General features: G+C 40.0%; 2 protein-coding genes, 2 long non-coding RNA genes and 1 other non-coding gene across 8 annotated transcripts; 2 read left to right on the forward strand and 3 right to left on the reverse strand.

Moving 5' to 3' along the window:
- Nucleotides 1–15,232: 15,232 nt before the first annotated feature.
- DYNLRB1 (dynein light chain roadblock-type 1) lies at nt 15,233–34,640 on the reverse strand. 4 transcript variants are annotated; one of them, XM_026503326.4, is made up of 4 exons: nt 34,543–34,640; nt 26,068–26,143; nt 20,001–20,168; nt 15,233–15,591 (listed from the first exon to the last, which is right to left on the reverse strand). In XM_026503326.4, exons 1-4 carry the CDS (start codon nt 34,543–34,545, stop codon nt 15,548–15,550), a joined length of 291 nt encoding a protein of 96 aa, XP_026359111.1. In that variant the 5' UTR covers nt 34,546–34,640; the 3' UTR covers nt 15,233–15,547. The 4 variants fall into 4 exon arrangements, with proteins under 4 accessions (XP_026359111.1, XP_026359110.1, XP_057168564.1 ...); XM_026503325.4 differs by lacking the exon at nt 34,543–34,640 and adding an exon at nt 34,022–34,283; XM_057312581.1 differs by having other exon boundaries at nt 15,233–20,168.
- A 31-nt stretch (nt 34,641–34,671) lies between these two features.
- LOC130543776 (uncharacterized) lies at nt 34,672–55,278 on the forward strand. Its single transcript, XR_008959380.1, has 3 exons — nt 34,672–34,836; nt 44,357–44,463; nt 54,227–55,278. It is a non-coding gene; the product is annotated as an uncharacterized LOC130543776 (long non-coding RNA).
- ITCH (itchy E3 ubiquitin protein ligase) lies at nt 37,421–163,621 on the reverse strand. Its single transcript, XM_026503324.4, has 25 exons — nt 163,511–163,621; nt 159,517–159,593; nt 124,909–124,999; nt 112,853–112,994; nt 109,274–109,398; nt 107,654–107,791; nt 98,407–98,452; nt 86,211–86,368; nt 84,783–84,972; nt 83,464–83,559; nt 81,801–81,975; nt 77,845–77,914; nt 70,512–70,596; nt 65,839–65,967; nt 58,948–59,020; nt 58,027–58,098; nt 54,958–55,046; nt 52,993–53,152; nt 52,627–52,760; nt 52,169–52,309; nt 50,233–50,353; nt 49,682–49,786; nt 47,169–47,265; nt 42,659–42,731; nt 37,421–40,104 (listed from the first exon to the last, which is right to left on the reverse strand). The coding sequence occupies exons 3-25, from the start codon at nt 124,976–124,978 to the stop codon at nt 40,005–40,007; spliced, it is 2,589 nt and encodes an 862-aa protein (XP_026359109.2). The 5' UTR covers nt 124,979–124,999; nt 159,517–159,593; nt 163,511–163,621; the 3' UTR covers nt 37,421–40,004.
- Nucleotides 163,622–187,086: 23,465 nt separating this feature from the next.
- LOC130543777 (uncharacterized) lies at nt 187,087–203,104 on the reverse strand. Its single transcript, XR_008959381.1, has 3 exons — nt 203,006–203,104; nt 202,764–202,874; nt 187,087–188,003 (listed from the first exon to the last, which is right to left on the reverse strand). It is a non-coding gene; the product is annotated as an uncharacterized LOC130543777 (long non-coding RNA).
- On the forward strand, nt 198,229–198,333 carry LOC113258840 (U6 spliceosomal RNA). The gene has a single exon (XR_003317364.1). It is a non-coding gene; the product is annotated as a U6 spliceosomal RNA (small nuclear RNA).
- Nucleotides 203,105–214,794: the final 11,690 nt, after the last annotated feature.

Here is a 214,794-nt window from a genome sequence, read left to right on the forward strand (position 1 = left end):
GCTTTGCAGGCCATTTGATCCCCAGCAACTACTCAATTCTGTTGGAGTGTGGAAGCAGCCTTGGGGCCCGAATGGGCATGGTGTTATCCCAGTAAAACTTTATTTGCTAAAATAGACGGATCTGGCCTGAGGCCTTAGTTCACTGACTCTTTTTTTTTTTTTAATGATTTTTTATTATATTATGTTAGTCACCATACAGTACATCCCCGGTTTCCGATGTAAGGCTCGATGATTCATTAGTTGCGTATAACACCCAGTGCACCATGCAATACGTGCCCTCCTTACTACCCATCACCGGTCTATCCCATTCCCCCACCCCCCTCCCCTCTGAAACCCTCAGTTTGTTTCTCAGAGTCCATAGTCTCTCATGTTTCATTCCCCCTTCTGATTACCCCCCCCTTTCTTTATCCCTTTCTTCCCCTACTGATCATCCTAGTTCTTATGTTCCATAGATGAGAGAAATCATATGATAGTTGTCTTTCTCTGCTTGACTTATTTCACTTAGCATTATCTCCTCCAGTGCCGTCCATGTTGTAGCAAATGTTGAGAACTCGTTCTTTCTGATAGCTGAGTAATATTCCATTGTATATATGGACCACAACTTCTTAATCCAGTCATCTGTTGAAGGGCATCTCGGCTCCTTCCACGATTTAGCTATTGTGGACATTGCTGCTATGAACATTGGGGTGCATATGGCCCTTCTCTTCACTACGTCTGTATCTTTGGGGTAAACAGCCAGTAGTGCAATGGCTGGATCATAGGGTAGCTCAATTTTTAACTTTTTAAGAGACCTCCACACTGTTTTCCAGAGTGGCTGTACCAACTTGCATTCCCACCAACAATGTAGGAGGGATCCCCTTTCTCCACATCCTCTCCAACAATTGTTGTTTCTTGCCTTGTCTATTTTTGCCATTCTAACTGGCGTAAGGTGGTATCTCATAGTTCACTGACTCTTGATCTAAAGCTGCATTAAAATGGACAAATCTCACAAAGTTACAGGACCATGTGGTCAGAGCTACTAGGTGCAGCTGAAAGAACTAGGTCGGCCATGGCCTTGGGGAAATGGTTACACCTCTCTTTTGTCTGACTAAGCCCTGAATTGAGGCTACAGTGGGGGAGGGGCCCATCCCCCAAATCCCGAGGTCTGTGCTCACTCTTCCTCTTACCTGACCTGTCAGCAAGACTAACCTCCCTCCTCCAGTCCTCTGGTTTCTCTCCCCACTGCTTCCTCCTCTCCCCCATCTCCCTAGAATCCAAAGGTCTGGTCTACTCCATGTCTCTACTTGAAAGCCTAGCAGACATCTCAAATTTAACGTCCCCCACATGAACCTGTGCTCTTCCTCTAAAATGTGCTCCCGTTGTAATCTCCCCTGTCTCCAGCTGTCATCTTTGACCCCTTTCTTTCACCACCCACACATCCAATCCATGCCCAAACCCTGCTGGCCCGCATTTCCAAATAGCTGCAGAATCTGACCATTTCCACCACAACCCTCAGGCCAGAGCCACCATCATCTCTTGCTTGACTACTGCCAGCAGCTCCCCTCTGGTCTCCTGGCTTTGGTTTTGCGAGCCCTCATTTGGTCTCACTACACTGACAGCAGCTTTTCTGTGCACACAGGAGTTGGGTCAGCTGTTTGTGTCCCCCACTCATTCAGAGCAAAGGTCAAAGCTAAACAGTGGCCCATGAGACCTGTGGGATCTCCCTTCCTGCTACTCCTGGGGCCTCATCTACCCTCACCCTCACCCCCTTGGCTTCAGCTACACTGGCCTCCTCCCTATTCCGGGAACCCCAGACATACTTGTGCCCCAGGGCTTTTCTGTACTTGCTGTTCCTTTTGCCTGGAACAGTCTTCCCCAAGATCTCTGTGTGGCTCACACTCTCATTTTCCAGGTCTCCTCGGGGAGGCTTTCCTGAATGATTTAATGTTGCAGCCCCCACCCCACTCTCTATCCTCCCTCCCAATGCCTTGCTTTATTTTTTGCCAGAACAGTTATCACCTTCTAATATGCTATGGAATTTTTCTAAGCATTCTGAAAGTTTTCAGGTACACGGAACACTTGAAGTCATCGTCCAGTGGTCACCAGTATACCCAGCAGTTATGTTCTGCACTTACTGCTAGTGCTGCTTGTTTTGTCATCTGTGCGTCCATCTGTCCATTTCAGAATAGGTTGTGATCCAACTTCCATTTACGAGAAAAACGCTCAACAAATTGGTTATAGAGGAAACATACCTCAACATAATAAAGGCTAACGTACTCAACAGTAAAAAGTTGAAAGCTTTTCCTTTAAGATCAGGAACAAGACCAAGATGCCCACTCTTACACTTTTATTCAACACCATCTTGGAAGTTCTAGCCAGAGCAATTAGGCAAGAAATAAAAGATATCTAAATCAGAAAGGAAGAAGTAAAACTGCCACTATTTGCAGATGACAGGATATTATATATAGAAAGAAAGCCCTAAAAGCTCTACCAAAAAACTGTTAGAACTTATAAATTCAGTAAAATTGCAAGATACAAAATCAATATATAAAAATCTGTTGTGTTTCTATATGCTAATAATGAACTGTCAGAGAAATTAAGAAAACAATCCCATTTAAATTTGCATCAAAGGGACACCTGGGCGGCTCAGTCCGTTAAGCTAAGCGTTTGCCTTCGGCTCAGGTCATGATCCCAGGACCTTGGGGTACATCGGACTCCTTGCTCAGCGGGGAGCCTGCTTCTCCCTCTGCCTGCAGCTCCCCCTGCTTGTGCGTGCGCGCACACTTGCTCTCTCTCGCTCTGACAAATACATAAAATCTTTTTAAAAAATATTTGCAAGTCATATTTGATAAGGGGCTAATATCCAAAGTATATAAAGAACTCAAACAACTCAATAGCAAAAAAATAAAACCCCCAATATGATTAAAAACTCATTGGAGGGGGCGCCTGGGTGGCACAGCGGTTAAGCATCTGCCTTCGGCTCAGGGCATGATTCCGGGGTCCTGGGATCGAGCCCCGCATCGGGCTCCCTGCTCTGCTGGGAGCCTGCTTCTTCCTCTCCCACTCCCCCTGCTTGTGTTCCCTCTCTCGCTGGCTGTCTCTCTCTCTGTTGAATAAATAAATAAAATCTTTAAAAAAAAAAACTCATTAGAGGACCCGAATAGACACTTTTCCGAAGAAGATATACAGAAGGCTGATAGACCCATGAAAAGATGCTCAACATCACTAATCAGCAGGGAAACGCAAATCAAAACCACAATGAGATATCACCTCACACCTGGCTCCTATCATCAACATGACAAGAAACAAGTGTTGGCAAGAATCTGGAAAAAAGGGAACCCTGTGCACTGTTGGCGGGAAGGTAAATTCGTGCAGCCACTGTGGCAAACAGTATGAAGTTTCCTCAAAAAATTAAAAATAGGAATCTAGCAGTTCCACCTCTGAGTGTTTATCTGAAGGAAACAGAAATCTCTAGAAAAGATATACACATCCCTATGTTTACTGCAGCATCATATACAGTAGCCAAGATATGGAAACAACTTAAGTGTCCATTGATAGATGAATGGATAAAGAAAATGTGGCACACACACAGGAGTATTATTAATCCATAAAAAAGAATGAAATCTTGCCATTTGTGACCACATTGATGGGCCATGATCTCACTGATATGTGGAATCTAAAAAAACAAACGAGCTCATAGATAGAACAGAGTGACAGTTGCCATGGGCTGGGGAGTGGGGTGGGGCAAAATGAGTGAAAGGGGTCAAGAGGCATACACTTTCCGTTGTAAATAAGTCAAGGGGGGCCACCTGGGTGGTTCGGTTGGTTGGGTGTCTGATTCCTGATTCAGCTCAGGTCATGATCTCAGGGCCGTGAGATCGAGCCCCACATCAAGTCAAGGGGATGTAATATACTGCATGGTGACTATGATCAGTAAAGTATATTTGAAAGTTGCTAAAGAATACATCTTAAAAGTTCCCATCACAAGAAAAAAATTTTTGTAACTATGTTTGCTAATGGTTGTTAACCAAACTTACTGTGATCATCTCACAATATATACAAATATTGAATCATTATGTTGTACACCGAGAACTAATGTAAATGTTATATGTCAATTATGTCTCAATAGAAAAAAGGAAAAAACCCAGTAAGTTGCAGACATCAGTTCACTTTATCCGTAAACCCTTCACATCCATATCAGTGTGGGTTTTTTTTTTCTCCATTACAGGGATAAAACTTACATACAAGATTTTAAGTGTGTGTTTGAGGAGTTTTGGCACCTGTGCAACCCAAACTCCTACAAAGATACAGAACACTACAATCACCTTTAGAAAGTTCCTTCTTGGGGCGCCTGGGTGGCACAGCGGTTAAGCGTCTGCCTTCGGCTCAGGGCGTGATCCCGGCGTTATGGGATCGAGCCCCACATCAGGCTCCTCCGCTATGAGCCTGCTTCTTCCTCTCCCACTCCCCCTGCTTGTGTTCCCTCTCTCGCTGGCTGTCTCTGTCTCTGTCGAATAAATAAATAAAATCTTAAAAAAAAAAATTTAAAAAAAGAAAGTTCCCTCTTGCCCCGTCTCAGTCCACTTCCACCCTCACCTCCAGATGAAACCACCATTTTGAGTTTTTCACCACAGATTAGTCTGAGCTGGTCTAGAACTTCATATAAACAGAACCGTGCAGTACACACTTTTGTATCTGGCTTCTTTACCTCGATATAAACATTCTGAGGTTCATGCTGTTGCAGATACCAGTAGACCATTTCTTTCTGTCGCTGAGTGGTTTCCACTGTGTGGATGCGCCTCAGCTCGGTTAGCCATCCTCCTACCGGTGGACACCTGGACAGTCCAGCTTTCGGTGATTGTAATAAAGATGTTATGCACATTCCTGTAACAGTCTTTGTGTTGTCATACTCATTTTATTTCACTTGGACAAATATCTAGGAGTAGAATTGCTGGCTTATGGGGTGTACGTGTGTTTGGTTTTATAAGAAGTTACCAGATCTTTTTCTAAAGGAGTAGTTCCATTTTAAATTCCTATCAACATTATATGGGAGTTCTAGCAGCTCTGTATCCTTGTCAACATTTGGTGTTGCCAGTTGTTTCAATTTTAGCCACTCTGGTGGGTGTGCAGTGGTTTCTTGTTGTGGGTTTACATTTAATATGGTGTATAATTATTACAAAAATCATTTTATTTCTCCCTCCCACTAACATTCAAGCCCCTTAAGGGCAGCATTTTCTGTATGTTTGGTTCCTGCTCTATCCCAGCCCCTAGACAGAGGGTAGGTAGCACATGGCAGGTGCTCGGTAAATATTCACTGGATGAGGAGCTCTCCTCTGGGCCTTCACAGTGCCATTTCTCTAGGTTGCTACCCATCTGAAGGTCTGTCTTCCCTCTAGACCATGTGCAGGGACGGAGTCTGGGCCAAGCTCTGCTGCCGGCTGCTAAGGAGATCCGAAAGGACTGTCTGGGGTGGTTGGGGTAACTGTCAGCTTAGGGCTAGTGTCTCACCATAGTCAAGCTCACTTTCCCCACTGCCCCTGCTTCCGATTAGGACTCACGGGCCTGAAAAAGCAGAGAGCTGGCCTTGGCTGGCCCATCACACGAGAGTGGAGCAACACGGCCTGGGTGGTCCCCAATTACTGTGTGACCACGGCAGGTTCCTTCTCGGAGCCTCTGTCTGCTCCTTCACACAGTGGCAGAGAGACGTGGGTCCCACGTTGAGCACATTCTTTCCCCCTGGAGCCTCAATGTCTTCACCTGGAGACGCTAACAGAACCTACCTCTGAGGTCAAGGATCAGTACCAGTGAGTGACCAGGAGGGTGTGGAGCTCTGGGAAACAGGGTCAGGAATCAGATGGACCAACTTTAGCGCCCAGTGAGGTGGTATCTTATTTAAGGCAATGAACTCACTTATAAAATGGGCCTCACTTTGGGAGGACCCAGGAGGACTGAGGTCTGAGTCAGGCTCATTATCTCTGAGTGAGGATTGGTTGTTCCTGTTTACAGACTCGAAGTGGAATTTTCCAAAGATTGGAGGGAATGAAACCCGCCCAGGGGTCCCCAGGCCTCTGGCTGAGGCTGCCCTATCCTCACTCCTCAAAGTGTCCCTGGCCATTACCGCCAGTCCCACTGCCCATATGGGGCCTCACTGCCTCTGTTGCCTCCTTTCCCTCTAACCAGGGGCATGCTCAGCTCTCACCTTCCCTCCCTGAACGACAGGGCCAGGGTTGCTCCTCTTACCCTCCCCTTCTATGTCCTCACAGTCCCTGCCCTCCCCACACACTGGCCTTTAGAGCTGGCCAGTCCCCTGGTGAGGCTGCCTCACCTTGGCCTTTCAGGATCTCGCTGGACCTAAGAGATCTCATCCTGCTGTGGCCCTCATCTCTCCTCAGCCCGCTCAAGTCATCCTGGGTCACGTTCCTGTTGACCCCATCAGTGCCGTCAACATGACAGGGACTCCCAGATCCCTACATCCAGCCCTGACTTTCCCTTAGAGCCTCAAGGTCTGGGTCCTGCCTCCTGAGCAAAGCCTCAGAATATTTAGCTTCTCAAGTTCAACACATCCAAGCGAAGCCACCATCTTCCCCAATATCTGCACCTCCTGCTTAGTCCGCCGCCCTCACATCCCATCACCCCGGCCTGACCCGGGTCCCACGGGTTCTCCCCTTCAGCCACCAATCCAGTCACTCTCGGAATCCTCTCAGACCCAGCTGTCCCCTCCCAACCCTCCCCCTGTCACTCCGCCAGGTCAGCTTGGCCCCCCACTTCCTGGGTCTCAGCCTAGACCACACTTCACTACCAGCCTTCGAACAGACAAGACTTCTACTCCACCGTCTACCAGTCACTCCCCTGCCTGTCTCCACTTTCTCTTGCCGAGCGCACAATCCACAGCCCATCCCAGTCATCACTGCCCAAAGCGCGGAACTCCCGCACTCGGAATTACGCCGGCAACACCCCTCCTGCCCAAAGCCCGCCGAGAGCTTCTCGCACAGCTGCGCCCCTGGCGGCAAAACTGTTGACTGCAACACCGCCCAGCTGGGCCCTGCCCAACCATCCCCAACCCCACCGTTTCCCCGGGAGTTCGAGTCCGCCTCCCGGCAGCTCCTGCCCCCCACCCCCCGGCAGACAGCTCGCAGCCCTCAGTGCCCTCGCCCTGCCTCCCCTCCGGTGCAGTGGACCAGCTGCCCCGTGCTTGCCGAAGCCAGCCCCCACCCCACCCCCACCCCGGGGCCATCCTTCCCCTGGAGGCCCCTCCGCGTCTCCCACCAGCAAACAGACTTGTTCTGGGAACTCACACACCCCTCTTCTGCTCCCTTCCTAACCCACTGCTAGGACCACTTTCTCCTTGAAGTTCTTTCTTGGCTCCTGTGGTGGAGACTGCGGACAGTCACCCCTCCACAACTATTGTGCTGCTCCCCCTTGGAACAGGACCCTGATGTCTCTTAGGGCCGTTGCACACCCAGCTTGATTTCCCAGCTTCCACTGCAGTTAAGAGCGACAAGATGACAAAACTGTTGTCCATAAAACATAAGTGTTGCGGGACAAGATCATCCTACCGGATACGGTGGGCGCCTAGAACAGCAAGTCCTTCGACCATCTCAGGCCCGAGACGATCAGCCACCGTCCGGGAGAGTTCACCACCTACAGCCTGTGAAGCACGAGGGCCTGGCATTGGCACCATCCCCTCCTCCTGCTTCAAACCCCTCAAGTAGCCTGCTTGTTATAAGGGCACAGAGTGCTCTTGGGGGGAGGAGGGAAAGTGGAAAGTGTTATGTGGGGCTTCTGGGAAATCTCCTTAAAGGGAAAGAGTACATCCTTCTGTACCCGGTCCTCCGTCAGCTGCCTGAAACTTGAGTGTGATGGCTGGGGCTCTAGCAGCTATTTAGGATCATAAGGACAAGGGCTATACCCCAGGGATAGTGGAGTTGAAGGCTGAAAAGAGCCTGGGTCCCTGATAACTCTGTGGAGTCACCATTCCAACCTTAGACTGCTGACTAGGTAAACTTTTATCTTGTTTAAGCCACAGTTATTTTGAGTTTTCTGCAGCTGAACTAAATCCTAATTGAAACAGCTTTTATCTCAATTGACTCTCCTAGCCTCCCTCCTTCTCATTCTCTGCTGGCACCTGCTCCTGGAGCAGACCTCCAGAGGTGAAGTATCCCTGGTGATGCCTTCAGACCCTTCCTCTCTCCTTTTGTTCCCTCTTTCACTCTAGCGAATTCATGTAAAGCCCTTGGCTTTAATTACAGGCTTATGGTCTCAAGTCTGTATGTCCAGTACAGAATTGTATATTCAACAGTGTGTTCAACATATCAGACACATTGATGTCTAATAGGCCCAGATGAAGCAGGCCATTTCAAAATTGGTGGTCTCATGCACTTCAAAACTGCTCCCCATCTCAATGGGTGGCAGCACCTGACTGCTCAAGCAAGTGCCGAGGAGTCCCCTTGAGGTCTCATTCCTTCCCTCCCACCAGTTCAGCAAGTTCTGATGCTCTCCTTGGAAATCCCCCTCCTACACCCACCCCCAGCCAGGACCCCAAGTTAAACCTCTCACCCAGGCCACCATCAGCGCTCACCTGGCTGACTGGGCTCCTGATTGCACTCAGGTCCCGCATTCTCCACAGAGCCACCAGAATGCAAAATATGTGTACACTTTTAAAGATAGTAGGAGACTGCAAAGATAATTTATGCTTGCAACAGATTCTCTTTGATCTACCCCTCCAGATTCCCCCTGGAGTTCTAGAAAACTCTCCTCATTCTTCAGTTATTTCACTGGAAAAGGGCTAGAAGCACTAACATCGTATTATAAGCATAGCTTTAGGTTATTACAAACTCTCAAAATTTAACTTTACCCCAAATACTGGTAACATACAAAAGTCAAATAACAGTTTAACTGCTTATTGCTGTTTCTTCTGATATTTACCTTCATGTTTCTTTTTTCTTGAAAGAGAGAATCTTAAGCAGGCTCCACACCTAGCACGGAGCCCCAAGCTCAGTTTGAGGTCACAACCCTGAGATCATGGCCTGAGCTGAAATTAAGAGTCGGATGCTTACCTGGCTGAGCCACCCGGGCGCCCCTTAACTTCATGTTTCTAAGCACTGTAGTTTTCCTCTTATTTCTTTAGTGCTTATGCTGGAAGGGGACTTGACTCTTGCCCCTCATCACCCTTCCCATCCCCCAGCAGCTGTAGCACCATTCAGGGTTTATAGTATTTTGCCTACATAACTATGCACAGCTGAGCCACGTGGTATGTCCTAGATTTGCTTTTTATTGTACAATTTTGTATTTCCTGGAATTTGGGTTTACTTTTTCTTTTTTTCCATGCCCCAATATTAAATTATCCCTAAATTTGTTGCAGAACTAATCTATCAGTTTTTTCTTCTTGGAAACATCTTTCTCCGGTTTAGGACTTCTCTCTAGGTTTACTGCCCTGGGCCCTTCACCATCATCCTGACGTATCCCTTCTGTCTCTCTTGTGTTGGAGCCTCAAATTGCCTGAATCCTAGGTCTTATTTTCTTTGCTTCATGCCCTTATTTTGATGTACATTCTTTGGCTGCTTCCTGAGAAAGGGTTCATGGCAGATAAATACATGTGATCTTGTATGTCTGAAAATATTTCCCTTACTCTCACACTTAACTAATAGTTTGGCTGGGAATAGAACTCTGGGTTGTAAATAATTTTTTAATCACAATTTTTAGGGCATTGCTCCACTGTTTCTAGTGATGCTGTTGTTCCAATGCTGTTTTAATTTCTAATCCTTGGCACCTGTTTTTCTTCTCTCTGGATTGTGTCTGTCCAGTGTTCTGAAAGGTCATGATGATGGGGCCTGGCATGGGTCTTTTTATTTTTTAAAAAATCTTTAAATTCAATTTAGTTAACATATGCTGTATTATTACTTACTGGGGTAGAATTCAGTGATTCATCAGTTGCAGTTGGGTGTTAACCCAGTGCTCATTACATCAAATGCCCTCAATGCCCATCGCCCAGTTAGTTACCCCATCCACCCACCCACCTCCCCTCCAGCAACCCTCAGTTTGTTTCCTAGAGTTCAGTGTCTCTTATGGTTTGTCTCCCTATTTTCATCTTATTTTATTTTTCCTTCCCTTCCCCTATGTTCATCTGTCTTGTTTCTTAAATTCCACGAGTACAATCATACGGTACTCGTCTTTCTCTTATTTCACTTAGAATACCCTCTAGTTCCAACCACGTCCTTGCAAATGGCAAGATTTCATTCTTTTTGATGGCTGAGTAACATTGTTTCATATATATATATATATATATATATATATATATATATATATATATATATATATATATATGTATACACACACACACACACGCATACACACACAGACACATCAACTTTATCCATTCATCTGTTGATGGACATTGGCACTCTTTCCATATCTTGGCTATTGTGGACATTGCTCCATAAACATTGGGGTGGCATGGGTCTTTTTAAAATTAATTGTTCTGGTCACTCAGATCTTTTGACCTGTAAACTTAGGGCCTTAGTTCTGGAAATTTTTCTCATAGTCTCTTGATAATTTTCTACCCTGTTTTTTCTTTCTGGAATTTCTGCTAATCAGATGTTGAATATCCCAGACTGATCCCTCAGTTTTCTTAACTTTTCCATTTTCTCTTCCCTTTTTCCACTTTTGGGGAGATTCTCTCAACTTTATCTTGCAATTCTTCTGTTGAAATTATTCCCTTTATAATCTTTCAAGCTTTCTTCCTTATCTCTGAATATTGTTTAGCCTCTTCTACTCACCACCATGGCACATGTATAAGGCTTGATTGATGTCCATGGTTCTCAACTCCAGGTGCATGTCACAAAAACCTGGGAAGCTTTTACAAACTAATGATGCTCAGGGATTATGATCTAATTGGTCCAAGATGGGTCCCAAGCATAGTTTTGTTTTTCTTAACTGTTGTCTCATCTCCACTAGAAATAAGCTCGTTTCCATTCCTTTATGTCTAGACATGGAGACTGGTGCACAGTAGGCATGCATTAAATAACTGCTGAATGAATCAATGAACAAAGCACTGCTTTGTGAAGATTGTAAAATAAGAACAAGTTCAATATGCCTCTTTTATCCTTAATGTTTTCTCTAAATATATTTGAAAACTTAAGATTACCTGAAAGTCAAACAAGGCTTGTATGTCAAAAAAGTATTTAAAACCCAGAATTTTAAAAAAATCGTGAAATTCCTATTTCACTTTGCCTTTAAGGCAAGTTTTTAATAATATATTTCTTGTGAACTAGAAGTTAAAGTCTAATAATTTTCATCTCAGTTTCTGCTGAAGCTTCAAGGCAACAGGGGCTGCATGCTAAGAGAGGAGTGGGACCAATGCAGGACTTCAACACCAGGTGGCCCAAAGTGAGTCCAGACTTCTGCTTGATCGCTCGCCTGTAAAAGAGGTGGAAGCTAGAGGACGATCATTAGAAGCTGTTGATAAGCTTTGAGTCTCCACCCCTGGAGGGAAGTGGTGGATGATTCTGCTTCACCTCAATTTGATAGAGGCAGAGTGTGTAGAGGGGGACCCTGAGAACCAGAGGCCAAAAGGAAAGTTGTAAGGGGCCAGCAGGGAGGCTGCAGCATCCAAAGTAAGGGCATGGCAGATAGGACAGCAGACAGGTCTTGAGAACATTCATGAAAGACGGACCAGAAGGACAAGTTTCGGTTTTAAACATGTCAGGTGTAGAGAGCCAGAACCAAGTTCACAACAGTATCAATCAAATATGCACCTGCCTCTCCATCTCACACCTGTCTTAGCAACATGGGGCAAAAGGTGACAGCACAGTCAGGGAACAGGGCCAAGCTCTTGCTGCCTACCCTGCGTCCCCCACCACAGAGGGCAAGGCTGGCAGTGGGCTGAAGGTGAATAAGGGGCAGTCGCCATCTCCAAATTCAGTTAAAAGGTTTTGTTGTTACACTGGACCGGACACATCATCTGCCAATGGGAGGGCCTTCAGTACCCGAAAGTGATGAGACAAGCCTCAGGACTTGCCACACATTCCATCCAGGGGCAGGGGAAGAACAAGCCTTGGAGAATAAATTTAAAGACAGTAGGAGACCATAATAAAGTTGACTTTTGATGCAATTGAGCTCGTTTAACACAACAGTTGAACTTTGTAGTCTGTGTTTTCCTTTACAACCGAATACTATTGATCAGCTTAAGTTCACGGACATTGGATTGTGGCTCTACTGATTTGATGTCTGGCAAATTCATGATTTCTACCTGCTGCAATAAATCTACAAGATCTACATTTCTCTTTTTTTCCCCCTGGTAATTCACCAGAACCTGAATGTGGTGTGGAAAGATGGTTTGGGATTCTCAATGAAAAAATGTACAGAATTACAGTTGGTTTGAGCCAAATATACTAAGAGGAGAAAGCCTATAATTCCTGCAGTTTTTTTTTTTTTTTTAAGATTTTCTTTATTCATTTGAGAGAGAGGAGTGAGAGAGACAGCGCACAGGAGGGGAAGGATGGGCAGAGGGAGAGGGAGAAGCAGATTCCCCCATGAGCAGGGAGTCCAATGCTGGGGTCAAACCCAGGACCCTGGGACATGACCTGAGCTGAAGGCAGATGCTTAACCAATTAAGCCACCTAGGCCCTCCCCTGCAGTGTTTTAAAGATTTTTTTTTTTGGAGAGCGAGAGAAGGTGCATGTACATGAGCAAGAGCAGGGGAGGGGCAGAGAGAATCTTAGGCAGACTCCCTCCTGAGCGCAGAACCTGACCAGGGCTCAATCCCAGGACCCTGACGATTGTGACCTGAGTTGAAATCAAGAGTTGGACGCTTAACTGAGTCACCCGGGTGCCCCTGTAATTCCTGCAGTGTTTTAAAAACACGTTTTTGGAGAAAGGCAATACCAGCTCACAGAGGAACATGAGAATTCTCAGACACAGAGGCCAAGTACTGAGGTGGATGCTTGAATGATGGATGGAGCTGCACCTTGGAGGGAATCTAAACAGGGGCTGCCTCTGTTGAGTAGGGGTGGAGACTGGCTAGGAAGCAGCAGGAGAGTTTTCTGGGGTCCTGTGATCTTGAAAGGGCACTCAGTTGGCTGGTGTAAGCACTTGTCACATAAGTGGCACACTTAAGATTTCTGCATTTCACTGTACATAAATTTCATCCACCCTCCAAAAAAGGTAAACTAGTTAATAACATGCATGTTGAAGTGTTTAGGAGTGTGTACTGTTTGCAACTGTCCTTTGAAATATATCAAAAAATAGGATGGATGAAGGAATGATTAGTTACATGATAAAGAAATGTAGCAGAATGTTAACTGTAGAATTAAATGCAGAATATATAATTATTTCAACTTCTCTGTAAATTTTCACAATGCTGGCAGTCTTATATTGGCAAATGTACTTCTGAAACCCAGAAGCCATGCCCTTCCCTCCATGCCCAGGACAGGTGTCAGCTTCTAACCTTAGTAGGTATTATATTCCCATATACTTGCTACTTTAAGTACAGAGACCCTAGGGTATTTGCATGTGTTCTACCATGATTTAAACTTTTAAAAACCTGAGTTTTTACATCTTGAGTCCAACGAGTTTTATACATTGTAGCACAAACTGGAATGCATCCAAAGTGGGCTTCCCATGTGTGAAGAAATCCCATTAACCAGGGCACTCGGAGGCAGAATATACATTCAGGAGTCATCTAGTTTCCCCCAAAGCCAGACTGAGCCTAAACCTTCCTTAGGACCTTGAAGGGCAGTTTTAGGAATTTTAAGGCAAACAAGAGAAGGGAGAAGGACGAAAGCAAGAAAGGAGGGTGAGGTCTCCAAGCTCCTGCTCTGGAGCCAGACCACCTCCTTCCCCAGGGACAGAGTCCCTCTCCTCCTTTAGAAACCTGACTTTGCCACCAGGTAACTTATGTTGACCAGACCTTCTTCCCCCATTATCCTTCTTGCAGAAACTCAAGCCAGAAGGACACAGGAACCTCAAACTTAGATCACAGCTTCCAGAAGCCTCTGAGAACAAAAAGGATTCCAGTGGCCATACCTCGCTTTCTTTTAAAACTGAATCTCTGAGATCATTACTGATCCAGCGTCATTTTGCTCTGGTCCTACAATCACCCTCTCCTCAGGTGTGCTTCCTAAGCCCACTGGGACAGGGCAAACCTACAGTGTTTTCCCAGAGAATCAGTTTTCCTTGGAGATTTGGGGAAAATTATTTGAAAGTATTACTGCTATATTAAGACAAACATGTCTTTCACTAAAAAGGGAGATTTTGAAAAAACTTTGCTGAGCCCTTATAATCTACACCCTCAGCCTCCCAAGGGTACATCTTTTACTCCCCTGATACCATTAAGGAAAATTCCCTGGAAAATTTAGAAAAGTATTTTTGCTAGTTGGAAGAACTCACTTGTAGACAAAGGTTACTTTTGGCGAATGAAGGACAATGGAGGGGAATTTCAAGGTTTATACTACACAGTTTTGAATCCTTTCCCTCTGTAACAAGAAACAAGATAAAAAGAAAAACCTAATACAAAAAATAAATACATGTGGTTTCTGGGGGGGGGGGGGGGGGAAATCCCAGAGTGCTACTGAATGATGGGTGGCCTACAGCCTCACAGAGTAGCAGGCACGTTCTGGGACCTCCTCCCTGTACCCATGCCCTCCCCGCCCCCCCAGCCCCGAGTCTAAGGGAAGGAAGGCACATATTTACCTGTTTATGAGATCATTCAGGTAAAGGGGACCATTGGGGAATTCTGGGAAGAAGGTGCAGAAAAAACAGAGCTTTTGGAGTCAGAGACTGTGCCATAGTTGTGAAACCTCAGGCAAGTCATGCTCTAGACCTCAGTTTCCTCATCTTGAATATGGCTTTAACACTGTCTTCAGGGTACTGTGAGGATGATATGAGTCAAGGTATATAACACACCTGGTGTATTCTGGGTACTCAAAAAATATCACTCCTTTCCTATCCCCAGTGCAGTGTAGAGAAAAAAAAATCTTTTAAAACATTGGTGGGAGCGGGAAATGATAAGAGGGGTGGCTAGGGACAAAAGGCTAGGGACAAAAGGACAAACCAGGGTACCAATTATAAACCGAAATCCACTCAGCAAGTGTGGCCACAGGTGCAGTGGAAAGCAGGCCTCTCTGAACCACAAATCCAATCTGCCGTGGGGGCTGGAGGCAGCATTGGGGCTCAGCCTTCAGACCACGTGATTACATAGGAAGAGAGGGAGGCAGAGAGGCCTCTTCAACCTAGTGTTTAAAGACACACAGCAGGGTAAGCATTTCAGTTATTTTTAGTTAAAGAAAAACAGCCTTTTCCAAGGGTGACAAAGTGAACTGCAGGTCAGAAGGAAGCAAGGTGTGGGCTGCTCAAAGCACTTGCTCCAAAATCTGGAGGCAAGGAAAAAAGGCCCTCCCAAGAATTCAAGGGTGACTGGCCGGCAGAGGGATGACTTTGATGACTTTGGTCACTGGGCTGGTCTAAGTAGGCTCTAAGGTGATTTCCACCTGCCAGTTGGTTGACATGATTAACATTATTATTCTTGGGGGCTATTAAATTAAGGAATGACGCAGGGAGCCAAGAGAGTGGCTTATTCAGTTGGATTCTGAATCACAATCAGGAAATAGTCTTTATCTGCAAAAGAGAAAAATGAAAAAATAAATCACTAAATCATTAAATCATTACATTATATAAAAGGGGAGGGGAACAATAAAAAGCATCAATGCTCAGGCTACCTCCAACTGTTGGGAAAACAGAAGATGAACTTGCAAGTTTCCCAAAGGGGCTTCTACAGTGTGGCTGCTGGGAAAGTGGAGCCCCTCCCACCCGGCAGCTATAGCCTGCAGCACATCCTCCTTTCTCATCCTCATGGTAACACAGGGTACCAACAGGGAGGTAAGACTATCATTCCCGTTTTCTGGGTAGGAAAACTCGGGTTCAGAGAATTTAAATGAATTGCCTCCCGCAGTGGTTCTCAAACTAGAGTGCACCTGAATTACCTAGAGGGCTGGGCTCAAAGCAAACACTACTGGGCCCCACCCCTAGCCCTCTGGATTCAGGTCTGGAGTGGAGCCCAAGAATTTGCATTTTTTAAATTAAGTTTTTATTTTTAAATTTGTATTTATTTCTTTAAAGTTTATTTATTTACTTACTTACCTCTCACTACACCCCACTTGGGGCTCAAACTCATAGCCCCGAGATCAAGAGTCACATGCTCCTCTTACTGAGCCAACCAGGCACCTCTAATGAAGTTTTTAATTTTAATTCCAGTATAGTTAAAAGAATTTGCATTCTTAACAAGTTTCCAGGTAATTCTGATGCTGCAGGTTCTGGGACAACCACTAGGTTAAGGTTGCTCTTCATTTTATTTTATAAGAAATTGGCGAAGCAGGGCATTTCAACTTTGTCCACTTAAACCACAAACATTTATCAAGGCTTCCATGTGCCCAGTCCTGGGCCAAATGCTTCTCATTTGGTACCTCAATAAATACTCTCTATGAGACAGACACTAGTGTTTTCCACTTCACGGAGGCTCAGAGGGTTAAATGACTTGCCCAAGCCAAGGCAAAAACGCCCGGTGGGGTAGCTAGCTGGGTTTGCACGCTTCTGGTCTGCCCTCTGCTGAAGAGGGGAAAAATGGCAGGACCTTGGCCTTGCCAGCTTTGTGTGCTGATTCAAACCTAAAGTTTGCTTCTTCCCATGACGACAGGCTGTTGCAGATAATAAGAAACAGATTTTATAAGACTAAGAGTTTCATGGCTAAGCAATCTGTAGAAGTTAACATCACTTACAAATAAAAACAGAAATAATTAACAAGCCACCAACAGAAACGGACACAATTAGCAATATTAGTGTCTCTTCTTCCAAACATCAAGCTCTAAATTCAATAATATCACTCCAAGTACTTTGTGGGAAGCAGAGTGTTAAAGTTTGATTATGCTGCATTAACTTGGCCTTAATATTAGTGAGGTTAATAAATGAAAACCAAAAGTCTGTCTTAAAACGTCTTTTCCCACAGGCTATTCTGCGCCAGGATGGGGTGAAATTTGGCCCACGTACGAAGGACCAAACTGTCTGAAACTACCTGTTGCTAGTTGTGGTCTGGGAAACAGCTTCTCAGTTTGATCAACCAGAAAGATTAGGTAGGAAGAAAGGGTCAGTGGACTTCCTTCCTGGGCAGGGCTCTTCCACATTGTTCCCACGGTGTGGGGTGCTAATTATAGTCCCAGAAGGACTCACCTCAACATGCAGCAGCTAGGCCTGTTCTATGCTGGGGGTCATCCCCGTGGGGCTTGTGCTCTGCGGAAATTCTAAGGCAATCTAGTCCTAATGCTTCAGAGGCTCTGGTCAGTGGCTCCTGCCCACAAGAATTCTGGCACCAAAATCCAATATACATATATAGTTTTGCCATATCAAAGTGGGTGAGTCAAGGTGTCAAATTATTGGTTTTCATCTTAAATACCATGTCCCACAGACAATCCTGACCCCATCCCCACTGCTCACCCTACCTCTTACTTCCACAGTGCAGTGTCAGCAATGGAGGGAGATTTAGGGAATCATTTATATACTTACTCATCAACTATCTGTTAAATGCTTACTATGTGCTTACAGATCTCTGTCGTCTTGGAACGGTCTAGGCGGGGAGACAGACTTAAAAATGCAGATAAGCAGGCTTGTTGGCTAAATGAAAAAGGCAAGATGGAGTGTTGCCAGCAGCAGGATGGCATGTGTGAGGGCCCAGGGAGAGAAGCTGAAGTCTCTTGAAGCTCTGAAAGGCAGCAGGGTGACTGGAGAAGTGGTGAGGGTGTTCAGAAAGAACACTCACTGTGTTGAAGGCAACCTCAAAAAGTCACACGGCTCCCCAGTGTAAGAGAATGTGTGCATGTGGCACTGTGAGAATGTGAGTGTGAGACAGAGTGAGTGAGCAAGAATGACAGGGCGTGAAGGCCCTCCCTGCAGGCCTCTGTGTGTCGCTCAGGAAGAGCCCAGCCATTCCATCTTCACCGCCACTGACAAAGCTAAGGGGCTTCTGGGCCCACAAACTCCAAGGAGAACTTCTAACTTGGGAGTTGCCAACCCTGGACTCAAGCACCAACCACACCCATGAACTGTGAATGCCTGTGGGTCCTCAAGGGCAAGCTGGAGATGCTTTTGCTGTTGAGCTGAGAATGGATGGTCAAGAACTTCCAGATGACTCTACCATTCCAGAGGAGACGTTCTTGGAAGCTTTAAGTTAAGAGAAACTGTCCATGGAGAATCTAATTTGGGAACCACATCATTTGTCCTTGCCTCACAATGTGTGCCTTCCTGTGGGCACAAAGTCTGCTCTGACATGCAGGGTCAACAGAGGGACCATTCCCAGCCTAACTTTTAGGGAAGTAGAAGTTTGTGTAGCTACACAACATGAAGTCGAATCTTGAGGGATTTGAGCTCAAATAATACTGAAAATATTCTTTCTACCCCCACCCCCCAAAGCCAACCCACTCAATCAGATAGGGGTGTCTCAGGAGACCAGAGCAGGATAGTACCTTACTAGACACTTTATAGACATGGAAATAGTAGTTCAGAGATATTCCATGACTTAAGGTCACACTCAAAAGAGATAAAGCTGGGAAAACATGTTTTGTCTGCTGCAATCTGGTTTTCCTCAGAGAACCTGAGGCATCATAATGGGTTAGTAGGTGATGTATCAAATAGTGATTAAACTGATAAACATCATACAGCATGTTTTTGGAATAAATGCCTCTGAATTATCCTATGTTCTTCTCTGCGACCAACCTGCTCTGTCCCTACCCCTCTAGGGAGTGTCCAAAGGAGACTGTGAGCCCCTGTGACTGGGTCAATGGTTCTCCCCTTTATATCCTTCTAAGCAGCCAGACTGGGCCACAACAGGCCTGAAAACCAACACTGCCCTGCTATTGGGGTGGGTGACCCACCAAATTATCTCAGAATTCTGCAGCCACCTTCCTCATCATCTGTGTTGCCAAGCCCAAGGACATTCAGCATCCACAGCCTCCATACTACCCTCCTTCATCCAGGCCCTAATCACAATCATATCACCCCCTGCTTTTTAAAAACCGTCACAGGGTCAAGTCCACAGAGCTTAGTTTGGTGTCTGATGCCTCTTCGAAAATGGACCAAACATCTCACCTCTCATTCCTTCCTACACATATTCTGATGAACTAGACGAGCTGCACTGCAGCCCACCTGCATCATCACATGCACACTTAACTATGTGGCACAGCCAAAAAGAGAGAGGGAAGAACAGAAGTAATAACACAAAAATAGTCCTGGACAATTAATCTGTCCACCACTCCAGTCTGTAAATGTGAGTGAGGTGATGCAGGCCAGGACAGGTGGCCCTGTTGTTCCCTCCAGTGGTCCCAGTCCTTGTGGGCTCCTCCCAGGAGGTGAATTTCATCATCCTGTGAATGATCCTAAGACCTAAAGACAGGCATAGTTTGTACTACACAGCTCTTAAACGCAGGCCAAGCACTGCACGAGAAACAAAAGCAGCGATCTGTTCCAACACTGGAGGAAAAGCTGGCCATACACGGTCCAGAGAGACAGGACTGTACTTTAGAAGTGGGCAATTTAACATTTTTTTCAAGGATAAAATGACCATACGATATTTTTGTCTTGTGCTGTGGTTTCAAATCACTGAGTTCTTTTTCCTTCAAACATAGCTTTCCCATCCCTCCAACTTGCTTACACTCTTTCCTGTGCCTTCTAGATTCAGCTCAAATGTCCCCTCTTCTGGGGAGACCTAATCACACCTTCCTTTATGTTCTGTGAGACCACGATTCCCCTCTGTGGCCTACACTCTAGTACAGGGTCTGGCCTAGAATCACAGCTAATAAGTATTTGTTGGGGATGCCAGTCAGAGACTGGCTAGGCAGTGAGGCAATCAACTCTGTACCTTCAATTCTTCAGGCCTTGCAGTGGCACCTATGGGGACATCAATGTGCCAAGCCTTCCTGATAAGCTACCCAGAATATGCTGGGACAGTCTGCTCCCAAGTGGGAATGTGGAAGACCTCTTACCTGGTGCAACCATAATTTCATTTTTCTTGGAGCGAATTCGAAGGAAAGTGAGGTCATTCTGGGGGTCGATTTCACGCACGGTGCTCCGGGCCTTCAAGATGAAGTTGTGCATAAGGTTGGCATACTGTGTGGTGGTGGGAGTGTCCATGGTGCTCTTGATGGGAATGCCTGAGGGGAGAGCAGAGACTGAGTGGAAGTTGGAGCCCCTTTCTGCCCAGCTCCCAACCCCACACCTTTAATTCAAGAGTACTGGACTAGCAGTTAACAATCAATGCCACGATTTACTGAGGGCTTGACAGGCACAGTGCTGAGCACTTCAAGCATGGCAGCACCAGTCCCGGGAATTACTTTGGGGGTGGAATCACCATCTTCACTCGCCAACGAGGCAACAGAAGCTTTGAGCCTTCACACAGCACAGAAGCAGTAGGACTAGGATTCAAATGCAGGCCTGTTGGCTCCACTGCTGGGCTCCTTCCACAGGGCCACACTATCTCAACTGGCTTCCAGCAATAAAAGGAGAGACTATCATTCAAAATACTTAGAACCTGAACAAAAAGGACAGCTCTTGTGAATTTGTAAATACAGAAAAGTAGGAAGAAGAAAAAAAGGTCAGCCTATGCCAAGACATTATCATCACTAGCGCTTTGCTCCAGTTCCCACTGAGGCACGCTTAGGGCCCAACTGTAAACACATGTCTATACACATGATTAAATTAAAGCGTGTTTTTCTGTCTGCATATACACTTATAAACAGCATTGCTACTGCTTTCAAAGAGCCCACAAATGGCCATTCCACAGAATTAACCATTCCTCTATTGTTGGTACACAGGCTGCATTTTTTTACTTAATTACTGTGCAGTGAACACCACTGTGTATCAAAGCCTTTTCTGTTTGGAAGATTGTTTCCTCGAAATGAATTATTACATGGACCTCCCTTATTGGTCAGTGCCTATCATCATGGAGGTGAAAAATGGGGCTCAGATTGAGCCACCTCAGGACACAACTGAATCATCAGGTGCCTATGAATCACCATGACATATCAGCAGAAGGTTCCATTGAGGAAGGCTTAAGTGCCCATAGCTGACAGGCATTTGTGATGAATGTGGCACAAATGGCTCCTCACACGTAAGTAGCTAGATTTGGGGGCCCATGACCCTGCTGGTCTGGCCCATAAGTGACCAGCTTAAGGACTGGCCAAAGGCAATTACCCTCAGGCCTACTCACAGGTGGCAAGAAACTGGCCCAATCTTGTCTTCCTAGGGCACAGGAACAGGAGAGTGAGCAGAAGGGGACATAACGGCAAGAGAAGCAGCTAAGTCAGAGAGGCTGTTTTGAGCCAAATGAAGTCATGAGGACAGACTGTAGTGATCACTTGCCTTTAAGGGACAAGAGGACTAGGTCACTAGGGCTGCTACTGGGTTCTGGATAGGGATAATGTGCCCACCAAGGCCCCATGAGGCCTCACTCCACAGCAGAATCTTCCTAAGGATGGCAGTATGAGCAGCTGAGGTGATGACTGAGTAGGAACTCAGAAATCTGATGACCTGGACTTATACCCTGGCTCTATCCCTTCATGGCTATGTGGACTTATACAAGTGATTTAACCTCTCAAGCCTCCATTTCTTCATCTGTAAAATAATGCTTGTGCTGTGAGGATTAAATATGGCTAATTCTTTAAGAATGTTTAGAAAGATTACGAATGTAATGTTGGCTTGTTATCAACATCACTACACAATAAATTCCATCCCCCAGGTAACTTGAGGAGCCAGTATCAAGGCCTGGCGAAGTCCGGATGAGCAAAACTCTTTTTTTTTTTTTTTTTTTTTAAAGATTTTATTTATTTATTTGACAGAGACAGCCAGAGAGAGAGGGAACACAAGCAGGGGGAGTGGGAGAGGAAGAAGCAGGCTCATAGCGGAGGAGCCCGATGTGGGACTCGATCCCGGAACGCCGGGATCACGCCCTGAGCCGAAGGCAGACGCTTAACGACTGCGCTACCCAGGCGCCCCATGGATGAGCAAAACTCTTAACCTTCTCTTCTTATATGCCACAAGGCAGTCTTCTCTCAGGTCCCTCTGCCTGGAACTTTCTTTCTTTCCCCCATTCTCGCATAATTCCCATTGATCCCTCAGGTGTCCATTTTCTGGTGATCTAACAACCTCCATATGTGGTCAATGCCCCCCTTCTACCATCCCACACAATTTTCCTTTAGAGCCATTTCTTCTGGAGTTTGATATCACACATTATGGAAGTGACCAGGACCAGGTCTGATTTGCTCATCATTGTCCTTAAAGAGAGTTCACTAAGCACTTACTGCAGATGATAAATGAGTGCTCTCAAGGACTCCTTCAGCAGTTCAAATACTGTCATGAGTTTGATCACATTTCTACTAAGTGAGAGGTGTATAAAGGAGACAAGAAACCAACCACTTGTTGGCTCACTTTCAAAACAAAAGAAAACATAGAGGTAGTGAGGAGGCGGGACAGGGACCAAAACTGGGGAGAATTTCAAATAAGGGTAAGAGATCAAGTCCAGATTCACATGATGTCAGAGCTGGGGACACCACAAAGACAGCTGAATGATTAGGTCATCTACTCCAAGCTTCTGCCTTCACAAATGGGGACTGTGCAGCCTGCAGAAGTAGCTGGTCACATGGAAGCACAATTTCTAACTTGTGGCTCAGATCTGTCAAGACCAAGGTTGTATAGCCAGGTCCTCCCACCAAACCCAGCTTCATCAATCGACAATAAAAAACATTAATAATATTTAACAGAGGCAGCAGTCCCCTGCCTTATCTGTGGCTTCACTTTCCATGGTTTCAGTTACCCGCATCGACTCTGGTCTGGAAGCAGATGATCCTCCTGATCAGGTGAGTAGTAGACTAATGTTGCCTCACAATGCCCATGTCATTCCCCTGACTTCGGTTCATCACGGAGGCAATTTTATGATCTCACATCATCACAAGAAGGGTGAATACCATATAAAAAGATATTTTGAAAGACCACATTCACATAACTTTTATTACAGTATACTGTCGTAATTGTTTTATTAGTAGTTATTGTTGTTAATCTCTTATTGTGCCTTATTTATAAATTTAACTTTATCATAAGTATGTACATAAAGGAAAAACCACAGTATATGCAGTGTTGGGTACTATCCTGGTTTCAGGCATTCACTGGGGGTTTTGGAATGTATCCCCTGTGGATAAGGGGGGACTACTGTATTTATTATGCACCAACTAAGTGTTGACATTGTTCTAGGTGCTGGGGATATAGCAGTGAACCCAAGAAACAAATCTCTGCCCTCGTGAGGCTTACACATTTGAGTCTCTTATGTTGCCCCATGTGGGTAGCAGCAGAAGATTGCAGGGGTCTGAAGAGGTACAAATGGAGTGGAATATTCCTTAAGTTCTCGGTAATTCTACTTAAATTCACACTTTTACTATGCAACATCATTTAAATTTGGCCAAGGTAAAGAGATCAAAGTGCAGTGGCAGGTGGTTGGTAAGGGACTGGGATAATGGTGTGTCATTAATTCAGAGGCAAAAGCAATCACTTTAGGCTGCAGTGGTCTGGAAAGGCATCATGCAGGAAAAGGCAGCTGAGTTGAATCACAGGGGCAGGAAAGCCCTAGAGGGGATAATAGGAATCCCTAACTAATCATCCTAAATGGAAGCTTCCAGAGAGCTTAAAGGCCCTATACAGTATGAGTTCTGACCACCTCCATCCACAGCTGGGTGATCTTAAACAGGTCACCTAATTTCTCTCAGCTTTGGGTTCCTCATCTGAAAAACGGGCAATACCCCTGCCTTCCAGGGTCACGGTGTGAAATGTAAATGAGAGACTAAAGTGGGAGGTCTGTAGATGGGACACAAATTAAAAATAAATGAATACACGCAATAATTTTAGCATTTATATGGCAGTTACCATACATCAGGCACTGTTCTAAAAGCTTCCCTTAAAGGAAGGTAGTATAATTATCCACATTTTATAGATGAGGAAACTGGAACAGAGGGGTTAAGTGATTAGTCTAAGATCACACAGCTGATAAAAATTAAGTAGAGCCAGGATTCAAACCTAGGCAGTCCCGGGGCGCCTGGGTGGCACAGCGGTTAAGCGTCTGCCTTCGGCTCAGGGCGTGATCCTGGTGTTATGGGATCGAGCCCCACATCAGGCTCCTCTGCTATGAGCCTGCTTCTTCCTCTCCCGCTCCCCCTGCTTGTGTTCCCTCTCTCGCTGGCTGTCTCTATCCTGTCGAATAAATAAATAAAATCTTAAAAAAAAAAAAAAAACCTAGGCAGTCTGGTTCCACATTTTATATTCTTAGTCACTGGGCAATACTGCCACATTAGTATATGAAAAAGAAGTGCTCATTAGTATCCAAAAGGTAAGCAGTTGGTGCTATATTCTCCCAATGAAAAAGCTCAAGCTTCGGGGCAGTTTTAAGGCAAAACTGAAGGCTGTGGCTTGCAAATACTGATGGATGCCTACTACCTCCCCATTTGGGAAACACCCCCGGGAGCCGTTCCTTCCCCATTTGGGGTCAAAAAAATGTCCAGTCTGAGAAGACAGTCTCTCTGGGAGATATGCAAATAGTCTTTCAGATCTTGGAGTAAGAAGCAGCCAAAAGAGATTACCCGGATCAACCACTCCACTTATGGCAGCAAAGGTCTGAAGAAGGGAAGAGGAAGCCTCAGGTCCTCCAGCTGAGCAGTGGCAGACCTGAGCTGGAACCTGTTCCTGCCTCCACAGTGTTCTGAGGGCACCCAACCTGCTGCCTGCTTTGACAAAGCTGGGGAGCACGCACTATGCGCTACCTAGTTCTGGGCTGGCCAGGGTCTGACAACTTGGAAAATAACATTCTAACTAAGGACATGCCACTTCTACTTCTTCACCCCTGATGACTTTCATTCTGCTCTATTTAAGTAGGCATTACTTAATGCCTTTCTAATTCTGGGAGAATTCTGCCCTTCAAAAAACAAGGGCTAGAATGACAACACATACACACAGAGCTCTCAAGGAATCTCAAACAAATCAGAGTTGACTAAATGCACTCCTCTAGAGAATGGGGGAGCCCAGCTGGGTGACCCTGGGCATGGCCTGGGCCACAGACCAGCAGCTACTCTCTGTTCCTTCACAGTACAGTGTGGGAGAGAGAGCACAAGTGCATTCAGACAGACTTGGCATGAAATCTTGGTTCTCCAATGGCAGGCAAACCAATTAAATTTCCAGACTCTGTTTTCTCCACTGCAAAATGGAGACAACAGGGTTGCTTTAGGGAATAAATGAAACAATATGTTTGTAAAGCACTGGCCTATGGCCTGGCACAGAACAGGTGTCCGATAAATGTTAGTCCTTTTCTTCACCATGTCTATTGCAGTTTGGGAAAATTAGTATCTGTACTCTTCTTGTTGTTGAAAAAAATGCTATAGAAAAGGAGGGAGGGATGCTTGGGTGGCTCAGGATTCTCTCCCCCTCTCCCTCTGTCCCTCCCCGCCCCCAAAAGGAGGGAAAAGCTATTGGCATTAAGAAGTTGACCAGAGTATCATCTAGCAAAAAAGCAGAAACAGGGGCACCTGGCTGGCTCAGTGTGCAGATTGTGCAACTCAGTGTGGTCTGAGTCCCACACTGGGGTAGAGTTTACTTAAAAAAAAACGTAGAAACCATATAAATGGTGGATGGCTGATAAACATTGCAGTGGAAGTTAAAAAATTTGCTTACGTAAATCATAGAAGAAAAAGAGCCAAAAAACAAGCTCATGAGTAAACATATGCAAAAGAGTAACAATTATAATAATTATGACCAAGAGAAGATGTACCTGGGCAAGGGCTAGAAAAGCATGGCATAGTAAAAAGTATGATCTGTGAGGGCAGTGGGACTGAGTGAATTTTTCCTTTTTTAAACTCTGGAATACCAATAATAGTCCTAGGACACTGGAAGTGCTTAAAAAGGGTAAAAATCAGATCCTGTACATGAAGGGGCTTAGTAAACAGTTAAGTGTCATGCTGTGTTTGGGCTGTTTTCTCGGGGCCTGCCTGTGAGCAGGTCATGGCGCAAGGGAGGGCGTACCTTCTGTGTTCACCACGATGATGCCCTGTACTCCCTTCTGGCTCTGAAGTCGCTTCAGTGTCTCCTCCACCTCTGCCTGCCAGAGAAAACAAGACCCAGGTTAGGAGGGGCCAGTAAGACTGGACTGACTCCCTCATACTCCTGGCAGATTAATCACACATCTGTCTTCCAATAACAAACAAGTAACACCCAGGCATATGGCACCTCCTCAAAGCTCCCCAGGTCTGTTTGGAGTGGTCCCTAGGGCATCCCCAGGGCTTAACCCATCTGCTCACAAACCCCAGCATGGGGCGGGGCTACTGGCTCTTTGCCCACTAGGCACTATTACCCCTCCCTGCTTAGCTAATTTGGAGCAGAATATAAATACCATTCTTGGCAGTATATCCATGACTCACGTATTTGGGACACCTGGAGGACCAGACTCTGATGATTTGAAAAAACCCAAACAGTGGTATCTAACAGGAAGGAGCCTAAGTTGTCATTTGTGGCCCAAACAGCACAAATGAAAATATTCCAAAGGAAGAAAAATGACTCCATGAGGATAAACTTAGCGACTTAGTAAGCTACTATCTGAGACAGAGTGACACATGGCACACAGGCACAGAAAATGTGCCTGGGGAAGGGGCTCATTAATCCTGATTCTCCAGAAACTGGCACATGGCATTTGGGTCCTCACCCTATCATGCCAGGGCTTCTATATTATCACTCCCATCTCTTTTACCCTTCCTTCAACTCTCCAGCTCCATGGCCATACCTCCCTACCTCCACATCTTTTATATCCTAACAAGGAAATCCAATAAATTCTTCTAGGCCATCTAAGACATTACCTCTTCCATGAAGCTTTTACTGATCCCCAACTCTGGAGTCTTTGCCCACTTCTGACTCCCCAAACTCTTGACTGTACCTCTCTAGGAATGCATCAGGTACTGGATTACTTAGAGTTTCTACAATGCTCTGCAGAATAGGTGCTCAATAAACAGCTGCTTAACTGAACTAGGCCTATCTCTGTGGATGGAAACTGGCCTTAAAGTGTGCTTGTTCTTAGGAGGCCCCTTCCAGACCAGTCCAGAATCCAGGCAGAAGCTACTCCAAGGCTGAGTCAGACTATGTTAAAAACAGATGCCATCCACCTAAAGAAAGTGGTTCCCGACCCACAAGGGCTAATGAGTTGGCCTGGAGGGGAGGAGCTTCTAAACAGTGATGGAGAGAGCACAATGAATTACTGTTTTTCTAGTAGGAACAAGGCTGACAATCCAGTCACTACCACCCACTCCCCAATGATACAAGAATACTCAAATGCTAGAGAGAAGAGCAAACAAGTTCCTCCTACGAGATGGCAAATAGCCTGACACCTCATAAATCTGGAGCCTGAGTAAAAGGACAGGGCTAGCTCTGTAGACATGAGTACAATACAATGGTCATGCATGTATGAGGTCATAATTCATTCAAGACTTTCACTGAACTCCTATTAAGTGCTATTCTGGAGAGGAGGGGTAAAGTACAATAGTGGTCAATATTACACAGGACTCAATCTGACCTGGTAACTTTCCTGAAACTCATCCTAAGGAAATAACTTAAAAGAAGACTACAGCAAGATGTTTGCTGCTGTGACATCTGCAGTTGCAAAAAACAGAAAGAGCCAAAAATGCCCAATAATTAGGAATAAAGCCAAATAAATTACAGAATGTCCGTTCATAGGAAAATAATACACACATTAAATGGTAATCAGAATATTTATATCACCACAAAAAGTTTATAACATTAAGTGAAAACAGCTGTGCAAAAATAAAGTGCCTGATGAGAGCAACCACATGAAAACAAGCAAGCTAGGACTCTGAAAAAAAGAAAAGCCACATTGAGAGCAGGGAATTACAGGTAAGGTCTTCTTTTCTTTTCTTTTTTTTTTTAAACAAGCCTCTTTTTACCCCATTATATTGTTTCTATTTAACAACATTTTTGGGGGTGCCTGGGTGGCTCAGGTGATTAAGCATCCGACTCTTGGTTTCAGCTCAGGTCATGATCTCAAGGTCATGGGACTGAGCCCCAAGTCAGGCTCCGTACTCAGTGAGGAGTCTGCTTGAGATTTCCCGCCCTCCCCCAACTCGTGCTCTCTCTAAAATAAATAAGCTTAAAAACAACAACAACAACAACAACAACCACCCACCAAACCCAAACATTTTTTTAACCCTTCTCTGTGTATCCAAGAAAGAGATTTCTAATATGGGGACGTAGGGCTCTGACATGCTCAACATTGACAGCTCAGTCAATGTGCAATCAACCTAGGGAAGGGAAAGAAAGCTAAAATCAAAGATGTCAGAATAGAGGTCTCAAATATCCCCTGGAGGGTGGAAAGTGGGACTGAAATTAAAAAGATGAATACTTTATAACTGCTATTCATTTCAGTCCTACTTCAGGTATATGGGTACCTTCTATGTCCCAGACATTGTTTTAGGCCTGGGGATGCTATGATGAACAAAATCTAACAAAAGCCTTTGCTCTCATGAAGCTGACATAAGGGGAGAGGCAGACATTAAAAAACAAATAAACAACAAAAAACCCAAGTAAAATAGAATGTCAGATACAGTAGGGAAGGGGGCTCTGGAATGCAGGAGCTGATGGCAATTTTTTTTTTTTTAAGATTTTATTTATTTGAGAGAGAGAGAGAGAGAGAGAGAGCACAAGTTGGGGAAAGGGCAGAGGGAGAAGCAGACTCCACACTGAGCAGAAACCTGATGTGGGGTTCGATCCCAGGACCCTGAGCCCATGACCTGAGCTGAAGGCAGATGCCCAACTGAGCCACCCAGGCAGGCAATTTTAAGTAAGGTGGTCAGAGAAGGCCTCACTAAGGTGATAGCTGAGTAGAGATCTGAATGAAGAAAATGAGGGAGCTAATGTGGTTTTCTAAGGGGAGTGTTCCAGACAGCATGAAGAGCAAGTACAAGAGTCGGAGGTAGCATGTTCCAGGGCTCAAAGGAGCCAGTGTGGCTGAAGTGCAGTGAGCAGCAGGTGGCCAGATGAGAGAGGTAGTCAGGGTCAGATTAGATTTCCGTGGGTTTGGTAGACCACAGCAATGACTTTGGTTTTTAATGGGGATGATATGGGGAGCCACTAGCTGGTTTTGAGGTGAGGAATGACAAGATCTGATGTTTCAAAACAATGGCTCTGGTTGCTATGTGGAGAACAGACTGCAGGGGGTAAGCACAGCCTGTCTGAGCCTGAGTCTTGATGTGTGCTGCTCCCTCTGAAGGAAGCAACCTTCTCTCCCTCACTCACTGCTTGATATAACTAACTCCCAACTCTTTGGATTCAGCTCACGAGCCTTTGGTGGGAGACCTTCTCCCCTCTTCTGTCCCTCTTCTGGGTACCCCTGCACCCTGCCTTCACAGCACTTACCACAGTGGGATAACTATCTGTGCTCCTCTACACCCAAAGCACCCCAGGAACAAGGACCTCAACTTTATAGTCCCACTACCTGGCACAGTATAGATTCAGTAAATACTTAAGGAACAAATAAAAAGCATTTCTACAACCATGTTTTACAACCATGTTTTACTTTTCAAGTATAGGAGGGGGGACATGGCCTTACAGTACCCAGGGAAAACAAAAGCTAGGGTTTAGGTGATCCTACATTTAATGAGAACCCATGACCAAGACCTGGCTGCTTAAAGAAAACACACGCCAAGAAAGAGAGGACATACACTTATACGTTAACCTGCTCAGTACCTGCTACAGATCAGATACTGCGATGAATGTTTTCAGACATCTCTCATCTGAACCTTCCATGTTAGTAGGATCTCCATTTTATAATGAGGAAACAGAGATCCAGAAAGAAGTTTTGCCCAAGGACACATAGCAGGTCAAGAGAAGAGCTGAATATGCCACTGACCACAACTGATGAGGTCCTTGCCTGCAGGCAGCTCACATTCTGGTGAAGAGACATTCTTTTTTTTTTTTTTTTAAGATTTTCATTTATTTAATTGAGAGAGAATGAGGACAAATGAGAGAGAGAGAGAGCAGAAGCAGAGGGGCAGAGGGAGAGGGAGGAGCAGGCTCCCTACAGGGAGCCCAATGTGGGGATTGATCCCAGGAATCATGACCTGAGCTGAAGGCAGGTGCTTAACTGATTGAACCACCCAGGTGCCCCAGGATTTTTTTTTTTTTTTTTCATGGCTGATGGTGAAGAGACATTCAAAAAACAAGTAACCAAGATTCCTGCAGGGTACAGGAACAGGGCTGGGGGCAGGGAAATATACTTTGGCTAGCGTGGTCTGGAACACCTGAGGATGTACTCTTTAAGCGAAGAACTAAATGATGAGAAAGGAAAGCACTCCAGGCAAAGGACTGAAAGCAAAGGCAGTGAAATGGAAACAAGTTTGGCATGTTTAAAGAACAGAGGGGGCTAGTATTGCCAATATTTTTTGATTCTTTGCTAATTTGATAGGCAAAAATCATACAAGAGAAAGTCAACTCATCTTTAAGAATTATCAGTGAAGTTGAAATGAAACTTATTGCCTGTTTACAACTCTCATTTTTGAGTCTTTCGATTTTTCCTCATATCTATTGATTTTCAAAAACTTTTGTATGTTAGAAATATTTGACTTTTGTCTAGTATATAGTTAAATAAAATAAAAATATTTTTCTGTAAGACTAGAGAATAAGAATAGTCTTTTCCAACATGATCCCAACCAGTAGGATGAAGCTAGGCCTGGGTGAGTTGGGGATCATGAGGTCTAGAGGGGTCTCTAGGAGACAGCAGGGCACCAGCTACCTATCTGGGTTCAGGAGAAACTGCTTAAAACAAACCTCAAGTTCAGCCCTGAAAGAGTGAAGAAGAAAAACTAATGTTGCCAAAAAGCCACAAGCAGCAACAGGGACATTTACAGATAGGAAAGGACAGTCCTAGGCAGGCATCCAAGTCATGCCAGCTCTAGATCAGAGTTTGTTGTTCCTGCAGAGCTATCCAACTGGTATCAGAAATATCTGAGTGGATATGCAGTCCCCCAGGGTTGGCTCACATCTCCAACTTCCTGTCCTGCTCCTAGAGAGAGCCCAACTGGTATCCTCCACATCCTGGGTTGTAAGTACTACTAACATGGGTGTCTGCATCAGGCAAGAAACAAGCCTTCTGGGTTCTTTAGTTCCCAGGTGCATGTTGTTGACAGACAGAAAAACAAGTAGCAGTAAAACTCCAGGATTATTTACTGGTTCAGCATAAGAGGAATAACAATCAGAAGCAAATGATTCACAAAGAAACTGACCAATCTGACTGCTAAGCATAAACATTATGATTTGTATAAAACAAAAATGAAACAAAAGGACAAAAAAATCTGCATCTAATATAACAAAAGAGTAATTCCAAAACATCACACAAAATGATCAAGAAAAATAAAGTCAAGGGGCGCCATGGTGACTCAGTCGGTTAAGCATCTGCCTTCAGCTCAGGTCATGATCCCAGGGTCCTGGGATAAAGCCCTGCATCAGGCTCCCTGCTCAGAGGGGAGTCTGCTTCTCTCTCTACCCTTCCTTCCTATTCATGATCTCTCTCTCTCACCTTCTCTCTCTCAAATAAATAAAATCTTTAAAAAAAAGAAAGAAAAACAAAGTCTAAAAATTAACTAAGTGGGCAAAAAGGATACTAGTAGAAAATATACCTAAGAGAAATTACAAACATATAGAAAAATATTCACTGTTTCCTGAAAAACAGGAAACATTTTATTTCATTCCAAAATAATGAAAAATTGTACCAATTATTAAGTATCTTTTTAAATCTAGCAGTTATGGCAAAACTGGTACAAAGGCAATTCGACCTTTTGGGAAAGCTACAGGACAACACTACTGCAAGACCCATAAGTTTTGGTCCCTTGGCCTCAGAAGTTCTCTTCCTGAGAATTTCTCCTAAGGAAATAATCTAGTAATTTTTTAAAAAAAGAAAATTCCACACATACAATAGTACTCATCACAGCATTATCCCAACTAATGAAGAACTAGAAGCAACCCAAATGTACACCAGCGGGAATGGTTTCGCAAATTATGGCACAGCTATTTTACCATTATGTAGTCACTAAAAATAACTGATCACAAAGATGATGTTAACAACAAGGTTAAATTAAATCTCTTTGGACATTAAAACAAACACAAGAGAAGTAGAATGTACATCTTGAAAAATAGGCACATGTGAACCAAGAGGAAGGAGAACATACAAAGATGAAAATAGTTGTGTGGTGAAGTAAAACTAGATAGAATTATGATTTTTTTTTTAAAGATTTTATTTATTTATTTGACAGAGAGAGATAGCCAGTGAGAGAGGGAACACAAGCAGGGGGGGTGGGAGAGGAAGAAGCAGGCTCCCAGTGGAGGAGCCTGATGCGGGGCTGGATCCCATAATGCCGGGATCACACCCTGAGCCGAAAGCAGACGCTTAACGACTGAGCCACCCAGGCGCCCCATGGATGATTTTTATATCACCATTCTGAAGGGCAATTTGGCAGTTGCTACCAAGCTATAAAATATGCATGCCAGAAGTAACACTTCTAGGAATCTATTGTATATCCTACATAGACACTAGCATAAGCACACACACATACACAAAAAAACCAACAACAGTTACTGCAGGGGCACCTGGGTGACTCAGTAAAGCGTCAGACTCTTGATTTCAGCTCAGGTCATAATCTCAGGGTCCTGGGATGGAGACCCGAGTCCAGCTCTGTGCTCAGTGGGGAGTCTGCTTGAGAATTCTCTCTCCCTCTGCCCCTCACCCACTTGCATTCTCTCTCTCAAATAAATAAATCTTTAAAAAAAAGCCAACAGTTACTGCAGCATTGTCCAGAGTGAAAAACTGTAAATCACCTAAATGTATTTACAGCAGTGGAATATTATACAGTCTTTAAAAAGAATTAAGATTTGTATACATTGCCATGGAAAAATGTTTGGTATTTTTAAGTGAACAGAATGAGCTTTAGAAAGAGGTATCTCTTTCTATATATAGCCTAAGTAAACTTAATATGTAGAAACATAAACGTTCCAGTTTCATGCAATAAATAGCTTATATGTAAATGTGCTTATGCACTAATCAAATTTAGGAGGAAACACACCCAACTGCCAACTGTCATTTACCATAGGGGAGTAACATGGGGACCACATGCACATTCTACATTACATACTTTGAAACTGCTTGAATTGCTTAAACTGTGCATCTAAATATGTTCTGCTTTTATGAGTATAAACACAGTAGCATGGTACAGGTTGCAGTAAGCTACCATTTGTGTCAGAAAAGGAGGGAGCATATACATGCCTGTATTTGCATGTAGATATATAAGAAACTAACTTTCAACTCTGGAGACTGAGGCTGGGGATCAGGGCTGAGTGGGAGATTTATTTTTCAGTTAGATTGTTTCAGATTATTTTTTCTGTGTGCAGGTATTATCTGTTAAAAATTCATTTTTCTTTTACAGTTTAAAAAGTGTTGTGAAAGATGAGGTTACATATGTCCGAAGTATTATTACATGTTTTTAGTGATGTAAACACATTCTTTATGCTGTAATAATAAATGAAAAAAGCAGAGTCCACAACTGTACGTTCAATAAGAGCTAAACTATATTAAGCGAAAACGGAGGACAGAAAGCCTAGAATATGTCTTCTAACGAAAAGCGCTTGCCTCTAGGTCATGGCACTGTTCCTTTTTCCTTTGCCATTTTTCCTGTGGACTTCATATTTTTAAATAAGATTTCTGATTTCACATTTTAGAAGTCTTCAAGTAATCTACAAGTCGGGAGGATAAAAACCACGAGAAAACAAACCTACAAAAGCATAAAGAGCCAACAGTTCCTGCCAGCAAGGCTTTGGGATGTCCAAGGGTGGACCCCGCCGATTTCTAATTCATGCACCAAGTTCTAGACGCTCGAAAGAACCACACGGACAGAAAGGCGTCAGTCAAGCTTCTAGGGTTCAAACCTACCTCCGCCATTTCCTGAGGCAAGGTATTTAATTTCACTCGGCTTTAGACTCCAAGTATGTTAAATAGGGATAATGGTCGCACCTATCTCACAGAGCTGTGGTGAGGAGAGCCAACATACGGAAAGCGCTTAGCAACGCCTGACACAAATTAAGCTTCCAGGAAACATTATCATTGTTATCGCGCAACTAGGCCCGGGACGCTAGGATGCAAGGGCCTGTTGGCTGGCCTCCCCATCTCCGTCAGACCCTCGCCAAGGCCCGAGCTCCTGCTTCCGGTCAAGGGTCAGCGGGATACGGTGGCCCCGCCTCGGTCCCCTCGGTCCCCTCAGTCCGGGTCTGGAGGCCCGCGCTGCCCGGGTTCCGCCCTCCAGTCAGCTCGGGCCCAGCCCCGCCCAGCCCCGCGGATTCCCAGCCCAGGACTCTGGGACGCCTCCCGAGGATGGAAAGCCAGGCGTAGGGTGGTGGGCGGCCGCGCTCGGCCACCTTCCGGCCGCCAGCCACAAGCTGCAGGCCGACACTCACCATCTCCAAACGAAAGGGTAGCTCCGCGACGCCGGCACTCCGTCTAGTCCCGGTCCGCTTCCGCGCCTGCGCACAGCACCCTGTCAAAACGGACAGCTCTGGTAGCCTATCAGGAGCCAGCGTGGGACGGGTGGATAGGCGGGTCTTAACTCCCCCAGGGCTTGTAGGGAATTTACCAGGCGCTGTCCGCAAGTGAAAAGCAGAGGAGCGCTTTCAGCTACGGAAAATTCACAACTCCTGTGCCGGAAGATGCTGGTTAATGGTGTCAGAAGAGGATTTCAACTCTCAACCGAGGTCTGAGCTGGCTCTGGAAACCGTGGGTGGACGGTGGTAGGCTGAGACCCCCTTTGCGCCCTGGTTAAGGCAAAGTGAGGCGCGGTGCCAAAATGCACAGAAGGCAAAGTCGGGTAGTGCGACTGGAGTCACGCGTCTCTGGAGTCTCCAGAGCGACCCCCTTGGGAATATTCCAGGCAGGTTCTCAGATGGAGTGGTCAGCCTGGAAGTATGCAGGTTTAGGACTCCCAGTTCAGCCCCACCCTGGGTTACCTTGGAGAAACCACTTAACATCTCTGCTCCCTCATTTTCTGACCTTTAAAAGGGGGGAGCCTTCTTCGCAAAGCCCTACGTTGTCCTATCTTGTTTTTTTGCCTTTGTTAGAAAACAAAATTCGATGGAATAAATTTGAAGATCTAATTGACTTTATTACACGACTCATGAGTCGGGTAGCATCCCATCTCTACACAAAGACTTTTACAGTCAAGAGAGGGCATTAAAAAAGAAAGCAATTTATCAGCAAGGAACGAATTATTTAGGCCCTTACGAGGGGAGAGGAACGGATCTGTCAGTAAATTTACTAGTATTGACCAGAAAATTCCATGTTGACTGTTTCAAGGTTACATTCCTGGGGAGGTTGCTCAGTTCAGCACAGATAATCTAACTCCAATTTTTTATTCCACTGTAGCCTCTCTTAATTAGGGAAGGATGTGGTGCTCCTTCCAGGGGGGTCTGGATGTTAAGAGGATCGAATAGTGACTTTACAGTGAGAAAACTGGGCAGACACCATCTTAATCAGAGGATCAAGGTTAACATTACTAGTAATGGAATATAAACGTTTAGGCAGGCAGGTTTTGGAGTCACAGACCAGAATTCCAGTTTGCACTCTTGCCACTGAATAGCCTCAAGTTAATCACTTTGAACCTCCATTTTATTATCTGTAAAATAGAATTAATCATTTGAAAATGGCCAGGAAGACCAAATGACAGTTTCACGTGGCATATCTAACAATGTTTGGGACATAGTAATAAATGTTGATAGTGTCCTGGGACTAAATGAATACAGGTGTGGTATTGGTTGCTAGGATGGGGAAGACAAACAGAAGAGCAGGTGGGAATTAGAAATGAGGAAAAATAACAGTATGAGTGTTTTCAGTGATCCATAGGTATGACTGCAAATTCTCAAGGTCCTGTCCTGTGGGGTGCCTTGAGGAAACCCTCCTGCCCACAGCAGCTCTGCTTAATGGGAACCTGTTAAAAGGGACAAACACTGACCTTCTGAGGTCTCCAATGAAGACCCTCCTCTCCTTGTCAAACAGCAAGATACCCTAGAATCCTCTCTGCAAATGTCACTGTTAGTTCAGCATTAAAAACAAAACCAAAAAACAGAACAAAACAAATCCCCTTAGCCTCTCACCACTGGTTCTATTTTAAATGAGAGCATGATCACCTGGTTTCCTAATAAAAAAAAAGGTCTACTGAAGCTAGAGAGTAGGACAGCTTCTTGAGGTCAGTCTTGGTAACGAGCTGGTGATTCTCTACTCAGCACCCTTGCTGGGGTTCTGTTTCAGAGCACCTTCAAGTTGTCTTAGAAAAGCAGATGTCTTCATTTTGGTTCTCTTCAATATAGGTGACACACCCAGTATCACCTCAGTGGGTCTTTCCAGTTTTTTCTACCTATTCCACAGTATAGACAAGTTATAATCTGCCCACTTAGAAAAGCAAAGAGGCAGAAATCTACATACGACTCAATCATATAGAAAGAAGGCTTCACTGTAGGTAGCGAAAACCTCCTTACTCAAGACTAACAGAACAGTGTGCAAATAAAGGACCAAAAAAGTTTAATTATAAACACAGTCTTACATCTTTTAAGGAAATGCAAGTGAGGCAGCCCTGTGCAGGACCTTTATAAGAGCACTTGACTCCCTGTGATATTTGTAGAGTTACCTGAGTATTTGAAGTTACAGTTCAAGAAAACAAAGGAACTCCAATACAGTAATATACAATCCAGTGCTGCCATTCCCTGTTTTTAGTAAATGAAAGCATACCATATATACAAATACTTTTGTAAATAACTCTTAATAAAAGAAAAACAAAAAATAAAGGGGGGCTGGAGATACCAACAATATTAAGTAGAAGTAATTAGCCTAAAGGAGTTCAGATGGAATTATATCCAAAATAAGGAGGGTATAGAAATAGAGAAGTCTAACTACGTGAGTCATCCCTGATAACGTTTTAGATTAATAACCAGATAAATAAAAAGTGGCAGAGTGGGCCTGACTGAAATAGTTCATTTAGGATGAAATCTTTGTGGGCCAGTGAGTCATTCTTCACTTAAATTTCTGATGCATTGACACTGATATGTCAATCTCTTGATGAAGAATACCTGAATTTTAAATAGAGTTATTGTAAGTCTTATGAAATTAGATTCTTCTGCACTTGATATAAGATCATAAAAGACAGAGCAGGAATTTATTATTATGAGCTGCTGGATCAGTTTTAAACCACTCTATCTGATGAAACAAGTGAGGTCCTTCCCTCCTGACCCAGGCTGTGAAATGCTGCCTTCCCCAATCTCCCAAAAGAGCAGAAGAATAAGGCAATCGCTCATTTTACTTTTTTATTTCAACATAACATGCAGTAAAAAAAAAAAAAAAAAAAAAAAAAATTAACAGGATTTATTAGCATTTACAAGGCTTACAAAGAAAAAGGATTCTAAAAAGCAATTTAGTTCAGATTTAAGAAATCGCTCTAATTGAACACTTACAATAAATCTATTTCCAAATGTTCAGTTTGGACCAAAATTTAAAATAGCATTTGGTAGGTATTTATGTCTGCTGTCTATCTGTAGTATTTTTATATAACCTCTGATTCTTGGGATATCCAGCCCCCATTTTCCTAACACAGCAGGGAAGACATATACACGTGGCCACTTAAATTAAAGGAAGAAATGGAGTAAGGGAGATCCCAGGCTGCAAAAATATATACAAGCATTTACCTTTTCCAGAACTAAATGTTTCTTCCATAAAAATATTAAATAGCCAAGCCCTATAGAACTAGGGCCAGGGCTACTTCAAATATAACTATTCTGTATTTTAAAAATATAGGGCAGAAAGCCTTTTGGGTGATATTTATACATTTTCACACAATATTTCTAGGTCCCTAAATGAATCATCAAGCATTATGTAGAACAAAAAGTCTACTTTCTTACATTATTTAATTTAATCTCATAAATCTCTAGTAAATATTGTAGATAACTACATTTTAATGAGAATTCACCTCAATAGTAAGTCTTTATAGAAGGCTTAATCTCCACAGCCATATATTACCAAAGTTCAGATTTATATAATGAATGGATAGTTGGCAGACATTCGCTCTGTAAGACAAAGCAACAGCATTTTCCCCCTACCAACAAAAAGGCAGAGTCCCTACTTTGGAAACAACTAGGGCTTTTAGAGACCATACATTTCGTGGAGTATATGGAATAAAAAACAAAATAAAGATAGGGTTGGGGAGAACCTAATCTCCTCCCTTTACACTGACAATTTCTAGATGAGGCAACCCTTTCACTCACTTAAGTCTGCTTTATGATGGCAGTGTTCTAGAGCATATGTACACAAGTTTAAAAATGTTTTTGTTGTTGTTCCAGGATGTAAGAGGAGTTAGAGACAAAGATAAACCATTTTCTTTCCATATGGAACAGGGGTTTGCTACTCTCTGCTGATTTTTGGCCCAGTGCTACTTGTTCATGTTATGCTACTGAAACCTGCCAAAGTCCTGCTTCACGAGTTTTGAGGCTGTCCTCAGGGTTCTGCTGTGATGGGCACTCAGCTGACTGAGGCTTCATCCCACTGTCCATAAAGTCAAACCTCTGACAGCAGCCTTCCTGACAGAGTCTAAGACTAAGTTAAAAGAATTAACTATAGAGATATTCAAAAGTGCACTAATCAGATACTAATGGAGCACTATGAAATTAAACAGTCATGGGAAAAACAAGGAAAAGCCTGTTAAAATTTTTAGAAGTGAAGAGACTATCCAATTCAGGACAATGTAAAGAATGGAAAAGACTACTCCAAGGTGTGAGAGAAATGGTAAGTTTGAAGATTTTTAATTCATACAGAGAATACATTTCTGTGGTTACTAGAAATGTATTGCTACTAAATGTATTACTCCCTTCTTTTTAGCCAGTACCACAGCTCTCCCTCCCTAATGAAAATGTAATTTAGAGGATATTTCATTGACCTCTCTCTTTGGGTGTAGAGTACTCTAGTTATAGCGTGAACTCCTTAGCAATAATTAAATATAACTGAAGTTGCTGGACTATGTAAAATTATAGATGCAATTTGTATACAGGAACATATAAAAATTGTCAATGATGGCCTTTGATGAATTTAGCTAAATTAATTCCAATTCCAGATTAACTTTTATAAAACCACCATGAAGGAAGCACAATGTTAATATTATTTGTAAAAGTTTAGTATTTGCAAGGCAATTAAAACAATCAGACTTCCAAATGAAGAGGGTTATAGGGTCATTTGCAGGCTGGGACCAACTTCTCCCTGAATTCAAAGTAACAAAACTACTTTGTAGAGCAGTGCAAGAGTCTTGCATCACTTTCCAAGGATAACAGCAAAATGATGCGTGGATTCATGCTCCGGAAAGGAAAAACAATAGTCAGGCCAGGCTGAAATGAGAGGGAGAGCACAAGCCAGAAGTTTGCTCACATCCCCAGAAGCTGGGCTAAGTCTGCACTTTTAACAAATACCTCTTACAAACAAGAGGCTTAAGATCTTACATATTTCATTTACCAAGGGACTTCCCTGCGTATCTGCAGAAATCTCTAAAAGAAAAAAATCTACTCCCAAGTGAGACTTTTGACATACATATACAGAACTGTTGTTAAGGTAACAATCTAGTGGAATAAGACAAGGCAGATTTCATTGCTGTGTTAAATCTCATGTTAAGTAAGGTTTGACTAGTCATTTGCAGATCTGATTTCTGGAAACATTGAGTAGAAATCCAGAATCACTGGGAGATAAATCTCAATGATAATATTAATTTACTTACACTCGAATAACTCTCTAAACAGTCACAGCCCAATTTTACAACAAGATGTGCAATAAGCAGAGAAGGAAAAGGACAGACATTGCAAATAAGTTCTTGTCCTTTAGTGGCACAAGTTCTTGGAAGTTACTCTTGTCCAAATCCTTCTGTTTCTTCAATGGCAAATAACAGCTTTTCCTTCAGTTGCTCATAGCTCTTGTAGGGTGGCAGGTCCAGGCGGTTAAAACTAAAAGTAAGAATTGTTAGCTTGAGAAAAGGAAATATACGAAGAATCATATGAGCAGTCTAGTATATAACAACACTGGTTTTAAAGTCAGGCAAAACTGAGTTCAAATCCCAACTCTGTCACTGGGCCTTTGAACAAGTGCTTTCACCTTTCTGAACTTTGGTTCCTCCTTGGTAACATGGGAATAACAATATTTATCTTTCAGGGTAGAGTGAAGAACTAACAAGTGTATATACAACACAGGCCCAAGAGTTAGTCCTCTCATACTCTCCCATTCACCCTAATCTAGATTAGTGGTCAGCAAACTTTTTCTGTGAAGGGCTAGATAGTAAATATAGGCTTTGTAGGCCACAGGTCTCTTATCAAAAGTTTTAAAGTACAGATCTTCCTTGACTTATGGTGGGGTTACATGTGGATTACATGTGTTTTAAAAATGAATTTTAATACATCTAACCTGCCAAACATCATAACTTACCCTAGTCTACCTTAAATGTGTTAAGAACACCTTCAATAGCCTACAGTTGGGCACAATCATTGAACACAAAACCTATTTTATAATAAATTGTTGAATATCATGTAATTTATTAAATACTGTACTCAAAGTGAAAAACAATGGTTGTATGGATACAGACTTGTTTAAATATACTGGTTTACCCTCATGACTGCTGGCCGATTGGGAGCTGCAGCTCACTGCCACTGCCCAGCATCATGAGAGAGTATCATACACATATTGCTAGCCAAGAAAAGATCAAATTCAAAATTCAAAGTACAGTTTCTACTGAATGCATATTGCTTTCGCACCATCGTAAAGTCAAAAAATCTTAAACCATCTTAAGTCAGGGACTGTCTGTGTACTACTTTAAGAACAAATTTTCTGCTTTAATAGCTAATACTCTATTCCTACTGAATTTTTCTGTCCTATTCTTAGTTGTGAGGTTTTAAAGGGCATCTTCTAATTTGGGGCCATATTATTATCACCTTCATGAGGTAGTGAGTTTGCCATAATGCTCTGGCCCCTCTGCTATATTTTAACAATAAGGCCTAGGCAAATGTTTGACATCATAAGAAATAATGCTATCCACAAAGGAAAAATAAATCTACAATTATAACTTTTGTTACTTCTTGCAAATGAAAACCTGGAACCTGACAAAGTAATGAGGCTGGTTTTCATGTGTGACTAAGATAAACTGATGACAGGAGTGTAATGACACAATCTGTTCCAAGTTTGAAAAAAAGAGACAAGAGGTCAAATCGATGTGTTGTACATGTGTACAAGATGGATGTACAAAAATAACTATTTCTGAACACTAGCAATGAATAATCTTAACAATCTGAAATGAAATTAAGAAAACAATTTCATTTATAATAGCTTCAAAAAGAATAAAGTACTCCCCCCAAATTGATCTACACATTCAAAGCAATTTGTATCAAAATCTCAGCTGACTTTTTTGTAGAAATGGACAAGCTGATCCTAAAATTCGTATCGAAATCCAAACGACTCAGAATAGCCAAAACAATCTTGAAAAAGTTGGAGAATTCATACCTTCTAATTTCAAAACTTACTACAAAGCTATAGTAATCAAGACAATATGGTACTGTGATTAAGGAAAGACAAATAGATCGATGGAATAGAACTGGGAATCCCAAAATAAACCCATGTATTTATGGTCAACTGATTTTCTACAAATGTGCCAATATTATTTCTTTAAAACCAATATATGTATGTGAATGAAAATATAAAGGAACAGACACTAAAAGAAGTATGAAGGGTGGATGGAGAAAATAAAGGAATATCCAGCAAGGTTACTGAAATGTCTCAAAAAATAAAGTTCAAATATTGTTGATGTTAGGTGGGATTCCAACATATTGTATCTGAATTGAAAATAGGGTTGTTTTTAGTTCTGTACATTTTTGGAAATGCAGTTAAGCTACATTTATAATGAGGAAATATTTCTGGTGATAAAAGTTTCTAATAATCCTTCCAATTTCATTGGTGTTGGTTGTGACCTCTCCCTTTTCATTCATAATTTTATTAATTTGGGTCCTTTCTCTATTCTTTTGGATAAGTCTTGCCAGTGGTTTGTCAAAAACCAGGGATGTACTGTATGGTGACTAACATAATATAATAAAAAAAATATTATTATAAGGAAAACAAAAAAGAAAATATTTCTGTTCTCCCAAAGGCTATGAAAGCTTGATTTCTTCTGCCCTCAGAGAAAAGTTAAAAGATTTCCTAATATCACATAAAAAAAAAAAAAAATCCAGGGGTAGGAAGAGGGACTGCAAATGGGTCTAAGGGATCATTCCTGAGTGACAGAAATAATCTAAAATTGGTTGATGGTTACTACTCTGTAAATCTACTAAATATCACTGAATTTAAATGAGTAACCTTACGATCTTTAGTTTTAGGTATATAAATTATGCCTCAATAAAGCTATTAAAAGTAATTCAATACCACGGGGAAAATATTTCATTTCTAATTTCCAACAGGCTTTAATATCTACAGGGTAACTGGAAAAAGGCTACTTTCTCTACTCTTTCTGATTTTACTTACCACGTATGACTTCTGGGTAACCAGTTTTCTTTCCCAACTTTTTCAATGCAGAATTTTTGTGGTCCATTGCTCCCTAAAACAGTGAAATCATCAATAGCTTGATACTCAGTGGTTCTCAAATTGTGACCCCCTCAGCCCAGCAGCATCAGCATCACCTGGGAACTTGTTAGAACCACAAATCTGGGGCTTCCGTCTCAGTCAGTTGAGCATCTGACTCTTGATTTCAGCTCAGGTCATGATCTCAGGGTCATGAAATCAAGTCCTACATCAGGCTCCGTGCTCAGCGTGGAGTCTGCTTGGGTTTCTCTCTCTCCCTCTGCCCATCCCCCCACTTGTGCACCCTCTCTCTAAAATAAACAAAATCTTTAAAAGGAAAACAAACACATATCCATAGGCCCTACCCAAAGCCTACTGAACTGAATCAGAAACTTTGAGATAAGGCTCACCAATGTGTGTCTGAACAGGCTTCCAAGTGATTCTAATAAGTATTAAAGTTTGGGAACCATTTTGTTAATGTATGCCGAAGAGAAGAAAATGCAGTTTTATCTGGCATTCCAACTAATATATCTCACCTAACAACAAAACACCTAAGAAGCTTAATTTTAGCTTTAAACACAACAGGAAAACTACAATCCACTGTGACATTACACAATAAAACTTGATTTAAACATAACCTAGTGAATTCAATATTAACAATGCTTGTGCTTATAGGTCCTGCAGAACCTTTATACACTTATGCCCACTTCTTGTCTCTCCTCTCAGTTACCTTCTGTTGTAGACAAGAGTGAATGGTGATCCTAAAGCACTGGTTTTCTAAAAGGTGACTACCAATCCCTAGAAGGCATTTATTGGTAGTCACAATGATTAGTGGTGTTACTGGACTTTAGAATGGGCCAGGCAAACTAAATGTTCTGCAATGTGTGAGATAGTCATACTCAAAGAATTTTCTCATGTTCTCATGTCCCTCTTGACCAGTACAAATATGCACTGGTAATACTTTTGATTTAATAACATCAAAGTATTTGCACAAGTAGTTATATGAAAAGCCCAGTAAGATAGGAAATGGTCATTATGACAAAGGATAGTTAAAATTATTAAATAATTAAGCTCAAAATTATGTTAACTCACTCTGAACATTCTCTCTACTCAATATATCACAGCATTTCTAACCACAAAGATGGAACATTTTTTGTGCTAATTAATATGTAACAGAGGAATCTGGATTGCATTCAAAAGACACAGATCAAATATTAAAAGAGAGAAACAGGAAATGAAGGGTCTTAGTGAATTTCACCAATAAAGGCTATCTTACAAATATGTCATATCATCCTAAATGCTTTCTGAAACTTTACAGAATGTTAAGACATCAAGTTGTATACATTATATATACTGAAATTATTTTTAGGTTGCCTGCTGTTTTCAATCTTATTCTGACATTGCCCCTAAACCACACAAGCTCTATGTGGACCCTTGCACCTATGTTTCTATTTTAAACCCATTTCAACTTTCAAATAATATGGTCTCTGAGGGCTTTTTATATATCAGAACCTTGGCCTGTAGTGGAATTTTATCATAGACACTACCTCATTTTTCTCCACTTTGATCACCTGTAATTTATTCTGGCAGGTCTATTATCCCTACTTCATTTAGATTATTTCTCTGTTTTTCTTTCTTCTTCTTTTTTTTTTTTTTAAGTAGGCTCCACACCCAGCATGGAGCCCAGTGTGCGGCCTGAACTCAAAACCATGAGATCAAGACCTGAGCCGAGATCAAGAGCTGGATGCTAAACCAACTGAGCCACCCAGGTGTCCCTCCCTCTTTTTCTTACCATATTTAAGTCTATTATTTCTTGCCCTTTATTTTTTTCTAAAGATTTTATGTATTTGTCAGAGAGAGAAAGCAAGCGGACAAGCAGGGGGAACAGCTGGTAGAGGGAGAAGCAGGCTCCCTGCTGAGCAGGGAGCCCTGTCATAGGGCTTGATCCCAGGAGCCCAGGATCATGACCTGAGCTGAAGGCAGACACTTAACCAACTGAGCTATGCAGGCGTCTCTATTTCTTGCTCTTTCTATCTGTTCTTTCATATCCCAGTATTTCTTGTACAGAAAGGTTTCAGATCTTATCTTAAACCAGACCTTTTAAGTAGGAACAAGTATCTATTAACTAGTGTCTTCTAACAGTTGTTCCCAAATACACATTGAATGAAATAAATATAAGCCACTTCTTAAAAATTTTAGTTAGTGCTAAGTTTATGTATCTTTTTTGAGATTTGTAGGTACTTTTATTTCATGTCTACCAATTTTATTCCAGAATATTGTAGAGTATATTATAAATATTTGTTATAGAAATGGGATGTTTGATCTGTCAAGGTTGAGAACCATCACATTAAACTGTTATATACACCATTCTTATAACTTTCTCCTTCTACACCGAGTGGAAGGTTAAACCAGATGGCCTCTAAAATTCTATGAACAACAATCTCCTCTCTGCCTTCCACAGGTATCCTCCTGTGCTATTTTAGATAGCTCCACCCAACCCCAAATATTATTCCCAAGAGCAGACCTCATTCTCATCTCTTAAATGATCAGATTTCTAGTTTATACAGAAGCTTACACCAAGTTTTTCCTCATTTTGGTCATTACCTTACTTCCTGAACCACCAACATGGTTTTTCTTTTTCTTTTTTTTAAAGATTTTATTTATTTATTCGACAGAGATAGAGACAGCCAGCGAGAGAGGGAACACAAGCAGGGGGAGTGGGAGAGGAAAAACCAGGCTCATAGGGGAGGAGCCTGATGTGGGGCTTGATCCCATAAGGCTGGGATCACGCCCTGAGCCGAAGGCAGACGCTTAACCGCTGTGCCACCCAGGCGCCCCTGGTTTTTCTTTTTCAAATTAGAGAGCATTCTCAAAAGGTGCCCCTCTCCAAAAACTTACCTAGTAATAATAAACCTTCTCTGAGACCTCACTAGCACTGGATTAAAAATCTCCTTTCTATATTGCTTCTGAGAGACTATTTATTTTTCCTTTTCACTCTCTGGGCTCTAAATCCTTTAAGTCTGCCTCTAGGCTATTTCTGTCTCATCCCTAAATACAGGTGTTTCTAAGCATCAGCCCTCTACTCTTTGTATTCTATTTCTGCATAAGCCAACCTATTCTAATAGCTTCAAGTGTCACTGCTCTACTCCTCTTACCTCTAAACTCATACTTTGGCAATACCTACTAAACTGCCCCTCTGGCTCCCTGGTTTTTTTTCCTGGTTGTCTGGCAGTTGCCTTGAACTCAAGAGGTTATAAGCCACTCACTAGCTTCCCTCAAAACCTCTAAACCAAGTTCTTTACACTTTACAACGTCTCCACTTTTCAAAACATGGTTTTGTCCTTGGCATTCTTCCTTTATACCTTTTTTTTATTTTAAAGATTTTATTTATTTATTTGAGAGAGACAGACAGAGAGAGTTAGAGAGAGAGAACACGAACAGGGTGAGGGGCAGATGGAGCAGCAGACTCCCTGCTCAGCAGGGAGCCCGATGCGGGGCTCGATCGTGGGACTCCAGGATCATGAACCAAGCCGAAGACAGATGCTCAACCAACTGAGCCACCCAGGTATCCCTATATCTCATCTTTTAATCAAGTCCTATTTGTACCTTTGGCACTTCTCTAGCATTTATCCCTTCTTTTCCATCCCTACCTTCATCTCCTAAGATCAACTGCTCCAATATTTCCTTCCTCTCTCCAGAGTTTCCCTTATCCTTTAATGTATGCTATACCTTGCTATCAAATCTTGCTAATATGCAGCTTCACCAAATTTTCCTCTCTTCAAAAGTTTCCACAGCTTCCAATACCCTCAGAATAATGTCCCAAATTCTCCTGGTCTGGCTTTTAGTCACTGTATCCAAAATTGCCTACTTAATTCTTCAGTTCTCTCTGCTTCAGCTGAAACAGGCTTAGGGATCATAACTTCTGTTCTCCTGTGGTACCTGGCGTAATGCTGGTGTTAAAGATTTGAATTTAATTTATTATCAGTCACAAAAGTATTTTCATGGTCATTCATTTCCAAACAACACACATTTTGATCAGTGACTACTATGTGACAAGTACTAATGCTAGGCACCAAAAATAAAAAGATGAAGATATGGATCTGTATCTTAAGGAGCTCCAGGTATAATAGAGAAGAGTGTTAAACACATCATTAAAATATAGTATAATACAACCAACAGTGCCTGGCTTGTAGGAGACACTAAAATGTTTGCCAATGACTGAATGACGAAACAGATTTACATATAGAATATTGCTATCCTATGAAGTTAAAATGTGGGATCTAGACTTAGGGTTAAAAATTTCTAGAGGTAAGGACTACAAAGTGAATTTAAAGTTTACACAAATTCAGGTTAACTGTGACTGGTTAGGAAAAGTCTACTCTTTGTTATTTCTGATAAGTTTTATACACACTGATTTGATATAACCGTGTGATAAACAATTTTCTGTATAGGAAAAGTGATCCTGTATACATACCCATGAGGTCAGCAAATCCTCCAACTGGCAATCTGCAGGTTCCAGTAACAAACTGCAGAAGTCTCATTCTCTTCTCATTATCAATTTCTTTAACAAACTGTTAAACACACACACACATGTAAAGAGATATATATAGGTCCTATGTTATGTTTAGCATAAACAAGAATGAAAAATGATCATTTCAAATGAACTCCCTAAGTATTAGATGCACTAGATAATGACTATACCCCACCACTGTGGATGGAGGAGCTTCTCCATGTTTGTTGAAGCCCTGCCAACCTTCCCCTATATAAATCTTAGGACCACATCCTTTTAGGGAGATAGAAAAAGAAGGGTGCCCGGGACCTAAGAGTTCCCTACTCACGAAGTCTCAATATTAGCTCTTCTAGAGCAGCCCCTTATTTTACCTCCCAGGTATGCTTGTCCTATAGGATATACATGTGGTTACACAGGACACAGAGCTTGAATCAGTATGGGCTCTTTGGTTTTATGAACAAATGAAATCAAGCTCATAGATTTCTGATTCATATATATCCCAATAAACTCCTTCTCTCAGTGTTCTCTAGGTTTTGGTGTAGCTACACACTATCAGAATCAGGTGGCTTTCAACTCCTACAACTCTGGCTCAAAACATTAGGTTTATGGAAGATTCTTTCTAGCCTGTAGCACAAATATTTTGACTCAGCCAAGTATTTTTTGTAAATAATTTTTATCCTATTGTACTACTGTCAAGTATTTTAAAATGCTAATCCTATTTGCCATAGAAGCTCAGTTCATCTGAGTTTCTTATGAATTTTACATAAGTAATAGACATTTTTAAAATTTTTATTTTTTTGTTGTGGTAAAATACATATAAAATTTACCATTTTAAGCACACAATTCAATGGCATTATGTTCACACTACTGTATAACTATTACCACTATTTCCAGAACTTTATGATCCTAAACAAAAACTCTGAATTCATAAAACTTATCTCCTCATCCCTCTATCTCCAACAGCCCTTGTTAACCTCTATTCTACTCTGTCTCTATGAATTTGCCTATTCTAGATACCTCATATAAATGGAATCATGGAATCATACAATATTTATCCTTTTGTGACTGGCTTATTTCACTCAGCATAATATTCTTAAGGTTCACCCCTGCTGTAGCCTGTAAGAATTTCCTTTCTCTTTAAGGCTGAATAATATTCCATTGTATGTATGTGTATACCATATTTTGTTTATCCATTCATCTGCTGATGGACACTTAAGTTGCTTCTACCTTTTGGCTACTGTGAATAATGCTGTTATGAACATAGTACCAGTATGTGTTTGAGTCCTTGCTTTCACTTCTTTTGGGTATACCTAGGAGAACTGCTGGATATGTTAATTTTATGTTTAGCTTTTTGAGGAGCCATCAAATTGTTTTCCACAGTTGTGCACCATTTTATATTCCCACCAGCAATGTAGGAGAGTTCCAATTTCTCTGCATCCTCAACAAGGATGATTATTTTCTGTTTCTTGATAATAGCCATGCTAGTAATGGATATGGAATGGTATCTCATTGTGGTTTTGATTTGCACTTCACTAATGATTAGTGATTTGAGCATCTTCTCATGTGCTTACAGCAGGCATTTTCTGAAGACACACCATTATGATTCCAAACCAGGTCACTCTCTTAAGTTTTGCCTTTTGAACATTAAAAAATTCTTAATGAGGTATGAATGTTGAAAAACCATACTTGAGACAATTCCATAAAATTCCAAAAGCATTTAGGTCAAATGCAGGGGAATCATCATCTGAAGTTATCTTATACCCGGGGCAAAGGTGCAAGGTGTGTGTTGCTTACTCAGCAATAGTTTTTTAAAAATACTGTTATAATCTTTTTTTAAATTTTAATTCCAGTATAATTAAAATACAGTATTATATTAGTTTCAGGGGTACAATATAGTGATTCAACAATTCTATACATTACTCAGTGCTCATCATGATGAGTGTACTCTTAAACCCCTTTACCTATTTCACCCATCCCCACCCTTCTCCCCTCGGGTAACCATCAGTTTGTTCTCTCTAGTTAAGAGTCTGTTTTTTGGTTTATCTTTTTGTCTGTTTCTTAAATTCCACATGAGTGAAATCGTATGGTATTTATCTTTTTCTGGCTCACTTAGTATTATACCCTCTAGATCCATTCATGATACTGCAAATGGCGAAAGTACATTCTTTTTTTTTTCCCTTAAGATTTCATTCTTTTTTATGGCTGAGTAATATTCAGTGTGTGGGGACACACATTTACACACACACACAACACACACACACACACACACACCTCTCGATCCATTCATTTATCAACGGACACTTGGGCTGCTTCTGTAACTTAGCAACTGTATTATCTATTCATTTATTATAATGCATAGGATGGAACAAGGGGCCTGAATATATTGGTACATTTTGTTCTGTGACTTTCTTCCATATATGGTAAGCAATTTCTAAAAAATTATGATGTTCTGCCAATAGAAATAAACTGAGACAAACCTGCCAAAACCACATGATTTGTTTGCTTGTCCTAGTGTAATGACGGTAGATGGCATGTCTTTGCCAGTCATTCAAATCAATCTCTTGCATTCCACATAAAAGGACCTTTGAAGATAAAAAAAAAAAAAAAGATGGTTTCTTTATAACCTATATAAAACTGCTAGACACACAGAAGAAAAGACTAATATTCAATAATTTTCAAAAAACAAATTAATCAGGAGGCTTATGTTTATAAGCTGTGCATCAAGAATTGTGACTACATTACTTATGAAGGTTGATTTTCCATGGATGGTGTCATATATACACATATTCAAGTAAAATAATTCATTCATTTGAGAGGTTCCGACAGTAATTCTTTTTTTTGGTGGGGGGATAACACTTTAATATATTTGATAAATTACGGACTTTTTAAACCATTGGGAAGCTTCAAAACATCCTGCTAGCATAAAAAATACTATTGCTACTGGAAAGATGATAAAGTGAGCTGAAAGCAGACACCTGAAGGCGTTATTTACCAGCATGCTGCAGAGGAAATAAGAAAAACTCATTACCTCTAACTCCTTTGCATCAAAGTATTGCAAATACTGCTGGGGAAGAATTTCATTAAAGCCCTCAAAGAAAGCTTGTGTCTGTTCTTCAACACCTCGAGACAACCTCCATTCAGCTACCATTCTGGTAAATAAATATTAAAAAAGCTATCAGGAAGTTTAGATCTTACCTTTAAATTCTGAGTGTAAAAATAATTTTTAAAAACTTCATTATGAAAAACTTCAAATATTTATAAAATTAGGATATAATGAGTCCTACATTATGTACATCCCAGCTTCAACACAACACTAATCTTAATTCGTTATGCCCCTACCCATACCTAGATATCATATACTATCATTTTAAACATAAATAATTCAGCATTTATCTCTGTAAGATAGTCTCATTTTGAAAACAACCACAATTCTATTATCACACAAAAAAGTAAACAATAATTTCTTTATAGCCAAGTATTCAAGTGCTCAAATTCTGAATCAGCATCTAAACAGGGTACATACATTGCAAAAGTCTCTTAAGCTTTTAACTTATAGATACCGCCTTGCAATTTTTTTTTTAAATGAAAATACTGTTTTGGAGATTTATTTATTTGAGAGAGAGAGAGAGAGCGCGTGTGCATGACAGTGAGACAGTGTGTGGTGGGGGGAGGGACTGAGGGAGAGAGAGAATCTCCAGGAGACTCCCTGCTGAGCAAGGAGCCTGCAGTGGGGCTAACACTGAGATCATAACTGAGCCACCCAGGCGCCCCCCGAATGAAAATACTTTTAATGAAAATTCTCTACTAAATATTCTAGATTTCAACTTTGACTTTTAAAAAAGATTTTATTTATTTGAGAGAGCGAGCGAGAGAGAAAAAACAGGGAGAAGCAGAAGGAGAGGGAGAACAGACTCCCCGTTGAGCAGGGAGCCCAATGCAGGGCTTGATCCCAGGACCCCAGGATCGTGATCTGAGCCAAAGGCAGACACTTAACCGACTGAGCCTCCCAAGCACCCCCTGAGATTCTTCCCAATGACTTGATGTTACATGGCATAGTGGTTACAGAACTGGTATTTGAAAGAATGATCTAGCGTTATATCTACTCTTAAAACTCCCACTTTTTGAAAAAAAGTGAAAGTTCTATATAACCAAAATTCTTTTCTATCCCTTTATAATCTTCAAATTGTGGTTAAACTGAAAATACACCAAAAAAGGGTATATAAAATCTATCAGTACCCATTAGATTAATTCTTTGTAAAATTTAGTTTGAGTTAACCTGCAGGATCGCCTCTACCCTGCTGCCTCCACAAGAATCTGTTCTCCCTTCTCGTTGTTCTGCTGCCAGACTTGTTAAAAGAAATTTAGATTGTCTAGTGAATTTGGTCCTTAATTTCTTGTAATGTGGCTTCTCTATCTACCACTTGGATACAGTTCTGACTGTTCTCTTAAGGGTTATTATAACTTATTAGCCTCCACATCATCTAAAAATTCCTCATTTTCCTTGGCCTCTGAAATGAGGGACATGGCAGAATAGGATCTCAACTCTGAGCTGCCTGACAGCACCACCACACAGTACACTTCCCTATTTACTATTTGTGACTTGTGCTTTCCAGCCTTCATATCTCTGCTCATAACTTTTGTTCTCATTTCTGCACAACTGAATCCTCCCCAACCTTCAAAGCTTAAATTAAGTATCATCAACTACTTGCTCCATGATCACAACTAGAAGAAATAATGTCTGCCTCCCTTGACTTCCCATAGCACTTTCCTTGTTCCTCTCTCAACACACTTGTAAGGTAGAAAGCGATCATGTCCTTGTTATACACGATCAGTTCTCATAATGATTAGTAAAAAGGCAAACATTATCTTTTGAAATACTGTCCACTAGTATTACTAGGCAATTATCAATGTGCTATAGCCCAACAGAAAGGCTGAAGTACGTTAAAAGGAGCATTCTCTCTCACCTGATATATTCCTCTTTATTTTCTTCTGTCACAAGAATATTGCCACCATTAGGTTTCAAATCATGACTCTTGATTTCACCTAAAATTTCTTTATCGACAGAGAAGTACATTTCCAGACCACATTCCTCAATATTGTTTTCTCTGCACAAATGAAATTAACACTATCTGTTATACTAATTCAACCATATAAAAAGTATTTAAAAGACTGTGTTCTTCAATAATTACTATAAAACTATAGCATCAAAATAATAAGAAAACTGGAAAGATTATGCTCTGAAGTCATCATATTTTTGCCTAAGATATTGGGTGTATTCTGTAAAATCTATCATATTAGAAAATGAGACAAGTTTAATATTTAAATTCAATAAACCAATTACATGTTTATAGTTTGGATAAGTTACCAACACCATAATGAAAGCAATGTAAGACTACATTTTGATAAATGGAAACAAACTTACTTAACCCAGATGAGAGAATTGTAAAATTCTGGATCAATAGATTCTAAATCCTTGAGTCCAACTGGTTTGTTCAATATACGCTTATAGAATGGCAAAGAAAAACCTGTGTCTATGAATTTCCCATGGAACAGAGCCTATACGAGAAGAAAATAATACCATTTATGTAATTTTATAATAGAATGTTAGATGAATTCTTCCCTTAAAGCTCCCGTCATCTATTATGGCATCTTTTTGGGAAAAGGGCAAAGATAACAAACCAATCTTAAAAAATTAGTGGTGAGAAAATTTCAAATGAGAAAGTTGAAGAAACAATGCTTTAGTATTGCCGAATTAACAAAGTAAACACAGTTCTTCACCTCTACTTACCATGGCAATAAACCTGCCAATAAAACGAAAATATTTCAGGTGATCTGGATTGATGTAAGAAGCAGGATTAATCTGCAAGCAGTAGTTATCCTTCCCTGCATATTCAAACAGGCAATACATTGGGTTCAACACCTCATGTGACAAAAGAAAGAACCACTCTCTGAAATTAAAAGAAAATTTAGGGTGAAAAAACCATGCCAACAAATCAAAGAGCAGTGCTACAAAGTTCTCAGGAATCTACACTCCTCAGCTGGTGACAGTTTTCTAATCCCATGTTGATTTTTAACTGCTTCTGTTCAAATAGACATCTAGTTTACAGAGATGATTTACACACTGCATATTATATTTCAAAGAATCTAAGACATCATGTACTTAAAGACACCATTATTTGATGAGCCACTAAAAATTTTTCTCATTATAATTGTGATACATATCCCAATGTCAGAGACATTAAAATGTTAGTCTTAGAATCAATGAAATACTCTATAGAGGCAAGTTTAAAATTTACTATTAACCCATGTAGTTAGAGCAGCTGAAAGAAGCCTAATATTACTCCATCTGTTACTAAACAGATGCCACTGCTCTCTAAATTTTAAGGTAAATATGAAAAAACTCCCAATTTCACAAAGACAATAAAACACTTAATTGAAGCCACTCAGTCATTAGAAAAATGTGCTGAGGAGCTCTAACTCAACTGTTGTGAAAATATGAATATTAACATAAGATTATAATTACTATATAACATGGGTGGGCCTGATAGAACAGTAGTCAGAATGGATCTGGGGCAATACAGGTGATACCAGCTTGTGTCTGAGATTTCTTTTCCTGTGAGTTCATGGTCTCTGGTGGTAATGCTGCTTTTACTTATTCATACTATTTGATTTTCTAATTAAGAATAAATGATTGCCCTCCTCCTGAATTACCTTTAACTTACACAAAATTCAATGTTTCTATTCATATTTATTATTTACCAGTGGTTACATCATACATTTTGAAATGTGAACTTTAATACATAACATAAATAAGAACTATGAAAATGGAGCCATCATTTAGTGAGCACACAAAAATGGAGGATCTGAACTAGGTCACATGATGATGTGGGTTTTTCCTTTGTAAAACTATCTAATTACTTGCCTAAAACTGGGTCAAAGAACATTACTATAAACACTACTTCTACTCTTCACAATAATCCTAGAAAACTAGATATGACTGTTTTTTTTTTTTTTTTTTACAGAAGGAAGATACTTGCCCCAGGTTGTACTACTAAGTGCAGAAAAAGGATTCAAATCCAGTCCTGACTCCAAAGTCCTTGCTTTCCACACTGCCATTGCTATTCAAATATTTAACCGGATGTGCTATATTGTTATGGAATAAGCAAAGGAATTTCTTACTTGAGTTTATCTTCTAGGGTTTGATTAGAAGTTCCAATATTAAGAATGCAGAATTTAAAATTTCAACTCCTATTTTACACAGGCCTCTGAATTCTTAATACAGATATGTTAATCTCAGTTGGGAATTGAGTGGCTGTTATCTGTATCAGAAATCTGGGATGGGGAAAATAACCTGATCACTACAGGGCCTTGTATGCTCGCTCTGTGGAACAAAAAAGAGGTGGTAGACTGAACATGGGCTTCTGGTTTGATGATACAAAGCTTGCATCCTGGCTCTACATCTTAGTTATGTGGTGTAGGTTAGTCTCTAAACCTCATTATTACCTATAAAATTCTATCTCACAAGGGTTATCCTGAGGATTAAAATGAGTAATGTTGGGGAAATCAACTAGCAGTCCCTTAGACAGAAAGTGTTAAATTAGTGTTTGCTGAACTTCTGTAGCTGCAGAAAAAGGTACAATAATTTGCTACATTCATTTTCCTGAAATATAAGATTGAGAAAATACTTGCAAGCAAAGTGAATGATACCTTTGGAAGAAAGGAACTAAGTTCTGAGTATTCATATTATCACTACCTTGCTACACCTCCATAATCTAAACCTTCTTCTCCTGGAAAAATCACCCACAAACGTCTTCGCAGATCTTGGGGATTGAAGCTCATTATCTACAAAATAATATAGTAAAAGAATTGGTAAAAGCAATTACTGAAACATCATTCTACCATTTTCAGGTCTGAGATATTCTTCATTATAAGTAACTTGAGTTTCCCATCACATAGAATGGTGTCCGTGATCTAGTTAGCAACATCATACAGAAAATACATTGAAGTTTTATAATATTTTATATGTATTATACACATCTATATTTTAATATACTCTATAGATACATACTTTTCTTTTAAATAATCTTTTTTTTTTTTTTTTTAAAGATTTTATTTATTTATTTGACAGCGAGAGACAGCCAGTGAGAGAGGGAACACAAGCAGGGGAAGTGCGAGAGGAGGAAGCAGGCTCCCAGCAGAGGAGCCTGAAGTGGGGCTCGATCCCAGGATTCTGGGACCACGCCCTGAGCCGAAGGCAGACGCGTAATGACTGCGCCACCCAGGCGCCCCTAAATAATCTTACTTTTGACTTATCAAGTTGCTTCTGTCACTTGCTTAAAGAAGAGTAACTGTGGGCATGGTCCTTTGTTAGGTCATATGGGTGTTGAAGGGCTGTGGTTTAGTTATGTCTGGGTTTGTTTTACAGCCAAAAGTACACATAACAGCATTTAGCTATCCTGGAAATGAAAACCAGGGGCTGCACAGAGAATATAGTTAATTTTGGAAACTAATTTTCAGTGGAAACCTATAAATACCTGGAAAAATACTCAAATTTTGTGTCCTACTACAGTGGTTAATAAGATCATTCATATTTGAAGGACAGCACCATTACCGAAATATAATGAATAGATGATTTGGGTTTTTCCTTTGTAAAACTATCTAATTACTTGCCTAAAACTGGATCAAAGAACATTACAGATATTAATAACTCTTAGAAAAAAAAGGTGACAGGGCCTGGACAAAGAGAAGTGGACTTAATGCCTCTGTTTTATGAAATTAGAATGAACTCTCACATTAAATATCCACAGAAGCCCAGTAAGTAACCTGCTTATGCCAGGGCTCAGTTTCCACAAAATAAATACATCACTTTCATGAATTCATATTCCACTAAAAAAATCCCAGATATAGCAAAAAAAAATTCAATGCTTATGACAAATATTCTACACACACTCTAGGCTAGCTATACAGCGATGCAAAGGACAGATAATTAAAGGTTAAAACATTTGTTTTTGTTGGTTTGTTTGTTTCTTGCTCCCTCTGGCTATTCCTTGTCCCTAGGGCTGCTCCCCAAAACCTAGGGCTATTTCTGATCTCTCTTGCTATTCCCCCAAACCTGAGAATGTTCCCCCTTGGAAATTCTGGTGGTTCTTTTGCCCCGTGTGTCTGATACTTTAGGAGTTGCTGTTCCCCGGAAAAAATATTTTTAAATAGTACCCTTTAATAAAACGTCTAATATTTAAAAACATTTTTTTCTCCTGCAATTACCCCAATGAGCAAAAACACTTAACTACTCCAAACAACTTTATCCACCACTTAGGAAGAAAACTGGATGCTAATTTTGCTATCAGATTTGTCACTCTTCCAAAGCAATCAAATTTTTCTCTTAAGTTTTGGTTTCACATTTACTTGATGGATATCAAATCTAGGGTGACAATTTTAAACAACTGTTCATAGTACCATCTGGTCTGTCACTCTGCAAAAGTCTTTAGGTTTCAAAAGTCAAAAAATAAAGGGATATTTAATCATGTTTTGCACCTTTCAGCAATGCAATAGCAAGTTATGTTCCAAGAAACTGGCCTACCAGAGACTGACTACACAATAGTTATGAATATGAAAATTAGAAGCAGGTAATGACTAGAGTTGGGAATGGCCTTGGCGATTTCCATCAGATCAAGGCAATAACTCATAATTCTCTAAATAGCCTTAGTCAAGTTCTGCTGCTAAAAAGCTATCTGCTCCTACTTAGCAGGATGCCAACTGGCTTTTCTCTTCAATGTTAATTACTGAGGTTCCATTAGGAAATGCACATAACTGTTTCTGAAAGCAAATAGCCAGCTAAGTCAGAGGACCTCCCAACCAACTCAGAAAATCTCTTTTCCCTTTGCATTCCTTTTGAAGCTGTAGCTACCACAATCATCACACGGGCTTGATAATAAAAAAAATATGCCCATATCTGGCCATAAAGTAAGGACTAAGTAGATGTTTTCGTCTTTTTTTTTTTTTTTTAAAGATTTTATTTATTTATGTGACAGAGAGACAGCCAGCAGAGAGAGGGAACACAGCAGGGAGAGTGGGAGAGGAAGAAGCAGGCTCCCAGCGGAGGAGCCCGATGTGGGACTCATCCGGAATGCCGGGATCACGCCCTGAGCCAAAGGCAGACGCTTAACCACTGCGCCACCCAGGCGCCCCAGATGTTTTCGTTTTAAGACAGTTTTTCACTGGCTATTTTAATCTTCTCCGCATCCAATTCACTTAACATTTATTTGCAGTTGGTTAAGTTGCAAAATAAAGTGTAAATTAACTTGGGTTCTGAGGACAGTAAAAAAATTTGTTGACTACTTCTGAAAAAATTATCTTTTTTTATTTTGGTATCGTAACCAACGACCAATTTCTTTCCTACACAAAAAAAATTTTTGTAAAAATTATGAGTAACAAATGCTTACTGTAAAAATGCAAGTAACACACACCTATAAAAGCAAAGTCATCCCCTCTTACCCATCCAATAATGTTCATACAGATATTTCCAGACTTCTGTCTATCAAAAACCTACTTTTTTACTCAAATATCTATTTCAAACTGAACACTCAGCTTAGAAATGAAAACCTGAAACTCACCAATTACTTTAAATTACTCTGACATTTCAAAAGCACAAGACATATACACATACAAAACTATCTACATGTTCCTAAATTGTTAAGTACTAATGCAGCTGGCAATACGTAAGACCTCCAACTCAAAAAGTCCAAAACTGCTTAGACATGGAACCAAAAGTGGTTCTGAGCAGGCAGCCTTGGGGCAAACTATGAGGTGGCTAAGACAGTACCTGCTGAAAGGAATCTTCAAACAATGTCTTTCTTGTCACCGTAATCTTTATGTGCTGTGGCATGGCCAGTTGCTGAAACATAAGAATGACTTAAGTAAACTCTACTAAAATAGCCTATTGAGAAACCAAAAGAGTGAAATTATATTTACTTTTATCTTTGCTTAGAGAAACAAGTAGACCATGAATATGAATTTATTTCTATGTTTAACCATGCATTTGTGAGCATTCATGCTAATTACAGATCATCTGGTATGTAACAGAAGAAAACCAAAAAAAAAAAAAAAAAAAAAATCTCATATGCAGTGCTTACTTAATGAGTCAAATAAATTTTAAGTTTTATTTTCAAAAAGCTAACTTAGATTATTCTTGCTTGCCTGGGCTCAGTTAATTACATGAGTTTGAAGTTTAAAAATATTCATCATAGTAACACTTTGATTAATACATTAATTTTATTTAGAACCCATAAATCATTAATTCAGAAAATACATATCAGAAATAACTGATCACATCTGGGAAGAATACTCAGAATTTAACTATCTCTCTCTCTCTCTCTCTATATATACAGTTATATATCAAAGTCATTTATAGCAAATGTTAGATATGAAAGGGGTTGGTTACAATCTACACATCAGAAAATGTCTTAACTCATTTGTTGGAAGACTTTTGCTATCTTAGAATTATGGGTACTGAAAGGAGAGTAGCAATTTTTTTCAAACTGCTTCAAATTTATTTTTCTGGACTACAGAAGCCACAAATGATCTAACTGATAAATCTTTTTCTTTGCCCTAAAAATAGAAAAAACAGATTCCTATGCCTCCCATTTTACCTGTTTTTCTATGGCTTAATTATTTTCACAACCACTGTGTAATATAAGCAACATAACAAAGAAAAGGGAGTAGAGAAAAAAGTCCTAATACTCACCTGACACCAGAACCGGAAATACTGAACTTTTGCCTTGAAGTCCCGTACGTAGGCTATCTGTGGTCCATTGTCTCTGAGGAGGACATATGACATACGTCATATGACATATATAATAGCTCATAATATATAGAAGGAAAGCAAAATACCACACCCCTTCAGTACTCAGTCAAATATAAAAATACTGTAGGATAGCATACTCCTAAACACCACCTTTTAAAAAAAAATTTCCCAGGACTAGTTTAAAGAGACAGGAATTGAGATCTTTTTAAAGGCATTGTTGTGGGATTTTCTTTTATATATAGCAAAATCTAACAAGACTAGGTAAAGGAAGTTCTATCTGGGAATGTTGCCTATCTCCAAATCCATTCTTTCCTTTGTCCTCAAATCAGATTTCTGATACCTACCTGGGCAGACTGCTACCTAGAATAAATATTACATTTCCCAGCGTGGTTGTGCAACTTAACCATGGCTAATGAGCTGTAAATGTATAGAATTTCCATGAAGGCTCTTTTGAGAAGATGGCTAGAGAAGGATTTTTTTCTCTTTCTAATTTGTTGTTCCTCCATGTTCCAGCCTAGAGTGGATTGACAGCTGAAGTTTCAGCAGCTATCACACACTATGAGGTAACCTTGAAAAAAGAGTAAAACAGAAAGAAAAAGCCTAGATCACTGATGACACCTTGGGGCTTCCAAGCAAGCCCTGGACTTTTTTTTTTTTTTTCTCTTAAGATTTTATTTACTTGACACAGAGAGCAGGCGGGAGAAAGCAAGCACAAGCAGGGGGAGTGGCAGGCAGGGGAGCAAGGAGCGTGATGTGGGGCTGATCCCAGCACCCTGGGGCCATGACCTGAGCCGAAGGCAGCCGCTTAACCGCCTGAGCCACTCCAGTGCCCCACCCTGGGCTTCCTTTAAATTCATTTTCTAAATGTTCAATGTAGAAATATAACTGATTTTAGGGGCGCCTGGCTGTCTCAGTCAGTAGAGCATATGACTCTTGATCTTGGGGTTGTGAGCTCGGGCCCTACGTTGGGTGTAGAAATTAAAGTCGAAAAGAAAAGAAAGAAGAGAAGAGAAGAAAGAAAAGAAAAAAGAGAAAACAAAAGAAATACAAATGATTTTGTCTTCTGACTTTGTCTCCAGCGGCACTATTAAATTCACTTACTAGTTCCAGTATTTTTCTAGATTCCTTAGCATTTTCTATGTACACAACTATGCTATCTGTATGAAAAAAAAATAGTTTTATTTCTTTCTTTCCAGTCTACGCTATTTCTTTCTCTTATTTCATAGGACTACTAATACAATGGTGAATGAAGTAGTGACAGTAAATATCCTTACCTTATTCTTGCTCTTAAAAGGTATTTCATTATTAAGATGATGTAAGAAACTTTCCAAGGCAGCTGAGAGTTTATCATAAACTGGCATTTTTTTTTTTAAAGATTTATTTATTTATTTATTTGACAGAGATAGACAGCCAGCGAGAGAGGGAACACAAGCAGGGGGAGGGGGAGAGGAAGAAGCAGGCTCTCAGCAGAGCAGGGAGCCTGATGCGGGCTCGATCCCAGAACGCCGGGATCACGCCCTGAGTCGAAGGCAGACGCCTAACGACTGCGCTACCCAGGTGCCCCATAAACTGGCATTTTATTTTGTCAAGTGCTTTTTTGAAAAGATGATTTTTGTCCTTTAATATTAGTTAATGTAGTGAATTACACTGATTGATTTTTGTATATTAAACCAATCTTGTTATCGTGGGATAAAATCGACATGATGATAGTGTAATATACTTTTGTATACTAACTGGATTTAATTTGCCATTATTTTGTTAAAGATTTTTATACCTATGTTCATAGAAATATTAGTCAAGAATTTTCTTACACTAGTCTTGTCTGATTTTGCCATCAGGACTTACAGGAGCCTCATAAAATGAGTTGGGAAGTGTTCCCACCGCTTGTATTCTATAAAAGAATTTGAATAGGATTGTTATTATTACTTAACAGTTCTGATACAATTATACCAGTGGAAGCCATCTAGGCCAGAATTTTCTTTGTGGGAAATTGTTTAATTATGAATTCAATTTCTTTACTAGATATAGGGTTATTTAGATTTACTATGTTTTTTTTTTAAACTTCATTCTTTTTTTTTTTTTTTTTAAGATTTTATTTATTTATTTGACAGAGAGAGAGACAGCCAGTGAGAAAGGGAACACAAGCAGGGGGAGTGGGAGAGGAAGAAGCAGGCTCCCAGCATAGGGGCCTGACATGGGGCTCCATACCAGAATGCCGGGATCACGCCCTGAGCTGAAAGCAGAAGCTTAATGACTGAGCCACCCAGGCACTCCATAGATTTACTATTTCTTGTGTTCATTTTGGTAACTTGTATCTTTCAAGGAATTTGTCAATTTGATCTAAAATATCAAACTTCTTGGGGCACTTGGATGGGTCAGTTGGTAAACTGTCTGACACTTGATTTTGGCTCAGGTCCTGATCTCAGGGTCTTGAGATAGGGCTCCACGCTTAGCTTAAGATTCTCTTTCCCTCTCCCCCTCCCCTTCCCTCCCTTCTCCCCCACTCTTTAAAAATCAATCAATCAATCAATCAATCAATCAAAATTCTTGGCATAAAGTTGTTCAAGTATATATACTTTGTTATCTTTCAATGTGTGTAGGATATGTAGTGATGTCCTTCTTTTCACTTTCATATTAATTTCTGTTTTCTCTTTTTCCCCTTAGGTTTACTAGGGGTTATCAATATTATTAATTTTTTCCAAGATCCTAGCTCTGAGTTCTCTATAGTTTCATTTTCATTTTGTTAATATCTGCTTTTATGTTTATTTCCTTTTTTGTGCTTATTTGGGGTTTAATAATTTTCTAGACTAAGGTGAAAGCAGCGATCACTGATTTTATACCTTTCTTATTTTCTAATCTAATCCTATACAGAGCAGTAAAATTTCCTGAGGACTATTTTTGTTAAATCCCACAAATTGTGATATGTTGCATTTTTATCATTAAATACAATGTTTCCTAATTTTTCATGACTTCGCTGAGCCATGGATTATTAGTAGCGTGCTTAATGATGGAAAGAAACATAGTTCTGTCATAAATGAACCACTATGGTTTTATGGTTTTGTTTTATATACCCGAACTTAACTGAAACTAAAAATGAATGATATTAAAGTATCTACTATTTATTTACATATTTAAATATTTTTCCATTTTTTAAATTTAAATTCAATTAATTAACATATGTTATTGGTTTCTTAGGTAGAGGTCAGTGATTCCTCAGCCTTATTAATACCCAGCGCTCATTAAACACATACCCTCCCCAATGTCCATCACCCAGTTACCCCATCCTTCTACCTCCCTCCCCTCAAGCAACCCTCAGTTTGTTTCCTATGATTAACAGTCTCTTATGGTTTGTCTACCTCTCTGATTTCGTCTTGTTTTATTTTTTCCTTTCTTCCCCTATGATTCTGTTTTGTTTCTTAAATTCCACATATAAATGAGATTATACGATAATTATCTTTCTCTGACTAACTTATTTCACTAAGCATGATACCTTCTAGTTCCATCCACGTCCTCACAAATGGCAAGATTTCATTTTTTTGATGGCTGAGTAATATTCCAGTGTGTGTGTGTGTGTGTGTGTGTGTGTGTGTGTGTGTGTCTGTGTGTGTATATATACACACACCAGATCTTTTCATACATTCATCTGTTGATGGACATCTGTGCTTTCCATAGTTGGACTACTGTGGACATTGCTGCTATGAATACTGGAGTGCCCCTTTGGATCACTACATTTGTATCATTGGGGTAAACAGCCATATTTAAATAATTCTTCATTTCATTAAAACCTAAGCGGCCTGAATTTCTAGTTTCTGCTTTACACATGAAAGTTAAATTTTAAGATTTTATTTTTAAGTAATTTCTACATCCAACGTGGGGCTTGAACTCACAATCTCAAGATCAAGAGTCACATGTCCTACTGACTGAGTCAGCCAGGAGCCCTGAAAGCTTTTCATCAGAAATCATAAGATTCAAGAAGTAACAAGAGATAAACGTTGCCCTGATACCAAAGCCAGAGACACTACAAGAAAACTACTGACCAATATTTCTTATGAACTGACATGAGTCCACAACAAAATATTAGCAAACTGAATTCAGCAGTATATTAAAAGGATTAATATCTTAATCCTTTTCACCAAGTGGGATTTACTCTTGAAATGCAAGGACTGTTCAACATACGAAATGTCAATCCTATACACCACACATCAATAACAAAGGCAAAAAAAACCCCACAAGATCATCTCAACTGAGGCCAAAAAAAAAACAAAAAACAAAAACACTCGATAAATGAGGACTAGAAGGAAACTCCCTCAATATAAGAGCCACTTATGAAAATCCCACAGCTGACACACTCAATGGTGAAAAATGAAAGCTTTCCTTCAAAGATCAGGAACAAGGCAAGGATGCCTGCTTTCCCTTCTATTCAACATATTAGAAGTTCTAGTCAGGGCAATTAGGCAAGAAAAAGAAACAAAAGACATCCAAATTGGAAAGGAAGAAGTAAAAATTATCTTTGTTTGAGGATTAGATAACCTCATATTTAGAAAATCCTAAAGATTCCAAAGAACTATTAGAAGAAGTACATTCAGCAAAGTAGGACATAAAACAACACAAAAATCAGTCGCATTTTTATACACTAACAATCAATAATCTGAAAAAAAATTAAGAAAACAATTCCATTTTACAAATAGCATTAAAAAAAACTTAGGAATTAACTAAATCAAGAGGGTTTGTATACTGGAAAGCTACAAAACACTGCTGAAAGAAATTAAAGAAGACAAATAAAATAAAGACACCCTACGTTCATGGCTTAAAAGATGTAATATTGTTAAGATGTCCAAACAAACCAAAGAGAACTACAAATTCAATGCAACCCCTATGAAAATCCTAATGACATTTTTGCAGCAACAGAAAATTCTATCCTAAAAATCATGAAATCTCAGGGATCCTAAAAAGCCAAAGCAATCTCAAAAAAAAAAAAAGAACTTGGAGAACTCACATTTCCTGAGCTCAAAATTCAGTAAAACCTACAGTAATGAAACCAGTGTGGAGCTAGAATACAGACAGACATAATGGCGAATGAAATAGAAACTCCAGAAATAAACCTTTGCACATATATGGTCAAAAGATTTTTGATAAGGGTGCCAAGACCATTCGACAGTCTTTTCAACAAATGGTGCTTGGAAAACTGGATCTCCGCTTGCATAAAAAATGAAATTAGACCTTTTCCTAGTATCATTTACAAACATTAACTAAAAATGGACCCAAAACCTACACCTAAGAGCTAAAGCTGTAAAACTCAGGTCAATGTCCAGAACAGGAAAAAAAAAAATGCAAATGATGAATCTGATAAGGGATTAACATCCAGAATATAAAGAACTTCTAAAATTCAACAAAAAAACCAAACAACCAGATTCAAAGATGGGCAAAGAAGTTGAACAGACATTTCTTCAAGGAAGATATACAGGTAACTGGTCAATTAGCGCATGAAAAGATGCTCAAAATAATGAATCACTAGAGAAATACAAATAAAAACCATGAGATATCATTTCATACCCATCAGGTTGACATTTTTAAAAAACAAACAGAAAACAACAACCGCTGATGTGGAAAAACTAGAACCTGTGTACATTTTTGGTGGCAATGTAAAATGGTATACCACTGTGGAAAACAGTCTTGAAGTGCCTCAAAAAAACACAGAATTATCACTGACCGAGCAATTCCACTTCTGAGTATACACACAAAAGAAGTGAAAACAAAAACTCAGATATCTGTACACTCAAATTTACGGCTGCATTATTCACAATAGTCAAAAGATGTCTGAAACAACCTAAAGTCCATGAACACATGTATAAATAAAATATGGTATATACATACACTAAAGTATTATTCTGCATTAAAAAGGATTGAAATTCTGATACACATGGTCACACTGATGAACCTTGGAGATATAATGCTAAGTGAAATAAACCAGTCACAAGCACAAATACCATATGATTCCATTTACATGAGTAGTCAAATTCATAGAGACAGGAAGTATAACCATTATCAGGGGCTAAGGGAAGAAGGGGGCAGGAGAGTTATCGTTTAATAGGCACGGAGTTTCAGTATGGGATGATAAAAATGTTCTGGAGATGGATGGTGTTGATGGTTGCAAAACAAAGTGAATGTACTTAATGCCACTGAATTGTACACATAAAATGGTTAAAACAATAAACTCTACTATATGTATTTTGCCACAAAAAAACACCTTGAACAAAACACAAAGTTACTTTTCAAAAATGGAGAAGAAAAACAAAGTAATAGGAGAATTGAAAGAAAGTAGGCATCAGAAATCAGGGATTAATTGGTGAGCAGTACCGTACTGATAATTTCTTTTTTTTTTTTTTTTTTTAAAGATTTTATTTATTTATTTAACAGAGATAGAGACAGCCAGCGAGAGAGGGAACACAAGCAGGGGGAGTGGGAGAGGAAGAAGCAGGCTCACAGCAGAGGAGCCCGATGTGGGGCTCGAACCCAGAACGCTGGGATCACGCACTGAGCCGAAGGCAGATGCTTAACCGCTGTGCCACCCAGGTGCCCCCGTACTGATAATTTCTAAATAACCTTTTTAGTGCTGTGTGAATAGATAACAAATACGAAAGGTCTCCAGGAGAAAATATGGTGATAAATAAACAGGGTAATAAAGACACAAAATATTTAGTGAACAATGAATGACCTTTGGGCAACCCAACTCAAGAAACAGTAAGAACTGTACTCCTTGCTAATTCAGATCTTTGTAACAAAATCTTAGGAATCAGTTTTATTTCTAATCTACAATGTTTAGAAACTTACAGGGCAGATTTTCCAGTGCGGGGATCAATATAGGTAGTTGTTCTTCTATTGTGGTCCACAAAATATGGAATTCCATCGACTGTGAATCTCATTTCCCAGCCTTCAGGTAAAGGTTTTTCATTTAACTGACTACAAAACATAGGAAAAAATACAAATAAAAAATGTTGAGATGTTTCCCAAGTACACAAAATAAAAATTACCCATAAATGCAGCATCATTTAGCTCATTTAGTCCAGTGTTTCCTGTTCTTTACTAGACCTCTCTATAGATATCCTACAAGCATGTTAAACATGTCAATAAGTTCATGGAACCACCACTCGGTTTCTACCTACCTGGCCTGTAAACCCCATCTAATAACCCATCTAAACAGCTTTTGGTAACCAAGTTCTGCCCACTCTGCCTTAGAAGCCTTCATATTCACCACTGTTTTCAATCCCCAAGAACATCCTTACCCTGGCATCATTCATCTCTCTTCTAAACTTTCGTAATGGCCACCAAACTGGTTTTCCTGCCTCTAGTCTCACTCTGGTCCTACACTCATTTCATAGCTGACAGTACTAAAATAGAGATCTGATCACGATTAGTGCTCTCCTTAAAAGGATATCCACTGTTCACACTACTAATCGTAAGACCTGGACTCAACACCGGGCACTTACTCTGCCCTCGGTGTTCCCTTTCAGATTTAACCCTGCACTCTAACTCCAACTCCCTTCTGTGAACCCTGTGATTTCATAGTGTAGTGCTACTCACCATTTCCCTAAACAAGACATGATCTGTCATACCTCCAAGTGAAGCCTTTTCCCCTTGTCCAGAAGATCTTATTCCTGCTAAGGAAACTCACCTACTCTTTCTGAAGTATTTCTAACCACTTCCTTAATACCTATCTTTAGACTTTGGTTAATCTCTCAGCTTCAGTTTTTTTTTTTTTTAAAGATTTTATTTATTTATTTAACACAGATAGAGACAGCCAGCAAGAGAGGGAACACAAGCAGGGGGAGTGGGAGAGGAAGAAGCAGTCTCATAGCAGAGAAGCCTGATGCGGGGCTCGATCCCATAACGCTGGGATCACACCCTGAGCCGAAGGCAGACGCTTAACCACTGTGCCACCCAGGCACCCCTCAGCTTCAGTTTGTTAAGAATGTATATATAGTAAGACTTTAAAAGGAATAAGTGAGACAATATAAGTAAAAAAACTTCACACACAGTAAGCCCTCAAGTTGTTAACTATTAGAATTCCCCCTACTATATACTGATCATTCTCCTTGAGTCTCTGAAAGTACTTCCTTCATACTCCTAGCACAGCATTTGTCAAGTGTTTCAGCTTGTGTGTCTGGCAACAACTTTCCACCCTGCAAATACTACATGAGTTTTAAAATAGGAACTAGATTAAAAAAAAAAAAAAAAGGAACTAGATTATAAGGCAATACTGCATTTTTATGCTATATATTAAAATAATTGGGCCATAAGCATAAATATTCAAAACTGCTTACTTGTGAACCTAAGAAATTTTTATATTTTAAAATATTCCACTGGAATGGGTAGGAAATTACTGAATACCTCCTTTGTAGTTTGTGTTTGTATATTCTGTCGTAATGGCAACTAATCTTTTTAACTAGTTAGGTATAATAAGTGTTCTAAGTTTTTACCCATATTTGCCAGTTTGTTTTCCTCTATTCTACAGCTTCAAATTTTCTCACCTGGTGGGTTACTGAGAGAGTGAGAGAGAGAGAGAGAGAGAGAGAAAGGAAATGTCCAAGTTCGCATCAGAAAGGAAGAAAAGGAGAGGATGGAGGCATTTAAGCTGACTGGGTTTAGAGAGCCACTGTTGCTGACAGGATTGTCATTTTCCTCCAGTGTACTTCAGAAGAACAAAAGGCTGAGAACCATTGTCTAGAACAGTATTTTGTAAACTATGTCGAAAGGTTAAGAACATTTAGCTTTATTCATGGAGCTGAACAGAAATGTCAGATAAAATAGATTACCAAAAATTTTTAAAAGGTAACACTTATTTGTTACAATTTTATTTTCCAGATGAGCTCAGTAACAAACCGTTGTCATGAAAGCAACACAAACTTGATAGAACTGGGTCATTTGTACTATTTATTAAAATTTGATTCTTAGCTCCAACACTTTAAAAGTCTAAGGGGGAACAAAAAATGGTAGCAAATTACAGAAAGGTGACATGGTCTATTCTGTCCTTCAAGACAGGATTTTACAGAGCAATTTAAAATGTTACCTTTGAAATTCTTCTTCCTTTTTGGGAAACTGAATATATTTAAGTTAAATATTGTAACAACATAAAAAATGTGATGTGAATATCCAGAAACAGATTTTAAATTTAAAGCATATTATTAGAACAAAGATTCTTAACTTTCAGTCAAGGGATGTGTGAAGAATTAATCATACCAAAAGAGAGGTCTGGCCTCTGCCCTCTGCTACTGGGAGGTGATCTCTAAGCCTCTGGAATGTCCTGCATGTCAGGAGTATCTCTGTTTGCTCGGGGACTTTGAACACTAGCCAGTCAACAATGTGATTTCTGATGGAAGCTTTGGGACACCTCACATCAATTCCAACTTCTGGAGTTACTAGAAACTGAAGATGTTAGCTCAAACTCTGGGACAGGGCTGGAGACTAAAGGTGAGCTATGCAGGTGGTACATGATGGAGCCCCAATAAAAACTCTGGATATAAGAGACTCAAGTGAGATTCCCTGGCTGGCAATACTCCACATGTACTCTCCCACATCAATTCTGGGTATTTAGAACCGTCTCACATTCTGTCCAGTCTCTCTTCCTTCTGTTGCTTGTAATTTGTATCCTTTCCCTATGATAAATTTAGCTGTTAGTATAACAAGCTTCAATGAGTTCTAGTCTCTCAAGTGAGTTATCAAACCTGAAAGTGGTTGTGGGAATCCCTGAATCCATACCCAGTTGGTCTGAAGTGAGAGCAATTTTGGGGATCTCCCAGTTTGTGGTGGATGTCTGAAGTGAAGGCATTCTTCTGGAGACTGCTCTCTGACTTTACACCTTGCCAAATTCCTTGCAGAATGGAACCCTCTGGTGGTCTGATAAATGCATAGTATTAGATTTTATTATAGGTTGAATTGTGTGAGCTAACCATCAGCAGCTCAGAATGTGATCTTATTTGGAAATAGGGTCATTGCAGACATAATTAGTTAAGATGAGATCATACTGGAGTACAGTAAGCCCTTAATCTAATATGGCTAGTGTCCTTATAAAAAGGGGGAATTTGGACACTTGAGACATGCAGACCTGAAGAATGCTATGAGAAGACTGCAGTTATGCTGCCATAAACCAAACTACCAGAAGGTTAAGAGAGGGGCCTGGAACAAATCCTTCTAGTGCCTTCCAAGGGAGCAAAGCCCTGCCTGTACCTTGATTCTGGACTTCTAGCCTCCTGAACCTCCTGAAGGATGAGACAATTTCTATTGTTTAAGCCACTGAATTTGTGGTACTTTATTAAGGCAGCCCTAGCAAACTAATACAAATATTATTACATAATGCTACAAAGAAAATCAAGTAGGGGCGTCTGGGTGGCTCAGATGCTTAGAGTTTGCCTTTGGCTCAGGTCCTGATCCCGGGGTCCTGGGATAGAGTCCCACATTGGGCTCCCTGCTCAGTGGGGAGCCTGCTTCTCCCTTTCCTTCTGCTGCTCCCCTTGCTTGTACTCTCTCAAAGAAAGGAAAGGAAAGGAAAGGAAAGGAAAGGAAAGGAAAGGAAAGGAAAGGAAAGGAAAGGAGGAAGAAAAGAAAGGAGGGAGGGAAGGAGGGAGGGAGAGAGGGAGGGAGGGAGGGAGGAAGGAAGGAAGGAAGGAAAAGGAGAGGAGGAAGGCAGGCAGGCAAGTATATACACAGTTACCAAACATTTAAAAAGACAAACTTGTCTTTGAGATACAAAGGTTGTTATGAAATAAATGTCACAGGGATGTAAAGTACAGCAAAGAGAATATAGTCGGTAATACTATAATGACTTTGGTGACACAGGGTAATTAGATTTATTGTGATGATAATTTCATAATGTACATCAATGTTAAATCTCTATGTTGTACACCCGAAACTTATACTGTATGTTAATTATACTTCAATAAAAATGGAAAACTTGTAATAGTATGTGTCTCTTTATTAATATATTAACTAGCAAGTTCTTACAATATGTGTAAATAGTATTTTGAGAAAACTGCAACAACTGCAAAATGCTATTAAAAACCTATGATTTCTACTGGTGGGAAAGTCCTAGGCATTGCTAATTCTACTATGGCTGCAGCTTATGATCACAATAAAAGGAAACACTCAATTTCAGGTAAAGGTTAATAAAACAATCTGTATTTATTCCCCTTGGTTGTGTATTCCCTGAATTCTCTCCAGTGATCCCAGGCTGCAAAATCCTGCTTTAGAATTACTAATCTGGGCTTACTAATAATAAATAGGAAATTTTGAATACATAGTATATTTGTATAAACCAATAACTTTTTTCCCCTATTCTCAAGAAACCCATACCCATTATAGTGTAATTTTTTTCTCTTTCTAAAATATATGGGTGAGTCAAGTTTAAAGACTTTGGGAAAATAACTTGTAACTTGATTTTTTCCATAACTGAGTCAGAAATAGGGTACAATCTTTAAGAGATTATATACTAGTAACTGGAAGTTTCTTACCCTTGACTTCTGGGGTCTTCCCATTGCGTAATACGAGTGTTGTGGTTGACAAAATATACTCTACCATTGCTGTCTGTTCTCTTCTCTTAAAAAAAGGAGAAAAAAAAAGGCAAAGCATTAGGGTTGGCATAGTCTTCTTCCACAAACTTAAATAAAAAGTGCTGAATTTGCCCATTTCTCATTGCACTGATTTTATAGCTTTCGAATCACAACTTCAAAAGGTTTGATATATTCTTTCACTTTTAAATTCATATACCTGTTAGAGTTATTAAAATAGGATTACATTCTAGAAGCTAAACAGATTTAATTCACAATGTCCTGCCTATAGGACCTTTTTGTTCAATCTAACCAAACGCAGCAAGATTAATTAACATCTTAACTTTTTCATACATGACCTCATTTTATCCTTAACAGTCCCAGGAGTAGATGGTTTCAGTTTATCTTGAAGATAGGGAATTTTGGACAGGGTAAGTGATCTGCCCAAAATCTCAGAATTGAGTAGCAGAGTGACAGGATGGGATGAAAAGTCAGGTCTCTATTCAGGCATTTTTTGCATACCATATCACCTTCTTTCTTAAGATATAATGGGGGGCGATACAACTTGCTTCTTTGTTACATGCTAGGCATTATAAAACTAGGGAAGACACGGTTTCAAAATATATCCTCTTCCTTAATACATTCAGTTCCCAAATCCTAAATATCTAGAGTAACCTTCTACACAAAGGCTGAGCAAAGGTTTCAGTTCTTTAGTTTACTGCCTTTGAAACTGCTGCTTCTTTTCCCCATCTGCCTCTTGCTTTAGGATTCTCCTTATTTTCTTGTTCCCATTCTACAAAACTTCCCCTGTATTCCTGAGCTTTCTCAGTAAGGTTTAGAAGACATGTGAATATCATTTTCTCTTTTAATAACCGAAGAGTCCTTGAAATTTTAATATTAAGTTCTGTTGTTTTGAACTACTGAATTCTCTATATTCTATTACCAATTAATTCTTCATCAAAAGTAATTTCTGTACCTGAATTTTTTAGATGTCTCACAATGAGGTAAGTGAAGTAATGAAGAATATAGAATGGATTCCAACATTGTTAAAAGCATAGTTTCTAAAAATTAGCAATTTCAAACAAAATTTTAAGGTTAATTCCAAGCTGATAAAGCCATTTTTTTATCCCTTATGGTTTGAAAAGTTGGTTATCTCTTTTTCAAATAACATTTATTTAGATCCTTTGGATCTTTCTCTGAGCAAGCTATTGCAGGGCAAGACTTTAGCCAAATTATATAGCTATGTCAAGTTAGTATTTGGTAACTTTTAATTATATCTCCAGCACTAATTCCATGATGTCAAGTATAGTGGTGATATGGGAGGTTAGAAGGGATATACTGGTGAGTATCCTGAATCCCCTCCTAACATCTCAGCTACATCACTTGAGCCTAAAATGGAAACAGAACCCCAAGTGTGCATAATATACAGATAAATGGGATTCTGCATCTTGTGACACATGTGAATATTAACACTAGCTTCACTGGTCATGGTGATGAGGGAACAGAAAGCAAGCTGAGGACAAAGCAGAAACCGATGCCCCGCAACTCCCCCACCACCACCCATGGGATGTATGTGACATTCCTCAGGCACTCCTGGCTGCCCTAAAGGAAAAAGAAACAGTTAACCTATAGAGACCACAATCCTGTAAGACTTGAGTCTCCCTCAGTTTACAAATGTCTTAGCAGTCTACAAGAACAAAGCATTTCCATCAATAACCTAGCTTCCGGAAGGAAATGTAGATACTATTAAATGTCATAATCTGTAACCTCCATGAAGTTCCCAACTATCTTCATGTTAATGCCTTCCTAGAGGGAAAAACAACCTTAACTTGACAATGGCAAGGCCTCCGGTATCCTGTAAGTCTTCTTTAACATATGAAAGTATTTTCTCAACCTCCCTTTTTCCTTACCTTCTCCAGCCCCATAGTATATACAGCCACACCTCACAACCCCCGGGCAGCAGCTCTTTCTGCCCACGGGTCCTGTCCCCATGCTTTAATAAAGCACCATTTTGCACCAAAGACGTCTCAAGAATTCTTTCTTGGTCGTCAGCTCCGGACTCTACCCCATTGAACGTCACCTAGATCCCACAACCTCATCAATGGCATCTTGAGTGTGAAAAGTAACCAACTTTAAGTCTGTCTCTGAGGCAAAAAGAAGCATCCATAGTGCTACAGCTGGCTACCTAATAATGTTGGCTAATATTCTTGGCAGTCACATTAAATTTTAAAATATATTTACAAAATCTGTATTTTTTTGTATCCAAATAATTTTTAAAGTAATTTTTATAATCTAAAAATAATACCCTAAGTGCGTATCTGCCACGTAAGTTCAGACTTCAGGGCCAGAGATTTTCTCTTCAAAAGCTAACATGAAGCAGGATAAATTCAATACAAAACTTCTTTTCTTTGTATGTTCTAAGTATATATTGCTGATATCAGCATTTCTTGGAAGAAGCTGTGAAAAACAAAATTTCAAAAGGTGGATGCACTTGCAAATTGAAGGCTCATCTGTTTTAATGAGAGGAAGTACTGTGGCCATAGAGCTGATTTTACTTTGTTGAAAAGAGTCACATGATAAACAATACTGAGATTACTGAATAGCAAAGTAAACGCAGATCAGAGCCCTTCCTGACCTGATGAATAAAAGTAAAAAACAGAAGCTTCTTGTTGTTCTATGTATTCTTTCACAGCAACTCTCAAAAGGAGAAAATATCTTTATACTTGATGGGTAAAACCAGCTATAATAAGCCCTCAGACTACAAGTGTTGAACTAAAAAGCATTCTTTGCTATCCAGCCTCTTTAGTATGCATGTATTAAAAATTCTTCACTGTCAGCTTGTGAGGTGGTAATGTCTAGTCCTAGCACATGAAGTCTGAAAGGATGAGAAAGCTGGATTTAAAATACATACTGTGGAGACACCTGGGTGGCTAGATCGGTTAAGCATCTGACTCTTGATCTCAGCTCAGGTCTTGATCTCAGGGTTAGGAGTTCAAGCCCCACATTGAAACAAACAAACAAACCTACTGTGTCACAAAAATAATACTGTTGATTTCAGAATGTAAACACAGGCCTTAAACTGGGGTTTTATTTCCTGGGTCAATCCAGAAGATATGTCAGGTAGGGTTTCATCTGTTACAGTACCAGTGTTGTCACTGGTTCCACAAATAAGGCATGTGCCCCAAAGGCAGAGAGTCATAAAGCAGTGCTCGGTCTTAATAACAGGGTGATTATGAACTCATCTAGGAAGGGGGGTACACCTCAACTTCAGAAGTGTGAGACCTAAAAATAAGCAGAATGTAAAATAAGCAAGGCAAGATTCTGATAACCTGGGTAAGCTGGGATTGGGTCTTTAGAGGCAATATTTTAGGGAAGTGCTGTTGGCTAAAGTTAGGAAAAAGAGAAAGATCCTAATGATGAGGATAACAATAAATACAGAAGGCACCAGAGCTTGTAGGAAAAGCTTTTCTGAATAAAGGCAACACAGCCTAAAATCCGTGCCTCTATGATCAAGAGGCAATTTTTTCCTACTGCTGCTCTGGAGACGGTCCATGGTTCTGACAAAAGCTAATTGGGTCATGGTTCTTCTGCAGTAAAATCAAGAGGATAATACGTGACCTTCAGATACATCCTTTCAGTGCATCAATTTCTCCTCTGTAACATGGACATACAACGATTCTAGAAATAACGCTGGGAAAACCATCCATGTGTGGGAATGCAATCTGACAGGTCTGGTTCAATATGCTTCATAAAGGCAACATCCCCTTTTCTAAAGTACTTCACACCAACCATGCATTCTCCACTCTGAAACTCCAATACAAAAGACTACTTATCATATTGCCAGGCTTTGGTGAAGAAAGAAATTCACAATTCGCTTTCAAATGCCCTCCCTTTGTTACATGCTAATAACAATAACAGTTTTAAGTAAGACCTATTTTGTTTTTTACCTTTGTCTCACAGCAGTGTTAAGGATAAATAACCTGAAGAGCAATGGGACTTCTCAAAGGCATTATATGTCCCATATCATTTACTGCCCAGATTCATGTGATCTTAACACTTCAATTTTTTCTCCATTCCTCAATAAAGTAATGCTAGAGCAATCTTGGGGACCAATGCCTCCCAAAAAGACTATCTAGAAACATCACTTTCTGATTTTACCCCCAAGTTATGAAATATCTGGGCTCTTGAAGATAAAACTTCAACTAGTTCCATGACTGGCTTTACTTTGCGGTTTCCTAATTTCTATACTCTTCGGATTCCATGCAAAACTATTCTATATTGCCATGTTTATTCTGAAAACTTGCTACTGTGCTATGACTTATATATTACTGTAAAACGAAACCTGGTAGGATAGGCCCATCTTAAAATCTATTAGCAGAATTTTAATACTAAGGTACCAAATGTATTCAACAACAAAACATGCCCAAGCACAAAGTCACCACCCTAACATGTTCCCCTTCCACTGTTTTTTTTTTTTTTTTTTTAATTATGTTATGTTAGTTGCCATAAAGTACTTCGTTAGTTTTTGATGTAGTGTTCCGGGATTCATTGTTTGCATATAACACCCAGTGCTCACTGCAATATGTTCCCTCCTTAATACCCATCACCGGACTAACCCATGCCCCCACCCTCCTTCCCTCTGAAACCCTTGGTTTGTTTCCCGGAGTTCATAGTCTTTCATGGTTGTTCGTCTCCCCCTCTGTTCCCCCCCCCCCCCCACTTCATTTTTCCTTTCCTTCTCCTAATGCCCTCTATGCTATTCCTTATGCTCCCATATAAGTGAAACCATGTAATTGTCTTTGTTTATTTCACTTAGCATAATCCCCTCCAGTTCCATCCATGTCGATGCAAATGGTGGGTATTCGTCCTATCTGATGGCTGAGTAATATTCCACTGTATATATGGATCACATCTTCTTTATCCATTCATCTGTTGAAGGGCATGTCAGCTCCTTCCACAGTTTGGCTACTGTGGACGTTGCTGCTATGAACATGGGATGCATGTGCCCCTTCTTTTCACTTCATTTGTATCTTTGCCCAGTAGTGCAATTGCTGGATCATAGGGTAGCACTATTTTTAACTTTCTGAGGAACCTCCATACTGTTTTCCAAAGTGGCTGTACCAACTTACATTCCAACTAACAGTGTGAGAGGGTTCCCCTTTCTCCACATCCTCTGCAACATTTGTTGCTTCCTGTCTTGTTCATTTTTGCCATTCTAACCACTGTAAGGTGGTATCTCAATGTGGTTTTGATTTGAATTTCCCTGATGGCTAATGATGTTGAACACTTTTTCATGTGTCTGTTAGCCATTAGTATATCTTCTTTGGCGAAGTGTCTGTTCATGTCTTCTGCCCATTTTTTTACTTGATTATTTGTTTTTTGGGTGTGGAGTTTGAGAAGTTCTTTATAGATCTTGGATACCAGCCCTTTATCTATAGTGTCATCTGCAAATATCTTCTCCCATTCCATGAGTTGCGCCTCTTTGTTTTGCTGACTGTTTCCTTTGCTATGCAGAAGCTTTTTATCTTGATGAAGTCCCAAAAGTTCATTTTTTCTTTTGTTTCCCTTGCCTTTGGGGACGTGTCTTTAAAGAAGTTACTGTGGCCGATGTCAAAGAGGTTACTGCCTATGTTCTCTAGGAGTTTGATGGATTCCTGTCTCACACTGAGGTCTTTCATCCATTTAGAGTTTATCTTTGTGTATGGTGTAAGAGAACGGTTGAGTTGCATTCTGTATATAGTTGTCCAACTTTCCCAGAACCATTTATTGATGAGACTGTCTTTTTTCCACTGGATACTTTTTCCTGCTTTGTCGAAGATCAGTTGACCACAGAGCTGAGGGTCCATATCTGGGCTCTCTATTCTGTTCCACTGATCTATGTGTCTGTTTTTGTGCCAGTACCATGCTGTCTTGGTGATCACAGCTTTGTAATATAGCTTGAAATCAGGCAACGTGATGCCGCCAGCTTTGTTTTATTTTTTCAACATTTCCTTGGCAATTCAGGGTCTTTTCTGGTTCCATACAAATTTTAGGACTGTTTGTTCCAGCTCTTTGAAAAATGCCATTGGTATTTTGATCGGGATGGCCCTGAAAGTACAGACTGCTCTGAGCAGCAAAGACATTTTAACAATGTTTATTCTTCCAATCCATGAGCATGGAATGTTTTTCCAACTTTTTGTGTCTTCTTCAATTTCTTTCATAAATGTTCTGTAGTTTCTACAGTATAGATTCTTTACCTCTTTGGTTAGGTTTATTCCAAAGTATCTTATGGTTTTTGGTGCTATTGTAAATAGAATCAATTCCCTAATTTCTCCTTCTACAGTTACATTGTTAGTGTATAGAAAAGCAACTGATTTCTGTATATTGATTTTGTATCCTGCCACATTCTGAATTGCTGTATGAGTTCCAGTAATTTGGGGATGGAGTCTTTTGGATTTTCCACATAAAGTATCATGTCATCTTTCAAGATCACATCAACTCAACCAAACTATGAACAGTGTTTTAGAAGCACGAATGTGGTAAAAATATTTAAGCTTTTTATTTTGGAATAATTATTACAGAATGTTGCAAAAATCATTTGAAGAATCTCATGTACCATTCACCAGTTTCCCCCAATGGTAATATCTTATATAGCCATAGTACAAAATTGAAATCAGGAAAGAGACACTGGTACATAACTGTTAACTACAGACTCTATTCAATTTTCACCAATTTTTACGCTAAATTCATTAATGTGAATGTATAATCTATGCACTTTTATCCCATATGTATAAATTTGTATAATCACCACCATGGTGAAGACACAGAACTCCTTCACTGTCACGTAAGAACTACTTATAGTACCTCCTGTATTTGCACCCACCTGCCACTGGCTGTCTCCTGGAAACTACTAATCTGTTTTCCATTTCTGTAATTTTGTCATTTTGAATATATTATATAAACGGAATCATACAGTACTGATATAATCTTTTAATGTTGACTTTTTTTCCACTAAGCATAATGCCCTTGAGGTCCATTCAGATTGTTGTATTAGTAAGTCATTTCTTTTTATTGCTAAATGACCAAAATATTTTTAAACTTTAAAAGAGTAAAATAATTCTGAATTCCAATAAAAGTTAACTATAATAAGACAGTCAACTTAGAACTTCTGGGAAATTTAATACCTACTTGGCACTCTGAATTAAACTAACACACCCCAAAAACTTCCCAGATATTCACTCAAGCAAGAGCAGGTTATCATCCATAAATATCTGATTTTTAAAATGACAAATGCAATAAAAAAAATCATGTGACTTACCCCATCCAGGTGGCAGGGGACCAAGGGGATCAAATTCTTTATTTTGTGATGTAGTAAATAAATCTTGATTCTAAAAAGAATAACAAGGTGAAATAATGAACAACCTAACTAGATAACCTGAAAGCAAGGTTATGAGTTCTGGCAGGTCTTCCGTGGTCATGTGCAATGTTACACACTCCTAGAGTTCACTATCTTAGAGAGATGTGTCACACAGTCAATGGATAAATGCCAATACACTCTGGAGGGGAAAAAAAAATCTTTGTAAACAATAATACTTGAAACTATTTGAAATTCAAATATTACAAATACATAATCCTCACCCTCAAATGATCATTTTCTTCTTCAGCTACAACTCAATAAATTAGAGCAATATATGAATCCCCAAAGAGTCTATAAACAGTACTCAAAGTCATCGGATAGCTGAGACTACCCTTGTATTTCTAACTCAAAAAGAAAGGATCATACAAAACACCAGGTATATGCAAACACTGTGGAAACACAGTTGCAGGAGCAGGAAGAACAAGTTGTCAGATGAGTGAAGGGAAAGAATTCCAGTTGGAAAGAGTTGATAAATCTAGATCTGTAAAGAGGACTTCTTAAACTTGTTCCTAATGACCACAATGGTAGAGACAGAAGTCTGGCTAGATAAAAGGAAACTATTTGGAAAAATGAGTCAACCATTAAAATAAGAGAAGCAAAAGTCACAGTGACTATGTAGGGTTAATGGGTATGTTTGGTTTAAATGTATAATAAAGTAGAGGTAACATGTGGTCTCTTACGAAGATTTGGTTAAACCCTTTCTCCTTTACTAAGATAAAATGAATAATAGATTCTGCTTTTTAAACAAAATTAATGGGAAAAATATAAGAGTAAAATAAGGAAAGTGAACCCTATACACCCAGTACCAAGATTCAACAATTAAGACATTGCCAAATTTTCTTTTTTCTCCCTCTTCTTTGCTGAATCATTGAGTCATTTCACCCCCACGTATTTTAGCATGTCTTTCTAAAATTTGTGGACATCCTCTCACATAACCACAGTATTGTTAATCACACCTAGCAAAGAATCTACGTTAATTTTATCATCTAATGTCCGGTCACTAATTAAATGCCTCTGATTATTCGTTCAAGTCAAAATTCAAACAAAGTCCTCACATTACATTTGGTTGAGTCTCTTAAGTCTCAATCTATAGCAATTCCCCCTATTGTCTCTGGGCTTTTTTTTCCATATCACCGACTTATTACAGAAACTGGGTAACTGATTTAAAGTTTTAAAGCATATGACAGATATTCTATTTCTGATTAAACAGCTGTTGGAAGACAGACCTCTCAAAAACTGGCCTTGCTCCTCCCGACAGACACAGTTATGAAAAGCAGTGAGAGCAGAGAGACCAGGGAGAAACACTATAGAAGGTTTGAATACTGGTTATGGAACAGGTCTGAAAAGTCTGGCATATGACAAACTATTGTGATAATTTTCTAAGACCCAAGCCTATCCCAAGCCTAAGACCTAAGGCTCTTCCCTGGTTAAATAAATTGGGGACATGCACATTGAAGCCATGGGCCAGGAAGAGCCATTACACAGTGTTCCAACATCAACCACTGGTTAAAAATACTAAGTGTAGGGGTGCCGGGTTGGCTCAGTTAGTAGAGCATATGCCTCTTGATCTTGCGATTGTTGGATGTGGAACCTACTTAAGGGGAAAAAAAAAAAAAGGTAGGTGTCTAAGAGTCTACTGACCTATAACCAGGGGAACAAAGGCCACTTTATAACACAGACTTTCTCAGCAATATGCCACAACCCCACCAATTTTTAAGCAGCTGATAGTAAGAATGTTTAATTCATTCAATTCAGTTAATATTGCTGGCTATGTTAAAGGTAACTAAAATAGGCTGTTTAAGTTATGATTTAAAACTGTTCTATAACAAGAACAAAGTAGAAGAATTTTAAAAACATGGTCAGATTATTTTGGATAAGAGTTTAAAAAAAAAAAAAAAAAAAGAACATGGACAATTGCTGCAATTCAAGAAAAGTTCCAAAGACTCTGAGTATCAAATTGATGAAGTTTACAGTGAAGCAATACATACTGTTGGTGCCCTGGAAATATGTTAAATCGGTCTTTAAAAAGAATGTTTTAAAAGATGATGTACTGTAAAATTAAGATAAAGAACACATTTACAATGTGGATATGAGGGAAAGAAAAAATGAAAACTAACGTTTCTATCCATCTAATATGTGCCAAACATATTAGGAACTTTATTTTACAGAATCCTCAAAAAAATTTCTGAAGAAATTTCATATATATATTTTTTTACAGATAAACTAAATGAGTCTTGATGAGATTAAGTAACATTCTCAAAGTCATACAGAGAAAGTTAACTGTGTCACCAGGATTCAAATCCAGATGCGTCTGACTCCAAAGCCCATGTTCTTTCCACTGGACACCCATGTGGAAAATAGCTTTAAAGAAGGCAGGCAACCTAGGCATTCAAACCTAGAAGAAATTTGGCCAGGTATACCAAAGCTGATTATAATTTAGAAAGAAAGGAAGATGTAAAACAGCATAGGAAAAAAAAAATTAGTAGGGTAAGGTAGACAAGAGACAAATTAATTTCACTTCTAAAACCACTGGGAAGAAATATAATGACAGCTGCCTATAGAAGGTGGCAGGAAAAATTGTTATATGAAAGAATCTTAGGGGCGCCTGGGTGGCGCAGTCGTAAAGCGTCTGCCTTCGGCTCAGGGCATGATCCCGGCGTTCTGGGATCGAGCCCCACATCAGGCTCCTCCGCTGGAAGCCTGCTTCTTCCTCTCCCACTCCCCCTGCCTGTGTTCCCTCTCTCACTGGCTGTCTCTCTCTGTCAAATAAATAAATAAATTAATAATAATAATAATAATAAAAAGAAAGAATCTTAGTCATAACTAGGGAGCGAAGGGAAGGGTGCTGATTATGGTGAACTTGTTTACATCAGTGAATGAAAACTATTATGTGAGATCCAAGATATAGATAGGAATATGGAGAAAAGGGGGGAAAATAATGCTCAGAGAGGACAGTAATTTACTCCGATGTATTCTAACAGGGATGATACCGATGGTGGTGGAGGGGAAGAGATGAAAATGGAGGTCAGCTACTCTTGAACTCTTGGAGAGTTGATTTTCTCTGATTTAAGGTTTAAGAATTACTCAAACAAATCCCTTTTGTTTGGCCCATACAATCATATTTCTCCAAGGACTATTTTCTTTTCCTCAGAGAAAAGATCTATAATACTTTATGATTTGAGAGACTATAAAATTCCTATCACCAAAAACTGCATTAACAAAACATTAATATATTTTGGTGAACTTACAGCTATTATTGCAATATTACTCTAAAGGAAAATACGTACAAACTTAAACCATTTACAGAACAGAAACGTTTGCATACCAAAGATAATATAGTTCTGAAGCCAGAATAATATATTTAGCATTATCATATAAGGAATCAAATTTCTTTAGTCTACCAGAGCACCAAACAATTAATTAGGTAAACTGTACTTTCATATGTTATAAAGTGATTCAATTCTGTGTTATATAAGTTCGATATAACCACTTAATAGTCAGGTGCTCTTAGAGCCAAACCTTCAAATATTCTGCCAAGCTAGGGAGTATTAAATTTAGAACTGTTTTAATTCTCTTCAAACCACTTGGGTTTATTTTTACTAACCTTTTGTTCATGAATTTTAAGTTTTCCTAACTTCTTTTTTATTTTTGACATTAATAAAGCAAAGGAGGCTGAACTTCAGAAGTTTCCAAAGAGGTAAGAATAGATCACATGCACAGAATACTCAAGGTCTAAACATAATATCTAACAACAGCAACAACTGGGTACCCTTTTGTCTTTTAGTACTTAACATTTCATATGCAAAAAAGGTTAAAAACAAATACTTCTTAAGTTTATAGTGTAACGGGCTGCTTACCCCATAAATAAATCTCTGGTTAAACTGCTGCATTGCTCCTTGCAGCTGACTACGTTGTAGCTGCCACTGTTCATAGTTCCGGACGGATTCCAATGTTGGCCTCTGCCATGTTGTTGTTCTTGTGAAATGGTCAACATAGTAAATACGTCCCATGTTGTCAACCCGCCGTTCCCAACTACATCAGGACAAAAACAACCTAATTCAATAATTACTTGTGATATAGATATGAATTGAACAGGACTTCACCTTGGCCCTGGTGCAGGTTTGATAAGATTTTACCTTAAACTACTTTTGATTTACCTGAAATCTTTTATTTTACATATTTTTAAATGGTCGTTAAGTGAACACACAAGAAGTGTTTCTAAAAATTTCTTTCCTTAAAATAAGATGTATCAGGTTTTAAAAATACAATGCATATTTAGTGAATAAATCTCAAATAATAATTAAGAAAAAAGTTCTCATTTTCTTTCCAATGTTCTTTTGACTGTTGAAATCCTAACAGGGAGGGACACAATTGTATCAGCTTTTCAGATATCAAAAAGCACTTTTCCCACAAAATAATAACTACTGATCATTTCCAATGGGTGCATACTATTTTTTTTAAAAAATTATTTATTTTAGAGAGAGAGAAACCACGCAGGGTTGGGGGAGAGGGAGAGAGAGAATCTCAAGCAGACTCCCCACTGAACATGGAGCCCGAGATGGGGCTCCATCTCCATCTCACAACCCTGAGATCATGACCTGAGCCAAAATCAAGAGTTGACCGCTTAACCAACTGAACCACCCAGGCGCCCCTCAAATGGGTGCATAATATTAAGTAAACATTAATACAATAACTTGTTGATTTCTACTTTGTTGTTTATGGTTATTTCCAATACCCTCATATTAGAAATAGTAAAATAATAAATATTTTTAATATATCAAGTTTTTTCTTCCTTTGCATTTCTTCTTTAAGATAAATTTCCTGTAGAGGATTACTAAGGGTATGTGCATTACTATACTTATATATACTTTCTGTAAGAGTTACAACTAATTTATACTACCACTAGCAATATTATCTCACCAACACTGGATACTATCTTGCTAATTTAATAAGTAAAACGGTACCTTTTAGGTGTGTATTTGAGATTATAGCAAGATATTTCCCCATGTTTGCTACTGACTTCCCTTGAATAAAAATGTTTTCTTCCATTTTCTATAATGTAAATGTTAAATGCTTAACATCATGCATTAATATATCCTTTAATTCCCCAACTATTCTGTAATTATTTCACTTATATTAAAGTTTTTTATATAATAGGGACTTTATCGTCATATATATGATGGGGTTATAATAATTCTTATTCAGTTAAATAATTACTCTGGAAGAAACTAATTTTAAAACCCTGTGGTTTGAGCCAGGAAACAGGAAACAGGAAAATACAGAAAGGAAAACATGGAATCTTTAGGTCATAAATGCATAAAAATAAATCATTCATCATGCTTAATCAATTTTCTCTCTCCTTTCTAGTTTGCTCCTACCACAACACAAAGTGGATACTTTGTGGAAACTTCAGGAAAGACTGAAAGGAATAGGAAAAGTAGGAATATACGGAAGATTTTGTACAGATATAATCTCTAGTTCTGAATAAATACTTTCTTCTTCTTTAATTCAGATACTTACCCAGGAGGTAGAGGTTCTGGTCTATCCCACGTTGTTCTTTTTTCAATATGATCTACATAGTAAACTCGTCCATGCTGGTCCACTCTCTGCTCCCAACTTAAAACACAAAATTTAAAAGGCCGATATGGCACTTACCTTTGCTATTTTCTCTTACATGACCATATTACAGAATTGAGGCAAATAAACATGTCAGTATATGAAGAAGATACCAAAAGAATTTAGGAATAAAGTCAAGAAGTGTTATCCTGAGGATGACAGAGTGGATAAGACTTCTGCAGCAGTATCTGCTGAAGAGATGCCTTGTATTTCTAAAGAGGCTTGAGGTAGATGCACTCAGGAGACAAAGTCTACCTCAATCTAATCGTGGCATATGCAAGACTTGGTGAAAAAAAAAAGTGCTGTAATTAATGTTTTCAAATCTGAAGAAAGACTGAGCTGCTAACTCAAAGGCAAAACACTATGTGTGTTCTAGAAGAACTGAAATCAAAGACTAAGATCTTATCAGATATGTCTCTGCACAGTCTAACAGACAAAATCAATGTGGGTATTCTAGTCGCCTTGATAGGTTAATCCCCAAAGAGAAGAAGACAGGAATAAACCATCACAGCTTAGAAGTACCAATCACTTTGGAGAGCACAGGTTTCTGTTTGCTAATACCTTGCACAAATAATTTTCCAATATGGCTTCCCATGTAGGTTTCAAAAAAGGAAAATAGCCCAACTACTCACAAATAATATCTGTTTAGCAATTAAATTTTCCTCATGAGGGTTTATTAATTTATCAAGCAATTAATTGTAATTAGATTCCAAGCACTGAATCAATTGAATGCCACAATGTATGTATGTATGTAAACTATTAGAGCATTAATTTTTAAAATAATCAGCAGAGACTACAATGGGATTATGAGTACTAATTTCCTCAATTTCTTAAATTATTACTACTTTGCTATAATGACTTTATGATGGAAAATTTTTATTTTGAAAGTATTTTCCTCCCTTCAAAGAGAAAGCAATCTGAATTAGGTGACAATTTTATTACATGGCATTGGTTAACTTTCTATGGTTCAGAGTTCTTCAATTAAAAAAAAAAAAAACCACACAAAAAAACAAAAAACCTTTGCCCTGGAAATGAGGAGGGGGTGGGTTTCTTATGTGGTGATTTTTTTTGGTTCAGTTTGACACTAGACACAGCACCACCAAAATCAGTTACCATGCTTGAAGATGTTTTTTTAAAGAATGGAGTTCAGTATTATTTTCCTTATTAGTGAGTATATGTAGAAGCCTAAAGCAAACAAATAGTAACCAAAGACAGATAGTTACCCAGGTGGTAGGGGAGCCTGAGGTATAGGATTTAATGGCCTAGGGCCTGAGCCTCCAGATATAGTCAGAGGAATTATTAATCCAGATGTTGCTCCTTCAGATGTATTTGAATTTATATTTGTTGGTGGCAGAGAGCCCGTACTGGATCCATCACTTTCAGAAGTGGCAGATGGTGAACCATTGACAGATGCTGTAAAAGATTTGTGGAAAACAACCTTTTATTTTCAGAAATCTGAATTCAGGATAGAATTTAAACTTTAAAATATAAAAAGGCAGGTGACAAATAGAAAATTTAAGATATGGACATGCAGGTGAAAATTACTTAAAGAAACTTTTAAAATAACTTTTTAGGTTCCATCTATGCCATGTCTCTTTATTAATTATGAACATACTAATTCTGATTTCCTGATACCACAAGAAATAAAAACTATTTAAAAAATAAAAAGGAAAGCACTGGTATCCTTTGGTATTATAAGTTCATTTTATAATCTTCCAAAGCCTTAAAATTGTCTTTTCTATGAAACCCTGCAGATCAAAGACCAATTTTTGATGTTAGTCAAAACACAGAAGAAGATCTGACTGTTAAGTAATCGCATTCTTACAAATAGCTATAAAGTACATATTACATCTTCAAGAAAGACTTGACAAAACAATTCCTCAGGGAAGTCACCAATATTTTGACAAAGTAGTATATGATCTTAAAGGCTAAAAATGTATTAACACATTTTCTGCCAAAAAAGGGGAAAGATGTGTAATTAAAAACAAAGTTATTTACCAAAGTGATTTGTAGACAACTAATTTACTTTTCCAATAACATTTGGTTTAATTATTTTATATTGCCTGTCTACATACAGAGGGAAATAATAAAAGATTAAAGATTCTATTCTGGGTAATCAGGAAAAATGGATATTCTATCTATAGATGTTTACATTTTTACTACATGAAATATGTTCATTTGTTGTATAATTTTTGCTTCAAAATGTGAATATCATTTAGCATTGTTGGGTTACTTGCCATTTCTAATTGTCTTTTAAAGGATATAACAAGAATAAGCAAGCAGATCCTTGACAATATGACATGCTTATGTCCACACTATTACAAACCCTGCCGAAAAGTTGCAATCTTATCTAAACTGCCTATACTTTTATAATGCACATATGGTACTCAATTTTTTTTTTCCTCATTCTCAAAAAAGCACTTACCTCAATAACTTCACCCTGGAGGAAAAACTTAGGGAAAAGGCACACATTAGTCTACCTATAGAAAGATCATTCTTGGCCAAAACTTAAATGTAAAAATACAGCTAGAAAATGGACCTAAAAGAGAGAGGTCTCTCGACAGTTACCTGAGGATCAATTTCCAAACAGAACATTATTTACAATCACAGTACTGACAGCTATATCCCTAGTGTATGGCTGGAATACACACCTGGTCTACGTGGGGTAGGTGGAGGTGGTCGTGAAGGTCTTGGAGGCCTAGAAGGTTTAAAACCACCATTTGAGAGTGATGGAGAATTATTCCCATTGACCTTCCTATTTTCACCAGCTCCTGCATCTTCAGGCTCATCTGATCCATTTGTGTTTGTTCTGAGTAAGAAAGGGCGAAAGGGAAGGGAAAAGGAATGCTCTTTGAATTTAACAAAAACAAGACCAAAACTTAAAATTTCTGGCCAGCCTTATCAAACACATAAATAACCCTTGGGTAGAGTCTTATATACAACACTCTGAGCCCACCCAAATATAGAGTGAGGGGTTACCCAAGGGCAGAGAAACACTTTCTATCCTTCAAAATTATTAGGTATGGTGATTCAGATTTCAAGTATGTCTTTGGAGGCACTGTATAAGCAGGAACAGAGTCAATTTCTCAAAATCCCAACACCTTTAGAAAGGGCATATTTTATTATGAGCACAGATAACATCACCATCATTTTCTTGGTTTCCATTGGCTCTTAATATTATTCAATTTTGGGATAGGGCTGACTGTTCTATGGCAGAAGAAAGAATATCCCAGAGACAAAATGCTTTCTCTCCATCCCAGCAAATGGTATACAAAATGCTGAAAATTAGTGATCTAGAGCAGAGGTGCCCACAGACCTTTTTTTAAAAAGGAAGTGTCATTTCTTCAAAGCAATGACATTAATTGAGGGAAAGAAAAGAAAAGGGGAAAACAATAACAGGAAACATCAGATTGAGAGTCATTACTATGGTCAGCTACACATAGTTGATTCCTTTTCCCAGGGGGGAATTCTTGTCATGAATTAGAAAGCAAAGAGGGAGTGTAGCCAGTCTGAAGATGCCTCAGCTAACACTCCGCTATCTACTACCGGTAAGCAGCAAACCACTACGCAGTATTCATTCACTCTACTGGACCTTCAGAATAGTTCTGAACAAAGTAAAATCCCCCAACTTGGCCTCAGTTTCTCAACATAGTTATCTGACAACCTGGATAATATGATGATGACTCCTTAAATTTCCTTGATGCTTAGAATTGCTCCTGCTTCCTAGGTCTTTAAATTTTCAAATCTCTCTACTTACATACAGCCTTCTACTCCTCCTACCTGCCTCCTACTTCATCTTTGATTCGCTCTCATCATGACCCCCTCTATCTTCATAGTCCATCAGCTCCCTTCAAGTCCCACCTGGGCTGCACCATAAGCTACTACTTCCCCTAGTGCCTTTAATTCCTTTACTATTGCCCTACATTCCCCAGCCCCAAGCAATCTTTCCACTACAATTAATCCTTCATTTACTTCTACTACTATTCTCTGGGGCCAACAAGTAATGATAGATAATGTTCCAGTGGCAAAATCAGGTGTTATTTAGCAGAGTAAATAAAATAAACTAGTAAAAAAAAAAAAGTACCAAATTAGAGGGGCAGTCTGTTCTATAAAAGGTCCTTATAAATTTTCCACTGTGCCCAGTAAGGAAAAGTCCGGAGGTTTTCATTTCCAATGTCTAACAAGATAAAGTCTTTTCTTCCCCCCGGTAATGTACGTGCTGCCAAAGTGAGCACTTTTTTTTTTTTTTCCTGTTAAAAAGAAATCACAGCTCAAATCTCATGGGAGCTAATCAATTAGAAATAACAGAGGACTATGACAACGTAACACCACGGATTCATTGGGATTGGTGTACTGATGTTAAAATTAACAGTAATAAAAAATGAATAGTAATCTGGTAGGGCAAAGGACTTTTACTAGGTGCTGTACAATTAAACAGACCTACTCAAAAGACAAAAAGAAATTAAAATTGTGTTTCTTGAATCTCCATCTTCTTATCCTGGCAGATATCAGTTTCCTAAAGCTTGCTCATTTCAGAGACCGAGGAAACAAGAGCTATAGCTGACCTTACTTAAATATGACTTCAAGTGGACTACCCATACTGCTTGGAAATCAATCATTTTCTTCATATCTAATCTACTCCTGACCACTTTCCCAATCTGCGGATGACCCTGATGTTGCCTCTTCCCTAACATGGTGATCATCCACTATCCTTCAACTATCTCATCTACCTTAAAACTTCTCTGTTCTGAAGGGGCAGCAGGTGACATGTCCAGCAACAAAGATGGCAGAAGCCCCTGAAGCAGCCCAAGAAGCAGGGCAAGGAGATGGACAAGGAAGATAAAGCACTCAAGCAGAAACATATGAGGGGCAGAAAAAACTCAAGGAGCTAAAAGTAAAGGCTACATGGAAGGGCCCCCTGGCCACAGGTGGAATTAAGAAATCTGGCAAAAAGTAAGCTGTTTCTTGTGCCTGAGACAATGGTGTTCCTTAATTCTATTTCTGTTTAAAGATCTGGATTCCCTGTCTGTTGTAGCATCTGTTGTCTACTATAGCTAGAATAAGCGTTGTCTTAGATCCTGCTGTACATTTAAGAATAAACTTGTTAAAAAAAATAATAAATCAATAGTAAAAAAAATTCTCTGTGCCACTAATCATCTTCATTTCTTTTTTTCCCTTTTTGGGGGGAAAAGAAATCTCTTCACTTCTTCAAAGTTAATTTGTCTGTGTGTCCTTGATTTCTGCCTATATCCTCTAGGACTTTCCACTATCATTTAACACTCTTCTTATATCTTCCTTCTTCCAGATCCTTCCTCTCACTTCACAAATAAAATCAAACTCCTCAACCTAAAACACTACCTCAATCCTAACTGCTCTTCAAAGCTGTTTTTTTTTTTTTAAGATTTTTTAAAAATTTTATTTAATCTCTACACCCAATGTGGGCTCGGAACTCATGACCTTGAGATCAAGAGTCACATGCTCTACCAACCAGGTGCCACCCCAAAGCTGTTTGTTCTTTCATTCTCTTTTCCTTCATTACAATTTTTTGTATTTATGTAATTAATGTATTTAGTAATTTTAATTTTCCAAAGACTTTCACTCTTTCAAAGTGAAAAATAACTTCTAATCATAAAAATCACCTTCCATCCTACATTCTGGAGATCATTATTACCACTAAGACATGGACCCCCATTTCTTGCCAGTCCTATTTCATTGGCTGTGTATGTGATCATTAAATGTTTCATATCTTCAGCAAACTTCTGTTATTCATTATACACTGAGCACTTCCCCCAAATTATTCAAAAACATTTATAGTATCTAATGACTACAGAATGCTCTAATGTATAGACATGTCATCAAACATTTTTTCTTTTCTTTTAGTGATGGCAGTGGAGGGAGTCGGTTCTATTTCCTACAGATAGACTGCCAGAATAGAATACCTGGGTTAACGTGTGCAAGTATTTTGAAGACTGAAATACTGACTGCTAAATTTTTTAAAAAATATTTTCAAAGGTAATTTTCCTATCAGTCAGTTATAAAAATGCCCACTTCACCATCAAGTATATAAATATTTTTAAGTCTTTGCTAATTTGGTAAATAAAAATGTTAATGTTCAGCAATATTTCATTAACAAGCCATTTGAGTTTCTTCTTCCATGAACTGTATACATCTTCCGTAAATTTTTGTTATAAGAGAATAATTTTCCTTATTATTTGTAAGATCTTTTTACAATCTGAGGATACCAATTTATCTTTTTTTTTAAGATTTCATTTATTTATTTGAGAGAGAAGAGCGAGAGAGAGAGAGCACAAGCAGGGGTGAGGGACAGAGGGAGAGGGAGAAGCAGACTCTCCACTGAGCAGGGAGCCCGATGTGGGGCTCGACCCCAGGACCCTGAGATCATGACCTGAGCTAAAGGCAGACACTTAACCAACTGAGCCACTCAGGCACCCCTAATTTATCACTTTTCATACTGTTAAATATCTGTCATTTGCCTTTAATTTTATATTTCAAAATATACAGAAAAGTTTTAGATTTCTATATAATTAAATTTATTCAGAAATAAGTTCACTATTCACATTTTCTTCTAAAGGTTTCATAGATTCATTTTTTTGAAATCAATTTTAAATAAGTCAACCTGGAATCTACTCTGCTCTTGGAACAAGCTGAAGCTCTAACCTGACTTTTCTTTTTCCACACAGCCAGTCTTCCTTGGCTTAATTAGTTAGTCTAGGACCTCATTCTCTTCTACAGTATCTGACAGCATTAAATACCCCATCTTTTAAAAACGTTTCTCTTGGGGTGCCTAGATGGCTCACTCAGTTAAGCGTCTGCCTTCAGCTCGGGTCATAATCCTGGGATTGAGCCCCGGGTCAGGCCTCCTGCTCAGTGAGGAGTCTGCTCCTCCCTCTGCCTGCCGCTTCCCCTGCTTGTGCTCTCTTGTGCTCTGCTTCTCAAATAAAATGTTTTAAAAAAATAAAAATAAGAACATTTCTCTTAACTTCTGTGACAGTGCTTTTCTAATCTTTTACTCCCACTTCTAACCATCTCTTCTTCAGTTTGTATTCTTCTTCCCATTCACTAAATACAGGTTCCTATGGTTCTGTTCTTGTCTTCCTTTCCTTTTCCATTAATTTTCCCCTAGAGTCTCAAATTCCATGATTTCAAAGATCATCTCTGAAATGATTCCCAAATCAGAATCGCTCATCTTTGTCTCATTCTCATCCTCTTGTACCAAATTATCAACTGAATGCAGGAGATCCAGAATAACTCTCCAATTCTAAGGCTACTATTCCTCCCATGTTCTGGTTCTACAAGGGGGTACTACTATCTTCCTGGGAAACAACTTTTCCTCTCTCCTGTGCCTCTTGACACTCAGTAAAGTCTCACTTCCACATTCTCTCTACTCTTCCACCACCAGTGCTCCCAGTTCTAACCCTCCTTTTCTCTTACTGGATTACTGTAACAACTTCCTGTTTAGGTCTTCCCACTCTCACCACATAATCCAAACTCTATATAATTACCAAATAAAATAATTTTTCCAATGGAGTTCTGATCACACCAATGCCCCATTTTTTTTTTTTTAAAGATTTTATTTATTTATTTATTTGACAGAGATAGAGACAGCCAGCGAGAGAGGGAACACAAGCAGGGGAAGTGGGAGAGGAAGAAGCAGGCTCATAGCGGAGGAGCCTGATGTGGGGCTCAATCCCATAACGCCAGGATCACGCCCCGAGCCGAAGGCAGACGCCCAACCGCTGTGCCACCCAGGCGCCCCCAATGCCCCACATTTAAAGATTTTTAGAGACTTTCCTCTCCACAGAAGGATTCCATGAGCCTATATAGGCATACCTCAACATACTGGTTCCAGACCACTACAATAAAGCAAGCATTGAAGTCAAATTTTTTGTTTCTCGGTGCATATATGTTTATACTATACTACAGTCTATTAGGTGCGCAATAGTATTATATCTAAAAAAACAATGTACTTACCTTAAATATAAAAATACTTTGTTGCTAAAAATGCTAACCATCATCCACCCTGAAAGTGATTCAAGTCTTAATCTTTCTGCTGGTGGAGGGTCTTGACTTGATGCTGATAGCTGCTTACAGATCAGGGTGGTGGTTGCTGAAGGTTGGGGTGGCTGTGGCAATTTCTTAAGACAACAATTAAGTTTGCTAAAACAACTGACTCTTCCTTTCACAAAAGATTTCTCTGGACCAAGGCTGTTTGATACCATTTTACCAAAGTAGAACTTCTTTCAAAATTGGAATCAGTCCTCTAAAACTATGCCGCTGTTTTATCAACTAAATTTATGTAATACTCTACATCCTTTGTTGTCATTTCAACAACCTGCACAGGAGTGCAGGAGTAAATCTTTACCAGGAGTAGATTTGATCTCAAAAAACCCCCTTTCTTTACTCATCCATACGAAAAACTCCTCGTCCATTTAAGCTTTATCATGAGATTGCAGCAATTCAGTCACATCTTCAGGCTCCCATTCTAATTCTAGCTCTCTTGCTATTTCTACCACATTTGCAATTACTTCCTCCATTGAAGTCTCAAACCCTTCAATGCATCCATGAAGACTGGAATAAATTTTTTTCAAACTCCTGTTAATGTTGATATTGTGACCTCCCATTAATCTTGTCAGATGTTCTTAATGGCATTTGCATGTTTAATCCTTTCCAGGAGGTTATCAATTTATGTTGCCCAGATCCATCAGAGAAATCACTATCTATAGCAGTCATTAAGAAATTCATGAAAAAATATATTTCTTGGGGTGCCTGGGTTGCAGAGTAGGTTAAGCATCCGACTCTTGGTTTCGGCTCAGGTTGTGATCTCATGTTTGTGGGATAGAGCCCCCACTGGGCTCCATGCTCGAAATTCTCTCCCCCTCTCTCTTTGCCCCTCCCGCTCGTACACACGCAACTCTCTCTCCCTCTGAAAAAACCGATCTTTAAAAAAGAAAGAGAGAAAGAGAGAGAGAGAGAGAGAGAGAGAGAGAGAAAGAAAGAAAGAAAGAAAGAAAGAAAGAAAGAAAGAAAGAAAGAAAGAAAGAAAGATATTTCCTAAATAATAAAACCTAAGAAGTCAAAATTACTCCTAGATCCATGGGCTGCAGAATGGATGCTATTGTTAGCAGGCATGAAAACATTACTCTTGTATATCTCCATTAGAGCTCTTGGGTGACCAGGTGCATTGCCAATGAGCAATAACATTTACAAGGAATCTTTTTTCTGAGCAGATCTCAACAGTGGGCTTTAAATAGTCAATAAACCTTGTAAATAGATGTGCTATCATCCAGGTTCTGTTGTTCTGTTTATAGAGCACAGGCAAAGTAAATTGAGCATAATTCTTAAGGGCCCTAGGATTTTTGGAATGGCCAATGAGCACTGGCTTCAACTTAAAGTCACCAGCTACATTAACCCCTAGCAAGAGAGTCAGCCTGCCCTTTGAAGCTCTGAAGCCAGGCCCTAACTTCTCTCCAGCTATGAAAGCCTTAGATGGCATCTTCTTCCAATACAAGGCTGTTTCATCTATGTTGAAAATCTGTTGTTTAGTGTAGCCACCTTCAAGAATTAGCCAGATTTTCTGGATAACTTCCTGTTTCACCTTGTACTTTTATGATAATGGATATGGCTCCTTTCCTTAAACCTCATGAACCAACCACTACTCACTTCCAACTTTTCTTCTGCAGCTTCCTCAACTCTCTCAGCCTTCATAGAAATTGAAGAGAATTAGGGCCTTGACCTGGATTAAGCTTTGGCTTAAGGGAATGTTGCAGCTGGTGTGATCTGCTATCCAGACTACTAAAACGGTCTCCATATCAACAAAAAGGCCGTTTTGCTTTCTTATTATTTGTGTGTTCACTGAAATAGCACTTTTAATTTCCTTCAAGAACTTTTCCTTTGCACTCACAACTTGGCTAACTATTTGGCACGAGAGGCCTAGCTTTTGGCCTATCTTGGCTTTCAAAATGCCTTCCTCACTAAGCTTAATCATTTCTAGTTTTTGATTTAAAGTGAGAGACATGCAGTTCTTCCTTTCACCTGAGTACTTAGAGGCCACTGTAGGGTCATTAATTGGCCTAACTGTCATAACTCAGGGAATAAGGAGGCCCAAGGAGAGGGAGAGAGACAGGGAAAAGCCTATCGGTTGAGCAGTCAAAACACACACAACATTTATCAGTTAAGTTCACCATCTTATATGGGCACAGTTTGTCATACCCCAAAACAATTACAATACTAAGATCAAAAATCACTAATCACATATCACCACTACAAATAATGAAAAAGTATGAAATAATGCAAGAATTACCAAAATGTGACAGAGACACAAGTGAGTGAATACTGTTAAAAATAATGGTGCTGACAGATTTGTTTGATGCAGGGTTGCCACAAACCTTCAATTTGTGAAAAACAAAATATTTGGAAAGCACAATAAAATGAAGTATGTCTGTATTTACAAACCAAAATCTCCATCTGGCCCCAACCTATGTAACATTAAAAATAACTAACATTTATTGATGGCTAATTATTTATGTGATTAAAAAAAAACAAAAAGTCCCGGTTGTAGTAAAGCATGACAATCATGAGTCAGGCTCTGAAGGTCAGGCAATCCCAGGTTCAACTGTGCTACCACAACATTAACTCAGGCAAGTTCCTTTCCCTTTCTGAGCCTCAGTTTTCTCATCACGCATAAAAATGATACTTACCAACTTCATAAAAATGTTCAAGATTCACTGAAATGACAGGAAACATGCTCAACATACTGCCTGACATATAAGAGGCAATAAATATTAACTGGTTGATTCTACCCTCAAATTCACCACCTGCCATTTTCCCCTTTCAATTACTCTATTTTTAGCTATTTATGCTGCGACTGAAGATTTCCAACAAAACACCCTGTGTTGTTCCCCATCTCCATAACTGTTTTTCTTCCTTTCACCTAGAACTCCTTCCCCTCTCCAATTCCCCAAAGCATGCAAAGCCAAATTATAATTATGCTTTGTCTTAGGCCAAATGCCATTTCTTCCATGAAGTTTTAAACATTTTATATACTGATAAACATTTTTTTAGACCATCATGCATTATTTTCAAACAAAAATTTTTAAAGTTCAACAAAAAAAATAAGATTCAAACTAGTTCTGAAGTAAAAGAGTATGAGATTAAGGTAGAGAGACAGTTCTACAAGGCAGGATTTTTAAGAAACAGACTTCATTACATAACTGAAAAAATTTCCCATAATAGTTTGTTGTAATCTAAGAAATAGCTATATGTCTAACCACAGTAATTCTCAAAGTATATGGCCTGGTCTGACATCAGCATCACCTGGAAACGTGAGAAGCATAAATCTTGAGCCCAAACCTAGATATAGCAAATTGGGTACTGGAGATAAGACACAATCTGTGGCTGAACAAGTCTCCCAAGTGATTCTGATGCACTCTAAAGTTTGAGAAACACGGTCACACTAAAATAGCACTGGTGGTTTATTTCAGTTCCTTTAATAAGTGGATATGAACTAAAACCTGGAATGGATTTTGAAAACCAACATGGAAACCTATACGCTATACAGAATTGTCAGTGTGAACTTACAGCCACCAACTATCCTTTAAAAGGAATTAGCTACAAAGTATGTGCTTTACTATGGCTTTGTTCCTCTGCTCCACAATTTTACAAACCTCTCCTTACCTCTTCATACATATATATCTAACTTACACATAAGCTGGGATGTTTATGGACAGGATAAAGAACCCTGGAGAAAGAAGATGCTAATACAATAAGGTCGTAACAGTCAGGAAGGTACTTCTAATAACAAAATCTTGAATACTAGGCACCAATCATCTTGAACTTCATAAAAATGACAGAAGACAACAGTAAGAAACATAAAACATCCAGACATGTTACAGAGAAAAGCAGACTAACAAGACTATAGTCACAGTATACACAGTGCCTGTATTAGGACAAAAAAGTAAAATAACCTCAAGTTGTTTAGTCATTTTCCTAAATGATAACTGGGGCAACAGATTGGAGGGGAGGGGCACAAAGCCCTTGTCCACTGGATACATATATTGCCCTGCTTTTTAGTCTTACAGTTAGGAAGTCCCTAAATAAAAGCAAAGGGGAAAAGCGAGTCATGGCCATGATTATTGTGGAGTAACATTTAAAAACATTTGACAGTTTAAAAAATGCTTTTCAAACCCACGATCTCAGAAGTATGCTCTCTGGAATAAAAGCTAACGCAAAAGAATTCATGCTTAACACAAATGACAGGCTCAAAGATTAGACTGGCAATCTCAGAAACCTAGAAGACACTATTCCTCAGATTATTTATGACAATGATTCACTTGGGAAGATGTAAAGTGTTGATTAAATAAATGGCATGAAGCTAGGACTCTAGGAATGCCTTTGCAAGAAATTTATAGTTGCCTAGAGTAGTTTCATAAAGTATTTTAAGAATGAGATTTGTAGGAGCGCCTGGCTGGCTCAGTTAGTAGAGTACGCGACTTGATCTCAGGGTTGTAAATTTGAACCCCACACCGGGTGCAGAGATTACTTAAAAATTTAAAGAAAAAAAATGACATTTGCAAAAATATAAACAAAATGACTTAACCTTTCAAGGAGCATACAAAATTCTATCACATTCTCACTAATGGAAAAATATGGATTTATTATGCAAAAGAGTTCTCAACTCATGAATGCAAACTGAAATATTAACACATTACTTATTATGTAGAAATTTTCAGGAATTCAACGAACTTCTATTAAACATATAACTAAAAGGACACAAAAGGCTTATGTTGTCTTCCATATAATTTTTCCATGTAATTTTAAAACCTTTTCTATTGCTTTTTAATCACACTGAGCAATAAAAGTAGTTATTATTCAGGGTGCCTGTGTGGCTGAGTTGGTTAAGTGTCCAACTCTTGATTTCAGCTCACGTCATGATCTCAGGGTTATGAGATCGAGCCCTGCATAGTTGGGCTCCACACTGGGCATGGTGCCTGATTAAAATTTTCTCTCTCCCTCAGCTCCTCCCCCCTTTTTCTCTCTTTAAAAAAAAAAAGCAGTTATTAATCCCTGAACAAGATGTTACTAGTCCTTAATATTTCACCTCTTTTGAGATTAGTATAAGAAATGAGTCTTTGTCACAGGAGTGACTCTGAAGATAGATCTCTATTAGAAAAAAGACAATAGTTTCATACACTTTAATTTCCCCAAAGACCTGAGTTGTCTTTTTTAACTTTTGTTTTGAAATTTTCCATACATCACAAAAGTAGACAGACTAGTATAACAAACTCCCTATCAACTCAGCTTCAACAACCATCAACACTTTGTTCTACTTGCTCCACCTCTCCTCTCCTGCAGCACTTGGTACTGTAATACCCTCTCTCAGGATATTTTCCCTTATGTTCTGTGATACTGCTTTTCTACTCTCCTCTGACCACAACTTCTGTGGTTCATCATCTTCCTACCCACTGCTTACGCAGTTCAGGAAAAACAAAGAATCCAATGGGATTTTGTAACTCTTTAAGATACATTACTTACTGCTTTAAGACTAGGAGCATTTCCTTTTCTAAGTCTATCTCCCATTATCAGCTTCTAGGATAATCACCAAACACTTAAAAGTTTAAGTCGGGGGCACATGGGTGGCTCAGTCTGTTAAGTGGCCAGGCCGACTCAATTTTGGCTCAGTCAGAACCTCAGGGTCCTAGGATGGAGCCCTGCGTCAGGCTCTGTGCTCAGTGAGGAGTCTGCTTAAGATTTTCTCTCTCTCTCAAATAAAAAAAGTCTTTGAAAAATATTTTAAAATGAAAGTTTAAGTCAGTTAACACAACCCAAGACATTCAACATTTTTCAGACCGTAGACCTCAAGGCAGAAAGGCACATGAAAGTGCTGAATCTATTGGCACCTGGCTGGCTCAGTCAGAAAAGCATTTGACTCTTGATCATGAGTTTGAGCCCCATGTTGGGTATAGAGATTACTAAAAAAAATAAATAATAAACTTAAAAAAAAAAAGGGCTGGGGCACCTAGGTGGCTCAGTCGGTTAAGTGTCTGCCTTGGACTCAGGTCATGATCTTGTGGTTCTGGGATCAAGCCCCATATCATCAGGCTCCATAATCAGCAGGGCATCTGCTTGTCCCTCTTCCTGTGCCCCTCTTCCCGCCTCCCACCCACCCAACCCAGCTGGCTCATGCTAGCCCTCTCTCTCAAATAAATAAAATCTTAAAAAAAAAAAAAAATCCTGAATCTAGGGTAATAGTGAACAGCCGGTACAAATCTCTGCTCCCTCTATCAAAGGCCCAAAAGATACCATAGATCATGATGACCTTCTCATATACTCAAAGCCTATATCCCAGCTTTCCTAGAAAAAAAAAGTAACAGTCCAGTGATGGCCCTAGGATTCTGAACTCCCTGCTATTGTTAAAAGTACCAATATATTCACTTTCTACAAGCTGAAGGAAGTACTAGCAATTCAGGTATCCCTGGCCTACTCTGGAAAACTGCAGTCAGATGAGCTAGGAACACTGAAACATTCATAAGTATTTCCTTTCTTACCCTGAGTCCTGAATTTTTTTAAAAAGATTTTATTATTAGTATTTTTTAAGCAAATCTCTACACCCAACATGGGGCTCAAACTCACAACCCTGAGATCAAGAGCTGCATACTCCAGCCACTGAGCCAGCCAGGGGCCCCTGAGCCCTGAGTTTTCTGACCCTCATTTATCCCTTCAGCAGTCTGAACTTTTGTTTTAGTCAAACTAAAATTCTGACTACAATTAATATTCATTCTTCCTTGTCTCTTCTTATATTCTGTGGTAAAGCAACAAGTGAACTCTTACCTTGTTTCATCCTTGGGTCTGGAGCCATCATCATTCTGTGAAGCACCTTTAACATCAATAAAATTTACACAGAAAATGAGATTCAAAAAGTGGTTTTCACCTTCTTCCTAAACATGCAAAGCCTTTTATTAAATCTTGTAGAACATACTATAACTTATGTCAACATATTTAGAAGGAAAATGTGATAAATGTTCACATGATTGAAATCAGAAAAGCTTTACCAAAATGCTGTGCCAATGCTTATTATGTGTAAGAGATATTAGTCAAGATATTATTTTTTTTTAAGATTTTATTTATTTATTTGACAGAGAAAGACAGCCAGCGAGAGAGGGAACACAAGCAGGGGGAGTGGGAGAGGAAGAAGCAGGCTCCCAGCAGAGAAGCCTGATGTGGGGCTCGAACCCAGAACACTGGGATCACGCCCTGAGCTGAAGGCAGACGCTTAACGACTGCGCCACCCAGGCGCCCCCTAGTCAAGATATTACTCATGTCCTACTTCTGCCTTTTGAAATATATGTTTGCTTGATTCTAATTCAAATCTAATACTTCAGCCATCTTTTATACTAAAAATACCTCACAAAAAATTCTGATCACCATCAGGATGATGGATAAAACAGATTCTAAAAATAAAAAAACTAGTAACATCTCTCTTATGCAAGGGCCTGGCAAACAACTTCAAGAATAGGAAAGGTAGGGGTGCCTGGGTGGCTCAGCCGTTAAGTGTCTGCCTTCGGCTCAGGTCATGATCCCAGGGTTCTGGGATCAAGCCCAGCATCCGGCTCCCTGCTCAGCAGGAAGGCTGCTTCTCCCTCTCACATTCCCCTTGCTTGTGTTCCCTCTCTTGCTGTCTCTCTCTGTCAAATAAATAAAATCTTAAAAAAAACAAAAAAAAAAAAAGAATAGGAAAGGCACCAAATAATCTCAGTGGCCAATTAATTTCACACTTTCTTCAAATTTTATTCATGGGAAATATTCTGAGGATTCGGTAAGGGCCTGTGCACTATAAGTATTAAAGACTAGGCACAGTGATTGCAGCAAAAATAGTAGGCAGAGAAGGAAAAACTATAAAATGCAGAAACAAGAATTCAAGTTTTACAGTCTACATCAATCAATGTAGTTAAAGAACAATAGTCCCTAAATACAGTCATAGTTTTAAACAGTAAAATCATCACTATTATTGCTCCAAAGCATAATTAATGGATTAATTCATTTAAGAAATGCTGAATCACTGCTACACTATATCACCTCAGCAAGGCTGGCAGGTATATCATCTTGCCTAGAAATATTACATTTAAAAAAGTGGGGACATAAAAGGTACAGCATAAGGAAATACAGTCAACAGTATTTTACTAATGTTGTATGGTAATGAAATATCCAGAAAAGACAAATTTTTGGAGACAAAATAGATTAGTGGTTGCCTGGGGTTAGAGGTGAGAACAGAATTTTGTGTAAATAAGTTAAGAGGGATCTTACTAGGGGAATGAAAATGTTCTAATCCTGATTTACAGTAATGGCTGGATCACTCAAATTACTAAAAATCATTAAATTGTAGACTTGCAATGAGTGCATCTTATGAAATATAAAATACTCCTCAATAAAGCTATTAAATATGGTTTTGAAAACATGGTACAATGAAATGCACTTCAGGCTGAAAAGGGCACATTTTTTTTAAATAAGAATTTTACAAGTTTCACAAGAATTATTTTTATACAGAATATTATCCACCTAAAACAGCTGATGAGACAAATGAAATCAGAAAAAGAAATAAAAATATACAGCATTAGTTACTAAAATCAGTCAATTAGTATCGCACTTGTCTCAAAAATTAAGAAAATCATTTGGAATATTCGAATCTACCAATAAGTGCCACTTCTAAACTTCTCCATTTATTACACAGAAGCATAGTTAATATTTAACCACATGGACTCTGAGGCGTATCATAGCTTCATCATGTACTAACTTCATGACCTTCGAAAAGTACACTTGATTATCCTGTGCCTTTTACCTCACATATAAAATGGGGACAATAAGGACATCTACTTCATAGAACAGTTGTGAGGATTAAGCATAAATATTTAGAACAGTGCCCAGCAATAAGCACTCCATAAATATCAGCTATTACTGTTTCTCAAAATTTACATTTCATCAGTAAGTACAGACAAGGGCCATTTTTGTTCAAGCTTTTATTTCACCTCAATACAGAAGTGAAGCCGTAACTATGAAAATGCATGGCATAAATTAAATAGACCTAATCCTGTATTTCCAGAGAATAGTTTTTTTTTAAAAGACACAAAATATCTGACACTTATACAATGAATGTCCAAGAAGGAAACAATGACCATACTTAAAGTTTGCATTTTACAAATGTATTGTTCTTTTAAAGTATTCCCACTTCAAATTTCCTCAAAAATGATATTTCTAAATACACACATTTTACCCACAGGACACTTTGGAAGAAGATCTACAAAGATCTCTTCTATTCAGTGAGCTACTCAAAAGGGCTTTCCTGCCACAAAATAACTAGCTGGTAGATGAAGCAATTTAACACACTGTTCCATTTCCTGGGTGCCTAGCAATCTTTAAAGCAAAACAAATAAACAAGTGAACTGATACCAGAGCAGGAACAGGATGCAGTAAGCAGATATGAAAAAAAAATTTTTTTAAAAGGGTCATCCTGATGGCTATCACCAGCTCTGAGACGGATCAGAAACAAAGGCTTGGGATACTGTAAAGGAGCTGAAGTGTTCCCAGGTACATAGCACACCCTGTCACTAGCAGAAGCAAAAGAAACTTTCTCTGGGGTAATTAATCCCCAATTTAGGTCCCTAAGATTCCCAAAGACTACAATAAAAAAAAAAAAAAAACTGGCAATCAAAGAGTAGCAAACACGTAAGAAAACATGGATCAATGAAGGAGAGACATAAAAACATATCCCCAAAGATTTCTGATATTGGAATTTTCTTTTTTTATATATATACTGGAAGTTTCAAATGGAGAATGTAAAAAAAAAAAAAAAACCCTGTATCAAAAGAAAATTAACAAGCAAAAAACAAGACAAGCACCAGCAATTCCATTCCTAGGAATATACCCAAGAGAAATGAAAACATGTGCACAAAGTAACTTGCACACAAATGTTTACAGCATCATTATTTATGACTCATTAATAGGCAAAAGGTGGAAAAATAAGTCACATGTACACCAGTGGAAGAAAGGATAAACAAACTGTGGCATATACATGCAATGGAGTATTATTCAGCCACAAAAAAGTACTGATATATGCTTCAACCTGGATAAACCTTGAAAACAATAGGCTAAGAATCCAGGCACAAAAGGTCGCGTACTATATGATTCCTTCTTTATAATATACCCAGGATAGGCAAACCCAGAGACAGAAAGCAGACTAGTGTTTACCAGGTGACTGGGGGCAGGGGAAGAGATGGGGAGTGATTATAAAATGGACAATGGTTTTTTTTTCTGGGGTGATGAAAAAGTTTTGAAATTAGAGGTGGGAGACACTATCATTATGAATATACTAAATTGTATACTTTATAAGGTTAATTGTATGTTGTGTAAATTTCACCTCAATTAAATGAATCACAACAAAAAAGTGTCATATTTGAAAAAACAATAAATGCTGTAAAGCTGAAAATGCACATATCAATATGTACCAACAATTCCATTCCCAAGTATATATCCTACATAGACTCTTCAGCCTGTGTACCAGGAGACATATAAATCTATAAATGCAGACATATTCAATCTATGACTGTCCATAATGACAAAAAACTGTAAAGAAACCAAATGTCTTCTGACATAAAAAATGGATAAACTGTGGTATATTCACCTAACAGATTATCATACAGCAATGAAAATAAGTTACAGATACAGTAATATGGATAAATCTTAAAAGGTAAAATCTATTTTCATAGAGCTTAAGAAAATGGGCAAGTAATGTACTGTTTAGGGACATGCGTATGTATTAAAAATTTTTTTTCAGGGACATCTGGCTGGCTCACTCGGATTACTTAAAAATAATAAAAAAATCTTAAAAAAATTTTTAAGTAAGGAAGTGATAAATTCAAAATTCAGAGTAGTGATTATCTGTAGGCGAAAGATAAGGAATGCTACAGGGAGGAAAATACAGGTGGATGCAATGTTGTTAATGTTCTAATTTCTAAGCTGGGTGGTAGGGTAGTTCATGTGTGCCAATTCTATTATGCTGGTTTATATATTACACATAATAAATATAAGAATATGTTATATATGAGATATATATTTTATATATATGCTATATACGAGAATGTAAGTCAAAGTGCTTTGTAAATTATAAAAATGGGTGAAAGATACAGCAAAATATTACTCTAAACCAACAATGATCATATTATAGCCTTAATACTTGGATTTTTTGAGGGCGCGTGAGTGGAGCAGATGGTTAAGCATCTGCCTTTGGCTCAGGTCATGATCCCAGGGTCCTGGGATCAAGCCTCGCATGGGGCTCCCTGCTCAGTGGGGAGCCTGCGTCTCCCTCTCCTTCTACTGCTCCCCCTGCTTGTGCTCTCTGGCTCTCTCTGCCAAATAAATAAATAAAATCTTAAAAAAAAAAAAAAACTTGGATTTTTTGTTTGTTTTGTTTTTCAGGATTTCAAATATTCTATTATAGGAAAAAACTTAGTTGTTGGTTTTATTCATTTGATAAAGAAGTATTTACTAAGCATCTACTTGTGTCAGCCCTAATCTAGACACCGGGAAAACTTCAGGGAAAGAGAGAAAAACAAACCCTATCCTCATGGAGCTCACGTTAAACTAAATACATTAAAGTTACATATAATGCAAAACATAACAGAAGGCAGAAATAGGATAGAAAATAGAATTTTTCTATGGAGAAAAGTGAGTCAGGACTTGATGAAAGGGCTGTCGAAACATTAGACAGATGGCCGGGAAAGACCTTGCAGAGAGGGTGATGTCCAAGAAAATCCTGAAGTGAATCACATGGAATCTGAAGGAAGAGAGCTCAAGCCAACAGAAGGAAACTGTAGTGGCCCTAAAGCAGGAGTGTTCAAGAAAACACAAGGAGAGTGGTGTCACTCAAGAAAACTGCATAAAAGAGTAAGAGATGAAGCCATCAAAGTAGAAGAGCTTTGGATGTGGGGCCACAGAGGCCTTACAGACTTTTAAGACGCTACAGAAAATCACTGGGAGCTTGGGGCAGGCATCTGACAAGGTCTGTCTTATGTTTTCACAAAACTACTTTGGCTGTGCACTTAAAAAAAAAAAAAAAAAAAAAGAGCAAGGGAGAACAGGGGTGGTCATCACTCTCCAGCCTTCTTTTCCTGCTCTGTACCCCACAGGGGTAAACTGTAGGACATATATTAACCATTACTGGCTTCTTTGGCTCTGGCTTGCATTGGGTTCAACTATGAGACACAGGGGAGACTGGGAAGAGACTAAGACTTATCTCTTTATTACCCTCTTCTGCTGTTTCAATACTTGGATTTTAAAGTGGAAAGTTTTCTTGGCTTCTTGAGGAGGCCAAACTCATTAATATTCTTAGCAAACATAGATAAACAGTCAAAGGTATGTCAAATAAGTTTCCCTCCATAAAATAATTAGTTGGTGCCCAGACCCCAACTGAGATCTAGTAATTTCAAATAATATTTGGTCAAGCAAAAAATTTAAGCCAGTTTCTTAGAATTTCTTATATTGTTAAGAAAACATTATAGATATATTCATATAAAAATGGCTATTTACATTAAAATTTAAAGGAACCACAAAAACTAGAGTCTAACACAAGAAAGTAAGATAGTCAAAATGGAATGGAATACACACAGTCTAAGAACCAAAGGTCACATGTGCTGAAAAACCTATCCCTAAAATAATTTTAAATACATCAAGAGTATACATGGTAAATAAAGATCTTTATAAAGTATGCTCCTATTTTATAATCATGAGATTTTTGTCTTTAGGAAAAATGTTTTTGACAGTAATACTTTTCAGTGATATATTTGGGAAGACAGGTGTTAAATTAATAATCTACCACTACCAGTAGCCCAAGAAGTAAAAATAGATGAATGGGAAGTACTTGCAGATATGAACAACCACCCACACTCAATTTGTTGAGTTAATTCAGATCTGAGTGCTAAAACAGTAAGTCTATCTAACTAAATAAAGGATTCTTCCCAGAGATTCATAAAAGCCTATTAACTCTGTACTTAAGTAGAGGAAAACACCAGAGCAAATTATGAAGTTATTTTCTAAATCAGAGAAATAAGAAAGAATATCAAAGAAAATGCGATAACTACAATAGTCATTTGCATATTAAACTTGTTCTCTGAGCCAGGGCAGGGGATGGGAAGATGGAGTGGGGATAGAAAGCTCTCTAGTTTTCAAATACAGCTTGAAGATAAGTGGGAAGAAAAAACAAACATGCTGAGTAAATTTTGTTTCGCTTGAAAAAGGTTTACTTATGTAACTGCCTTCTTTAGAAAATTTATCCACCAGGGGTGCCTGGGTGGCACAGTTGGTTAAGCATCTGACTCTTGGTTTTGCTTAGGTTGTGATCTCAGGGTCAAGAGACGGGGCTAGATCTAGGGTCAGTGCAGCGGCTGCTTGAGATTCTCTCCCTCTGCCCCTCCCCCTGCCAAATAAAAAGTAAATCTTTAAAAAGATCTTAAAAACTAAAAAAAAAAAAGAAAGAAAGAAAGAAAAGAAAGAAAATTTATCCACCAAAGAGAATGAACCAAAAATTTCTAAGTACCCAAAGAGATAATACTGTCCCATCAGGAAAATCAGCCTTCACAGTATATTTAAATATACAGCAAGCTATTATCTGGTGACTTTAAATACTAAAATTCAGACAGTGATTTCCTTTCATAAATATTATTTAAAACTTAACCAAAAATATTTATATCTACAAGAACAAATTCCCTCTAGGAACCATTCTGTGTTCTTCCACAATAAAACTTCTAACTGAGGCTCATGGCTCAGGCAGTAGGGCATGTAACTCAGGGTTTTAAGTTCAAGTGCCATGTTGGGTGCAGACATTACTTAAAAATAAAATCTTTCTAAAAAAACAAACAAACGAAAAAACCTCCGACTAACCTTCTCAGGGAAAATATCTAAATATCTTTTAACAGTAGAAAATTATTAGAATACAAAAGCAATCTCCCTCATCCCCGCAGTTCTTATCCAACCAAACAATTGCAGATGCTAGAAATTCAATTTTAGTACTAAACTCTAATTTCCATTTCTAGCTTATAGTTAAAGTTACAGAAATGGAACCAAAGAACAATACAAGTGTAGTTCCCACCACACATGCTTGTGAACTGAACTACATTTTGTTTGCTTACAACTCATGACTTGATTCAAAGTTTCCAGATTTTTAAGTGTGAAACCAGTAATATATAGGAAGAAGAGGAAACATCAATAAATATTTGTGTGTCTTAACTCTGCATCATACTAGTTGGTATGATATTGGACTTACTATTTAAATTATCAGAACCTCACTCTCCTTATATGCAAAATACAGGTTATGCCTTACAAAGCTATGATGGTTACATGAGTATATATGTAAACACACCAACATAGTGGTTGGCACACGGCAAGCATTCAAAAAATGGCAGTTATCTGGCAACCCCTGTGAATTTCCAGTTAAAAACCTCTCTCTACTTCAAAGTACCAGGTTAAATTCTACCAATTATTTTCCTACCTGAGTGGAAAACTGGTGACAAAAAAATGTTCACTTCTGTGGGCAATAAACAGTAAAGTCATAGTATAAATATGCAGTTTAGATTCTACTCTGAAATATGAAGACTAATATGCTTTGTTAATTATAAAATATTTTGCATTAGTAATCGTTTCAACTTGTACGGGGTAAAAAACTTAGGAAGCTATAAACACCAAGTTTAGAGCAATTTAACAATGAAATTTAACTTGTATGTTATCTTCCAGAATTCTAATTTATAGAAAAATTCGACTAGTCAGAGTTCCTGTGAATGGCAGTCAATTAAAATGAACTTGTCAACTCTGAAACAGTACAGTATGACCATTTCAGAAATTTCTCTCCACCCTCATTAAACTCAAAAAATGAATCTGGAAGATACACTGGGACTATCTTGAAGGTCCTGCTATTAAAAAAGGTCATAAGTTGGGGTGCTTGGGTAGCTCAGATGGTTAACCATCTGCCTTCGGCTTGGGTCATGGTCCTGGGGTCCTGGGATCGAGCCCCACGTTGGGCTTCCCGCTTGGCGGGGAGTCTGCTTCTCCCTCTCCCTCTGCCCATGTTCTCTCTCTCTCTATCTCTCTGTCTCAAATGAATAAACAAAATCTTAAAAAAAAAAAAAAAATGTCGTAAGTTAAAGAAGTAGGAAGTCTTCCAAAGCAGAAACAGAAGAATAATACCTGACAACTGCAAAATGTTTCATAAAGCAGTTTCTAAATAACAAATACTTTGTCAGACTAATCAAGGAAACCATTAATATGCTCTTTGTCTTGGGGCCTGTAAGTTTCACTTGAAATCTACATTTCAAGTGAAAATACACTTAGTACATTAGTAAGTGATGGAAGTATCTAAAAGGAATCCACTAAGTAGTTTTATTAAGCACACTAGCTATACAGGCACTAATTCAGGTGCCAAACTTCTTTCAATTACAGTTCATGTTTCACGCTTATTATTCCCTTTAACAAAAACTAGTAAATCATAAACTAAGATATATTGGCATACATATAATGAATTGATTTTGTCATTACTGTAAACACAAAGACACTTTTATAAATGTAGCCTACAGAAATGGCAAAGGAATGGCAAATGGACTTCAGCTTGTACTGGCAGTCTGGTGCAGTAATAAGCAGGATTACTAAGTACTAAGCAGGATTTTGAGTTAAATTTCAACTCAACCAGATACTGCTACAGGCAAACTATGTCTGCCATTGGCACTGGAGGGGATGAGGCATCATAAGCCATAATAACTGTCATCATTGGTCTACAAAATAAATACTTTGTAAATCAATTCATTACACAATCAACTGTGATTCAACTTTTATGTGGCAGCTTTTCAAATTACAGAAAAACGTTTTATTCACAGAAACAATGCACTAAAAGGAAAATGTTTAAAATAATCAATGTCTCTTTTTTTTAAAAAAGAAATAATTTCTTTAAGGCGAAAAAGAATAGCAATAATTACATCAGCATTCTCTGGCAGCTACTATAAAAAGAATCATTAAAGAGCCTATACAAAAAGTGATTACTTACTTTCTGAACATGTAGTTTCACCATTGGTAACAACTTCAGACTCTAACTGCAGCCCATCAAGACAAACTGACAAGTCTCCTATTGTCTCTGTTGGCTCTTTGTCACCTACAAGCTGTAAAGTCACAACTACTTCCTCAACTGTAAAAGAATATAATTACAGAACAAAATGGTCACTTTTTTTTCTTTAAGTCATCTTAACTGTTAAAAACAATGTCAGAAAAACTTAGTATTTATGTGTTCATAAATTGTTTTCAGTATACTTCACTGAGGTGCAGGCCTTTTGACACAAAACATTTAAAAAATAGAACAAAATTTGCTAATGCTTAATATCCATAATGTAAAATACTAACTAGCTCAATCATCTCATTTGTTATATTCATGCATAAAATAAACCAGTAGTATTATTCAGCAACATATGCCTGAAATTTATTGAGTGAAAACATGTAACTTAAGAATGGATTATATCTCAGAGTGCCTGAGTTGCTCGGTCAGTCAAGCTTTCAACTCTTTATCTCAGCTAAGGTCAGTCAAGCTTTCAACTCTTTATCTCAGCTAAGGTCTTAAGTATACGGTCCTGAGTTCAAGCCCTGTGATGGACTCCATGCAGGGCGTGGAACCTACTTTAAAGAAAAGAATGGATTATATCTCTTAAATCTCAAAGGAGATTTAGGAAGTATGTTTTAGATAGTCACGGGGTAGAAAAATATTTATGTTTCAAAATCATGATATTAATCAAAACAAACATGTTTCAAGTTAATATATATCTGTATTTTATATATACACACACAAAACCACAGCCATCTAAAATTAGGAAATTATGGGGCGCCTGGGTGGCACAGCGGTTAAGTGTCTGCCTTCGGCTCAGGGCGTGATCCCGGTGTTATGGGATCGAGCCCCACATCAGGCTCCTCCACTGTGAGCCTGCTTTTTCCTCTCCCACTCCCCCTGCTTGTGTTCCCTCTCTCGCTGGCTGTCTCTATCTCTGTCGAATAAATAAATAAAATCTTTAAAAAAAATAAAAATTAAAATTAAAAAAAAATAAAATTAGGAAATTTTAAAAATAAGTATTTGAAAAGAAAATCAATATTAACCATATTTGTCTCTGAAATGGGATTACATTTTTCCTTCACCTCTACTCTCTTTTAGTTTTCCATAATTGAGTATGTAGTATTTTAATAAGTGCTTATTTATCAAATTTATTAAAATATTGGGTCAAAAATGAATGGCTAAACCAAGCTTACTCAGATTGCTTTATTTTTTTTTTTATAAGATTTTTTATTTATTTATTCGACAGAGATAGAGACAGCCAGCGAGAGAGGGAACACAAGCAGGGGGGGTGGGAGAGGAAGAAGCAGGCTCATAGCGGAGGAGCCTGATGTGGGACTCGATCCCATAACGCCGGGATCACGCCCTGAGCCGAAGGCAACTGCTTAACCGCTGTGCCACCCAGGCGCCCCACTCAGATTGCTTTAAATAAATAGTTCAAGATTCTTCCCCTTATTAAAATTATAACCAAGTAAACTTAAGAACAGTGAACATAGTCATTCTGTATCTTTTACACATGAATTTCATATAGAAAAACAAATAGCCTCACAATTTCTGTTACTTTTACATACATACGTTTCATGTTGTTTGACTTTAAGGTTTCAAAGATATCTAATGCAGCAGTTCCCAACAAAACATCAGATTTCAGTGTCTGGTGACTCCACACACGAAAATGTAATTTACTCACAGGGGTGACGATACTAGAAGTAAAGAAAGGTAAAAAATATGTATTATTTTCATTAGAAATATCACAATGAGATCCTAAATAAATTACAATTAAATTTTAATGTCTGAAATCTTTTAACTGTAGACCTTACAGCTTACTCTACAACCAATATTGCCCATTTTCTATAACTTATGGAAAACATCTGAATGCTACATGTTCACCTCATCATTTTCATTTGTAGTTGAACTAGAGGGGCAACATCATGCATGTATCATCAATAAAAGTAAAACTGCTTATCATGCTAGAAACTGTTAAAAATCTAATTTTACTTTAGTAGTATAAAAAAGTTAATTTGTAAATTAAATCCTTATTTTAGGTCAGGTAGTATGGTAAGCCTGAGGTTATATCATTTAATCTTCACAGCAACCCTAAGAAATGGGAATTACCACCCCCATCTTCAGATACAGAAACTGCTATTCAGAGAAGTTAAGCAATCGCACAGCTAGCTAGTCAGTGGCAGGCTGTAATAGGAACAAAGTTCTGACATTAAAATTTGTATTGAAAAGTTCCTCAGTCTTGGGAAAAAGAAGAAACAAAAAAGTTCTTCAGTCAGCTACATGATTTGAGGATTGTATTAGATACCCCAAGTTTCACACTGCTAGAAAGAAAGTGTCCATGATAACTGTCAAATATAGACTCACTCACACCTTGTCAAATGCCAATAAAGAATACTATCTGGGGTACCTGGGTGGCTAAGTCCTTTAAGTGTTTGACTCTTAAATTCATCAGCTCAGGTCATGATCAGGGTCATGAGATTGAGCTCTGCATCCGGCTCTACTACGCTCAGCGTGGAGCCTGCTTAAGATTCTCTCTCTCCCTCTCTCTCTGCCCCTCTCCCCCACAACTCTCTCCCCCCCCAAACACACAAAAACAAAACAAAAAACAAAAAAACTATCTGTAATGCTAATTTCCAAAGCACGTTTTGGGAAATTTGAATTTGTAATAAACTTTATACTAAGTATTTCAGAGTCATTAATCAGAAAAATAGGAATGCTATATTATCTGCCATAGTATGGCTCAATGCTATAAAGAAAAATTCTAAGGCGCCTGGGTGGCTCAGTCAGTTTAGCGTCTGCCTTCAGCTCGGGTCATGATCCTAGAGTCCTGGGATGGAGTTCCGCATCAGGCTCCTTGCTCAGCAGGGAGCCTGCTTATCCCTCTCTGTCTGTCTGCTATTCCCCCTGCTTGTGCTCTGTTTCTCTGTCAAGTAAAATAAATAAAATCTTTTTAAAAAATTCTAGAAAAACTTGAATTTCTCTATATCTCATTCTAAAAGGTGATCAAATCTGGGGGGACAAATAAACACTTTCTCAGAAATCTACCTATGCCTATTCCCCCCATCATCATATTTCCACCACCATTTTTTAGTTAAAACAAACTAAAAACTTTTCATCTTAACACTGCCTCTTCTTTTGGGGGATGGGGAAGGACAATGTATTCTTTCTCTTTAAAATTCTCAGATGTTATGTTCAGAAGAACATTCAGTACATATCAAGAAAATATTTTTCCATTAGTCACCTGGGAATTCATAATGGGGATAGAATAAAAGAAATGATTACTTTTACTTCAATTTGAGAGAGGATAAAGTATACTGTCAAAGATGGTCTTAACTAAATTACTTCAATTCAATTCTAGAGAGAATGCCTGCTATGGAAGCCATGTTAAAATTGCAGACCAATCCGTTGCAACTTAAAAATTCAAAACTTGAGCTATGTGTTCCCCCAAACATCTGGGCTCAACAAGAGCACTATCATAAGGGGCTATAAGGCGAGTTTCTTTTTTCTTAACTTTTAAACCACTAAGAAAAGCATATCATTATCAGCTTAAGAGTCTAAGTGCACATCTAGTGAGCAGAGCCAGCAGTTGGGAGAAACTAGATGTGCATTCAGTCAATACTCAATTATTCTGCTGAACATCTCTAGTCGTTATGGAGGCTCTGAACTTTTATAGATTTCATTTGCTTTTTTAAAAAAATTTTACTCATCTAATTTAAAATTTAGAAACAATCTCTAACAGATCATTAATTAAAAACAGTCTAAGAAACTTTGTTGAAATACAGATGAGAAACATTAGAATGATACTTCTTAAAATTTCACTCATTTGCTCAAAATCATCATAAAGTACATCAAGATACCCTAGAAATCCAAAATTCATGTTAAAGAATAATTTCTCTATATCCAATTTGTTTTGTCATTTATTAGGAATAAATACTATACACATAAGCATTTATTGTGTGATGAGCATAAGTATCTTATCTCACCATTTAGAAATAAAACTTTTCTTTAGTCACTGGTTTATTTCTCTAAGGGAAAAAATGCAAGAATTCCAAATGTTAGGTAATAAAAAACAATTTTTGTGTATTTGATGTGGTAACAACGAATTATATTTTGAACTACATTTTAATATAGTTGGTCCCCAAACTAAATATGCTATATTATTTTGAAATCCATTTGTTGATGTCATGTTTTCTTCCATTTTAGTAAAAACATTAAAATTAATCTGTAATTCTCTTTAGTGAGTGTTCAATACCAACACATGGGGCTTTGTCAGTAAGTATTAAAAATTGATCTATCTGCTACTCCTATGCATTCTACAGATAAAACAACATACGGGCACATGGATGTATACTGCAATGCTGTGTAATAACACATTAGAAACCAAGTGATAACAGGGAGCTAGTAAAATGAATGATAGTCCATTATTACTAAGGAATATTATGTAACTATACAAGGTATGTTAGATCTGTATGTATACAGCTAGAATAACCATACTATGTAAAGTACAAAAACAGAGTTATATAGAATAAAGCGTATAATTTTTTTTTTTAAGGAAGAAAATCCCTGTGTAGGTTCTGTGTGGACATTGTAATTAAAAACACAAAAACAAAACTATTTTATAAACTGAAAAATAAAGTGAGCGGGGCACCTGGTGGCTCAATTAAGCATCTGCCTTAAGCTCAGGTCATGATCCCAAGGTCCTGGGACCCAGTCCCGCAACAGTCTCCCTCTCTGTCTGCCCCTCCCCCCAGCTCATGAGAGTTCTTTCTCACTCTCTCAAATAAATAAATAAATAAATAAATAAATAAATAAATAAATAAATAAGAATAAAGTGAGCTACTTATAGCTCTAATTTAAGTAAAGAGCTGTTAAGAATCTTTCTAGGCCCATGACCATGGGCTCTCCAGATTCTGTTCAGTACCAATAATGATAATATCATCAACCAAACTAGAGAAGGTAAAGTAGAGAATGGAAAAACAGAAATATCTAAAGAGAAACAAAAAGGAGACTAAAGAAAGGAGTCCTAGGTATAGGGGAGAAGGAAAAAAAATGAAAGAGGAGGAGGAGCAAAGAAAAGTGAGAAATTTTTAAAGCTTCATTTCTATTCACCTACTAAACTAAATATACTATAGAAAATACTTTCAAACCTACACTGTAAGGGGCTGCTTCCATTTGGGACTGTTTGTATTGTTGCACTTTTCTGTCTTCTTTGACTGTCCATCTACTGTGACTTCCACATAAGGACTCGGTCCAAACCAATTCTTTTTATTTTCTTTAAGTTTTGCTGAAATGACTAGGCAAAAGAAAAGGGAAAATATTTCAATATTTGAGATGTTAGTTCATCCTTCAAATCAATTCAATTTCATAAAGGTTACAGAGAACATTATTACTTTTACTCAGAGAGGCAGTTTTGCTCTAAATTATTTACTAATGTTATTCAGTCATGACCTTTGTATTTCCTCCCAACCTAGTAAATAAACATAGTACTTCCCCCATATCATGCACCCAAATTACTATTAATATACCTCCAATGCCGATATCGATGGTCTCAGAACTCCAATGTCAATTAAAAAGTAAGAAACAAACCTGGTCAACAAATATTTGAACACCTACCATGTACCAGATACTGCTCTAAACTGTAAATACAGCAGTTCACAGTACAGAAAAGGCTCTAGCTCTCAGGGAGATAATAATACCCTACTTAGAGAAAATCCGTGTGCTGAAAGACAGGCTAATACAGCAGCATATGACTTGGTAGTAAGGAAGGCCTCTGAGGAAGCACTTTTAAGCAAGCATCTAAATGACAGCCATGAGAAGACTGGAAGTGGGAAGAGCATTCCAGAGAAAAGCAAAAAAACTTGGCATATCTGAGGAAAATATAGCAAACAGGAAAGTATGGTAAATGAAGTGAGATCACATTTAGCTTTGTAAGCCCAGATAAGGAATTTGGATTTTATTCTAAGCATGCTGGAAAGCCACCAGAGGAAGAGAGTTACAAACCAGGATTATTTTTAGTATCTCATACACCTCGTATTAGCAAGAGCTTCCTATAAAGTGCATCTTAAGATACTGGCTCCATCATCTTCAAAGACCCTTGAGTGAGTCACTTTTGCCAAAAAATAACCTTGTCCAAGCCCCTTGGAAGGTGTAACAAGTAAATCTGAATCTAGCAGAGCACCTCATGGTTCCTACAAATGAGAACTCACTGCTCACCCATAAATAAGGTGATCACAGCCATGGAAATATTCTACCAACTGGATATCTATTCTAGCAGCAAAGCACAGAGAATACCAGTGCCTCCTTGGAGTTGCTAGAGGAGTCTGTATAGCAGCTACCCAAGAAGCTCAATATATAGTCCAAAGCACAGACGGTCTGGGCATCCTATAAGTCCAGTCCCAGGTAGGAGCCATGAATCTCTTGACTTCACAAGTACCACATAGTTCTGCTGTCCTTTGGTACTTGTATGCCTTATTTTGGCAGCATGCAAGCCAGCTATAGGGTTAGTATTCCAACAATGTATGCACATTCTATAAATTAGAGCTTCATCATTATTTTGGAATATCTGGTATAATAAAGTTCAATCAGATTTGAAATCAATATGCACTAGCAAAAAAACTATCTGTCAAAGGAAGAAAAAGAGCGGCAAGAGACATCACTGAAGTTGGCAATAAGAAGCCACTGAGGAATTTTAAGTAAAAGAGTGCTATTCAACAAATTTACTGAGTGCCTACTACATATATCATGTATTATCTGAGGCACTGAGAATACAGCGATCATCAGACTAATACTCAAAGATCATTCCATTGCTGTGGGAAAAATGAAAGGGAAACAAAAGTAGGAGTTAAGAGACTACAGGAGTCATCTAATCAAGAGATGACAGTGGTTTGGACGAGGATGGTGAATATGGATATGGGGAGGAATAAATATTTTCTAAGGAGAACTAACAGGATTAGATTACATGAGGAAGTTGGGAAAAAGAAGAGGCAAGGATAACTCTCAGGTTTCCAGCACGAATAAGTGGATGGAAGATAGTATCATTTAAAAAGATGGAAAAGATCTGAGAAACAAGTTTGAGGGGGATGGCATGGGCAAGAAGAAATCAAGAGTATTATACTGAATGTATAAAATTTGAGATACGTGTGAGACATCTAAGTATAAACAATTAAGAAGTCTTCTTCAGAAAGGAAAATATTCAAGTGGGGACCAGACCTATCTCTGATTAATGCTCTAGTGCTTAATACGGAACACAATTCAATCATAGGATTGCCACAGAAAAAATATAAAACTCTTATTTTTAATACATTTCTGGTCTGAGAAAAGGTGAAACAGCCTGAACAATTATGCAAAGCTCACCACTGTATTTCAGGGTCTCTTATGATCCTCTGAAACTGAATAAACCTAAAACAAAGCAATGTAGGCCTGACAGGAAGGAAATGATCTGCCCTCAGTGGTTTTTTAGGATTCAAACTTTTGGGGCGCCTGGGTGGCTCAGTCAGTTAAGCATCTGCCTTCGGCTCAGGTCATAACCCAGAATCCTTGGATCGAGCCCCATGTCAGGCTCTCTCCTCGGCAGGGAGGCTGCTTCTCCCTCTCCCTCTCCCTGCAGCTCCCCCTGCTTCTGTGCGTGCGTGCATGTTTGGTCTCTGTCAAATAAATAAAATCTTGGGGGGAGAAAAAGGATTCAAACTTTTAAAGGTTATTTTGCCACATAATCCCACCCAACCCCACTAGAACCATTTTAGGAAACTTTAAATGGGAAAATAAAAAGGGTAAAGGAAACTAACATCAACTGTTAGTGTTTGCTATATGTCTAGACTTAAAACATTATTATTTCAATACTCAAGACTATTCTCCTGAGATGGATACTATCATCTTAATTTTTACACATAAAAAGACAAACTCAAAAGAACTTAAAAGTTTGCCCAAGGATCACTTGGGAAGCCTGAATAAGAGAAATTAAGTGCTCAAATCTCAGTTTAGAATGCATAAAACTTTATAGTCCTAATATTAGAAAATAGATCACTTACTACTTCCTGAAATGTAAATTCCTAGAGTAAATTAGAAGAATAAAAACAGTAAACTGTACGACAGGGAACCAAAAAAAAGTCAGTATCATCTGTTACCTGGGCAACTGCAAAGGTCTCTACTAATTTTTCGTTTTTAACCTCACATCTACAACCTCTCACAACTTCTGGAATTATCTTCCTAAAACAGATGTGATCATGTCAATATTTTTCAAATGCTTCTCTAATACCTGCAAAATGAAATTAAAACTCTGGGGTATTTTACATTGTTATGTACCTTTTCAGCCTCCTCTTATACCAAATCCCACCCATCCCCCCTGGTATTCTAACCACCCTTAGCTGTTTGCTGTCCCTCACAAGGACCATGCATTTTCATGTGCTGCTCTGGAAGCTCCACTCAAAATGACCTTCTTCCTTTTCTACCTAATAAAATCCAGTACTTGCTGAGAAATAAGTGACCCCTTCTCTTTTGATTCAATACTTCTTTAAACCTAAGAAGTTAAATTGCTCCTGCCTCTACATTTCCATTGCATTTTCATATTTATGTATGGTTCCTACAGCTTTTCGTTCTGTCTCAGCTTTTAGTAAGTTAACTGGTTTTTAGTTTAACTCACCCTGTAATCCCTGTTATGACAAGGATGTGGACAGTCTTTATAATTCCAATAGCATTTAATAATTTAAAAATGTGAGACATTTAATCTATTTGTTGAACCAAATGATTAATCATGGGAGAAAACAAGTTTCCCTGCTTTACTGTTATATACACACATACAGTATCTATTGCATATAGTGTCATGGCATATATTAATGTTCTTCTGGGGCGCCTGGCTGGCTCAGTCAGAAGAGAATGCAACTCCTTATCTTGGGGTCATGAGTTCAAGCCCCACATGGGGTACAGACATTACTCAAATTAAAAACTTTTTTAAAAATTTTAAATTTATATTAATGTTCTTCTGATCCTTTCCGAAGGTCAATGCTTTGACCTGACTTTGGTTCTTCATCCTAACTTTCTAGTACAAAAAACTTTGAGAAAATTTATTATGTTTTTAGATTTATTTATTTTGGGGGGGTGGGCAGAAGGAGAGGGAGAGAGAGTCCCAAGCAGACTCCCCACTGAGCATGGAGCCCGACACAGGGCTCAAGATCATGACCTGAGCCAAAACCAAGAGTCGGATGCTTAGACACTTAACCAACTGCACCACCCAGGCACCCTAACAATTTTTTTTTAATTTTTTATTATTTACTTGACAAGAGTCACAGAGAGAGAAGGAACACAAGCAGGGCAAGTAGGAGAGGGAGAAGCAGGCTTCCCGCTGAGCAGGGAGCCTGATGCAGGGCTCGATCCCAGGACCCTGAGAACATGACCTGAGCCGAAGGCAGACGCTTAACGACTGAACCACCCAGGCGCCCCCTGGTACCCTAACAATTTAAATATAAAGAAATTAAAGTGAATCCTTAGCTTATCCTAACCTATTTTGGGAACCGGGAGATTACAGTGAACAAGGTAAAACAAGTAAGGGTGCTGAGACCTCGTAAATAGCAGTATGAGCTGATAAGAAATAAAACCAGTTAAGCAAAGGCTAACTTTGTGGTCAGAGTTATGACAGGCCACAAGAGGCCTCTCTAGCAGATCTACGTGTTGGCTAGATAGAATTTTATATAAACTCTGAACTTTAATTTTAAATAAAAAGGGCATTCCTAGTATCTAAGCAAAGATTACAATCTTCTAGTAAATTTGGGAAGTGCAGTATTATTCAATTCCAATTAGTAATAAAGTCAAGATGGTTTCTCCTCTCCAAATGATCAGTTTTTTTTTTTTTTAAGATTTTATTTATTTATTCAACAGAGACAGAGACAGCCAGCGAGAGAGGGAACACAAGCAGGGGGAGTGGGAGAGGAAGAAGCAGGCTCATAGCAGAGGAGCCCGATGTGGGGCTCGATCCCTTAATGCCGGGATCACGCCCTGAGCTGAAGGCAGACACTCAACCGTTGTGCCACCCAGGCGCCCCTCAAATGATCAGTTCTAAGTAAAGACTGAGGCAAAGAAAGTTCTAGGAAATACCAAAGTTACTTATTTGCCCACATAGTATAATGCTAGCACACAGCAAGCATTAAATAAAAAACACAAATGAGTTCAGAATAATAGCTGAGGTTATGTGTAAAACGTAATCAAACAAGAAATGGCTAAAGATAGGGAAGAACATAAGAAAACAGACTTATGTCCAAGGTAAAGGACCAGGCCATACAATTAGAGAAAAAGAGTAGATGACCCAAAAAATCCAATCGTAAAAATGAGCAGAATCTGATGACGGACAGGGATGTGAAGAATAAAGGACAAAGAAGTGAAGAAAATTTTAAGTATGTGATCCACCAGTTAGCCTCCTCATAATACGTTAACACTTCCATTCCATAAGTTAAATTTTTACATAAACAGCAATCTTTCACAAAAACTACCATTCTTGCCATTCACTGACTATACTATTTTAAACGTAAAGAAAATTAGAATGAGGGGTGCCTGCGTGGCTGTTAGTTAAGCATCTGCCTTTGGCTCAGGTCATGATTCTGGGGTCCTGGGACTAAGCCCCACGTGCGGCTCCCTGCTCAGTGAGGAGTCTGCCTCTCCCTCTCCCTCTGACCTTCCCGCCTGCTCATGCTCTCACTTGTTCGCACTCTCTCTCAAATGAATAAAAAAATCTTCAAAAAGAAGAATAGAAAAAAGAAAAAAAAGAAAATTAGGATGATAATGTAAAATAAGCAACCAACTTTATAAAAGATTTAAGCTTAGACTGCTGTTAAGATATTAAATTAGGGGCGCCTGGGTGGCTCAGTCGTTAAGCGTCTGCCTTCGGCTCAGGGCATGATCCCAGCATTCTGGGATCGAGCCCCACGTAAGGCTCCTCCACTGGAAGCCTGCTTCTTCCTCTCCCACTCCCCCTGGTTGTGTTCCCTCTCTAGCTGGCTGTCTCTATCTCTGTCAAATAAATAAATAAAATCTTTAAAAAAAGATATTAAATTAGACAAGTAATACTAGAAGGAGAAAGAAATAAGGAATAGGGGAAAGAATAATCTATACTTATACAGTGTTTTGGAGTTTTCCAACTCACATACACTATCTCCCAACAACCATGTGACAAAGATGTTAATATCCTCAGTTCACAGCTAAGAAAACAGGCTCAAAGATATTAGTGAGACGCACAGGGTTATAAAACTATTAAGTATCAGAACCAAGACTAAAATCCAGGGCCATTAACTCCCCTGAAGATGGGAGTCATTAGTCTATATAGATTTTTTTTTTTTTTAAGATTCTATTTATTTATTTGACAGAGATAGAGACAGCCAGCAAGAGAGGGAACACAGGCAGGGGGTGTGGGAGAGGAAGAAGCAGGCTCATAGCAGAGGAGCCTGATATGGGGCTCGATCCCAGAACGCCAGGATCACGCCCTGAGCTGAAGGCAGACGCTTAACCGCTGTGCCACCCAGGCGCCCCTAGTCTGTATAGATTTCTTAACTAAAACTGAGGGTCGTAAGTTAGATGACTTCCCCAAGAGTTTAACTGTAGAAGCTTTACTGGCACACTAGTCAAAGCATTTTAAAGTATTTATTTTTTGCTATCACTTTTACATCTGATAAACTACACAGGAAAGGTACTGACCAATACGAAGAACAGTACAGAGACATGCAATAACAATATTCAATTAAAATGTGAACAGATCACTAAAGCTAACAGAAGCTCCCAAAGCAACTACCTCAAAGAATTACCTAGATCTATGTGAAAGAGAAGCACAAAAGACAATCTTTCTTATTCAACTCAAACTTGAATCAGCTAAATGGCTACTCAGGTTATTTCCATAAATTAGATTCAAGTTATATAAAGTGTTACTAACGCAGGGCCACCTGGGTGGCTCAGTTGTTTAAGCATCGGAGTCTTGATTTCGGCTGGGGTCATATCTCAGGCTCTGTGCTCAGCAGGGAGTCGGCTTGAGATTCTCTCTCTCCATCTCCCTTTGCCATCCCCCTTACTCTCTGTCACTCTCATATAAATCTTTAAAACAAAAAAGTGTTACGAATCCACCAATACTATACTTTTTTATTCTATGTAAATGCCAAAAAGGAAAGGTGACGCTGCCTTTCCTTGGATACTCTTATAAAGAATTGAGTGAAATTAAAACTTCTATCCAGGGGAGCCTGGGTGGCTCAGTTGTTAAGTATCTGCCTTCAGCTCAGGTCATGATCCCAGGGTCCTAGGATCGCGCCCCGCACCAGGCTCCCAGCTCAGAGGGGAGGCTGCCATTCCCCCTGATGGTGTTCTCTATCTCTCTGTCAAGTAAATAAAATCTTTTAAAAAATAAAATAAAATAAAACTTATATCCAAGTTCCCTAAACAACCCATTTATCAACAAACAGCACTATGAATTTTTTAAACCTCTATTTTGTTACAGCTTACAAAAAAGTGCCGTTTCTCTGAAATAAATTTTCTATTTGCCCTCACTTAACCAGGTGAGGATGACCAATTAGCCAAAATATATTGTAAACAAATAATTAACAGGAATGTATGTATGGGTGCACATATGATAGAGGAGGTAAGAAAATAGGGGCACTTGTTTGGCTCAGTTGGTAGAGCATGTGACTCATGAGTTCAAGCCACACTGGGCATGGAGCCTACTTAAAAAAATAAATTAAAAAAAGAAATAAATTTGAAAGAGGTAAGAAAATAAGAGTAAGAAGCCATATGCAGATTTAGTGCACTACCTAATCAAGATTCCAATAGCATTTCTGACTAAAAATAAATCTTAAAAATAAATAAATAAAGCTACAGTAATCAAAACAGTATGGTACTGACATAAAAACTGACAAACAGACCAATGGAACAGAACTGAGAGCCCAGAAATAAACACAAACATGTAAGGTCAACTAATACTTGACAAGAGCCAAGAATACTCAAGGGAGAAAAAAACAGCCTCTTCAGTAAATGGTGCTGAAATAACTGGATTTAAAAAAGAAAAGAAAAGAAAAAAAGAAAAGAAAGAAAGAAAAAGACAGGCGCCTGGGTGGCTCAGTTGGTTAAGCACTGGGCTCTTGATCTCAACTCAGGTCTTGATCTCAGGGTCATGAATTCAAGATTTGTGTTGAACTCCACAGTAAGAGTGGAGCCCACTTAAAAAAAGGGGGGGGGATGCCTGGGTGGCTCAGTTGGTTAAGCATCTGCCTTCAGCTTAGGTCATGATCCCAGGGGGTCCTGGGATCAAGTCCCACATCAGGCTCCTTGCTCAGAGGGGAGGCTGCCATTCCCCCTAATGGTGTTCTCTCTCCCTGACAAATAAATAAAATCTTAAAAAAAAAAAAAAAAGAAAAGAAAAGAAACTAGAGCAGAACCACAAAATAGAATTTTAACTTTGGCACTCAATTCTCCTATCAGTCTTTCACACCAACTTTCTAAAACACAAATACAACTGATTACTCTTGGTTAAAAGCCCGATTACTTTCCATCTCTTCCAGCAATGATTTTTTTTGTAGCCCTGACACACAGCTGAAGGAGATGACCCACACCCACTAAATTCTTATGGCTCCTCACTCTGCAGCAGTCGCTTTTAAGGGCATTGGCGAAGTCTTGTGCATTTCCCTGCTTCGTGTCTCTTGCTCATATTCTTTCCTAAAAAGATCCCTTCTACTCCCCTACATTTTTTAAAAATAACTTCCTACACTTAAATAGTAACAGTGCTTTAAGCACCACCTCCTTTCACAGCAACTCTGGTCAAATACCTCTCTCTTTCCTGACCAAAGATGTTCTCTCCTCTTGCCATTACCATATACCATAGCATTTATTTTTTATACTTGAATATTTATGCCTTCCTTGATTCTAGAAAGATGCTGAGGAAGCTTACCAAAAACAAAAAGACCCATACTATAACTGACCCATTAACACAGAATAAAAAATACAATGTCATTAAAGGGATTTGTGCAAAAAACTTGGATCGGAGGTTTCTAGCATTAAAAGCAAAGAAGTAAACAACGAATTATGAAGAGCAGTTGATTCTGTTCAACTTGGCACATTACTCCTCATAATCTTCTGCTCTCCACTTGTCTCATATCTAATGATGTATTTGCCAAATACATAATTTTTATCCAATCCTCATGTTTGTTTTTATTAAATTGTTTTTACCTTGTATTTGTGCATTCTCAGAAAATGTAGAACCAAGACTAAAACCTTATAAATGGCAAGAATTTTGTCTTCCTGAGGTGTATTCAGGCATTTATTAAATGTTCTTCCTACTATGATAATAATGATGATAGCAAATATGATAAACAGTATGCAAAGAAAAAAGTCAAAAGGAATATAAATTGAAACCTAAAGCAATAACAGTATCATCTCTGAGAACTAAGATGATAAACAGGACCCCTGACTATTATTTTACTGAGTTTTTAAATAAAAAACACGTGCATTAGCAATGTCCACAATAGCTAAATCGTGGAAGGAGCCGAGATGCCCTTCAACAGATGACTGGATTAAGAAGTTGTGGTCCATATATACAATGGAATATTACTCAGCTATCAGAAAGAACGAGTTCTCAACATTTGCTACAACATGGACAGCACTGGAGGAGATAATGCTAAGTGAAATAAGTCAAGCAGAGAAAGACAACTATCATATGATTTCTCTCATCTATGGAACATAAGAACTAGGATGATCAGTAGGGAAAGAAAGGGATAAAGAAAGGGGGGGGTAATCAGAAGGGGGAATGAAACATGAGAGACTATGGAATATGAGAAACAAACTGAGGACTTCAGAGGGGAGGGGGGTGGGGGAATGGGATAGACTGGTGATGGGTAGTAAGGAGGGCACGTATTCCATGGTGCACTGGGTGTTATACACAACTAATGAATCATCGAGCCTTACATCAGAAACCGGGGATGTACTGTATGGTGACTAACATAATATAATAAAAAATCATTAAAAAAAAAAAAAAAAAAAAAAAACACGTGCATTACTTATGTAACCTGAAAAGGTAAGGTTTTTTTTTTAAAGATCACTCCAATCAAAGGTTTCAACATTAATCTGCCCCCAAAAAAGAAAAGTAATAAGAAGCTGGCTCAATTTAAATCAACTACTCAGGCTGGCCTCAGGATGGGGAGCAGGGGAAAACAATCAGAATGCTACTTAACAAAGCAATATTAATATCTTTCACTGAGAATCAGACATTGCTAAGGAAAGACTACAGTGAAGGAATCCCCCAAAATAAATTAAGATGCTGTCACCTTATAAAAGTGTTATTTTTATATAATTCAATCACTTTAAGGTTTTGAGGAAGATAATAATAAGGATATGGTTTATGGCCTAATATTCATAATCCAGAAGTAGATATAAGACAGGTGTAATAAGGGGGCTCCTGAGTGGCTCAGTCAGTTGAACATCTGCCTTCGGCTCAGGTCATGATCCCAGAGTCCCAGAATCAAGCCCTGTACCGAGCTCCCTGCTCAGTAGGGAATCTGCTTCTTCCTCTGCCCCTCAACCTGCTTGTGCTCTCTCTCAAATAAATAAATAAAATCTTAATTTAAAAAAAGACAGGTGTAATAAAAGCTAAAATACTGGGGTGGCTGGGTGGCTCAGTCAGTTGAGCATCCAACTCTTGGTTTCAGCTTAGGTCATGAATTCAGTGAGATCGAGCCCTGCGTTGGGTTCTGTGCCTTCCTGGAGTCCGCTTGAGATTCTTTCTCCTCTGCTCACCGCACCCCCCCACCCGCTCATGTGCTCTCTCTCTAAAATAAATAAATAAAAATTTTTAAAAAGCTGAAATACTATACAGAGAAAATTGTTCTATAAGAAATAAATGCCATTAAAAGGATAAAGATTAAGGTTTCACTGTGTGATACAGACACACGCATGTCTGAAAAAACTCTGGTGACTCACCAAATAATTCATATATAAATACCTACAAAGAGACCATATGGAGCCAGACTGTTAAAGCTCCCAGCCCTGGCTACAGAAATTCTATACTATAGCCAAATAGAAGGCCTAAAAGTTTTTGAGCAGGAATGTAATATAACAAATAGCGTATCAGAACATTAGGAATACTAATATGAAAGGGATATACTTGGTTAGTATGGTTAGAGAAAGAAAGAAAGAGATATTAGTTAAGTAATAGCAGACGTTTCTCCAAAAAAGATATACAAATGGCCAATAAGCTCATGAAAAGATGTTCAACATCATTAACCACCACAGAAATGCAAATCAAACCCACAGTGACATACCACTTCATATTCACTAGGATGTCTATAATCAAAAAGACAGATAACAAGAACTGGCAAGGATGTGGAGAAACTGGAACCCTCATACATGGCTGATGGGAATATAAATGGTGTGGATGCTCTGAAAAATAATTTGGAATTATTCCTCACAAAGTGAAACATATATACTGTATGACCCAGGGACTCCACTCCTAGGTATATACTCAAGAGAACTGAAAAGACAAACCTTCACAAAAACTTGTACACAAATGTTCATAGCATTATTCATAATAGCTAAAGAGTAGAAAAAACCCAAACATTATCAACTGATAAATGGATAAATAAAATGTAGTACGTTCATACATTTAATATTCTTTGGCAATAAAAAGAAATGAAATACTAATGCATGCTACAATACAGATGAACCGTGAAAACATGCTAAGTGGAAAAAATCAGAAACAAAAAGCCATACAGTTTATGATTCCATTTATGTGAGAGATCCAGAATAGGCAAATCTACAGACAGGAAGCAGATTAGTGGTTGCTTAGGGCTGAGGGTGGCTAGGGGACATGGGAAGTATTCCAGTAATGGGTAGAGGTTTCTAAAATTGAATGTGGTGGCTGTGATACAACAATGTGAACATACTAAGGATCAGTGACCCTCTAATAAATAAACTATGTGGTATGTGAATTACCTCTTAAGGCTGTTAATACAAAACAAAAAATAATAGCAACTGCCCAGACACCAATGTTTAATAGGAGAGAAAAAATAAAACCTGCAAAATACTCAAGAATATCCTGAAATAAAAACATAATTTTTATACAACTAAACATTCTGTTCATTCATTCATTAAGCAAATATTAATTCAACACCTGATATAAAAGAGCCACTGAAGATTTTCTTAAGATCATTTTTTATATTGGGGGAAAAATTATAGCAGTAGATCTTTTTAAGACTTACCAGTGATCTGAAGTTGTGATTTCATGGTCAGGCTACCCATTGAACCAAGCTGTGATCCACTGCCAGACATACCACCAACAGGACGGCAAATCTGAGCATTGAAAAAGAGACACTGTAAACATGAAAAGATCCCATATAAAAAATATGTATAGTGCTAACCAGGCTATTTCCATGTCTTACTGAAGACCACACAATAACAGTGTCCTTAACATTGCTAAATAAAATTTTCAATTCTAGTATTCATCCTGCCTAACCTATCAACAAAATGACATAGCTTATCATTCCTTCTTCTATGGTTCACATTCTTCCTGGAGCTCCCAAGACACATTCTCTAGGTTTGTCCTACCTCCCTGATTGTTCCTAGGCTCCTTTGACAATCCCTCCTGTTTTCTCCCCCTCTCTTAATGTTGGAGTGCCCTAGGGCTCAGTTCCTGGTTCCCTCTTATCTCTCTATGCCCATTTCCTCAAGGATATCATCCAGTGTTATGGCTTTAAATGTCATCTATATATATATACACCAGTGAGTCCCAACTATATTTCTATCCCAACTCCAAACAAGTTCACTTAGGCATCTAAAAGACAACCCTCCCAAACTTCACACATCAAACTGAACTTCTGATAACAACTCCATCCTTTCAGATCCTCAGGCTAAAAACCTTGGAGTCATCCTGCCTTTGTTTTTCACTTCCCTTCGTATCTGCCAGTAACACTCTCTATCTGCAAAATATATCCAGAATCCAACCATTTCTCACCAACTCTACTATCGATCTGTTCACAGTGGTTTCTGAGAGCCTGACTTTTTTTCCTGGATTATGCCTCCCTCCTAAGTTACTCCAATTATCAACAAGTCTCCCTGTTTCTACCTGGCGCCTAGCTTCAGTGCCTATTCTGAACACAGCCTTTGGTTGAGGTCGTGATCCCACTGTCCTGGGATCCAGACCCATGTCGGACTCCCTGCTCAGCGGGGAGCGTTCTTCTCCCTCTCCCTCTGCCCTGCACTTGCCTGTGTTCTCTCTCGCTCTAATAAGTAAAATCTTTAAAAATAAAAAAAATAAAGTGTTCAGAACCTTGCAAAGGCTTCCATTTTACCCAGAGTAAAAGCCTAGATCAATACAATGACCTTAAATGACCCATGCTACCCCTGCTCCCAACTTGCTGATCTTACTTCCTTCTACTCTCCTAACCTACCCAGGCACTTATCTCCTTATTATTCCTCAAATATGCCAGCACATTCTAGCCTCAGAACTTTTGTTTTACTTGTTCTCTTGACAATATTTCAGTCTGCTCCACCTCCCTTGTCACTTTTTTTTCCTTCTACAGAATATATCACCTTCTGACACACTAAGTAATTTACTTGGCTGTTAAGTTTATTGGTTTCAACTTTCTAGGCCAGAATATTAACTCCATGTGAGCAGAGATCTTTGTTTTGTCCACTGATGAAAGCCAGAAGCCCAAAACAGTGCCTGACACATAGCAAACATTTATATAGGTTTGATGAAATAATTTAAAAATTAATAAATTAAAAGGCACCTTAGCATGTGCAGAAAGGAAGGGTAGAGGGAGAGAGAGAAGCACACTCCCCGCTGACCAGAGAGCCCAATGTGGGACCTGATTCCAGGACCCTGGGATCATGACCCGAGCCAAAGGCAGACGCTTAACCAACTGAGCCACCCAGGCGTCCCAGGATATTCTTCTGATTCAAAGTGCTTGTAATACAAAAGGTCCTCAAAGACATCATTACAACATTCTGTACAGTTATTACCTTCTCCTCAATACCCAAAGAATGTATGTAACAGTACTATGACATCAAGACAAGTAAATCAAGAGACACCAAATGAAGTCCAACATCTGCATGATAAACTACTATTCTAGTTGCTGATGTGTATCAACAATTTATTGCTGGAAAAATATCCTTTTTTATAATATGGCACAGATTAATTATTCTAAGTTAACATTAATTACAAAGTTGCAAAGAAAATAAATTTAAGATCTCTACAGAAATAAAATATATTTTAAAAACTCAAATTAACTTCATACAGAAAAGATTCATGAAAGTACACACTACATTTTCAGGAACACTGATTCTCTCCAGATAATTACAGAGAATCACTGTAGTCGAAAGAGATGCTCTACAAAAACATGCTGGTAATTTTAATAATTTATGAACTCATACATATTTTATATATCAAGTATTTTAATAAGAAAAATTACAATCATCAGACGTATAATAGCAAAAAATAAAACCTAAAGAAACCACTTAAATATCAACTGGCAACCAGTTAAATCACATATTCATACCATAGAACAGAATACTATGCAGCCATTAAAACAAGTAACTTATTAATGACTGAAATTAAATGATTACAAGAATATTTAAGTTACAAAATATATACAATATGGTGTTATTTTTGCAAACAAAAACAAACTATATATTCCTATAGGTACATATAAATAAATGCAGAAAAAGTATACATCCGAAACTGGTCACAGTGGTTACCTCTGTGGAGGAGAGGAATATATAAAGAAGGTGGTCATGGGGATCTTTGGTTTTATTATGTATTGTGTGAGGTTTTTAAAAGAAAGCATGTATCACAGATGATTTGCACAATTTTTAAAACAGGATAGAGAGAGTAGATATAATAGAGAATCTACACTTCAAGTCCCATCTTTTCCCTTGAGCTCCAGACCCTTAGGTTTGACCATTACTTACAACTGCCTACCTACCTGGTTAAAATGACTAAATTTCACACTCACCCTGGCCTCAATAGCACGTCATCCATCCAATTGCTCAAGCTAAACATATGGGCATTATCTTTCCCTCAATAAGTTCTAAACATACCCTACTATATAGATACTTTTCTCCTTCTCTTCTTAAGCATCCTAGTCCAAGCTACAAACACCCACTCCTTCCTTGTCAACAAATTAACAGAAGTCATAAAAATGGTCTCCCTGCTTCAGCACTTGCTCCCGGCTCTGGCTCCCTCCCCGTCCCAACATTCTCCCCACAGCAACTAGAGTACTCTTTTAAAAATAAGTTAGATCGGGGTGCCTGGGTGGCTCAGTCTGGCTCAGTCGTTTAAGCGTCTGCCTTTGGCTCAGATCATGATCCAGGATCCTGGGATTGAGCCCCGTTGTCAGGCTCACTGCTCAGCAGGGAGTATACTTCTCCCTCTCCCTCTGCAGCTCCCCCTGCTTGTGCTCTCTCTCTCTCTCTCTCATAAATAAATCTTTAAAAAAAATAAGTTAGATCATATTTTACTCTGCTTAAATACTCAGTAACCTCCTTCAGTTAAAACAGAATCCAAACTCCTTCCCCTGGTTTACACATGCCTGACTCCATTCTACCCATGACTGACTCTCTGATCTTACCTCCTATCATTCTCCCCCTTACCCACTAAAAGTGTGCTTTCTTTCTATTTCTCAAACACACTAGGTCATTCCAGCCTTACAGCCTTTGTACCTAACTGTTCCCTTTGTGGGGAATGCTTTTTCCTCTATCTTTAAATAGGGGCACCTGAGTGGCTCAGTTGGTTAAGCATCCTGCTCTTGATTTCCATTCAGGTCATGATCTTGGGGTCCTGGGGTCAAGCCCCACATGGCTTAGTGGGGAGTCTGCTTGAGGATTCTTCCTCTGCCCCTCCTCCAGCTCATGCACAAGCTCGCTCTCTCTCAAACAAATAAATAAATAAATCTTTTTAAAAAAAAAATAGCTAACATCTTGTATTCAGGCTTCAAGTTAAATATCACCTCCTCAGAGAGATCTGTCTAGACTTATCCAACCTAAAGTAGCTATCCTATCACTTTCTATGACATCACTGAAACTTTTCTGTTTTATTCACTCTAAAGTCCACAAAAGTAGGCACCTTTTCTACCCTGTTAATCAGTGCCTGGAATATTCTGGAAGTTTTGTTTATTTTTTAAGTCCACAATTTCACCCATCACAATACCTAGTTTCAAAAATACAAGAAATAGAAGTATTGGCAAGAATGCTGAGAAAAGGGACCCTGTGCACTGTTAGTAAGAATGTAAATTGGTACAGCTACTGTGGAAAACAGTATGGAGGTTCCTCAAAAAATTAAAAATAGAAATACCATGATTCAGTAATTCCACCACTGGGTATTTACCCAAGAAAACTGAAAACATTAATTCAAAAATATATATATGCACCCTTATGTTTACTGCAGCATTATTCACAATAGATAAAATATGGAAGCAACCTACATGCCCATCAGTAGATGAATGGATAAAGATGTGGTATATATACACAATGGAGTTTTAGCCATTAAAAAAAAAAAAAAAAGGATCTTGCCATTTATAAGCGCGTGGCTGGTCCTAGAGGGTATTATGCTGCATGAAGTAAGTCAGACAAAGACAAGTACCATATGATATCACTTACATGTGGAATATAAAACACAAAACAAATGAACAAACAAAAAAACCAGAAGCAGACCCATAAATACAGAGAAAAAACTGGTGGTTGCCAGAGGGGCGAGAGTGAGGAGACAGGCAAAATGGGCAAAGAAAGTGAGAAGTACAGACTTCCAGTTATGAAATGAGTAAGTCATGGAGATGAAAGGTACAGCATAGGGAACAAATCAATGGTGTTATAATAGTGATGTATGGTGACAGATGGCAGCTACACCTGTGGTGTACATAGTAAAACATATAGAGCTGTCAAATCACTATGTTGTATACCTGAAAATAATGTAACATTGTGTGTCGACTATACTTCAATTTAAAAAAAGAAGTCCAGGGGTACCTGGCTGCTCAGTCACTGTAGCATGTGACTCTCGATCTTGAAGTGGTGAGTTCAAGCCCCACGCTGGGTACAGAGATTACTTAAAAATAAAATCATTTAAAAAATTACTAAAAAAAATTTTTTTTAAAGATTCTATTTATTTATTTGACAGGGAGAGACAGCCAGCGAGAGAGGGAACACAAGCAGGGGGAGTGGGAGAGGAAGAAGCAGGCTCCCAGTGGAGGAACCTGATGGGGGGGGCTCCATCCCAGAATGCCGGGATCACGCCCTGAGCTGAAGGCAGATGCTTAATGACTAAGCCACCCAGGTGCCCCTAAAATTTTTAAAAATAAAAATAAATAAAGTAAGTAAATAAGTCCAGGGGTGCCTGGCTGGCTCAGTCCGTAGAGCATGCTTGAGCAGTCAGTAGAGACTCTTGATCTCAGGGTTGCAAATTCAAGCCCCATATTGGGTGTAAAGATTACTTAAAAATAACATCTTAGGGGCACCTGAGTGGCGCAGTCGTTAAGTGTCTGCCTTCAGCTCAGGGCGTGATCCCAGCGTTCTGGGATCGAGCCCCACATCAGGCTTCTCTGCTAGGAGCCTGCTTCTTCCTCTCTCACTCCCCCCGCTTGTGTTCTCTCTCTCGCTGGCTATCTCTGTCAAATAAACAAATTAAAAAAAAAAATCTTTAAAAAAAATAACATCTTAAAAGGTTTCGCCTCTTTCAGAATGTCAGGTAGGTGGAACCATACAATTTGGGGCCTTTTCAGATCGCTTTCTTCCACTCAGCAATATTACTAAAGGTTCCTCCATCCTTTTTCATGGCTTGACAACTCTTTTTTTTAATTGCCGAACAATATTCCATTGTATGTTTATACCACAGTTTATCCATTTTCCTATCAAAGGACATCTTGCTTGCTTCCAGTTTGGGGCAATTATGAAAAAAGCTGCTATAAATATTCATGTACAGGTTATTTGTGGACTTAAGTTTTTAATTCAACTGAATAAATAGGTATACAATGCTGAATAATGGTAAGCCTATGTTTTAACCCTGTAAGAAACTGCCAAATGGTCTTCCAAAGTAGTTGTACCATTTTGCATTCCTACTAGGATTGAAGGAGAATTCCTAGGGCGGCTGGGTGGCTCAGTCAGTTAAGTGTCTGCCTTCAGCTCAGGTAGTGATCTCAGGGGGTCCTGGAATTGACCCCAGGCTGGGCTCCCTGCTTAGTGGGGGGGGGTGTCTCCTTCTCCCTCTCCCTCTGCCTCTCCCCTACATCCTCCCCATGCTTGCTCTCATTCTAATAAATAAATCTTAAAAAAAAAAAAAGAATTCCTATTGTTCCATATCTTCACCAGCATTTGGTATTATTAGTTTTTCAAAATTTTGCCAATCTAATAGACGTGCAGTAATATTTCACTGATGGTTTAATTTGCAATTCTCATGACATGATGTTGAAGGTCTTTTCATATGCTTACTTGGCATCTATGTACATTGTTTGGTGGGGTATCTCTTCAGATCTTTTGCTCATTTTTTACTTGTTTTCACATTATTACATTTTAAGAATTCTTTATGTATTTTAGGAACAAGTCCTTTACCAGATCTGTGTTTCGCAAATATTTTCTCACAGCCTATGGCTTCTCCTTTCATTCTCTCAGCAATGTAAAGGTTCCAAAATGTGGGTGTATGTGGTGGATGGGGATGGTTTCCTCACACCAACAAGCAATTCTCCGACACCGGCTGGGTGTCCTACAACTTAATTCTGACAGTATCCACCCAGAGGTAGTGTCAGATCCCACAGGTTAAGTGATCAGTCCTACAAGCTCCCCCATCCCACTTCAGATGCTAGTCCCAAGTCCTTGTGCTGACTAACCAGCTATAGACTGCAGATTCTAATGATTACCTCCTTGGGTTTGATTAATTTGCTAGAGTGGCTCACAGATTCCTAGATTACCAGTTTATTATAAAAGGATATCACTAACAGCCAGATGAAAGAGATGCATAGGACAAGGTATGGGGAAAAGGTGTGAAGCAACCAGGTCCTCAGCCAGTGCACCACTCTCCCCAAATCTTCCTGTATTCACCAACCTGGAAGCTCTCTGAACCCCATCCTTTTAGATTTTTATGGATAGGTGTGGCTGATTAAGTCACTGGCCATTATCAACTGAACTCAGATCTCCAGCCCTCTCCTCATGGAGGGGGGTGGGGAACCGACAGGGACAGGGACAGGACTGAAAGTTCCCCAATCTCTAATCACATGGTTGCCTGCAAGGGCAACCAGCTTCCATCCTTAAGACATCTTCTAAAAGTCACCTCATTAACATAACAAAAGACACCTTTATCACCCTTATCACTCAGGGAATTCCAAGCGTTTTAGGAGCTCTGTGTCAGGAACAGGATTGAAAAACATACATATTTTTTTTATTATAAAATCACAATATCTCATAGTACATTTTAATAAAGTCCAATTTCTAAGTTTTGTCTTTCACGGATTGTGCTTTTGGTGTCATATCTAAAAATTCACTGCCATCTCTTCAACAAATGGTGCTGAGACAACTGCCAGACCATATGTAAAAAAAAATTAAGTTGGACCCATACAAAAGAACTGTGTTTCTATGTTTTGACCTGTCTAGAAGTTACATGAAGGACTGGCTCAAGAACTTCTCTTGCCTTTGTTCTCCCTGCCTGGGAGCTTCCTTAGGGTTGAGATAGCTTCCCAGGCAGTGTCTGTCAAAAGAATTTAAAAGCAAATGTATTAACCACTGCCACCCTGGGCAAGGGATAATAGGTGGGGCACACAATAGATAAACTGAAAAGACTGGGAAGGAAGAGACTAGAGAACAAGACATTTGGGGGAATGAGGGCTTTGAAAAACTCTTGGGTATTATATTAAACCTAGAAGTCCATGCAAAGGCCCAGGGGTGGATGGATGCATGCTCAGAAGGGCCGGGAGGAGAAGATCTTGGCTCTTAACTCTGATAGAGACCTTCAGGCTCCATGCAAGCAGGAAGGAAAGGCTAAGACAGTTTTAAATTGCCCGGCTAAGCACAGGAGTGTCCAAACACAGCCAATCTGCAAACATGCTAGTGTTTGGGGGAGGGGGGGTTTGGTTCCAAGTTTTTAAGGATATCCGTCAAATCACTAGCTGACCACTAATCTAACAGAACAGACTTCAGTGGCATACATGACAAAGAGTACAGACTATACAAAATTATTTTGGAAATGTCACTGAATAAGCAAACCACCACAATGAGCAGCAATAAGAAACCATGAAGTGGGGGGCACCTGGGTGGTTCAGTCGGTTAAGTGTTGGACTCTTATTTTGGGCTCAGGGTCATGATCTCAGCCTCCTGGCTCATGCTCAGTGGACAGTCTGTCTGAGGATTCTCTCTCCCTCTCCCTTTGCCCCTCCCCCTGCACGCACGTGCTCTAAGATATATAAATAAATCCTAAAAAAAAAAAAGAGAGAGAGAGAAGAGAAGAAAAGAAACCACGAAGAGGGAGAAGAATTTGATTTCCAGAACACTTCCAGTTTTTCATACTAGCAAACCAAATTCAACAGCGTATTAAAAGGCTTACTACACTATGACCAAGTGGGATTCATCACTGGGTTGCAAGGATGGACCAACATATAAAAATCATTGTGTTATAATTAAAAGAAGTAAGGCTAAAGAACACATGATTATCACAACTGATATAAAAAAAAGCATCTGACAAAATTCAATAGTCTTTCATGATAAAAACTGTCAAACTAGGAATAGAAGAAAATCACCTCAACAAAATGAAGGGTATACATGAAAAGCTCACAACTAATATCACACTCAGTGGTGAAAAATTAAAAGCTTATCTTCTAATACTAGGAACAAGACAGAATGCCAACTCCCACCGCTTCTATTCAACGTAAGTCCTAGCCGGAGCAATCAGGCCAGAAAAAATAAATAAATAAAACAATCCCCACTTCCAAAAGAACGAGAAAGAATAAAATACTTAGGAATAAACTTAACCAAGGAGATGGAAACTACAAAACTCGGGGTGTCTGGGTGGCTCAGTCGGTTAAGCATCTGCCTATGGCTCAGGTCATGATCCGAGGGTCCTGGGATTGAGCCCCACATCTGGCTCCCTGCTCCGTGGGGAGTCTGCTTCTCCCTCTCCTTCTCTCTCGGTCGTGCTCCCTCTCTCTCTCTCACGCTGTCTCTCTCCCTCTCAGATAAATAAATAAAATATTCTTTAAAAACCTACAAAACTCTGCTGAAAGAAATAAAAGAAGCCACAAATAAATGGAAGGACAGCCATATTCATGGTTTGAAAGATTTACAGATCCAGTGCAATCCCATTCAAAATCCCAATGGCATTTTTTTAAAGGAAAAAAACAAACAAACTAAAATTCAAACAGAACCAGATATAAAAGCAAAAGCAAAAGCAAAATAAACTGGATATAAATTAAAAGTTCAAATTTTTGTGCTTCAAAACCACCATCAAGAAGTGAGAAGCCTGGGTGGCTCAGTTGGTTAAGCCTCCAACAGATGATTTCAGCTCAGGTCATGATCTCAAGGTCGTGAGATCAAGCCCCTCACACTGAGCCCCATGTAGCAATCCCCACTCAGCAGGGATTCTACTTGGGATTCTCTCTCTCCCTCAACCTCTGCCCCTCCCCCAAAGCGCAGGCACACAGGACCGAGCACGTGCACACACTCTAAATAAATCAATCTTTAAAAAAAAAAGTGAGATGCCAACCCACAAGATGCAAGATAATTTTTGTAAATTATATATATCTGACAAAAGTATCTAAATACATAAAGAACTCTCACAAGCAGTATTGGCAAAATACCTAAATAGACATTTTTCCAAAGACACACGAATGACCAATAAGCACATGAAAAGATACTCAACATCATTAATCATCAAAGACATGCAAACCAAAACCAAAATGAGATACCACTTCACACCTATTAGGATGGCTATAATCAAAATGATCAATAACTACTCTTGATGAGAATATACATAACTTAGAACCTTCATACAGTGCTAATGGGAATGTAAAATGGTGCAGCTGCAATGGAATAGAGTTCTGTGGTTCCTCAACAAGTAATACACTGAATTACCACATGATACAGCAATTCTTCTCTAGGGATACACCCAAGAGAAATGAAAACATATGGCTACACAAAAACCTGCACATGCATGTTCACAGCATTATTCATAATAGAAAACACAACCCAAATGTCCATTAAATAATGAACGGATTTTTAAAATGTGGTATATTCATACAATGGAATATTATTCAGCAATAAAAAGAAATGAAGCACTGGTAAAATCTGTATCACAAACCCTGAAAATAGTACTCTAAGTGAAAGAAGCCAGTCACAAAGGACCAGATATTAAATGATTCCATTTACACAAAATGTCCAGAGTAAACTAATCTATAGAGATAGTAAGTAGATCATTGGTTGCCTAGGGCTGAGCAGATGTGGGATTTGGGGTGAGAGCTAAGAGATGCAGAGATTCCTTTTTGAGGTAATCATGTTTTAAGACTGATTGTTGTGATCACTATACAACACTGAATATACTAGAAGTCACTTAACTGTACATTTTAAATGGGTATATTATATGGTGTGTGAACTATGTATCAATAAAGCTGTTTAAGACAAGAACAAAAAAAATTAAGGGAATTTTTTAAATTTTCTAGGCTAAAATATTTTACCACCAATGGACCCTCACTAGAAGAAATTCTACACCTGATTTTAGCTTAAAGGCCAAGAAGTTATAATTCTAAAGGATGTACTTCAGGAATAAAGACAATGATTCTCTTTTTTTTTTTAAGATTTTATTTATTTGACAGAGACAGAAACAGCCAGCCAGAGAGGGAACACAAGCAGGCTCCTGGAGGAGCCCCATATGGGGCTAGATCCCAGGACTCCAGGATCACGCCCTGAGCTGAAGGCAGACGCTTAACGACTGAGCCACCCAGGCGCCCCAAAGACAATGATTTTTAAAGGAAGTTCTGCAACTCAAGACACAAAAGTGACTAAGAAAGTGGTAAACATTAGATAAATATAAAATACATGAAAGAATGTCTAATTTGGGGATTTAAAAATACAAAGCTAAAATACTGAGTAACGGCATGAAAAACAGGAATGAAGATAACTGGAGTTTATTTCTAAGATCTTTCTATGGCTCAGCAAGGCAAAGATACCGATTAACTTTCGTGAAGTTAATATGCAAGTTAAGGGGCGCCTGGGTGGTACAGCGGTTAAGCGTCTGCCTTCGGCTCAGGGCGTGATCCCGGCGTTGCGGGATCGAGCCCCACATCAGGCTCCTCCACTATGAGCCTGCTTCTTCCTCTCCCATTCCCCCTGCTTGTGTTCCCTCTCTCGCTGGCTGTCTCTATCTCTGTCGAATAAATAAATAAAATCTTTAAAAAATATATATATATATATGCAAGTTAAAATTTCAAAAGGAAGCAGTAAAAAATTAAAAACAGAGTGCACAAATTCCAAACCAGTATGGAGAAAAGAGATTTGAGAGAAAAAAACATATAAATCCAAAAGAATGCAGGAAATCAACAAAAAGAGAAAAATGAAATATGTGGAGAAAGGTCTTTTACAAAATGATAGATTACACATGCACATCTGAATCCCGTTTCAAATTCCCTCTAAACTCTAGCAAAAGGGGCGCCTGGGTGGCTCAGGTGGTTGGACATCTGCCTTCAGCTAAGGTTGTGATCTGAGGGTCCTGGTCTCCCTCTCCCTCTGCCTGCCACTCCCCCTGCTTGTGCTCTCTCTCTCTGTCAAATAAATAAAATCTTAAAAAAGTAATAAACTCTAGCAAAGAAATTTTTAAAATCAAAGACGTAACTATAGTAAAGGTAAGGAAAAATAAAAGTAGAGATAACAAACAGTTATCTTCAGTAAGCTACAAAGCAGACAGACCAATGCCAATTGACAGCACACTCAAGAAAGTCGACTCCTATGTTGGAAACAGGGAAAAGCCTAGCACCAAGATGGTTTACACTGTAGTGTTTTCAAGAGAGGCACCAGGTAATTCTGGAAGTAGGGCGTAAAGTTAAGATACATAAACAAGGGGCGCCTGGGTGGCACAGAGGTTAAGCGTCTGCCTTTGGCTCAGGGCGTGATCCCGGCGTTACGGGATGGAGCCCCACGTCAGGCTCCTCCGCTATGAGCCTGCTTCTTCCTCTCCCACTCCCCCTGCTTGTGTTCCCTCTCTCGCTGGCTGTCTCTCTGTGTCAAATAAATAAATAAAATCTTAAAAAAAAAAAAAAGATACATAAACAAGATTGTTTGGAAGCTGCCTACCAAACATCTTGATTCCTAAATCCCCTACTTCACACCAGAAGGCTCAGGTTTTTTTCCTCTAGAGAAGGTAAAGTAGAGCATCTCCGGAATGGAAGATGCCAGGCACAGCGGAAGGATGTCCAGTAATATCAAAAACAGGAGAAAAGAACATATTCAAACTGAATGACAAAACTCCCATCATCCTTTCCCACTTGGCAGTAGTCAAGATTTAATCAACCAGGCAGCAGACAGGATGAGTCTTTTTATGAAGTTTCCCAACTTCATAGATCCCCATTCTCTGTTAACAAGCTTCTCCTTCCTACATGCACACTCAGAGCTCCCAGGCCAATTTTTAGTCTCCCATTCTTGAACATGATAAAATACTAGCAGGCAATGTGAAAAGCTTCTATCATGAAGTGATGCCAAAGAAAACAAAGAGAACTTTAAAAAATGTATTAACATCCTCAGAGAGATGAAAAGACACTACATTCATGAAACAAAAATAGGATGCCATAAAAAAAAGAACATTCGGGGGGAAAAAAGGAATTAGCATGAAAACTGTTCCCAATAGAACAGCCTATATGATGGAGATAGGCTACACCAATTTGGTAGCTCAAGTAGTCTGAAATTGCAAGTTCTATACATCAATTGTCAAAACACTAGAACAAGGATCAACTGATACCTGCTGCTGCCAGAATGACAAAATAATTTGGTTGCCAGAGCTGGGATGTAATTTTAAATAATCTTGCAGCTTTAAACATTTCTTGGTCCCTGTTGGACTGGCTAACAACATGTCTTATTTTTCTTATGAGACCTGACTGCACAGTAGAGTTTTCCATTCTTTATTTTCATAAATATCTTTACATTTAAAACTTGATTATCTAAGAAACCTTGCAATTTGGGAGAGGTTAACTAATATAAATTCCAAATACATTAAGGAAGAAATGTAGATTCTGAACGACAAATGTAGTCGCTGTCACCTAACAATGACCAATATACAATATTAGTACTCATCATTTCAGTTATTCATTCATCACATTTATTTTAGTTATTAGATAACAAAATATCTTCAATCTGATGCTCTGAAATAGGGAGTTTTTCTGTAAAGGGCCAAAGGACTAACCATTTTAAATCTTGCAAACCATATGATCTGTTAGAACTACTCAACTTCCTTATAGTGTGACAGCAGTCATAGACAACACATAAAATGAATGAATGAGACTGTGTTCCAGAAAAACTATTTATACAAATAGGCAGAAGGCCAGACTCCTTCAAGCCTGGGCCACAGTTTGCTAACCCCTTGCCCTCAAGCATCAAAGTGAAAAAACAAGGTACTATCTAAGAACACCCTACAAGGGGCACCTGGGTGGCTTAGTCAGGTGAGCGACCGACTCCTGATTTTAGTTCAGGTCATGATCTCACGGGTCATGAGACTGAGCCCCAGTCAGGTCTCCCAGTCAGCAGGGAGTCTGCTTGAGATTCTTTCCCTCTGCCCCCCACCCATTAAATAAATCTTAAAAAAAAAAAAAAAAAAAAGAACACCCTATACACATCACCATTACAGCTGAAAACTGGGAAATATGGAAGGGGCAAAATTCCTTGAGACATTAGAATAAAACAGTTGGACAGGAGTGGAAAATCCTATAATTAATTTACATTTTCCTCTTTCTCCCAATCACTACTCCCTTCATTTGGCTCTCCTTATACTACCATACTAATTTCAACATTTCTCCTTGTCTGACCCCAATCTGTCCATACGGTGTTGTCAAAACGATTTTTAAGATGAATTCTCTATACCTCTAATGATCTTCACTTGCCTATTCTCTTAACTCACCTTCCACTCTCTCATATATACCCCATGCTTCAACCATATAGAATTACTCATCCTACCCCAACATTCCATCTGTTTAATACTTCTGTGATTTACCTATCCTATTATTTCTATTCAAAATGTGCTCTGCTCCTTCCTTAACTTCCCATTCATCTGGTCTTCCTCTTACCCTTCAACATTCTTCTCAAGCATGTCATCTGGTAGCAAAATAATGAATTTCTCCTTCTCATCAACCCTACTGCATATATACCAGGAGGTACAACATGGTAATTAAATGTGCAGGCTTTGGAGTCAGACAGATCTAGATCCACATATCATCACTGTTACTTACTGTGCAAATGTGAACAAATCACTTAATTTCTGAGCCATGTTTTCTTCATCCATAAAACAGGGATTTTACTGTAGTTTTGTTTTAAAGACTGAGATAATACCGTAAAGTGCTATAGACAGCTTTAAATCTAACAAGTGATTCAATAGCTGTCCCTTAGTATTTGTTTGCAAATCTGTCTCCTCTTCCAAACTGTCTTCTTGAGATCAAGGGCCATTCATTTTTACACTGCTACAGCCGGACACAATGCCTGAAGCACCTTAATAGTAAGCCTTGAAACATCTATTGAATCAATCAAAAAATATGTAAAACTTATGATAGTCAAGGTGAACTTTTCTCTAACACCTCAGAAGAAACTGAATTTAGGATATCTTTCTTACTAAACATTAAAAGGCTTATAAATATCTATTACAATCCAAAGGACTCATCATCACTGTCCAACATTTCTCTAAATCAATGAGAGCACTAGTAACCTGTACAAAAGAGCCTCTACTTGTAAATAAATGAAGTTACAAAAGGGTGTTTTTTTGTTTTTGTTGTGAGGGCTATAATAACAACATAAAAGCAACCAATGAATACATGCTGCAGAAAGTTTCCCATCGTAACAGTAAAAACCACAGATTTACAGAGACACCTGGGTGACTCAGTCAGGTGAAGTGTCTGACTCTTGATCTCAGTTCAGGTGTTGATCTCAGGGTCAGGAGTTCAAGCCCTGCATGGAGCCTACTTAAAAAAAAAAAAGAAAGAAAGAAAGAAAAAGAAACAAAAAAAATATAGATTTACAAAGATAAGAAGGCTTCTGCCTTCTAGAATTTAAAATGTGAGGAAGAGCCAAAAATAAAGAATCGGAATTCTAGAAAATGGACACTGTGTTCTCTAATGTGCAGGTAACATGAGTAAGGAAATATAGGCTGTAGTAATTAATTCTGACTTTGTAGGGAGGGAGAATTCAGACAAGATGCCACAGAAGAGAAGCACTTGTAGGTGAAAAGGGTACTAGGAAAAGAACAGGAGATTTGCTTAAATTTGGCCAACAAACAAGGCACTAGGGGGAAATGATACAATACCAAAAGAATGGACTACAAAAATCAATACACTGGGCACCAAGCCCTAGCTCTGCTGTTATAAACATTAGAAAGAAATAAAACTTATAATTCACAAGCAATCCTTTTTTTCCTTAAAGATTTTATTCATTTATTTGACAGAGAGAGAGACAGCCAGCAAGAGAGGGAACACAAGCAGGGGTAGTCGGAGAGGAAGAAGCAGGCTTCCAGTGGAGCAGGGAGCCCGATGCGGGGCTCGATCCCAGGACCCTGGGATCATGCCCTGAGCTGAAGGCAGACGCTTAACGACTGAGCCACCCAGGCGCCCCATAATTCACAAGCAATCTGAACGTCTTCCTAGAAAACCCATAAGCCTCTGCATATAATACAACTAATAATAACCTAGACAACTGACCCTTATCATGGACCAAATGAAAAGCAGAAAACCTCTAAGTGAAAAAAGTAAAAAAAATTTTATTTCAAAAGCGAACTATTTTTGGATAACTACACAAACGTGTGAACATAAAACATATTCATAACAGGGCAACACAAAGAGAAAATAACAACAAAAACAACAACAAAAGCTAGGTTGGCACCCCTGGAATTCAGATGGAGTTAAGAATGAAGAATATATAAAAAGATTTTAATTCTTGGCCCGTAAGAAGTCTAGAAGCTGTGGTAGCCAGCCTCAAAAATGTCTCCCAAGAGATGCCTGAGCAGATCAGTTGGTTAAGCATCTGCCTTTAGCTCAGGTCACGATCCCAGGGTCCTGGGATGGAGTCCTGCATCAGGCTCTTTGCTCAGCGGGGAGCCTGCTTCTCCCTCTGCCTGTCACTTGCCCTGCTTGTGCTTTCTCTCTCTCTCTCTCTGACAAATAAATACATAAAATCTTTTTTTAAAATGCCCCCCCCCCAAATCCTTACCTCCTGACACTCAAAACTCTTGTATAATTCCCCTGACAGTGACACATGGTTGGCTTACATAACCAACGGAATATGGTAGAAGTAACAGTGTACTATATTTAAAGCTAGGTCATAAAAGGCATTGCAAATTTTTGCCTTGATCCCTAGGACTGCTTGTTCTGGGAGAAGTCAGCTACCATACTATGTAGACATTCAAGTGGTCCTATGGAGATGCCCAGGTAAAAAGGAAATGTAGCCTCTCACCAAAAGACAGCACCATTTTGCTAACCATGAGCGAGCCACCTTGGAAGTAGATCTTCCAGTCCCTGTCAAGACTAAAGATGAATGCAACCTGATATCTAACTGGTATCAGCAGGTACCAAGAGAGACCTTAAGCCGCAACTGCTCAGCCAAGCTACTCCCAAATCTCTCACCCACAAAAACTACAGAAGATAATGTTATTACTATTTTAACCCACTGAACTTCAGGGCAATCTACTGCATAGCAACAGTACACTAACAGAGAAGACAAAGTATAATCCTGGCTATAAGTACTAGGGTAAGTAAGATCTCGGCTCTAAATTACATGAAGAAAACTTACACTGAAGTACCAACCTAACATACTTAGAACCTATTCTGAAGTTCTTACAATTCAAATAGAAGGGTGTGCACTTATTTTACATTTGGCAATGATTTATTTCTTAAAAGGCAAAATAAAGGATAGGATGAATTATGGGAGAGTGACCATTTAATTTTTCATACAAATTGGGATGGTTTTGATTGTAAACAGGGACAAAATGAAATGCTGTGTCAACAGGAATAAACCAGACCTATACTAGGCAAACCACGACATAAAACCACCCTAATTATGGATGATAGGTATGGAAATTTAAACTGCTAAAGTAAGATGGTATAAAAGAAAAAGTATTAAATTCAGGAGGCTGCAATAAACTACAAGCATCATCATAATAAAAAATTTCTAGTTTGGGTACCTGGGTGGCTCAGTCTGTTAAGCATCTGACTCTTGATTTTGGCTCAAGTCATGATCTCAGGGTTCTGAGCCCTGTATCAGGCTTTGTGCTGGGTGCGGAGCCTGCTTAAGATTCTTGCTCTCCCTTTCCCTCTGACCCTCCCCCCCTTAAAAAAAAAAACAAAAAAAACAAAAACAAAACTAGTTTGGGGGCTCCTGGCTGGCTCAGTCAGTGGAGCATGTGACTCCTGATCTCAGGGTTATGAGTTAGAGATCCACTTGGGTGTAGATTACTTAAAACTAAAATCTTAAAAAAAGAAAAAAAAAACTAGTTTGGTGAAAAATCATGTGTTGGGAACTGTTTTAAAGAATTTTACGTGTAGTAACTCATTTAATACAATCTCCCTGTAATAAGTTGAGTAGTGGCTCCCAAAATGGTTATGTCCACATCCTATTTCCTGAAACCTACAAATGTGACCTTACTTGGAAAAAGGGTCTTTACAGATAATAATTAGGAACTTCAAGATATCATCCCGGATTATCCAGGTGGACCTTAAATCCAATGACAACTGTCCTGTTAAGAGACACACACAAAGTAGAAGAGACAAAGGATAAGTGAAGGCAGGCAGAGATTAAAATTATGCAGCCACAAGCCAAGGGACACCTACAGCCACCAGAAGGTGGAAAAGGAAGGAGGGATTCTCCCTAGAACTTTTAGAGCAAATGCAGCTCTTCTGACATCTTGACTTCAGACTTCTGGCCTCCAGACATGTAAGAAATTCTCTATTTTAAGTCACCAAGTTTGAGGTAATTTGTTGTAGCAGTCACAGTAAATTAATACACTCCCTATGACGTAGATACTACTATCCACATTTTACAATGATGAAACAAGCACAGAAATGTTAAGTAATCTAATAAACTAGAAGATTTGGGGATAAGAAAAAGCAATAAAATGTAATTTAAAAACTGCTTTGGGAATAGTATTTGGAGGCTGGTCATGGGGACTGAGTTTCCCCTCAAAATTTAGCTGAGCTTAATAAATGAAGAAGAAATGAAAGAATCATTATTTTGCAACTTCTAATATAAGAATTGAGTCAGGCAAGAATCATCAATAGATGATGGCATTTAAAAATATATCCACAAACTATCTGATACTCCTCCCTTCAAAACATGGAACCTAACACCCTGCCTCTTGAATGCAGGCCAGATTTAGTTACTCTCTTCTAATGAACAGAATGTGGTAGGAAAGGACAGTATGTGACTTCCACGGCGAGGTCATAAAAAGCAATGCCATAACAATGTACGAAGATGTAATTTTGTAACATCAATAACTAAAATGGGTAGTGATGGAGCTGTAAAGAAACAGCTTTTGTATATTTTGTATATTATTGAAATTGAGTGGTTATAAATTCCAATTAGAATATTATAACTTTAGGACTTTAAATTTAATCCCCATGGTAACCACAAAGAAAATAGTTACAGAATATACACAAAAGGAAATGAGAAGGCCACGAAAACGTTTCACTATCAATTAAATACAATAACAGTAATGAAAGAAATGAATGACCAAAAAAAGCTGTAACATATGGAAAACAGAGCAAAGTGAGGAAGTCCCTCTTTACCAGTAATTACTTTACATGAAAATGGACTGAACTCTCCAGTCAAAAGACAGAAACTGGCAGAATGGATTTAAAACATCATCTGATCATATGCTGTCAATAAGAGACTCATTCTAGATCCAAAGACACAAATAGGCTAAAAGTAAAAGGATGGAAAAAGATATACCATGTAAACTATAAATAATAACCAAAAGACTGCTGAGGTAAGTCTATTAAAGTCACACAAAACAGACTTTATTTCTTTTAAAGATTTAATTATTAAAGAGAGAACGAGCAACAAAGAGAGAACGAGCAGGGGGAGGAGCAGAGGGAGAGAGAGAAGCATACTTCCTGCCAAGCAGGAAACCCCATGTGGCACTCGATCCCAGGACGCCAGGATCATGACTTGAGCCAAAGGCAGACATTTAACCAACTGAGCCACCCAGGCACCCCCAAAATGACTTTAAATCAAAGGTTATGAGACAGGGGAGCCTGGCTGGTTCAGTCAGGGGAGCATGTGACACTCGCTCTCAGGGTCGAAAATTCGAGCCCCACGTTGAGTACTGAGAATGAATGAATGAATGAATGAATAAGTAAATAAATCTTCAAAAAAAAAAAAGGTTATGAGACAAAAGACGTTACAATATTAATAAAAGGTCCAAAACAACAGGAAGATACAGTAATTATAAACATTTACACACTTTGTAACAGACTATCAAAATATATGAAGCAAAAACTAACATGTTTGAAGGTAGAAATAGACATTTCTCAGCATATTGAAAGGATTATATACCAAGTGGGTTTATTCCTGGCATTCAAGGATGGTTGAACATACAAAAATTTATCAATGTAATACACCATATTAAAAGAATGAAGGGGAAAAAAACACAATCATCTCAACTGATAGAGAAAAAGCATCTGACAAAATTTAACACCCTTTCATGATAAAAACATTCAACAAAGTAGGAATAGAAGGGAACCACTTCAGTATGTTAATAAAGGCCATATATGAAAAACCCACAACTGACATCATACTTAATGTTGAAAGAATGAAAGCTTTTTCTTGAAAGACCAGTAATAAGGCAAGGATGCCCACTCTCACCACTTCCAGTCAGCATAGTCCTGGAAGTCCAAACCAAAGCAATTAGGCAAGAAGAAGAAATAAAAAGCACCCAAATTGGAAAGGAAGAAGTAAAATTCTGTCTGAAGATAAGATCTTATATATGGAAAACCCTAGAGATCCCATACACACAAAAACTGTCAGAATAAATTCAGCAAACTAGCAAGATACAGAAATCAACACACGAAAATCTGCTGCATTTCCATTCATTAACAACCAACAATCCGAACAGAAAATTAAGAAAACAAATCCATTTACAAAATCATTAGGTTAAGTGCCTACCTTCCACTCAGGTCAGGATCCCAGGATCCTAGAATCAAGCCCCACTCGGCCTCTCTGCTCAGCAGGGAGCCTGCTTCTCCCTCTCTCTGCCCCACCCCCACTTCTGCTTTCTCTCACTGTCTCTCGCTCTCTCTCAAATATATAAAATCTTTAAAAGCAAAACAAAAACACTAAGACACTTATGAATTAACCAATGAGGTAAAAGACTTATAACACTGAAAACTATAAAACATTGCTGAAATTAAAGAAGATACAAATAAATGGAAAGACATCCTGTGCTTATGAATTAGAAGTCTTAATATCAAGATGCTAATACTACCCAAAGCAGTCTACAGAGTCAATGCAACCCCTATCAAAAACCCAATGATGTTTCTTGCAGAAACAGAAAATCCATCCTAAAATTCATATAGAATCTCCAGAGACCTTGAATAGCCAAAACAATCTTGAAAAAGAAGAACAAAGTTAGGGGACTTGTATTTCCTGATCTCAATAGTTAGCACAAAGCTGCAATAATCAACACACTGTGGTACTGGCATAAAGACACACAAACTTATTCCACTGGACTAGAATAGAGAGCCCCAAAATAAACTCATATATAAAGCAAAATGATTTTTGACAAGGGTGCCAAGACCATGCAATGGGGAAAGGACAGTCTTTTCAACAAATGGTGCTGGGAAAACCGGATGTCCACTTGCAAAAGAATAAAGTTGGACCTTTATCTAACACCATTTACAAAAATTAAAAATGGATCAAAGACCTAAATGTTAAGACCTAAAAATATAAAACTCTTGGAGGAAAATAGGACAAATGCTTCACAACACTGGATTTGGCAATGAGTCCAATGACACCAAAGGTATAGGCAACAAAAGAAAAAAATAGATAAACTGGACTTCACAAAAATTTGAAACTTTTGTGCAAAAGACACTATCAACAGAATGAAAAGGCAACCTACAAAATAGGAGAAAATACTTGCAAATCATTCATCTAAAGGATTAATACCCAGAATATACAGAGAATTCCTAACACTCAACAACAAAAACTTAATTGAAAAATGGACAAAGTGCTTGAACAGACATTTCTCCAAAAAATGGCCAGTAAGTACATGAAAAGACACTTAATGCCACTAATCATTAGGGAAATACAAATCAAAACAACAATGAAATACCAACGCACATCCATTAGGATGGCTACTATCAAAAAAACCAAGATAGTAACAAATGTCAAAGACGTAGAGAAATTATAACACTTGTGCACCAATGATAGGAATGTAAAAGGATATAGCTGTTATGGGAAACAGTATGGTGGTTCCCCAAAAATGTAAAAATAGAATTACCATATGATCCAGTAATTCTACTTCCTGCTATATACCCAACATAATTCAAAGTAGGGTCCAGTATTTGTACTCACAAGTTCATAGCAGCATATTCATAAAAGCTAGAAAGTGGAAGTAACCCAAGTGTCCATCAATGCATGAATAGATAAGCAAAATGTGATACGCATACAATGGAATAATATTAGGAAGGAAATTCTGACACATGCTATAACATGGATGGACCTTGAGGACATTATGCTAAGTGAAATAAGCCAGCCACAAAAAGATGATTCCACTTATACAAGGTACAAAGAGTTGTCAAAATCAGAGACTGAAAGTACAGCAATAGTTACCAAGGGCTCAGCTGAGGAGAGGATGTGGAGTTACTGTTTAACGGGGTACGGTTTCAATTTTGCAAGATGAAGAGAGTTCTAGAGATGGATGATGGTGATGACTGCACAATGATATGAATGTACTGAGCACCACTGAACCATAGATTTAAAAATGGTTATGATGGGGAACCCTAGGTGGCTCAGCTGGTTAAGCGTCTGATCCTTAGTTTTAGGTCATGATCTCTGGGTCCTGAACTCAAGCCCTACATCAGGCTGACACTCAGCTAAGAATCTCTATCCCCTCTCCTTCTCCTTTTGCCCCTCCCCCGAATCACACACTCTCCCTAAAATAAATAAATAAATAGACAGATAAGATAAATACATCTTTTAAAAAAATGGTTACAATGGGGGATGCCTGGGTGGTTCAGTCAGCTGGGTGTCTGCCTTCGGCTCGGGTCATGGTCCTGAGGCCCTGGGATCAAGTCCCGTGTTGGACTCCTTGCTCAAGTCCCTCTGCCTGCCACTCCCCTTGCTTGTGCACTCTCTCTCGGACAAATAAATAAAATCTTTAAAAAGAAATACTTTTTTTTTTTTTAAAGATTTTATTTATTTGACAGAGACAGCCAGCAAGAGAGGGAACACAAGCAGGGGGAGTGGGAGAGGAAGAAGCAGGCTCCTAGCGGAGGAGCCTGATGTGGGGCTTGATCCTGGAACGCCGGGATCACGCCCTGAGCCGAAAGCAGACGTTTAACGACTGCGCCACCCAGGCGCCCCTAAAAAGAAATAGTTTTTTAAAAAATGGTTATGACAGTAGTAAACTTTACTGCTATATGCATTGTACCACAATTTAAAAAAAAAACGGGGGGGGGGGGGATGATGCCACTTTCCCAGGTTACTTGCTCTCAGGGAAGCCAACAGCCAATTTGTGAGGAGACTCCAGCAGCCCTATAAAAAGGTGTATGTGGCAAGGAACTAGGGCCCCCGGGTGGCTCAGTTAGTTAAATGTCAGCCTTCGGCTTAGGTCATGATCTCAAGGTCCTGGGATTGAGCCCCACATGGGGCTCCCTGCTCAGGAGGGAGTCTGCTTCTCCCTCTCTCTCTGCCCCTCACTCATGCTCTCGCATTCCCTCTCTGTCTCAAATAAATAAATAAAATCTTAAAAAAATAAAATAAAAGGGGATCTATGTAGAAAGGAACTGAGGCCTCCTGACAACAGCCAACCACACCAGTGAGACACCCTGGATGCTGATCCTCCAACTCTCATCAAGCCCTTCAGATGACTGCAGGCTTGGCCAACATCTTGACTGCAACTTAATGAGACTCAGGGTCAGAACCATCCAGCTAAGCCACTTCTCAATTTCTGACCCACAGAAGCTATACAAGATAAAAAAAATATCTGTTGTTTTAAGCAGCTAAATTTGGGGATAGGATGTTTATAGGGTCTCAAAGTTTTACCCCACATTTTACGTATTAGTCACAAAGGGAAAAGTATACTATTAGAACAGAGTGCTGTAATACTATCATGTTAACCAAGTAAATAAATTTGCTAACACCACTGGTATGACAACATGCCATTATTGTGCCTCCCATCTAATAATGAGCAAATCATTATACCCAAAATGTGTTACACTCTACAAGTCAACTGGCCTGGACTCATTACAAAAATTAATGTACTGAAAAACTAAAAAGGCAACCTGACTATCCTAGATCAAGGCACTATAGGGGCGCCTGGATGGCTCAGTTGATTAAGCATCTGCCTTCGGCTCAGGTCATGATCCCAGGGTCCTCAGACTGAGTCCCACACTGGGCTCCTTGCTCAGCGGGGAGCCTGCTTCTCCCCCTGCCTGCCGTTCCCCCCGCTTGTGCTCTCTTCCTCACAAATAAATAAGATCTTTAAAAAAAATTAAAAATAAAAATAAAATTAAAAAGTAACGGACTTTTTTTACATGATTTTAAAAAACATTTTCACCATCAAGTACAGTGGAGTCTCTATCTTCACCTGGTAAACCACTGTGATTTGAACCACTGAAGATATTAGTTTGAATCTAAGATATAGTACAATATTAAAATCATCTATTACCTATTTGTCAGTTACAAAGAAACTTAAAATAGGGTCAATTCTTAACACTTTTATATCGTTATTTTGAGTAATGTTTACTATCACACTAGAAAAATGTGACAGAATGTCTAATGTAGAAAGGAGGTGCTAAAACACTCCCAGAGGTAAAAACTAACCTTAACATCTTCCTGAAAGGCAACAGAAATAAAGATGTGGAAAGAGAAAGACACATTTCACAAGATTATTTCAGTCATATCTTGTCCCATAAGCAATAAAGAGCAAACTAAATTTCTAGCCTTATTTTAAAACATGTATCTTATTTAGAGAAAAATTATTAGTCAGGATATTATGAAATTTGCTTGGTTTATTTTCAGAAATACATATCCAACATAATCCATTATTTCTATAGGCCACATCTTCTATTTTGACCTAGAAAACTTTTCAATAATTTAATATGGGCCTATAATTCTTCAAAGATGCCATCAAAAAGACATTTCAGAAAACACAGTAGGGGCAACTGGATGGCTCAGTCAGTTAAGTGTCTGACTCTTGATTTCAGCTCAGGTCCTGATCTCAGGGTTGTGAGACTGAGTCCCCCATCGAGCCCTGCACAGTCAAGCTCTGCACTAGAGCTTAACATTCTCTCTCTCCCTCTTCCTCTACTCTTCCCCCTACCTCTCTCTCTCAAAAAAACAAAAACAAACCAAAAAAAATCCACACTAAACTGGCAAGGAGAAAAACTGCTTGTCGAAGCACAAGTACATAGCTCAAAAAGCTAAAGTACACAGTGGTGTTCAGAGAAGTAAAACCTAATGAGGTCAAACTCTCAAACAGCCTACTAAAATATGGAAGTGGCTAAGGCGCTAGACCGTCTGACTCTTGATTTCAGCTCAGGTCATGATCTGAGGGTATTGAGATGGAGCGGAGCTGGCCTCCACACTCAGTGGGGAGTCTGCTTGAGATTTTCTCCCTTCCTTCTGCCCCACCCTCCCTCAAATAAATACATGTTTTAAAAAACAAATACAATACTATACAGACGCATACAGAGTAACTGTAAATACTGAGTAGTCTCCTTTGGACAGGGCCCCTTAGCCATGTTCTCAAACCACCACTCAAGTGAAATAGTTATGTCTAAAAGGATCAGTTTTTAAAAGTCTGTATTCATCCACCAGCCACTACTGTGAAGAATGGAGCCTCAATCCAGATGGAAGTAGAACCATGGAGGTGATAATGGTTCTTGTGTATGCAACCAGTAGCCACACTACCCAGCTGGTTTGAAAACTAGATCCTGCTCTCACCAGTCACAGTAGCAGAGACAAACTAGAAGGAACAATATTTGATCCCATTCTCTACTAATGATGGCAAGGGAACTGAACTTGATGTATGAGTTGAAAGTATTATCAGAGGGGATACGAGTTTTCTGGGTTGGGGTAGAAGGTAAATACTCATTTCCATAACATTCTCAAAAGGAAATGGAACTCAAACCCACTGACGATGGGGAAAAATTGCTTTCTTATTTCTAGAAAAAGTTACCTAAACAGAGAGGTAGGGTGTAGACCATTCTCTCTCCCTCTCAAAAGTGACACCTGGGCTCTGAACATCACGTAAATGATCTCAGATCATTGAAAGCTCCTTTCCCATTTTCCAACCAAATGTATGTGTGTGGATCTAAAGCAAATGCATAAAAATACAATTATCTTATTCAAACAGAAAAACAGAAAGATGTAACTTTCAAGGTTCAACTGTATGACAACAGAATTTAAGGAAACTGGCACTAGAATCAAACTATGAGCATTCATTTGCTGGTTTGAACTCTGTACCCATGACTGCAGAAGGCAATTTTCTCTCTGTTCTCCCAAACAGCTAAGAAACATTTTAATATTAACTACTATTACAAGTTGTTCCCTGGTTTTGACTATTTACTGCTAGAATTTAAATGATCTGATATGCCACAATAAATATAACTACCATTGTGCTACGATAAATATTGCTCTCTTTTGCAAAAAATGCTTGTGTGAAATTATACAACCTAATTACATATAAAGTTGAATTTTCTGGCTCCCAAGAAACTCACTTCTGACCATCTCTTAATACCATCTCTTAATACAATCCATGGGATTGTCCTCAAAATACAAAATCCTGATAGCCACCATCCCCATCCTTTCAACAACCTCAGATCATTTCTGAACATAATTTAAGAACTATCAATAAATTAGATGTCAATACTAATGAGTTATTGAGTAACATGTATGTACACTTTATAAATAAATTTATGTTTTTATTAAAAGGAGTCAAAAACCATTGTTATTCAGATTGTATCAAAAGCCCAGAAAAAAAATCACCGAGAATCATTTACATCCAAGAGCCCTAAATAACTGGGGAAGGGAGGAGAGACAAATTACCACTTACCCAATAGGAAACAAACAGCATTATGAAAGCAGAGCCAATTCTATATTCCAATATGGGTCTGCAGATTTTCATCTTAGTATTCTATCCCAAGACTACCTCCTTTACTCTCAATCCAAACAGGCACTCAATAAAAATATTATTGCAAAGAAGTCAAAATACACACACATCTCATTTGTTCTTACAGGTAAACAAATGGAAATCCAGGAAAGTTAAATGGATTGCCCAGTTAGGCAAAGATTTCTTACATATGACAAAAAGTACAATCCATAAAAGAAAAAACTGAGAAATTAAGCCTCATCAAAACTAGGAACTTCCACTTTTCAAAACACATTATTAAGAAAATGAGAAGACATGGGGCGCCTGGGTGGCACAGCGGTTGGGCGTCTGCCTTCGGCTCAGGGCGTGATCCCAGCGTTATGGGATCGAGCCCCACATCAGGCTCCTCCGCTATGAGCCTGCTTCTTCCTCTCCCACTCCCCTTGCTTGTGTTCCCTCTCTCACTGGCTGTCTCTATCTCTGTCAAATAAATAAATAAAATCTTTAAAAAAAAACATTAAAAATCAGTGTTCTTTAAAAAAAAAAAAAGAAAGAAAATGAGAAGACAACCAAAAGGCTAGAAGAATATATCTGTAAATGCATATCTAATAGTAGACTTATATCCAGAATTTAAAAGAATTCTTACAACTCAATAATAACCCAATCAAAATGGATTGTCCAAGGTCACAACAAAAGATGTGGCCAAAAACAGAGATCTCTAGCCTTGCTCAACATTAATTTCATGATTTAAAACCATGGTTCCTCAAAGGAAACAAAAAAGACAACAGGAAAACAAAGAAACGGTTGGGGGGGGATGGGGTAACTGGATGACAGACATTAAGGAGGGCATGTGATGTCATGAGCACTGGGTATTAACAAGACTGATGAATCACTGACCTCAACCTCTGAAACCAATAATACATTATATGTTAATTAACTGAATTTAAATTTTAAAAATGAAAAAAATATATATATACTTGTCATTGCTATACTTGAATTTATTCAGGTTGGTCCTTTTCAAAATAACATATATACTGAGTCTAGGATCACTCCTAATCCCTCTCATCTATAACAGAAACAAAAAACCCTAATAAATAGCAGCCTCAAAATAAGAAATTCCAAATCATTACACAATGAAAACTTAAATAAGAAGTGAATCACTGAGAGGCACCTGGCTGGCTCAGTTGGTAGAGCATGAGACTCTTAATCTCAGGGTTGTGAGTTTGAGCCCCACATTGAGTATAAAGATTATTTTTTTAAAAAAAGTGAATCACTGAAAAGATTTTCTTCCTTTGGAATCACAAAAAGTAAAATCCTTCTTTGGATACCTCAGGCTAACTTGTATTTTCTTAGATAAACAGTAATAATAGCAAGCTTCTCAGAGAAGAATCAAATTTCTTTTAAGAAGATCCTATATTTTCCTTCTCTAAAATGAAATTTAAATGACACATTGACTTCTTTCCCTAAAAGCATAATCTTTCATCAATGTCCACCTGACCAGGGGCGCTTGTGTGGTTCAGCTGGTTAACATGATCTCAGGGTACTGGGATGGAGCCCTGCGTTGGGCTCCCCACTCAGTGCTTTGGGGATTCTCTCTCCCCCCCTCAATCTCTCCCCCGTGTCTGCTTGATCTCTCTCAAATAAATAAATCTTAAAAAAAAAAATGTTTACCCCACCAAGTAAATGGTTAAAAGAGAACAGGGATCTCCAAAACTAGAGAAAAATATAATGAAGATCTTGCCCCAACCAACCTTTACCTTTCCAGAAAGCCCTACTTTTAACTTTTTATCAAACATTTAGTGAGGGACTATACATTGGAGAGAATGGTTCTAGCTGTTCTGTCAACAACAGGAAAGGAGACGAGCAGTAGACTCAGAGGCAGAAAAGATATGGGCAGAAGCCTACAAAATAATTAGGACATCAAATACCAAAAAACCCTAATTAAAAAATGGGAAAAGACTTGAGCAGACGTTTCTCAAAAAATATACTAGTAACAGTCAATAGGTACATGAAAAGACATTCAGTATCATTAATTAGAGAAAAGCAAATCAAAACTATAATGAGATAAAGATTTACTCATTAAGATGATTATTTAAAAAATCAGCAAATAACAAATGGTATGAGTGTAGAAAACTGCAAATCTTGTGCACTGCTGGTGGGAATGTAAATGGTATAGCTGCTGCTGAACAGTATGGTGGTTCCCCAAAAAATTAAACACAGAATTACCAGAAATTCCATTTCTGGGAATATACCTAAAAATACTAAACGAAGGGAATCAAACAGTTATTTGTGCACCCACATTCATAGCATCATTATTCACAAAAGCCAAAAGGTGAAAGTTAAGCTAACTGTCCATCAACAGAGGAATGTTTGGGATGATGAAAAAATTCTAGAGATGCACAATGGTAATAATGGCTGCACAACAAAGTGAATGTACTTTTTTTTTTAAAGATTTTATTTATTTATTTATTTGTGAGAGAGAGCACAAGCACGGGGAGCAGCAGGCAGAGGGAGAAGCAGGCTCCCCGCTGAGCAAGGAGCCCATTTCCCAGATCATGACCTGAGCCAAAGGCAGACCCTCAACCACTGAGCCATCCAGGCGTCCCAAAGTGAATGTACTTAATGTCACTGAAGTGAACACTTAAAAACGTTTACAACAGTCACTTTTACATCATGTGTATTTTACCACAAAAAGAAAGAAACGAAGAGGCGCCTGCCTGGCTCAGTGGGTTAAGCAACCGCCTTCGGCTCAGATCATAATCCCAGGGTCCTGGGATCAAGCCCTGCATCAGGCTCCCTCTGCTGCTCCCCTGGCCTGTGCTCTCCTGTTCTCTGTCAAATAAATGAATCAGATAAATAAATAAAAATAAATAAATAAATAAAACAATCAGAACAGATAAGTTAATCATTTTCATTTTCCCTTAGAGATGAAAACATCAACTGATAGAGTAAAATCAACTAACTGGGCCGACTGAACATAAGCACTCCATCTCCATTCCCTTCTGAAACAGCAAAATGAAATAAAGTCAAAATCCTCAAAGACAAAGACAAAGGGCAAGGAGACGACAGCAAATAAATATCAGCAACATTCTAGACAATGAAAAGCAGTAGTAACTAGGTTCTGCACATTTCAATATATATATAGAATATAGTTTTTAATTAAGATCTGTAGTAAATAGCTTTCCTCCAAAAAATTCAAGAACAGAAAAAGATAATCTGGGATTTCCTTTTGACTACTGACTTTCCACAGAAACAAATGCAGCTAATCCCTCTCTCATGTTCCTTACCTTCCCACTTCCAAAGCAGATCTATAATTTTTTTTTTAAAGATTTTATTTATTTGACAGAGAGAGAGACAGCCAGTGAGAGAGGGAACACAAGCAGGGGGAGTGGGAGAGGAAGAAGCAGGCTCCCAGCAGAGGAGCCTGATGCGGGATCTGGGATCACGCCCTGAGCCAAACGCAGGCGCTTAACAACTGAGTCACCGAGGCACCCCTCAAAGCAGATCTATAATTAAATGAACTACCTGAAAATCCCTTTCAATATTCAGAATAAATGAATTCCAAAAACTAGGTTAGACCATGCTTTAAAAAAAAAAAAAAAATCCCTTCTCCATTAAATGAGATTTAGATTTAGCGCAAATCTATTTGACCCTATTCCTGCATCTCTCTGAGGCAGCAACTTTTTGTACTTTTCAGAGGCTCAGTTCAGTACTTTTATTCATCAATGAGGGAAATATTGCTGCATCTCAACTATTCTTAATACTCAGGCTACACCTAACATACTATTCAGCTTACTTACCAAAGACTACTTACAATAACTATATTTGGCATTTTAGCCAAGAATAAGGAATAACTTCCCTGTGTATGTCAAAATTCTCATGACACAGTATAAACAGGACAAAAGGCCTGGTGAAAATAAAATCCTAAAAATCACTTTCTCAAGTTACACAGAATAAACACATTCCACCTTTCTACAACGTTTATCAGTTTCTTTAAACATTCTAAATCATGAATTAATTATTGTGTCAAGTTTCTGCAGCAAAATTCTACATCTTTTCCATGAGCGAACTGTGTTTCCAAACTTCAGTAAATACAAAAATTCCATGTATAAAGTCTAATGAAACTTATCAGAGGTTAACTGAGATCACCAAAAATCCAAAACTAGAAATGTAGTAAGCAGCTGAACTACTTTATTTCTTCTTTTTTCTATTCTATTTGTGCAAGCTGGGAAATCATAAGGCTATGTATGTGATCCATCATTAAGGAGGGCGCTGGGGCAGAAAGAGTGATAAAGCAAGATCCACAACACAAAAAGGAGGGATAATATTATTCTCACATACCCCAGTTTTTGCAAAAGAATGAATATGGGGAAAAGCTTTCAAAATTGTCTATCTTTATCTATTGCAGGGTCCCACTATCACAGGGTGACCCACATGTAGGCTTTTGTCTCTTATACAAGCTTTTGTCCCTTCCTTTCCATTCCCACTACCACCTACCTCCAGAGCCTGTTCTCCCTGCCTCCAGACCCTACCAACCCTGGTAAATACTGCAGGCCTCAATATTACCTAATAAATCACCACAAAATACCATTTTATCATGTCAGCCAATAGGACTTAAGGTTATCCCTAAACAAGAAGGCTGGTCTCTTAACTTTTCCAAACTTTCTCCTATTTCCAGGCCCATATAGACCCTCTTCAGACTAATCTAAACTCCAACTAATCTATTCGCTGTACTACCTACCACCATCTCAAGTCCACTCCTGCCTCCATACCTTTGCCCATTCTGAATCCATCTTAAATAACTTCCCTCCTCCTCTCTGCCTTAATAATTATTCTGCATACCTCTCATTCAGCCCTAGACTACTCTGAGGTGTTGCCTGAACTGTTTTAAACCTTTATGTGGGTAAGGACTTTCTTCCCGGAAGGCAGGGAGCACGGGTTATGATGCAAAAAGTCAAGCTCCAGAACAGAGGTTGCAAAGCGGCAACACACAAGACAAATTCTGCCCGCAGGGGTGATCTGCTTGGCCCACAGTGTTTATATCATGATTTCAAAAGTTGCCAACATTTAAAAATAACGATTTCTCACAAAACCTGGATTCCCAGCTTCTGTTTAGAAAAAAGTTAAAAAGATGTTCAGGCCACACTTGGTCCTATACTCCCCACTAGATCAAGTGAGCCAATTATGTGTTTTTTAATGGTTAAAACAGTCAATTTTACCTTTAATTTTTTTAAAAAAAGTAAGCCAAAGCTGCTTAACCGCTACCCCATTAGAGAAACATGAATTCTTTAGTTCTACTTAAGTCTCAATTTGATCTTTACTATTTAAAACGTTCCATTTAAATTTACAATGCTCACCCTAGATAAGCTTATTTAATGAATTAAAGAATTGAGACAGTAATTTTAAGACAAGGTTGGTGGTAATGATGATAATAAAACAAAAGCAATGAACACTTCATACTTATTATGAGCCAACTATTGTTCAAGCAAAAATACATTATGTTATTTAATCCACACAACAACCCTATGGATATATGCCATTACTATTCCCAATTTACAGATGAGGAACTTGACTAAGGTCATACCTCCAGTACACAGTAGAGCCAAAATTCAAAACCAGACAATCTAACTCTAGTACACATTGTTAACCCCTACAATATGATTCCTTCTGACTAGCATCCTCTCCTCTGTGACAAACTGAATTGATTCCCTGGAACGAAGAATCAAGGCTAAATTTCAGATCCCCCTTCCTCTGAATGAGTAAGAAGCAAACCAAAGTTCACCTAAACATGCCATCCAGAGAACATCTGGATTTTTTCCTTAACCGAAAAGAAAAATTTCTGTCACTGACAGAGAAAACATTACAGATTCAACAAAATAATATACATTTTCTCAGAAAGCAAGTATGTTATTAAACATTTCTGGAGTGAGGTAAGCTCAATATGCAGATAAATTCTTATTTTAAAACTATGAAGTGATGATACGGTATAAAACTTCTTTCCTGAGACAGAAGGGTAAATCTATTAGGGTAAGCAGTTTCCAGACATGAAAAAAAACCCTGCAAGTTTCTTGAGAGCAGGAGCTTTTTTTTTCATCTTGAGTCCCTGCAATACCTACCATACAGCAGCACTTAGCACGTATTCAATTATGTTAAAAGAACCAAGAAATCTAAAGTTACTACCTTAAATTGCAATGCAATGTAATGCAATCCTTATTATAGCACTTATCACCTTGCTTTTTACAATAATTACCGGTGAGCAAGTTTGTCTTCCTGACAAAAACACAAAAACCTTGAGACAGGGGTTTTATATTAAGTACCCATTGGGACCTAGCACAACAGGAGCTCAATAAATACTTGCTGAATATTACAAACTTAACATTTCTATACTTAGGTTTTCTATAAGTCTCTCTTTCTGCCAATGTTTAGGGTCGAACTTAAAATACAATGGCTTCTCATTTATAAGGTAATGGATATTATGAAGTTCTACTTTAAGATATTTCCAAGACCAATCTTATATTCTGATACCAACAAAGCCCTGAGAAATTAGTAAGACAGAACATAGCGCACAAAATATAATCGAAGAGTAAGCTAGAAGAAAACGGAGAGATCATCATGTTTGATACCTTTAATAGACAGTGAGGAAACAGAGGCCCAGAGAGTATTTAAGTGAACTGCCCAAGATGACAATACTAAGTAACAAGAAATACCAAGGCTAGAATCCAGATCTCCTGAATGCTGCCCTAGTTTCCTTTCCACAAAGAACTACTCTGTGAGTTCAGGATGTAGTGGATACTTTTAGAAATATTTTAAAGATACTTGATATGGGGGCACCTGGGTGGCTCAGTCAGTGAAGTACCTGCCTTTGGCTCAGGTCATGATCCCAGGATTCTGGGATCGAGCCCCACATCGGGCTCCCTGCTCAGTGGGGAGCCTGCTTCTCCCTCTCCCTCTGCCACTCCCCCTGCTTGTGCTCTCTCCCTCTCTCTATCAAATAAATAAATCTTTAAAAAAAAGATACTTGCTATGAAGAATTATCTTTCCCAGCACATAACTTTTTGTGAGGTATTATATCACCATGAAAAAAAATGAAAGCTGCCTTGTTCCTTTACTGCAGATAACACCATCTCCTTTTCCCCTTCATTTTTGCTCTATGTATTTTTCATTTTCATTTATTTCCTTTCACTTTTTTGAGAATTCTTCTTCTTACCATGTCTTATTTACCTACTTTCCCTCTTAGCCACCTCCTTTCCTACTATCTCTCACAAAGCTCCCCCTATCTCCTTCCTTTCTCTCCAGAATTATAAAAAAGAACAGAGTAAGCACACATTTGATTATAGTAATGGCCTGGGACACCATAACAAGCAAATCATAGTCTTGGTCTCTAAGCATTTATAGGGTAATTAGTTAACAAAAATACAAACTAAACACAAAGGGTCACACAGCGGTATGAATAACACTACTGATGTTTACAGTGAAGACTGGAATCTAAGTATGGAGAGGACATTTATGTGACAATGACAAGGAAGAGTTGCAAGGTTAGAGCTAGTAAAAGGGACCTCTCTCTATCCTATTCAGCTTTCTCACCTACCAATTCATTAGTTCTACTTCATTCACTCCTTACTCTCTTACTGCTTGAGTTTTTTCATGCTCTACTTTTTTTCTTATCCAGTAGTCTTCCTTTTCTCTCTCCTGATCCTTTAAAGTCAATCTGTCCTGTCCTCATGTTTTCCTTCTCAGTATTACCGCCAACTTCTCCCACCTTACAGACTTAGATAATGTCTTAAGTTGTGAATTCATTTTTTTCTAAAGCTTCTGTATGTATTATTTTATTTGATCTTCACAACAACGTCAGGAAGGCAGGTAGGAATCAATACGCCTATTTTACAGATTTATAAGCTGAGACCAGGCGATATAAAATAACTTGCCAAAAGTCACACAGTTTGTCAGTGGCAAAATCAAATCAGACCTTTTCTTTCCAAATTATCTTTCTCCACTGCATGTTGCCTTCTTCTTACTTCTTAACACTTTTTAACCATAATGCACGTATCTGGACAAGTATACAGAGATAAATGTTTATAAAATAGTGCCAGTAGGAAAAATGTGTTTATGTCCAAGAAAAACAGAAACAGAAAAGTCAGAAGACCCAAAGTGAGAGCAAAGTGTGGGTCACAGGCTAATCCTTATAGAGGAGACTCTGAGTTTTAAATCCAAGTGGAAAATGCCTATTTCAACCAACTGATGTAGTCAGCATCAACATCCTCTTTCCCAATACCTCCCCCACAGCAGTTACATGACCAGAGCTCACCCTCTGCACCATTCCTGCGCCCCAATCTCTTTCACGGGCCTGCCACCATACCTGAAGTTCTCACCCTTCGAGTCACTTCTTTGGGTTAAGGCGTTGTCTCCAGAAGGCCACTGTTAAATGCATGTTACCTGAAAGGGGAAGGAGGGTCCATTAATATATTATTCCTATGGTTAAACACATCAGATTAGCAACGACCTTGGGAATCTGACAGCACAATGTTTTCTTAAGTTTCATGGGATAAGGGTGCCTGGCTGGCTCAGTCACGTAACTGTTCATCTTGGGGTCATGAGTTCAAAAACCACACTGGACACAGAAATTACTTTAAAAAAATAATAAAATAAAAAGTTTCATGGGATAGATAATTTGGGGGGGGATAGACAATTTTTGATGGGGCAGGCAGGATAAGAAGGTGAGTCGGGGAAAATGACTCCTACAAAGTATGGGGTGATGCCCACCTGGGTATGATGGCTACATGGCAAAATGAAGATGGCCATAAAATACACACTCTACCTACTGGGGTCAATGTAAGAATGGTTCCTGCAACCTGGGAGGCTCCTAAGGATAGGAAAAGAAAAAGCACTTCAAGGATCAGAGTACAGTCGGTTCTGAAAAGAAAAAAAGCTGAGGTGGCAGCAGTTTTCCAAGGACAGTGCGCTGCTAGACTGAAGGAGGAACAGCTCCTGGTTAATGACTACTAGTTGTGAGGCTATTTCCAACCCAATATTTTTAGCTGAGGGCAGATCTACCAACCAGATAATGCTGCAATTCAATTCTGCACAGCCCCCCCCACCCCGCTAATTTATGTTAACTCAAAACCAGTATCATGTACAGCCATAAAAATCAACATGCCTTTACTAAGAGCTTATTATGAGCCTAGAATTTGGCGAGGTGCTGTAAATACAGGAAAAAATAACTTTATACACTTTTGCCTTAACTCATATGAAGGAAACCAATCCCGAAAACCCAAAATTGAGAGAAAGGTAAGGAACAAGGAAGTGAGAGGAAAAAAACAAAACAAAACAAAAAAAACCCACAAGCAGGTGATTATTTCCTATCAATACTAACAACAAATTTCTTAAGCCAGAATAAATACAACAAAATTCACTTCTAGGCCAAAGTTCCTTGTTAAACTCTTGCCTAAACAGTCAAGAGGCACAGGCTAGATAGAAGTATCTTTTTTCTTTTGGTCTAATACCAAAAGCTCTTTAGCAGCCCACATTCATCTTGACACATTGGAGAATAACAAACTAAGAGTTACAAAACTCAGTTCTTCCTTTTCTCTCTCCTGATCCTGATTCTAGCTCTAATTCTTAACTAGTTCTAAGTAAATTACCGAACCTGCTTAGGATTTTTTTAATATATAAACAAACAGAAAACTAATAGTTTGGACTAGTCTAAGGATGGCATATACCTGGCACATATATCACCTACTAGATACTGTGTCCATAGGAAGCATCACTACTCAATCATAACTCACTTTCCCAGAGAACACATATGACCAAAATCCTTCTCCATACAGTGCTCTGGCAGCTACTTCAAAGCAGAGTTGGTTCATAAACCAAAATATATTTGCCACTGTGGACTAGATAATCTCTGCAATGTCTTTCAACTCTAAAATTCTAATACCAAGTTTCTGAGTACGAGAGAAAAGCACTTCCAACAAACTTAGATCAATAGTGTTGATAGTCATAAACTGCAGTCTAATCTCCAAGTTCTCCTCCAAATTGCAGCCAATCTGACTCTTTCTAATATTTCAAAAGTGCTAATGAACAATATACTCTGATACCATTAATATATATATGACCTGACAGAACTATTCAGATTTGCTAGTGGGTTCTTTTTACAGAATAAGAGCCTTTTTACCCAGTATGGCACTAAAAATTCTCATCCAAAAATATGGCAACAATATTGCACTAGTAAAGAACTAAATCCAATCCCCACAGCCTCTCTCCAACATGAAGCCTTTTCACCTCTTACCTAGACCACTGCAATAGCCACTCTTCCATCCTTTCCCTCTCATCACCAGAGCCATCTTTCTACAACACACATGTAACTCATATCACTTCCCTGATTAAAATCTGAATCTATTGCTAATATAAAACTCAAGTTTTTTAGCATTATACTTATAACTTTTCATATAGTTACCTCCTTTTACCTTTCTGACCTCACACCCCACAATGCTCTCCTTCCCCATCCCACTTCCTGCTCCATGAATCCTTTTTCTCGCACAATCATCTGCATTTGCACACAGCATTAAGGGGTCTCCTCTGTCTGCCCTGTTCTTCCCCTTCCCCATCCTCATCACACTCCTACTCATCATCTAAGACCCAACTTAGGACTGGGGGTAGGTCCTGCCACCTTATATGGCCAAACCCCAGACAGAACTGGTCACTTCTGTCTCAAAGCTTTTTGAGCATTCCTCAGTAGGTTCACAGTATTGATGCCTCAGTGGTTCCCAAGACCCATGAGAGCTGCCTGAGGCATGTTTTAAAAATAAATTCTTCAGGGCCAAAGCAGACCTACTAAATCAATCTTAGGAAAGGAGACCCTGGAATTTCTACTTTTAAAAAGCTCCCCTAATTATTCTAATGGGAAATTTTGGGAACTATTCGTTTATCTCTTCCAATAGGTGAACAGATGTGTTTTAATTTAGAAATGATTTCCTCTAGAATACTGTGAAAAAGTATTCTGCACTCGTTCTTTATCTCATATCCTTTTTGACTTGATTCCTATACTGAACTTGATTCCTAAGCTGAAGGAATTCCTTCTGGATTCACACCCAAAAAACTTACTTTCTCTGTTGGAACTGTACCTTGAGTAAATCTATGAATACATTAATGCAGGCTCTCAGCATTATCTGCCATGAGAATTTTATTTCAGTTGAGAAATCCTTAGCCAATTTTGAGGGTGGAAATACACTGCCTTTACACATTTCCTTAAAATTGAATTCTATTAGCAGTAGATGTGGGAGACCCCAACTAAGTGCAATGATAAGTGGCTAGCTCCAGTGCCTCAATAATTTCCAAAGGAAAAAAAATTCCATTTTTCCTTCCCCAACCCTCACTCCCAAAAAAGTATACTGACGCTGTAGGATTATGACAGAAAATGTAACAAGAGTAAGAGGTGAATATAAGCAAGCAAACAAGCTGAGTTGTTAATGGGGAATCGTGAATTGCGGGTAATTTGCACGTTCACCTGGTTACACCTCTAACTTTAGGCCCAACGTCTACCTTGAGGGAGAAACCCGGCGTTTCTCTTTAAGTCGTGGCCGGGACTATGTCTGAAAACTTGAGATCCCCACTTAGTTCACACTAAGTCATGTTCTCATCACGTTTCGACCCTTACAATACGTTCACGGCTACTTTTTTCTTTTCTCTGCTAAAGAAAAGGGCACTCACGAGGGAGGGCAATGACAGCTCCACGTCTGCAAAAGTCGGCGCCGGGAGGTGCCGGCGGCGCCGCGGTAGCGGGCGCGGAAAAGGGCGCCCGGGCCGGGACCACCACGATGGGGGACAATGGAGGGAGGAGGGGAGTGGAAGAAAGAGGAGGCAGCCGCTGTGCTGGGCCCGCCTTGCGACTGGGGGCTCCAAAAAGTCTCGGGAAGGCCAGCCGAATAGCAGGTGGGCCCGGCCGCCGCCCCTCACAGGGCCACGTCGGCCGCTCCGGCCGCTGCCGCCGGGCCCCGCGCATAGGCCGGGCCCCGGGAAAGTGGACCCCGGGCGGGGCTGAGGGGCGCCGGGCCGGACCCTGCAGGCGCCCGCCACCGCCCAGCCCTCTCACAACTCGGCGCCCGCAAGGCGAGGGGCTCCGCACACCCCGGCCAGATAGTGGCTGCTCGGCGCCTCCGGCCAACCCACCCCTCGGCCACTAGCCCGAGCTCCCCGCGCCCCCCACGGCACCGGCTGTGAGGGAAGAGAGAGCAGTAGCGGCTCTGGAGTCCTCTGCCCACGCGCCGCACTCCTTCACCCTTGGGTCTCCTCGGACACTCTCGTGAGGACTCCCCCCTCTACCCAGAACTGCCCCCAGTCCGCCCGCGAATGTTTACCGGGACTCGGGGCGGCGGCGACTCTTCAGTCCCTCGACTAAGATGGCAGCCGGTCTCGAGCCCCGATCACAGCAACTAGAGCGAGTTGGCGGCCAACGCGCAAGCGCCTCCGGCTCGGGAGGGATGTGGACCACAAACCCCAGAAGGCCTTGCGCGCCGGCCGGGAATGTGGGCAGGAACTGGGGAACGCTTCTAAACTGGAGTTTGCTCGCCCTTAGGTGGGAGGGACTCTGGGATTGCTCCCAGCCACTAGGCTTTTTTTTTTTTTTTTTTTTTTTAAAAGCATCCCCCACCCCCGAACCTCTAAAGACTGTAGCTGTGGTTCCCAAGCACTAGTGTGCATCAGAATCACCTGAAGGGCTTGTTGAAACTCAGGGGCCCCACCCGCAGAGTTTCTCTTTCAGCAGATCCGGGATGGGATCTAATAATTTGCATTTCTAACTCTGGTGTGCTCCTGGTGGGCGATCACACTTCAGAACCACTGGATTATAGTTTAGTCTTTAAGCAAGTACACTAGGGAGTTAAATTGATTGGGTTCAAATCCACCTTTTAACAGGGTGCGCTTAAGGATGATGAAAATAGCCTACATATAAGTGGTGCCAACGTGGCAGGTGTTCGAAGAGCTGATCAATAAGCTTTAAACCTCACAACAAATCTATGAGGAGAGTACCTCCATTATCCTCACTTTACAGATGCATAAACCAAGTCACAAGCTGGAGACAAATGTGGGCAGTCTGGCTTCAGAGTCCATCCTCTTCTTCATGGGTTGTTTGTGAGAATTAATAGGCTGTGCAAGTAGACTCAGAAGCCCAGCTAAGTGCTTAGTAATTAGTGACCTTCACTATTATTGTTTAGCCTGTTTCCTCCTTATGAACATATTTTACCATCTGGAAAGTCACTTGCATTTTTCAAAGTATGTTCAAATCTCTATGTCAATGTTTCCTGCAAAATGGTTTAGGAGAGCTTGTTTAAAGTCCAGACTTAGGGACCTGCCCCATTCAGAATCTCCAGGGCAGTGGTTCTGAAACGTTAGTGCCCATCAGAATTTCCTGAAAGATGTGTTAAACCACAGATTGCTGGGCCCCACCCCCAGAATTTCCGATTCAGTAGATCTGGAGTGGGGCCTGAGAATTCGCATTTTTAACCACAGACCACGCTTGGAGAATCACTGCTATAAGACAGGGTTTTTCAACCGTTTCTAAATATTATCAGCTCTCTAAGGAACATTTTTAGACATTTTTCTTTAGTTATTCCCCCCATGAAATTTTAATAGCACATATATACTGTATATCTATTAATGTACGATATGTATATATGTGCTTTTACATAAGCAAGGAAAAAGTTTCCTCTCTACCCACAACCAATTTTTGTCCTATTAAGAATGTATGCTCTGGGGAATGTGGGTTTTTTAACTAGTGCCCCAGGTGATTCTTGACACCACACAAGTCTGGGAAACACAGTTTCCCCTTTAAGGTTTGAGGTATTTCTATGACCTAATATTATACAGAGAAGGAAATGAGTCTCAAGGAAATTAGATGACTGGTTCAAGATCACTTAGTAGGAAACCAGGGGTCCAATCAAAGTCCTCTGGTTCCATATTCTGTCTTCTTCTACAATTTTTTTTTAAGATTTATGTATTGGGGAGTGGAAGGGCAGGCGGAAGGAGAGAGTATCTCAAGCAGACTCCCTGCTGAGCAGGGAGCCCCAGTCAGGGCTTGATCTCACAACCCTGAGATCATGCCCTGAGCTGAAAGAAGAGTGGGTCACTTAACTGACTTGAGCCACCCAGGCACTCCATGTCTTCATCTATAATTTTTAAAAGCATATAATGTTAGGCAAAACTACTCTATGGTGTTTGAAGTCAGGATAGTGATTATCTTTGAGGAGAGGTAGTACCAGGAAGGAGCACAAAGGGGCTTCTCCAGGCAGGTAATAATGTTCTGTGTCTTGATCTGGGTGCTGGTACACAAGCATCCTCACTTTGTGAAAGTTCATTGAGCTGTATACTTATGATTTGTGTCTTTTTCTATATTCATATTATACCTCAATAAAAGTTTACTTAAAACAAATGTGCTTTAGATACCCCCCTTTTTTTTTTTTCAAAAAATACCCCTCTTTCTACTATACACCAAAGATTCTCAAACTTCAGAGTGCATCAGAATCACCTGGAGGGCTTATTAAAACCAGATTGCCAGGTATTAGCCCCAAAATTTCTGAGTCAGAAAGTTCTGTTATCAGGCCCAAGAATTTACATTTCTAACAAATTCCCAGATGATGTTGATGCTCAGGGATCACATTTTGAGAAACACTGGACTATGCTACCCTAACTTGCTGATGCCTATAGGGTGGATTAGCTCTGATCGGGGAGGCAGTACCTAGCAAAAGTTAGTAATTTAGGTTTCTTCAGAGGCATATGGATCAAGGATCCAGTCCTGACTGTCAACAGTTTACTTTAGGGGTCTTAGGCAAGTCCCTTAACCTCAGTGTCCAAATGTCTACATGGAAACAATAGATTCTACCTCGTAGGGTGTTGTGAAGATTCTGGGAAATCTCCAGTTGGTGGTTCTCCAAGGAGAAGCTGAATTGGTGAGAGCAGAGAATCCCAGTGTGGCTACTTCCTCATCTCCCATGCTGTGGCTCTGGCTCCCAGGTTCCCTGATTCAGAAGTCAGTCTAGACCCAGTCAGAATGCAGCCCCTGTGACTGATAAAGCCTTGAACCACCTACACCCTCCTCTGCCTTGGACACCCAGGTCAGCCTGGGACAGGACCCAGCCCTGCCAAAGCAGGGCTGGAGGAGGCCCCCACCCGCAAGGGAAGGCGCTTTCCAGGCCTCTGGAGAGAGAAGGAGGGAAGGAAGCAGGGATGCAGAGCTGGAAGGAGTGGGAAGAGAAACCCCAGCAGCCCACACGCCGCCTGTCACTTACTGGCTTTCCCTACAGAACACTTAGTCACGTTGCTGTCCCCCTCTTCCCTGAAGCCACGCTGCATTCAACTGCCAGAGGCCGGGGAAGACTTGAAAAGTGGCAGAGCTGTGCGTTGATGAAAAGCAGACACTGGATGGAGCTTCTAGGAGCCTAAGATCTGGATCCAAATATCTGGATCCACTTAAGACCTCATGGCTCTCTCATTTGCCCTCTTTAAGACTGTTTCCTCATCTGCAAAATGATGTACACAAGGTCTGTCTCTAGTCACCTTAGTCAATTCGTCTGAGGTAGAGTGGCCAGACTTAGAAAGTAAAAATATAGGATGCTCGATTAAATTTGAATTTCAGATAAACAATGAATAACTTTTTAGCATTAAGATGTGACAAATTTGGGGGCGCCTGGGTGGCTCAGTCGTTAAGCGTCTGCCTTCGGCTCAGGGTATGATCCCAGCGTTCTGGGATCGAGCCCCACGTCAGGCTCCTCCACTGGAAGCCTGCTTCTTCCTCTCCCACTCCCCCTGCTTGTGTTCCCTCTCTCGCTGGCTGTCTCTATCTCTGTCAAATAAATAAATAAAATCTTCAAAAAAAAAAAAGATGTGACAAATTTGATGTAACATAGTTATGCTAAAATTATTTTCATTGTCTATCTAAAATTCAAATTTAACTGGACATCTGCATTTTATCTGGCAACCCTATACCCAGGGTTTTATACACTTTCTCCAATAAGGATAATAAACTTAAATTCCTCTAAGAGGGACACCTGGGTGGCTCAGTTGGTTATGCATCTGCCTTTGGCTCAGGTTATGATCCCAGGGTCCTGGCATCAAATCCCACATCAGGCTCCTTGCTCAGCAGGAAGCCTGCAGCTCTCCCTGCTTGTGCTTGCGTGCACTCTCTCTGTCAAATAAATAAATAAAATCTTAAAAAAAAAAAAACCTATAAATAAATAAATAAATAAATTCCTCTAAGGGCCAGTAAGGTAAAATGAAAAATAACAGTTAATGTTTACTGTCCACACTGAAGTTACAACACAGAGTCTCAAGCGCTTTACGTGCACTGACTCATTGAATACTCCGGCAACTAGGTGGGGTACTCCGTTTCCAAATCTATAAAATGGGAATAGTAATATACCCTACCCTGTGGGTCATTATGAGGATTAAATGAATATGTAAAACACTTGGAACAGTGCCAGGCAGGCACCTGACAAGCATTCAATAAGCAATAGCTGTCAGTTTTCCCATTATGCAGATTGGGAAAACTGAATCTCAAAGAGACAAAGAAACCAGTACGTGGTCACGTATCTAGCTTGTAGCAGAGCCAGGATTTGCAGCCAGCCATACAACACTGGCAACCACTTCAAAGTGTTTAAAACTTCTGTGTGTTCCATCAACAGGAAAATGGATAAACTGTGTTACAGTCTCTCATACAGTGGAATGCTACTAGGCGATAACAAAATTACTAATACTCAAAAAATAGATAAGCCTCAGACATCATGCTAAAAGAAAGAAGCTTTATACAAAAGAGTATACACTCCAAAATTCTATTTGTATAATGTTCTCGAACAGGTAAAACCTAATCAATGGCGAAAAAAATCACAATAGTGGTTGCCTCTGGCAGAAGGGAATTTTCTGCTGTTGAAAATATTCTCTCAGTACCTTGTGAGGGGTGTGGATTACACAGTTGTATCCATTTGTCAAAAGTCAGCAAATGGTATACTTGAGATCTACGCACATTACTGTATGTAAATTTAACCTAAAAACAAAAATGAACATTGAGCTCTAATGACAGGGGTGCTGAAGTGTCTAGAGGGAGAGTGAACGCTGCAGCTTCTTTGAATTGCATCAAATAAGATGGGTGGATGGAGAGCTAGATAAATGAATGAATACATGTCAAAGCAAATACAGCAAACGGTCAGCAATAGTAGAATCGAGGTGGTGGATAGATGGATGTTCACTGTACAATTCTTCAACTGTTCTATAGGTTTGAAAATTTTCATAATAAAATGTTGGGAGGGAAGGGAGAAATCCTGCACAAACAAAATGCAGTCCACCTTCAGGGCTGGATTTGTAACCATTTGCAGACATCTCCATCTCCCACCTGTTCCTCTCTCTCCTTTTTTTAAAAATAGGCTCTACGCCCAATATGGGGCTTGAACTCATGAACCTGAGATCAAGAGTCACATGCTCTACTGACTGAGCCAGCTAGGCAGGTGCCCCTGTTCCTCTCTTTTGAACTACAAACTGGCATGATTTTATTTCCAAAATTCCTCTCTCATTGCTTCTGTCCCAATAGTCCTCTTAACTATGTTCCAGGTCCCTCCCTACTACTTACTTGCTCCATTTCTTGGCCTCTCTGGGCCTCTGCTGACATCTGAAAATTGGAGTCACGTGCCTATTTTATCAAAAGACAGCAGACTGGACCATGTAATCTCTCCTTCCCCAAACCATAAGTTCTTCAAGGGCAAAGACACAGTCTTATCCATCCCTGTATTTCCTCTGGCCTGTAATAATGCCTTAAAGATGCTCAGAAAATGCTTGAATGAAAATTTCTTGTAAATCGTGAAAGGAGGAGACAGAGACACACTGAGTGCCCACTGTATACCCTGAACTAAATGTGCCTATGTTCATCCCCAATGAGGGAGGAGGCATTGTGAGTACCACTTTTCTAGAGGAGGAAACAGAGGTCAGAAGGGTTGGGTGACTTGCCAAAATTCACAAAGAATGCAAGAAACAGACCTGATATTTAAACCTAGGGCTGTCTCTTTCACCTACTTCACAACTGCCTCTTTTTGAGTCAATGCAGAAAAAAAAGACTTTGTGCTTCTCTGTATCCTTCAGATTTTCTGTACTGAATTTAGAAGTAGAAAAAAAAAGTCATAAAAATAAATAGCCATAAGGAGCTCTGAGCACCTCCTCCTGCAGTTTTTTGGGAGGACTAAAATTTGGATGAGCAATTGCCGGACTGAAGAACTCCCTTGGATAATAAACAGTATGTCAGAGCTTCTACTGCTCATTATCCCCAGTTGCCTCTTTTCTTGCTTTTAAACCTAAAGTTGTCCTTCTCCTGGTAAAGCCCCATTGCCCTAGCTCTAAAAATTGCAGATCAGAATCATTTCTTGCCTATAGTACTGGAAATGTCGTGTCCTAAACCAGAATGTAAATCTCTTAAAAAAAAAATTTAAGTCATGCCTGCAAATTCTTCAGTCAAATATAGAGTCAAGCAACAAGCATCCAGGTCACCTTATGCAAGCTGGGAAGATGTCAGGCCAGAAACAATCCTGGGAATCTTAGAACTCAGCCTCCATTTATGTAAACTTCTGAGGTGGCAAAGGGTGCAATCAAGTATACAGGGAGTGTTATTTTATTTTCCGTCCTTGAGGACCTTCTAAGGTTGGAGGGAAGGAGGGGCAGTTCCTGCAAGGTTAAATGGTCCAGTCACCTGTGTTTCTTGGTAATGTATGCTGAAGCAATAGGTAGCTAATACCCAGAGCTAATATATTTCACAGTAGTGCTTAGGTTGTGGGTAAAGTAGGCATTTAGCAAAGTATGGGGCGCCTGGGTGGCTCAGTCGTTGAGCGTCTGCCTTCGGCTCAGGGCGTGATCCCAGAGTCCTGGGATCGAGCCCCACATCAGGCTTCTCCGCTGGGAGCCTGCTTCTTCCTCTCCCACTCCCCCTGCTTGTGTTCCCTCTCTCGCTGGCTGTCTCTCTCTCTCTGTCAAATAAATAAATAAAATATTTTAAAAAAAAAGGAATTTAGCAAAGTAAAGCTATGACATGCTTATATTTTCATTATTAGATTGACCAAGAACAAAAAGGTTGATATTTTAGTTGTGTTAGCAAAGGTGTGAGAAAACAGCCATGTTCACTGCTGATTGGTGTGATGCCCGCTATGTTGGGAAGACAATTTGTCCATATCTATTGAAATTAAAAATACTTATGTCAGGATATCCACATGTCAAATGATGGGCTTATATAACTTAAGTTGGATCAGAAACCTAAAGAGAAGAGTCAAACTATAAGACTTTTAGAAGACACTGGAGCAAACTTTTGAGACCTTGGGTTAGGAAAAGTTTTCTTAGATATGACACAACAAGCATTATCTATAAAAAAATAATAAATAAAAATAAAAAATAAAAAATTTTTAAAAATTAGACCATCAAAATTCAATTTTTTTCTTCAAAATGCACCTTAATGAATTGTTTAATTTTATTTTTCAAGATTTATGTATGTATGTATTCTCTGCACCCAACATGGGGCTTGAACTCATGACCCTGGGATCAAGAGTTGCATGTTCTTCCAACTGAGCCAGCCAGGTGCCCAGAATTTTTCAATATTTAAATGGCTGATTTTATTTTTTGCGACTTTTGCTTCAATAGAATTTTTTAAAGACAGCATTAAGAAAATGAAAGATAGGGGCACCTGGCCGGCTCAGTTGGTAGAGCATGTGACTCTTGATCTCAGAGTCATGAATTCAAGCTCCACATTGGGTGTGGAGCCTACTTAAAAAAATAAAAATAGAATAAAAATGGGTGAATACTGTCTTTGAAAAGAAAAAGAAAGAAAAGAAAAAAATGAAAGATAAGTCAGAGACTGGGAGAAAATATTTGCTTAGAACACACATATTGTAAAGGATCTGTACCCAGAATATACAAAGAACTTTCAAAACTCAATAATAAGAAGATAAACAACCCCATTTAAAAAATGAGCATTTTTACCATTTCACCAAAGAAGGTACATGAATGACTAATAAACACATGAACGGATTCCCAACATCATTAGTCATTAGTGAAATGCAAATTGAAACCACAATGACATGCCATTTACACCCACTAGAATGGTTATAAGAATAAGAATAATAATAAAACAGACAATAACAAACGTTGACAAGAATGAGGAGAAGCAGGAAGTTTCATATATTGCTGGTAGGAATATAAAATGGTACAGACACTTTGGAAAACAGTTTCTTGATTTTTTAAAAAGCTGAATATAAATGTATCACATGGGGCACCTGGGTGAATCAGTCAGTTAAGCATCTGCCTTCAGCTCAGGTCATGATCCCAGGGTACTGGAATCAAGCCCCGCATTGGGCTCCCTGCTGAGCAGGGAGTCTGTTTCTCCCTCTGCCCCATCACCTCCCCATGCTCTCTCTCTCTCTTTCAAATAAATAAATAAAATCTTTTTTTTTTTTTTATGTATTTATTCGACAGAGATAGAGACAGCCAGCGAGAGAGGGAACACAAGCAGGGGGAGTGGGAGAGGAAGAAGCAGGCTCACAGCAGAGGAGCCTGATGTGGGGCTCGATCCCACAACTCCAGGATCACGCCCCGAGCCGAAGGCAGACGCTCAACTGCTGTGCCACCCAGGCGCCCCTAAATAAATAAAATCTTTAAAATAAATTAATAAATAAATAAATTTATCACATGATCCAACAATTCCACTTCTAGGTATCTACCCAAGAAAAATGAAAATATATGTCTACCAATGACCTGCATGTAGATGCTCACAGCAACCTTATTCATAATAGCCAGAAAGTGAAAATAAAAAGAAACAACTCAAATATCCATTAACTCAATGAATAAAAATATGTATTATATTCATAAATGGAATACTATTCAGTAATAAAAAGGAATGAGTTATTGATACATGCTACGTCACAAATGAACCTCAAAAACATTAAGCTAAATAAAATAAGCCAGACACAAGAGATCACATATTGTATGATTTCCATGTTCAGTATATGAAACGTCCAGAAAACACAAATCTGTATAGAGACAGAAAGCAGAGATGAGTGGTTGTCGGGGTGGGGAATGGGAAAGGAAAGTAACTGTAAATGACCATGAGGGATCTTACTGGAGTACTGAAAATATTCTAAAAATAGATTAGGGTGATGGTTACACAACTCAGTAAGTTTGCTACAAATCATTGAATTGTCCCTTTAAGTGGGTGAATTTTATGATTTGTTAATTATATCTCTATAAAGTTGTTTTAAAAAACACATATGTGGGGGTGTCTGGGTGGCTCAGTCGGTTAGGCGACCAACTCTTGACTTGGCTTGGGTCATGATCTCCAGTCGTGAGATCGAGCCTTGCATCAGGCTGTGAGCCAGGTGTAGGGCCTGCTTGGGATTCTCTCTCTGCCTTGCCTCTTCGCCCTGTCACTCACACTCTCTCTAAAAAAAAAAAAAAAAAAAAATACACACACACAAACCACACAAATGTGGGGTGCCTGGGTGCCTTAGTTGGTTAAGCTTCCAACTCTTGATTTTGGCTCTGGTCATGATCTCAAGGTCATGAAATCTAGTCCCAAGTAGGGCTCCACCTGGGTTCTAACCCCAGGGTGGAGCCTGCTTTAAGATTCTCTCTCTGCCCCTCCTCCCCTGCTCATGTGCACACGTGCACTCACTCTCTCAATCTCTCTCTCCAAACACATATGCAAAAAAAAAAAAGAAAGAAAGAACCCCCATATGCCAGTTGTTCCAGCAGTTCCATTTCTAAGAATTTACAGATAAATATGCAATGAGCAAAATAGCAGATGAATCTGGTTATTTATCATAACATTGTATGTAATAGAAAAATCTGGAAAGAAGGTCAATGCCCATCAGTAGGGGATGAGATAAAGCATGGTACTGGAAAACTATGCAACCTTTAAAAAAAAAAGCAAGGAACATCTATATATACAGATATGAAACAGTCTCCAATTTATTTTATTTAGGAAATAAAGTCTAAACATTTGGTAAAAAATAAAAGTAAATAGACTATCCATTTGTTTATATATGCATGGAACATCTCTGGAAGACACAAAAGAAATTAATAAAGTGGATGTCTCTTAAAGGAATTGGGTGGCTGCGAGATAAGGGCAGGAGGAAAACATTTTCCTTCTATACATTTTCATACTCTTTGAATAATGTCTCAGATGCTTATATTAGCTATTTGAAAAATAATAGTTTTGAAAATAACTTCTTTTTTTGAAGAACAGTTTCTGATTTTTTTTAAAGATTTATTCATTTATTTGAGAGAAAGAGAGAGAAGGAGAGAGATTATGGGGGACGGGAGGGGGAGAGAACCCCAAGCAGACTCCTCGCTGAGCTCTGAGCCTGAGGCGGGCTCCACCCCACAACCCCAAGGTCATGACCCCAGCCAAAACCAAGAGTTGGACGCTCAACAGACCAAGCAACCCACGTGCTCCTAAAGTTGTTTTTTAAAAAGGGAGTTGATTTAAAGAAGTTAAGAGTAAGTCACATCACGGAGTATATGCAAAAGAAGGACAAACCGCTAAGGTAGGGTGATAACGAGTTCAGCTGGGAGCCAACGCAAGGCCATCCATCAGGGTGGCCAGCCTAAGCCTGCCCACCTGGTGACTCCACACCCCACTCTGCCTGGCCTAGTGTTGGAGACAGACAGAGGCTGGGCCCCTGAACCTTGAGCCTTCCAAACCTGGACTGACACAATGGTTGTGGAAGGCGCTGTCAGGAACTTGTGGCTGCTGCCTGAGAGGGTAGGAATGAGCTCCCAGCCACCAAGCTGCATCACAACCCTGCTGCCACCAGGGACAGTCAGGCCACCTGGGTCTTTTGGACACCCATGGCAATCCCCCAGTCCCAGAGCGTAAAAAGAGGAAGGGCCTTTATTCCACTACCTCTGCAGCTGAGATGCAGCACTTCGGATGTGGAGTCAATCCTGGGTCTGCTGCTTATTTGCTGTGCAACCTCAGGCAAGTCACTTAACTTCTCTGAGCCTCAGTTCCCACAGTTGTAAACATGGAGATGACACTTTTAGAAGTACATATAGATGAAATAAAGCAATACACAAAGAAAAGTAAAAGAACAACCCAAATGTTTTCAATAGGAGAATGAATAAAATAAATTATGGCATATTCATACAATGGAATACATATAATAATAAAAAGTACAAACTACCACTACACGTGAAAACATAGATGATTTGCACAAACATAATGATGAATGAAAGAAGCTAGACAAAGAATATACACCCATAAAAAGTATACATCTTCTTTTAATGTTTAAGAACAGATAAAACAAATATAAGGTAATACAGGTAAGAACACTGGTTTCTCTGGAGCGTTAGGAATTAGCTGGGAGGGGTCATGAGGGAGCCTTCTGGGACATGGGTAGTATCTGTATATTGATCTAGTTATACAAAAATCTATACACACACATACAGATTTGAATTATACACTTGATAACTGTGTACTTCACTGTATTTATGATATAATTCAATAGAAATTTTTTAAAATAAAAAAGAGAGGGAATGATGAACAGGGTCAGGAGGATGGTCACTGTGGTCGGGGAAAGGGTTGGGTGGGGAGGAGGGCAGATGGCTAGACACAGGTTACTGGGAGGTTCTGCATTTTATTGGGGGATGGTGGATTCACAAGCACCTATATTATTACTTTAAAACATTAATTAAATAACTCAAAAATACCTTTAATACAAATAACACACATACCTGATAGAATTGCTATGGAACATACCAATCAGAAAGCTTAGTTGCAGGGGCACCTGGGTGGCTCAGATGGTTAAGCGATTGCCTTGGCTCGGGTCATGATCTCCAGGTTCTGGGATTGAGCCCCATGTCGGGCTCCCAGCTCAGCGGGGAGTCTGTGTCTCCCTCTCCCTCTGCCTCTCCCCCTGCTTGTGTTCTCTCTCTGTCTCTGTCTCTCTCAAATGAATAAATAAAATCTTAAAAAAGAAAAAAAAAGAAGCTTAGTTGCAAATAAAAGAAACCAGCTCTCTTCAGCTTGAGTAGGAAAGATATTCAGTAAAGGATGTTGGGTGGTCCATAGAATGTCCATGAGAGCCAGAGCACCAGCCTTGGGGACTGTGTACCATTAGGAACAACTCCCCAGATCACCCTGAGAATTCATGCCAGGAAAGATGCCAGGATCACTACTGCAAGGATGGACACTACAGCTTGCTTTGCCAACCCTGAGGTCTGGATGCTACCAATAGCTACCACCCTTCTCCGTGCCTTATTTGTGAAAGAGAAACAATATTTTTTTTATTTATAGATATAATTTGTTTATATTTAGTGTATGTCTATTAGGGGTGTGTGGACATGTATATGAAATCATGTGCATAGAATGCTAGGCCAGATGGCAGGCACACTGTAAATACCTACTCAATTAGGGTGAGCAATGGTAAGGTCACGTGGCAGCCAACAGGACCTGTTTTGGAACACAGGAAAGACACCCCCAGAGAAATCTAAGGAATTCTTGAAGGAGACTTGATGGGGAATGCCAGACTGCTCTGGCAGATGGAGGTCAGGAAACATGTAATTCTTTTTAAAAGTTATTTTAATAAAAATATGTTATACTGGTACAAACACTATTATGTCCATTATTTTATTTAATTTTTTTAAAGAATTTGCAAAGGACAAGGACTGTGAGAGCTAAATATCTTCAGGATTAACTCCAGCTCTGCAACTTCCTGGCTGCGTGGCCACAGACAAGTGACTTTATCTCTCTGAGCCTTTGTGTTCTCATCTGTAAAATGGGTACAACCAGGTGTCATGAGGATGAAATAAGAGGGGATAGATACCAAGTCTGGTGTAGAGCTGGTGCTTGTTAGAGCTCAGAGAAGCAGGTGCTGTTATTTGCTTTATGACTATCATTTCCCTCACGGTCCAGGTCAGAAGAAGGCCTGGCCATGGGACGGGCTCCGTCGTGAACAGCGTGATCTGGAGCTATTGACACAGCCTCCAGGGTAGAACAGGTTCTGGAGACAGAGTCAGCTAAAGGGGAGGAGCAAAAGTCCACGATAGTGAACAGAATGCAGGGTTCAGAGATGATGGGAGCAGGTGGCTGGGGTAACCCATGTGGACGGTTGGCATGAGGTGGCCTGGCAGAGGCTAGCCCTGCAGGAGAGGAGACAAAAGCCCTCAGGGCCCTAGCCTCGGAGGCTGTAATCACTGATTCAGCAGACTAGAGGTGTGACCCAGGCTCCAGGGTTAGGCAGAGGTGGCCTCAAATCCCAGCCCCCCTGCCAACATCACTGTGGGACCTTAAGAAGGTTCCTCACCATCTATCTAACCTCCATTTCCTCTCCTGTAGAAAAACTGGTTGTTTTACTTCTTACCTCTACACCTCTACTCCTGACATTCTTCTACGATGATTGGTTCAACACCAGAGCCTTCCTTGGTCTCCTCTCCTCCAATGACCTTGGTTTCCCAGGGTCATATCTGAACGCCAAGTCTGAACCCTTGATTTCCCTTCACCACCTCCTTTCCTTGGATCTGTAGGGGCCAACGGCAGACCACCCAAAACGTACCACAATAACACACTGATTATTTTGAACCGAAGCTACTTGGGAAGCAGCTGGCTCAAGGACACTCAGACCCTCCTCTGTCCTGCTGAAATCAGGAAACAAATCTCCCATTTGAAAAATACCCTCCCTGCGCTAAGAAGTAAAAAGACGTCCTTGTCACCAGAGAGAGGAACTTTAAAACTGAGAAAGCTGTAGAAACAAATCTTGTTCATTTTTTACTAAGCTACTACCTCAGCACAAATTCCACGTAGAATTCCTTATTAATTATGGGGCGCCTGGGCGGCTCAGTCTGTGAAGTGTCTGCCTTTGGCTCAGGTCATGATCCCAGGGTCCTGGGATTGAGTCCCGCTTCGGGCTCCCTGCTCAGCGGAGAACCTGGTCTCTCTCTCCCTTTCCCCTTTCCCTGCTTGTGCGCTCGCTCTCTCTCTCTCTCTCTCTCTCAAATAAATGAATAAAATCTCCTAAAAATTCCTTACTAATTAAAGCTCCCAAACACCTATTTTCTTTATCCTGTCAATTCCTCACAAATTTATTGTCTCTTTGTCTAAACTGTATAAAAACTGCCTGTAATGGTCATTTGTTTAGGTCTCGATTCCATCATTGGGCCTCTGTGTGCATGTAATAAAACTTCCGGTTTTTTCCCTGTTAATCTGTCTAATGTAAATTTAATTCTTAGTCTAGGTGGAAGACCTTGAAGGGAAGAGGAAGAATTTTTCCTTCCGTACATATCATTGACCTCAGTGAGACCACAAATCCATTGGCCCTGACACACTGCCCACCCATCCCCTCTGCTTCCATGTGCCTCCTGGTCCACCTGGATTCCCTGCTCCATCACTGTGATGGAGGAAGGATCCTTGTGCCATCCTCTCCTGGGTAATTCCAAACACAGAATGAGCCCATCATCTATCTGCCTTCTCTGGCAGCCATGTTGAACACAGCCGGAGAAAACGGTATGTCTTAGCTTTGTTTTACCTTTCTTTTTTAAGGTAAGAGGGAGTGTTTTTAAGATTTTATTTATTTATTTATTTTTTTGACAGAGAAAGAGAACACAAGCAGGGGGAGTGGCAGGCAGAGGGAGAGGGAGAAGCAGGCATTCCGCCAAGCAGGGAAGCCCAATGGGGGACTTGATTCCAAGACCCTGGGATCATGACCCGAGCCGAAGGCAGATGCTTAACCAACTGAGCCACCCAGGCACCCAGCTTTGTTTTACTTTTGATTTAAGTACATAAACCCCAGTGGGATCTCAACCTTACTGGGATAACTCTTTTGGCTCATTCTATCAGACAACTGGTTCATACACTCTCCTCTCCTTCAAACCTCTCAAGAACTCTGCACTTTCAGCTGGCAATGCTGTCTCAAGCTTCTTGAAGAAATGGAAGTCAAGAGAACTCCCTTCTTTCTCTCTGCCCTGAAGAAATATCTCTCACCCTATGTAAAACCATCCCTACCATTGATGCTCTGGGTCTCAGGATCCCATCCCTTTCACCTTCTCAATTCTACCCTCTTTCTTGCTTCACTAGTTTCACCCTCTCTATTGGTTTATTCTGTCAGCAAACAAATATGTTTTGGATCCTACCATATCAAAACACAAGTAAGCAACTCTCCTTTAATTTTACATCCCCTTTATCTGCGTTCCTATCCCCTGTTCCCTTTCACAGCCAGATGTCTTCAAAAATCTGACTCTGTTCCGTATCTCTGCTTTCTTCCTCCACATCTACTCTACCATACTCCAGTCTAGCTTCTCTCCCCTTCTTTCCAATGAAATTGTGTGTGTGTGTGTGTTTTTAAAGATTTTATTTATTTATTTATTTGACAGAGAGAGAGAGAGACAGCACAAACAGGGGAGGTGGCAGGCAGAGGGAGAAGCAGGCTACTTACTGGTTGAGCAGGGAACCGGATGTGGGGCTCGACCCCAGGACCCTGGGATTATGACCTGAGCCCAAGGCAGACGCTTAACCAAATGAGCCACCCAGGCGCCCCTGAAATTGCATTTCTTAAGGCCACTGACAACTGCTGTGTTCCCAAATCCAATGGGCATCCGTGATTAAGAGTTTGCTCTAGAGGCAGACTGCCTGGGTGAGAAACCAGGTCTCCTCGCTTGCTGTGTGGCCTTGGGAGTTATTCATTCTCTCTGTAACTCAATTCCTCATATGGAGAATGGACATGGTAATAATGTCGACCCCATAGGCTTACTACAGAGATTAAATGGGTAACAGTGTGGAAAGCACTAAACAGTGCCTGGCTGTGTAGGAAAAACTCACTGTTTTCCTTTACTCTAACACTACAACAGCCATGCTCACAACACTTCTGACACTACACGGGTGGGTTTTCCACACCAAGCAATTCTGACACTAACTGCCCGGAGTTAGCCCAGTTCCTACAGGTTAAGGGCTCAGTCCCAGAAGACTGCCCCCAACTTCAGATACCACAAGCCGTGGACCCCCACATTACCACAACTTCTGTCACACTTGGCTACAAATTGGAGGTTCTCATGACCCTCTTTTCTCAGGTTTGGTAATTTGCTAGAATGGCTCACAGAACCAGAGAACAATTTTTTTTACTATTGCTGATTTATTACCAAGGATATTTTAAAGGCTACAAATGAACAACCAGACAAAGATACACACAGTGTGAGGTCTGGAAAGGTCTGTCCCATGGACTTGGGGTGCGCCACTGTCCTGGCACCTGGATGTGCTTACCAAGTCAGAAGCTCCCAAACCCCAAACTTCGGGGATTTTTATGGAGGGTTTATCACATCATTAATGATTCTTCTCTTTTTTGAAGATTGTATTTTGAACTCAACACGAGGCTCAAACTTACAACCCTGAGATCAAGAGTCACATGCTCCACTGACTGAGACGGCCAGGCGCCCCTTCATAGTTAATGATTCTTGATCATTAACTCAAACTCCAGCTCCTCTCCATTCGCTGAGGCTGGAGGGTGAGGCTGCAAATTCCAAGCGTCTACTCATGGCTTGGTATTTCTGGTGACCAGCTTCCATTTCAGAAGCTATCCAGCAGCCCACCAAGAGTTGAGTCATTAGAATAAAAGACGCTCCTATCACCCAGAAAATTCCAAGGGGTCTAGGAGTTCTGTGTTAGGAACCAGGGTTAAAAGCCAAATATTAGAACAAAAGATGCTCCTAGTGCTTTTATCACTTAGAAAATGTCAAGGGTTTTAGGAGCTCTGTTCCAGGAACTGTGGTCAGAAACTTATACATATATATTTTTTCTATTATTTCACACTGGAATATGGAAAAGTATCCCATAAATATGTCTTTTGTTATTATTAGTAGCACCTCTCTGTGTCACGCTTGAGCTCTAAGCAGCTGTCAATACAATAGCGGGCCCTCCATTAGTAATGAAAGACTATCCTGCGTCCCTGTGACACCTCAAATTCCTGCTTTTCTTCCTGCCAACTGTTCTACCTGACATCTAAATGCTGCTGTCCTCAGGGACCAGTTCTCTTTTCCATCTAAGTGATAGAATTCATTCCCATGGCTTAAAATGAATAAGGAACAATAGAATGACCTTTGAACACAGAAAGTCAGTACACTTAAAGGGATACATTCTGAAGACCAGAACTTCATCTGGTGTTTTTATTGTTACTATTAATATTGGTATGGTAATTTTGGAACTACTGTATATCTAGTATAGAATAAAGCAAATAAGTAAATGCGTGATTATCAAGAACCAAAATTTTCCATACAAGAGAAAACAGATCCCAATATAAAGTCAAAGAATTTCAGAAAAACACTTATGAACTGGAAATAACAGTATAACCTCACAAACATATATATTCCTAGATTTACCCAACGAAAGGGAGGGCTTGGAAGTAATAACAAGCTAGTAGCAATGAACCCAAATCTTAGTCTTTAAATACCTTTCCCCACCGGGGTGCCTGGCTAGCTCAGTCGGTAGAGCACATGATGCTTGATCCTGGGGTTGTACGTTCGAGCCCCACGTTGGGTGTAGAGATTACTTAACAAAAAAAAAAAAAAAAAAAAAAGATCTTCGGGGTGCCTGCGTGGCTCAGTCAGTTAAGCGTCTGCCTTTGGCTCAGGTCATGATCTCGGGGTCTTGGGATGGAGCCCCGTATCGGGCTCCCTGCCTCCCTGCTCAGTGGGGAGTCTGCTTCTCCCTCTCCTTCTTTTTTTTTTTTTTTTTTGAAAGATTTTATTTATTTATTTGACAGATAGACACAGCCAGTGAGAGAGGGAACACAGGCAGGGGGAGTGGAGAGGAAGAAGCAGGCTCCCAGCAGAGGAGCCTGATGTGGGGCTCGATCCCAGGACTCCGGGATCACGCCCTGAGCTGAAGGCAGACGCTTAACGACTGCGCCACCCAGGCGCCCCTCTCCCTCTCCTTCTGCCCCTTCTGTGCCCACCCCTGCTTGTGCTTGTACTCCTTCAAATAAATAAATGAAATCTTAAAAAAAAAAAGATCTTAAAAAAAAAAAAAAACCTTTTTCATTAAAAGTGGCCAGGGCTCTTTGGAGAAATCCCTAATTCTAGAACTTGGGCAGAGAAAGCATAAGTAGAGCTTAGGACATTTTGTTGTGCCAAAAACGAGGGATGCACTCAAAATTAATAAGGGTATGTCAGGAAACACAAAGGCAGCTTAAAGAGGCTTTCACTGCCTGAATTTGGGACAATCTGAGTATCAACAAAAAAATTAATGTAATTAATTATAAAACATTGAATACATAAAAATCTATGAGTTTATAAAATGAGAGAGAGAGAGAAAGTCATTTGCCATTGTTGAAGATGACTATTATAGTAGCTCTTTACTCTGATTACTGGTTATTAGAAGGAGTTAAGTGTTTAATCCATCTTTCTAGTAGGACCTGTAATTCATCCTCAAGAGAAAGAAAACTCTTCTTTACCAAAGAGTGATGCTAATAAACATAGAAGGAATGATAAAATAAAAAAAAAATTTAAAGATTTTATTCACCCATTTGTCAAAGAGAGAGTGTGTGTGTGCGCGCACAAGCAGGGGGAGTGGCCGGCAGAGGGAGAGGGAGAAGCAGGCTCTCCACTGAGCAAGGAGCCCAAAGTGGGACTTGATCTCAGGACCCTGGGATCGCGACTGGAGCTGAAGGCAGACACTTAATCAACAGAGCCACCCAGGTGACCCTAAAAAAAATTTTGTTTAATTACCATTTTATAGCCCCCAGTGAAATAATTGATGAAAGATCAACACCTGCTAAAACTTAGATTTTAGCTGTTTGACAATTGGATTTTTCCACTGTGACAATGTATCACCCCACAGATTATTCGCTAACTGCAAAGGAGAAATGGATCTTTTCTGCAATAGCGAGATCTGACCATCTGTCACCCCCTCACCGGCTGATCAACATCAGCATTATTCACAGAGGGACCGCCTGACATGATGTGCCTACAGAAATAATACCATGTGAGGTACCCCAACATGACCTACGAAGCTCTGTATTTTGGCCCAAAATATTTATCCCAAATATAATGAGGCCTTGAGACCTAGTTTTCAATTTAGGGGAAATATACAAGACAGAGGAGTAAGTTAAATAACACCACAAAAAATTAGATAATGACAGAATGTAAGACATTACTCAAGACAGTTGGCCTTGTTACTTCAAAACATCAGTGCCATGGAGCGTAGGAGGGAGAGGGGCACTGCTGTTCTAGGTTAGAGGATACCGAGGAGACAGAAGACCAAAACACTTGATGTGAAACATCAGTGGATTCTTGTTTAAAAAAAGCTATAGGGATGCCTGAGTGGTGCAGTCATTAGGCGTCTGCCTTTGGCTCAGGGTGTGATCCCGGCGTTCTGGGATCGAGCCCCACATCAGGCTTTTCCACTGAGAACCTGCTTCTTCCTCTCCCATTCCCCCTGCTTGTGTTCCCTCTCTCGCTGGCTGTCAAATAAATAAATAAAATCTTAAAAAAAAAAAAAAAAAAAGCTGGGGCGCCTGGGTGGCTCAGCCCTTAAGCGTCTGCCTTCGGCTCAGGGCGTGATCCTGGCAGTCTGGGATCGAGCCCCACATCAGGCTCCTCCGTTGGGAGCCTGCTTCTTCCTCTCCCACTCCCCTGCTGTGTTCCCTCTCTCGCTGGCTGTCTATCTCTGTCAAATAAATTAACAATCTTAAAAAAAAAAAGCTATAAAATGGGCAATTTTGATTATCTGATTATGGGGGTGCCTACGTGGCTCAGTTGGTTAAGTATCTGAGTCTTGGTTTCCGCTCAGGTTATGATCTCAAGGTCTGGAGATCAAGCCCTGCCTGGGGCTCAGCACTTGGCAGGGGTCTGCTTGAGATTCTCTCCCTCTGCCCCTCCCCCCTTTAAATAAATAAATAAATAAATAAATAAATAATTATTTTTAAAAACCATCTGATTATGGAGTAGAAACCAATATTAGGGAACTAGTATTCATTTTCCTATGTGCAATAATGATTTGGTCAGGAAGGAAACATCCTTTTTAGGGCATGCATGCTGAGGTATACATAGTGCTGAAGTGTCATGATGTCTCATACTTATTTTCAAAAGGTTTAGCAAAAAACAAAAAAAAGTACACACTCACATACCTATGTGTAGGTAAAGCAAATATGGCAAATGTTAGCAGTTATTAAATCTGAGTATTTGGCTGATTATTGTATTATTCTTTCAATTTTTCCATATATTTGAACATTTTCATATTTAAAATTTATTTATTTATTTGAAAGAGAGAGAGAGAGAGAATCTTTTTTTTTTTTTTTGAAGATTTTATTTGACAGAGAGAGAAAGTACAAGCAGGGGGAGAGGCAGGCACAGGGAGAGGGAGAAGAAGACTCCCCGCTGAGCAGAGAGCTGGATGCAGGGCTCAGTCGAGAACCCAATGTGGGGCTCAATCCCAGGACCCTGGGATCATGACCTGAGCGGAAGGCAGACACTTAACTGACGGAGCCACCCAGGCCCCCTGAGAGAGTGAATCTTAAGCAGACTCCCCGCTGAGTGCAGAGCCCAACTTGGGCTCAATCCCAGGACCCTGAGATCATGACCTGAGCTGAAACCAAGAGTCAGAGGCTTAACTGACTGAGCCACCTAAACACCCCTAAAATTTATTTTATGTTTTTATTTTTTATTTTTTTTTTTAAGATTTTATTTATTTATTTGACAGAGAGAGAGAAAGCCGGTGAGAGAGGGAACACAAGCAGGAGGAGTGAGAGAGGAAGAAGCAGGCTCCCAGCGGAGGAGCCTGATGTGGGGCTCGATCCCAGACCACAAGGATCATGCCCTGAGCCAAAGGCAGATGCTTAATGACTGAGCCACCCAGGAACCCCCTAAAATTTATTTTAAAAAATCAAAATCAAATTGCCATCCCTGTGCCAGTGACTGCAAATTTTATGTATTTTTTTTAAATATTTTATTTTTAAGTAATCTCTACACCCAGTGTGGGACTCAAACTTACAACCCTGAGGTCAAGAGTTAACATGCTCCACCAACTGAGCCAGCCAGGCTCCCCTCTAAATTTGTTTTCTTTTTCTTTTTCTTTTAAGATTTTATTCATTTATTTGAGAGGGAGAGACAGAGAGAGTGCGCAGGTGCCGGGGGAGAGGGCTTAGGGAGAGGGAGAGGCAGACTCCCTGCTGAGCAGGGAGCCTGATGTGGGGCTCAATCCCAGGACCCTGGGATCATGATCTGAGCCGAAGGCAGACGTTTAACAGACCGAGCCCCCCAGGTGCCCCTAAATTTTGTTTCTATAGCTGAGACCTTTCCTCTGAGCCTGGGAGGAAATATACTAAAAATGTCAACAGTGGTTTTATTTGAGTAGTGTGACTGTGGGTGATCTTTTCTCTTCTTTCCACTTTCTGTATTTTTCCAGATTTCACTGGGCATATATTACTCTTCTGGTTAGAAAAAAAAAGAACTTGTCATAAGTAAACGTATACAAATTTAAAGACAAGATTAGATGATTCACCAGAGTCCCAACAGTAAATTTGTTGGGAGTCTATGGAATTGTGGGGCTTCTTTTAAGCTTTAAATGTTCTGTAACAGTATTCTAAATCTATGCTGGACCTTAGAATCACTTGGGAAATTTACAAACAGCTTTATTAAGATGTAATTGACATACAATAAATTGTTCATATTTAAAAGTGTGCAATTTGATAAACTTTGACATATGTAAAGACCCATGAAACCAAATATATCCTTCACTTCCCAGTTTCCTCATGTCCCTTTACAATCCCTTCCTTCTGCCCTTTCCCAGGCGACCACTGATCTGCTGTCTATCCCCACGGATTAGTTTAGATTTTTTAGAATTTTACATAAATGAAATCATACAGTATGTACTCTTCTGTGTCTGGCTTCTTTACTCAGCACAATTATTCTGATTCATCCATACCGTAGCATGTATCAATGGTTCATTTCTTTTTATTGATGAGCCATATACCATTGAATGGATATACCACCAGCTGATGGACCATTGTATTGTTTCCAGTTTTTGGAATATGTACTCATTGGAATAAAGCTGTTGTGAACATTCATATATGAATCTTTGTATGGACATATGCTTTCATTTCTCTTGGCTACATGCCTAGGAGTGAAATTTCTATATAATAAGGTAAGTGTACTTTTAACTTTATAAGAAACTGCTGAATTATTTTCCAAAATGATTGTACAATTTTATATTCCCAACCAGCAGCGTAAGAGTTCCAGCTCCTCCAATACTTGCTGTGGTCAGCTTTACTAATTTTAGCCATTTTAATAGGTGTATAGTGGTTTCTTCTTCTTTTTTTTTTTTTAACATTTTTTTCTAAGTTTTATTTATTTAAGTAATCTCTACACCCAACATGGGGCTCGAACTCATGACCCCCAGACCAAGAGTCGCATGTTCCTCCACGGAACCAGCCAGGCGCCCCATAATAGGTGTGTAGTGGTTTCTAATTGCAGTTTTAAGTTGCATTTCCCTAATAACTAATTATGCTGAGCATCTTTTCACGTGCTTATTTACCAACCATCTCTCTTCTTTGGTTGAAGTGTCTATTCAAACTGTTTGCTCATTCTTGGGTTGTTTGTTCTCTTCATGAGTCTTGAGCATTGCTTACATATTCTGGTACTTTAATTTTTATGATTTACAAATATTTTTCTCTCAGTCTGTGACTTGTCTCTTCATTCTTCTTTTTTTTTTTAAGATTTTATTTATTTGTTTGAGAGATAGAGACAGCCAGCGAGAGAGGGAACACAAGCAGGGGAGTGGGAGAGGAAGAAGCAGGCTCATAGCGGAGGAGCCTGATGTGGGGCTCGATCCCAGATCGCCAGGATCACGCCCTGAGCCGAAGGCAGACGCTTAACGACTGCGCCACCCAAGTGCCCCTCTTCATTCTTCTAACAGTGTCTTTTGAAAAGCGGAAGTTTTTTATTTCCGTGAAATCCATTTTATCAATTTGTTCTCCTGTGGATTGTGCTTTTGGTATGGTATCTAAGAAAACTTGGATTAACCCCATGTCATAAAGTTTTCTGAGAAATCTTAAGTTTTCAGTTTCACATTTAAGTCTACACTTTGAGTTAATTTTTGAACATGGTGCAAGGTATGAATCAAAATTCTTTTTACATGTTATTATTTTTTTCTTTTGCATAGAGATAATCAGTTGTTTCAACACCAGTTGTAGAAAAGGTTATCCTTGCCTTAGAATCTTTGTAGAAAATCAGTTGCTCATATACTATGTGGATGTGTTTCTCAACTCTGTTCTGTTCCATTAATCTCAATCTTTCTGCCCAGACCATATTGTAGTGACTACTATACTTTTATATTGTCTTGAAATCAGGGTTTGTCTATCCTAGGCTCTTGTGTTTCCAGATGAATTTTAGAACCAGCTTGTCAATTTCTACAAAAAGCCCACTGGAATTTTTAATTGGGATTGCATTGAATTTATAGGTCAGTCTGGGGAGCATTAAGTCTTCTGACCCATAACACAGTATATTTCTCAATTTGTTTAAGTCTTTTTTAGTCTCTCAGCAATGTTCTGTAGTTTTCAGAGTATAGAGATATTTCATATTCTTTACCATACTTATCCCTAATAGTTGGGATACTACTATAAATAATGTGTGTGTGTGTGTGTATATATATATATATATATATATATATATATATATATATATATATATATCTCCCTAATGTGTGTGTGTATATATATATATTCCTGAGATCATGACCTGAGCTGAAATCAAGAGTTGGATGTTTAACCAACTGAGCTCCCCAGGCGCCCTATAAATAATATTTCTGTTCCAATTTCCAATTATTCATTTCTAGTATATAGAAATACAATTTATTTTTGTATATTGATCTTTTTATTAGTTCTAGTAGTTTTTTTTTTTTTTAAGTAGATTCCACTGGGGCTTTTCTTCTACATAGACAATTATGTCATCATATTTGGAAATTTTTTAGCCATTATTGCTTCATTTTTTTAAAGATTTATTTATTTATTTGAGAGAGAAAGAGAGAGAGATCTGGGTGAGGGGCAGAGGGAAAGGGAGAGGGAGAGAATCCCAAGCAGACTCCCCACTGAGCTCAGTCCCATGACCCTGAGATCATGATCCAAGATGAAACCAAGAGTTAGACAATCAACAACTGTGCCACCCAGGCACCCCAACCATTATTGCCTCAAATAATTTTTCTGTCCCACCCTCATCACCTTCAGAGACTCTAATTATATACGTATTAGACTGCTTAAAGTTACCTCACAGCTCGCTAATACTCTGTTCATTATTTTTAAATTCTCTTTTCTTCTTTCTCATTTTGGATATTTTCTATAGCTATATCTTCAAGTTTCCTAATCTTTTCTTCTGTACTGTAATGTCTAATATGCTGTTAATCCCATCCAGTGTATTTTATTTTTTTAAAAATATTTTTTATTTTTAAGTAATCACTACACCCATGTGGGGCTCAAACTCACAACCCCAAGACCAAAGTCACATGCTCTATCAACTGAGCCAGCCAGGTGCCCCTCATTCAGTGTATTTGAAAATCTCACTCATCTCAGGAGCTGGCAGCACCCCCCCCCTTAGAGAAAGCGGGACATGTGGATGGGTAACCCCTGGGATTCAGAGCTGGGCAGGAAGTGCATGGCGGATGCAGTCCATGAAAATAGGGAGTAGTTTCTGAGTAGGACTTGTTTTCTCACTTACCTTCTTTAAAAGAAGAATGTGGCCATTAGCCTTTAGTTCTGGCATGGGATGCGGAATGGCCTACTCCAACTGTCCGCATGATTTCCAGGCTCCGTATCTTCTACATGAAAAATACGTCAAAGAGCAGGAGCAGTGACTTATACCTGAGAACTTCCCAGTGGGAGGAAAAGAGAAATCATGTTTATTCCTCAGGAATACTGAAATGCCCTGGAGTAAACTGACATTCTTCTGTAACAATGTTATCAGTAATGCTTTCAAATCCAGCACACTGTTTTATGTATCTGAAACACAGTTTGTTTCTTGTTTTGTATTTTCTCTTTGGAAATTGCAAGGAGGTGATCTTAAAAAAGAAATAAATTAAAAATAGGCAGCCCAGAAATAAATAAGTAAATAAATAAATAAATAGCATCTCGGTCTTTTCTAGATGTTCAATTTTTTGTCTTCCATGTGTCTGCTTAACTCTTTGGACATGTACAGTACAGTTATAATAACTATCTTAATATCTTCTCTGCTAATTCTAACATCTAAGTTCTGGGTCTGTTTCAATTTCTTTTTCTTCTCATTATTTACTGCATTGCATGACCAATGAATTTTTTTATTGGATGCCAGATATCATGGATGTTACCTGTTGGCTGCAGGATGTTTTTGTAATTCTATGAGTATTCCTGAACTTTGATCTGGGTTGCACTTATTTCAAAACAGCTTGATCCTTTTGGGTCTTTCTTTTAAGATTTGGTTGCACCAACACAGGGCTTGGTCTAGGCCCAATTTTTCTCCACTGCTGAGGCAATACCCATCTGTGTATTCTACCAAGTGCCCTATGAATCATGAGGCTTGCCAGTCTGGCTGGTGGAAATCAGGCACTATTCTTGGCCCTTCATGAGCACTGAACACTCTTCCCTCTAATCTTTTTGTCTCCTTTCCTTGTCCTTGGATAGTTTCTTCACCTGCACGTGCTAGTGAGTATTTGGCTGAATATTTGAGTAGATCTCCAGAATTCTCTCTCTCTCTCCTTTTTGGTACTTTTTTGGTCCTCCCAGACTCTCAGCTCTGTCTCCCCAACCCAGAGAGGCTGATGGGTGCCCCCTCCCTGCACCACAGAGCCTGAAAACTCCCTCTCAAGACAGTAATCTGGGGAAATCTTAGGTCCCACCTCATTTGTTTCCAGGCTCTTGGGGATCACTGTCCTTTATTATCTGGTGTCCAGCGTCTTGAAAACAATTGTTTCATTCAGGGAGTAAGGCAGGGGAGCTTTTAAAAATCCCCATGTCCAAGCCACACCCTAGATAATTAGATCTCAATCACTGGAGGTGAGGTCCAGGCGTCAACATGAACTCCTCAGGCTGATTTCAGTGCACATCCAGATTTAAAGTCAGTAGTCTATACTGTGATTTTATTACTTTGATTTAACAATAATTTATTTTGAAGTGCTCTTTGGCATAGGAAACATGGTACTAGAGCACATTTTCAACTTACAGCTGAGCCCCTGATTAAAGAAATCAAATCTCTTTATAAAGTCCTCTGATTAGGGTGCCAAAGGGGCTCAGTCACCTTTGGCTCAGGTCATGATCCTGGGGTCGGTCCTGGGATCCAGTCCTGCATCAGGCTCCTTGCTCAGTGGGGAGCCTGCTTCTCCCCCTCCTTCTGCCTGCTGTTCCCCCTGCTTGTGCACTCTCTCTCTCTGTCTCTGATAAATAAATAAATAAATAAATAAATAAATAAATAAATAAAATCTTCAAAAAATAAAATAAAATCCCCTGATTAAAAAACAAGGTTGGTCTCAAGCCCAGAGCAAGGGACAGCCTGCCTATGAGAATTGAGTGTGGCTGTGGGGAGGACAGGGACGGAGCAGGGAGCTGGGCAGCCCTGACAGGCTTGGGGGCATTTACAGTTTATTTCCACTTAACAAAGCATTCCTATCTCACTTGTTTTGCTTCATTTTCTTCCCTCACCAACCCTGTTGTTGCAAAATTCACTATCTCTGTTGCGCAGATGAGGAAGTGGGGCTCACGAAGTTGAGTGACTTGACAAAAGGCAAATCAGTAGCAGGGTTAAAATTTAAACTTGATCGTCAGAGAGAGTATAAGGAGCCAAGCAGTCCTTAGCTGTGTGGCTGCCAGTGGTGAGGGAAGATCCCCGGAAAGTGCTGAGCTGAAGCGAATTCTGTGGCTAGGCTAGGGCCTCCTCGCGGATGAGCAAGGCATCATGAGATCAGCCGCAGCGATGGGGAATTCCGCCAGAGACTGAGATTGTCAGGTGAATGCTCGGAGGAGCAGTAGTTCCCATCCTGCCTCCTACGGAGACTGAGGTTCTGGAAGGACTTCTGTCCCGGGAGAGGGTATGCAAGGATAGAGTCAGAACTGAGAGGCCAGGAAGATAAAGGAAATGCTGGGGGTGGCAACTTCATCCTCCCTCCTGGCCCTTCCTCACACAGTATTCACCTCTGCTCTCAAAGAGTAAAGACTGTAAAATCATAGGACAATGTTGGCTCCTCTCCACGAGGAGCCTGCTTCTCCCCCTCCCTCTGCCTGCTGCTCCCCCTGCTTGTGCACTCTCTCTCTCTGTCTCTGATAAATAAATAAATAAATAAATAAATAAATAAATAAATAAAATCCTTCCCAGGCATCCTCCCCAGACCCTTCCCAGGCATCATTCTACGGAATCCTCCCCGTGATTCTCTGAAGTGGGTGCTTATGTCATCTCCATTTCCAAGGTAAGGAAAGGGAGGCAGAGGATGACTGACTATAGTCGTTATCTAGTGCTGCATAACAAATTCTAGGGGCTCCTGTGTGGCTCAGTCAGCTGAGCGTCTGCCTTTGCCTTCAGTCGTGATCCCAGCATCTTGGGATCGAGCCCCGCATCGGGCTCCCTGCTCAGTGGGAAGCCTGCTTCTCCCTCTCCCTGTGCCTCTGCCCCTGCTTGTGCACTCGCTCTGTGTCAAATAAATAAATCTTAAAAAAAAAAACTATTCTAAAGCATAACAGCTGAAAACCACAATAATCATTTATTATCTCACGCATTTTCTGTGGGTCGGGAATTTAAGAGCAGATGAACGGGGTGATTCTAGCCTGGGGCACCCCATGAGACTCCAGTCAAGCTGTCAACCAGGGCTGCAGTCATCTGAAAGCTTCACCAGGGCTGGAGGGTCCAGTTCCAAGGTGGCCCCTGAACAGGGCTGGCAAATCGGCTGGCAGTTGTAGGAGTTACTGGCCATGTGGATCTCGCCATTGGGCTGCTTGAGGGCGCTTTCGACATGGCCACTGACTCCCAAGAACAACTGATGCAGGAGAGCAAAGTGGGAGCTGAAATGTATTTTCTGTGTTTTCAGACTTAGCCTCCGAAATCACACTGCCATTTCTGTAATATCCTAGTGGTTACACAGGTCAGCTCTAATCACCGACTGTACAAGGGTATGAAGACCAGGCGGTGAAAACCACTGCGGGCTGTCGTGGAGGCTAGCTACCATGGTGACAAAGTCATTTCCGCAGGAAGTATTAGATGTGGCTTTGAACCCAGGCAGTTACTATGTCCCAGTAAAGATTGGCTGGAAGGAGTGGGGGCAGGCAGGTGCTCACAGACCTCCCCCCCCGGAGATTCGTGCGGATCTCATTCCAGTGACTGTTTGGGTCAGACACTTTATCTGATGTGTCAGACAGTCACTTTGTCAAAACCACATGACCTGGGCATGTTTATAAAAGATGGCACAAATCACTCGATAGTGGACGTGGTGTGTCAGAGGGAACCTGGATTCTGACTCCAGATTCGCCTCTGACTTACTGTGTGACCTGGAATAAGTTTCAGAACCTTTGAGGCCTTTGATTTCCTATCTGTACAATGGGACTGTTGAATCCCACGGGCCCTGCAGGCCTCTGGCTGAGGTTCCGGGATTTCATGCGCAGAGTTGTTCACCAGGAATGTTGAGGTGATTCCCTCTCCACTTTCCCTGGATCTCTCAGACCTTTGCCCCAGTGGAGTGGACCCCTTACATACAAGGGTCACTTTTTTGGATCCAGACCAGGCTTGGCCAGGCTGCTCAGCCCTGCTTCACCCGCAGCTGGCTGGCACCATTGTTCCCCCATAAAGCTGGGCCCTTTTCCAGCTGCTGCTGCCCTGGGGGCAGGGGAGAGGCTCAAAGAACTCAGTTGTGTGGCTTCCCCCCTCCCCCAGGGCAGGCCTGGGTCACCCAACAGGCTGACTCAGCCCATGCAGGGGAACAAAGAAGACGAGATATGGTTTAAGGAAAGAATTTGACATTTACTATACCCCTCCCCCACCAAAAAGCTTCAAAGTAATAATGACAGGAAAGATCCTGTTCTACTTATTTTACAGTTTAGTAGGATATTAAAAAATGGGAGTGAGGGCATTATAATTTTTCAGTGCTTTAAGGACCCATATTTTAATGAGTCTACAATGCACATCTGTTTGCCTTTTAATCTTTGAAATTGGGACGCGTGTAATAGCTGAGGTGCGTGTAAAAAGCACGTGGTGTTACACAAAATTATGGTGCATATTACAGGGACGGGTCTTAAATTGGATGAAATGCGGTCCTTAGGCCCTGTTCTCGGACACTGGGCCCGGCTGCGTCTGTCCCCTCCTCCACTGTCCCACCCCCAGGCCCACTCTTGCCCACCACCCATGAGCCCATCTTTACCCTGTGTCTCCAGTACAATCCTTCAAACTTTCTCAGGCTTTTCCTTTGCATAAAACCCTGAAGGAATTGTGAGGGGGTAGCTGTCCCCCACTTCTGACCAAGACAGAGAAGTTCTCAGCAGAGTGAAAGAGCAGAAAAGAAGGAAAAGAAATTTAATTTCATAAGTAATAGCTAACAGTTCTGTACACTGTGTTACAGGCACTATTCTAGGTGATTCATGTGTGTTAATTCATTTAGTCCTTACAACCATTTATCAGGTAGCTACTAGCATATCCCCATTTTAAAGATGGGGCAACTGAGGCAGAGAGAGGCACTATAACTTGCCTAAGATCACACAGCTAGTAAGTGGCAGAGCCCAGGGGTAAAACAGCACAATTCCTCCTTTGCCCCAGAGGTAACACTGTTATACATGTGGTCCATATCCTGCCACATCTTGTTTTGTATGAATCTGTGGCATAAACATACAGGAAAACATCACTTTGCTTTTCCAAGGGGAAGAGCAACTAGAAATGTTGTTCCGCAACTACCTTTTCCTACTTCACCCTAGGACCCCAAGATTTCTTTTCTATACAAGTACATAGAGATTTCCTAGTTCTTTTTATTTTTAAAAAAATTTTAGAAGATTTATTTACTTAAGTAATCTCTACACCCAACATGGGGCTCAAACTCATGACTCTGAGATCAAGAGCTGCGTGCTCTTCAACTGAACCAGCCAGGCACATCTCCTAGCTCTTTTTCTTTTTTTTAAGTAGGCTCCACCCAACACAGCTGGAACTCCCAACCCTGAGATCAAGAGCTTAACCGACTGGGCCACCCAGGCGTGCCCCCTCCCCCCCCCCCCGTCCCCCCCGCAGGGTTCTTTTTAACTACAGCCCAGGATCTCATACTGTGTATGCTGTGAAAATATGCTCAAGTGCCTCCGAGGGATCCCGCCCCGTCCTCCCTCTGGGCTTCATGTGCATATCAGATTTCAACCTGACAGCCTTTGATCACTAGCGTTCTTTCCATTTTAAAGGTGGAAGAAGTGGGACACCTGGCTGGCTCAGTTGGTGGAGCTTGTGACTCTTGATCTCAAGGTTGTGAGTCCATGGGCCTAGAGCTTACTTCTTAAAAATTAATATAAATAAATAAGTAAATAAATGCAAAGAAAGTGAAACCTAGAGAGGGTAAGTATATTACCAAGTGAACGAAACAGGATTTGAACTGACAGTCCACACTTTCACCGACTGCACTTCTAAGAGCCTTCCAAGTGCAGCGGTGCTGCTCGGTACCCTGTTAGTGCGAATTTGGATTGTTTCCCCATGACAAACAGTGCTGAAGTGAACATCCTCGTACATGCTTCTTTCTGTCCACACGGATATGTTTCCTAGGGTAGGTTGTGATGGTGAACGTGCTGAGTCAAAGGCCATTACATTTTTAACAATGATACTGCCAAACCTCCCTCAAGAAGGCTTTTCTAATTTACTTTCCCACCAGTTAGAGATCCTGTTTCCTCTAGGACGTACAGGATTTGGAGTCACCACACCTGGGCTTGAATTCCACCTTTGCACCATGACTTTGGACAAGTCATGCTGCTGTGTGTATGAGTTTTTTCCTCTCCCCTTCTTTCCTCCCCTCCTCTTGTTACGCAGTGTCCTGTTGTACGAATAGTCCACAATGGATCTGTTTTGCTGTTGATGGGCCTCGGAGTTGTTTTCAGAGAAGAAGGCTGCCATGAACACTCATGCACATGCCTTTCGGTAGACATATTTATCTACTCCTCTTGGACATATAAACCTAGGGGTGTTCCTGAATCATAAGGGAGATGTAGATTTAGCTCTAGTATTGCCAAATAGTTTCCAAAAGGGTTGTACCAATTTATTCTCTTAACCAATAATGTATGAGAGTTCTAGTTGCTCCACATTCTCACCAACACTTGATATCGTCAGCCTTTTACATTTTAGCTATTCTGGTGGCGCTATGCTCTTGTAATCCTCATATCGCCCCCAAGAGGGGGATGTGCGTGTGTGGATACTGTTGGTTAGTGACTGACTTCATCAATATCCTCCTCTCTAGCTACCTTCTAGCTAAGGGGGGCACTGTGTATAGTGCTAGCCAATGAGACAGAAGAGAATGCCCACTGGATAAAACTTCTGGGAACACCTTGGCTTTCCAAGAAGAGACTCAGGTTGCTCATCCTTCATTCCTTTACTTTCTTTTTCCACCTGGCACATGGACATGATGTCATCCACAGAACAACATATTCCATGAGGCTGCAACAGGAGGAAAAGGCCAATAGAATCACAGAGACCCTGGCATGACATCATTAAGCCAGTGAAGCAACCCAAGCAGCTCCCTCTGTTGAGAATTCCTGTAAGACAAAGTCCCCTAACCTACTATTGGTCCGGTTTTCTATTACTTGTAACCAAGAGCGTTCTTTGGTAATACTTTGACTATCTCCACTCTGCATCTGAGGAAAGAGAGGCTCAGACAGTTCAATTTGAAGCAACAATGTACAAGGAGCAGTAGGGAATGGAGAAGGTTCTGAGATGCATGGCGTTGACAGGAAATGAGAGGCCTCTGCTTGAGAGGACCCTAGGGGACGTGGTATCCTTTCTGAAGGCTCAGGAGGGGAAACAAGGCCTCCCTAAGGACCTCTGTGAAGATTAGGATATCTCTCTGGACAAATTTTACAAAGTATCCTTCCTCCATGTAAAGTCAACCTCAAATCAGAACCCCCCCCCCCCCCGCCTTTACTCTAGTACAGCAGCCCTCAAAGGAAACATTCTGGGAAGGTCAAGAAATGTGCTTTGTATAGAAAAAGAGGTTCCAAGGCCACAGAGGAAACATCTAAGACAAGGACCTATGTGGGCAGGACCAGGGATAGGGAAGCCTGAAGCAGCAAGGAGTGATGGAATGGCTGAGTGTGGGAGTGCTACAAGCAGTGCAGGGCTGGGCCCAGGGTGGGAATTGAGTTTAGGTCCTGATGGGATGAGAGTTTTCAAGGAAAAGCCTGGCATGCATATCTTCATTCTGCCCCAACTCCCTTCAGTGGTAGTGCCTGCTGAGGGTCCCTGAGCAATGCTGGCCTGGTCTCAGAGAAGTGGTGAAGGTGTCCTAAGATTTGTGATGGGGCATCTGGACCTTGAGCTGGCCATAGGACATGTCTGTGGGGAGAGTGTCCCTACACCCAAAACATGATTGTGCTTACCTCCCCATGTGTGGAACTGCCTCCCGCCCCCAGGGAAGCTATCTGAACAGGGATTATAACGAATTTCCTTTTCTATCCCTAGGGATGAGTACTGGATTGAGAGTAAGAAAACCTAGGCCTCACATTACTTGTTCATTAATTTGCTGTGTGACCCTGGATGAGTCCGTCAGCCTCTCTGGGCCTCAGTTTTGCTATGGCTAAAATAGAGCATGGACTTGATCTTTGAGGCCCTTCTAGATCTACTACTTATGATTCTCTACCTCTTCTCTCTAATCCGCCTGCTATGTATAATTACATTACACGAGTACACCGCATCTTATTATCCTGTTGATGGATTTTTAGGTTGCTTCTAATATTTCACATTTACAAACAATGATGCAATGAACAGTGTTGTACATGTCTTCTTGTGCACATGTGTGATATTCTCTTGGGTATAGCCTTGGGAATGGAAATGGTGGGCACACACAGCTTCCGCTTTGCGAGTTATTGCTAACTGGCTCCCCAGAGAGGTTATGTATATTTCCTTCTCCCCAACTAACAAAGCATGAGAAGCCCCGGTACTCCTCATCGTCATCAACATTTGGTACTGCAGACTTACTAATGTTGTGATTGAGACAGAACATATGTACAGTTAAGTAAACAAAATGCACCTGTCCTAAGTGTCCAGCTTCATGCATTTTTACTTTTGTTAAACCCACGTAACCTTGAGCCGGACTAATTTTCAGACCACTAGATGGCTCCTTCCTGTCCCTTCCCAGTTGAGAGTCCCCAATCCCTCTGCCAATGTAACCACTGACCTAATTTCTATAAACATCAGTTAGTTTTCCTTGTTCTTGAACTTCATACAAGTGGAATTATCCAGCATATACTCTTTTTGTTTGACTTCTTTCACTCAACTTAGTCTCTGAGATCCATCCATGTTAAAAAAGAGAAAGAGAAATTTCCCTTAAGGAATTGGCTCACATGATTACAGAGACCAAGTCTGCTGATCTGCCATCCTCAGGCTGGAGACCAGGAAACCTGGTGCTGTAATTCAGTCCAAGGGCAGGAGAAGATCAATGTCCCAGCTCAAACAAGCAGTCAGGAAGGGAACAAATCCTCCCATCCTCCACCTCTTGTTCTGTTCAGGCCCTCAATGGATGATGCCCACCCATGACGGGGAAGACAGTCTACTTTACTGAGTCCACTGATTCAAATGCTACTCTCTGGAAACATACAGAGACACCAAGAAATAATGTTTCATTTGGATGGCCCTGTGACCCAATTAAGTTGACACATAAAATTAACCATCACAAAGGTGAGCCAGAGCAGAGTCAGGAGAGGAATCTGATGTTGGGCCTGCCCCTTCCTTTTCGACTCCCATGGTGCCTAATAGAGGCTCTGCACTCAATAGAAGCTCAAGAAACTTGATAAAGTGACTGATTTCATGGGGACATCCCCCAATAATAACGATTCAATATTGAGCACCAACATATGTGGGGCACCTTCTTATTCAGGACTTCATCTTTCCCTCTTGACAACCCTAGGAATCCATGCCATTGTCCCTTTCCATAAAGGTGAAAAGTGAAACCTACAGGAGCCCTACTGGGTCTGCCTTAGATCCTAGAAAAATGAAGTGTAGTGGGTTGAACAATGGCCCCTCAAAAGATATACCTATGTCCTGACTCCAGAACCCGTGAATTGTAGGTACAGTTCAGTTAGGGATCTTGAGATGAGTTTATCTGGGTGGGCTCTAAATCCTAAATCCAATGATAAGCATCCTCAGAAGAGACAAGAAGAAGGAAGAGACAGAGGGAGAAGAGGAGGCCATGGGAAGATGGAGACAGAGATTGGAGGGAGGTGGCCATAAACCAGTAAACTCCCAGAGCCACCAGAAGCTGGAAGAGGCAAGGAAGGATTCTCTCCTAGAGCCTTCGGAGCGAGTGTGGCCCTGTTGACGCCTTGATTTTGGACTCTGGTCTCCATCACTCTGTGAGAAAACTTTCAGTTGTTTTATACCACCAGTCCGCAGTAAGCTGGTGCAGCAGCCTCAGGAAAGGAACATGCGAGGTGGGTGCAGAAGGCAAAGGAAAGGAAGGAGAGTCGGCCTTCCCTGCTGAAGCTCACGGTTCTCCCTGTCCTGGCAGCTTTATGACCCAGTTTCCTCTCCTCTGCCCCTAGTTCATGTCACTGAAGCCTCACCCATCTCCTCATCATTCCTGGAATGTGCCAGGCACATTCTCACCTAAGGTCTTGGTGTTTGCTGTTCCCTTTGCCTAAAATGTCTTCCCCTCGACACTCAGTTCTCTGCTCCTCAGACAGGCCTCCCTGATCTCCTTTCTATTGGGAGTATTTCCCATCTCCCAATCACCCTCTGATTTTTCTTCATGGCACTCGCCACCACTTCATGTGGCGTTTGTCCATGATATATGTGTTTATGTATATAATACCCCCTCCAACTAAGACGTTAGCTCCTCTAGGACAGGGGCCTTATCCCCAGCTTCCAGCATAGTTCCTGGTCCATAGCAGGTATTCAACAAATATTTGAATGAATAGCTCGCTTCGACAGCACATAGACTAAAATTGGAATAGTACAGAGGAGATTAGCATGGCCCCTGTGCAAGGCTGACATGCAAATTCAGGAAGTGCTCCATACATTTGTATGTTAACTAACTGGAATAAAATTAAAACTTAAAAAAAAAGAGAGAATAAACTAGTTGACTAAAAAAAAAAATTGAATGAATGAACAAAATATCTACTAATAGCGATGGGAACGAGGAGAGGAGGGCCCAGATGTGGAGCTGTCACCAGGCTGAAGAGGCAACTGTGTGTGGGAAGCTGTTGGCCTTAAGACGGCCCCTGGCTCTCAGCCTAAGTGTGATTAGGAACCTCAGAAAAGCCTTTCTCCACGCCCCTCCACCTGGCTTGCCCCGTCTTTCCAGCTGGTCACAGTCCCCAAGGGTTCGTTTGATTCAAACATCCCTGGAAAGGTTTGAAAGCATTCTTTGTTTCTACATCTTCTCATTTTTTCCACGCATCAAGAGCAGATACACACACACTCATGCACATATGTACACACAACCTAACACATATGCTTGGCCGTATCCCATACTCTGTGGACCTTCATGGCTCAATCTACCCACATCCAGCACTAATTGTGCACAGCTGTGGACACACACACCCCCTCGCTCATTCTCACTCCCCTGTCTCACACACTCATACCCATAGTCCTGCATGTGCCGTCATGGATGGGCAGGCCTCCACTCAAGGTCCCACCTAGATAAGTGCTCATACTGACACATATACTCACTCACTCAGCAACTCTGGGCATGTGTGCATGGACCCACGTGCACACACATCCTTGAACATACCTCTAGGCTTCCTCACACACAAACAGGCAATGGCCTGGTATGGTGGCTCACACTCGTCAGAGCTTAGCATGATGACCTATCCCAACAACAGTGATACCGACTGAACACTGGCCATGTGTCAGCTACCTGCCCTTTGGAACCTTGACTCATTCAATCCTCAGAGCAATCACACAAAACAGATGCTATTATTAGTCTCATTTTACAGATGAGGAAATGACACTCAGAGCCATAAAGGGTACTGCTGAGACTCTAACCCAGGCACCTGACTCCAGAGCTCACCACCTTCTTATTTGCTGTGATAGAGTATATTTTTCAAAAATCATCACATCAATCTCTCCCAACCCCCATGCTCTTCTAGAACCTTGTCACTCTCCAATCAAATGGTAGAATCTGTGGCCCCTTCTCTTGAACTTGAGTGGGCCTTTGTGACTGCTTCAAATAACAGTATGGTGGAAGTGGTGCCAATATAAATTCCAAGGCTAGATCATAAAAGGCGATACCAAAAAATGGCCAAGACATGGAAACACCTGACTGTCCATCGATGGGTGAATGGATAAAGAAAACATAGGCCACTTTTTCCCACACCGTGGAATATTATTATTATATTATTACTAATAATTATGTGAGGTGAATGATAGCTATAGTTAACTAACCTTATTGTGTTCATCTTTTCACAATACATGTGATTGTCAAATCATCACATTGTACACTTTATTTTTTAAAAAGATTTTATTTATTTATTTGAGAGAACAAGTGGGGGGAGCAGCAGGCAGAGGGAGAGGGAGAAGCAGGCTCCCCGCAGAGCAGGGAACCTGATGCAGGGTTCGATCCCAGGACCCCGGGATTATGGCCTGAGCCGAAGGCAGGTGCTTAACCGACTGAGCCACCCAGGTACCCCTGTATACTTTAAACTTACACAATGTTCTATGTCAGTTATATCTCCATAAAGCAAAAAAAAAAAAAATTTTTTTTTTAAGAATAGTTAAAAGGGCACTCGGGTGGCTCAGTCAGTTGGGTGTCTGCCTTTGGCTTGGGTCATGATCTTGGGGTCCTGGGATTGAGCCCCATGTTGTGCTCCCCGCTCAGTGGGGAGTCTGTTTCTCTCTTTCCCTCTGCCCCTCCCCACAGCTTATCCTCTCTCTCTCTCTCAAATAAATGGATAAAATCTTAAAAAAAGAAAAAAAAAGAATAGTTAAAAAAAAATAAAAGGTGACACCAATTCTGCCTAGCTCTCTCTTGGGACACTCCCCCTCGGAACCCAGCTACCATGCTAGGAGGAAGCCCAGGCCACATGGAGAGCCAGTGAGCAGGTTTTCTGCTGACAGCCTCCCTGAGGTCCTAGCTGACAGCCAGCAGCAACGGGCAGCGACATGTGTGAGGAAGCCTTAAAGATGACACGAGTCCAGCCACCATCTAACCGCAACCACACAAAAGACCAAGAGCAAGAACTGCCCAGCTGAGCTCAATCAACCCCCAAACCAAAAGATAATAATAATGATTATTGTTGTTATATGCCACTAAGCATGGGTGGTTTGGTACACAGCGGTAGGTAACTGGATGCCAGGGCAGAGACATTCAGCCACAGACCACCATGGGGAAGTGATGCCAAGCTTTTCATCTTCCCTCTGGACCCTCCTCTTCTACCCCCAGGAGCCAGGATCTCAGAGCACAAGCCTCATCATCTGATCCTCATACCACATGACCACTGGTGCGTCAAACGCCCTATCTGGGCTTGAGCTGTTCAAGCCCCAGGCACTTGTCCACTGTTGACTCCGGGATGCTTCAGGCAAGTGCTTATCCCTGTTGACTCTTCTGTCAAATGTGTAATCATTCCAGCCCTGTCCACCTCAAAGGGAGGCTACAAGAATCCATCCTGGAAGCTTGAGTTTAAGGGGTTATGATTATTTTTGTATAAAGATTTTATTAAGTAATCTTGACACCCAACTTGAGGCTTAAACTCACAACCCCGAGATCAAGAGTCACATGCTCTACCAACTAAGCCAGCCAGGTGCTTCTAAGGGTTATTTTTAATGCCTGCATTTTAGGATCCTAGTGGCAACTGGAAGATAGGTAAATTATAACCAACACAGGAAGTCCTGCAATGTAGGGACATCTAGCGTAGGGGCAAACTACTCAGTGGCCGCTGTGCAAATGAGAACGGCAACCAGTCGTCATTGGGATGATCCTGCACCGCTGAGAAAAGTAAGTCAGGGATCAGACTGGCAGAACAACTAAAGTGGGCCAGGGGAGGGGATGTATGTTGGCCTGGAAAACTTAAACACCATCTGAAGAGGGCAGTTAACATCCAGCTTGCCCACCCATTGCTATACGACAACATACACTCAATTGCCAGACCTGATCATTTTTTCAAGAGAACCCAGAAATATGGATTTCCATTTGAACTCTCCCAATTTAAAAAATTTGGCAACTAATTCAAATTTTATACTTTTTGGGGGGTGGGGTCACTATAACAAACTTAGAAAAGCTGTTTGCCAAAACCAAAACAACACAGTGTGGTTTCTAAGGGCATACTACTGGAAAGTTCTCCTTGGGAAGGAGGCAGCAGGATGTTTAGATGAATTTTGAAGGGAGTGGGGAGGGGGGTGCTATATTGTTGCACCTGTCAGGGTCCCCTGCAGTGCCAGAAGGAGAGAGAGGAAGGGTGTGTATGTGTGGGAAGCAGAAGTGATCACAGCCAAAGCAGCAGAACCCTGGCACCGTGCGTCTACACCTTGGAGCTGGGTGGAACTGGGTTCAGATTCTGACTCTGCAGCTTACCAGCTGGGTTTTCCTGACCCTCAGTTTCCTTAGCTATAAAATGCAGTTAATAATGATTTTTATCCCATAGGATTTTTGAGGGGGTTAAACAGGGTAATCTGCATGGAGGGTTTGGAAGAGTTCATGATGTTAGCTGCTATTTCCCACACGTTTTTACTGTCATGACTTTGCAAATGTTTCCACGCTGGAGCAGGTCTCTTTCTGCTTTCTCTGCCTGGCTCTTTCTAGACCCAGATGGGCCCCTCTTCCTCTGAGAGACCTCCAGAGCCCCCAGGCTGGTGCATCATTCCTTCCTTCCCTCCCCTCTGGACGCTTTGCTCCGATGTTACGATGTTACATGGCATTAATGTTCTGTATGGTGGTTCTTGGTGAGTCTTTGGCCCCAAGGGCTAGGAAGTTCCTCGAGGACAGGAGCCAGGTCTGAGTCATCCATGTTCCCCAGTAGTCTGCCCTCGAGTGGGTGGCCAGCAATGTTTGTGGACAAAGAGAAGGGAAGCAGAAGGGAGGGGTGTCACAAACAGCTCCCAGATAGATCCCTGGCTGAACTTTGGGCCCCAGTGCTCTGGCAGTTAAAGCACAGATCAAGGGCTGATCCTTGTCTAACACTTAATTGTGTGTAAGTGTGTATCTGAATGTATGTGAGTATGTGGCAGTATGTGAATGTGTGCGCATGTGTATGAGTGAGAATGTGTGTGTGTGGATCTGTGTGTGATGGTGGGAAAAACGTGTATGTGTGAATGAATATGTGTGTAAGGGTTTATATGATTGCATTTGTGTAAACACACACATGGTCACTAAAATGGAGCTCCAGGGGAAAGGGTCTTTGTGTTGTTCCTCTTTGTGTCTTCACATCTAGCATCTGGCACTCCCCAGTGTGTGTTGGCTGGGGGGGGGGGTATTGGGAAGAGCATGATGGGAAAACAGAATAGTGCAGTGCTTACCAGCAGGGGTCCAAGAGTCAGATGTCATGAATGATTCTAACTTTGGGCCAGGTGACCACTATAAGCCTCCGTTTTTTCATCTGTGAAACTGGTGTAATCGCAGCATTTAACCTATAGGGAGGAACATAGGAAGTAGTTAATAGACGTCAGCCAGTATTATCATACCGAATATCACTGTCAACACCCAGAGCGGATACTTCCATAGGCTAAAACCCCTCAAAACAAGTCAACAGACTACTAACCATAGCCATCAAAATTCTCTGAGCCTTAGTTTCTTCTACAAGAGGGAGCGATGAACTGTATTTTGCCTCCTGGGGCAGCCCGGAGGTTTACGAGATCACAGGACTGCAGTAGGCAGAAGCCAAAGCTAGGAGCAGGGTGCCCTCTTCTGGAAGGATGGGGTAAAGGTTGGCTCCCCCACACTAGTCGCTGACCTCATAGGTGGCAGCTGCTGTGAGGATTGCCAGTAAACAGAGCCCGCAGAGGGGCGGGGGGGGGGAGGGGACTTCTATAGCTCGCTGGCATAAGCTGCCTCTCCCCACCCCCCTTTGTCTGCTGGACTCCTTCCTCAGATCTCCCTTTAGGACGGCCAGACTGGGCCAGGCACCCCTGTTACAAGTTCTCAGAGCAAGCCGTATTCATTTTGCCTTCCTCCGTGTGACCATTTAGCAATGTCTATCTCTTCATGAGGGAAGGACTCGTCTGAGAAATGAAAGGCAGTGGCAGCCTCCCAGACCATTGGATTCCTAGGGTCCCTGGACTAGGCTGTCAGTAAGTGCTGGAATAAAAGGATCGTGGAAGCCCAGACTCTCACACGCTAGAGTCAAGAAAACATTTTTTGAAAATGTTTTAAGTTCAATTTAATTAACATATACTGTATTATTAGTTTCAGAGGTAGAATCCAGTGAGTCATGAGTTGCATACATCACCCAGGGCTCATTACTTCGAGGGCCCTCCTTAATGACCATCAGCCGGTTTACCTCATCCCCCCACCCACCTCCCCTCCAGCAACCCTCAATTTGTTTCCCATAGTTGAGTTTCTTACGGTTTGCCTCCCTCTCTGTGTTCGTCTCATTTCATTTTTCCTTCCCTTCCCCTCTGTTCATCTGTTTTGTTTCTTAAATTCCACATATGAGTGAAACCACATGGTATTTATCCTTCTCTGACTGACTCTAGTTCCATCCATGTCATCGCAAATGGCAAGATTGCATTCTTTTTGATGGCTGGATGTTTTCTTGGGTCAAGAAATGTTTTCTTACTCAGCCATCAAGAAAACATTTCCTGACCCAAGAAAACATCCAGCCCCCTCAGGGAAAGGGTCCAGCTTCAGCCAGGGACATTAGAGACCTGGATACACAGAGTTCCTTATCCCCATCCCAAGGATACCCAGGTCTATGGGCTGAAGCCAAGAGACACCACAAAGTGGGTTCCTGGGCCTACATCTGAGAGGGTTAATTCATTCCACAAATATTGGTGCCTTTTGTGTGCAAAACCAGATACATTTCTGACCCTCCTGGAAGCAGTGGGACAGTCAGATACATAATCAGACGATTTCGACATGATGATACATAGTTGCACACACCCCCGTTTGAGCCTGAGGGCTCCTCCAAAGGGAGAAGCCTATCTGCGGGTGGGCGCAGCTGGCTCCTGGGACTCTCCCAGGCTCCCTCACCACCCCTGATGCAGCAGTCTAGGATGAGAGGATTGAGGGGTTCTGGGGGAGTCCTGTTCCAAGCTCTCCAAGAAATCCCCCACCTCAGTACCCAACACCCAGCAGTGATATCAAGGCCCGCCCAAGGGACATGTACAAATCTGAGAGGGCCTGGAAGGAGGGTTGTGGAAGGACCTGGGGAGGTGGGGAGACACCCTGATAGAAGTGGAGCAGTGGGAGGGGTCTCCCCAGAACTGCATTATTCCATCTCATCCCCATTGAGGGGCATCCTCAGGATCTGGACCCCAATCCCTCATTTGGCAGCCTCCTAATTAATTCAGAGTCTAAGTGCTGGTCCCTGGAGCTTGGGCAATCCAGAGGGCCCTTTGGCCAATGGGAGGGCTCCTTCCGTCTCCACCCCTCTCCACTTTTCAAGTTGGAGGCCTAAGTGTCTGCAAAAGCAAACACCCAAAGGGCAGGTTCAAAGGGCAGACAGTGTGGCTGGCTCCAGGGCCTGGCCTGTCTCTGCCTATTATTTAGCGCACCCCGCAGCCTCCCCAGAGCCTTGGGCTGGCGCCTGGCTGGGAGAAGGCCAGTCTGACAGTTTTTTGTCCACTGTGGCCTTGAGCAGAGAGGGCATGAGTGGGGACCCTCCAGGAAGCGCTTGTGTATTCAGCCTGATTTTTTTTTTGCATATATAGGCAAATAGTTGTTTGTGTTTTTTTTCCCCCTTTTAAACAGATAATGACATACCAGACACACTGTCCTGCACGGTCCTTTCTTTTTTTTTCACTTAACATTTTATCTTGATGATCGGACATTCCATATCAATAGATAAATACCTTTCTTTTTAAGAAGTGGTGGCATCTCTGTAATCCACAATTTGTACTGTACCATTATTTATTTAACAGGTCTACTGAAGGACATTGTTTCTGTTTCCAGTCTTTTGTTCTTACTGTCATTTTGCTCACATGTGCTTAGTCTTTGGGATAAATTCCTAAGAAGCAGAACTATTTGGTCAAAGGGCACGTGAGTTTGTAATCTTGTTCCCGGAATGTTGCCCGTGAAAGTTGGGCCAAGGTACCACGTATGAGGGGCCTGCTTTCCCACAGCCTCATCAACAGATAGCCAACAGTTATCACACTTTTTAATTTTTATCAATCTGATAGTAAATGTAAAAAGAAAATTGACCATCCCCCCCAAACCATATGAGGAGCCTAGTTTCCACCCCCAGGTGCCACTAATAAAGAATCCCCCCCGATTCTTTTTAAATATATATTTTTTCCCACTATGTAATGATGAGAGGGTCAATCTACCAAGATGAAAAAGCAATCCTGAGTGCCTGTGCGCAAAACAACAGAGCTGCAAAATATGTGAAACAAAACTGATAGAACTGAAATGAGAAGTAGACAGATCCATAATTACAGTTGGGGGATTTTAATATACTTCTCAACAATTGATAGAACAAGTGGACAGAAAATCAGCAAAGACACAGAAGACCTCAACAGTATCACCACCTACAGTATCTACTTGACACGCACAGAATACTGCACCTGACCACAGAACACAACTTCGCTTCCAGTGCCCAAAGAACACATACCATGGTTGACCATGTCTTTGGTCATAAAATAAGACAAATCTTAACACATTTAAAATAATTGAAATCCTATGGAATGTGTTCTCTGATCGCAATGGAATCAATCTTAGAAATCGTTAACAGAAAGATAATGGGAAGATTTCCAGACACTTTAGAACCTAAATAATAGGCATGGAAATAGTCCGTATGTCAAAGAGGAAGTCTCAAGGGGAAGTATGAAAAAAACATAGAACTGAATGAAAATAAAAGTGTAACATATTAAAATTTGTGCCAAAGCAGTGCTGAGAGGCAAATTCATAGTAGTAAAAGGCATATATTAGAAAAGAAGAAAAGTCTCAAGTCAATCATCTAAGCTCCCACTGCAAGAACATAAAAAAAACAGAGCACAATAAACCAAAGCAAGCAGAAGGAAGGAAATAGGGGCACCTGGGTGGCTCAGTGAGTTAAGCATCTGTCTTCAGCTCGGGTCATGATCTCAGGGTCCTGAGAGTGAGTCTCACATCAGGGTCCCTGCTCAGCGGGGAGCCTGCTTCTCCCTCTCCTTCTGCCACTCCCCCTGCTTGTGCTCTCTCTCTCTCAAATGAATAAATAAAATCTTAAAAAAAAAAAAAAAAGAAAGGAAATAATAAAGAGCAGAAATGAGTTGAAAACAGAAAAAATAGAGAAATTCAATGAAACCGACAGCCAGTTCTTTGAAAAGATTGATAAAACTGACAAAAGTCTAGGAACACAGACAAAGAAAAAAGAGAGAAAGGACACTAATTACCAATATCAGGAATGAAACCGGGATATCACTATAGACCACACAGACATCAAGAGCATAATAAGGGAATACTACAAATACCTCTACACAAATAAATTCACCTTCAACAAGATGGCTCACTCCTCAAAAAACACAAACTACCATGTTCATACAATGTGAAATAGGTTATTTGAAGAGCTCTATGCTATTAAGGAAATTAAATTCAGAATATAAAAACTTTTCAAGAAAGGAATTTTGAGACCCAAACGGTTTCATTGGAGAATTCTATCAAAGTTTTAAAGAAGAATTAACATCAATTCTACCCAATCTCTTCCAGAAAACTGAAGAGAAGAGAATACTTCCCAATTCTTTTCTTTTTTTCAGAGAGAGAGAGAGAGAAAGCACGTGAGCGCAAGAGCGGAGAGGGGGCAGAGGGAGAGAGAGAGGCCCAAGTAGGTTACCTGCCTAGCATGGAGCCCAACATGGGGCTCAATCTCATGACCCTGAGATCATGACCTGAGCAGAAATCAAGAATGGGTTGCTTCAGCGACTGGGCCACGCAGGCAACCCCTCAATTCATTTTATGAAGCTGTATTATCTTAATACCAAAACCAGATGAAGATAGTACAAAGAAAGAAAACTAGAGCCCAATATCCTTCATGAATACAGATGCAAAATTCTTTTTTTTTCTTCAAAATTTTAACAAAGTATTAGCAAATATAATTCAGCAATAATTGTAAAGACTTATACACCATATAATTCTTTCAAGATCAAGTGGGGCTTATTCCAAGGGTGTAAATCTGGTTTAATATTTTTAAACCAATCAATATAACCTACCATGTTAACAATTTAAAGGAGAAAAATCTCATGATATCAATTAATATCAGAAAAAGCACAAGACAGAATTCATCATCTGTTTCTGATTAAAAAAAAAACAACAGAAAGAGGAACAGAGGGGAACTTCTCACCTGATAAAGAGCATCTACAAAAAAAAAAAAAAAAATCTGTGGCTAACATACTTAATGGGGAAAGACTGAACTGAATGCTTTCTGCCTAAATTCAGGAAGAAAGCAAGGATGTCTGTCCTGACCATTCTTATTCAACCACAGTGCTGGAAGTTCTAGTCAGTACAACAATGCAAGAAAAGGAAATAAAAGGCATACAGATCAGAGGTGCCTGGGTGGCTCAGTCATTAAGCATCTGCCTTCGGCTCAGGTCATGATCCCAGGGTCCTGGGATAGAGCCCCTCATCTGGCTCCCGTCTCCCTGGGGAGTCCGTTTCTCCCTCTCCCTCTGCTGCTCCCCCCACTCATGTGTGCTATCTCTCTCTCAAATAAATAAATAAAATCTAAAAAAAACCCAAACAACACTCATGCTTTGCTGGTGGGCACACAGGATAATGGTACAGCCCCTCTGGAAAATAGTTTGGCAGTTTATTCTTATAAAATTAAACATGCAGTTACCATACAACCCAGCAATTTCACTTTTTTAAAAAGAGATTTTAAGTATCCTCCATACCCAAGACGGGGCTTGGACTTACAACCCCAAGATCGAGGGTGACACACTCCACTGACAGAGCCAACCAGTGCCCCCCAGCAATTCTACTTCTCAGCATTTATCTCTGAAAAACTAAAATTTAATGTTCACATAAAAACCTGTATGTGGATATTCATAGTAACGTTATTTATAATAGTCAAAAACTGGAAACAATCCAGATGTCTTTCAATGGGTGGCCAGTTAAACCAATTAGTGCATCCATACCAAGGAATACTACTCAGCAATAAAAAGGAACAAACTTTGATAAATGCAGCAACCTGGATGAATCTCCAAAGAATTATGCTGAGTGGGAAAAGCCATCCAAATAGGTTACATAGTGTAGGATTCCATTTATATAGCATTCTTTTTTTTTTTAAGATTTTATTCATTTATTTGAGAGAGAGTGCACGCACACATGTGCACCTGGACACAGAGGGAGAATGAGAGAGAGAAACAGACTTCCTGCTGAGCAGGGAGCCAGATGCAGGACTCAATCCCAGGACTCCGAGATCATGACCTGAGCTGAAGGCAGATGCTTAACCAACTGAGCCACCCAGGCGTCCTATATAGCATTCTTGAAATTACAAAATTATAGAGATGGACTATAGATTAGTGGTTGGGGGAATAGAAGCAGGAGAGAAGTGGGTGTGGCTATAAAAGGGCACCGTGAGGGCTTCTTTTTTTTTTTTTTCATTTTAAATGACACATTTATTTCAAGATCTAACAAGTATTCCTACTAAACTGAGATTTGATGTTACAAACTTGTTAATCTATTTTTTTTTTAAGATTTTATTTATTTATTTGACACAGAGAGACAGCCAGCGAGAGAGGGAACACAAGCAGGGGGAGTGGGAGAGGAAGAAGCAGGCTCCCAGTGGAAGAGCCTGATGTGGGGCTCGATCCCAGAACACTGGGATCACGTCCTGAGCCGAAGGCAGACGCCTAACGACTGTGCCACCCAGGCACCCCCGTTATTCTATATTTTAATTTAAATTCAATTAATTAACATATAACGTATTATTTGTTTCAGGGGTACAGGTCTGTGATTCATCAGTCTTATATAATACCCAGTGCTCATTACAACACATACCCTCCCCAATGTCCATCACCCAGTTACCCCAACTCCCAGCTCCCTCCCCTCCAGCAACCCTCAGTTTGTTTCCTAAGTTTCTCTTATGGTTTGAAACTTGAGGGATTCTTGTGGTGACGGAAATGTTTTGTATCCTGACTGTATCAATGTCAATATCCTGGTTGTGATATTGCGCAGTTTTGCAAGATGTCTTTATCAGGGGAAACAGGGTAAAAGGACCACAGCACCTCTCTGTATTATTTCTTACACCTGCATGTGAATCTTCAATTATATCAAAATAAAAAGCTTTTTTTTTTTAAAGGCGAATGCTTATAGTTGGAGAGTGTATGGCCAAGTTTTTTCACCCAATAAATTAGAAAATACTTGAAATTATTATAATTACACCCAGTTTTCGAGAGTATCAAGAATAGGAACCAAATTTCTGGAGGGTAATTTGACAAGTTGGATCAAGACTGACAAATATTGGAGCGCCTGGGTGGCTCAGTCAGTTAGGTGACCAAGTCTTGGTTTCTGCTCAAGTCTTCACCTCCAGGTTGTGAGACCGAGCCCCCGTGTCTGGGCTCCGCAGTCAACAAGGGAGAATGCTTGAGATTCTCTCTCTCCCTCTCCCTCTGTCCCTCCCTCCCACACTCTCCCCCCACCTAAAATAAATACATCTTTTTTTTTTAAAAAAAAAGGACTTTCACAAATATTGATATTCCTTAAGCAAACAATTCTATTTCTGTTTGTTTATCGAAGCCATAATGAATCAAAAGTGGGACACATTATTTCAGGGAAACTGAAACAATAGATGCTTGGCTGCATAAATTGAGATACACCCATAGGCTGGAATTTCCGTAATAAGAGAAACTGCATAGGGGGCGCCTGGGTGGTGCAGTTGTTAAGTGTCTGCCTTTGGCTCAGGGCGTGATCCCAGCGTTCTGGGATCGAGCCCCACATCAGACTCCTCTGCTGGGAGCCTGCTTCTTCCTCTCCCACTCCCCCTGCTTGTGTTCCCTCTCTCGCTGGCTGTTTCTCTCTGTCAAATAAATAAATAAAATCTTAAAAAAAAAAAAGAGAGAGAAACTGCATAATATAGGACTTAAGAACAAATTTTGGAGTCTGACCACCTGGGTTGAAATTCTAGTTTCTTTACTTATTAACTGTGTAACTATGGGGAAATTACTTAACCTTTCTGGGCCAGTTTCCTCATTTGCAATTTGAGAAAAACCTACTTCTTAATATTATTATGAGGATTAAATGAGCTACTATTTACAAAGCACTTTGAACACAACCAGGCATAAATTGAGAGCATTATGAAGCTAGCTCATGTGAAAATTTTAGATATAAAAAAAGAGGTATGGGGTGCCTGGGTGGCTCAGTCGGTTAAGCATCTGCCTTTGGTTCACGTCATGATCCCAGGGTCCTAGGATCAAGTCCCGCATCAGGCTCCTTGCTCAGTGGGGAGCCTGCTTCTCCCTCTTCCTCTGCCTCTCCCTCTGCTTGTGCTCTCTCTCTCTTTCTCTTGCTAGCTTTCTCTCTGTCAAATGAATAAATAAAATCTTAAAAAAAAAGAAGAGGTATAAGACAGTCTATACAATATGATCTCAGATATAGAAAACATATAGATGCAATGAAAAGAGATCAGGAGGAAATGTATCAAAATGATAATAGTCATAATCTCCGAATTAGCTTGAGTTTCTTTTTTATACTTTTCTATATTTTTTACATTTCACATAATGTATCTGTGTAATAGAAAAATTATTAATTTTCCAACGTGAGAAAATGGACTTAAAAGTGCTCTGTAACCTATAAAGTGCTATATCCATGTGAAGGTAAAGAGCTTTTTGATTAGCACTAACCCTCTAAGGTGATATTATTAGTCTTATTCCCATTTTACAATAGAGGAGAAAGGAGGCTCAGAAAGGTGCTGTGCCTCCCCAAGGTCCACAGCAGGAGTGTAGACAAGGAAGTCTGAGACTTGACAGGCAATGGGCCAGGTGGAAGTTAGCTCCACCAGAGAAGGATGACAGTAAAAGAGGAATGGAAATCAGGGCTAAGAAACAAACTGGAAACTAAAGTATCTCAGGCTATTTGGCACAGAATCAGACTGTGGCAAACTTTCAGTGGGAGGATCTCCCTAGGTTCATTCTGGAGCAGGAATCTTTTGTTCCAATGGTACAGAAATGTACATTTCAACAATGTATCATTTTCACCTACTAAAGTAGAAGAAAAAAAAACCCCAAAAAATCCACAACAAAACCAAGAATAATATAAATGCTGGTAAACATGCAGTAACTTTAACTCAGACACTACAGATGATTTTTAGAAAATATGGCAATAAAATCAGGAGGAGCCTTAAAAATGCTTAAGTCCAGGGGCGCCTGGGTAGCGCAGTCGTTAAGCGTCTGCCTTCAGCTCAGGGTGTGATCCCGGCGTTCCGGGATCGAGTCCCACATCGGGCTCCTCCGCTGGGAGCCTGCTTCTTACTCTCCCACTCCCCTGCTGTGTTCCCTCTCTCGCTGGCTGTCTCTCTGTCACATAAATAAATTTAAAAAATCTTTAAAAAAAAATGCTTAAGTCCAGGGATGCCTCAGTTGGTTAAGCATTTGCCTTTGGCTCAGATCATGATCCGGGGTCCTGTTTAGTGGGGAGCCTACTTCTCTCTCTCCCTCTCCCTCTGCTGGTGTCCCTGCTTGTGCACGCTTTCTCTCTTTCAAATGAATGAATAAAATCTTTAAAAAAAAAATGCTATGTCCTTTGATCCAGTTACTCCAAATTCTAGGACTTTTCCCCCCAAGGGAATGATCCAAAATATATAGGGAACTCTGCATGAATGAACAACTCATTAAAGTTCTAATAGTGAAAAAATAGAAAAATCTGTGTGATACATCCACTCCATGTGAACTTTAAAAAAAATTATCCTCGTACACGTTCTCTTATCTTGCTGGAGTATAGGTTACATGGATGTATGTATTTGTCAAAATTCATTTGTATAATACTTAAGTTCTGTGTATATCACTGTTTACCAACTGTATACTCTCTCTCTCTTTTTTTTTAAGATTTTATTTATTTCATTTGTCAGAAAGAGAGCAAGCCCAAGCAGGGGGAGCAGCAGGCAGAGAAAGAAGCAGGCTCCCCACTGAGCAGGGAGACCGATATGGGACTCAATCCCAGGACCTGTGATCATGACCTGAGCCGAAGGCAGACGCTTAACTGACTGAGCCACCCAGGCATCCGATAAATTGTATACTCTTGAAGAAGGACATGGGGGGGCGGGGTTTCCCCTACCAGATATCAAGATTTACTATAAAGCTTTAGGCGCTTCTGCCTGGCTTAGTTGGTAGAACATGCCACTCTTGATCTCAGGGTCATGAGTTCAAGCCCCACATTGGGCATGAAGCCTACCCCCCCCAAAAAAATTACCATAAAGCTTTAGTCATTTCAACGGGGTAGAGTTGACATAGATCAATGCATCAAAATAGAGAGTGCAGAAAGAACCATGTATTTATGGACACTTAATCTGTGACAGGGATGGCACTGTAGGCCCTGGGGGAAGGATGCAGTAAGTGGCGCTGGGACAACTGCTTATCCATATGGGAAAAAAAAGAAACCGAATTCCTACCTCATACCAACCATATACATACTTGAATTGTAAAACTTTGGGAAGACAATACAGGAGATATTCTTTATGAGCTTGGGATATTAGACTTTCTAAAACAAGACAAAAACTCCCACTATAAGGGAAAATATAAATTTGACTACATTAAAACTGAGAATTTCTATTTATCAAAAAACATAGAGGTTGAGAAGACAAACCATAAACCCGGAGAAGATACCCGCAACACGTAAGATTGGTATGCATCCAGAATATGCAAAGAATTCCTATTAATTGAAAAGAAAAAACAAACCACCTATTTTTAAATGGGCAAGACATGAGTGGAACTTTCACAGAGAAAGGACTGCAGATAGGATTCATATGAAAAAATAACATATGACTAGGCGCTCGACCTCATTAGTAGTCACATAAATCCAAATTAAAACCACAGTGAGAGATCATTTCATACATGCCAGGTTGGTAAAAAATAAAAATTGATAACAGGATGTGCTGGTAAGGGGATAGAACAATAATTTTTACCCAGAGTTGGTGGGGATATAGACTGATGCAACCACTTTGGGAAACAGTTTCCTATTACTTAGCTAAGTTGGACATGAGCATACCTGAAGAACTTAGAGCAGTATTATTTGTAGTAGAAAAAACTGGAACTCAGTGCCCAGCAACAATTTAATGAATTAGTAAATTGTGGTATATTCATACAATGGATTATACAGAAAATAAATGAGCCATAGCTACACTATCTACACAAATGACTCAAAAACAATGTTGAGAGAAAAGCAAGTTGCAGAAGAATATATATGGTATGATTTCATTTATACAAAGGTAAAAAACAGTCAAAACTAAACAATGTGCTGTTCAGGGATAGTCACATAGGTAGTAAAACCCATTAAGAAAAGCAAAGAAGAAAAAAGAAAGAAAGAAAAGCAAAGGAATGATTAAGAAAAAATTCACTGTAGCAATAACTCCAGGGGTGGGGAGAAGGGGCATGTGATTGAGAAGGGAAACAGGTGGCTTCTGGCATAAGGCAGTGTTTTAATCCATGGACAACACATGGATCAGCTTGATAGAAATGGTCACAACAGCCGTAAGTGTGGGTGAAACGGCACAGTAAGGATAGAGCAAGAGGAAAAAGGAACATCAACCCTTAAAGGCATTAGAGAAAGAGGAAGTTGCAAAGGTCAGAGAAGGAACTGAGTGAACAGGAATAAACACTGGGAGGAGAAACAGGAAAGAGGAAGCCAAAAGCACATTAGGTGCTGCAGGGGAGTGGGAATGCAAGCAGAGGCACATCTGTTGGATTCAGCCAGGTTTCCTGATGACCTTGGCTGCAGAAATTTTTGCCAAGACATGGGGGTAGAGGCCACATAGCTGAGAACTGAGTGATAGGTGACAAGTGCAGATCCCTAAAGGGAAACTGAAAAAGTTTGAGGAGAGGAAGAAAATGGACTGCAGCTGGGGGTTTGGGTGGGGAGCAGGGTTCCTTTAGAGATGTTAAAGGGTCTTCAGATGACCAGTTAAAAACACGGGGAGATACATTTTCACATTCATCAGGTCAACAAAAATTTGTTAGACTGACAAGTGGTCACAGAGATATGGAAAAACAGGCCCTCTCAGATATTGCTGGTGAGAGGGGGCTAAATGGTAAAACTACCTTGGAAAGCAATTTGGCAATATCTAGGAAAGTTACAAATATGTCAGCCCAGAAACTCCATCCCTGGGTACATTCTGCCCCAGAGATATCCGCACATGTGCCCTAAGAGACAAGTACACAAATGTCCGTTGCTCCATGTATGCAATAGCGATAGAATGTATATAAC

This window comes from Ursus arctos, unplaced genomic scaffold, assembly GCF_023065955.2.
Source record: "Ursus arctos isolate Adak ecotype North America unplaced genomic scaffold, UrsArc2.0 scaffold_16, whole genome shotgun sequence".
Lineage (NCBI taxonomy): Eukaryota > Metazoa > Chordata > Mammalia > Carnivora > Ursidae > Ursus > Ursus arctos.

Coding starts and splice junctions, on each gene's coding strand:
- ITCH (XM_026503324.4), bottom strand. CDS start 124,978: ATGTCTGGCAGTGGATCACAGCTTGGTTCAATGGGTAGCCTGACCATG. Junction 81,976..83,463: donor CCAGAACCTCTACCTCCTGG/GTAAGTATCTGA, acceptor GTCCTGATGTAG/TTGGGAACGGCGGGTTGACA. Junction 52,310..52,626: donor AATTCTCTCATCTGGGTTAA/GTAAGTTTGTTT, acceptor TCATTTGTGCAG/AGAAAACAATATTGAGGAAT.
- DYNLRB1 (XM_057312580.1), bottom strand. Junction 20,169..26,067: donor CATCGTGGTGAACACAGAAG/GTACGCCCTCCC, acceptor CTCTCCCCTCAG/GCATTCCCATCAAGAGCACC.